The 288,358-nt window shown below is 40.5% G+C and overlaps 1 protein-coding gene and 1 non-coding gene across 4 annotated transcripts; both read right to left on the bottom strand.

Moving 5' to 3' along the window:
• Nucleotides 1-108,834: 108,834 nt before the first annotated feature.
• TRNAT-CGU (transfer RNA threonine (anticodon CGU)) lies at nt 108,835-108,906 on the bottom strand. Its single transcript has one exon. It is a non-coding gene; the product is annotated as a tRNA-Thr (tRNA).
• Nucleotides 108,907-129,354: 20,448 nt separating this feature from the next.
• RAB11FIP4 (RAB11 family interacting protein 4) lies at nt 129,355-287,833 on the bottom strand. 3 transcript variants are annotated; one of them, XM_051992370.1, is made up of 15 exons: nt 287,675-287,833; nt 250,973-251,060; nt 246,594-246,682; nt 144,150-144,373; nt 143,221-143,412; nt 141,911-142,045; nt 141,142-141,177; nt 139,459-139,558; nt 139,035-139,138; nt 138,751-138,891; nt 135,180-135,261; nt 134,769-134,906; nt 134,110-134,268; nt 131,476-131,619; nt 129,355-129,855 (listed from the first exon to the last, which is right to left on the bottom strand). In XM_051992370.1, the coding sequence occupies exons 1-15, from the start codon at nt 287,831-287,833 to the stop codon at nt 129,739-129,741; spliced, it is 1,908 nt and encodes a 635-aa protein (XP_051848330.1). In that variant the 3' UTR covers nt 129,355-129,738. The 3 variants fall into 3 exon arrangements, with proteins under 3 accessions (XP_051848330.1, XP_051848332.1, XP_051848333.1); XM_051992372.1 differs by lacking the exons at nt 246,594-246,682; nt 250,973-251,060; nt 287,675-287,833 and adding an exon at nt 181,480-181,623; XM_051992373.1 differs by lacking the exons at nt 246,594-246,682; nt 250,973-251,060; nt 287,675-287,833 and adding an exon at nt 178,109-178,361.
• Nucleotides 287,834-288,358: the final 525 nt, after the last annotated feature.

Here is a 288,358-nt window from a genome sequence, read left to right as displayed (position 1 = left end):
TCCTGTGACTCCAAATCTAGAGCACCATGTCTCTGTTCGGATGATTGTCCTTTTGCTCACTATTTATCTCAGTGTCTACAAGTATCTCCCTTTTCTTGTCCAAAAAAGCAGGACCCTGGAAGTTGTGAGTAAAATCACCACGATCACACTCACCCACGCTAGGATCCCCTTCTGACCCTCTCAAAGCTACAGGATCTCACTGGCATTAGGAAGTTACTTGGTCTAATCCCCTCTTTGTACAGCAGTGGAAACCGAGACCCAATGATTCATCGATTATCACAGGGGGCTCAACTGGCAAAGCCAGGCTTGGAATTGGCTTTCATGCCTCCCCCCAGAGGCACTGTGGACATTTTTCCCGGGTGTCCCCAAGCCTGACAAAGCAGAAAGTTTTCCTCGTGGCAACTATTGTCCCTGTGAAAAGTCTGTTTAATTAGAAAGTGCCAGGAACTGAGGTTGCTCTCCCAGTCTGGGCTCTGGAATATGGGGAAGCATCATGGGCTGTCAAAGGAAGAAGGCATCGTTTTGACATCCTAGAAACCTGAAGGCTTCAATCATCTTCTTAAGTAGACAGCTCCGGAGTTCCTCATTGAGGGCTACTCATATTTATCTGACTCCCCATCCTAGAGAACAAATGCATAGTCCCCACCCCAGCCCTCTGTGCTCTGCTCCTTGGCTATAGTCACTGCCTCCTGAGGCCAGCCAGCTTCTCTTACAAACAGTACTATTCTTCCCAAGGGGGATTGATTGGGAGAGTGTGATCGGTGTAAAGCAAATGTATCCCCACTTGTGAAAATCCAGTGGGACTCAACTTGCCTCCCTCTGATCTCTTCTAAGAGAAGTAGAACGTAAAAAGGACAGGGAATTTTTTTTTTCTTTCTCTCTCTTTTTACCACAACAAAGAGGCCTCAGGTTCACTGTAAGGGAAAGCTTTGATAGTGAGACTTGTTAAATACTGAACTAGGTGATCAAAAGAGATCATGGACCTTCCTGCTTTGAAGAGCTTTCCACTAGACCAGTGGCTCTCTGAACCCAAGCTCTCCCTCTGTGACTTCGCTGATTTTTCCAAAGCTGTAGTGAACTGGTCAGATTCAAGATTCCTTCTAATTACATGGAGAGTCACCTGATAGTGGGGGTGGGGGGGTTGAGGGGGCACGGATGAGGGATCGGACCTCTTCATTATTAACAAGAGACAGGGACAACTAGACTAATGGTATCGGGATTTGACACTCAATTGGACATAATGAAGACACTTGGATGGAAAATGGCCGGTCCATTAGGCCCCCTGGGGAAATGATCTCAGAGGATGAAACATCCCAATTTTTTTTTTGGGGGAGGAGAGGTATTTTGTCAACGTCAAACTCAGAACACTTGCTTTGTCAGCCTGGCCACACAGCTCTGCCTTCTGACAACTGAGGCTCCCACATCCTCAGGAAGAGGAAACAACATGGGAGGAGAAAGTCAACAGTGAAAGTTGAAACCAAGGGAAGAATGAATACAGCCTTCCTGCCTTTTTCCCCTTAAATTTCAGAACTATTTGAAAAGGCTATTTCAAAAATTGTACCTCTCTTCTCCAGGGAAATCATTTCACTGAATTAGAATAAATCAATGGGCAGCTCAAGACAGCCTGAGAGTCTTTAAAAGTCAAAGGTGGGATGAGGAGAGTGACTTTGGAGGAGCTCTGCGAGGTGTGGGGCTCTCCATTTGGAGCCCATGCAGCATGGATGAGCAGCTCACCTCCTACTCATCTCCAGGATAGCTTTGCAAGGTGTGGGGCTGTCCATTTGGAAACAGGACCACCTCTCATTCCTGGTTTCCGCCCATGCAGCATGGGCTATTGAAGCCTCAAGTCATCCCCCAAAATCTGATGTCATTTAACTTCTCAATATTCTAGATCAGTGGTTCTTGAGCTTTTGTTCTCAATGTCCCTTTAAACTACTACAAACTATTGAGGATCTGTCCAAAAGGTTTTTGTTTTTGTGGGTTATGTTTATTGATGTTCACCATATTTGAAATAATAAGCTAAATCTGAATTTGTAGCTCTTCTGAAAGGGTTTCCGAGACTCCCTGAACCACACTTCGAGAACACTGCTCCAGATAATGTTCTAAGACTGTCCTTGCAGAAGTTACTGACATGCTTTTGTATAGGGAATTTCATTAACTGGAGTTCTTCCATCAAGAACATAGCTGATCTGGCCCCCAAACAAATTAATTATAGCACTGGATTAGGCACTGGGGAGGTGGGAGGAAGGTAGAATTAATCATAATTATATTGACATAACACTTCCTCACAGCAACCGTACAAGGTAAGTTATTTTCCTCATTTACTAGGAGAAGAAACTGAGTTCTTCAAGAATTAAAAGGGATTTATTTAGGCAAGTCACCTAGAAAGTTGTCCTAGAAAGTCCAGATCTCTGGAGTCCCAGTCCCGGGGCTTTATACTATTGCATGATGCTCATAAAGGCTCATAAAGTGCACTTGAGGTCCACTCATAAAAGCAAGCATTGGACTAAGTTGTCCAGAGGCTTCAGTTCTAGACCCAATTTTGAAGTGGGACTTGAACAAGAACCAACTATGAAAGTATTCATGTTTTGATAAATGTGAAAATATGTTTAGAAAAATTACACCTTTAGCCTATATTGGATTACTTGCTGCCCAAGGGAGGGAGAAAAATTTAAAACACAGGGTTTTGCAAGGGTGAATGTGGAAAACTATCTTTGCATATATTTTGAAAATAAAAAGCTATTATTATAAAAATTTTTTTTTCAAAGAAAGTATTCATGGGGCAACTAGATGGTGAAATGGATAGAGCACCAACATTGAAGTCAGGAGGACCTGAGTTCAAATCTGACCTCAGGCACTTAACACTTCCTGACTGTGTGACCCTGGGCAAGCCACTTAACCCCAATTGCCTCAGAAAAAGAAAAAAAGAAAAAAAAAGAAAAAGAAAGAAAGAAAGTATTTGTGCTTTAGGTGTTAGAAGGACTTAGACAACCTCTACATATTCCTCTACATAGCTGAGAATTTATGATTCTATAAGCCCTTTCACCTTCATACCTCAAGCTCCCTCATCTATAAAATGGAACTAATGCTATCTACCTCATAGGCATTTGAGATTTATTTATGAAAAGTACACTTTGTGCTGTGTAATTATAATGATACTTTAAAGGCTAACCATCATGTCACAGTGGAGCCAACTGAGACCCACGGAGGAAGTGCCTAATATTACACAGGGAATAAACATTTGAGGTGGTTTTTGAAAGTTTTCTGAACTAACCCTGAGGTCCAAAAGAGTTGAGGAAATGTACCTCCCTCTTTCTTTGCAGAAGTGGAGGATTATGGGTGGAGAATGTTGTTTAAATGTGCAGTTTTGGTTGTTGTGTGGTTTCCATGAATTGAGTTTTTTCCTTCTCCTTTTTTGATCTGTTATTGTTACTGCTACAAGGAGAGGACCACAAGATGAGAGAGGGAGACTATATTCTAAAATTAGGATGATGTAAAGACAAAAGTTTTTGGAGGGGACAAAGATGCCAATAAGTGTCTTCTTCTCTACCTTTGTCTCAGAGAGGTGCCTGGGATGTAGAAATTAAATGAGTTGCTCAGAGTCACTTAAAGCTCTCTAATGTTTGCCTCTCCCACAAATGGCTTATGGAAAAGATAAGGACTAAGTTACTCTGAGTATTATAAATACTAAATTAACTACGAAGGACTTGGGAAGGAAGACACTATCTACCTCCAGAGAGTACTGCTAAAGTTGGCAATTTAAAATGGAACAAAAATAAATTAGATTTAATAATATTTTATAATAATATTCATATAATATGAAATAGAATAATAAAATTTAATAAATTGAAATTTAAAAAAGCTGAAAAGTGTGTTGTTAATCCAGAAGTTATTATAGAAAAGTCAGCTAATATTTTCATGGATATTCAAGGGTTTACTAAAAAGGCCTGTACAGAACTGTACTAGAGGCAGCCTGGAAATGTGTCAGAGTTGAGGATGCTGGGATTTACAGGAAGAGTCTAGATATCAGTTCCCTGATCTGCAGAGTGGAGGAGTTGACCTAGATAATCCCTGCTCTTCCTTCCAGCTTTTGAGTTATAGCTTGTGAACCATTTTCATTCTGAGAAACCCCCTCTGGTACCAGGAGACCTGGAGGCCACCTCCAGCTACCTGGCCTGCCTGCTTCCAGAGTGTCAAAAAGCAGCAGAGGAGCCCGGAACAGGTGGAGAGCAGGAGTTGGACCCTCCTGCCCTCTGCCCCAGTCTGTTGCCCTAAGGGAGGGAGAAGTGGGAGGTGGAGGGAAAAGTAATCTTCCTTTCAAAAAAATCTCCCAGAGCTTGGCACCGACCCTGGCATGTTGGCAGCTGCGAATACCTAAATTTGGATGGTCTGAAAAACAGCCCAAAATGAGGGGAGAGACTAGAACTAGAAGCCTCAGCAGTTTTTGATGACTAGTTCTGGCCAGAGTGTAAGGGGCTCCGCAAAGCTGATCAAGCAACTAACCCAAAGGTTGCCCTCTTCACCTACCCAACAAGCCAGAAGCATGATGGGATGATCGGGTCCAGGCTCTAACTTCCCACTTACTAGCTGTGTAAATCTAGACTTTTTTTTTTTTTTTGACCTCTCTGGGTTTCAGTTGCTTCATTTTTAAAATGAGGATAAAAAAATGGCACCACTTCCCTTCCAGGATTGACTTAAGAGCTTCATAAATCTTTTTTTTTAATTAAAGCTTTTTATTTTTCAAAACATAGGAAATTCTCCAACATTAGCCCTTGCAAAAATCCTGTGTTCCAATCCCTCCCTTCCCTCACGCCCTCTCCTAGATGGCAAGTAGTCCAATATATGGTAAACACGGTAGAAATATATGTTAAATCCAATATATGTATACATATTTATACAATTATCATGCTGTGCAAGAAAAAAAGAGAAGCAAAATAAAAGAGCTTCATAAACCTTGTAGAAATTGGAGTAACTGGTATTGAAATTGAATGAAGAGATGGGAGAGTACCAAGCCAGCCATTTCACTCTCCCCTGACATGGATTCTCCATAAGCAGGAGGAAAGTAGCTTAATAGAGAGGTATATGTCATTTCTATGGACATTAGGCTTAGAAGTGGTCAGATACCCATTTGGTGCTTGCAGGCTTCCAGGGAGCTGCTCGCTAAGGGGCTACAGAGATGAGATGTCTGGGAAGGAGACCTTGGAAGGAGCTTCCTTTTACCCTGGGCACTAGAGGGTACTGCCCTGAGAGACATGTGCCAACTATAGAAACACTGACACTTCATATTCCAGGGTTGGGGAGGCTAACACAGATGTCCTCCTTGGGGCAGGAGTCACAAGAGAGTCTTCTTCCCATCCTTCCCATCCTTCCCATGCAGCCAATTCCCATTTTTCCAACTGTTGCTGATGATGGGGTTCCTTTAAACAATTTTAAAAAATAAACAGAAGCCCATTTTCTCTCTCTCTTCTACCCTCCACTTCATAGGAAAAGAAAGAAAAAAAGAAATTCCTTGTAATAAATACAGTGAAGCAAAACAAATTTCTTATTGGCAGTGCTAAAACTGTCTCCATCTTTGAGTCTATCACAGCTTTGTCAGGATATGAACAGCACATATCCCTAATGGTCCTCTGGAAATATTGTCATGGTGTTGATCAATTCTTACAGCTTTCAAAGCTGCTTTTACAGCTCTGCCATTCCCTGACTAGTGTGAATTTGTGCAATTCTGAGCCTTCATTTCTCCATCTGTAAAATGGGAATAATACTTACACTACTATCTACCTCATAGGAAAGAGTTTTGAAACCCTTAAAGGTCTGTATGAGATATTTTGTTATATGCAGTGGGAGCAGAGGCTCAATCTGCTCGTCCCTCTTCCTCCTCAGAGAATGCAAAGAATATTAGCTACAATCAGGTTCTTCTCCCTTTCTGTCCAAATAAACATCATCACTTATGGTTAATTTTTTTTTTCTTGAGACAATTGGGGTTAAGTGACATAGCTAGGAAGTATTAAGTATCTGAGGTCAAATTTGAACTCAGGTTCTCCTGACTTTAGGATTGGTGCTCTATACTATGCCATCTAGCTGCCCCTCATTGAATAATTCTTTAGAACAAACAAACAACATGCATAGGGGCAGTTGGATGGCACAGTACCTGGAATCAGGAAGTCTCTTCCTAAGTGTAAATCTGGCCTCAGACATTAATTGTGTGACCCTGGTCAGGTCACTTCACCCTATTTGCCTCAGTTCCTTCATCTGTCAAATGAGTTAGAGAAGGAAATGGCCAAGCACTACAGTATCTTTGCCAAGAAAACCCCAAATAATATCATGGAGAGTCAGATTGAATTGAAACAACTGAAAGAGAAAAACATGCTTTCACATTTCTTTTTCCTGGGGCTCAATTTCCTCCCTGTAAAATGAACATGCCATCATCTCTATGATGTATGCATCGATTCCTCTCCTGATGATTAGGATCTCTTCCAGCTCTAAGTTCCATGATTCCCATGAGTTTAAATAATCCTCATAAAAATCCCAGTTACTTTTCTTTCTATTTTACAGATAAGGAAACTGAGGGTATTATAGGATGTCCAAGTCAGTCAGTTGATAAACATTTATTAAACACCTACTAGTCAGCCAATATAAAGATTTATTTATGTTTTACATATATATATGTGTATGTGTATATACACACATATATATATTTAAATATATTATTTATATGTAAAAGCACCTACACACTATCAATCTACCTTTCCATTTTTATTTCACATGTACCACTTTACACACTCAACTTTCCATCCACATTAGACTATCAGCTGCTGCTCTTCCTATCCTTCCTTCTCCTTCCTCTGAGCATTCTTACTTCTTCCACTCCTTCTTACTTCTTCCTCTTGAAATCCTCTTCCATTAAGATTCAGTTCAGGAGCTCCAGACTCTGTAAATCCTTCCCCAATTCCTTCTCCAAAAGCTCCTGCACATCCCACAGCCTTTCTTCTCTTAGCCCTGTTAGATTGTATTATAGCATCAGATTGCAGACTCTGTTTAAGTAAGACTTGTTTCCTTTTTCATCTTTGTTGCTTTTTGAAGCATCTGTACACAGTAGATGTTTAATAAATGTTGGTTGGATTGAATTGAAATGTAGATCTCTATAAAGTTCTTAGAACAGTGTCAGGTGAATTTAGATTCCATGCAAAGAACTTATTATGTTCCTATTATGGACATAAGGAATCTTTTCCACATGGTAATAATAACAATAAAACCCCCTTTTTGATGGGGATGGTGATGTAATGGTAATGATTTACAGGACTGTGGTGGTGACTATGCTACTCATAACACAACCCTTCCCCTGACCCTTTCAGCAAAGGACCTTGCCTTATACTTCACCAAAAACATTCAGGCCATTCGCCAAGAGCTGCGTCTTTTCCTCATCACACATCCCTTTGTCATCATTTCCCATTATCTCCTTCACTGCAATCTCCGATGAAGAGATAATCTTTTCCCATAACCTTTTTCCATCCTTAAAAACTTTCTCTCTAGATCTTCAAATACCTGCTAGTTAACTTCCTCTCCTCAATTAATTTCTTGAAAAACTCACCTGTACTGGTACCTCCATTTTCTCATCTCTTCCTGCCTTTAAAATCTTTTGCAACCCAGCTTTCAACTATATCACCGAACTGAAAACTACCTTCTCCAAAGATACAAGAGATCTCTTAATTCCCAAATCTCTTTTCAAGAATCATGGTCTCTGTGGCAGCCGACATTGCTGACCATTTTTACTTCTTTTCTCCATTTTCATGACTTGTTCTTTCTTGGACTTCCTCCTTTCTGTCCATCCTCTACTGTTCAACCCTCCTTTGATAGGTCTTCACCCACATCACACCCACAAGCTGTGGTTTTTTCCCATCTCTCCATCTTGATCCCTTTACTCTTTTTTTCTTCATATTATCATACTCGGTGATCTCATCAGCTCCAAACAATTTAGTTGTTATCTCTATATAGATGATTTCCAGTCTATATATCCATCCCTAATTTCTCGTCAAGCTTCTGGTCTTCATCACCAGCCATCTATAGGGATGTTCTATAGACATTTCAAATAACAGAGTTCATTTTCTTTCCTCCCAAACCCTATCCTCTTGTTAATTTTCCTGAGTTACTGAGTTCATTCTCCTCATCCTATTCACCCTGGCTTCCTTAAGCCTTAGTTTAAACATTACCTCAATGCTTATTGATTAGTTGATTGATGATGGTGATGGTAATGGGATTAATGCTGATGATAATGATGGTAATATTAATGGTGATGATGGTGATAAGGATGATAGTTTTCAATCAATCCACTGTCAAGTTTTTTTTTTTTAATTAAGCAACCACTATATTCCAAATACTGTGTTCGATACTGGGGAAACAAAGATAGAAATAAAATACTTCCTGTCCTAAGGTAGTTTACATCCTATGGAAACCTGGGAGTAGGGGAGGGGGTGAGCCAACAAACATATGAAATAAACACAAAGTTTTTGTATGCACCGTGTTGTGCAGTGGCTAGAACCCTGATCCTGGAATCAGGAGGTTCAGATACTTACTAGCTGTGTGACTGTGGCCAAGTCATCTAATCTCCAACTGCCTCAGTTTCTTCAACTGTAAAATGGAGATCATAATAGCACCCACATTTCAGAGGTATTGTGAGGATCAAATAAGGTAATATTTGTAAAACAAGGTACTGCCTGGTACAGAGTAAGCATTTGTTTTTTCTTCTTTCCTTCCAAAATTTGTGGGGAAAAGGGGTTGGCAGTTAGGAGAAGGGGAAACAGAAAAAGCTTCATGTGGAAAGTATCACCTAAGCAGAGTTCTGAAGAAAACAAAGAATTCTAAGGGGTAGAGCTAAGGTGGGAGAGATGGTGGCCATGGGGCAGAGATAATCAGGATGTTGATGGTGTTATGGGAGGAATGGTCCATGGAAATGATGAATGCAGGAGTGGGGGAAGGGCGGTAGTTCTGGAGCATCAGTATTGCCCTGTTTCCTTCAGAGAGGACTCTATTAAAGGCAAATCTTTCCTGGCCCCTATCCAAAGAGATTAATTGCTAAATGCCAAGATGACTTCATTGTAAGGCAGCCCCACCTCTTAAAGTTCCATCCTAACTCTTCTCCCCTCCCTCCACCCCAAGAGGCCAGTATCATAACGAATTTCTTCCATTACATACAGACTAGAAGAGTGCACTTGGGGGGAACAATGGATGGGGAAAGGGAAAGGAGAGGACAAATTGTGAATTCATTTAGTAATTCAACTCATCATTTATTAATCACTGACAAAGCCAAGGCACTCTGATAGATTCTGGGGCTGGGGTAAGGGATCTAAAAGTGCCCCTGTCTTCAGTTTCCAGTCTTCAGGGACCTTATCTATAGCCTAAAGTGAAAAGGATGCTGGGGGTGATGACAGTGGATCTGTACCTACATTTTGGTGTCATTTTAAGTCTCTTCATTCCTGAGTCCTTGCCTGTTAAATAAAACATGTGGGTTTATCCAAAAAATTACCTCTATCATACAGCTAAAAATTTCAATCCAGCACCCATTTATTAAGCACCTATTGTATGCAAGATCTTCTCCTAGGTAACAGTCATACCAAGATTAAAAAAAGCTATATATTTGACTGGGAATCCTGTGATCCTAGTAGAAAGGAAGATTTGATGGAGTGAATAAATATGGCACTTTTCAGGAGAGGTAAAAGCAATAAGCTTTTCTGAAGCAGAAATATCATCCCTATCCTCATCTTGCCAGACCCTTCAAGGTGATTTGGGAAAACAAGTCGAAGAGGTACAGAAGATAATATGATTTTTAAAATGTTTCTTGTGTTTTTCCGATATAACTTTTGTTTTTACTTCATGTAAATTTCCCACTATATTCCTCCTCACTCCTTATCTAGCAAATCATCCATCGGAACAAAGAATTTTTTTTTAAAAAAAGGGGAAAAACAGTATAAGCAGCCAAATTATCCAGCGAGTCCGCTAATGTGTATAATATTCCAAATCGATAGAACTTTCCCATTCCTTGACCTTCCGTAAACACACATGCACTTCTGCAAAGAAAGGGGCGAAGTATATTAAGGAAGACAATTTGAACCAAAAAGGTTTTGGAACATCAGGGTGACTTACTCCAAAGGAGAATGAATAGGATGTTGTCTAGTTTTACCTGAGCCAGGGGGATTTTTCCCAAGCCTGACACACAGCCATTCTAAAGAGAGGAGAGCCATACATGAATAACTTTCTGGAGGCAAATCCCCATCCCTAAAATCCAAAGGGAGGCTTCAATCCAGACAAAGAATTCCGGACCAAATTTAGTTGCTAAATCAACAGGGCCTCCTCTGCCTTTGACATTCTCAGGATGGGGGAGGTAAATGATCCCCTTATCACATGGACATTTCAGCCCCTTCCCAGAAAGCACAGGCAGTGCCAAGTGACTGCTGAAGGAAGCAGATTCCTCTGAGCTAGGCTTGGGTAACTCAAAACCCTTCCCCTTTACTCAACATGCCATGGGCAGTCCTAGTCTCTTGAATCCTACCAATCTCTTGATCAGCCTGTATCTGGAACAGAAGCTGCTCCTGGCTAAACTGACAGAAGAGTGGGATCTCTGCGAGAGCCTGAAATAGGATGTTGCCAAGCAGGAAGGAACTGCTGGACTTCAGCTCCAAACCTACAGAGATCAGATGGCCATCTCTATATTGTGGGGAGATTCTTGACTTCTTTGGACTTTTAAACAATATCGATGGAGCTTGCAGACTGGCTATTAATAATTTTTCCCTCTGCCATTGTTAGTCTATCTTCTTTCTCGCTCATAATGATTTTGATGTCATCCTTTCTACTTTTTCTCCATTCAGATTTCTCATTTGGGGCAGCTAGGTGGTGCAGTGGATAGAGCACTAGCCCTGAAGTCAGGAGGACCTGAGTTCAAATGTGGCCTCAGACACTTCACACTAGCTGTGAAACCTGGACAGATCATTTAACCTCAATTGCTTCAGCCAAAAAAAAAAAAAAATTCCAGATTTCTCATTTGTAATGAAGGTGAAATCCTTCCAAAGAACATGAATGTAAAAGACCATAGAGGGAAAAAAATCCCCTGGTAAAAAAAATAGCAACACTATTTGTGGCAAAGATCTAGAAAGGACCCACCACTTGGGAAATGGCTGAACTTAAGGTATTTGAATATGTATCCTTATACCATCAGAAATGATAGAGGAGATGGCTTCTGAGGAGCCTGGGAAGATGTGTATGGAATGATGTGGAGTGAAGTGAGAAGTACTAGGTGAGCAGCTTATAAGAGAACAACAGTAATGTAAAGAAAGCCAGCTTTTAAAGACTTAAGAAAACTGATCCTACAATGATTAATAGTGAAGCATGCTACCTACCTCACATTAGAGTCATTAAAAGAATTATGGAATTTCCCAGAGGCAATCAATCACTCCAGCCTGCTTTCCCCATTCTAGTCAATTCTGGGTCAAATTCATCATCTTTTTACAATTCCTGATGTGTGTGTGTGTGTAAATATATGTATAGATAACACATGTAGATATCTAAATAAATATCTGTATATATGGCATACAGATGTAGATAAGGTAGGAACTGAATCTGTGGTTTTATTAATACAGAAAGTTTCTTCTGAGAACTGGAGACTTCCTCTATCAATGCATGAAGGCACCTTCTCTGAAACTAATTACTTTAAAGAGTTACCTAGAGCACTGACAAATTAATTGACTTATCATAACCTTTTTTTGCCTCAGTTTTTTCAAAACAGGAATAATTATGGTACCTAATTCACAGTGTCTTTGAGAGGATCAAATAAGGTAACATATGTGATGTGCTTTGCAAACCTTAAAACTACATATAAATGCTAGCTTATTGTTGCCATTATTTTACTATATTATTATTTTTTAATTGTTATCGTGATCTGGATTTGAATCTAATCATGGCAGTATAGTCCATTTATAAAAATGTTTTATCAAAAAAAAAAAGAAGTTAAGTGACTTGTCCAGAGTTACATAGTCAATATTTGTTAGAAACAGGAGTTGGATCTAAGCTTCCGTGGCTCTCAAGCCAGCTTTCTATCCATTACACCATGTTGCCTTGCTAGATTTATAGATGTACGGACAGAGAGACAGAGAAAAAGACACAGATAGAGCTAGAGGTATATACTTATATGTACATATGTGTGGTCATATAGACACACCAAGGGATGAATACTATTGGTTGTTCAACAGATTGTGTTTTTATAGTCAAGAAAATAGTCACTTTTCATTTTTGTTTTTTTTCTGTTTGGTTGGTTAGATCAAACACTTTAAAGAGATTACAAATCTCTTCTAGACTCTGAAAAATTCATAGGTTTGTCACAATGAATACAAAATCATCTACAAATAGGAGCATTTGAAAGACTTCATCATCTATGGGGAAAACCTTTATAACATGGATTTTGGGCTGGACTAGCTTATGACAGCGGTGAACACTCTTGGTAAGCATACAGCACCATATTGTGTGCCTTGATTGATATTAAGGATCAGAGGTCCATTCAAAAAAAATTATCCCTGCAGTTATTTCTTTCAAAGAATTTTGTATGAATTTGGTTTGTGCAAATATTAGAGAGCTGATCAGGGGAATCCTGGTCAATTAGATGAGTTCCCCAATCAGCCTGAATGAGATTACAGATTTGGATAAATTGGCCTCTCACATATCTTTCAAATCAAAATCTGTGATGCTATCATTTGAAGGGTATGGAGGGAGGCATATTCACAATGTCCTCCTGATTGCTTCTCAGAGATTGGGACTGTCTCCAAAAGGATTAAAATCTAAGAAGATGGACTTTTATCAGCCTATGATCTTTCCATGACTTTTCAAAGTAAGTTGAATAAATCATATTTGCTCTCCTCTCTCTCTCTGTGTGTGTCTCTGTGTCTCTGTCCTTCTCTCTGTCTCTCTCTCTCTCTCTCTGTCTATCTCTGTCTCTGTCTCTTTCTCTCCCTCCCTCCTTCTCCTTAATTCTCTCTCCTCTTCTTCCCCCCCACCTCTTTCACACTTTGAGAATTGAGATTTTATACTAAATTTCCTGAATTATGAATAGTAGGCATGGGAAGTATCCATGAAGAGTTGCTTCCTTCAGGAACAGCTGATGCTGATTTGCAGCAGAAACACACGGCAGAGGTCTACAATAGCCTGAGAAGGTGGTTTATGGGTAATGTTCACAAGTTCCAACTCTTGTATGGTAGAGGAGAAATTCTGAATTACTTACCCATTAATCAACATTCAATAGGTATCCACTATGTGCTATACACTATTGGGTATACATCTTATAATGGATAAAATAATCTTTACTCTTCAAGAGCTGACATTCTAATATGAAAAATAAATACATAAATATGTATCAAATTGTTTAAAAAAGAATAAATAGAAAGCAATTGGATACAAGGTAGTTTGAAAAGAGCAAAGGACATGGCCTAGAGGTGAAGGGTAAAAATGCCTTCTCAGAGTTAAAAATCACAGGATCTTACAATCATACTTCTCAGGGCTAGAGGAGACTTCTTAGACTATCTAGTTTGACTTCTATCTGAAAAGGAATTCCCCTTAAAGTATCCAGTATTTTAGGTCCCCTATGGTAAACAGACACTCTCTATCAGATGAATTAACTCCTTCCATTGTTGGACAGCTCCAATTGCTAGGAAGTTCTTTATTAAACTAAACCCAAACCTGTAAGTCTTTTAGGGACTCTGAATTGTAGGGAAGCCCGCTTCTGCTGTTCTAGAAAAGTTGCCTGGCATTAATAAAGAGTTTGGAAGGTCCAAGCCTGCTAAGAAACTGGGGCTAATTGACTTTATGGGTAAGGGATCAAGGATGTGTTCTGTACTGTTGCTGTTGGCTGAATAATCATATCCCCCAAGCCCCTAAATAATTAATTCTACATAATAGGAAGTGAACAGGGCTGTGATTCATTAACAAATTCATTCATCCACCCACCCATTCATTCATTCAACAAATATCTTATTAATTAACTATTGGGGCAACTAAGTAGTACAGTAGATAGAATATTGAATTTAAAATAAAAAAGAGTAGAGTTCAAACCTTCCCTCAGACACATACTAGTTGTACGATTCTTGGAAAATCACAGAAATAATAAAATGACAATGAATCATTGTGAGGCTCAAATAAACTTACATAGGTAAAGTAACAATAAAAGTAAAGATAAAGATAAAGTAAAAATAGCTCTGCAGACTTTAAAGTGCTATAAAAGTGCCAGTTATTATTATTATTATTTGCACTAAGATCCAAAATTTAGACAAGATATAATTCTCATCTTCCTGTAGCTCATGATATATCATCAACTCAAATATTCATGATATAAAAAAGGGAAAAATGCAAAAATGTTTGTGGCAGCCCTCTCTGTAGTGGCCAGAAACTGGAAACTAAGTGGATGCCCATCAATTGGAGAATGGCTGAATATATTATGGTATATAAATGTTATGGAATACTATTGTTCTATAAGAAACAACCAGCAGGATGAATACAGAGAGGATTGGAGAGACTTACATGAACTGATGCTGAGTGAAGTGAGCAGAACCAGGAGATCATTGTACATGACAACAACAAGGTTATGTGCTGATTGACTCTGATGGACTTGGCACTTTTCAACAGTGAAGAGATTCAGGCCAATTCCAATAGAATTGGTTTTTTCCCCTTTATTAAAGTTTTTTTATTTTTCAAAACATATGCGTGGACAATTATTCAACATTAGCTTTTGCAAAACCTTTCCCTCCTTCCCCCATCCCTTCCCCTAGATGGCAAGTAATACAATAAACATGGTACAAATATGTTAAGTCCAATATATGCATGCATGTTTATACAATTATCTTGCCACACGAGAAAAATCAAATCAAAACAGAAAAAAAAGAGAAGCAAAATAAAATTCAAGCAAACAACAACAAAAAGAGTAAGAATTCTATGTGGTGAACCAAACTCAATTCCCACAATCCCCTCTCTGGGTGTAGATGACTCTCTTCATCACTAAACAATCCAATAGACTTGTGATGGAGAGAGCCATCTGCATCCAGAGAGAGAACCATCGTGTTGTTATTGTTGTTTGCTTGCTTGGTTTTTTCTTTTTCTTTTCCTTTTTGATTTGATTTTTCTTGTGCAGCATGATAAATGTGGAAATATATTTAGAAGAATTGCACTGTTTAACCTATATTGGACTACTTGCTGTGTAGGGAATGGGGGGAAAGGGCAAGGAGGGAGAAAAATATGGAACACGAGTTTTTACAAAGGTGAATGTTGGAAACCATCTTTGCATGTATTTTTTAAAAAAAGCTATTATAACTCCCCCCCCCCCCAGTATTTATGATACAGGGAAAGTGCATCAGAGAGGTACAAAACAAAAGGAAGTCCAAGGAGAAAGGTCAATATTTCAATCAAGGAAGGCTTCCTGGAGAAGGTAACTTCTGATTTGGAGTTCAACAATAATGAATACCATTTCTATAGCCCTTAGAGTTTGCACAGTGCTTCACATGTTTCACAACAATCCCATGAAATAAATGTTCTAGGTATCACTCCGCCTCCACCATGCTATAACCAAGGAAACTGAAACTAAGAAAGACATTCACAAAGTCACACAGTTGATGAATGTCTGAGGCAGAGTGGAACAAGTGCTAAATGTGACTTCAGAGAACCTGTATTCAAATCCTGACTGCAATATAATAGCTCTGGAATAAATTACTTAATTTCTCTGGGTCTCAGTCAGTCCATCTGTAAAATGATGGCGTTGGACTAGATGACCTTTAAATTCATTTCCACTCCTAAATCTATCATCCTTTTAAGTCCAATATTCAGTCCATCCAATACAAAGTTCAATAGACTTGAGAATATGAATATATATGTGAGAATATGAATATATAAAAAGGAAAGAAGAAGATCTAGGGAATGACATGAGCAAAGGCATAGAATGGAAAAGCATAGAATATATTGATAGGAGGGGCAAATGCAGAACATAGACTAGTTTGACTAGAATATGGACTATGTAAAGGTAAGGAAGTCCCAGTTTCCAGCAGGCTTTGAATGACATGTTTTAAAAAAAAAAAGACTGAACTTTACTTGGTAAGCAAATGAAAGTCCCTGAATGTTTTTGAACAGAAGTGACAAGAACAAACCTTTGAATAAGGAAGAGGCAGGGTATGATGGAAAGTACGCTGATTGTGCAGTTCAAGGAATTGAGTTCAAATCCTCCCTGTGACTTTATCTAGTCTTGAACAATCAGTCTCACTAAACTTTGGTTCCAATAACTGTTTGGACATGTATACATATATTGTATTTAACATATACTTTAACATATTTAACATGTATTGGTCAACCTGCCATCTGGGGGAAGGAGAGGAAAAGTTGGAACAAAAGGATTTGCAATTCTCAATGCTGAAAAATTACCCATGCATATATCTTGTAAATAAAAAGCTATTAAAAAACAAAACAAACAAAAAAACCTTTGGTTCCCATTTCTGTAAATCAAGATGTGTATGGGAGCATCTGAGATCTTTCTCTTTCCAGATCTCTTATCCTTTGGTTATTTTAAAGAATGAATTGTAATATCTTTTTCTCCCCAGAATTAAGTGACTTCTTCACCCCATCCCCAGGTCCCTTCTAAAAGATACTGTCAGTTGCTTCCACATCCAGATCCCCAAGGAAAAGTAAGGAAAAACATGTAATTCTTCCACAGACCTTACTGTCGATTCTGGGAAATCTGCTGCCTTTGCAAAATATGATTCCTACTTTATATCCCAAAAGCCAGATGCAGGGTGGCTGTTAGCAGAGAAATCTCAGCTAAGAGAGACTGGGTTCCTGAATCCAGGGCAAAAAATGGGCAGGGATCCATTTGAGGCAAGCTGCTGTTCCCGAGGTAAATGAGGAGGGCGGTGAATTATTTCCTGAGGTCCTTTCCACTGAAGACTCTGCCCTGTGCCACCCTCTCTTTTGATCCTCCCACCCCACAAGCTCCAGAAGTCCCTGGTCTGGATCCAACCTCCTCCCTCCCTGGGCTCCCTCTGACTTGGCAGCCAGGGCAGGGTTGGCTTTGGCTCAAGCCAAAGGTCACCAGCTAGTGACCCTTCTGCTTTTGCTGCTGCTGTTTTTTGTCTCAAAAACTCTAGACCACTGAGACAATGCATCCTGTCCCTAGGTCTTGAGCAACCAAGGACAGTCCTTCTTCTGTCTTGTGCTTCTTCTGGGGATCATTGCTCAACCAGCTCTCATCTTGTCTCCATTTCTTGGTCTGGATTTTCCCCTCACTTTGGGCCACGGGCTGTTTGCAAGGGTAGAAGGACAACTGCACAAGAAAACCCTAGCCGGTCAAGCTGAGTTTAAATCTTGCTCTGCAGCTCTGATCTCAAAGATCATAGGATTCATCACTGAAAGGCACATTAGCCATCGAGGTCAGGGCTCTTCACCATTTTTGTGTGTCCTGGGCATTTGAACTAGCCTGAAATCTATGGGCCCCTTTCTCTGAGCAATGTTTTTTTTTTTTTAAATGTATAAAATAAGAGATATCAAATTACAAAAAAAAGACCAATTAGAGTGAAATTCAATTATCAAAATATTTTTAAAAACTAGCTCATAGAGACTTAAATGAACTGATACTAAGTGAAGCGAGTACCACCAAGAGAACGTTGTAACAGCAACAAGATTATGCAATGATCAGCTCTGATGGAAGTGGCTCTTTTCAACAGTGAAGTGATTCAGAGGAGTTCCAAAGGAGTTGTGATGGAGAAAGCCATCTGTACCCAGAGAGAGAACTATGGGGACCGAGTGTGGATCACCATATTATATTTTCACCTTTTTTGTTGTTGTTTGCTTGGTTTTTTTCTCTCTCATTTTTTTCCTTTTCGATCTGATTTTTCTTGTACAGCATGATAATTGTGGAAATATGTATAGAAGGAATGCACCTCTTTAACATATATTGGATTACCTGTTGGCTACGGGAGAGGGTTGGGAGAAGGGAGGGACAAAACTTTGAAACACAAGGATTTGCAAGAATGAATGTTGAAAACTATCTTTGCATATATTTTGAAAATAAAAAGCTATTACGTTTTTAAAAACTAGCTCACAGACTCCATGTTGAAAATCCCTGAATTCTAGTCCAATCCCTCACTTTACAGGAAAGAAAATTAGGTCAAGGGTAGGGAGCTGACTTGGCCAAATAATGAAATTTAGACAATTAGTAAGTTGCAGAGACTGGAACCTAAGACTCTTGACTTCAATACTCATCATACTGCCCTCTCTTATTACATTAATGTGGGAAAATCAAATCTCCTTCCTAAGCCTTACTTTTCTAATCTGGAAAATGTAATGTTGATACAATCACTACTTACATCAGAATTGTGTTGAGAAAAGTACTTTGCAAACTGTAAAGTTGTATACAAATGTGAGGGATTTTTATTATTTCTGTGACAATTGTGAACCGTGAATAAAACATTACATAATGAGACATTTGGGAAGTTCAGCAGTGAAAGTGCAAGTATGGTTGACATCCTTTAATTCTACAGAAAGGTAGTATGTCACTGTATGAATTATCCAAAGAGGGAGTGCAGTACCTAAGATTTCCACTAAGTGGTGAGCTCCTTAAATCACCAGTCTAGGAGCCATCTCAATCATCTCTGGCAGAGAGACATGATATGGCCTCCCACAGACTCATGGTCAACCCACAAACACTTAGAATCCCTACCCCCTTATTCCTCACCAGCACTACTACATATGATGGCATTGATTGGAATCAAAATTCAAGCTAGAGAGCAATATTGCTAAACTAAGCTAAAAATAAGAAATATGGCTACAACCCTCGTTCACAAATTGGTTAAGTTCTCTGCCTCCCCTCAAAATCCACAGGGCATAGGCATTCCACATACTATGACATGTCATTTATTGAACATTTCAAGATTGAAAGGAAAAATGTGAGACTCTTCTTCCATGTGGAGCTTTCATCTGCAAGTATCTCCCCAACTCTTCCTGCTTACCTTCATCGACCTTAGAAGGTCACAGATTAAAGCAAAGTGAAATAGGGAGGAAAGAACTGGTTTTAACAGCAACGGGCCCCTGCTGCTCCTCTGGGCACTGATCATTGTCTCTCAGGTCTCTAGATGTGGTGAATCCTACTCATGGTCTCAGTTCTTCCTTCTCTAATCCCATCTATCAACAGACAGTCTTGGGTCTCAGCAGCTAGCAGCCACCATGTCCCAACAGTCTCGATCTCAACCCTATTTCCCCTTGCCTTGCATATGAGACAGAAAATCTTGTATCTCAGCTAAAATGGCCAAGAAAGGAACTCCAGATCCATATAATCACATAGAGTCTCATCATTTCCCAGCTCTCTTGCAGAGTTCTGAGTCTATTTAAGAATATGCTTGAAGCATTCCTACTTCTATCCTGGAGGAGATCGAGGGTAGTTTTACTGTGAGATGGTATCTCACAAAATCTATTACCTCCTGTGGGAAAATCCAAAGTCCTCTGATTCCCACAGAGAGAAAACAGTTTCAGAAATACCTGCTCTGTTTTTTAAGCAGGCTGCATGGATTTCCAGGATTCTAGGCCACTGGGACAAAGTCCCCCAGACTCCAGGATACTAATGTTTCCTCCTTGAAAAAAATATGAATGATGTTAGTCTCCATTTTTCTCTGTCCTTCTCTCCCTAATCAAGCACAGCCTCCACTTATCCCTGGGAGAATTCCATCCTGGATGTTCCTGGACTAACATGGCCATTGTCACCAAAGGAAACCCAGTTCTAAAAGGTCCCTAAGGATAGCCCTAGCTGTCATCCTTTCCTCCCTGGAAAACCTACATCCCAGTGGAATTCAGGAAAGTCATTATTAATAGTACCATTATCATATATATTAAAGGTAGTAGAGTCAGTGGTAAAATTAATTTAATCCCCACCCTGTATTTATTGGACATGTTTGCTAATAATCTCCCCTATTTTCTCATTGCTTTGGCTGATATATTGCTTTAACTTTTGACTCCATTAATGAAACATAACTTATTGAATTCAGAAATGGTTTATGTGAGTTTTCGGCTATTTGCCCTCTGGGGGAAGCCTTTATTTCATTCTCCCTAAAGAACCACCACACTCTCAGTCTCCCTGTCATCATTAGCCCTAATTTCCCTTGTCTTTCTTGTATGCCAGAAAAGAAGTATTGAACCCGGGTCAAAATGGATTATTCCACACAGCCTTCCATTTCATTTTATCCCATTTCATTCTCCCCGTTTTAAAGATAAAGTTACAGAGTTCCTAGCCCCTGCCCGTGTCCCTGTGCAAATATAGAATATTTAAAAATGATTCACAAGCACCAGCTATTGCAAAATCCTTGCGAATGAATAAAAGAATGGAATAAAGAAACAATTAAATGAAAGAATGAATGAAAAAGCATTGAGGGCCAACGTAGTGTAGGAGAAGAGCATTCAGTGGCTGGAGGCTAATCTGGGAAGGCCTGGAGGAGACGGGCGGGCCTTCCAGCTCCACGCTGGCTGGGGAAGAAGGCACATCTGTGGAGCTTTGTTTCTCACCCAGGCTGGTTTACAGGGCGCCCTTCCTTCCTGACTGCACGTCCCAGAGGAAACTCCCAACCCCTGGACCCAACTTAGCTGCAAAATCGTTTCCAGACCTGATCGGCCACCAACATTTTTGATTCAAATATGCATTTCTGTGCCTAGCCCACATTTCCTGTCCTGGGGTTCACCTCCTCCCCATTTAGTTCTCCCCACCTCTTCCCTCCTCCCCATCTCACAGCCGGCACTCACAATTTTCACCCACCTCCTCTCCCCCAGCCCCAGTAATAATGCTGGGGGCATCTGTGGGGTTTTTGCAGCCTTCTGCCTCAATCTCAAAACACAGGATCAGAGAATCATGTTGTTGTTCAGTTATTTCCCATTCTTTGTGACCACATTTAGGGTTTTCTGGGCAAAAACACTGGAGTGCTTTGCCAGTTCCTTCTCTAGCTCATTTGACAGATGAGGAAACTGAGAGAAACAGTGTTACAATCAAGAGTTAGTAAGTATCCCCCGTGAGATTTGAACTGGCATTTCCTAACTCCAGGACCAGTGCTCTGTGCACTATGGTAGCACCACACAAAGTGATTTAAGGTTTTTCATGATTTAAGGATTCTTATTTATTTGGAGTTGAAGGGGAGGATATCTAGTTCAACCCCCTCATTTTACAAATGAGGAGACTGAAACCTAGGTGACACAACTAAGAATAATGAAGGGCTGAATTCGAATCCAGACCTTCAGGATCCAGGAACAATAATACCCTAGTCACCGCTTCTTATCTGTCTTGCCCAGAGAAGCTACTGAGAGCTGATTGTTAAATTTTCAATATGATCATTCACACACATATTGTGATATAAATCACAATAAATCAGGACTTGGTTTATGGTTCTGTTGATTATCTAGACTTAATAAAGTGATGAAGAAAATGTTAGTGGATTCAACTTTAAAGTATGCCTTGGGGACATCCTCCTCTTCCCCCCCCAAAAAAAAAAAAAGATTCAGTTGTTAAACATTTTACTAGCACACCTCTGTCTCTATCCCCTATAGAAATCTTTTCTGAGAAGGCATTATACATCATACAATGAAAAGAGCAGTGTCCCATAGAGTATCAAGAGACCCTGGGTTCAAATCTTCATTCTGCCATTTACCTGACTTTGGCAAGGTCATGTGACCTCCTTGAATCTCCCTTTACTTGTCTATAAAATAGAGGGGATGGATTAGATGTTCCCTAAAGACCCTTTCATGATCCCACATTAAAGTTAGGGTCTCATTTTCTTTAAATTCTGCAAACCTGGGTCCCATATGCCCTAATTCCATCAGTTTAGAGCCAGAAATGATCCTGGAGAGCATTGAGAGCAGTTTTTGTTTTTCATTATTTTTCAGAGGAGGAAACTGAGGCACAGTGAAACTATTTGCCCCACCTAATGGTAATAAGTGACAGAGCCATGATATTAGGCCAAGTTCTCCAACAAGTAAAAATGATGACTTTTTCCACAGCATTTTAAAACTTACTGCTCAGCCGTTATGGGGCAGCTAGGTGGTGCCATAGCGCACAGAACATTGGACATGGAGTCAAGACCTGATCTTCCTGAGTTCAAATCTGGCTTCAGACACTTTCTAGCTATGTGACCCTGGGCAAGCCACTTGTCCTGTTTTCCTCAGTTCCTCATATTTTAAATGAGCTGGAGAAAGAAATGGCAAACCATTAGAGTATATTTGCAAAGAAACCCAAATGAGGTCACAAAGAGTCAGAAAACAACTATAAAATGACTAAACAATAACATTCAACAATTGAAATTATAGTGCAAGGGGGGAGGGGGAGAGATGGGTCTCTGATGTCATCTGTGTGCAACTATCTGGTATGGGACCTCCATCTACTAATATGGATCCTTTTCCTGCAGTAATAAAGTCTTAGAGAGCTGCCTGGGGATAATGCGGTTAACTTAGTTGTCTGGAGTTGGACTCATAGCCAGATCTTCTTGGGCCCAAGGCCAGCCCTTTATCCACTCCTCAACATTGCCTCTCTATAATTCATATATGAGACACTGCTCCTCTCCTGCCTTATGTATAACAGCAATAGTGTCCCAATGGGGGTGATGGGAATATCTACCTAAATTTGTCAAGATTTTTAATTTTATCAGAGAACTGCTGGCTTCTCCCCCCACCCCCAAATTCATAAGTTCATAAATATGAGCTGGAAAGAGCAGGCTCAGAGATCATCTCATCTGTCACCCTCAGGTTATTCAGCCTGTCTGTCATTAACATTTATTAAGTGCCTACTCTGTACAGGAACTGAAATAAGTGCTTTGAGAAATGATAAATCAAGACACTATGCCTTGATTCTATATTAATTTCCTTCCATTTATTATCAATCTAATATTTATATTTTCTAAATCCAGTTTTTCTTTTGTGACTTTATATGTCCTTGCTATGTTTTAAAAATAAAAATAGAACAGCATTAAAGGCAAATTTTTATAGTCCAGCCTCGAAATATGAATTGAAATGTTAAAAATAGCTTGCCAAGGGATGACTCACTGAGTGGGAGAAGCAGAATGTTATAGTTAAAAGAACTGGCTTTCACAGGACCAGGGTTCAAATTCCACCCTGGACAATGATATTAGATACTTATTCTTTATGGGTCTCAGTTTCTTTATCTGTGGAATGAGGGAGTTGGACGAGAAAGTCTGTAAAGTCCTTTTCAAGTCTAGATCCAAGGTCTTGTGGCCTGATTTCTCCCCCTTTTGAAAAGCTGCACACCTTGTCCCCCACCACAAATTTCCCCTATTTCCTTGAAGAACCTCCTCCATATATACAAATACACACAAAATGATGGACATCAGGAATCACAGAATTTCAAAGTAGGGGGGAAAACAATCTTGGATGTCGTCTCTAGCTCAATCCCCTCATGTGATAAAAGGGGAAACTGAGGCCTCAGGAGCTACAAAATATATAGTAAGTAGCTCAGTGCAGTGGGAGCTCTCCTAAATAATGTGTGTGAAGCTCTTTGAATTTTCACACAGGCTAAATCAGAGGTTCTTGTGGGGAGAGCTGTTCCCTGGATTTGTATTTTTTAATTTCATAACTGTTTGTTTTGTAATAAAATGCATCTTGCAATATTATTATTAGAAGGGGTCCATAGGTTTCAACCCCCTGACAAAGGGCCTATGACACAATAAAAGGTTAAGAACCCTTGGCTTAATGGATAGGAAATATCATTTCTGGCAATGTCTGGTTTCTTTCTTCTCAGGACAAGGGGCCAAAAATGCCGATGCTGAAGACTGACTAGTGGGGGTGGGGAGAGGGTATCGGGTATGAAGGTCTGTGTCAATGATGATGTGTGTGAACACAGAATTTGTGTAAATGTAGGAATGTAAGTAGGAGAGCATGAATGTGTGTGTGTGTGCAAGAGTAGAGTTATATGCAGATTATGTGATATGTGTTGAAAAGTTTGTGTAAGTATAGAGAGTTACATGCAGATTGTGTAAGTGTGATATGTGTGTGAAAAGTTTGTGTAAGTATAGAGAGTTACATGCAGATTGTGTCAGTGTGATGTGTGTGAAAAGTTTGTGTAAGAGTAGAGAGTTACATACAGATTGTGTCAGTGTGATATGTGTGTGAAAAGTTTGTGTAAGTGTAGAGAGTTACATGCAGATTGTGTCAGTGTGATGTGTGAAAAGTTTGTGTAAGTATAGAGTTACATGCAGATTGTGTCAGTGTGATGTGTGTGTGAAAAGTTTGTGTAAGTGTAGAGAGTTACATGCAGATTGTGTCAGTGTGATGTGTGTGTGAAAAGTTTGTGTAAGTGTAGAGAGTTACGTGCAGATTGTGTCAGTGTGATGTGTGTGTGAAAAGTTTGTGTAAGTATAGAGTTACATACAGATTGTGTCAGTGTGATGTGTGTGTGAAAAGTTTGTGTAAGAGTAGAGAGTTACATGCAGATTATGTAAGTGTGATATGTGTGTGAAAAGTTTGTGTAAGAGTAGAGAGTTACATGCAGATTGTGTAAGTGTGATATGTGTGTGAAAAGTTTGTGTAAGTATAGAGAGTTACATGCAGATTGTGTCAGTGTGATGTGTGTGAAAAGTTTGTGTAAGTGTAGAGAGTTACATGCAGATTGTGTCAGTGTGATGTGTGAAAAGTTTGTGTAAGTATAGAGTTACATGCAGATTGTGTCAGTGTGATGTGTGTGTGAAAAGTTTGTGTAAGTGTAGAGAGTTACGTGCAGATTGTGTCAGTGTGATGTGTGTGTGAAAAGTTTGTGTAAGTATAGAGTTACATACAGATTGTGTCAGTGTGATGTGTGTGTGAAAAGTTTGTGTAAGAGTAGAGAGTTACATGCAGATTATGTAAGTGTGATATGTGTGTGAAAAGTTTGTGTAAGAGTAGAGAGTTACATGCAGATTGTGTAAGTGTGATATGTGTGTGAAAAGTTTGTGTAAGTATAGAGAGTTACATGCAGATTGTGTCAGTGTGATGTGTGTGAAAAGTTTGTGTAAGAGTAGAGAGTTACATACAGATTGTGTCAGTGTGATATGTGTGTGAAAGTTTGTGTAAGTGTAGAGAGTTACATGCAGATTGTGTCAGTGTGATGTGTGAAAAGTTTGTGTAAGTATAGAGTTACATGCAGATTGTGTCAGTGTGATGTGTGTGTGAAAAGTTTGTGTAAGTGTAGAGAGTTACATGCAGATTGTGTCAGTGTGATGTGTGTGTGAAAAGTTTGTGTAAGTGTAGAGAGTTACATGCAGATTGTGTCAGTGTGATGTGTGAAAAGTTTGTGTAAGTATAGAGTTACATGCAGATTGTGTCAGTGTGATGTGTGTGTGAAAAGTTTGTGTAAGTGTAGAGAGTTACATGCAGATTGTGTCAGTGTGATGTGTGAAAAGTTTGTGTAAGTATAGAGTTACATGCAGATTGTGTCAGTGTGATGTGTGTGTGAAAAGTTTGTGTAAGTGTAGAGAGTTACATGCAGATTATGTCAGTGTGATGTGTGTGTGAAAAGTTTGTGTAAGTGTAGAGAGTTACATGCAGATTGTATCAGTGTGATGTGTGTGTGTGAAAAGTCTGTGTAAGAGTAGAGTTACATGCAGATTGTGTCAGTGTGATATGTGTGTGAAAAGTCTGTGTAAGTGTAGAGAGTTACATGCAGATTGTGTCAATGTGATATGTGTGTGAAAAGTCTGTGTAAGTGTAGAGAGTTACATGCAGACTGTGTCAGTGTGATATGTGTGTGTAAAAAGTTTGTGTAAGTGTAGTGTTACATGCAGATTGTGTAAGGGTGTGTGTCCCATAGTTCTTGACAGGGTTCAGTGCAACGGACCGTGCTTGCCTCCGGGGGTGGAGGGCAGAAGCAATGACTTGAAACTCCTGCTTCCTGCCCAGCCCCTTAGCTCTGGATGTAAAATTCCATTTGGGTAAGGAAAGGAAGTTGGACTCTCCAGGACAAGCCCCCAGGGAGCCGTGAAAAATGACCTGCAAAAACCTCCCAGACGGGTCGGAATTGGCGGCAAGGCGGCCTGGGAGCAGCCACCTCTGGGCCTGGGGTCACAGGAGAGGGGAAACTCCTGAGCCAGAGTTTGGAGAGCTGTGAGTTCTGGGCCCGGCTCTTTCCGAAGTGCCTCATGAGTCCTTTATTGAGGGGCAAGATCATTCCTCCTCTGGGGCCAAAGGGGTCTGCTCAGTTCTTTAGTCCTATCTATAGGCGTTCCCCTGACCATCCCCCGTTACAAGAAGATCTGGAGAAATGAGAAGAAAATGATCTCTGGAATATTTTGGGGAGAAATCTTGAAGGATCTGGTTTTCGGATAGGAATTATGGTCTGGTGGGAAAGACCACCAGAAGTGGCTTTTCATGTGGGTCTGATGCTATGGAAAGAATACTCATTTCAGCGTCAGATGAGCGGGGTTACTGTCCGTGTGACCTCAGAAAGCCCACGGATCCCTTTGGGCTTCAATTTCCTCATCCACAAACAGGAGATCGGATGTAGCCATACCTTTTTTCTGGCTTGTCTCCTTTGAAAAATGGAAGGGGTGGATTAAGTCCTCTGTCTACCTCAATTTCCTCAACTGCAAGATGGGGATAGACCCCCAACTCCCAGGGCAGTTGATATGAGATAATATTTGTGAAGAACTTAGCATGATGTCCAGCACATAGCAATAAATTGATAATTAATAAGTTAGTAGTGCTTCCCCAAGGGAGAGAGCCATGTATACTGGAGGACTTTGAACAAAGGAGGACTGGTATGTTCTATTGACTCCCACAAACCTCGGTTTCTCCATCTATAAAATGGGGAGAGAAGTCTTTGCTCTAACCTCATAGAATGCTTGTTTCCTCCCCCTTCCCTCTCCTACAATCAAAGAGGAGACTTTTGTGTGTCTATTTTTGTGGTTCTGGATGAGTGACCCAGTTCAGTCCAATGGAATGATGGAGAGTTTTCCTAATGAATTAGTAGAGGGAAAACAAGACTCCATCCTTGTCCGCTGGAGCTAGACCAGGTGCTATATAAGGAAAGTCCTCTTAGGATGCTTCATGGTGATTATTTTTCAGTTTTTTGAATCATGGTCAGGCTCTCTGGAACCCTGTAATTTACTCAGAGCTCATCTATAATTCAGAAGCCTGACTGAAGTCTGAGACAATGATATACCCCCATCTCCAGTGCTTCCCAAAGGGAGAGAGCCATGTATTCTGGAGGACTTTGAACAAAGGAGGACTGGTATATTCTATTGACTCCCACAAGCCTCGGTTTCTCCATCTATAAAATGGGGAGAGAAGTCTTTGGTCTAACCTTATAGAATTAAAGTGAAGGGGCCCCCATTTGGAGATTTTGGGAGATCAGGCAGTGTTTCATCTGAATCTTTTTTGTTCCTCCTAGACCTCAGGACAGAGTTGTCATTCAGTCCCTCAGTTTTGGTCAATGCTTCATGACTCTGTTTGGGGTTTTCTTGGCAAAGGTCTTGGAGAGGTTGGCCATTTCCTTCTTCAGTGAATTAAAGTAAAAAAAGGACTTGCCCCAGATCACAGAGCTAGTGACTGTCTGAGGCCAGATTTGAACTCAAGTCTTTATCACTCTACCCTTCTCTGCATACAGTAGGCACTTAATAAATGTTTGTCATTGTTTTGATGAAAAAGTGGTGGTAGAAATATTAAGTAATTTTAAATTTGTGTTATTGGGCATTGAAGACTCCTAGCCATCCAACTTTTATGATTATGTTTGGAGTCAGAAGATTAGTATCCAAATCCTTCTTCTGCCACTTACAGCCTGGTATTTTTGTCCCTGTTTAATACAAACTCATAGGTGTCCATGCTATCTCCTCTAGTAGAATGGAAGTTCCCTGAGGGGAAGGACCAGCTCACAGGGGGACTTTGCATTTGTATCCCCGGTACATGGCTCAGTGCCTTCATCACAGGGATCCCAGAGGGTATTTCATCCAGTGCCTTCATATTACAGATGAGGAAACCGAATCTCAGGTGATTATAATCAGGGTTAAATAGTCCATAATCATCAGAAACAGAAGTTGAACCCAGGGCCAAGCCTTACAGGCAGAAGCAACCCCTTAGAAGCCAAATATCTCCTGGGCAGCTCAGTTTAGTTGTAATGTTCATTAGACATTATGGATCTCTATAACCAGGAGGTCACATTTGTAATTTGCATTCCCCTGCCTCCTTCTCCCACTCCAAATAAATCAGACAAATATACCTATGAATCTGAGCCACAGGATGCATCTCAGGAAGGGGATCAGGCCATTGTTCCACCTGCCCCTGGAAAAGAATGCGAGTTAGGTCCTGACAAATAGTTGGTGCATAATAATTGCTTGTTAGCTATTTGTATGATCTTAGGTAAGTTTCCTGCTCTGTAAAATGAAAGTTTGGAGCTCTGATGCTCTCTAATACCCTTTCCACTTCTAACTTATGATCCTATAATAATTATTTTCATTATTCTATTCTATTATTGTTATTCTAATATGATAATTATATTCATTACATTATTATTGCATTTCTTATTGCTTATTTCAATTTATTCAAAACATATTATAAGTCTATTGGCTCTATTAGTCAATTATTTATTTTGCTGGAGATGAGACAATGGTAGCAGGGTGGGAGCAGGAATTGGGTGGACAGAAAACTGATCAGAAGTTCTGGGTTTGAATCCTCTCACAGATTAGCTGTTTACTTCTAAGCAAGTTACTTTACCTTTGTGCCCCAGTTAATTTAGTACTTACTGCTTGCCATCTGGGGGAGGGGGTGGAGGGAGGGAGGGGAAAAATTGGAACAGAAGTGAGTGCAAGGGATAATGTTGTAAAAAATTACCCAGGCATGGGCTCTGTCAATAAAAAGTTATAATTATTAAAAAAAAAAGTAATTTAATACTTACTCTGAAATCTCAGTTTCCCCATATGTAAGATGGGGGTGTCAGACATCATGATTTCCAGTGTCTCTTCTAACTCTGAATCTATGATTCTATGATTAAGAAACAGGGAACCCGATTCTTGCAAATTTACTTCCCTTTTCTGAGCCTCAATGTCCTCCTTCTCCTGAAAGTAAAAGGATTAGAGTCTTTAATCCAAAATTCAATTCTTTTCCAGCTCCAACATTTCATTTTATAGATGGGGAAACTGAGACCCAGGAAGTAAAATGATTCCCTCTTTGATCTAGGACGATTCTTCCCTAAGGGGAACCATATAACTGAACGTTTAGGGAACTAGGGGTAAATTCTTTTCAAGAAGAGGAAAGAGAGAAAACAGTTCCTTGAGAACTTTTGAATATTTTTCTCTTTTGTGCCTGGCATTTGGAGGTTGACCCTAGTCAGTCTCAGTATATTACACTCCAGTATGAGAAAGATGCTATTCACTGCCAATGGGGACCCCATATTGGGCAGATTTATGTATGTGACGCTCTCGCATTCTGGGTGACCCTCTGCTGAGAAAGAACAGCTTTCCGCTCCTAGTCCCTATGAATTATTACTCTGCAGCCACAACACAGAGATCCAGACATTTCTTTCTCCTGCTAATTAGAGCATCTTTTTTTCAGAGTTGAAGTGTGATAGATGCATGAAAATGAAGAACAAATGTGTCTGATTATTAACTGCTCCTTTGGAGACAGAGTAATTTGAGGAACATTAAAAATTGTATTTTTATAATGAAATGATAGTGCCACTTAGAATGTTTCAAGAAAGGCTTGCTCATTTCTTCCGTGGACAGCCCAAGAGAAAATGGCTTTCAGTCACAGTATGAAAGCATATGGGTAGATGTGAGGAAGACTTTTCAAGGCTCCAGATAGCCAGACCTTCTACAGACATCATTAAGAGTCATTTCCTTAGGGCAATTAAATGCTCTCCATTTGGGAGGTTCTTTAAATCTGTGAGAATGACTTTTGCCTCTCTTTTTACCTTTACAAACCATTATGAGAATTCAGGGCTCTAGCTACATTGTGAGATTTCCCAGAGTAAACTCTGGATGGAGGCAAAAAGAGAGAACGGTCATTTAGATAGCCCCGACATTGATAATGGCCCATGGTTGGATGAGGGAAGAAATTGGGGTTTTTCTGAATTAGAAGAATTTTGGGGGAGAATCCTTTCCTCCCCTCTACCTTTAAAGAAGATGCTATTTATGATGTTTATAATTCATAGAACCCTTTCAAAATCAACGGAACAAACATTTTTAAACATCTGCCATGTTCAAATGAAACTCATTATATTTTAATTGACAGGAAACAACTCATTACTGATGAAGGAAATCATTCCCGAATCTACTTTCTGCACACAGACAACCCACAGACTTGTTAGAGCAAAGATTCAAATTAGTACAAAACTAGAAAAATTAAAATGAGAAAAGGCTATGACATGCAGTGAAAACCAACCCCATCCTGACCTATTTAAATCAATCCATCCAAGTGTCAGCCACTGTACAATGTTCTGGGAACACAAAGATTAAAGTAAAAAGGTTCATGCCCTCAGGTAGCTTGTGTTTTCTCTGAGCAAACAACATACATACTTATAAATATGTGCAACGCAATTAATTGAAAGGTGTAGAGAATACAAAATGCCTTGGAAATAATCCCTTCTTGGTTATTTTTAAGTGATTTGTAAAGTGATCAAGTGATTTGGTAAAGCCAAAATATCACCTTCAGATCTTCTTCTAGTGTGTTTTCCCATCAACAAATCAAAATCAGTTAATATTCCTTAAAAGATATAACAGAGACAATTTTGTCCTAGGACCCCTTGTTTATAAATTCCAGTCAAGATGTAAATGGATAGAGGAAGGCTTGCTATCTGTGACCATCACCATCACGGAGGAGATCCAAGACAGAATCCAAATTGAATAGGACGGATAGTGAAGTTTTCTAGTTGCATTTATTTGTAGGTAACATCAAGCCTTGGAATATTGCAGAGCCTCCTGGAAGAGTTTGGCCAAACCATTCAAGCAGGAAAAACCAAATGGATGAAGAATGTCTATGGGTAACCAACAGAACCCAGATGGCCATGTGTGTGTATATGAATGAAACTCTTATTGTGTGTCCAAGATATAGCTATATAACTGCATGTACATATATAGTTATATTGGACAATAAATAGATATCTTTTGAGCATTCTATGTATCTATGCAGCTAGACAATCTATATATCTATGTACATATATGGAAATATTTTAGCCATCTATACATCAATGTATAATCTATTTACATAGAAAATAGTTTAGGTAACCTGTATATCTACGAAAACATATCTTGGACAATCTATGGATACTTAGATGCTGTCCCCTGTCAATGGGTATAGACAGATGTCCCTTAGGGCACCCCACATATCTCTAAAGACATAGATATATCTTGGCCAGAGAATGTATATGTCTATATAAGTATATAGATATCTATTAAATAAGCTATGTCTATATGGAAACATAGATATAAATCAATCTATATTTGTAGATATATCTTGGACATCTATACATAGTCTACACAACTATATACTTGCATAAATCTATCTCAGACAATCTATATAATTACGTATATATAGAAATGTTTTACCCATCTATACATCAATATATAATTTATGCATATATATAGTTTAAATAATCTATATATCTACAAAGACATATCATGGACAATCTATGGATACCTAGATGCTATCCCCTGTCGACGGGTATAGATAGATGTCCCTTAGGGAACTCCACATATCTCTAAAGATATAGATATATCTTGGACAGACAATGTGTATATCTATATAAGCATATAGATATCTATTGAATAAGCTGTGTCTATATGGAAATATAGGTATATCTCAATCGATATTTGTAGAAATATCTTGAACATTTACACATAATCTACACATTTATATGCTTATATAAATCCATCTCAGACAATCTGTCTTTAAAGACATATCTTAGATTTGTGTGCTGACAGATCTTACACAGACAGCACAAATTGGTCTCTGACTTAAACAAGAGGACGGTCATAGACTGACTTGCTTTTGGGAAATGATCTCAGACTTCTCCCAGAAGCGACAGCCCACACCAATATTCTATTATTCTATGGATGTTATATGACTGTGAGTCATAAAAATCTATTGTCTTTGAGGCAGTAACAATGAGTATCATGGGATAAGGAGGCCTAGGAGGGCTTTAACATATAATAAAGGAGAAACTTCAAAAAGGCATCCAAAATAAAGGTAACATCAGGAAAATGTATGATCAAAAAAGGAGATGGGTTGGAATCAATGATGTGAGAATCAATCAATGTGAGAATAAGCATTTATTAAGTGCTTACTGTTCACCAGGCATTGAGCTAATGCTGGGGATACAAAATAAAACCAAAAACGGTTCCTCCCCTTGAGGGGTTCCCATTATAGTGGGAGAGACAGCATATATAAATCAGAAAAATAAGAGATAAACACAGAACCCTAAAGATGTTGCACTAGCAATTAGGAAAGGGGATAGTGAGAGTCTCTATAGAAGGATCACTAGGGTCAGCTTTAAAGAAAGTCAAGAGATCCCAAGTATTCCAAGGTTGGGAAAGGCAGCATTCCAGATCCAGAAGATATAAAGATGTGGAAGTCTGTGTGTGTGAGGAACAGTTTGGGATAGAGAATGTAAGAAAAGGGAAAGATGAGAAGGAGCCAGATTGTAAAGAGGAATCAATATTTAGTTTTCAAGGCAAAAGGAAGTCAAAAAAAGGGAGGAACTTGAGGCAGGAGCACTTTGTGACATCTGGAAAAATTGAGAACAGCCTTCAGGATATTGAGAGGGCCATCTTTGGTGAATCAATGGAAAGTATGGACTAAAGTTCCCCAGAAAAGGTGAGCACGACTGGAACAATTCCTGCTTTGGGAGGGAGAGCCCCAGGGCTGAGGTCACAGATCCACCAGAGGATCTGAGTAGGTACAGGCACAAAAGCTGTAAAAACAAAATGGGACCCAGTCCCCCCTGTTACTTACGTTACAGATCCTTGCATTCTACTGGGGAGATACGAGATGCAAACGTCTAAGTATATCCAAGACAATCTGAGGAGGGGTTGGAAGGGAACAGTTACTCTTAGGGAGATGAGGAAACGGTTTGCATTCAACATGGTATCTACAAAGCAAGGAGAATATTTCAGCAAAAGAATTACAAAATGATTTGTCCGAAATCACCCAGCAAGTGAGTGGCTGAGGTAGGATTTAAACCCAGGTCTTCTTGGCTCTTACACAGTGCCACATGAAGACATTCTATACAAAGGTGCAGAAAATATCGTCTGAATTTAAGCCAAAGCTGGTAGTCCAGACTGACAAGAACATAGAATGCACAAAAGGGATCAAAGTAAAATCAGCCTGAGATGGTCAGTCCAAGTCCAGTTCTAAAAATCTTTGCCCATGATTATTCCCATTTTACAGATAAGGATGTTCTTGTTGAATTGTTTCAGTCCTGACTCTACACAAGCCCATTTGGGATTTTCTTAGTGAGGATGCTGGAGTTTACCATTTTCTTCTCCCCTTCATTTTACAGATGAGGAAACTAATCAAACAGAATTAAGTTACTTGTCCAGGGTCACACAGCTAGTAAGTATATGACCCCAGGTTTGAACTCAAGAAGATGAGTCTTCTTGACTCCAGCCAGAATGCTCTATCCACTGCACCACCATTTGCCCAAATGAGAGCAGTGAGGTCCAAAAGAGATTACATGGTCACAGATCCTATAACTGGTAAATGAAGGAGTTGACCATTGATCCCCAGGTGTCCCACTCAAAAACCAGCCTTCTTTTTTCTGCACATCTAAAGACATAGACATATCTTGGACAAAGAATGTATATATCTATATAAGTATATAGATATCTACTAAATAAGCTGTGCCTATATGGAAATATAGATATATCTCAATCTATATTTGTAGATATATCTTGGACATCTATACATAGTCTACACAACTATATATTTGTATAAATCTATCTCAGACAATCTGTATAATTATGTATATATATAGAAATGTTTTACCCACCAGGGAGGAGAGGGCTAGTCAGTTTGGGATGGAACAAGATATTCTAGAACAATTTCTCTTTAAACGGTTGCAAAAACTTTGTCCCATTTCATAAGCAGAGGTCCCTTTTTAATCTCAAGTTGCTAGGGTCTGGGTTATTAAACTATGAATCTTGAGAATTTACAAGCATAATATCTCCTTAATGCCTGGCTCATGTCCAAGAGGGAAAGGGAAGGAAAATGGAAAAGCTTCACCCAGTTGGAAGAATTGAGTGAAAATTATTCCTATATTTTAGACACCTAATTTTCTCTAATGTTCTCTTGTTGAGTTATTATTTTGATGTCTGGGTCGCCTTTTTAAGGCACAAAAGGATGAGAGAAATTCACATGATGATAGATCTGGAGCTGGGAAGTACTTTCGAGACCATCTGCAACTCAGGTGAGGAAACTGAGGCAGAGGCAGGTTGTTGCTTGGGGGAAAGTCACAAAGCAGTGGAGTGAGAAGTCAAACTTCCGATCCCAAATTTAGTACTCTTTTCCCTATCCTAGAGGAGGGATGTAGGCAGTGCTAGTCTTAGAAGGATTGCCCCACTTCCAACCGCTCAGGTTCGTAACCTTATCCTCAAACTCACCTCTCACTCTCCCTCACTTCAAACTCCATTATTCTGCCTATTTTTAAATCTCTGCCTACAGCATCTCTCCAAAATCACAGCCTCCACCTGGGGCAGACCCTTCTCACCTTTTGTCTGGTTATTACAACACCTTCCTTGTCTGTCTGCTAGTTTCTTCCCTCTCCAGACCATGTTGTGCAGAGCAAGTGAACTGACTTTTCTAAAGACTGGGTCTGACCGTGTTATTTTCCTGCCCAATAAACTCTGGCGTCTCCCCATTACTGCTAGCATCGAATTCAGACTTCTCTGTTTGGCATTTAAAGCCTTTTACAACCTGCCTCTGACCTGCCTTCCTAGGATTATTTACATTATTCTGTGACACATCTAATATCGTCCCGGCCAACTGATCTCATGCACAATATTTCTCCTTCAGTCTGGGCTTTTTCCAGACTGTCTCCTTTGCCTACAATGCACCCCCACCTTCCTCTGTCTTAGAACCCCTAGGTTCTGGCAAGGAAAGTAGCTCAAGTATTATCTATCAAGGGATCTCACTGGCTGCTAGTGCTCCCCTTCCCTCCAGATTCCCTATATTTATTTTGTATCCATGTGCATGTTATTTCCCACCATAAAGTCTAAGCTTCTTGAGGGCAGGGACTAGTTAATTTTTGTCCTTGTGTCCCCAGCACCTTGTGAATGAATGGGAAAGCGTTTATTAACTATGATCCAGGAACTGGTATAAGTGCTGAGGACCCACATTAAGTGTCCAGTGTTCTGCTCAAGAAGGCTTTCATTCCAAAGGTAGTGTACTGCAAACATGGATCCACACAGATGGAAGAGATCTCAGCATGCATCAAATTCAACCCTATTTGAATAGAAAGAGGGAGGAAAGAGAGGAGCAGTTAGATGGCCCAGTGGTTAGAGCACCAGCCCTGAAGTGAGGAAGACCTGAGTTCAAATCCAGCCTCAGACACTTAATATTTCCTAACCCTGCACAAGTCATTTAACCCCAATTACCTCAGCAAAAAAAAAAAAGAAGAAAGAAGGAAGAACAGAGGTAGGAAGGAAAGAAAGAAGGAAAGAAGGAAGGAAGGAAGAAGAAAAAGAAAGAAGGAAGAATCACTAATTGAGCCATTGGACTGGCTTCTTGCTTGACTCTTTCTTAGCTGCTAGGTCAATCCACTGCTGGACCGATCAAGCAGGGAAGTCTCTTTATTAGACTCAGCTACTGCTCTTACTGGCTCCAGGGGTCTCTGCTGCTGGCTCCCGTTGCTGAGAGGACCTCCGATAATTCCTCTGAACTTTTGACGCTCACACAGTTGTAATCTGGTTGATTCCATCCCCAGAAAACTCACATTTACCTTCAATAGGGAAAGAACATATGCAAAAGAAATAAAACAGACCATAGAGTCATGTGTTCACAGACACATGGAAGCCAAGTGGGAGATATGGGTCCTGTTACCCCTCTCTCACCTGGTGAGTCACAGCAGTCCTGCTCACTCAAAAGCTGCCAGGGAAGAGACAGAGAAATGAATGACTTCTTGAAACTTTTTCATATGAAAATTTAGCAGTAAATTCAAAGGTTTTTTTTTTTAGTCACTCTGCAGAAGACTGACAGAAAATAATCAGAGCAGAATTGTATATGCTCTGAAGTTGGGGGGCAGGCAGGAGCCTTGCCTTCTCCATTAAATAAGCCAAGAAGCACTCAGCAAGCTTCCATGTGCAGGAGTGGCGTAAACAGAGAGTATTGTAAATGCCCTGAATAACTAGCTTACCAGGAAGGGTGAGTATTCCAAGGACTGGGCCTTCAGCCATTAAAGAACTTTTGAAATTTAGGAAGGACCTTTAAGGTCATCTAGCCCAACTCATTTATTCTACAAAGCGGATGGTAACCTCCTTAGAGGTAGGAACTTTGATGTACTTTGGATAAAGGAAAATGTAAGATTATCACCTTGGAGGCCTGCAGTATTGTAGCTTCTGTCTGGGCACACTGATTGATGCCAGATCAGCCCTAGCAGCCTTACTAACAAAATCATGGCCCCCTTTTTTAAAAATTAAAGTTATTATTTTCAAAATATATACATGGTTAATTTTCATCATTCACCCTTACAAAATCTTGTGATCTAAATTTTTTCTCTCTCTTTCCCCCACCTCCTCACCTAGATGACAAGTGATCCAATCTATGTTAAACAACAACAAAAAGGTGAAGATACTTTGCTTTGATCCACATTCAGGCTCCATAATTCTTTCCCTGGATGAGGATGGCATTTTCCATTCCAAGTCTATTGAAATTGCCTTGAACACGTGATCTCTCTAGAAACAATTTTCTCACCAATGAAACGGGAATATTAATTATCCTCTTAAACTTATACTTGCCTCAAAAAATTATCGTGAGAAAGTACTTTGAAAACCTTGATAATCTCCGAGAAAAGTGAGGTACTACGATTAATATTTCTCAAAAGAATAAATAGTTATGGGGCAGCTAGGTGGCACAGTGGATAAAGCACCAGCCCTGAAGTCAGGAGGACTTGAGTTCAAATTTGATCTCAGACACTTAACACTTCCTGGCTGTGTGACCCTGGGCATGTCACTTGAGCCCAATTGCCTCAGGAAGAAAAAATAGTTATGTAAGGGAAGAAGCACATATGACAGGCCATTTTTAACTTGCAGATTGATGCTAAAATATATTTTGGAATGAAGTTCTCCTGAATATATATATTTTTAATTCTAATAGATTGGAAGCTGGGCAGCTGAGGGCACAGTGGATAGAGTCAGCCCTGGAAGTTAAAAAAACTTGTCTTTCTGAGTGGCCCTGGGCAAGTCCCTTTACCCTCTTTGCCTCCGTTTCCCCTTTTGTAAAATAAGATGGAGAAGAAAATGACAAACCATTCCAATATCTGTGCCAAGACAATCCCAAATGGGGACCTGAAGAGTTGAAAACATCTGAAATGACTGGAAAAGATTGTAAATTCCTAGAAGGCAGAGGCTGTTCCACTTTTGTCTTTGATCCCCAGCACCTGGTGAGTAGAAAATATTTAATAAATGCTCACTGCATGCATTTGTGAGTAAATAAATGAATTCTATCCTTGGCTCAGATTGCGGGGCTGCCATTTTTACAGTCTATAGAGCTATTGCATCTATAGTAGAGAGGGCATTCCGCTCAGAGGCATGGGCAGATCACAAACTCCAGACCCATCAAAGAAGAAAGAGTGTTTTTTTTCCTCCTTCCTGTTTTTGATCTTTCTTTTCTTCCCAACACCATCCATTGGCTTTCCCTGGAGTCTGTGCTGGTATTGAAAGCCAAACCCTCAGCTCCCCAAATAGCTCCCTTTTTATCCTTCTCAGAATGTTCCATGCCAAAGTCAGCCAGAATCAAAGGGAGACTGATGGATGACACATTAGTGGGGACTGGGCAGATGACTGAGCTGCAGCTTGGAGACAGGGGAAAACTTCTCTCCAAAGAAGCAAGGATCCACAAGGTGCCCTCGGGATACCTGAGGCACAGAAGGGCTCAGATCTCCTCAAATGGTCTACACATAACGCCTGCCATTCCCCTCCCCACCAGTTACGGACACCATGATTTCTGTCATCAACTCCTTCCATTACGACACTGTACTACATTACACACACACACACACACACACACACACACACACACACACGACTAGCAATTTGAACTGTAAAGGCTGACAATTTACCTTGACTCTGGATGAGAGATTCTCCCCACCTCAATACAGGAAGGGAAAACAACCTTGAGAGATATCTGAGAGAGATCATTTGGCTCCAACTAAATGCAATTCAATAAACATTTATTAAAAACTTACTGGATCCCAGGTTGGTGCTGGGAATACAAAGACAAAATTAAAATAGTTCCTGTCCTCAAGGAGTTTACATTCTACAAGTAACACATGTATAAACATTTATTAAGTGCTTTACTGTTTGTGTGCTGAGGACTTTTTTTTTTTTAACCAGAATCTGTGATTTCTTCAATGTAGAGACTCCATGCATTGGAAATCCAGGAATAGTGATCAATAATTCCTCTGTAACTTATAACCTCAGAAAGTTATCTAGGGCATCAAGAAGGCAGGGGATCAGAGATTTAGAGCTTGAAGTCCATCTATTTTAATCCTTCAAGGTTACAGTGAACAGCCTGAAGTTCAGATAAGTGACTTGTCCACAATCACACAACTAAGTTACATATCAAAGGCAGGATTTGAAGTCAGGTCTTTCTGACTCCAAGTCTGGCCCCTCTACCTACTATACTATTGTACCTCGGATGGAAACTAAATTAAATAAGACAAAGTTCTTACCTTGAAGGAGCTTACCATTCACTTAATGGATTCAGCCTTATGGATATAACCAGCAGACTTTCTTTAAAATGGCTAACCAGGATAGAGTTGTAATGGCTGGCATTTTTCATCACTTCATAGTTTACATATTATTCCTTCAAGCATATTATTCCATTTGATTCTCACAAATATCTTGTTTATATCCATTTTGCATATGGAGAAACTGAGGCTCATTCATTTGAAAAATACTGGCTGTATAACCTACCCTGTGAGAAATGCCATGAATGTCATCCAAGGTTACAGCCTAGTGAGTGACAGAACAAGGTTCAAATGAAGAGCTTCTGATTCCTAGCTCCCCATGTCATGCTTCCCAATGGTTGTTTTTGTTTGTTTATTTTTTTGTTTTTTATCACTCCTAATTTCCAAATCCCTCCACCATCGAGTTTATCTCATGAAATGAAGGTGTCCCTGATTTCTTGAAGGCTCTGCCAATGGTCAATGCTGAAGAGATAAAGGGGCCTTTGATTAAGGGTTGAGAGAGATGGAGCGGATGTCCACCTGGTATACTTGCTGTTCCCCATATGCGACCTTCCCATATTTGTATCTTGGCATAGACTGTGTCCAGTAGAAGAATGTCCTTCCTCATGATTTCTACTTTTTGGAGACTCTCGCTTCTTTCGGGGCTTGGCTCCCACATGAGGTCTTTCCTGATGTCCCGTAATTATTGGTGTTCTTCCTTCAAATTACATTGGGTTAAATTTGTGTATAGCAGAGGTTCCAAGTTTAAGACTTTCCTAAATTCTCTGGGTCCCCCTTTATCTTGTAGTTATTTATCTCTGGACCAGTTGAGTCTCCCAAATAGAATGGAAGTTCTTTGAAGAAAGGGAATTCCTTTTTTGTATGTGAATTCCCAGCATCTAGTACAAACCCTTGCACAAAAATCAAGGCTTTTTTAACTGAATGGTCAGAAGGTAAGATAGCAGTAATTTCTCAAACTGTGGATCATACATAACTCCATATGGGGTCATGTAATTGAGTGTGACGATCACAAAATTATGATTTATTATCAGTAAATGTTTGATTTGTATACTTACTTTATATAGCTATATCCCTGGGATTGTGTAAAAATTTCTCTGAGGAAAAGAGGTCATGAAAGGAAAAAGTTTAAGAAACTCTGGTATAGAAGAAGAAGGGTGATAAAGTGTTTGCAAAACACTTGACATGTGCACATGACACAGTCCTGTTGTTGATAACAAGATAAGTGTTATTATTACTCTTATTTTACATTTGAGGAAACTGAGGCAGACACAAGTGAATTGACTTGTTCAAGGTCAAATAGGAAGTAAATGACTGAGATAGATCTTCTTGACTCCCAGTCCAGTGCTCTATCTACTGTAACTATGGGCAAATCCCCTAAGTTCTCAGCATGTGAGTTTTTTCCTCTGGGAAGTGAAGAGGTTAGACCAATGACCAATGAAGTCTCATCTATCTCCAAATCCAGGATCTATGGTCACTTATTAGATTTTACATGGGCTGCAATCTGTCTTGGGGAAGGAATCATTCATACCAACAAAATCACAATTGCTTAAAGTATTAAAACAAATTGTTATTTCCACTGTGTGATGGGTCCAAGTGATTTGCTTTGCACAGAAAAACCTCCAAATTGCAAAGCATCTAAGAACATGGAGCACCTTTCATTTCTCCCTGATTTTGAGTTGCTGGAGGTGGGCAAGACCCAAGGCTCAGTCCTGAGTCTACCTTAGCTTGCTGTGTCATCTTGAGAGAAAATGTTTCCCAACTCTGGGCTTCTTCTTCTGTACAACTCAACAAACACTGGAGCTGTTCCAAAGTGGAGTGGGCTGTTCAGAGAACTAATAGATTGCCCCGTTTCAGGGTCCTCAAGTACAGGCTGGCTGACTACTCATCAGGTGTGTTGTTGTGGGATTTCTTTGTGGATATGAGTTGGGATATATGAAATGCTTTCCAACTTTTAATTCTGTGATTTTCTTTCTTATTAAGCATTTATTTATGGAAAAGACAAACTGGCCTAGTGTAAAGGTGTCAAACATGCAGCCACAGGGATTGAATAATGTGGATAAGATTAAAATGAAATTGAAAATATTACAATATAGATTAGAAAGGAAGGAAAGAAAGAAGGAAAGGAGAAATAGAAAAAGAAAGAGAAAGGGAAAGAAAGAAGGAAATAAAAAGAAACAAAAAAAGATGAAAGAAAGAAAGGAAAAGAAAAGAGAGGAGAGAAGAGGAGAGGAAAGGAAAGGAAAGGAAAGAAGAGAGAGGGATGGATGGATGGAGGGAGGAAGAAAGGAAGGAGAGAGGGAGAAATGGAGAAGGGAAGGGAGGAAAGGAGGAAGAAATAAAGGAAAGAAGAAATGAAAGAAAGAAAGAGAGGGAAGAAGGGAGGGAGAAAGGGAAAAGAAGGAAAGAAGGTAGGGAAATGAAAGGAAGGAAGGAAAAGAAAGAAAGAAAAGAAAGAATCCGTTTGTCCAGAATGGCAGGTCCAAAAAAAAAATCATTCCCTGACCAAGTCATGGTTCTATAACCTCTCTTTTCTTACCCCGGTGCCATCTTTTATTTCCCTCCATTTTCCTCATCTCCCCTTCCCAAGCCCATTCTGGTCACCTCAGATGTCATGTTGGAGATCTGTAGCCAGACTGCAGGAAAATTGGAAAGGTATCCTTGCCAACTTCTTCCAGCTGTGAGTCCAGATGTGAAATCTCACCTTTTCTGGCCTTGTGCCAGCTTCCTTTTTGTGTAGTCTAGAAAATTCAGGTAAGTTAACCCTAAAAGTGGGATTAACTTGGAGGATCATCTGCTTTTAGGAAGTAATTTCCCAGAAGGACAAAGACATATGACCTAGAATGGTGATCTCCAAACTTTTTTGATCACTCATTTTTTTCCAGTATAAAACTGTTTGAACACACATTCCCAATATGTTTATATTTATTTATAAACCATAGAATATACTGTTGTATTAATTAATATACATTATAAAACATACAAACATAGAAATAAAGTGTCAATGAAGAGAAAATAAAACAATATTTTAAATACTTTTTATTTTACATATTAATGTTACAAAAAACCTTTTTGTACTCACCAAAACAAATACAATATTTTTAGTAGAAGCAATGTGATCCGATGTTCTTCGTTATCATTATTTTTTTTAAATCTTGGCTTAATATTTTGCTCACGAGAAGATGTTTGGTGCTAAATTCTCCAGTGGTTAGCATGGTACCTGATCCATAGCAGGGACTAAAATTCTTGTTGACTTAACCTGACTTGACTAAGGTCAGTTTATTTTGATGTTTGGTCTTACTGGCTTTTATAGCTGAAAAAGACACCACACAAAGACAAATGGAGAGAATACACCATTTGGTTGTGTTTGATGAGAAATGTGAGAGGGCTATTTCAGTACCAGCCACCAGTTATACAAAGGGTTTTGTTATTCTGATGGTGATTGCAATTCGGCTATAAGGAATCTCCTTCATCCCTCCGACTTGGGTCCCAGGTCTCACTGTTTTAGGTGGAGAGATGGAAGTTGCAGCCGATTGGTTGGCAAGATACCCAGATTGAACCTGGTATCCTGGAGATGGATGTTTTTCAATCTGATTGATGAGTTTGGTAGGAAGGAGTCTTGGAAACAGCAGCAGAGACCTAGAGAATTCTGAGTCTAGCCTCGATTCCTAAATCCATTGACAGCAGTAGCTGTCACCTTTTCCTCTCATCAATAATTGTTGCTGCAGCTCCTACCATCCGGTTGAAGGATCTCTTGTTTTCTTAGGACTGGGGGGAGAGAAGACTCCAGAGGTCACTTTCTGGTCAGGGATAGAGCTAGGGCCAGAGGACAGATGCTGTGACTATGGGAGGGGAGTGCCAGGCAGTAATGATTGCCTACACAAGAAGGAGAGACTGAAGGGGAAATCGCCTGTTCCCATATCCACCAATTCTGCTTCCTTATCTAGTGGATTCAGAGCTTAGTGGGAAAGGAGAGGGAAAGTAGTACTGTTCTTCCTGGAGTTCTTGGCCTTATTTTGGGTATAGAGCCATTGTATCATCATCAGATGCAGTTGCTATATAAAATGGTTTGCCTTAATAATTTTTCCTTTCCTTTCTTTCTTTGTTTCTTCCTTCCTTTCTCCTTCCCTCCTTCCCTTCCCTTTCCCTTTCCCTTTCCCTATCCGTTTCCCTTTCCCTTTCCCTATCCGTTTCCCTTTCCCTATCCCTTTCCCTATCCCTTTCCCTTTCCCTTTCCCTTTCCTTTCCTTTCCTTTCCTTTCCTTTCCTTTCCTTTCCTTTCCTTTCCTTTCCTTTCCTTTCCTTTCCTTTCCTTTCCTTTCCTTTCCTTTCCTTTCCTTTCCTTTCCTTTCCTTTCCTTTCCTTTCCTTTCCTTTCCTTTCCTTTCCTTTCCTTTCCTTTCCTTTCCTTTCCTTTCCTTTCCTTTCCTTTCCTTTCCTTTCCTTTCCTTTCCTTTCCTTTCCTTTCCTTTCTCCTCTCCTTTCCTTATTTCTTTCTTTCTTTCCTTCATTTCTTCCTTTTTCCCTTCCCTCTTTCCTTCCTCCCTCCCTCCCTCCCTGCCTCTTTTCCTCTCTTCCTTCCTTCCTCCCTCCCTCCCTTCTTCCTTTCCTCCCTCCTTCCTTCCCTTCCTTCTTTCTTTCCTTTCCTCCCCCCTCTTTTTTTTTTTTTTTAACACACTCTATATGTGTGAATGTCTTATTTTGAGAAGGAGAAAACTGGAAAATAATTGTGGTCTAAAAACAAGACATTAATAAAATATTTACAAAAATTGCTTCCACATAAATAGTCTTTTACAGTGCCCCATTGATTGATGCATCCCGGACCCATATTGCCTATCCATAGTACCAATTTTTCTCTCATTGCCTAACACACATATATACTTCACCATCTACTCCACCAGGAATGTGCCCTATTGCCTTCTGGGAAACTCTATTGTTCTCTTTGTCATGGCCGGTCCATGGGAGGTTCTCCGCCCTTTAGCTACTAATTTGGAAATTCCCGAGTTCCTCATGGGAATGCTTACGAAGCATAGTGGAGGCGTTGGTGAATCCTGCCTTCCTTCTCATTCTTACTGACCCATCCTTCTTTGCTCAGTCCTGGCAAACGCTGGCCTTGCCTATTGTGACTGATCCCCAGTTGCCTTATTTATAAATAGATAAATGAGATTCCGCATGGCTAGTGAGTAATCCCAACATCCTCTTTGAGCCTTGATGAGAGCTGAGTCATTGGCCCATGCTCCCCCGTTGCAGTACTATTTTCTTACATGGTCTCAAAGGAAACTTCAACCCAGCCAATGAATCACTGGTGATTGAATAAGATATCTGTGAGTCCACTGGTAATTTCCCTTCTGTTATAGCCAGGCTACCAGCACCTCCAGCTCTAACTGTCTACACTCAGAAGTGCACTGACAGCACAGGGAAGCACAGGGACATTATCGGGTTTAATAAAACAGCAAACATTATATTGCTGAGCAAGTTGAGTGGGGGTGGGGCTTGGTTGTTTTTTCTATCTCGGCTGGCTTTCTCGTTTTGTGCTTGTTGAATTAAAAACAATAACAACAAAAACTCTCCAGAATGGTCTGGATGTTCTGCCTCTCGATGTGGAGCACTCAGGAGGACTCCAGGATACTCTTTGGTTGGTCTTGGAAGTCGATAACCACTTCCCAGCAGACAGACTTGGTAGACAGATTTACAAACATATGCTTTTGCTTCTCCAACCAGGCCTATGTGACAAGCTTCGATAGGGCTTGACAGGTGTCCTCTGTCCCCAACTTAAAAAAAAAATCTGCCCCATGCAGGCGCCGGTCAGAACATGAATTCCACTCTTAGACATTCATTGCTTTGCATTGCCAAATAGAATCTCGGTGTCATCTGACCCAATCCCTACCTGAGGCCTGAATTCTATCTTGGCCCTACCTCCTCCCAACGTTCCTTCCAAATGCTTGTCTAACTGAACGCTTCCAGGGAGAGGGATCTTAGTAACAGGCGATGCAGCCTGTTCTATTAAAGGATGGTTCAAATAGTTAGGAAGTTCTGATTTTGAAATCAATATAAATTGAGCCAAAATCTACTTTCTAGTGACTTCCATGTATCTATCTTTACTTTGCCTGTTGGTTTCACATAGACTAAATCTTCTACCCTTCAGGCTTTGTTTGCTTTTCTTTTTGACATTGGGAATGGAGGGGAAAATCAGGGGCTATAGAAAAAAAAGGAGGGAAGGCAGGAAGGAAGAAAGGCAGGCAGGCAGGCAGGGAGGAAGGGAAGGAAGGAAGGAAGGGCAGGAAGGGAAAAGGAAAGGAAGGGAGAGAAAGGAAAAGAAGAAGAAAGGAACAAAGAAAGAAAGAAAGACGTGTCATTAAGGCATCTTTGTAATAAATAAGAAAAGAGAAAGCCAGAGAGAAATATAGAAAAGAAGTATAGAAAAGTATTTGAAAGTTACAGTTGAACTTATCACATATAAGCTGAACCAACCACATGATAGCCATTCAGATAATAAATCTTCATGCTAGCAGGAAGGATGATCAATAGCTTCCATTTATTCAGTCCTTTATCTTTTTCAAAGCACTCATAAATGCAAATGATCTCACCTGATTCTCACAATACCAGTATTCTCCCCATTCAGCAGCTCTTTTATCTTCATCATTCGCCCACATGTCTTCTAATCTCATCACCAATTTCTTCCTCCTCCTCTTCCAGGTTGGTAATGTCTGTCTCAAAAAGTGCTGCTTAGAAAGATACCCACTACCTCAGATTTTGTCTAAACAACAGAGGGGCCAGGCATGCCTTGCTTGGATGATTAGTCAGTTCTTAAGGTGGCCCAACCTCCCATTTTTGGATGTCCCCTTCGTATTGTTGTTTGGGTAGTTGGTTTTATTCAGCTGCTTTGTTCTGAGTGAAGACTTGCTTGCTGTTTCAGTAGGAGGAGAATAAAGTTGGACACAATAATATAAAAATGAAAGTCATCAATAAAACTGAAAAATTTAATGGCAGAAAATAGCTTATTCCACAATCCTATAATTCTGTCCCTTCCAACTTTGTGTTATCTCCCAGATCTAGTGGTTAGAGTATAGAGGCAGAGAAGGGGAAGAGGAGCTAAGCATCAACCATTTATTGAGCACTTAGTATGTGTCAGACACTTGTTAAGCCCTTTACAGATATCATATCATTTGATTAGTTAAATACTTAATATGTATCAGTTTAGTAAGATTGTTATTATTTTTAAATTTTATTTAATAATAACTTTATATTGACAGAATCCATGCCAGGGTAATTTTTTTTACAACATTATCCCTTGCACTCTTTTCTGTTCCAATTTTCCCCTCCCTCCCTTCACCCCCTCCCCTAGATGGCAAGCAGTCCTATATATGTTAGATATGTTGCAGTATATTCTAGATACAGTATATGTTTGCAGAACCGAACAGTTCTCTTGTTGCATAGGGAGAATTGGATTCAGAAGGTAAAAATAACCCGGGAAGAAAAACAAAAATGCAAATAGTTCACATTCGTTTCCCAGTGTTCTTTCTTTGGGTGTAGCTGCTTCTGTCCATCATTTATCAATTGAAACTCAGGTCTCTTTGTCAAAGAAATCCACTTCCATCAAAATATGTCCTCATACAATATCGTTGTCGAAGTGTATAATGATCTCCTGGTTCTGCTCATTTTACTTAGCATCAGTTCATGTAAGTCTCTTCAAGCCTCTCTGTATTCTTCCTGCTGGTCATTTCTTACAGAACAATAATATTTCATAACATTCATATACCACAATTTACCCAGCCATTCTCCAATTGATGGGCATCCATTCAATTTCCAGTTTCTGGCCACTACAAACAGGGCTGCCACAAACATTTTGGCACATACAGGTCCCTTTCCCTTCTTTAGTATCTCTTTGGGGTATGAGCCCAGTAGTAGCACTGCTGGATCAAAGGGTATGCACAGTTTGATAACTTTTTGGGCATAATTCCAGATTGCTCTCCAGAATGGTTGGATTCGTTCACAACTCCACCAACAATGCATCAGCGTCCCTGTTTTCCCGCATCCCCTCCAACATTCATCATTATTTTTTCCTGTCATCTTAGCCAATCTGACAGGTGTGTAGTGGTATCTCAGAGTTGTCTTAATTTGCATTTCTCTGATCAATAATGATTTGGAACACTCTTTCATATGAGTGGTAATAGTTTCAATTTCATCCTCTGAAAATTGTCTGTTCATATCCTTTGACCATTTATCAATTGGAGAATGGCTTGATTTCTTATAAATTAGAGTCAGTTCTCTATATATTTTGGAAATGAGGCCTTTATCAGAACCTTTAACTGTAAAGATGTTTTCCCAGTTTGTTGCTTCCCTTCTAATCTTGTTTGCATTAGTTTTGTTTGTACAAAGGCTTTTTAATTTGATATAATCAAAATTTTCTATTTTGTGATCATTAATGGTCTCTAGTTCATCTTTGGTCACAAATTTCTTTCTCCTCCACAGGTCTGAGAGATAAACTATCCTATGTTCCTCTAATTTATTTATAATCTCGTTCTTTATGCCTAGGTCATGGACCCATTTTGATCTTATCTTGGTAAATGGTGTTAAGTGTGGGTCCATGCCTAATTTCTGCCATACTAATTTCCAGTTATCCCAGCAGTTTTTACCAAATAATGAATTCTTATCCCAAAAGTTAGGATCTTTGGGTTTGTCAAACACTAGATTGCTATAGTTGACTATTCTGTCTTGTGAACCTAACCAATTCCACTGATCAACTAATCTATTTCTTAGCCAATACCAGATGGTTTTGGTGACTACTGCTTTATAATATAATTTTAGATCAGGTACAGCTAGGCCACCTTCATTTTATTTTTTTTTTTCATTAATTCCCTTGAGATTCTCGACTTTTTATTGTTTCATATGAATTTTGTTGTTATTTTTTCTAGATCATTAAAATATTTTCTTGGAAATCTGATTGGTATAGCACTAAATAAATAGATAGTAAGATTATTTTTAAAAAAGAAAAGCAAGAACTGCTAGATGGTACAGTGGCTAGAGCACTGGCCCTAGAGTCAGGAGAAACTGAATTCAAATGTGCCTCAATGCTTAACACTAGCTATATGACCTTGGATAAATCATGTAACCCAGATTGCCTCCTGAAAAAGAAAAGGAAAAGCAATAACTAGCTCCAATTATGATTGACACACTAAGACAGAAGACACAATAGCTGGCAGTTATAAAGTTTGCAAAGAATTTTATAAATATTATCTCTTTTGACCCTCATAATAACCCTAAGAGGTTGGTCCTATTATCTCCATTTGACAGATGAGGAAACTGAAGCCAAGATAAGTTGAAGTGATTTGTCCACAATTAAGTCTCTGAGGCAGGATTTGAATTCAGGTCTTCCTCATTCTGGGTCTAGCACTCTATGACTTGTTCTTAGGGAATCCATGATGGTTCCTAATTATCATTTTTTTAAGTTTCATAAAAATCTCATTTAATCATCTTTTTAAGAATTATGCTGGGCATCATTGTCAAGTCCAGTGGCCTATGGGAAAATGTCCAGCTTTTAGATTCTTCTCTTATTTGCCCTGATTCCCCAAGGATTATCAATAATGATTTAGCAGTTTTACTTCTTTCTGTATTGTCAGAATTTAATTTTTGACAGTTCTATCTCTTTTTAAATCATCTTTATCTTTTTAGCATCTTAGGTCATAGGTTTGTACCTCCAAAAACACTTTTCAAATCTGGATTCTTTAAAATCTAGAGTATATGAATGGCACATTGAGTATTGCAAACTCTAAAATGGCAATGATACTTTCTCCCAAAGTTCCTGCTGCTCTTCCCTTCCTAGAGCCTCCTTTTGGGTTTCCATCAGATTCAGAGTAATAGTTTTATCTTGTCATTTCTGTTTTCTGAGAGATGAAATTATTTTCAAGTTTATTGAAAATTTTATTTAGTGCTCTGCTTTTATTAGGAGATTTATAGATATGTATATCTCTCTAGATAAGTAGTTTAAGTTATCCCATCATATCATTATTCTATCTTTGTGATAGTTTCGTGATTTGTATCAAGAAAGGCATCATCCGTAACCTTCGGCTGACTGATAAAGTTGTAGTACAATAGAATACTACAACAATATTCTTACTGTTTTTCTCTTATTATCTTTCTCCAAATGTTCTCCACTGTGACTTCAATCTCAAAAATATGTATTTTTCCCTGGATATACCCAATTCAAAATTATTTTGCTTGACTTTGTATGTCTGTAACAGAGATTTTGGTTTTCTTTTTTTTTTCTCTCTAAGAGGTGAAAAGAAAGAAGAGAATTATTGCTACTTGAAAAGTGTTTTATTTTAAAAGAATGTCATCTTTTCATAGAGTGACATATCAAATCCCTTTATATCAGATTTTTTTTCTTTTGAGTGAGAATATATCCATATAACACTACACTAAGTAGTATTATAGGTCCTTTACCACTAAGTCTTGGTGATATCTATGACGTTACATCATTATGGTAAAAATTTTCATTTGTTTGAAAAGATTCAGAATTTTTAGTGGATTAAAAGCTCAATACAAGTCAAAGTGTTGCATGCCAACTAAAAAAAAACCCAAAAACTGATACTCTCCTACAATGCATTAGTCCAGAACAAAGAAAATCTAAAAAACAAAGATTTGTTTTGCTATATTCTGCCCTACTCGGACAACATCTGAATATTTGGATTCATATGGACACCACATTTTGTTGTTGTTACTGTTCTTGAGTTGTTGTTCAGTCATGATGCCATTCTCCATGACCCCATTTGGAGCTTTCTTAGCAAAGATTATTGGAGTGGTTTGCCATTTCTTTTTCCAGCTCATTTGACAGATGAGGAAACTGAGGCAAATAGGGTTAAGGGATTTGCCCAGGGTCACACAGCTAGTAAGTATTTGAAAAATATCCTATTCTAGAAAGGGAATCGATAGCTAGAGAGTGCCTGGAAAAAGGCAATCAGGATGGCCAAGAGATTTGAGATAGATTCGTTGATAGAAATAGAAATAATTAGCCTGGAGAAGAGAAGGCTTTGGAGAAGGGAGATGTCCAATGAGCCTTTGTTATATGGAATTGTTTGTTGAACAGGGTGCTGTCGGCTTAGAACTGCTCTCCAAAGTCAGAGGCCTGTTCTTGTTGCATTAGATCTACTGAGTCTGCCTGGTACCCATCCTATATCCAGCCTGCTGCTCCCAGGAGGGCACCTCACATTTATGGTGAGGGAGAATGAATTCTTCTTAGATCACAATGTCTAGGTCATTTAGTTCATTGAGACACAAATAAAATAGCCTCTCTAATCCAAGTCCCCTTGAGCTGCTGGCTACCATTCAACTTGTCAGCACCAAGGAGCCCCAGCCACAAGGAGACAAGGACATCACCGGGAGGACCCCCAAACTCAGCTGGCGAGTTTGCCAGCTAGCATGCCCTAGTTGTTCTGTGCCCCCATGATCCCTCAAACCAACAATCCTATTGGCATGAGCCAGGAGAAGTGAACTAATCTCATAATAGATGACTTTTCCACATTTATCCAAATGTTTCCTTTTCACAGCTCAGTTAATTTTTTAAAAATTTCAACTGTTTTTATTAATAAAGTTTTTTTAGAAATTTTTATTATTTTTTTATTTATTTTATTATTTAGAAATTTCTTAGGATGTACTCTTAATACAGCATGTTCAGTGTCTTTACTGCACATTAAATTAACACCTTTTTTTCATCCTGCTGGCAATAGAAATTTTGACTCAGAGTCAGAGTGACTTAAGGACAGGCTCACATCTTCATAGCATTCTTAAATTTATTAATAATATCTTTTAAAATCAACATTTCCAAGTATAACCTCCCCCTTTATTTCCAAAAGAGTCATCCTTTATAAAAAAGGATAAAAAAGATCAAGAAATCTATTTCAGCCATACTATGTCATACAACCAAAAAAATGTTTTTAGTGTTCCTCATTCATAATTCAATCAATCAGCAAATATTTATTAAGCATGTAATTTGCCAAGAAAATCTCAGATGGGGTCATGGAAAGTCAGACATAACTAAAAAAATGACTGAAAACAATAATGTGTACCATGAACTATGCCTGCTGCTGGAAACAAAACAATTTCTACTCTCAAGGAGCTTACGTTCAGTGTGGGGGGAGGGAAGACAACAAATACATAGAAATAGATATGTGTGTATGTTATGTATAATTAAAATAGAGTGAAGAGGTACAAACATACAAAAATGAATAAGTTAAATGCAATGGAATTTAGGAGGGTGAATACTAGCAGATTGGGAGGATAGTATCTGAGCATCTTGGATGAAGTTATTAATTATGTCTATAATTTGCTGTTTCACCCAATCATTCTTTAGTATGAGATTATTTAGTTTCCAATTATTTTTTGGCCTACTTTCCTGTGGCTTTTTATTGAATGTAATTTTCAATGCATCATGGTCTGAAAAGGATGCATTCACTATTTCTGCCTTACTGCATTTGAGTTTGAGGTTTTTATGTCCTAATATATGGTCAATTTTTGTATAAGTTCCATGAACTGCTGAAAAGAAGGTGTACTCCTTTCTGTCCCCATTACATTTTCTCCAGAGATCTATCATATCTAATTTTTCTATTATTCTATTTATCTCTTTGACTTCTTTCTTATTTATTTTGTGGTTTGATTTATCTAATTCTGAGAGTGCAAGGTTGAGATCTCCCACTATTATAGTTTTACTGTCTATTTCTTCTTGCAGCTCTCTTAATTTCTCTTTTAAGAATTTAGATGCTACACTACTTGGTGCATATATGTTTAATATAGATATTTCTTCATTATTCATTCTACCCTTTAGCAAGATATAGTGCCCTTCCTTATCTCTTTTGATTAGATCAATTTTTGTTTTAGCTTGATCTGAGATCAGGATGGCTACCCCTGCTTTTTTGGCTTCACCTGAAGCATAGTAGGTTTTGCTCCAACCTTTTACCTTTAACCTGTATGTATCACCCCGCTTCAGGTGTGTTTCCTGTATACAACATATTGTAGGATTCTGGCTTTTAATCCATTCTGCTAACCGCTTCCTCTTTATAGAGGAGTTTACCCCGTTCACATTTATGGTTAAAATGACCAATTCTATATTACTTGCCATCTTGTTAACCCCGGTTTGTGCTTTTCTTCCTTCTTACTCCCTTACCCCCCTTCCCAGTATTAAGCTTGTGAGCACCCCTTGCTTCTCACAGCCCTCCCTTTTTTAGTATCCCTCCCCCTCCTTAGAGTTCCCCCCCAACTTGCCCCTTTCCCTCCCAGTTACCGTATTCCCTTCCACTTAGCTTATTCCTTCCTTTTTCACTTTTCCCTTCTCACTTTTCAATGAGGTGGGAGAAGTTTCACCATAGATTGAATATGTCTAAAATTCTTCTCTTAATGCCAATTCTGAAAGCAGTAAAATACTCACTATATTCATCCCTCTCCATTCTTTCTCTCAGATATACTAGGTTTTCTTTGCCTCTTCATGAAATGTAGTACCCCCACTTTCCCTTTTTTCTGGTACAATGTCCTTTCCACATCTAGTTTCTAGAACAAGGTATACATGTATTCTTTATACATCTTTATAGCCGAAATATAGTTCCCAAGATTAATCTTTACCTTTTTAGATTTCTCTTGAGTTCTGTGCTTGTAGATCAAATTTTTTGTTAAGTTCTGGCTTTTTCATCAGAAATAGATGAAATTCGCTTATTTCGTTGAATGTCCATCTTCTTCCCTGGAAAAAGATGCTCAATCTCGCTGGGTAAGTTATTTTTGGTTGCATACCAAGTTCCTTAGCCTTTCGGAATATCATATTCCAGGCCCTTCGATCCTTTAATGTGGATGCTGCCAGATCCTGGGTGATCCTTATTGTGGCTCCTTGATACTTGAATTGGGTTTTTCTAGCCGCTTGCAGTATTTTTTCCTTTGCCTGAGGGTTCTGGCATTTGGCCACTATATTCCTTGGTGTTTTGATTTTAGGATCCCTTTCAGTAGGGGATCGATGAATTCTTTCAATGTCTATTTTACCTTCTGTTTCTATGACTTCTGGGCAGTTCTCTTTGATAATTTCCTGGAAAATAGTGTCCAGGCTCTTTTTTTCATCATACTTTTCTGGAAGTCCGATGATTCTCAGGTTGTCTCTCCTGGATCTGTTTTCAGGTCTGTTGTCTTCCCCAGAAGGTATTTCACATTCTTTTCCATTGTTTGATTTTTTTGGATTTGCTTGACTGATTCTTCTTGTCTCCTCGAGTCATTCAATTCCAATTGTTCGACCCTGATTTTCAGTGAGGTATTTTCTTCACTCACTTTTTAAAGATCTTTTTCTAATTGTCCAATTGAGTTCTTTTGTTCTGTGGAATTTTTTTCCATTTCGCCAATTTTGTTTTCCAGTTCACCAATCCTATTTTTCAAGGATTTGGTTTCTTTATCCACTCTCTCTTTAACTGACTTCTCCAGGCTCTTTTGCCAAGCCTCCCTCTCCTTTTGCAGAGCCTCCCTCTCCTTTTGCCAAGCCTCCCTCTCCTTTTCCCATTTTTCTTCTAGCTCCCTTGTGAGAGCCTTTTTAATTTCCTCCATGAGATTCATCTGTGCTGAGGAACATATGATCTCCTCCTTTGGGGATTCACCTGGGGACTGTTTGTTTTTAGTCTCCTCAGGATTTGGAGTCTGCTCTTTATCTGTATAAAAGCTGTCCAGGGTTAAATTCTTTTTCAGTTTCTTGCTCATTCTGTCTAATTATCAAAGACAAACTATCAAAGAAACAGAAGGAAAAAAACCCCTTGAATGGAGGCTGCTTTCTTTGGGGGAGGGGCAGGGTATTCGTGAGGCATGGGTCCTACTGTGCTATGGCGCCTGCGCGCTGAGATCCGAGCGCTCTGAGATCCAAGCGGGCTGAGACACTGTGGGGGAGGGGTGGCCAGGTCCCGAGAGACTCCAGCTGTTTGGGGCTGTATTCTTCACCCCCGGTGTTTTTAGCTTCTCTGCTGGGCTGCTGACTTGCTGCCGGAGCAAAGTATCTAATCCTGTAGCAAAGCTCTCCCCACAGAGACAGCTGCGATCACGCCCCACCCCCTCTCCGCTCTACTCGGTTCTGAGCTGCTATCTGTGCTCTCGCTGCAGCTGCTGCCCGCAGACTGCTTCCGATTCAAATACCGTCCCCGCCCTCGCGCAAAAACAGACCTTTCTTGACGAGTCTCAAGGATGGTTTCTCTTGGTAAGTAATTGTATGTTTTTTTTTCAGTCGAGCATTAATTCAGAGGCATGAAATGAAATGAGTAGTGAGAGAAAAACACGGAGGTTACACAGCAGTGTATTTCCTCTCCGCCATCTTGGCCGGAAGTCGTATCTGAGCATCTTAAAGAGCTATGAGAGGGGCATAAAGAGGGAGTGGATTCCAGGCTTGGAAGACCCACATTCCCTCACTTCTGCAAAGAAGGTAGGAAGATTCCTTTTCATATTTCTTGAGACCAAATTCAGTCATGATAAAAAAATTTCTTTAGAATGTCTGTGTTTCTTATAGTTATGAGACCCATAGCTATAGAAGAAAGTGTGTTCCCCAGAAAGTCCCAGGAGTGAGATCTCCATTGCAGCCAGTATACTCTTGGAACGTTGACCAATCTGTCTGGGATGGGAGCAAATACATTTCTATTCTCAGGGCATTGGCTTTGAAATAAGTCTTGTCTCTCTCTAGAGTCAACTGTAGCTATCTTGTTCACACATCTATCACTACCCCCTCTCATTAATCTGAGTCATTGAGCAAAGCTGGATGATTAGTCATAACTTACGAAATGTCAGAGCCAGTAAGGATCTTGGGAAAATTAACTGATCCAATGCTTTCATTTAAGATGGGAGGGAACTGAGTCCCAGGAGGTCAAATAATATATCTAAGATCACCTAATGATGCAGAGATTGATTTGGCTTAGCTCACTTTGCATTGATGTAATTCCAAAGGAAGTTATTCAGAGGAATATTGGAATTTGAAGAAAGATTTAATTTGAGCTCAATCTAATAAAGATCTCTCCCCCCTGGTCTTCTGCTGCTGTGAATTCCCCATCATTTGAAGTCTTGAGGCAAAAGAAGAAGAACCCTTCTTCAGGAATGGTGCAGAATGGATGCTTGCTCACACGGATAGGACTAGACATCTCCCAGGTCCTTCTAAGATCTTATTGTTGTTATTGTTGAATTATGTCCAAGTCATCATGACCCCTTTGGGGTTTTCTTGGCCAAGATACTGCAGTAGTTTGCAATTTCCTTCTGCAGCTCATTTTCCAGATGAGGAAGCTGAGGGAAACAGAATTAAGTAACTTGCCCAGAATCCCACAGTTAGGAAGTGTCTGAGGCCAGATTTGAACTCAGGGAGATTAGTCTTCCCGATTCCAGCCTCAGTCCTCTATCCTCTATGGCGGCACCTAGTTGCCCTCAAAGATTTCAGATTATAAATTAAGGACATTCCAGGCTGGGGATGCAACAATAAATGCCACCGAGGCTGGGAGGAGCTACACAAAAAAGGGATTTTGAGATCACCTTGTCTGACTTTAGGGACTCTTCCCTTCCCTCCTCCTCACTTCCTTTATCGTTTCTGTCTAAAAAGAGAACCTTGATTGGAACGAAAGCAACTTCCAAGGATGACTTGAAGCTAAGAAGAGGGATAGAAATTTGCTGACATGCAATAATTCAGCATCATTACTATCGTTGCACCTCCAAATATGTACTCTTCTGCACAAGTGATCCTTTTCTGGATATAAGTATAATTTCTTTTTTCTATATGCTTCCAGATCTGCATCCCATTCCTTAGATGTCCAGAAGTAGACCCTCCAGCAAGATGGGAAGTCCTCTCCAAAGGTGGCCAAGCATACTCCACCTGGTCACAGGAGCACTGTTAGGGCACTACATTTTAAAAGCTCATGGACAGGTTGGATCAGCACCACAGCTGAGGGGGGTGGGATCAAGCTAAGATTATGCTACATACAGGGATCTGTTAAAATAAGCATTAAGATAAGTATTTGAAGGAAGCATAACGATGAGCATTAAGCGAAAGATGAAAAATGTGAAGAGAAGAAAGAGATGGTTATCTGCCTTTACCTATTTGAAGGGCTGCTGTATGAAAAAGAGAGTAGACTTGTCCTTCTAGGCCCTAGAAACAATGGAAATGTGTTTTAGAGAGGCAGGCGTGGGGCTTGATAAGAAAAATTAACAGGAATAGGACCTGTAATTTCATTGACATCACAGACAGAGCGAATTCCCAGATAAGGTGACTTGGCCAGGTGAAGAAATAACATAGATATCCCAAATGTGCCCATTAAGCTAAGGGTAGTAGATATGGCTAAATTTCCCAGTCCTGGAGATGCTCCTGAGCCTCTTCCTTCCTAGGCAATCATCAATGTTTTTTCATGGGTTCCTGGGTTCAGAAAATGAGGCGACCTCAGAGATCAGCCAGTCCAACCTCTCATTTTACAGATGGATAAACTGAGTCAGGACAAATAGATGGCACCATAGTACATAGAGTGTAGGGCTTGAAGTCAGAAATCTCATCTCTGTGAGTTCAAATTTGGCCTCAAACATTTACTAGCTGGGTGATTCTGGGCAAGTCACTAAATCCTATTTGCCTCAGTTCCCTCATCCATAAAATGAGCTAGAGAAGGAAATGGCAAACCACTCCAGTAATCTTTGCCAAGAAAACCCCAGATGGGATCACAAAGAATTGGACACCACTGAACAATGACAGAAAGTGGAGGCCAAGGAAAGTTGATCAACCTGCTCATGATCACAAAAATAGTAAATATCATAAATGGATTTGAACTCAGATCCCATGCCAAAGCCAGTGCTCTCTTTTCACTGTTATTTGCTTTAAATGCTTCACTGAAGCTCTTTTTAACGTCATCATTGCCCAATGATTCCTGCCCTCTCAATAGTACCCAAATTGACCTTGTGTAACAATGGATGCCTCATTGTCATAATTTAAGTCCCTCACCTCTTTGCAGATATATGGGACACCCATTTCCTCATCGGTACTTCAAAGTCATCATTGGTCAAATTAACCAGAGTCCTGAAATTTTTGAACTAGTCACAAATATCTTTAATATTATATAATCCACCTTTTGGTTTTCCTTTCCCCCAAAGACTGTAGTGCTTGGAGACTTTGAAGAGAACCAGGATTATTCTTACTTTTCCATTTATGTTTTATTGATGCCTTGTTTTCATTTCCAAATATACACTTCTCTTTTCACATCCCCAGCAAGCCTTCTCTTGAAACAAAATTTAAAGGAAAGAAGACGGTAGGGAGTAGTTGCAAGGAAAACTTTATTGATTGCAAAAAATAAAATCTAATTTAAAAAAAAAAACATCAAAAAAGATAAAACAGATCAGCAACAGACAACATATAAACTATATTTGATATTTGTAATATTCCAAACTCATAGAGTCTCCCTCACCCCTAAACCCCATTGACTTTTTCAATATGTTCCCAGTTCTTCTTCGAGTCCAAATTTGTCAATGCTAGAAAGAATGAAACATTTATTGGACACTTACATGAAAAGCACTGTGTTAATCATTGAAGATACACATAAAAAAGGAAGACAGAGCCAGCTCTCAAAGAGTTCACATTCTTTTTTTTTTTTTTCTCTTAAAGTTTTTTATTTTCAACACATGTGTGTGGAGAATTTTCAACATTCATCTTTGTAAAATCTTGTGTTCCACTTTTTTTTCCTCCCTCCCTTCCCCCATCCCCTCCCCTAGAAAGCAAGTAATCTAATACATGTTAAATATATGCAATTCTTCTATACCTATTTCCATATTTATTATGCTGCACAAGAAAAATCAGATCAAAAAGGGAAGAAATGAAAAAGAAAATAAAATGCAAGCAAACAACAACAAAAAAGGTGAAAATATTATTTTGTGATCCACAGTCAGTTCCCACAGTCTTCTCTCTGAGTGAAGATGGCTCTATTCATCACAAAACCATTGGAACTGGCCTGAATCAGCTCGCTTTTGGAAAATAAGCCATATGCCATTAGAATTAATCATCATATAATCCTGTTGCTGTGTACAGTGATCTCCTGATCCTGCTCATTTCACTCAGCATCAGAATGCTCTCTCCAGGCCTTTCTGAAATCATCTTGCTGGTCATTTCTTACAGAACAATAATATTCCATAACATTCATATACCACAATTTATTCAGCCATTCTCCAACTGCCATGCATATACTTTGTAAACAAAAAGATTTAATGAAAAAAAAAAAAGATCTCTTTGGTATACAGACCCAGTAGAGACACTGCCAAATCAAAGGGTATGCACTGTTTGATAGCTCTTTGGGCACAGTTCCATATTGCTCCTTACAATGGTTGGATTGTTTCACAACTCCACCAACAATGCATCAGTGTCCCAGTTTTCCCACATCCCCTCCAACATTCATCATTATCTTTTCCTGTCATCTTAGCCAATGTGAGGTGTGGTGATACTTCAGAGTTGTCTTAATTTGCATTTCAAAGAATTCACATTCTAAATGGGAAGGACAACATATCTTGAAGGCTTCTACTGTCATTCAGAAGGAACGTCCCATGATCCTTATGGGGTACATTGACAAAGCCTCTTCCTTCAATGTTATTTTTATCCATAAAATCATTACCAGAATCTTTATATTCTTTTCCCACTTCACCTCACAGGTTGCCCTTCCCTGCTCCAGAAAGTACAATGTTTCTGATCTGTCTTCACATCCACATTAATTGATAGAACCAGAGAAATCATCTGGATGAACTTCCTAGTCCCAAGAGACTTCCTCTGAGGAATGGCTCAGTGGAGACTGAGGCTAAAGCAGGGCTTTCCTGAAGAGATGACAAATATGTAAATGTGAACGAGGTATTTGTAACCCAAAGGAGAACAAAGGAGCAGAGGCAGTAAGAGGTCAGTGTCGGACAGGGGATGGCTATTAGATGGTGAAATGACCCATTCAGGCTCCAGAAGGAAGGAGGGGGGCATCTAGATGGCACAGGAGAGACCAGTCCTGGAGTCAGGAGGATCTGAGTTCAAATGTGACCCTAAATAGTAGCTATGTGACCCTGGATAAGTCACTTTACCCCAATTGCCTCTGAATGGAAAAAAAAAGCAATATTGGAGAAAATAAAGGAGGAAAATCCTCTCCAGGGAGTGCCTTCAGCTCTGACATCCAGACCTTCAAAGGATGCAGTGAAAATAAGACTGGAATTGACAAAGATTTGGGGTTCTAATCCTAGCTTTCCTGCTTACAATGTGTGTGACACTCGGGCATAATAATGTATGTATTACTTGCCTCACAGGGTTGTAGACAAAACGCCTGAATTGCCATGGAATTATATATATTTTTTCTTTTTATAAGCTCTTTAGCCTTTGTTTTTAATTGAATGTTTATTGACGGTATGGGACAGTGGAAATATTGGTGACTCCAGTCAGATGAACCAAGTTCAAATTCGGCCTCTGATACTTGGTACTTGTGAAACACATTTGTCCTTCCTGAGCCTCAATGGCTTCATATGTAAAATGAGGAGGTTGGACTAGTTGGTTTAAGTTTCTTGTGGACCTAGATTGATGATCTTTTGATCTTGAGCAAATTCTATTTGAGTCTCTTTTCTTTTCATCTACATAACAAGGTCATTGAGTCCTAGAACCTTCTAGATGTACTGTAATCCCTAGTCCAGATCTAGTTTGGGATTGAGTGATTCTCCTAGGGTCCCACAGCTAATAAGTGTCTAATAACATTTGAATTCTGATCCCTCTGACTGTAAGTCTGGTGCTCTATCCATTGTACCATCTACCTGCCCCAACTCAAGCAACTTCTGACTAGACTGAGCTGAGCTTCAGGGTTTCCCCACCCAGCTCCCCAGCAAAGGAGCGGAGACAAATAAGGCCATAGTTGGAATGGGATCCAAGTTGGGGGGAGTCTTATTTCAGATGCTATCCCTTGGGGGGAAGCTGCTTTAATTGGTCTCATTTCAAGCCTGCTTTTGTAAATCGTTTCAAAAGAATGGGTGAGGCAGGGAGGTTTTTTTTTTTTTTTTTTTTAGCAAGTAGAGGGCATTGAGGGAAAAGGAGAAGGTCTGAAAAATCAATCTGCAAATGAGCAACCACATCTCCAGAAGACCTGCGATAAAGAATATTATTCCGCTCCTAAAAAAGAGGTGATGGATACAAGGTGCAGAAAGAGGTATATATTTGTGGATCTCATGTTTTTTGTTTGACTATGCTTATTTGTTACAAGGGTCTCTTTTCCCCCATTTCTTTCAATATTTAATAGGTGCAGAGGAAACTGGATGGAGGGTATCAGAATATTTGATATTTTTCCTCAGTTACATGTAAAACAATTTTTTAATATTTGTTTTAAAACTTTAGATTTTCTCCCTCCCTCTCTCCTTCCTATTAAGGATGAATATGGGAGTTACCCAAAACATTTCCATAAAAGTCATTTGTGAAAGAAAACAGATTCCCCCCCAAAAAAAACCCTCAAGAAAAATAAAGCTTAATATTAACATATTTATTTAATATTTTGTTTTTCATCAGTTACATGTAAAACAATTTTTATATTTGTTTTTAAAACTTTGAGTTCCAGATTCTCTTCCACCCTCTCTCCTTCCCATTAAGTCATGTTGTGAAAGAAAACAGCCCCCCCCCAAAAAAAAAAACCCTCAAGAAAATTTTAAAAGTAAAGCAATAGTAATGAAAAAAATAAGAGAACTATTGTAACCTTTTAAAAAATGCACAGAAAAGGAAGACAAAGTGGGCCAGTTTTGATAATAAAGTATATTTATCAGATTTTTAAAGAAGTGGTATGAAATGGAGATTCATAACTCAAGCTTTTAACAAAAAAGTCTGCCGTGTATATGGAAGTCCTTTACAAATTTGTCTTGTGTATGTAATTTTTAAAATTCAAGCTAAAAAGAAATCCACAAGGATTTGGCCCTTGGTGTTCAGGGGTGGAGCAGACAGGCCAGGGTGAGGTGCGAAGGCAGGACGCCAAGCTAGAGAGCTATTGGGGCCCTTCCCTGCACAAGCCGGTGGGCCTGGAGAGCAGCCACTAAGTCCTAAGGGGAGCTGTGATCTTCCATCCCTAAGGCTGGTTTATCTTCCTGATCAGCAGAGTAGCCAGGGCAGGAACCTAGCAGGGAAATGCAGGGCTCCCCCCTCCCTCCCCCAGCACCGCCCCCTTTACCCCGCACCTGCACCCTGCTTGGGCTGTGACACTTCCTGGAGGGGACAATGTACTGGTTAGCTCACTGTGCTGGCATGGAGCCCGGTTGGCAGCTCCCAGCTGGGCCAGGGTAGATGGCTGACAGCCTTCCTAATCAGAGAAGAGGAAGGAGGGAATGTCTCCTGGAGGGTGAGGGAGGAGGCTGCCTTCCAAAGACAGGACTGTCCCTTGACGGATTCCGAAAGCTTGCGCGGAGCTCTCGAACCCCGTCCATCACATCCGGAAAGGCTGATCTGCCATCAATAGAGTCGCCTCCACATGGCCAAGACATGTGTCACCTGCCTTTTCTACCCTGGATCATAGAGGAGAGTTATCGGCTCAGTGCTCTCAGGAACACAGTAGAGCTTTGGACAAGCTTCATTCATCCAGCGGTCCAAATTCAGGCTAAGCCGTGCCCTGGCCCCATGTGACATCAAATAACTGATTCATGAACCCTAGCGTTCTGGAGCTAGAGGTAGACGGCTCTGGAGCCCGCTCTAAGCCGCTTCCGAGAGCCAGATGTTAAATCTTCAGTGTGAACGTGAAAATCCACAAATGCTACCGATCGGGGATTAATTTATTGTTTTGTTGATTGTCTGTACTTAAGAAAATGATTTTAAAATGTCAAACATGCAGATTAAGTATATTCTGCATATATTCTATCCTCTCTGCCCCCCCACCCCCAGTCAGTTGTTAAACGTTTATTTTTCCCTGCACACCACTGGCTTAAAGGGATACTGTCATGATACATCCAATCCCTTTGTTTTACAGGTGGTCCAAGGAAATTTCAATGTCTTACCCAAAGTCAAGAAATCGACTTCAGCTGCAAAGAGCCTAGTCCAAATCCTTCGTTTTTACAGATTTTATAGTTAAGGTGTTCATACAACCTTGCCTAAGGTTATACAGATTTGTAAAATGTGAACTCTTGAATCTCTATTTCGAAGACCCAGTGTCTTTATATTATATCCCATAAACATTCATTTATCTATTTTTATATTTATACTTATTATAGTATCACATATCAATATTTGTTTATATATATATATTTAAACTGTTTGCTGTGCCATCTGTAGATGGGCACAGGAGGAGAGAGGCTGAGAAAAGGGGATTTGAGGTAGAAAGGAGAATGGGTGAAGAAGTTGAGAGTTGAGAGACATTGGATGGATATGGGTGACGAATTGAAACAAGAAATGTAAAGTTAGAAGAAAACGAATAAATGAACATGAGACAGGCAGAGATAAAGGGACAAATGGAAATAAAGGCAAGAAACAGAATATGAGATTGGAAGGCAGAAAGAGACAAGGAGATGCAAGCTGGCAAAGGGCAGAGAAAAGGAGGAGGGGGAAGGGGAAGGAGAGGACCAAGAACGGGAGAGGAGGAGATGGGAGAGGAGTAAAGGGAAGAGTGGAAAAAGCTGAAGAAGGCAAAGAGAGTGAGGGAAAAAAAGAGGGGTAGCACAGTAGAGGGCAGGATAAAGGAAGGGAAAGAGGAAAAGGGGGATTATCAGGGGAGGGGGGAAGAGAAGGAAGCTAAGAAAGAAGGTGAAGGGGGAGGATGGTAGATAGAGGTCACTAAGAGTGAGCAAGAGTCTTCTGATTGCAGGAGATTTCTGGGAGGATGACAACCCTTGAAGTTGATGCTTCCTGCAATCTCTGATGAGTGATTGGCAAGCTCCTAGCCTCCGGAACCTACAAAGCACATGGCCATTTTTTCCAGATGATGAAGGAATGAGAACTGGCGCCTCGGAACATTAAACAAGATGAAACAGTATCCCTGAAATACCTGGTGGATGAATTTCCCTGTTGCCATTTGAGGCTGACAGAAGTCGGGTGGACAGGACAGGCAGAATCCTGCTTCTCTGTCTCTGGGAAATGTTCTGCCCTTCTGGGCAAGGTAGCAAAGCTTTTTTTTTTTTTTTTTTTTTTTCTCATTCCCACATCTTGGGAATGGTGATTTTGGCTTAAGGTTTTGGGGAGTGTATGTGTGTATTTTATTTTTGGAGGGATGAAAGAATGATTTGATTATTGAATTTATTGTTTTTAATTTTTTAATTTATGAAATAAAACAAGTATTTCCATAACAAAATAATAAAAAAGCAGAAATGATTTACAAATTATCAAAATTTCTTTTTTTTCCCTTTTATTGAATTTTAAAAGAAGCACAGAGAAACACCAAGCTTATAGACAGGAACACCTGGATTCAAATCTCTTCCTTGACACATTTGCTATAAGACCATAAAAAATTCAGTTTCTCAGAGATCTAAGGAAGAATGCTAAATTTGTAATCAGCATGACCAGATTTGGAATTCTGATTGTGATTCATCACCATTGTTGGGTCCTATCTCTGAGCTTTAGTTTCTTCATCTGTAAAATGGGGTAGTAAGACTAGGTGATCTCTAATTTCTCTTATAGCTCCGAGTCTATGATTTGTGAAGTTACAGATGAGTTGCTGATTCCTATTCATGAAAGGCATTCCTGCACTGGAATGTCTGGATTAAAAAAAAAAAAAGCTTTTTGACCATCCTCCTGGGACTCCCAATTCATCTGAGTTATATGCCCCGATATAGAGAATGATGGCCATTTATAAAGTAGCTAAGAACTGAGAACTCTGTAAGAAAGATAGAATTAATATCCTCTCAGCTGAAAAGAAAAAAAACAAAGTCATAGAAACTTTTATTAATAACATAGAAACTTGATTTATCCCAATAACAGACCAGCAATGATGGACAGCTCCCAAGAGGCAAGCCCGGGAAATTCACCTAATCTTGGAATTTTTGAGATAGTGGGATTTAGAGTTAGGAAGAATTTAAAGATATTATTCAATCCAGTGTGGTCTCATTGGGGATCCCCTTGATCAAAGATGTCAAACACACAGCCAGAGTCAAAGTAGAATCAGATTAAAATGTCATTAGCAAGATTTCAGAAAGGCATGGAGAGACTTACAGGAACTGAGTGAAGTGAGAGAACTAAGAGAACATTGTACATAGTAACAGCAAGATTATGTGATGATCAACTGTGATGAACTTGATTCTTCTCAGCAATGTGGTGATTCAAAACAATTCCAATTGACTTGGGATAGAAAATGCCATCATCACCCCGAGAGAAATCTATGGAGACTAAATGTGCAACAAAGCATAATATTTTCACCTTTTTTGTTTGATTGTTTGCTTTTTCTTTCTTGTAGTTTTTTCCCTTTTGGTGTTATCTTTCTTGCACAATATGACAGATATAGAAATATATTTTAAAATATTGTACATGTTTAAGCTATATCAAATTACTTGCTGTCTTGGGCAGGGGGGAAGTAAGGGAAAGAAGAAGAAAAATTTGGAACACAAAATCTTGCAAAAATGAATACTGAAAACAATATGTGTATTTTGAAAAAATAAAATGATTGAGAAAAATACAATTAGCAAATATTTAACAAAATAGGAAAGAATACAACATAATAATGCTGCTGTGTGGTTTTCTAAGTTAATATGTGGTCCACAGGAATCTTTTTCTATTTGAGTTGGATTCCACTTTCCTAAACTGGTTTGGGGAAGTCTAATATATATCTAGGAGGACAAAAATATTTTCATAATAATATTAACACATTTAAATTCTTAATATCATAAAAAATATCGATATAGACATGACCCACATAAATAAAAGCTCTTCGGTGATTTGTCAATAATTTTAAATTTTAAGATAAAAAATATTGAGTGCCATCAATCTTATTTAATCCTTCATATTGCTGATGAACAAATGGCGAAACAGAGGAGTGAAGTGATTCTCCAAAAGCCCATGAGTTAGAAAGTATCAGAGCTGAGACTGGGACTTGAGGGTCTGATCCAAAGTCTCCCTCTGATTCCACTGTAGTGTAGCCCCAACATTTTACAGATAAAGTAACCATTTCCATAGTCCCTCTGGAAAAATCCACTTTTCATAAGGACATATGATTGGAGATCTAAAGGGTTCTCGTGGGCCACTCAGAACACCTTTGAGAAAACAGGCCCAGGATGAAAAGTGACATTTTCAAGATCAAAGTAGTAAACATTCAGGATTTAAATCCATGCCCTTCGAGTACATAATCAAGCCTGTTTCCATTGTACCCATCACATCCCATTCCACTGAAAATGTCCACAATGGTTTATGGAAAATTCCTTATAGCACAAATTTGTTCCCTTTAATAGCCAAAACCCAAACCTACCAACTGGATACACTCCCTCTATAACCAGCCTTGTGTTTTTGTATGGTTTTTACATTATCTTTCAGTATAAACACTTACTCTGAAACTTCTTCTACAGGTTCCAGCCTAATCCGATTCTCTCGGAGAAGGCTGTTCCACTCTTGAGGATATTCCATAAAGAAGTCACAGATTACCTGTTTTAGAAATGGATGTGTTTTCATGTTTTCACTCTCTTCAGCTCTGATTTTGGGCCAGAGTGATACAAGTCCCAAAGAGCCCTCTTTTCATTTCCAGGAAATCCCAGGAGTCCCTCCTCTGCCGCCTTCACTCCATGGAGATGCCAGATGAACATTGCAAGAACAATAAGGATTTTTAGGGGCATTATGACTGAGTTAATAAAACACAGCTGCCCCTGAAAGTCCCTCATTTTTCTTGCTGCCTTTGAGGGCTCTCCAGACAGGTTGCAGGGGGAGAGAAGTAGCAGGTTGATGTGAGAAAGCAGGGGATGCTGGGACCTGGGAAGACTCAACAATCCAAGATGATGGAATGGCTTTCCTAATGCGCAGGAATCCTTGGAGATCTGGCAACATAGGCTGAGCTTTCCTAAAGGGGGCATGTGGACTTGGAAAGAACATTTCCAACCACACTTTCCCCTCCAATTGCCAGACTCCTAAGGGTTGCTAGGCTCCCATGACAAGAACAGGTCGCCAGTGAAAACACCCCCTTCCCCAATCATCTCTCTCATTATTAAGCTATCCAGATAAAACTAGTAAGATTGTTTTCTGCTTCACAGAGATTTATTATTTATTTATTTTACCAGATCCATACTTTTATTGCTGTAAAAGTGAACCTCCAGTAAGGAAGTTCTCCCTTGTTGGCATCTACTATCCATTTTACAATCTTCAGGAGTTGCCATCGGGCACTGAGTGGTTAAGTGCTTGCCCAAAATCAAACCATTAAATATGACAGACATAAAGATTGAATACAAGTCTTTTTAGCTGTGAGACCAATTATTTGTTCACTACTACATGCTAAAGAAGGAAGGAGGGAAGGAAACAAGGAAGGAAGGAGGGAAGGAAAGAAAGAAGGAAGGAAAAGAGGAAGGGAGGAAGGGAAGATGGGAGGAAAGAGAGAAAGAGAAGGAGGAATAGAAGGAAAGAGGGAAGGAGGAAGGAAGGAAGGAAGGTGACTTATTAAATTTTTACAATGTTCGAGGCATTGTGCTAGTCGAAGGGGATCCAAATACAAGCAAACAAGATAGTCTCTGCCTGTGAGTAGCTTATATTCTAAATGAGGGAAGACATGATAGTAAGAGGAGGTGGCTGGGGGCAGGGGGGAGGGGGAAGGCTACATTTGAGGTACCATGATATAGAGTAGGCCAGAAATGAGCCTGATGAGGAACAGAAAAGAGAATAATGTATACAAGGCATTTTACAAACTTTAAAGCACAATGCAAATGCTGAATTGGCTGGGGTGGGGGTGGGGGTAGTGGAGAGGCAGAGGGTATCCTAGATCCCTTTGGCACAGTTTTGTAAACCTATGGACAACTTCTCAAAATCATGTTTTAAAAGCATCAAATAAAAATTATTTTTGCAGGTATTTGGAAAAATTTTAAAAAACTATTTTAATAAATAAAATAAATATTTTTTTAAAAGCTTCAAATAAAATATGTTGGATCACAACGGATCCAGTGACTAAAACATTTAAAACATAGAGCATCTAAAATCCATCCCAGGTTAAGAACTTCTGGCCCAAGACTACAAGCAGCTTGAAAGCAGGGCTATGGTTTATCACTGCTCCTAGCATATTAGTCTGCCTTCAGCATTTACAACATATCGGTCAAATTCAATCGAATCCCCTAACCCCCTGAACCAATCCCAATCTAATTAGCATTTTAAATTATAGCTATGTTAAAATGATCATTCTATTATAAGTGATTAAAATTACAATTACATTTTAAAATTGTTGTCTTTGGTTTCTATATCACCTGTGTTTCCAAATATATCTCTCTCTGTCTCCTATCCATTGAGCCATCCTTTGTAAACTAAGGAGAGAAGAGGGGGAAACTGTTCAGCACAACAACCAGCATTTATTAAGCACTGGGTTAGGATGCTAGAGCTACAAAGACAAAGCAAGAACTAGTCCTTGTTTCAAGGAACAAATGCTACATCCATCTATTCTAGTTTCTACATGTCCCTCTGGGAAGGTAGGGGAAGACAGGGTGGAAAAGCTCAGTCAAGGACAGGCAGCCCAATGATCTGCCCCTTCTGGTGTGGAGAACTCATATACCAATCCCCTAAGCAAGACAGCAAGAGATTTTAAATGAAGAAACCTGGGTTTTCACTTCCAGCTCCTCCTTAACTTTGCACAGAACATTTACTCTATGAACCTCAGTTTTTCCATCTGTGAAATGGAGAAAAGAACTAGTCCTTTCCCTGCCTTCGTCCTATTTCAAAGGCATGAATGGGAGGAAGAACAAGAAATTATCTATAGCTTCACAGAAACTAAAGATGTTATGGATGAAAAGATTTCAGCCTTACTTTATTGTTTCTTTAAGGAAGAAGAAAGAATGAATATAAGCTCCTTGTGGACAAATACTAGCTCTTTTTTTTTTTTTTTAAATCTTTCCACTCTCAGTACCTAGAACAACATTTAGCCTACAATAAGTACTTAATACGTACTGGTCATTTTCTTGAAAATGATGGAAATACTAAATATAGCCAACCCTCCCCACTTGAATTATTCACTTTGTGGGAAATAAAGGTAGTATGAGCTCTAATAATCTTCTCCCTACTGGGCAAACTCATTTCAAGAGAATTCACTCTACCATCATTATGGACCCATATGGTAAATTGGGGGGTAGGGGAAGGGAGGGCAGAGGAGGAGTCTAGATCGAAGATTCATTGTTTTAGATTACTTCCATTGAGGATACTTTTTCCATAGATGCAAGTAAGTCTCCTTATTTATAGTCCCAGAAAGTTACCTAGCTCTGTCTGCTTTTTTGTTTCCTTCTTTTTCTTCCTTCCTTCCATAGGAAATTAATTTAGAAATTAAAACTTAAAATTAATGTTAACATTGTTTTATGTGTAACTGAGTATCAAAATAAAAAATTTCTAAACAATAATCTAGAAAAGTTTAAATGAGTTGCCCAAATCTATGTTTCTGGGCATTCCTCAGTCTTGACTCAAAATAGAGGAGTTCTTTACTTATGGTCTGTGAACTTTGAAAATATTATATGTTAACAATATCAATATAATTGATTTTCTTTGTAATCTAATGTATTTTATTTTTATGCATTTACCAGCATGATTTTGAGAAAGAGTCTATGGGCTTCACCAAAATGCCAAAGAGGTCCAGGAGAAGGGGAGAGAGAGAAAGAGAGAGAAAGAGAAAGAGAGAGAGAGAGAGAGAAAGAGAGACAGAGACAGAGAGACAAAGAGAGAGAAAGAGAGAGAGACAGAGAGAGAGAGACAGAGAGAGAGAAAGAGAGAAAGAGAGAGAGAGAGACAGAGACAGACAGAGATAGAGATAGAAAGAGAGACAGAGACAGAGAGCGAGAGCGAGAGAGAGAGACAGAGAGAGAGACAGAGAGAGAGAGACAGAGAGACAGAGAAAGAGAGACAGAGAGACTGAGAGACAGAGAGATACCCTGAGCTTGGGAGAATAGTGTGTGCAGTTCTACCTCTATAACCCATGTTCTAGAAACAAAGCTCTGAGTGTCTATAAACTGCATTTAACCTTAAGGACTTTTCATACAAATTCCTCTTCCTTCCCCCCAGTGACTACAACAAAAATTCTAGCACAGATCCCTCCGCCAATGTATGTCACGTTGAATTGTTTTGTGATTGCAGGAGAGAGATCCTTTAGCCCTGAGCTGAGTGCTCCTTGGCTCAAAGGAAGTCATTTGATAACATGGTTCGGAACCAAGGAGGAAGAATAAGGAAATTGCTGCTCAGAGGAAAGCAATAAGGGAATCCTGTTCTTCACCTCTCATGTCCCTTCTCTATGGCATTTCTCTTCAGTCAGAGCCACACTGATCGGTCCTGTACTGTATTTTATTGTCTAAAGAATAACAGTTGTACGACTCAAAGGCTTGCCTCAAATTTGCTCTTGAAGTCAAGAGACATTAACAGAGGATTAAGGGTTTTAAGAGTAGGGAAGAAGCCTAGGAGAGTTCGGGGAGGAAATGGATTAAGACACCAAAATCCATTGAGGGCATAGGCTAGGAAAGTCACTACCTGGCCGGGCTTGTGGGAGGGCACTTCAGTAAGAGATGGTAGAGGATGGCTCTGAGGGCTCCAAAAAGATTTTTAAAAATTCAGCCCAGATCTGGATTATTTGGGGGTTTTCTCCAGTCCATAAAGATTATAATCCATCTGTGGCTTCCTCCTCTGGCTCCCCAGCTCTCCGCGCTGCCCCTAACCTATCCCCTAACGACATCAGGAGGAATGTTATCAATCCTCGGAATGTCCCCAATCAGCAGAAACGCTCCCCCCTCACCCCAGCTCCACCTCCTCTCCCAGCCCAGCCCAGCCACTCGGCCAGTGGCCTGACACCATTGGAATTTACCCAGCTTACTTCCCAGAGGGTCAGAGACTGCTGCTATAATCACAGGGCACAGAAGCATTGCTCTTCACGCCAGCCAAAAGACCCATTGTCAAGGAAGAAAATAAAGGCACAGTCTCATCCAGGGAATCAGCTCCCCCTTCCAGTCCCTCCCCCTTTTTTTTTCTCATGAGTTTCTAGGTTGAGTCAGGTTTGGGCCACCTCCCCATAGCACCCGCTCTCCAGGCAGAGTAGCCAGGAACTCTGGCTGATGGGAATCCCTTGGGACCTTTATATGAATCACTGTGGGGGAGGGAGAGAGGTGTCTCACGATGCTCTCACTCAAGATGATCCTCGAAGCCCGCCCTAACTTCGCTCTGTCCCACCTCATAAACTATATAACCAGGGACCAAAACCAAAACTTTGGGTTTCTACAAACTGAGTCCAATCTTGAGACTCCTCACATAAATCTCTCTTTGGTTTGCACCCTCACTTAGGGTTTTCCCTGGGAATATCAAAATTTGGTTGGCAGCTAGACAGACACTAGAAAAAGCAATGGATCCTCAGAATACGTGTAAGCACATAGGCTAACATATATTTGAGAAGAGGACAAGTTTTTGTTGGCATTATATCAAATTCAAAAACTCATGCCCAAGGCCAAAAAAAACCAAAAAAAAAACCCTTATTGCCTCATTTAGAGAAACAAAAAGGGTTCAGAACACCAAACTCCGAGTCAGGATGACCTGAACTTGAATGCCTATAAGTTGTATCACTCAAGGCAAATCACTCAAGCTTTCTGACCTTTCTGCGTCGGTAAAATGGGGATAATAGTAGCACCTATCTTATAGGAGGACAGCTAGGTGGCACACTGGTTAGGGCACCAGACCTGGAGTCAGATAGATTTATCTTCAGTTCAAATCTGGCCTAAGATTTGAACACTCCCTAGCTGTGTGACCCTAGTCTAGTCACTTAACCCTGTTTGCTTCAGTTTCTTCACCTGTAAAATGAACTGGAGAAGGAAATGGCACACCATTCTAGTTTCTTTGCAAATAAAACCCCAAAGGGAATCACAAAGAGTTGGGGGTATGACTGAAAAGCAACAATTTTATAAGGAGCTGTTATTATTATTCCATATTTCCATAATTATAACTTCTAACTGTATATTCAAATATATATGATCACTTCCTGAGATCCACTACTTGCACTAATCTCCATGCAACACTGAACGGTGACAACGATTCAGTTTGGCCTTCTGCAAAGTGAAGGGGGTTGGACAAGACAATCTTTGAGATCTTTTCCAGGTCTAAATCTGCCATTCATGTACTTGGGATCTGGATAAGGCAGGAGGAGGTATGGGTTATAGCTATGGCAACAATTGGAAGGGATAGAGCAGACCGGATTGGCCCATAAGCAGCATTCCTTGCACTGCCAGCTTCATCCAGGCTATCTTTAACTCATCAATCGATAAACATTAAGTACCTACTAAGGGCCAGGTCTGACATTTCCTTCCCCAGTTTATTTTGAGGCAACTGAGGCAATCAGGGTGAAATGACTTGCACATAGTCAGACAATAAGTGTTTGGGGCTGGATTTGAACTCAGGAAAATGGCACCAGGACCAGCCCTCTATCCACTGCAGTGCCACCTAGCTGCCCCCAAACAGTGAAAATGAACCGCAAATGCCCTAAGAGAACAGCCACAGATCTAATAGCCCGTCGCTTGGGGTTCCTGGAAGCGGGGAGAGATTTCATCCCTTAGAAACCCCATCTGCTTATGATGATGAGAACCCAGATAGACTATTCCTTAAAAGTTAAAAAAGGAAACACACAAAACCAATTGTAAAAGAAAAAAAAAACACACCAGATGTTTAGTGCTCATTTGGAATTTGCTTTGAGAAAGTATGCACCAACCACACCCCCGAAAGGGAAGCGGGCCATCCAGGCGGAGGGAGATTTTCCCAAATTACTGGAGAAAAGGGGGGGAAATCTCCCAGCCTGAGATCTAAAAAGTAATTAGGAAAGGCTGGAAAATGGACCGTCCAGAACCTCTTTCTTTAAAGTGATTTAAAGGAAGAGAGAGTGTGAGCTGGGGGAAGAACACTGGATTTGTTGTAGAGATCCTTAACTGTTCTAGAGACTTAACTGAGCTGCCTCAGGCAAGTCCTTCACCCATAAAACAAGAGGGGATTCTACAATTCCTTCCAGCTCTGAATTTATGAACCTTCAAACACTTAGGAGGCACTGGGTTCAAATTCCACTCAGGTTGCTTACTAGCTGGGTGATTTGGAGCAAGTCACCCTCTTCAGGCCTCAGTTTACTCATACATAAAATGGGGATGGGAATTAAATTAGAAATCATCATTGTCTTACCCCGAACCTAAGATTCTATACATGTTCAGCACAGGCAGAGGGGACAGAGAATCCCAAGAATATGTGAATCAAAGATTCTAAACTTTCCTGGAGAACTGGCAAGTACTGGTGATGTGCGCCTGAACCCCTACTTTGACACTGGAGTCCATGTCTAGTTGAGGGTGGATAGGGGAATGGTATCAGCCATAGTGCATGACAGGGGCATAGGTTGGGGGTGGGGAGGGTGTATCTATCCTAAATGTACCCTAGATATACTCGGCACTTGGGGCAACTCCACCCAAGGCCATTCTCCTTCCCACAGTCGTGCCCCTGCCAACCCAAACCCAGTAGGATAATAAAAGGGTTCAGCTGCACTCCACGAGGTCTTGGCTCAATGCTGTGGCTAGGACTGACCTCTGACTCACTGCTCAAACCATGCATGCCTGTTGAACTTTCTGGGAATTGTGAAGAATGCCAGGAGACCTGAATCCCATCCACCAGGGCTCCAAGACATTGCAATAATCTAAACAACTCTGCCAGAAATTATCTTGCTGATAAAAAAAAATGTCTCAAACATCCCACATTCCCCCTTCCCCTCCCCAAGGAAATGTTTCTCCAGATGTGGCTCCCTTCCCAGGGGCCAACTTGCCCGATTTCAACAACTGTCAGGTTCCTGGGACCCCAGCTCAAAAGCCACTGACAATGAAGGTTCTCTCCCTCGGAGAGTGAATGCTAGGTGGAGCCTCCATCTCTCTGTAGTAAAGCTGCCTTGATAGATCTGATGCCTTGGAGAATTTTACTCACAGATTCCAGCTAAAGAAACTGACACCAAAAAAAAAAGACTTCTCTGTGCCAGTGCTATTGATTCTAAATTAAAATATGGTGGAACCCAGAGGAAGGATCGCTGGATCTGAAGTGGAAGGCCTGGGTTCAAATGTCAGTTTTGTCAGTTATTATGTGTGACCATGGGCAAATTTCTGAAGCTCTTGGAACTTCAGTTTCCTTATCCATAAAACAAGGGGGTTGGACTAATGGCTTCTGAATGCACCTCTAAATCTTTGGAGGAGAAGGAAGAGGAAAAGAAAGGGAAGGAGGAGGAGGAGGAGAAGATGGAAGAAAAGAAGGGGAAGAGGAATGAGGAGGAGAATAGGGGAAGAGAAAGGAAAAGGGAAAAGAGAAGGAGGAAGAAAGGGAAGAGGAGAAGGAAAAGAAGGAGAAAGAGAAGAAAAGGAGGAGAAGAAAGAAAAGAGAAAGGAGGAAGAGGAGAAAAAGGGAAAAGGGGAAAAGGATGAGAAAAGGGAAAGAAGAAAGAGAAGGGAAGGGGAAAGAAAGGAAGAGAAGGAAAAGAGAAAAAAAGAAATGCAAAGTAAATAAAGAGAAAGGAAGCTTTTTTCTTTTTTCTTTTCTTTTCTTTTTTTTTTTTTTTTTCTTTTTTGGTAATAAGCACTTCTGAGTCATGGTCTGGGAGTGGCAGGTAGGGAGGCCAGAGAACTCTTGAGTATAGGAAAGAACAAGACTCCATGTGCTCAGTGAAGATGGCCCAACACAGCTAAGACAAATTCCTCATTAGCTCAGATTTTCCCTTTCACACAGTGCGGGGAAGACGCACTTGTGAAAGCATAAAGCCTTCTCACAGTGGCAGCTGGGCATTTCCTCAAATGCCCACTCACACTCCCATGCAGCATCCAAGTTCAGCAGCAATTCCACCTGGAGTTTAGGGAGCTGATGAGGCCGGCCTTTTCTCACTTTCCTGTTTCTGTTCTCTCCAGGTTCACCTACTGCTGTTCCCTGACATACTGTCCCTGGGCATGAAGAACACTGAATGGTGTCTTCTGTGTGGCTCAGAACAGAAGCTGCCAACAGCAAAACAGCTGTCTCCCTTTGCCCATGTCTACTGGGCACACAACTGAAGTTTTTCTTTTTTCTTTCAGGGTAAGGAAAACCTGGTTTTAGATTCTAGAATGTAGTCTTTGACCAAAGAAAGGCTCAGAAACAGTGCAGAGAAATTATAGCTTCTACAGTAATAATAATAATTATTTTCATTATTATATAATCAAAAGCATTAATGAAAACAAGGGACTCTACCCCAAGGCTGCTAGATAAAGATTACCTCCTTCTTCACCAAAGAAGATGAAAAAACTGATAGATGTTTTTAGAGTACATAAGAAACATAGCAAAAACCTACAGAAATACCTTTGGAACAAGCAGATATCCTGTCACTGAGTAAATGTAAAAGCTCAGAGCAGATATTTCTCCTTCCATTCCTTCCTCCTTGTCAGCGACGTTCACTGACTCCAGAGAAAGCCTATGAACTAGCCAAGAGCAAGAGGAAATCTAAAGGCACTCCAAGACAAAGACATTTGTACAAGTTGGCCAATGATATGCAGAGACAAAAGCATCAATTAAATGGCTAAGTCATGAGAATTTGTTTATGGAAGCAAAAGGATTTATGAAGGTGATTCAGTCGCTAGACATTATATAAGTATTCCTTAAACAACCTAGGCTTAGGGATCTATACAGATTATGCAAAGAAAAGGTAAAGAAACTGAGCAACATATCACAACAGGTGGCAAACAACAACAACAACAAAAAACAATTAGTAGATCCAATGCCTCGCAAGACCCAGCCTGATGGTCATAATTATACATTAGAATTTGCTGCTTTTTATAAACTGATATTAAATACCCTCAAACCCCAAAATATCCTTGAGAATGAAACAATAAAACTATATTGAAACCTGAGCATTATTGTAGATAAATTTCTCACAATCAATGTAATACTGATATATAAAAAGAACATTTCATTAGTAATTGCATATCAAATACTTGAAATCTCTAAGACACAAAGAATGAAAACATTTAAAATATAGAGACTAAGATCAAAACCAAATGTGGGAAACAGTGTATCCCAGACCCATCATCTTTTCTATTTTATAGTGAAGTTGGCCTGAACATGATTATATTAAGCCAGAAGTTGAGTGTATATTGTTTTACTTTTATTCAATTATAAAAAAAAGTCACTCTATCCACTTGGGTAATAATTGGCAGACCATTTACTATCTTTCTTAAATCAGGTTAGCTACCTACCATGTCTGCCTGAACTGAGACTAGATAAGGTGGCAGAGTAGAGCGCCAGAATTGCAGGCAGGAAAACCTGAGCTCAAATCCAGTCTCAAAAACTAGCTGTGGGACCTCTGTGAGTCACTTCACCTTGTTTGCCTCAGTTTCCTCATCTGTAAAATAAGCTGGAGAAGGAAATGACAAACCTGTCCAGTATCTTTGCCAAGCAAACCTCAAATGGGGTCATAGAGAGTTGGAAATGACTAAACAATGACAAAACTGGGATGATAATAATATCTATCTCCCAGAATTGTGAGGATCAACTGAGGTAATATTTTAAAGTGTTTTGCAAACTTTAAAGTACCATATAACACTATTATTATTATTAAATAATATATAATAATATTTATGCTTTAAGATTGGCAGTCGCTACATTTATTATTTCACTTGCATGAGTTACAGCTCTTGCTTTCAATGACAAATTTATGTCTTGGCTGAGTTGGGTTTCAAAGACCTGGAGGTTTGTAAAAGTGCAGTCTTTAAAAATCCAGACTTGTGATTTCATCCGTGCCAGGAAAACTCCCAGTGTGGAAACCTCTTCCACCCACATGGATCAGCAACCCATAGAAAACTGATAGTCTGGGAGAGTTGCCGGGGACACTGCAAGTTTAATCGGCTTGCTAATGGCCAAGGAATCCAAGTCTTCCCAACTGTCAGGTAGAGCTTCTCTATCCACTGCGCCACTACTAAGATTACTAATAAAAACAAGTCAGTGATGTTGCTAATAAAACAAATGACTGACAAATTAAATTGCTGTTGCTTCCATGTTATTTTAAAGATACTATTCAAGTAAGTTCAATGTGAAAATGATTAAGTGGAACTATCACTGACTTTCTAATCTTCAATCCCCTTGAGTCTTTTTATTTTCCTGGAAGTATATGAATTACACCAGCCAAGAGTGTTCACTTTTCTTTATATATTCATCTCCCTCGGGAAAGTAACCTGGTTCCTGGTCACTGTGTCTTCCTAAATGAACCCTGGGCTATCACACTAAGTGAATGGTTTAGACTAGATGAACTTTAAGACCCTTCCCAGCTCTCTGTGTGAGACAGGGAATCGGAGATCTTGGGAAGGAGTGGGGGTGGAGAGTGGAATTTGTGAAATTCAATAGTAGTAATAGCACTTGTAAATCATTTTAAGATTTGCAAAGTCTTATTACATTTTGCTCCCTACTCCTGGGCTTTCTTTGGGACAAAGGCAAGGACGACTGAAAACGAGTTGACAATTTCCCTTTCATCCAGAATTCCTAACAACAGATTAGAAAAATGTTAGAATTGGCCTCTGAGTTCTAATTATAGTATGGCTCGTGACTTATAGAAACGCATCAAAGCTATATCTCTTACTAGAGTTTCTTCCAAAAAGAATTAAGTATTCACAAAGAACAAAATGTAAGGCAAAATACAACCCAACATATTTATAATATTTTACAAAGGCCACTTATAACAATTATGTGTACTAAATGGGGTCCCAAAGAGTTGAACACAACTAAAAAAATGGCTAAACAATAATCTATAGATTCTTTTCCCCTTTGACATCCGTTCACTTTGCATTAACTTGTATATGGCATAAAATCTGAAGAGATTTCTTTTCCCCAAGAATAACCATAAGATGTCCTGGGATTCTTCCTCTTTTTAATAAATGCAACAATCTGAAATTTCAAACTTTCTTAATACAGAACTTTATTTTGGACGTGAGCAGCTACTAAAAATGATTCTTTTGTTGTCAGGGATTTTAAAATTCAGAATTAGGAAAGAGTTTTTTCAAATTGCTCTGGAGACTTCTGATTAGGACAGAACTGGACAGGTTTCTGAAGAGAAATTTGTCCCCCCCCCCTTTTCCTTTCCTTTTCTTCCCCTCCCCCCTTTCTTTCTTTGGATGACCAACACTTAGAACAGTGCCTGGCATACACTCAGCATTTAATAAATGCAAATTGACTAGCCAAAAGGGTCAAAAGAACATTAGATTTCTTGAAGGGTTTTTCATTCTAGTGGAATCATCTTTTAAAAAAGCATTCTAGCTCTAGAGTTGAAAATGATTTCAGGGGTTATCAAATACAAAGATTCTTAACCTGGAGCCCATGAACTTTTTAAAAAATATTTTTATAATTACTTCCATGTAAGTAGTTTCCCTTATAATCCTACATCCTTTATTTAATGCATTTAAAAATATTTTTCTGAAAGAGAATTCATTGGCTGCCAAATGGACTGCCAAACTGGTCGATGAATCCCTGAGCTTATCAAACTACCTCATTTTACAGATTAGAAACTCAGGTCCAGACAGGTGAAGTGATTTGTACAGTCTCACAGGAAATAAATGTCCAAACTGGAATTTGTAACCAGGAAAATCTCCTCCTTCATCCTCTTTTTTAAAGGAGGAAATATGGGATTTTTTAAGCAGATGATATTATGAGCCTCTGATCATCTAAAGCATGGGTTTGAGAATTCTGTTTTTAAGGAGCCAGTAATTCATTCTCCAAAGACATCTGAAACTAACCCAGCTAACCAAACCCTTGCAAGGAAGTGAGAGCTGCCTATGTATTCCTGAGCTAAATTTAGTCCTGGTTCGGGTGCTCTGTAATTCTAATCTCAATTTACCACTGAGGGTTGCAGCAGGAACGCACTCAAAGAGAGCCAGCTCTCAGTCTTGGTGACACAAACTTACAGAGATTATTCTCTGTGTTCTTTATTAAAGAAAGGTAGGAAATCTATTTAGAATTCTCCCAGGATCACCCACAGAGCCTTCACTGTATTTAAAAATTATATGACATCCCCCTTTTTTTTTTCTCCTTTAAAAACAAAAGCCAAATGGAAATTGGCAAAAATGTCCAAATAACCTATTCACATTGTTATCTTTGCCTGCTTCTGGAGGCAGTCAGGTCAGTATTCTAGATTAGTTTCACTTTCTGCTTTCCTTTGAGTTTCTCTGTGCTGAGAGAGAAAAAAATCAGTATTTTTAAAATAGCAAGTCAGAAAATCTTGCTAAAAAGTATTTGTTTTCTTTTGGTCTTGAAAAGTGCTACGTTATACAGAGAAGCATGGGAAGATTTACATCAACTGATGCAAAGTGAAGTAAAAAGCTGAGCCAAAAAAAAAAAAATCACCTACTCAAACATTACAAGAATGGAAACAAAGAATAGCAACATGGAGACTAATGTTGCACAATTATAATGATCAGACTTGGTCCTGAGAGGAGACAAGAGGAGATAAAATTCTCCTTTCATTGTAGAGGTGATGAACAACTATGGGTATAGAATACTGTATATGCTATCAGGCTTCATCTGTGTATTTATTACCTAATTTTACTGAACTACTTTTGTTTTTATTCTGGGTTATAAGGGATGGCTCTGTGAGTGGGCAAGAAAGGGATATAGTGAAGGTGATGTCAAAACAGAGTCTACACATTTAAAAACATTTTTAAAGAAAGAAAATAACTAAAAAAAAAAAAAGAAAATTACTGCCCTTCACTTGACACAATCTGGTAAAAACTTCAACTGGCGACCCCCAGGCTGCAGAACTAATAATGGGATTATGTGTATAATTTTAATAAATTGAATAAAATGTTATTTTCCGTCTGGGGGATAAAATTGTCATAAGATGATTTCTATCGAGCCTAAGGCTTCTGAGCTTCGTTTTTTGCCCAATCTCGGCTCCTCAAGGGACCAGTTTGGTCTTTCCAGGCAAGACAGTGTATACCCTCACAACCCCTGGCCCAAGGAACTCTCCAAGCAGCATTTGTCCAAACTTGTTTGACTGGAACAAATTCTATCCAGCTGCCAAAAAGGGAGGCTTCCCACTGTGACTATGTCCCATGGCCACCCCTAGACTCAATTGCTGGGCCTTTAATTCAAAAGTAGCATTTACTTGGAGACGGTTTGCATTAAAAGCTAACAATCAGGAGAAGTCTTACAAAGTAGATAGTGAGCTTGCTTTGCAGTCAGAAGACCTGAATTCAAATTCTGAAAATCACTTAGCCTCTCAGTACAACCAGGCAACTTTCTAAGACTGTAATTGTGTGTGTGTGTGTGTGACAGAGATTCAGATAGAGACAAAGAGACAGAGACAAGCAGACAGAGACAGAAACAAATAAACAGAGAGACAGAGAGACAAAGCAACAACGAGACAGAGACAGCAGAGGAGACTCACACTGAAACAGAGAGACAAAGTCACACACACATACCCCAATCAAGTTCTTACTGAGTACCAGTCAATGGAACTTTAAATTGCAGAACAGTCCCATGGTTATGGTTATTTCCTTACCCAGGGCTTCCTACCTCAATTAAATCACAGATCCAATCTAAGACAAACTATTTTTCACCACTACAGCTTTGCCAGCCTCTTGACCCCCCTTTGACTCCCAATATTCATACTAGTCAGCAGGGTGGTACAGTGCAAGGTTCTTAACTGAGGATCCATAAACTTGGGGATTTTTTTAAAAATTAAAAAAAAACATATTTTGATGACTACAGACCAATATAATTGCTTTCCTTTATAACAATTAAGCATTTAATTACATTCTTCTGACTCACTTTTGTGCAAGAAGCATACAATATAAAAGGGTTAAGAACCTCTAGCCTACTGGAAGGAGCATTGAAGTGAGTGAAAAAAGACCTGTGTTCTAATTCTGTCCCTACTATTTAATAACAGTGACCTTAACTAAGCAAATTGCCCCCTCTCTCTGGCTGGCTTCCCTCTTCTTTTAAATGAAGGAAGGGTTGGACCAGATGAACTCTAAGATTTCTTTTTAAGAACCCTGACCTGTTCTGTGATTCTCAACCTCAGTGCTTTCAGTTGTGGCAAAGCAACCAGGGTCTGTCTGGAAAAGATGCTATTTCGGCTTGTCTATTCATACTCAGCAATGCCTCAATGGCTAAGCTGAATCCCAATGCAGAATAAGTACTGGTATAGAGCTTGGGCACCCTCCAGACAAAACTATCTAGGGAATAGCAATAGAGAATCTTTCCCTCAGATTCTCAACACACACACACACACACACACACACACACACACACACACCCCTTCTAACACTTTCATGACTATGTAAATTTGAAAGAGGAACATTATGAATGTACAACATCTCCAGCCCCAAATATATGTTTAATTTTCCTATTAAAACTATAACAAAAGTATATATTTCTTTTGTTAAAAGGCATAAATATATAATATTTTAGACTCAGTGTAATGTGCTGACTCTTAGTGATGCCATTTGGGGTTTTCTTGGCAAAGATTCTGCAGTAGTTTGCTATATTCTTCTCCAGTTCTTTTGACAGATGAGGAAGTTGAGGCAGACAGGGTTAAATGGCTTACTCACCATCACACAGCTAGGAAGTATCAGATTTGAACTTAGGAAAATGAGTCTTCCTGGCTTCAGGCCCAGCTCTATCCACTGCACCACCCAGCTATTCATAATATTACAAGAACTGTCAAAGAATTGGACTTAGGGAAGTTTCTTTTGTTCTGACTATACCTGACTTAAATAAAATTCTCTGGATCTGAGTTTCCTCCTTTTTAAAATGGAGGCTGGAGAGAGAGATGGACAATACAGTCTCAAGGTCCTTTCCACCTGCTTTCCACATTTTCCACATCACAGGCTTCTGTAATTCTTGACAGGTTTCAAAATTAGAAATCTTTCACCAAATTGTTTTCATGGGAGTATTTTCTGATTCAATAAAGTCTAGTATAAAAGTAAAAAATACCCAACTTTCCAGAGCCTTTCAAGCATTATTTTATGGAGCATCTTTCCTGGTACCAATGAGAGTCGGGGATTTTTCTTTTCTTTTTTTTTTTTTCTAAACTTCTCATTCACTGACTTCTGGCCAATTCTAGAACAAGCTATCATATTACCTGAATATGCTATTTTTTCCTCTCCCCTGCATTGGGTTTTTTGGGGGAGGCCAGGTGTGAACAACAAATCTTAGACCAAAGTGACAATGCTAGCCTGAATTCAGTTTTTACAAGAGGAGTTTGGCCACTATATATAGAAGGTTTTAAAGATCAGGGTTCAGTTTGGGATCCTAGCATTTATTTGCTGTGTAATTTCAGGAGATCATGTGAGGAAACTGAGTCTGAGAGAGGGGAAATGTCCAAGTCATACAGTTACTGTCCAAGGATGGTTATGAACCCATAACTTCTACAGTGGTCCAAGTCCAGGATTCTAGCCATTATATATGACAATAATAAGTATTGTAACTCATGCTTATGGAACCCTTTAAATCTAGAAGTTTGCAAAGCATCCTTATCAAAAGATCAGGGTTCATTTTTGCATTCTAACAGTAGTTGAGATCTCAAGGAAAAATTAAGGAAAAGAGAAATCAAATGATTTATCCAATGATTCACATAGCAAATAAGTGTTTAAAGTAGGATTCAAACTCAAATCTCCTGGACTCCAAATCTAGCCCTGTGGCACTCAACTGCATGTTACACCTTCCATGTTTCACCTCACAGGGCTGCCAAGAGGATTACATCTGATTGTGCCTTTAAAATGACTGGCTTCTAATTAGAGAGCTATGAGTTGTTATGCTATGCCTGGGGATCTCAGACTTTAAACCTAGGTCCCTGGAGAACACTATTCTAACATGGATAAATGTATATGTAACATATATGTGTATATACATATACACATATATGTGTTATATATATATATATATATAAAATCTGTTTCTCCCAGATCTCAAAGCCAGATCCAAGAACTCCCAGTGAAGAAAAATACCATCTATTGGCTTTGACCACAAGATTGAATCTGGCTCCTCAGCCCACGCCCATCATACACCGAACTAGGGGTGGGGTCGAGGCAGGGCTTTTTATGAGAATAAACCACAAACCCAGGATTCAATGCATCCTTCCAACATAATAGCAGAGCCCTTACTAGGACTGAATTCATTTGGGGGATGTGCTGGGGTTACTCAGACACATTTCAACTGGAAGGGAGCAATGTTGCCAGGAGAAGCAGCTTTCTGTCCTTGAATGCTTCAAACCTCTGGGAGGAGTAGGAAAGGAGAGGAATGGTCTAGAAAAGTGGTGACATGATGAGAGAACCTTAAGGGCAGCACCCCAGGCCCTAGGAAGTTACACCAGACAGCATGGATCAACAGACATCTATAAGATTTCAGATGTGATACCCTAGTGCAAAGCCCCAAATTCTCAGTACCCCCTCATCCCACCCTTAGAGATGTAGACTCCTCTTGCTCCCAGAGCCCAATCCCAGGACACTTCCCCAATTATAGTCTTGCATCTTCCCCAGTCAAAAGCATGCTGCCTAAAATCTGTGCTCAATAAACCCCCTTTCAGGACCACTCATTCACATGCTTTGGCAGAAAAGCACTAATGCCAAGTGACAAATCAACATCCACTTAGAAAAGAGGGGAAAAGAGACATAGAGACATCTACTAGTGTGATAAACCTAGAAGTTTAATATCAAGGAGACTACCCGCCTGTCTTAATTTCCTTTTCTACTACTACAGCTGATGGATTGAGTTAACAGTCACATCTGTAGCCCTGATGGGAATGTCCAGCAGAGACTGAAGACACAGTAGCCAGATGTCCCGAGGCAAGATAAAACACTCAGAGGAGACCATGGCCAGTTCTTCCTAGCTAACAGTGAGGTCATGGATATATTCTCTCCCAAAAAGGATGTATTCACATATACATATATATAAGCTAGATGCTATATAAGACCCACAGCACAAAGTAGTTCAGTGGACATCGTTCTGGACTTGAAGGTAGGCAAACCCGAGTTCAAATAATAGAGGTGTGATCCCAGGGCAAACTGCTGCCTGCCTGCTTCTGTTTCCTCATCTGTAGAATGGGGATAATATCTTCCTCCCAGTGTTGGTGAGAAGACCAAATGAGAGACTCTAGATAAATCACTTTGTAAACCTTTTAAAGCACTATAAAAGTCAGTATTATGTTCATTCATATAAATGCTAGTTTATATTACATATTATATATATATATAGTACATTAAAAGTTTACAAAGTACTTTATAGGTTCCCCCCAAAAAAACATGCTTGTTCCCTACCTACTTACTAATGAAAAAAAAAAGCTTTCAAAGGGAGAAAATTGCCAGACATTTGGGAATTTATTTGAACAACTATAGGAGTCAAAGAAGAATCAATGTTATTTTACAGCTCATGAAGGTTAACTAGGCAATAATACTCATTGAGTAGGATATAGCTTCAAGCCTACAATGCTTACTGTACTGTTCTGTCACAGAACTTCGACCAACTGACTATAGAATGGAAGTTCCTTGAGGGTCCAAGCTGTTTTCTGCTTTCTTTTTTTGTGTCCCCCCCACCTCAATTTGCCTTCCATAACTCCTGGTCTATTGATGTACTTGGATTTGAATGAAGCCTGCTCCATCAAAAGAAATTGCTGACTCTGTGGGGAAAAGGGGAGTCTGCCATGTGCTTTTTCAAGATATTCTGTTGCAAGTTCAAAGACAAGAGAATGTGTCTGAGCTTGTTGAAACCAGCCAGCCTCCTCCCTTCATGTACTATTTTGACCTCAGTTTTGAAATATACAATGCACCTGTCTCTATGCGTAACCCCTTAGGAGCTTCCCAGAACGCATCAATTTTGTGACATGCTGTCCCTGAGAAAGGGAAAGAATATACAGAACTGCACGTACTAGATAGTCTATCTATCAATCACCATGTATTTATTAAGTACCTATTGTATACGAGAAGCAGTACTAGACCCTAGAGATATAAAGACAAAAAGGAACAAATTCTGCCCTCAATAAGTGCCGTGGATGTGTCTAGGAGCACCACAGGGAAATGGAAAGAGACACAAATTGGGGATTTTGTCTAGATTCTTCCATTCAAGTGGGACCTTAGGCAATTGCTTTTATTTTCTGAACTGACATTTTCCTTCATCCCCACAAAATGGGGGCATTACCAGTACTGCCATCTGACATTGGGTTTGCTTTAAGGATAAAATGAGATAATATGGTGTGGTACAGATAACTCCCAGGACCTATTCAAATGCTGCCTCTACTATTTCTGACCTGTGTGACCTTGGGCAACATTTTAGACCTCAGTTTTCTATTTTGTAGAATGAAAGGGTAGCACCATGTGCCTCAGGAGATAGCTCTTCTAGCTCTCAATCTGTGTTTCTATACAAGTGCTTTGTAAACATATTATCAGTCTTGTGTTACACTGTATATCTATATATATAAAAGAAAACATTTGTATAAATCCAAAGCCCAGAAAATATGCTTTTCTCTTTTAACCCAATGGAAAAGAAGAAAAAGCAATTCAGGAAAATGGACTGATACCAGAATAAAGAAATGTACTACTCTTCCTTTTTTTCTTTTTCTTTTTGGCTGAGGTAAAAGATTATGGGTATGAAACACCATATATGAGTACACTGTGGTTTTGGTTTGGTGCTTTCTACCTGTGTGAACTTGGATAATTATTTATCTTCCCTTGAACCCCAATTTCCTCATATGTTTAAAAAAAGAGGATTGAAAAAGATCAAGTCTTCTAGACCTTAACTTTTTTTTAAAGAGTTTAATAACTATTTCAATATGATCGCTTTTGCAAGCTTATGTATTTTATCTTATAAATAGGCTTACATAAAAAACCAGAGCAGACCACAACACAAAACTGGCTAAGAACTTCTGGACTAAATGATCTCTGAGGTCCCTTCTACCTCCTGTTCAAATCTGCAATCTCATCACCCTCCTGTCTAATTCAGCCAATGTATCAAATCGCTCCTGTTTCCCCTCTTATTTTTGAAATCTTTGTTACAAGGTATAGTTCCTTGAGTAGATAAGAGGAGAAAAGATATATTTTGAAAGGAAAGTGATGCAAAAATGATATCCATATTAAAAAAAACACTTTTAAGGATATGAATTGATTCCTCCTAAATGAGAGAGTTCTCTTTAGGAACTACCACACCAAAGAATGGCATTTCAACTGTGTCCAAGGACTGAGGGTGGCCAAATATTTACCAACTCTTTCAGAAAGCCCTGAACTCCTGCCCAAAAACTATAATAAACTTCTGGCAAAAATCATGATCAATGGGAGAAAGGGTCAACCTGTCGCAATACAAAGCAGACTCTTCTGCTGGGCCTATGGTCAAAGCTCTCTACCCCCCACCAGAGAGAGTCTGGCTCTGCACTGCAGCCCCAGGAGGAGGGCCAAAGGTTCCGAAATAAAAGCCAAACACAGAAGCAGGTTATGCAAAGTAGAAAGTGGCAGTTAAACATCAGGGCTTGAAACAAGCTCAAAAGGACAATTGCTACCAGTTGAAACAAATGCTTCCCTTCCAGCCTTTTCTAACCGTTATCTCCCAGTTGCCTGGTGTGGTGGAGTGGGTATGGAAAGAGCTGGAAAAAAAGTTTCCTAGGGATTTTATCTGCCATTCAAACTTTGTTGGTCCAAACCCGATCTCTAAACATATTTTTCTTTCATTTCTTTGAAAAAAGGCAGAAGGATGAGGTTAACTATTCACCAGGATAGAATTTACTTAGGAGCTGATGGAATCTTTCTTACAGAGTTGGCAGATTACAGAGTCCAACTTGAATTTGGAGAGTCTCCCTTCAGCCTCTTGGGGTATATGCAATTAAAATATTTTTGCAGAAACTTGTGGGTACAAGCAAGTAAAATATTCTCTAAGGCGTTTTCTAACACAAATTGATTGGGGATTGGGGAAGGGGGAATCAGTTTGTTCCCTTCTTTTTTAGGCAGGCCAGGTCTCATTCTATTCCATTCTATAGACAAGAGCATCCAGTGCCATCCATGGACTGTGGGATAGTCAGTCCTGCAGCTGGATTGTGCTAAGGAAAACACAATAAGGAAACCCAATCCCTCACTTCCTCCAAGAAAACAACAGTAAGTCATTTCCTAAAAATCTCCAAGCTGTTGGCCGGCCCCAGACACCCGATGTGGGAGAAGGGGGCAGGGGCAGAAAGAGTTTGCGAGAGCACGCTTCTATAAAGTCCAGACCCCACATCCCAATTTCCCCCAGACTCCAGAGCTGCCTGGACTAAGACTGGGCACTGAACAGAGCCCAGTTTGGGAATGATTTATGCCCAGGCACTCAGACACCCATTGCCTCCTGCCTCTCCCTTCCCTGTAGAATATGTAAAACATTTCTTTATGTCTCTTTTTCAGCATTTTACCCAGGAAGGTTTCTGGGGATTCTGTATGTGACATTTAATTTAAGAAAATAACTGTAGAGGGAAAAAAGCACAGAAAAAAAGTGAGAGGGGCAGTTGAGTTCATAGGATCTCAGAAGTTATCTAGCTATTCCTTGAATGGGGGAAAACTGAGGTTCAACTCAGAGAGAACTTGTTCTTCCTGATAAAAGTCAACATTTTTAAGTAGATGTAAATTCTCTACCTGAATCTTCCCATCATCGGATTTTTAAAAAACTTCTCTAGTTATTTTCCAAGTTGAGATGATTAAAAAAAAAATCAAATGCCCAGCGTAATATCTTTACCATCTGTTACTTGCCTTCAGTAATTCTCTTTCTCTAAGCCTCCATTTCTTCATCTGTGAAATGGACTCAAAATACTACTTACATTACCTACCTCACATAATTCTTGGGAAAAATAAGTTATATTGCAAATGAAGTTAGACTCAGTTCACACATTAGTTTTGTTGAAATGCCTTCCCCACCCCACCCCCCACCTCACCCACTTTCTTTGCTACGCGGAATAAGGGAGGGTAGGGAGAAAGATATTTGGAAACAAAACTGACGGAAAAACATGATAGCAATCCATTAAGAAAAAAAAAAGAAATTTGAGTTATTGCGATTAGACTATAAACTCCTCGAGGGCAAGCACTATTTGATTTTTGTCTTCATTTCTCCAGTGCCTAGCCCCATAGTTGGAACTTATGAAGGTTGGTTAATTGATTAGCTACACACTATCAGGATAACAAAATTACAACTCTATCTTATTTCTACAACTTAATTTAGCTCTTTTGTTGATTATGATATAAAGGCTGCTGAAATTTCCTTCCTAAATAAAAACTAAAATCTTAGTTTTGGTGAAATGGGGATAGGATTCCAACTCCCACTATGGTAAACTCCTCCACCATTATAGCTAACATAGTCTTAGGGAACTTCTGGGACAGTAAGGGGTTAAGCAACTTGCCTAGGATGATAGGATCAAAAGAGGTATGTTAGAGTCAGGATTAGTCGGAGCTCAATTTCCCTGCCTCCAAGTTTGGTCCCTATCCACTGGGCTTCATTGCCTCTCTGTAACTAGCTCGGCAGAGGAGAACGTCTATGGGGGAGGCTTTCTCCAAGCTGACCTTTGACTGATGGCTACTGTTCACCAGAAAAATCACCTAAACCTGAGATAAGCTTTACTATGGGGGACTTGGGAACTTCTTAATGGAAAAGTTCTCAGTCCCAAGATTCCATACATCATCATTTGTGTTCTGCCTCAGAAATGTGGCTCTTTGAAGTAGAAGCCCCTTCGAGATTTTTCTTAGGAGAAAAATAACTCCAAAAAACTTCAAAAGAAGCCTGCCCAAACTCAGAAAGTAATGATTCCATGTCCTTCTTTCCCTTTCCCTTGAATAACTCCTGATAATCTAGCAAGTGAAGTATAAATCAAAGGATCCTAGAGTGAAATCTTGAAGGCCCTTTGAGGTCCTTCAACCCAACTCCTCTTTCTTTCATGGACTAAGGTCAAGAGAGAGGGAAGTGATTTACTTCATTTTACCCATTTATTTAGTGAAAGAACTGAGGTTTGAATCTAGGACCTCTGATTCCAAGTTCGGTGGGGGTTTTAGGATTGTACTTTGCTCCCTCTTTAATCAATTCTGTGAATAACTAAAAGTTACCTCCCCAAGTAAAATTTAAGCTCTCTTATGTCTTCAAGATAAAGGATTTTTATTAATTTTCCCAAAGTGCTAGCAGCCAACAGCTCAACTTTCAACTCACATAAAGACCCTCTCGGTCTTGTCTTTCACACTCCAGTAGTGACTCATTCCATGCTTTGAGATCCTTTGACAAAATCTGTGAAATCTGTGAACCTCCTAACACACATCCTTGCCTACATTTGCAATACCTTTGCCCAACAACAATTCACAGGGTTAGAGGAGGGAGGAGCAGAGAATGGCTGGATTGCTTATTTAAAAAAAAAAGAGCAAAGGACAAGGACAGATTTTAATGAAGAGAGCAGCCACAGCTGAAAACACACACCACACACAAACACACACGCACACACACAGCAAGACACCAGTAATGTTCACCATAGTGCCTGGCACATAGTAGGCACTATTGTCTATAAATAAACTAAAGTTTATTGACTGACAATTGACAAAACATTAAACTTTCAGTCCCGGATTGGATTAGTACCCCAGCTCCTAGCTGTTAGTGTTCAGCAAGTTGATCTGTCATTCTCTGTACCTGGATTTCCTTATCAATATATTGAGACAATAGTAACATCCCTCACGGGGTTCTTGATAAAATAAGAAAAAAGCAAAATAGAATTTTCAATCGGTATAATTATTAAAAGGGGGTTAGTAATACTTCACAAAGACTGTATGAAGAATGTTTTAGAGTACGATATAAAAGTGAGCTACTAATGTTCCCCACTACTAGGATAATAACCCATTGGAATTCCTTCTGATATAAAAGTTCTTCAAATCCTTTGAATCTTTGGAAAACTCAGCTTCAAAGGAAGCCAGGTGGCTGCCTCCTCTCTGGAAAATACCTCCTAAATGCCCCCAAACTCTCTAACTTTTTTATCTCCTTTCCTTAAAGGTTGTCTGATCTTAATCTGTCAAATCCCCCCCACCCCCCTCCTTTTCTGAGCAGCCCTTAAGTGTAGCTTGTCCAGAATGAAACATTCTCCAGTGGGATAAACAGAGACAGGCCCACAAAAGGAGAGAGGGTTTGGGGGTTGGCTGGGAATCCCACAAAATCAGAGTGGAGTCGCGGCCCCACGACACACCCAAAGTTGTAATGGACAGGCCTACTTTAATGGATTTTCGATTTCATCCCAAACACCGCTAAGATCTATTTTATTTCTGGAGATACATTTGCATGGAGGTTTCACTAAGTTGCTAATTACCCTATTGCTCAAAGAGCCTCAAATTCTCCAAGGGTGACGGTTATCCTCTCAATTATTTAACCCAGCCTAAGCTGCAAAAAGCTGCAGCTCTGACATTCCCTTAGTCTTCTCTGTCCCACTCAGCCCTGAAGTGACAAGCAGCCACTTCGGATCCCCTATTTACCCAGAGTTGGAGGCTTGGAGTGGGAGAAAAAGTGGGGAGGGGAAGGAAAGGAGGAGAGGGGCGCAGGTCTTTGGGAACCGAGAACTGGGACTTTGTAGGCCAGTTGAATTGACACCCTCATCTCGCCCGCAAAGACCCAGTCCTCAACTCCCGTCCTCCCACGGAATCCAGGGGTGCGAGGGGTGGGGATCGGAGTGCAATAGGGATCCTGAGGAGTGGCAGGCCGACTCCAGGCGAGGATCCGGGGTCTCCCTGGCCACGCTGACCTTTAAGCACCTTCTCGCTCCGTAGATTTCCAGTCCTGCCCCGCCCCACCCCCACCCCCACTCCCACCTAAGACAATACGCCCAAGAAACTGGAAGAGCCCCGGGTCCGGCCATGCGGGACGCTCTCCAGGGACCCACAAAGCCCGGTCGTCAAAGGGTTAAATTAGGATGACTACCGGTTTCCTCCGAGGCCGGGACACTCGGGACTTTCAAGTCGGGGGTCGCTCCCTCCCGGCTTGATCTTCCCCTCCCTGCGTGTCAGGGACAACGAGGGTCAAGAAAACAAGGACTTAGACCTCCACCCCGGGTGCAATTCTCCCCCACTCCGCTTTTGCCCCAGAGCCTGCCCTCAGGAGTTAGCCAGGTGAGCAACCCTCCGGGTTTCCAGAAACACCACGTGAAAGGAGATGGGGGGGAGGGGAGGTGGACGGAAAACTTTGCAAGAAGGCGAGGGGGGGAAGGGGAGAAAGATAAGGAAACTGCAGTTCTTGGCCGTGGATTCCACTGGCCGAGGTCCGTACGGCCCTGTTACCTGCCCTTGGTTCCGGCGCTGAACGCTTCGGTCAAGGTAGCCCCAGGTCCCGTCCCGTTCTGTCCGGTCGGACCCGGGCCCCTCTCCGGCGGGCCAGCCACCTCGTATGCTGACTGACAGTCAAGCTGGGCTAGGAAGCGCACACGCAGGAGGGGGAGAGGAGAGGAGAGCCCTGCTCTTCGCCAGTGTCCAGTCCCGCGGCTGGGACTCTAGGCGCCAGCCTGAGTCCCCGCTGCTTTCGGATCCCCGAGGGGCGCCGCCGCCCTGCTTCGGGGAGGGCGCGTTAAGCGCCTCCTCCCCTGGGGTGGCCCGACCGAGTCCAGGATGGTGAAGAGGAAGGGAGAAGATGAAAATCTGGTGGGGGCGGGGGGGAGCAGAAAAGGTCCCTCGAAAGTTTGGGGCTGGGCTGGGGGCCGGGCCGTTTGATCTCGGCTTGGCCCCGGCGCGCTCTCCGCCCGTCGGGTCTCCTCTCCTCGTCCGATGAGACGGACTCCACGTGCTAGTGACTCACCGGGCTCCCGGAGCTCCTGCTCTCGCTCCGGACCCCGCTGACAAGGCTGGACTGCCCTCCCGCGCCTCCTCCCTGGCGGCTCTCGCCTGAGCTTCGCGAGCTCCGCCCTTCTCCTCCTCTTCTTCTTCTTCCTCCTCCTCCTCCTCTTCGTCGTCCTCCTCCTACCCCCTCTCTCCGGGTCACTCCGCCCCAGTCTACACCCTCTGCTTCTCTTCTCTTCCCTCCTCCTGCGCCCCCTGCCACAGCCCACCCACACCTCTGTCGCCAGCTCCCCTCCACTCCTCTGTCGCCAGCTCCCCTCCACACCTCTGGTCCCGCTCCGCATCTCCAGTCCTGGGGGTTTGGGGCTGGGGGGCTGCGAAAGAGTCCCCTTCCCCCGCCAGCCCGTGACTCTCTCCCCCCCCACCCCCCACTACTGCTAGAGTTAGCAGTGCAGGATTCCGCCGGGACAGGAAGCGGGGGGACTTTTAAAGCTTCTCCAGTCCTGTTTTGCAGTAATTTTCCCTTATTTCTCTCTCCGAACCGTCCGTCGTAGTTGCTTCGCTTTCGCGATCTATCTCCTTCGCCTCGGGCTCAGACGAAGGGACGGGCTCTGGGGGCCCCCTGCTGGACAACAGCCGCTCCTCCCGCTCTCTTCTCCCCTAATCCTGGCTCCGGGGCTCCTTCGCACCTGCCGCCCCCTCTCTTCTTTTTCAACAGCCCCGAAGCGTCCCGCCGGACTCTGGGAATGGGGGGGATAGGGTTCCATGCTTCAGCTCTTCCCAGTCTCAATCTTCCCTTTCTCCTATTCACTCCCCCCCTGCCCCCCCTTTCCCCTGCATTGGGCTCTCCGCACCCTTAAACGTCAGACTTCCTGGGAGACAGTTATAGGCAATCCGTTCTTCCTAACAACGTTGGAGTCCGGGGCTGGGGCTTAGAACCGCTCCCAGTGAGCACAGCGACTGGCCGAAGGCCGAACTCTTGGAAGGTGTGTGCAAGGGACCCGAGGTAGCCATGGCCTGGAAAAGCTGCACATATTCTAGTTTAATTTTCATGTTTCTAAACCCTAAGATGAGAAAAGCAGACAGAGGGAGACACAGACAGAGATGGGGTGGGGTTGGAGGGACAGATGGGACACTGGACTTGTCACCTGGAAACGCCAGTTTCAAATCCTTCCTCAGACCCTTACTTAGCTTTTTGAGTCTGGGCAAATCACTTAACCTTTTCTAAGTTTTCTACTATCTGTAAAATGATAGTGTTGAACTGGATAACTCTTTAGGCTCCTTTAGGCCTGAATTTATGATGGGTGGGAGGGAAGAAGGAGGAAGAAAAAGAGGGAAGGAAGGAAACGAGAGAAGGAAAGAAGGAGAGAGGGCGGGAGGGGGAGAAGAAGAAAAAGAGTGAAAGAAGAAGGAAACAAAAGAAGGAAGGAAAAAGGAAAAGAAGGAAGAAAGCGAAAGGGAAGGAGGGAAAGAAAAGAGAAAGGAGGGAGGAAAAAAGGAAGAGAAAAATAAAACGAGAAAAGAAAAAGAAAAAAAGGAAAGAAATCTAGTACCAGAGAACAAGAAAGAAAAGAAATGAAAAGATTCACTAAGATTATTTGTGATACTGCATCTCTATAGAGATCCCCTGGAGTTCAGAGAATCCTCCCCTTTTGTTTCTCTCTTCAAATCTGACAGACTTGGTAGCTCTGAGACCCGACTGTACTAGGGATCCGATATCCTGGGGGGATAAAAGGGCAAAGATGTAATGGATTTAGCCCAGCTCTGATCCAGAAAGAATCATGAAGAAGATTAAGATTTGGTCCCCTGGAGTAAGAAATCTCCCTGCTATCGTCCAGCCACATCAAAGGAACCCCATTGTTGCGGGGAGGGAGAGGGAAGGATGCCTAATCCCTTCAATGTAATCACAGCTACGAAAAAGAAAATTTGAGCAGCTTTGAAAAGTAGCGGGGGATGCAGCGATTCACAGGAGATAAACGAGCACGTCACCCACCTCAATTGGGGATCTAATTAGTAACACACCAGGAGGTCAGGACTCGTGGTAAGGAAGCAGGAGCACCTGGTCTGGGTTTCCCAAAGGAGAAAGAGGGAGACAAAGTTGCACAGGGTCATGGGATGTCAGCTGGAAGTACCTTAAGAAGCATTTCATCCAAGAGCCTCCCTTTTCAGAGAACCCTGAAGCTCAAGGGCTGAAAGTGATTGGTCCCCTTCTGTCCTTGTGGTGTCAGGGGATACATCTTCTTCGAGAGGGAGCTCCCCGGCTTCCGGAAACAGCAACTGAATCGTAAATCCTGAGGGATTCTCCTTGATGCTCCCCAGCCTCTGTTAGATGTGGGCAGAACTGCCTTCTTAATTCCCTAACACTCTAGAGAAAAACTTCCCATTCTCTATTATTCCCGAATTATCTTCTTGGTTTCCAACTACCCTACACGAATCTGACAGATGCATCTTTTGTAATAATCAGAAATCACAGAAAAAATGACCCATCTCGATTCTTCATAGAGGTAGAGGTCGATGTGTGTGGAATAACGAATACGTCATCAGACTTAGTTGATGTACTGTTGGTGTCCATAGACAAACACAGAAGAGACTTTTGAGGTGATCAAAGCAGATCCTTCTGGTTTTACAATTGGGATGAAATGACTTACCCATCACCCAAATAAGTGTCAGACTTGAGAGTTGAACTCAGGTCCCTTGACTCCAAATAAAGAACTAATCCTAGCTTTGTATTTTTGGCTATCCTGGGGGTTTTCCCTCCTCTTTAAAAAAAAAATCTTTGTTATAAGGGATGGCTCCTTGGGTAAGAGAAGAGGAATAGATATATTTGGAAGGATCTAAAAGGCCACCTCCTCCATTTAGGTCACACAAATAAATAATGTCCAAGGTGGGATTCCAGCTCCAAAGTCAGAGCTTCTTCCATACTGTCAATAAACATTAAATTGAAAAGAAATAAAATATCTATGGGATAAGGCAAATGTGAGGATTTGTTTTTCTCGACTATGAATATTTGTTATAAGCATATTTTGTTTTCAGTTGGAGAAAGATGAGAGGAAGAAAAAATAGATTTTTGATCACTGAAAAAAATCAAAGTTTTTATAAGTAGATGAACTTATAAAGTATATAGAGCAAATGATAATAACAGCAACTATTCCTATTTCTCGAGCAATTTCCTTACAGGCAGGTAATCCAAATATTGTTACTCTGATTTTTCTACCACTTATGTCTTTTCATGTAACTGCTAAGAGTTCATTCCAGTTCCTCATCTTAGGAAGTGTTATTTGCTCCACTACCCATTTTCTCCTTAACTCAGACATAGCCCCTTTCATGCTCCTAGTTTTCTGTTTTAATCATATTTCCTTACCCATTCTGGTGGATTGGTTGTTAGTCCTGCCTCTCTCAGATTGTTGACTCAATTGGTGACATCTAGGTCCAGTCTCACTTAAGGTACAGATATACCTTTATTCCTGTGTTCTACAAGCTCTCTGTCAATATCTCTTTGTCTCTGTCTTTGAATCTCTGTCTCTCTTATTTCCATCAAGTCTTTTTTCTCATTTGCCTGCTGGGAACCTCAATTTTGATAAACTTACTCCTAGAAATCAGATAATTGACATTCTCCCCCTTTAAGCCAACCATCTATGCAGTACAGTGACTGATGCATCAACAAAGGGATGATCTACATTTGGCCAATAACTCACTTTCAAAGATTTTTAGATCCTCCAGTCAATCCTGAATGAGACATCAGAACTGTGTCAAGAAGAATTGTTTCAGCACAAAAGGACCTATTGAGATTCAGTTAAAATTGTTCCTTAAAGAAATAAACAGCTTAGAGGAATTTACAGCGCTCATGGCTAGGCTGTGTCAGTAAGGGGGAAAAAATCACAATACTCCCAATACTATACCAATCAAATAACTATGGAGATGCTTTTATGGAACTTGATGAAAAAAATAATATCTATAAAAAACAAAACCAAAAACAAAACCAAACTATAATCTCAAGGAACTGATGAAAAGAAATAGTGATGAAGGGAGAATAGCACTTCCAGACTTTATAAAGTATTAGTAATCAAAACCATATGGTATTGGTTGAAAAACAGATAAATGGAATAGATGGAGAATTAGAAATTCTCAATTCAATTCAACAATTCAATGTTTGATAAAGTGGAAAACCTAAATTAGGAAAAAAATTAGTAACTTCTGGAAAAACTAGGAAGCACTCTAACTTAGACCAATATCTTATACCAATTAATACATTCTAAATGAATACTCAACCTGATTATTAAATGAGAAAACTGTTGAAAAATTAGAAGAAAAGCAGGTCATATATCTTTCATAGTTATAGACAGTAGATATATTCTTAACTGAATAAGGAATAGAGGTAATTACAAAAGATACAGTGGATATATAAAATTATATGATTATATAAAATTCAAAGGCTGCTACAGGGTATCATTAATGTGACTAGGATAAGAAGGGAAGTGATCAAATAGGGAAAAAATTATAATATTGATAATATAGTATTGATTTGGTATTCAAAATATAAAAATAATGCATGTGTATGGAGATAAATATAGTCCCCCATTTTACATCTCAATTATTCATTCATCCAACATGCATTTAAGGACCTACTATGTGCCAGGAGGAGATAAAAAGATGAAAGAAAAGTACTTTTAAAAAACCCAACAGTATTTGCTCTCAAGTAGTTTACATTCTTCTGAAGAGAAATAAGGTGTACACAGAAAAATCAATATTATTGGGATTTTTGTTTGAACCTGTGATTTCATCAGTGCAAAGGACTCCCTCCACCAATCAACAACTCTATTGCAGCTTAAGGTCAGAGAGTAATAACCCCTGAGTCATCATGGCTAGAAACATTTCTCTCCCTTCCCTTCCCCACAGATCTACACATGGTCACTTGGATTAAAACCAAGCAGAAAGGACCATGGGATGCTGTGACTTGCCTGGAATCCCTCATCCTATGTGTCTCAGAGGTGGGGCTTAAACCAAGGTCTTTATGGCAACCATTAGAAGTTTAAAAAATTACAGATGCTAAATACAAAACAACGGGGTGGAGGGGAGAAATCAGGAAAGACTTCTTGAAAGATGTAGCTCTTGAACTAAAGTTTGAAGGAAGTTGGGGGTTTTAAGAGGTGGAGATGAGGGGGCATTCAAGATATAGGAAGGAGACAGCCTGTGCAAATGCATAGAGATGGGAGACAGAATATTGTGTATTGTATATTGTAGACACCAAGGTAGCCAAATTCACCAGAATTTAAAGTACAGGAAAGGAAGTAATGTACAGTAAGACTGAAGGGGCAGTTCTAGAGCAGCCTCCCTAGAGCTATTCCTCTCCTCCCCCACTACCACCTGCACTTATATAGTCACTTTTTAATTTAATTTTATTCATATATTTTAAATTTGAATATGTTTTAAATATATAATATAAATATATTTATAATAAATATAAAAATAATATATTTATGACATATTTTCACATATCTATCTATCTATCTAGATACTTTGGCCTTAGAGAAGATATTGCTATTGTTCTCAAGATTCTAGAGGTAAGCCATAGGAATTACACTCCTAGTTCAGTTGCTGTTTAAACAACAATCTTTCATAAATACACACAGAACTGTGGGTATAGTGAACACTAGCAAAGCATAATGGCAGTGAGGCAGTCGTGGAGAGAACATGTGTAGCAAATGGCTGCCTCCCAACTTTAGTCCTTTATTTCCTTGTGGCATTTTCATGAAATTCACTTTGAGGCACGGAGTCAATGATTTGTAGAGCTATTCTAATGCCGAACTGGGCTGGTTCCTAGCAGACTTGGAACCTCTGTTGGCTAATCCAGTGCTACTGGGTCAGATTGCTCCATTGCTATTGGTCCTCTCCCCAACTCCTGCCCAGGTGAAGACCTGACAAATACTCCAAGTTCACTGCCTGGGAGCATCTCAAGATTGCTGCTCAGTCACTCATCAGGGAAACCAATAAAAAAGGAAGAGAATCAGCCATTCACTCATATTCACAATAACCAGGTGAGAGACAGGGAAGCCTTTTGCCCTAGTAGACTCTAGGGAGGTGCCTCAAAGTATTTTTGCCTCCTCAAAGCTGCATAGGAGAGGAGAATGAAGAAAGGGTGTGTTGCTCTTTTTGTATACCCACTGGGTTCCAGCTCAGAGACCCGAGCTACCAGTTCTTCCAGCTCTGCAGCCAACTTATGTCATCATAGAGTAACAAAACCCCTAAGTCATCATGGCTGGGAACCAACTTCCCCCAAGTTTCCATGTTGCTTGAATTAAAACCTGATAGAAAATCCCCGATTATATTCCAAGGACTGGCCATTCTACCCTCATTTTGGGAGGCCCAAAGCCAGGTCATGAAGACCTTTAAGTATCAAATAAGAGTTTGTATTTAGTCCTAAAGGCAAAAAGAAGCTATGACTGTTTCTGGAGCAGAGAAGTAATATAATATCACTCTGATAAACCATGGGGAGGATGTGTTGGAGAGAAAAGAAGTGGAGACAAAAGATTTTCATGAGAATCCAGTGAAATAATGTATTAAAAGTGATTTGTTAAACCTTGTAGTGCTACACAAAAGTCCATTAAAAAATTCTTGCGTAGAAAAGCCCCAAGGCCAGCAAAGTTATTTACCCAATCATTGCCCTTTGGCATTTTAAATCCTTCACAATCTGGCTCCCATCTATCTTTCCAGTCCCATTTCAGGCTCTGCATTCCAACCAGAATGGCCCACTGGCCATTTCCAATCTGTGATATTCCAGATCCCACTTCTCCCTTACTTAACACAGGCTTGGGGTATCTTCTCTCCTTCTAATCCTTAGCTCCTTTTAAGGCTTAACTCAAGCATCACCCCTTAGCAATATGAGACTTTTCTCAATTCCCCCCTCCCCATTTCTTAGTATTTCCCATTGCTGAATATTTATTTTTACACATACTGTATCTTCTGGGTAGAATGCAAGGTCCTTGAGGTAAGAGTTATTTTTAGCTTTGTCTTTATATATTGAGTGCTAAGCACAGTGTCCGATGCATAGTAAATATTTTATAAATACTTCTTGGATTGAATTCAGATGGCACCGTATTTGATTCCAACTATGGGATCCATATTTACAGATATATCTCTCTCTATACACATACATATATTCATATACACACATATATGATAATATGTAAATATACAATATATACACAGCAGGATACACACACACACACACATATATATGAATAGGAGGAAAGAGAAAGGAACATTTCCTGCTCAGAAAGAACTCTACTCAAGGGAAAGAACATGTACACAGATCAGCAAATGTGAAGTAAATACAAAATAACTAGCAGCTGGGGAGGTCAGGATTATCTAACTGTAGGAAGGAGCTTTTGACTTGAGTTTGTGTGTGTGTGTGTGTGTGTGTGTGTGTGTGTGTGTGTGTTTTGTTTTGTTTTTAGTTTAGGTTTTTTTTTTTTTTTCTTTTGATGAGTTTTGAAGGAAGCTGAGGATTCTACAGGTGGAGGTAAAGAGAGAGTGAATTTCAGAGGCAACCCAAAATCCCATGTAAGTAATAAGCAATCTAGGGGCAGCTGGGTGGTGTAGTGGCTAGAGCACCAGCCCTGGAGTCAGGAGGACCTGAGTTCAAATCAGACCTCTGTGCTAAAATCTAGTTTGATTGAACCACAGTGTATAAAAGCTGGGGGAGAAGGCTTAAGCAAGATTGTGGTGGCCTTGAAATGTCAAATACAGAAGCTTTTATTTTTTCCCAGAGTCAAAAGGTGCCCTGACAATTTTTGGAGGAGGCGATTGATATGGTCAGATTGGTGTTTCAGGAGTATCAATTCAGTACCTATTGGAAAGGAAAGAGAGTAGAAGCATTATCCACACTCAGCATATTGGTGAAGATGATGGGATTAGTTAATGTTGGAGGGGCTGTGGGAAGATAGGCCGGGAGTGATAAATCAATAAAGCCATTCTGGAAAGCAATTTGGAATCACACAAAATTGTGGTTAAAATGTCCACATTCTTTGCCCCAAAGATTTCTCTACAAGGCTTATATCCCAAGGTCATCGATAAGAATAAAGTTTCCACAAATACCCAAATATTTATAACAGTACTCTTTGTAGTAGCAAAGAATTAGAGATATAGTAGATGTCCATTTATTAGGGAATGGCTTAACAAATTATGGTATATGAATGTAGAGGAATATTAATGTGCTGTAAGAAATGATGTACATGATAATATAAAAATCTGGCAGCATGGAAAGATTTACAAAATCTAATATTGAGTGAAATAAGCTGAGCCAAGAAAACAATATCCATAATGATGACAACAATGTAAATGGAAAGTATGAGCACAAATAATCGAAAGTGATTGTATATTTCAAAGAACAAGCATAGTCCCAGAAGAAAAATGTGAACTCAACTCCTCAACTCCTGCCCCACCCATCTGGTCAGCTATATGTGGGAGATCCACAGGCATGATGCACTGCATATATTTTCAGGGATTTTTTGGGGGGGAATATCTGAATTTTTGATGTTTTTTTTTTCTTTTCTTTTTTTTACTGAGGCAATTGGAGTAAGGTTATTTGCCCAGGGTCATACAGCTAGGAAGCCAGATTTGAACTCAGGTTCTCCTGACTTCAGGGCTGGTGCCGTGTCCACTGTGCCATCTAGCTGCCCCAATTCTTTTTCTTTAAAAATATTATTTGTCATGGGAAATGGCAATGAAAAAATACCTGGAAAAAGTCTAGGGATATTAAAAAAAAAAAAAAAACAGAAGGAAGGCTACCATTCAGGCAAGAGATGATAAGGACATGAACTGGTTAGTGGTCATTTAAGTGAACAGAAGAAGAGAGATGTGAGAGATGTCATGGAGGCAAAAATGCCAAGATTTGAGAACTGATTGGTGGTGAGAGATGAGGAAGAGTTAAGAGTAAAGAATGACTCCAAGACTGTGGGTTGGGTCACCAGATGAATTGTTCTTACTAGAGCCAAGGAAAGATGGTGTTTGTGAAATGTTAAGTTTTAGATGCCCAAGGGACAAAGGCATGGAGAAGATGTCCAATAGACAGTTGATGATGTGGAATGGAAGCTCAGAAAGACATTTGATCTGGATATGTAGCTCTGGGAGTCATATGCAGAGTGATAATAGTTAAACCAATGGGAGCTGAGAAAGTCACCCTGAGAAAGGAGAAGCACACCCAGGGTAGTAGAGCCTCAAGGGACAGTCAGGCATAATGGTTAGATAATGATCTAAAATGAAACCGAGAAGGAGCTTCCAGAGAGGCAGGCAGAGAATCAGGAAAGACCAGTTCCACAAAATCTGGGGAAGGAAGAAAGCATATTTATTTCAGTGTTGTCTTCCCCATTAAAATGTAAGCTTTTCAAGGGCAGGGACTGATTTTGCTTTCTTTATATCCTCAGCAGAGTGCCTGGCACTTAGTAAGCACTTAATACATACAAGCTGATTGATTGTTTGATCAATAATACCCACTTCTCTTAAACTCATAGTTTCTATTTATCTTATCTCTTAGTTCCACCCCATGTTCCTGATCACCTAGCTCTTCTCATTCCTGGCATCTAACACATCATTCAATGACTCTGAAATTCTGGTGATTAAATATGACTGACACTGTAAATTAGTCTGCTTTTTTGTGCTTTTAAAAAAAATCTTTTTTAAAGGATGATTCTTGGATAGGGGGAAGGAAAGGGATAAATTCCAAAGTGAAATCAATGTGAAAGCAAAAGATACTAATAAAGTAAGATTTAAAAATTAAAATATAAAATTTAAAATCAAATGTACTTAATGGAATAAATTTCTTTTTTGTTGTTGTTTTCAATTTTATTGTTATTTTAATGTTAATTTCATTTTTTTTTTTGATTAAAGCTTTTTATTTTCAAAGCATATGCATGGATAATTTTTCAACATGGACCCTTGCAAAACCTTGTGTTCTAAATTGCCCCCTTTTCCCCCCATCCCTTTCCCTAGATGTTAAGTAATCTAGTATATGTTAAACATGTGCAATTCTTCTATACATATTTCTACAATTATCTTGCTGCACAAGAAAAACCAGATCAAAAAGGGAAAAAATGAAGGAAAACAAAATGCAAATAACAACAAAAAAAGTGAAAATACTATGTTGCGATCCATTCTTAATTTCCAGTCCTCTCTCTGGGTGCAGATGGCTCTCTTCATTACAAAATCATTGGAATTGGCCTCAGTCATCTCATTCTTGAAGATGGCCACGTCCATCAGAATTGATCTTCGTATAATCTTGTTGCCAGGTAGGATGATCTGCTCATTTCACTTAGCATCAGTTTGTAGAAGTCTCTTCGGGTCTCTCTCAAATCATTCTGCTGATAAACTGAGAAAACACTTTTACAGTCAAAGGTTCTGATAAAGGCCTCATTTCCAAAATATATAGAGAATTGACTCTAATTTATAAGAAATCAAGCCATTCTTCAATTGATAAATGGTCAAAGGATATGAACAGACAATTTTCAGATGAAGAAATTGAAACTATTTCCACTCATATGAAAGAGTGTTCCAAATCACTATTGATCAGAGAAATGTAAATTAAGACAACTCTGAGATGCCATTACACACCTGTCAGATTGGCTAAGGTGACAAGGAAAAGATAGTGATGAATGTTGGAGGGATGTGGAAAACTGGGACACATACATTGTTAGTGGAACTGTGAAAGGATCCAACCATTCTGGAGAGCAATTTGGAGCTAAGCCCAATGGGCTATCAAACTGTGCATTCCCTTTGATCCAGCAGTGTTACTACTGGGCTTATATCCCAAAGAGATAATAAAGAAAGGAAAGGGACCCACATGTGCCAAAATGTTTGTGGCAGCCCTTTTTGTGGTGGCTAGAAATTGGAAATTGAATGGATGCCCATCAATTGGAGAATGGCTGGGTAAACTGTGGTATATGAATGTTATGGAATATTATTGTTCTGTAAAAATGACCAGCAAGATGATTTCAGAGAGATCTGGAAAAGCCTGATGCTGGCCTGAACTAATGCTGAGTGAAATGAGCAGAACCAAGAGATCATTATATACTTCAACAACAATACTATATGAGGATGTATTCTGATGGAATGGCTATCTTCGACAAGGAGAAAGATCCAATTCAGTTCCAACTGATCAATAATGGACAGAAGCAGCTAAACCAGAGAAGGAACACTGGGAATTGAATGTGGACTATTTGCATTTTTATTTTTCTTCCCAGGTTATTTTTACCTTCTGAATGCGATTTTTCTTGTGCAACAAGAGAACTGTATGGATCTGTACACATATATTGTATTTAAGTTATACTTTAACATATTTAACACATATAAGACTGCCTGCCATCCAGGGGTGGGGGTGGAGGCAGGGAAGGGAAAAGTTGGAACAGAAGTGTGTGCAAGGGACAATGTTGAATAATTACCCATGCATATGTTCTGTCAATAAAAAACTATAATAAAAAAGTTTAAAAAATCATTCTGCTGATTGTTTCTTATAGAACAATAATAATAGAATAATAATATAATGTTGTTCTTATAGAATAATAACATTCATATACCATAACTTATTCAGCCATTCTCCAAATGAGGAATATCTACTCAGTTGGAATAAATTTCTGATAAATACTAAAGCCCTTATTTTTCTCTTGCATTGAGCTTATAGTCATGATTATACCTGAATATGGCCCTGGATGAAGAGAGTAATCTTGGTCATAAAACATATACACACACACACACACAAAATACAACACACACAATATACTCTCCCTCCTTGTCTGTCTGACTCGGTCTCTCCATGTCTTTTTTCTTCCCCTTTCCCCTCTTTTTTCCTTTCCTCTCAACCCCCTTCCTCCTTTCCTCCAAAGCTTGAACAACATGGTAATATCCAGCTTTTCCAGCTCTTTTATTTACTATTTGTTTTTATTGAGTAAGGTGTGTGTGCATTTTTAACACAAGAATGGACAGAATAGGCAATAGACAAAAAGATAAAGAGTACTTTAACTCAATAATTTAGCTGTTAAAATTGGTTGACATTTTATCTGATCAAAGGATTTATTCCCAGTTTTAAAGACCCTTTGAATAGGTATCTTTCCTTGGTTTTCTCCACTATAAAATGAGGAAGTTATATACAAATATAATAGAATATCCCGGCACTATAGGAAACAACAAACATAAAGAAATCAAAGAATCTTTGCATTAAACACTTGCATGACATGGTGACTAGAAGTAAGCAGAGCCTAGAGTATAGATTGTTATATTCACATCGATCACTATAATATAAAGAAAAATAATACTAAATGCTATCAAGGCAATGACCAATCTTGATTCCAATGGACTCGTGACAAGATATATCCCTCTTTCTCTCAGTAGAGAGATGGTAGTGAATTAAATGAGACATATATTGGCAAACATTAATAATGTATTTTTTTTAACAGACTTGTTGGATTTCCCTAACCCTTCAAAGTTCAGAAGAGGATTCTATTGCAGGGTGATGTATCAGTGATTTTTTTCCCCTTTGACATCAATAAAATATTTTTAAAAAGCTAAACAAAATAATAATGGTGAACTAGATAATCTCTGAGAACCTGCCCAGATCTATTATTCTATGTCCATGGAGGACATGTCAAATTAGCTATACCTCCCCCAGGTTGGGATTTTCTGAGTAGCCTGCGGTAAAAATATATGCATCATTTCCCTCTGCCTTGATATGTTCTTCCTTAAGTCAAGTTCTGCAAAATAACAAAGCCTGAAATGTGCATTATCTTTCACTCAAGTAGGCAGGCCCAGAGAAAGCCAACAAGGCTTTCTGCCTGGCCAAGTAAATTCAGCTTTTGCTTTTGCAGACTTCAGCCTTCCAACACCAGTTCGATGGAGCCAAGAAGTCACCCATCGAGTCTTCAAACAACAGACAACAAGAGGGGCTTATGCTTCAGAGGGGGGCAAATGTTACTGGAGCTGTTTGGACAACACTCCTTTTATTTCTATAAGACTTGGGAGACTGGAACCTGACACCCCTCCTGCACTTTCAGCAGAGATAATCCCTGACCCCTGACCTGGTCAGGGTCAATACCCAGGTGTATATATAACCCTAGGTTAGGACACCTAGGAAATAGGGGAGAAGGCAGGCCCTTTTCAAATCCTCATGTGTGTATATGGACATGTATTTGCATATGTGTGTGCACGTATATATAAATTGTATGTATTGTGTATGTTGTGTGTATTTATATGTATTATATGATATGTATTTGTATGTGTAGTTATATGTATTATAGGTTATTCACCCTATGGACAACATAAACATCCAATAAAATTCCACTTTCTCTTAGACAAGTTCTACTTTTCTCCTCATCCCTCCCCAGACCAACAGGCATTTATCTTTAGAGTACTACCCTGAAGGTTTGGACTTCCACAGAAGGGAAATGCATGTGGAGAGAATAGACAATTAACCCCCCCCTAACATTCTAATAAATCCTATTGTCATCCCAGGGACCAAAACATACTTTCTATCTTATAGCATTACCCTGAGGAGTTATCTCCATTTCAGGAGGGAAACATACTGATTATTTGCTAAATTGGCAACTCCCTTCCCATTGGACGTATGCTGAAGGATTGAAATAGTGAAGGGGAAAAAAAAAGTCCAGATCTTTGGGTCTATATGATTATAGTTCTTAAATTTGCCTGTCAGCTCCTACAATTACATATGTAGTCCTCTTCTCTCTCCAAGAGGTTGGTACTGTCCAATAACAATAACTTCCCTTCTCTCTCTCTAACCACACCATAATTATTCTAGTTCAGCATCTCATCACCTCTTACCTAGATTAGTCCTAATTAATTTCCCACTCGACAATCTCCCTCTGTTCAGAACACCACAAAGCTGCCAAATTGATATTCTTCAAGCTCATGTCTAAACCTGTATGGCACTCCCACTCAAGAAGCTTCCATGACTTTCTATTGTTTCTAGGATAAAATACAAACTCCTGTGTTTAGTATTTGAAGTCATATACTGTTTCTATCTCCACTCTATTTTTCCAGAGATTCACATTATTTTTTCTCACACAATCCGCCCTCAACTAACTTGTCCTATTTGCTGTTTTTTATACATCATATTTCCTGTCTTTTTGACTTTGCACAAGCTCTCCCCATTTTCCTGTAATTCTTCTTCTTCATTTCTACTTCCTAGGACCCTTGGGATCCATCAAGGCTGAGCTCAAATGATAGATCCTTCAAGAAGCCTTCCCTGATACCCCCAGTTATTGTTGCCTCCCAATACTTTGTGTTTAGTTGTTGTTGTTGTTGCTTGTCCTTCAAAAAGACCATGACATCAGGGAGGTGATGACGTGACATGCAAGTGAATTGGATTTAACTGAGGGAAGGCTGGTCAAGGTCACCAGCCTCATTTTCTCTTCCAGAGCCATCTGAATCCAGTGGCAAGATATAGATCAGGACGACTGGAGATGATTCTGGATGCAGTGGGAGTATGTTTATTTGTATATATTCCATATCTATGTATCAACGAGGTTTTATTTTTTCAGTGTAATGTAAGCTACTTGAACTTAAACAGGGATTACATCACTGGATGTCCCAGAACTCAGCCTTCTTGGCATTCTTGTCAAATATCTGATATTGTTGATCTGACTGAGAGACATCACTGAGCTCTCAAATTTGAGGTTACGAGGGAGATAATTATGAGACTGATGCTGTCCAGGATATCACCCTTTGAATGCTAGAAGCTGGATTCTGGGCTCTTATTTCCAGGAATTCCTCTTCCTCCATCCAGGAAGCCGGAGTTAAAGAACTCTGAGCATTTCTCCAGAAAGCTGGGGTTCAGTTGCTCCCACCAGTAGGATCACATGATTCTCTTCTCATTTTGAAACGTATACCTGCTGAGGCTGCTCTGGGACTGGGTGTAAGCATCCAAAATCCAGGAATTCAAGGTCCAGATATATTTGGGCCACTCCATTGGGTGGTTATTAGAAGCTCTGGGGGAGCTTTTCCTAACCCTCCCCTCTCCCCCCCCCCAAGAGCCAGACATAGCTCTTAGCCAGCACACTTAGGTCTGTTGATCTTGGATCTTTCTGACTCTCTCTGTCTCTTTCTCTATCTCTGAGTCTGTGTCTGTCTTTCTCTATCTCTCTATCTCTGTCTCTGCCTCTCTTTCTGTCCCTCGGTCTCTGTCTCTCTCTTTTTTCATCTTTTTCTCTGTCTCTCTCTATCTATCTTTCTCTCTCTGACTGTCTCTGTCTTTATCTCTGTCCCTCCTTTCTGTCTGTCACTTTCTATCTCTTACTTTGTATCTCTTTTTCTCTCTAGTTTTTCTCAATCTCTTCCCATTCCCAGGAATTCTCTATCACCTCTAGAATCAAATATAAAATTCTGTTGCCATTCAAAGCCCCTGATAACACAACCTTCCTATCTTTCCAGTCTCCTTATAACTCATTTCCCACCACACAGGCTTTCCTGCTGTTCCTTTTGTCTCCTGACTTTTTCCCTGGATGGTCCCCAAGTCTGGAATTCTTACCCTTCTCCTTTCTGCCTCTTGGCTTCTCTGGCTTCCTTCAAGTCCCTGGTTGAACACCACCTTCTTCATAAGGCCTTTCCTGGTCTCCCCATAAAACTAATGATTCCTCAAATTTATCTCTGTGGATCTTCTTTGTATAGGATTGTTCGCATGTTGTCTTCCCCATTAGATTGGGAGCTTCTTGAGGACAGGACTTGTCTTATCTTTTGCCTTTCTTTCTATGCTCAGAGCCTAACACAGAGTCTAGCCCATAGTAGTTGTTTAATAAACTCTTTTTGACTTTTCTGACTCCAGATTTTCTGTCAATTTTCCTTAGTTTAGTTTTGTTTTACTTGGAGAAGAAATTCCCACTCTCTAATCCCCTCCAAGGTGTTTTTCTTTTGGAAGGAAGAGGGAGAGGGTTAGTGTGAAAAGGGGTCAAAGAGTGCTTGCAAAGCTTGGGGAAATCCATATTACACTCTTGAAATAAGCAAACATACCTCCTATGGACTGAATAAACATTGTTCTTGTATTATAACTTGTCAAATCTAGGTGGTAGTTATTGTAGATAATAAAAAACACATTTGCTTACAGACTTGCTGAATTCCCTAAAGCTTTCATCACAATTTTTTTCTCATTCAGCAGATATTATAATAACAATGAAATTTGTCCCAAGATCACTTCTAACTAAACTTCTAGAAAATGATGAGAGCAAGATGATGATGATTGATAATAATATTTATTATATGTATAATATATCATAATAATATACTATATCAATATACTAAAATATAATGATACATATGCTTATAATTATATTCTATAATACCACAATATATTTATGTTACATATTATGTTTACATATAATATATACTATTTTGTTATATTTACAAATATTATTTTATATCTTATATTCACAATTATTTATATTATACGTTATTTTATATCTTATATTTACATATATCATTTTATATCTTATATTCACATATATTACTTTCTATCTCATATTTACATACAAGATATATCATTCTATAGTCACTTATATAATATCATATTGTATTTATCATTATAATCTAGCTCTTTAAGGCTTGCAAAACACTTTCCTAATAACAATCCTGTAAATCAGGTAGTACAGTTAAAACTGTCCCCATTTAATAGATAAGAAAACTAAGGCTTAGAGGAGAGTACAATACAACTACAAATGTATTTGCGTGAAAGATGTGAGAATTTGCTTAACTTTGAAAAGAAACCTCAAAAAAGAAAAGGTTGGGAATTTCAACTTTAGTCTTCCCACCAGGGCTAATGCCCCTTATAATAAAAGTCTCTCTGGGTTATTTTCCAAATCTGGTAAAAAGGAGAACCCACTTCCTTAATCCCCTGGGGGGGAGGAGGTGGGGAGGAGGGGGAGAGAAATCATTAAGGGTCTGGTTTTCCTCTTGAAAAAAAATTGCCTGAGCACTGGGAGTGGACTTTTTTCCAAGGATACTTCTGGAGGGATCCCTTTGGGGAAGATAAGCCTGCACCAAACAAATTGAGACTCAAGATCTCATGCACCTTAAACAGAGGCAACCCTAGAACAACTGCATTTGGGGTCAGGAAAATCTCTTTTCTCCACCTTTCTCGAAAGTGATGAATTATGGGTGTGGGACACTTCGTATAATTCAGCCTTTGTTGATCTGTTGCTTAGGAAATGGAACTTGCGATCAAATAGAGCAAAGCGAAAGCTTCCACATGCTAGCGGCCAAGCCTGGGCCCAAAGAAGCTTCCCCCTTTCTTTGCAGATGTGGGGAGTGGGGGGAGTCCTGGACTTGGGAAACTGTATCTTCAGACTTTGTCACTGTTGCATAGTTTCCTTGCACTTTTTTCATTGGCTCTCGGGGAGGCGTTGGGGAGGAGAGATAGACTGAGACCTATAAGCAACGTATAAACAAAAAGTAATTAGTTAAAAAAAAAAAAACAACTAAGAGAAGTAGAAGAGGAAAAAATAAAAAGAAACGGAACGCCCCAGGGAAATCGCAGCCGCGCGCCCCGAAGCAGAATCTCACCTGAAGGAGGGGAGTTCGTTCCCTAGCCCCGAATGCCCGCGCCCTCTCGTGGGGGCTCTCACCGGGTTCTGGGGGCCGCACCGCAGCTGGGCACAGCTGGACAGCTGCTAGAGGCGCCCCAAGGGAGGAGGGATCCCTTGAAGCTCCGCTGGGACCTCGCGGGAGCTGGTCCCTGAGCTATCTCCGTGGGATTCTGTCCCGGCAGGGTCAGGTGCAGATGCTCATTGCCTAGAGCAGGGAAGGGAGGACACTATCCATGTCCCCCGCTCCCAGCTTTTAGCCTAGCTAAAGGGTGCGTCCCTCCTAAAATCTGCCTGAGATTCAACCCTTCTAAACTGCTCCTCGCACCGCAGGCCCGGCCCGATCAGGCCTTGGCTTGGATCGCTGCAAGATCTGCCTGCGATGCGAGCCTACCGGACATTGGGGAGGGGGGTGGGGAACCCCCGAAGAACAAATGTCTAAAATAACCAAAAATGCGCCCTGGCTAGGAGGGCCGGGAGCCGGAGAGGGCCGGGCCACGGCCCCCCACGCCGCAGGCACGGACGGGGTTCGAACCCGCGATCTTCGGTTTACGAGACCGACGCCTTACCACTTGGCCACCGCGCCTGACAGGCTTGCAGCAGGGGAAAGCAGTCAGTGGAAGGCAGGCAGGGCAGCCGCGGCTGGCCCGGGCCTCTCGGGCTGCTGGCCCAGCTTCTGCCCCGGCCCCGTGCCCAGTCCGAGCTCCCCCTGGGCTCACGCTCGGCAGCAGCCCCCGAAGCTTGGCCAAAGCCCGGCCGCGCGCCGAGGCTGCCCGCCATGACCTCCGGGAGCGCTGTCCCGGAGTTCCGGAGGGGCCACGGGCCCACTCCGGCTCTGAGAAGAAGTCCCCGAGTGCGCTCCCCCCAGCCCGATCCCTGGGATGCCTCCCTCCTCCTCCCCCACGCAGGAGCCTCAGCTCCCCCACATCCCCCTCAATATCCCGGGGCCATCAGCCATTCCATTCTTTCCCCCGACAACCCCCGCAATTTCAAAACAAGGACGCCCACCTCCATCTCGGGTGGGCTTGTGAGGGTGCCCTTCTCCCCACGAGCGAGAAGAGCCACCAGGAGGCAGTAGATGCATGCGTGCATGCATGGGTGCATACGTGCATATGTACATATGTGTAGGTGTTCACGCGTGCACAGTGTCAGCCCCCCTCGGTCCCGGTCCCGGCCCCTCACAGCAGAGCAGCACGCGGGGCTTCTCAGTGTCCCAGGACACAGCCGGGACAAAGGCCAGGAGCGAGCTCGAGGCCGAGGGTCTCCGCTGCTCTCCTCCAGATGGGGCAGTCCAAATAGGAGAGGACGGTAGAGACGCGTGGGTGAGAGAAGCAAGTAGGAACCCCCCGAAATCCAAGTGCAGCTTAGAACCCGGGGCCCTTGTGTCGCGCCCGCCCCAGCCCCTCCGAGACCTGAGGTGAGGAAAAGCCGCGGCTCGGAAAGTGCAGAACGCGACGTCCAAGTTCAAGGGCCTGTCCTGCTGGCCACGCGCCCCGGGCGTCTGAATAAAGTTCTAGGTGCACTTGCGATTCCGCTTCCTTCTCTGGAAAGGGAGGGTTTCGCCTGCAAGCGAGCCCGGATGTATTGCAGAGCGTAACAAGCGAGTTCTCGTCGGTAGGTACAGCAATTCGAAGACGCGGCCATTTCACAATTCATGCGAATGAGTTACAAACGCATGGGTAAGCCTGTCGTTCTGACCCCATTTGGGCTTTTTGGGGGGCAAAAGAAACAGACGTGGAAACCACATTTCCTCCTCCAGCTCATTTTACTGAGGCATGATTTGCTCACATAAGTGTCTAAGGCTGGATTTGAACTCAGATCAATCTTGCCGATAGCGCTTTGTATCCACGGCACCATTCAGCTACGGGCTTATGGTCCGCCTACCCCAAATCAAGTCCAGATCTATATTAGAGCCAGGAAGATGAAGCCCAGAATCGAACATCCAGGTAATGTAGTGGTTAAAGCACCAGATCGGTTTTCTTTAAGATCAGAGCTATTTGCCTCCAAACAATAGTTTCATAACCTTAAGCAATCCATTTCATTTCTCTGGGTCTCAGTTTCTGCCTCTGTAAAATAGGGATAATAATAATAGTTGTACCTCCCAGGGATCTTGTGAAGAGCAAAAGAATTAACATTTGTTTCCCAGCAGGAACTGTATAAATGCTAGCTATTATTATTAGGTGGTTCGAATCTCAGCTCAGATATTGACTTGCTGTGTGACTCTGGACAAGTTAATTAAAATCTGCCTCAATTTTCTCGTTTATGAAATAAGGGAAGAGACTAAAAAGCTCTTTTATTAGATTTGGAAGAGAGTTTATCCACATCCTTCCTCTTCCTCCCTATTTTACAGATTAGGAAAATATGATCTAGAAAAATTAAATGATTTGCCTAAGAGGGTTACACGGGCTTCTTGGAGAGCTTCTAGTTGGGTATTGAAGAATACAACAGGATCTCCGAAGTGATCTCATCCAAGAAAGGATTTTTCTTAACTGTCCAACGAAATATTTGGGTGGAGGAGAAGGGGTCTGCAGGAAAATTGGAATCTGAAGCGCATTTCCATTGTATCCATTTCCCCATCCCCACACCAGGATCATTAAAGGAACCTGGGGATACACTCAAACCTTTTTAATAGAAGAGAAAATAGAGGCTGAGGGACAGAAAATGGCTGAATGGACCTCCTGGCTACACAAATCAGACCTCCACCTTTTTTGCCCTACAACCCATTAGTGTCAACAGTGAGAGTGATTCAGAGGAGAGCAAACAAACAGCAATGATCTTCAAACCTTGCATTTTGTAAAATTCCCTCCTGGTTGCAAAAGGGCTCAAACCCATACCCTACTGAGGAGATTTCCCAGAGGGCAAAAGGACATTTGGAAAGCAAACAGAACTATCTGCACTTTTCAAAAACAGGGGCCTGTTCTTAACCTGGGATCCTATGAATTAGGGCTGACAGGGAATCCACAATTCATCTCCATCATGGGCCCTTAACCTGAGGTCTGCAAATGTGTATTTGTAATATTTTGTTTTGAACACATTCATTTTAAGATTTTTTATTTTTAATATTTTATTGCCTGTATTTCAGTATAACTGGTGAGTTTGATTTTGTGCATTTAAAATCATGATTCTGAAAAAGAGCTTCGCCAGCCTGCTGCCAGCACACAAAAAGGGTTAAGATCCCTAAGCTAGTGCAATCCTTTTGGGGGTGGAGTTATTGATTGGGGGGGGGGGGATGGTAAAATGCAGAGCTAGATGACTTACTCAGGGTCACATAGCTAGTATCTGAAGTCAAATTCTAAGTCAGCTCCAGGGATAGTGCTCTATCTACTCCACTATTTAGCCAATTTTTTTTTTTTTTTTGCATTTGTTGTTTTGCCATCCCTTTTTCCTTTTCTAAAAATACTTTTTTTTTTTCCCATTATGAACCTGACAATTGTCAACAAGCAAACACCCTGGTAAAATTTTAACAATAACAACCAGCTCTCTCCAGGACACACTTTTAAGCTTATTGTACGTATTCACATTTTCTCCATCTCTTTCTTAAGTCTAGCTAACCACCAAAAAACAAAACAAAACAAAACAAAAACCTATTATCCTACTGTCAAATCTTGTCATTTCTACTTTACAATATTTCCCCCCAAAGTCTCCTCTTTTCTAATCATGAAGCCATAATCTAGTTCAAGCCTTCACCTCCTCTATCTGTAGTCACTACAACTTTCTAATTGGTTCTCTCTTCTCCATCACCTTCAGGTTCTCTCTTCTCCATCTCTATTCAGCCACCAGTGTAACTTTTCTAAAGTATTGCTCTTACCATGTCACCTCATTTTGTTGTTGTTCAGTTGTTTTCTGGTCACATCTCCATTTCCCCATTTGAGGTTTTCTTGGCAAAGATAGTGGAGTGGTTTCCTTTTCCTTCTCCAGCTCATTTTACAGATGAGGAAACTGAGGGTGAAGTGACATGGAGTTGTAGCCGAGGTCAGATTTGAACTCAAGAAAACTCCAGGCTTCTACTGCATCATCTAGCTAGCTGCCCAAGTGTTTATTGAACACCTATTATGGGCCAGGTACTGTGGCAAGTAAGGCAATTTTTAAAAAATGTATTAAATTCAAATCAACGCACATTTGTTAAGGGTCTACAATGGGTCAGACCCCTTGTGCCTATCATTCTGCCACCTTCTCATCTCCCTTCCATGTACATTGGAAAGAGGTACATTTAGACCCTCAGAAATTTTGCCACTTGCTCTTTGGAAATGGGAAAATGTCATTGCCCTTCGTAAACAGTGTTACTTTGGCAACAACTTTGGAGGTTGCAGGACCTGGCAGCCTGAGTAGAGCTGAAATAGGTCACAAAAGCGGCTCTTTTTTAAAGTGCTGCAAATTTAACTTGAAGGTATAGACAGCTAAATGAAACTTTTGAACAGATCTCAAAAGCAGCAGTTACCTGCCAATGGTGCTACTTGTTGAGAATTTATAAAGCTTCAAAATAGACTCTCCCTCACACTTAGGGTGAATTTTATTTAGTTATTTATTTTTACTTTTTTTTTTTAATCATCATCATGGACATTTTAAACAGAGGAGATGTTTCCTTTACATTTACTTTTCATGTTGCTCCCGTAGGCAAGGCATTGAAAAGATGTGACATGGTTTTACTTTTAAATGGGGATATAGATTCTGAAGTGCATCCTGGGAAAATGAATGAAAGCCCCGCCCCTGATTTAGTCAGCAGCATCTGAGTCTGATTTCTCGCTCTGCCTTTTATTGTGTGGCTGTGGGATTTTTTGGTAATTCACTTTCTCTCTCTGTCTTTGTCTCCAATGTCTAAAATTGTTTTGTCTCTCTTATCTGTCTCCTGTCTCTTTCCACCTCCTTGTGTCTCTTTGACTCTCTCTAACTTGTCTCTGTCTCTTCTTTCTCTGTTTTTCTCTGCCTCTCTGTGTCTCTTTGGCTCTCTCTAACTTCTCTCTGTCTCTTCTTTCTCTGTTTTTCTCTGCCTCTCTGTGTCTCTTTGACTCTCTCTAACTTGTCTCTGTCTCTTCTTTCTCTGTTTTTCTCTGCCTCTCTGTATCTCTTTGGCTCTCTCTAACTGTCTCTCTGTAGTAACTCTGTCTCTGTCTCTTGTCTTTCTTTCTCTACCTCTCTGTCTCTTTGACTCTCTGTAACTCTGTCTCTATCCATCTCTCTGTGTCTCTGAGTGTCTGTTTCTTTGCTCTCTCTCTCTCTTTCTCCCTCTCTTCTCTCCCCCAACAATCCCTCTCAGCTGTAGAGATATGATCCTATGTCTAAAAGTCCTTTACCTTCAGTACAAATGGGTTGTCAGCTGGTTAGAGCACCGAGACTAGACTCAGGAGACACCTAGCTTGAAATTCAGTCTTAGATACTACCTGGCTTTGTGTGACCCTTGGGCAAGTCACTTAGCCCCTCTCTGAATCAGTTTCCCCATCTGTAGAATGGGACCAATAATAGCATCCATCTCCCAGGATTGTTGTAAAGATCAATGAGATAATATTTGCAAAATTACTTTGTAAACCTTAAAGTCTTCTACACACGCTGTTATCATTATCGTGTTCTCCAGATTTTCAACCTTCAAAAAGTTTATGAATCTATAGCTCTAAATCTCCCCAGTCCAGGGACTGACTGTTTTACCAGGCTGGAGAATTTGACAGAGTTCATCTGGGATTTTCAGTGAATTGGGAAGTCTCCAAAACGACACAAGAGGAGGCTAACAGACCTTCTTGGCTTCTTTCTCCCTCTTCCCCATTCTCCTTTTCCCTGTTCAAAAGACAGACAAGTCCACAGCAGATCAAATCTGACTCCAGGGTCAGGGGTAATGGTATGACTTCCCTGGGCAGGAATACATGGCTGCTGCATGTGTTTTTCCACACGGGTCAGCGGCTAGAGTTTCTGAAAGTAAACCCATCCAGTCTGAGAAACAGCAGCAATTAGGGCTGCCAGTGATGGAATTACTGCCGAAGAATATGGCAGGAGCAGCCAAGTGCTTGTCCAAGTGACCCAAGAGGATAGCTCATAGTGTTCATGAACCCCAACATCCTATGTATAAGGTGAGGAGGAGGACATGCATATATTGACATGATCCCTCAATCTCATCTTCTAGCAAGAGAAAGAGAATTTCCTGGGTAATATGATCTTTGAGAGATGCCTTATGGGAAACTATAAGTTAAAGTCAAAAATTTGGGTACTAGTCCTCTACGGAAAGAAGAATATTGTCCACCTAGTGCAAAAGTGGGTAACAAGAGACCTGGACTTTGATACCCCTCAAGATTATAGTGATTATTATTACTTTTGATGAGACAATCTGGGTTAAGTAACTTGCCTGAATCACAGTAAGTGTCAAGTGTCTGAGACTGGATTTGAATTCAGATCCACCTGAGTCAAAGGCTGGTATTCTAGCCATTGCACCACCTAACTGCCTCTAAAGCCAATTATTTTGACAGTGTAGGCCCTAGGAAGGGGATAATTTTCTCAGAAGCTTCTAAGATATCTAAATTACAGATGATACTATAAGTCTGAGGGTTGTGCTTTGGGCAGAGAAAGAAGGACTCACAGAAATGATAAAGGCATACCTTTCTGAGAAGATCTTATTGGATTTTGTGTTTCTATCTTGAGTTTTGTCTGCATTTGGGGACGGGAGGTGGGGGTGTATAACCATGCTATTATTACTTGAGTGATTATATGAGAGATGGAGTCTATTACTTTCATTTGAGGAAATATAAGACATTTTCAATATTGAAGTTTTATTTTGAAGATTTCTCCAGATGAAATTTCATGCTCAGAGTAAAATGGGCCAAAAAATAATATTTTGATGCAGGATTAGATTTCAAATAGCAGTTTTCAAACTTTTAATTCTCAGGATCCCTTTATAATATTAAAAATTATCTAGGATCCTTATAAGTTTTATGTATGTGGATTATAAATTTTGAAATTTACCTTATTAGAAATCAGGATACTGTAGCATTACTATAAAGAGTTTTAAACTCATTGACCACCCCCACCCGTCAAAGGAAATTAGGTTGGTGGAAGGATTAGCCTAGGTTTGAGGGGTTCTGGGAGAGCATCTCAGTTGCAGCCCAGAAGATGGCAGGAGAGAGTGAAGGAAAGAGAACAGGGACAGAAACAGGGAGGGAGGGAAGAAAGGAAGAGAGGAAGCATCATTGACATTAAGCTTGAACTAGGATCCTACCCTTAACAAGTTCTGGGAATGGAATCATTAAGACCTTAGTTTAAATTGTGCTTCATACATTTGCTAGCCATGTGACTCTGGGCAATTCATTTAAATTTTTTTAACTGTATAATGGAGATAATAACAACTATCCATCAAATGAGATAAGATGGAAACCAACTTTAACATGCTACAGAGACCTGTTTTTTCTTAATAGTTTATCAAAATAGAAAGATTCTTGCTACGTATTGCCAGCACAATAAATATTTCAGTATACTTTATATATATATATTTGCTTTTTATATTTTCTATATAAACACACTTTACTATTTGTATGATTTTTCAGAAAAACTGGATTGGAATAGGGCTATCGTTTCAGACTGCCCCACCTTTCCATTCCCTTCCATCTTTTCCCACTTAAAACAAAAAACATTTCAGATTGAGAGATTGAGGGATGGCAGGGAGGACAGAAAGCATGTGCAATCAAAGAGCTGGAAAACGACTGTCATGTACTGGAACTAGCCAATGGGTCAGTTTGTTTGGCATGCAGAAGGTGGAATAGTGTGCAATAACTCTAGAAAGATGAACTGCAGTCAAGTAAGCCCATCAGGAGGTAATGATGGAGAACTCATATTTTGAATTCATGGAGACCCCAAAAAAGCCCTCAAACTGGGAGGGATTTTCTTGAAGTCACATGAGAGGGAGGTGGGGACCACAGATATTTATTATTCCATGTATAATCCTTGTATCAAGGACTCTCCCAACAAGAAGGGATCTGGTTCACTTGCAGTTTATCATGTCTCTTAACTCAGAATGCAGACCCAGACTATGCATTTTTGCTCTAGGCTCTAGGACACCCCTATTTTCACCCTTTATTAATAGGACACAACTACAGGGATAGGCTCTTTCACCCACAATGAGACCTTCCACCAGCACTTGTTACTTTCAAAACTCCATTTCTCCAGTAACTAGCAGATTGTTTTTTTTTCCCCTAAGGCAACTGAGGTTAAGTGACTTGCCCAGGACTAGCAGAATTGAAGTTAGGGAATTCAGAATTCAAATCCTGCCTCATACATGCAGTAACTGTCACTCTGGGCAATCTGTCAACTTCAGTTTCTTTTGCTGTAAAATAGTAATAACCCTATCATTTCACAGGGTCATTTCAAGGACCAAATGAGAAAGTGGTAAATATGGTAATAATATAGTAGGTATGGTAAAGTATTTTGCTTTGTAAAGTCTTTATCAATTCCAGAGATGATGATTATTATTCAGTACTAGTTTTCCACATGTGGTGCTCATCTAGTGGCTAGTACCTCACTCCCTATTTTTGGAATAAGGGCTCCCTCCAGAGGGCAGATGGGGGCAGGACACTGGAAGAATCCCTTTACAACACCCATTTTACTGGTTAATTGTTATACTATTGGTGGGAGTAAGAAGTTGCCCTTCTTGGATTATAGAAAATCCTGGGATTTTTCCTTGATTCTGTTTGGGTTCTCTCTATCCCTAAGAACTTAGAAAGTGAAAAAGTGTGTGAACTTAAGGAAATTAAAATCACTCTGGAGCATCAGTTCCCTCACATGAAAAATGAGGGGGTTGTTATAGATTACTTCAAAAAGTTCTTCCCATTTCAAAATCGAGACTCTTATGAATATGACAACCACACAAAGACATCATGTTCAGCAGGCAATTCCACAGGCTGGTGACTCATCTCTAAACTGAGATTCAACAAAGCAAGCCACCCACCACCCACTGCTTCCCCACCTCCTAAACCCCAAGCTCCAAGAAGCTGTTTGGAAGTATTAGCGGGGGCCAGATCGCTGTCAACTCCCAACCCACGACCTCAAGTTTGGGGCTCCTACTTTGCTAGCTTCCAGCCAGGTGTCAGCTGTTTTCCTGGAAGGGCTCCAAATTGATTTTGTCACTGTGTTTTTTGATCATCCCCATGCCTCAACTAGTAAATACGCACCAGTCCTTTGTCCCCAACTGCAGGGGAGTGGAATGAGTGTACACAGCTAAAAAGCTGAGCCTGAGAAATTGTACAGCATTGGGAAGAGCTCTCCATGGTTCTGGAGTCGGTCTACTTTGGATGTTTATTCACCCTGTGACTTTGGCCAAGTCACCTCAAAAGTCTAATTCAAGTTTCATGATTTATGAATGTGAAAGTATTCTTCATCTTCACCTGACTGGGCAAGGTCCCAAATAGGGGAAGAAAATGTATCTCTTACTCTGGGTTAGAAAGGCAGCCATACTGTAGTAGGACAACTGGGCTTGAATCAGGCAAGAGACCATTGTTGGAAACCTTCCCCAACAGTCACTTAAACCACTTTCAGCCTCATTTTCCCCACCTGTAAAATGAAAAGAACATCTATAAACTTATAAACTTGTATAAAATGTAAACTTGAAAATGCAAAAGTGCAAAGAGAAAAGGAGCCCGTGCATCCAAAAGTATTTATACTGGCATTTTTTTTTTGTAGTGGCACAGAACTGAAAATAAGGGGATACTTGTCAGCTACAGATGAGCAAAAACATTATTGGTTTATGAATGCATTGGAATACAATTGTGCCTTAAAGAACAACAAAAGGAATTATTTCAGAGAAATCTGGGAAGATTTGTACAAGCTGATACAGAGTGTAGAATAATTTCTACAATAACAACAATTAGAAAATCACCTTTGAAAGATTTTAAAGCTCTGATCAAGGTAGTGACGAACCATGACTGTAAAGGGGCATAAAAGGATGCTCCCCACCTTTTCTCAGAAAGGTGATGAACTCAAGATTCAGCAGACATTTTTGGAAACAGTTAATTTGGGAATCTGTTTTGCTTGACTATTCATATTTACTACAAGGATTTTGTCTTTTTTTTTCCCATGAAAGGGTGAGGTGAGAGGAAGAAGAAATAGATTTTTAATTTAAAAATTAAATGGAAAAGATTAAAACAAAGGTAAACATATTTTGTTGTAAAGTTTATTTTTAGATTAAAAATATAGAGTGCTACACAAATGTCAATTATTATGATAATTAACATTTAACAATTTTGGCTGAATCCTTCAGTGAGCGTATCTGGTTAGGTTTAAGGAAAAGGATTTTCTTGGAGAAAAAAGGAAAGAATCTCATTGTTCAGTAATTTCATTGAGAAACATTCATGAACTTATGATTGAGACAGTGACGCTTAGTGGATTCAGAGCTGTGTTCAAGTCCTGTCTCTGAGACATGCTGGGAAAATCACTTTTTCTGATTCCACAGATTTCCAAGGAAAAAGTTGGACCAGATGGCCTCTAACTTACCTTCCAGACCTAAATTTTAGTATCTTACTATGGATTTTGTTTTTTGTTTTCTTTGTATCTCCATTGGTGCTTAGCATAAAGTGTTTAATAAATGCTTATTGCTTGATAATGTGCCAGACCCTGTGATAGGTGCTAAAAAATACACAGAAAAACACCAAACAGTCCCCATCCTCAAAGAGTTTATATTCTAATTGGAGAAATACAGCCTCGACATAGGTCTGTAAATTCAAGGTTCACATGATGAGAGGAAAAAAATCTAAAATTGAGATGATAAGGGAGGTTTTGGGGAAGGGGAAAAGCTCTCCAGGTTAATTGGGATTTAAAAACTAAGTGGAGTAATACAAAATGTCCAAAAAGGTAAATTAAGAGATTATGGAAGGCCTTAAAAACCAGTCTGAGTTTATATTTTATTTTACAGCAAGAGGGAGCACCTGGTAGTTCTTGAATAGAGGAATGATCAAATCTCATCTATGTCTTTTGAGGATTATTTTTGCATATTGATTTGGGTTGTGTAGATGACAATAGTAAGGTAACATCACCAGTCAAAATTTTGGATTGATGGGAGAATATAACAAAGCTTCTTAAAGTGTGGATCACAACTCCTTGTGAAGTCTCATAACTGAATATGGGGATGATGAATTTATGATTTATTATCAGTATGTTTGATTTGTATACCTATTTTATATACCTACATATCTGGGGTCACATGAAAATTTCTAAGGCAGAAAGGGGTCATTATTGTTTTACTAATTTGATAAGGCAGGACTTCAAATGTTTTCATTTACATCTCTGATTATTAATGAGGTTGAGCATTTTTTCAACTTCTTTTTGGAGGGGGGAAATTTATGGGTTATTGATCCTTAGTTTCCCTCTTCTCTTGCTGAAGACTCCACCCCCTTCCCCATATTAAAGACACAGTCAGAGTCAGGCAAGAAAAGCAAATCATTTATTTACACCTTTGTCTATACATTACAGTTTCCTGGAAGGGGCTCACCCAATTTTAGCAAGAGCCCTTTCCTTTCAGAGTAAAATCCAGCCAGAGGTTATAGAGATAATGGGACACAGAGAGAAGGTAGCACCATTCCTGCCCGCCTCCTCTCCTAGGTTACATGATCATGTCAGAAGAACCCAGGAACAGGAGGAGAGTGTATACCTGGCTCTCTGTCCCAGGGGTTTCCTACTGTGAAGTCCCAGCATCATTCCCACCCCCAATGATTTGGGACAAAATTTCCAGATTAAGGTCACTGCAGGGAACTCTACTTTGCTCAAGGCAGAAATTTAACTCTAATCTTTTTCTTTTTCTTTTTTTTTAAGATGACTACATATGCAAACTTTGCATTACAATAAGAGGCCAGATTTCTTCTCTTTTCCTGGGCTCTAGGAGGAGGGAACAAGAGAAAACTGGATGCAAAGGAAAGGTGGTTATTAGCTGCCCACATCTTAAAACAAGAGAGATCATTTGTTTGTCAGAGAGGGTCTCTTCATCAAACCACCTAAAAAATCACATACTTTGAACAATTACCTGATTGAAATTAACTGAAAGTTTAAAATTCACTCACCAACAAATCCCTTCTGCATGAAGTAGGATCTGTTAAATTCTGTTCGACTTAGTGGCCCCAAACACCACATTAACAGGAACTGGGGTCCTGCTTGGTGATACTTGGGCAGCTATTTTTGCTTTTTCCCTGGTTTTAAGGGAAACATCCAGAATGGAAGTTGTTCCTCTTCCCATAGTCTTGTGCAGCTGTTTGAAGCTAACCCAACAAAGCCAATCAGGAATCTGTAATGTGACAGCAGTATCTGCAAACCCCGTTCCTTCCTCAAGTGTGTTACTGGGATTCCATGGGCAGTAGTTTTATAAGAGTAACTGTTTTCTCAGATACAATACTTCTAAAACAGAGTGTGCAGGACAATCAAAGAAGGGCTAAATAGGTGTGTTCTCCTAATCTTTTCAAAATAATAATAATCTGTACAAAATGATCAAGTGTTCATTGTCAAGTGGAAAGTAATTTAAGGGCCTGAATCTTTTGGAGAAGTATAAGTGTAGTGTAGACCTGTCCATGAATATTTATTTTCTTTACATCTCCTCATGGTCCACAAAATTCAAATACAGTCCATTGTATTTATACATTTACAGGTCATGGGAGAGGGAAGTCAGGGCCAGGTTACATAGGACAAATGAGGTTTTTTTTTTTTTAAAAGAAGTACCCCAAATTACAAGTAAATGTGAAAAATTCTGTACAGTCAAGACAATGAAGGAAAGGCACACGTCCAGCAGACCCCAAATACATGCAAACAAGAGATCCATATGGCCTGGGCAACACAGCAAAAGGCAAAAAAAAAGTCCCACAATGCAGTTTCTAGGATAATTCATTCAAGTGCAAACAGTATTTCAAGCGTACCGTGAATACAACACGGATAGCTTCGGAATGTAACCTCCCGCTCTCTGGAAAATCAGAGCCAGAGAGAGATTCAAAGGCTTACTTAAGCCATTTAAGTTTAGAAGGGAAAAAAATCCAAATCCCATACAAGTTTAACCTAGATGTGTGGCCTTGGCGTAGGAAACCGAGTTGTGTGCGTACAGTGTGGCCACATTGCATTAAAGGTCGAAGCTTGGCAGAAACAAGTTTCTCTCAAGTCATTTTAGATATTCTTTAGCTCCCTAGTTTCCTCATTTAAGCAGCAGCTAGTCACTCATGGGTCTGAAAATTGGGGAAGGAACAGTACAATGAATACCATGATCCCTTCTCCACTAGGTCTTCCTCTGCTCTAAAACTTGACTTTTGTCACTTAACTGATCTGTGTGAAACATGCAATCACACAAATATCAGAGCAAGAAAGTCCCTGTAATCCAGTCTGGTCATTTTTCAGAAAAGGCAAATCAAAAAAGATTTGCCTGAAGTTATACAGTGAATTTTAGTGCTGGATCTCAGGAAGTGTATATCCCAAAGCCAATTAGTGTTGGAAGATTGGAAAATGGCTATCCAACCATCACCAGCCCTTCTTCCTATTTTCATTACCCCAGAGGTTGCTGTGGTTCAGCCACAAATCCATCAGGACAAACTATTGCTGGGCACTGGTGTACCTACCCACCAATGGAACATCATGAATATCGACTGTCTTCACCAGAACCCTTTGTCTAATTGCTTTCAGGAGGGAGGTCTATCCCAAATTATTTCCAGTTTTCTCAAGCGTAGAAAAGGCAGGAACCATTTTGAAGTAAAGCTGTCCTTATCATTATCATTTTCACTACTCTGAATTCCCCGTTGGGTCTCAGAATCAAAACCCATGCTTTCCAAAGTGAACTATCAACAGGAGTTACCCAGAAAGTTTCCTGACTCCCAAAGAAGTCAAGGAGAAAAGGCAAAGAAAGGAAGAGATACATAGCACCAATACCAGCTGATGGATGTTCCTCGAACCCTTAGTCACACAATCCCTACTGCTCCAAACCAGAGTATTATTGCGGAACTGAGATGTAACCAATCTCTCATCTTTGATACAATTATACAAGGTAACCCTGATACAGAGTGTCCTCTCAATCTTTCCTAGTTCTTTACTCCTGATCCAGGAGACCTGTAGTAATTTGCTGAGTTTGCTATATTTAAAAATATCCTCCCAAACCTAATCCCATAATGCCAAAATTTCCTCCAAAGCTAATCATTCACATCTGTACTCTTAACTTGTGGCTTTAATGGGGCCATGTGGAAAGGGGGTAAATCAGGAAAACTTACTTCAATCCTGCCTGTTACTATTCCCACCCATGTTTTCAACTAATTGGTCTAACCATGCTTTAGTGATGGCAATGGAAATTCGATGATTTGGGGAAAGATAGTAGCATAGTTTTGGGGGAAGGGAGTATGGTGGGAGGTTTAATGGGAACAGAAAAGGAATCGACTTTAAGGCAGCTCTCATTAAAATTTCCCTTGGTCTACTCTCCCCCAGGAAACCTCAATAACAAAGATCACTTTTCACTCAGCAAGACACAAGAAAGTGCAATTCCCAAGTATGTTTTAAGGAAACAGACTTCTTGCTCTTGGATCCAAACTGGTTTGGGGAACAGGGACTGATGTAAGGAAGCAAAGAACTGAATTCAATTTAAAATCAGAGAATTTAGAATGGGAAAGGGCTTTGAAGGTCAGCAAGTCCAAAGCCCTTCATCTCACAAAGGAGAAAACTGACAAGAGAAAAGTGACTAGTCTGAAGTTTATAAAGTTAATTAAGTGAAAAGGGTGTTGGGACAGGGCCAGAGAACCTGAGTTCAAATCCTATCTTTGGAGTTTAGTATCTCTGTGATCTTTATGTATGAATGAAGGATTTAAGGTCCTTTCTAGCTCTAAACTGTTGCTGTTCAGGCATTTTTCTGTCACTTCAGATTCTTCATGACCCCATTTGGTAAATGGGGTTTTCTTAGTAAAGAGATTCCAGCTGATTTTACAGATGAGGAAATTGAGGCAAACTGTCTGAGATTAGATTTAAACTCATGAAGATAGTACTCCATGCATTATGGTGCCACCCCACTGCCCGTTCATAAACATAGATTCCCTCCCTTCCAGTCTGCCCTTTGCCTGTTCCCTCAGTTTTTAACTTTTATTCCTTGATGAGTTGTGTAAAAGATCCATTCTGAGCACTGGCTATTAGGTCCCAACAGCTGGGAGGAAATCCTAACATTTCCCCAAGGAGATTCCTGAATCATTTGGGCAAATGTGAAGGGAAAAACCTTGTGGGTGTGAGGCAGTGTAGGATTCTTGACTAATTTTTGGTTAACAGCCCATTAAACTCGTGTCTTCCTTAAAAAGAGCAACGATCAGTCTCCCAGGAATCCTTGAGGTTTAGTTTACCCCAGCATGGTGACTGCCAAAGTTAAAATGCTGTCCATTAGCATATACAATCTGCTACAACCTGAAACGTTCTAGAATTTCATTAATTTCTTAAAGAGCTATGACAGCTTTTCTGTTATTAAAAAAAAGGTCATGCATAAATTCATGAAATTCATGAAAAAACAGATTTGTCTCTTATTCATATTATTTCCATGGTAACTGATTATGTCAAAGTGACTTAAGTCTAATTTTGACTGGGAGTAAAAAAGAAAAAGGAAATTATAAAATCACAGAGTTGTTAGAACTGGTTCAGATAAGGAAAGGGGCTGGACCTCTGATTTCAACTGTACTGATATAAAGAACTTCCAGGTAAGGAATTCCCTCCCCCCAGTGCAGGTTCAGCATCTTCTCAGAACTCAATCTAGGAGAGTTTCCTGGAGCAGAGGTGACAATTATGAAGTCTATGGCCCACAATGCTCCCAGGTATGGCTCAAACCCGATTAAAATGTAATTGGGAAATATTTCACAAAATAAAATATCATATAATACTACATTTTCAAAGTGTTGCCAGCAGGGATCCTTATACGTGGATTAATGGCTCCTATTTGTATCTGGGTCTGACATCACTCTAGCACTAATGAGGCTATGAAGTCTTGCCCTATATCATAGTGCCTCTGTTTGAACTAGACAGGATCATAAATCAACTGGGCTTGATATTGGAAGGGGAGGAAGTTCATGCAGAGGACCCCGCCACTCATGTCTACAAGAATTGGACTAGGTGTATATATATTCTTCAGTGAAAGTACAAGCAACTATGAAATTCTTCCAGGCTGCCTGCTGATCCAAGGATCTATGTCTTTAGAAAAAAATAGAGGTGGGTGCTTTTACCTCATCCTATCAGGCTCAATTTCATCACTGGCAAAAATCAAGGCCATCAGCCCATGTCTGGGCTCAAAGATGGGGCTGTGGAATCTGAAGACTAACTGCGGTGCCCATGAACATCTCTCTCCATAACCACCAGGGGGAGGTCCTGGGCAGCCAGGAGGACTTCACAGCTCTCCTGACCCCCAGCGGTGCCTTCTGATTAAAGCAGGAGGAAAGGAAACTCTCAGTAAGAAAGTGACAAGTAAATCTCCCTCATTAGCCAAAAGAGTAGAAACTGTTTCACTTTTGTCTTTGTATCCAAAGCAGGCATCTCACAAGGTGTCTGGCACAAAAGCTTGTGGATTTGTTGATCTAGTTCAATCTGCTCTCTTTTTTTTCCATAAGGAAGAAAGTTAGATTTGAGTCAATCAGCAAGTTGAATGGCTGAGCCTCTTGGGGTCAGTGCTGAACTGGGAATTAGGAAAACCTGGGTTCAAGTCTCACCCCAGATACTTAATTTTGTGACCTCTATAAAACTTCTCTGAGTCTATTTCCTCAATTGTAAAATGGAGTTGTTAATACTATCTATCCCGTGGACAGAAACAGCTACACCCAAAGAAAGAACACTGGGAAATGAATATAAACTGCTTGCATTTTTGTTTTTCTTCCCGGGTTATTTCTACCTTCTGAATTCAATTCTCCCTGTGCAACAAGAGAACTGTTCAGTTCTGCACATATACATTGTATCTAGAATATACTGTAACCTATTCAACATGTAAAGGACTGCTTGCCATCTGGGAGAGGGGGTGGAGGGAGGCAGGGAAAAAATCAGAAACTAAGTGAGGGCAAGGGATAATGCTGTAAAAACTTACTCTGGCATGGGTTCTGTCAATAAAAAGTTATTTAAAAAAATACTATCTATCCCACAGGGTACTTTTGTGAGAGTCAAATTTGATGAACATACATAAAGCCCTTTGCAAACCTTAACTAGGTAAGCTCATATTATCATTCGGTGCAGGATATACTTTCTGCCTTCTCACATCCAACCTGGTTCCCAGCCAGGCGTCCAGCAGGGAATGGAGTACAGTCACAGAATGCTGGACCAGGAACTGGAAGTGGCTACCGGACTCTTCCCACCTAAACTTCTTCCCTCAGGGAATTATAGTCTCATTTATTTCCCCCAAACCATTCTAATACTCATGGAAAAAATAAGACCTGGATAAAAATAACAGAAGTTGATTTCTTTCCATGCCTTTACTATCCTAATTTAATGTTTACTTTCTGCCAGATTCTATTTAAAAAAAAAAAGTCAAACTGTAAGGATGATACCAGGGAAATTTTTCATAGCCTGCCTTTAACACTTACTAGTTATGTAACCCTAGGCAAGTCACTTCTTTAATGCCTCAGTTTCCTCATCTGTAAAATAAAGGGGCTAGACTGAATGATCTTTCAATGGTTCCCTCCCAGTTCTAAGACTATGATTCTATGCATTTCCATCTGGGAAAGTGGCCTTTAATCTCGTCCCCAAAATTTCATCTCAAAGAAAAAGACCTGGAGGATACAGGAGTGGGCAGAAAGGTCTTAAAGGTAGATATGAAAGTAACAAGTTTATACTGAATAAAAAAACCTATATTTACTGACTCAAAGGGAGAAAAAAAGATGCAATATCATCACAGATAAAATGGCAGTTTCTTTCTTTCATTTCCTTCTTCCCTCCACTCTGAATCTCCCCCCTTCACACCCACACCCACACATATGCACAAGTACGTGTGCACCTTCCAAAGTTGCCTCAAGGTTAACTATTTAAACAATGAAACTTATTGGTCCACTGGGCGGAATGAAGCAGGTCAGCTTAATCACCACTGATTATGACAACCTTTAAAAGCATTTTTAAAAATATCCCAACAGTTTATTTTGAAAATTAAAAAAATTATTAAAACACCTATACTGAACTTAACTTTAAATAAATGTTACAAGAGACTTGATCCTTTAAACAAGGTGTTTACAAAGAGAGGGGAAGAGATAACCACACCAGTGTCTGGCCTCTCTGATCTGGAGAACATCTCTTCCCCTGAACAGTTGTGCAAACAGCCACCGACCCAGGAAAAGCGGCACCTGATACTATCTGGGAAGAGTAAAGAAACAGTTAAGAACACTAGACTTGCCCAGCTGCCTCCTGGAAGTGGGATGGGGGCCAAAAAAATTCCCAGAGCTCATATTTGCTTCTCTTTGTTTACAAGGATGGATCCTCTCTGCACCAGATACAAATTCCTCCATAAATTTATGGCAGCTTGGGCACCTGAGAGTTTTTCTAGGTGTCCCCACTGAGGCAGACTTAGATGGGTGTAGGAAGTGTACAACATACACTGCATTTGATACAATCAAAACAAGCACACTCTCTCTCTCTCTCTATATATATATGTCAACTGACATTTTTTGAAATCACCTATTCTCAACTTCTTTCTATGTACGATCATTAGGAAGGCCAATGCTAGGGTTCTTGGTCTCTTTTTTTCATTTGATTAAAACACGCTCTTTTGCTGCTTAATATGATTGCCAACCCTGGAGTTTTGGTGGCTTTTTTTTTTTTAATTTCTATTCCCTACCCCCTCACTTCCCTTCTGATTTTTTTCCTCTTGCCTCTTCCAATCCATTCATTCCATTTTCCTTTTCCCATTTCCTCTCCCCTTAACATCCAACCTTCTCTTCATACTCATTCCCTTACTGATTTCCTATGGAGTACCTCATACCCATGTGGAATCATGGAACTGACTTTAATGAGAACTCAGAAGATTGATCAGCCAGGAGCTGTTAATACATCAATATGATTTGAGTGGCTAATTCTTTTTGGAATGGATCTGTGATGTCACTGTTATAGAGAACTTTCAGGTGAGGAAACTCCCTCTACTCATGCAGAAAGCTGCCTACTCAGTGACTTCAGTTTTTTGAGAGTCTCCTGGAGATTTGCCAAAGGTCACATGGCCTGTATGTGTTGGAGGCTGACTAATTCATTCTTTCCTACATAAAACAAAAGTTGCTTTTTGTCAGTCTCCCCTGTTAGGGAATAACTCAGCTTACGAGGTTGTCCAGATTCCTTGTGAAGGGAAAGTCCAGCTCCTGTAGCTGCTCTCACAGACCAGATTTTTAGATTAGGGAGAAACAAAATCAACAACAGTCCCACTGCATTTTTGTTCTTTTTGCTTCCATGATGGCTACCCCTCAGCCTCACTATGCTCCTCCACATCCCCTTCTCCAACATGCCCAGACATTCCTTTTCACATGACAAGGCTGAAGAAAACAAGAAACTGAAGAAAAAAAATAAAAGATCATCAACTTGGGATTAAGGGACATGGGGAAATGCATCCCAAAGAGATATAAAGATTCAAGATGAATGTAGAAATTTCAGAAGTGAGGAAGTGGGGGAAAGTAAGCAGTTGCCTACTGTCAAAGAGCTCAGTTTCTACAAGAGTGTAGATAAAAGATTCTTAGTGTGAATCTCCCACCAAGTGTCAGGAGAATGATGAAAGTCAATTCAAGTTCTCCTGGGTTAATCCAGTCAAGTCCCATGGACATCCTCACTTTTTCTCTTCGGTGCAGGTAACAAAGGGCTGTTTGAATATTCAGAACAAAAGGAGTTTCATGTCCTAGCAGAATGTGGATTCTGACTTTGTAGCTAACTCCTTTGATGGCAAAACTCCATACCCCAATAGGAGTCAGCCTAGCAGGACTGTGCTGGGTTCCTCCAGTAGGGCTTTTAAAAAGTGTTTTTTTTTTTTTTCTATCTAGTTTGGAAAAACAGGAATTACTCATAGACCCAATCCCACTGCTCAGTTTCTCATTTAAGCCAGTTTGCCCTTCTCCTTAGGAAGGCTGCTGGCCCGCCTTCCTAGAGGCTCACCATATTTATCCAAATATGATGCAATCAACTGATTTAGCACACTGCAGCTCAGAACTCCCCAGCTCAAGAGATCTGCCAGACTCTGCCACCTAGGTAGCTGGGATTACAGACAAACAGACACTACCATGCCAGGCCACATTGGATGGGACTTAAAAATCCAAACCTCTGAAGACGTCCGCTTCAGCCCCTACACAGACATGGCCCATGGGCTTCCAAATCTAGATGCCAACCATTCAGAGGTCCAGGGATGGAAAGTGATGGTGTGGGATGAAAGTTGCTATAAATAAGCCTCTTCTACCACCAAAATGAGGCTTCAGTTCAACTACGAGTGATTTACAGCCCATCCCACCCCCATTCTTTCCAGACATCTATTCCCTAACCAAACATCTTCATTTTCTTAAATAAACAACGAACACACACACACACACACACACACACACACACACACACACACAAACAAAGGGGGGAGGTAGTAGGAATGTAGGAGTGCAAGGGAAATCTTAAAAAAATAAAGACCAAGACTCCACCCAGAAAGAAATTAAACAGCTTGAATTCTAAGTCCCCTGAAAACTGGGGTTAAGTTGTAGAAATAGCTACTTGTGAGACCCAAAGCCATTCATACATGAACCCAGAACCAGCTACTAGTCATTATGAATGGTGTGTGAAATGGAGGAGATAGATCTTAAGTGACAAACCACTTTTTTTTGCCAGCAAGTCATTATGGTAGTCTAAACTTTTATCCCTAAACACACCAAAAATGTGAGGCAATGGCTTTATCCTCCATGATTTTCTACTAAAAGACTAATTTTTCTTTCCTGACCCAAATATCTGTGCCCTAGCAGGGTGTGCCACCGATGGAGGCAAAGGGAGAATGATATCAAACTAATTCTAATCACAAGGCTGCTAGGTATTCAAGTTACTGGAAAAGTCATTGTTTTCTTTATCCTATAGGAGGCAAGGGGTTACCTCCAATAATAGAGATAGATCTTTTAAAAAATCCTTACAACCAGAGGTAGTCATTTTATCCAATATCTAAAATACAAGTTTCCAGTTATATTGTTATTACAATAATAATATCCTATCCCTTCTGCCAGCCTTCTTTCCTGCAAAGGTACAACAAAGTGCATGAAAAGCTAACCAAAGCAGACCTTTGGGACCAAAGGCTCAACAACGTACCATCTTCAATATCAACATTCACACACATTCATTTTCTCTCATACCCAATTGTACACACACATACACACACGGCTGTATGTATAGACATTTACAGTATTAGTGACTCTTAAATCCAGTGACATGTGCAGAAGGTGTCAGGTGGCCGCTGCTCTCCCAGGCTCTTCATTGGTCCCACTCCCACCTCGACCCCTACATCCATCTCCTTTCAGTTTTTGATTTCCAGGATTGACGGGTTGTGGTCCAGGATGGCTAGAATGATCTTGTCCATATACTGTCTCAGACGGTAGTTGATCTCCTCTTGTTCTTTGAGGGCTTCCATAAGCTGAGAAGGACAGATAAGAGACACCTCATGAAAACCCAGCCTTCTGTAAGCAAAGCCAACTTCCTTCCCCTGTTCTGACTGGCATTAGCCTCCAGACCTCAGCAGAAAAAAACAAGGTATCTAAAAAAGCTAGGCTGGGCGTGAGTCACAATGGACTGATCAGGTGGGCTAGGAAAGAATTCAAAAATTCTCCTATATTCAAAAACTGAATGATTTTGGTTAAGAATTTGATTTCAGGAACCTAAAAAGGCTCCTAGCCCTGAAATGGATCGTGTGCCATCAACTAGGGCTGGGAATATGCTACAGGCCCCCAGTTTGAAACCTTGAGGAAAGAAATTTAGATCCAGAAAACATCTAAGGTCATTTGGCCCAATCTCTTCATTTTACAAACTAAGGATCAATGAGACCAAGTGAGTTAGTTACTCAAGACCACAAGACTAGCTTGGTCCAATAAAGAGATACCTGCCTCTTGTTTTCCAGTTTTAGGGCAGGGAAAGAAAAAGATATTTTAGTAAAATGATTCCTGGAAAGGGATGTCGGTAATGCGAAAACAAAAGATATCTTTAAATAAAACTTTGTTCTTGTTTTTTGTTTGTGGCAAGGAACTGGAAATTGAGTGGATACCCATCAATTGGGGAATGGCGGAATAAGTTGTATGCAAAAGAATGTAATGAATATTTTTGTTCTGTAAGGACAATGAGCAGGCTGATTTCAGAAAAGCCTGAAAAGATTTACATGAACTGATGCTGAATGAAGTGAGCAGAACCAAGAGAACATTGTACACAATAATAACAAGATTATGCGATGACCAGCTGTGACTTGGCTCTTTTCAACAATGAGGTGATTCAATGCAATTCCAATAAACTTGTGATAGAAAGTGCCATCTGCATCCAGAGAAGGAACTATGGCGAATGAATATGGATTAAAGCATAATATTTTTACTTTCTTTCTTTCTTTCTTTTTTTGGCCTGGTTTCCCCCTCCCCTCCCCCGACCTTTTGATCTGATTTTTCTTATGCAGCATGAGGAATATGGAAAAATGTTTAGAAGAACCAGACATGTTTAACCTATTGGATTACTTGTTGTCTAGCAGAGGAGAGAAGAGGAGAAGGGAGGGAGAAAAATTTGAAACATGTTTTTACAAAGGTGAATGTTGAAAACTATCCTTTTATTTGGAAAAATAAAATGCTACTATAAAAAATAAAACTGAAAAATGTTGCTATTATTTATTATTATTTTATGTATTACTACATTGTTAATAACAAAATGTTATATTGTTATTTAGATCTAAACATCTATGAGGATGGTAGTTTTAGTCTTTCCCCAGGCAAATGATAAAAAAGAAAATCAATTCTGAATCAACACTACAAAGAAAAATGCATTTATAAAAACCCTGGGGGACAAGAGGGAGATTAAAGAGGAAAAGAACATTTTAACTTGAGTTTTCTTGGCAAAATGTGATGGCTGCCAGTCTTGACCCCTTGTCCCTTGCGAGTATGGAGAGTTTCTTAGATCAGAGGTGAGCAATAACATATCTAGGGACTGACAGGTCACCCAGAAATGCTTTTTTCCTTTTCTTAAGGATCCACTGAGGGTCCTCGGGGTCCGAGCCCATCCTTACCTCATCCCGGGAGGCCGAGTCAATCTCTGCTGCCAAAGACTGGGCTTTGGTCTGAGTAGCAAAGAGATTCTTTGCTTCATAAAGACTGAGACTTAAAATCTGCCCATTCAGGTCATCATTCTGATCTCGGAGCTTCTGGTTTTCCTGACAAAAGCATGACAAAAGAGAGGAGTTAGAAATCGTTAATCAATCAATCAACCAGTAGTGATTCAATTCAAACAGAACTGAATTAGCCCAAAGAAGATGTGAAATGTGTAAAATTAGAGAATCCACCCCAAATGTTCACAGGGACTATTTGTGCCTGACTGGTGGCAGAGCATTCCGAGCTCCTGTCAGTCTGATCAGCCACAGTCAGATACAGTGTAACTCAATTCTAACATAATGATGTCATTTTGGTTGTCTTAGTAAACGAAGATAACAGTGAGCACCTACTATGTACCAGGCACTAAGCTGTAGCTTGGACTTCAACAATTAAAATGAAAATCCCTTCCTTTATACCTTATTGTGAGGGAAATGACTTTCAATCAAAGCATCAAATGGTATTTCACAAAGCACCTACAATGTGCCAGACGTTGTGCTAAGCACTGATAATACAGAAGCAATAGGGAAATAGTCACTGCTTTCAAGAAGTTTATCTTCTATTCAGAGGGGGAAACCCTCAACCAATCAATATTTCATAAAGCACTTACTACGTGCCATGCTAGACTTCTCCAAGGAGACCCCCATATCTCATCTCATCTGATCCTCACAATCTCGAGGTAAGGAAAGTATTCCATTTTACAGACAGGGAAACTGAGGTTCAGGAAAGGAAGGAACTATGATTATGTGTCAGAGGTGGATATCTTAAGCAGATGAACCCCAACTAATCCAACCTCTTCGTTTTACAAATGAGGAACTCAGAGAGTAGCTTGTACTGGGTCGCAGAGTGGGGACACACATCTCCGGCAGGATGTGAACCCAGAGGCCAGTTTTCTATCTACTGTATCACCATGTCACTTCTTTTATCGTTTATTTCTTCTAAATTTAATTTGATTTATTTTTATTTAAAAGTTTACAAAGCATTTTACATGCACTACTGAACTTGGTCTTGACAATATCCTACTTTGTGAGGTTTAGCTACTGTTATTATTCCCACTTTATAGATGAAGAAATTGAGGCAATCACACAGCTATAAAGTGACTAAGACAAGATTAAAACTCTGTATAATCTTATTATCCTATATAGGGATGCAGTTATAAAGGGAACTTGTGACATTTGAACAAGGATGTCCCAGGTGAGAAAACTCCGTCTACTAGTTCTGATTGGCACTTTTTTGTATAACTAAAGAAGTTACTGGGGAGGCTGGAATGAAACCGTGAAAAATATACTGAACTTGGGCTTCCTGAGACCTGAATTCTAATTTTGATTTTTCTACTTAGCTACCTGCTGATAGTAACTGGGCAAATTGCTTCATTTCTCCAGGATTTATCTCTAAGATGAAAGGAAAAGACTAAGTAATCTCTGATTTCCACTCCAGGTCTTAGAATTTCATGTACCATTCAGCATCAGAGAAAAAGCAGAGAGCACAGAACATGAGACGGAGCTGGGGAAAAGACGTAGAATTCTGCCACTAACCTGCTATTTGAGTTTAGGCAAATCATCTCCCCCATCTTACTCCCATTCTGAAGCCTCAGATACAACAAAGAAGGGATTGGGCTGGGATCTTAAACATTCTATAATTCTAGGGTGACTTTTGGGCAAGTGAACTTTGTAAAGTCAAGAGACGGGCTCGAATCCCCAGCTCAGCTACTTACTAGCAACAGGGCAAATGGAAATCTCCCTCATCTGAAAAATGGGCATAAAAATCCTCGCACTCCCTACCTCATAGGTAGGATCTCATGCAAGGAGTCTGAGAAGTCATACCAACGCCACAGGAGAAAACTGGGGGAAATAGGAGGAAACTCAAGGGAGGAAATCACTTGCCTTAGATAACTTGGTTATTAAGTGAAAGAGCCAGCATTGATGCAAGTCCTTGAATTCTAAATCTTCTATTTTTCCTACTGCCTTTCTTTAGAGCACTTTGTAAATCTAAAAATTATGTAGAAATAATGTGAGTCGTTGCCAGACTAGTTTTATCTAGTTCCATGGCACTCAGTTTGCCTTTTTCTTAACTTCTTTTACTATTAAAAACAGCTTTTTCAATGCCTTTAAATCTTTTTAAATTTTTAATATAACTCCTAGGGCCTAGCAGGGGCTGTCTTTCTTTTTTTTTCCCTTTTACATATTCTTTTGTTGATAATAACTCCCAGTTTTCTCCCTCTTTACCAGCAGCCTTGCCTACTTTGAGGAAGACTCTGCCCTCAAGCCTCCTGACTGGATAAATGTCATCTATCTATCTATATCTTCATCATCTATTTCTCCATCTCTCCATCCAACTGCCTACCTCTCAATCTATCCACCTATCTTCCAGTCCCTTTCTCTGATGTGAGATGCTGGTGGGGGCTTGAGACATGCTACTGAAAATAACCTGGCTCCTGTTATGTGGGACTGATGCTTCCTTTCCCTGCTCCACCTTGGAAGCAAAGGTTAGGCAATGGAAGCCCTCAAGGGACCCCATCTCTCCCCAGCCCCTGGAGTCCACCCACCCAGACTCACCTGCTTGAGCCGCTTGATTTCGTGTTCCAGTTCAATTTCCCGGGCTCTGGCATTGAATTCACTCATGCTAGAAGAGGAGCTTCGTCCCCGGCCAGGCCGCTCACAGTCCAGTTTATAAAGCTGGAGGTGTTCCAGCTCCTTCCTCAGGTCCTCAATGAGCTGTAGGAATGAAAGCCCAAATAGGAAAACTTCATTTCAATGCAACAAGCACTTATTATGGTATAATAATTCTACCAAGCACCAGGTATAAGATTTAAAAAAAGTCTCTGCCTACTTAGAATTTTGTTCCACAAAACATGGGTAACTCAGCCTTAAGAGGCACATAGATTTAAAGAAGGATGGAGCTTGAATTTCTTCTCAGTCTCAATCTCCTCATCTGAAAAATGGGAATCGGAATACTTAAGACTAATACTTCCTCCTAGAGCTGAATTACACAGATAAAGAACTGAAAAGACCTATAGGTTCAACCACTCATTTTTACAGATGAGGAAACAGGCAAAAAGTGACTTATAGCCACCACTTATAGCTACTAAGAGTCTCTGGTAATATTCTAACTCAGGTTTTCCTGATTTCGGGTCCCCTACACCCCAGGGTCTCACTCAGTGGGTTTCTTGGGGAGCCGATGATTCGGGTGGCTGAGCAGTGACCCAGTGACCCACCTCCTGGGTAGCCTCTCGCTCCTTGTGGTATTCTATCCGGTTCTGTCGCAGCTTGTCCATCATCCGCTTGTACAAATCCATCTCGTCCTTCAGCCGGAGACTGGTATCTTCTAAACGGTCAGACATCCGCTGCCGCTCCTGAAACGGGGGAGATGCCAGCCACCATTCAGAGACAGGGCACTGGTGCCGATGGAAACGGGGAAGGGGGCAGGGAGAGAGTCCACCAACATCCAAGCCCTTGGGTTGGGTGACCTCTCAACCCATCCCCCCCATTTCCATACCAGATCCTGCCTTGTCTGCACCCAGAAACAACCGGCGATTTCCCAAAACACCGAAGTCAGGAGGGAAATATTTGGGAATTGAGGTAATGTAAAAATGCACGCAAAAATTATTAATTAAAAAATTCCTTACCTCATCTAATTTCTCCGTTTGGGACTTGAGACGGGTCACTGTGGTCCTTAATTCTGTGTTTTCTTCTTCTAATTGTTGTACCCTGTGGGAAATGGGGGGCAAGAGGGAAAATCAAGGTCAGTTTCACTCATGGACTCGAAGTCCAGAATTTAGATCCCAAACTTGACTTCCTTCCAGAAAAAGGCCAAATACCTAAAACAACAAACATCTAGCTTTGGGTTTAATGGGTCAGGCTCTCAGAAATCAAACTATGATTTTTTCAAAGCTGTATCTGCTTTCATTTTTCTCCAAAAAGTCCCCTCTTTCAAGAAGTTGTTTCTGATTCCAGTCCTTTCCTGCCTCAGTCTTTGCCCTGGACTTGGAGCACTCTTCACAAGTTATATTACATCTTCCCACATCCCCCCGAATATGTCTTTTCCTTGGGGGTCTCCCTGATGTTTCACTGGTGCAGCTCAAAAGCAATGCTCACTCTGGCAAGTATCTATCAAGCTGGGAAGACTTCCTGGACGGACCAGGTCAGAGAATCATTCTCTCTAAATTCAACCAGGTTTATTACTGACATGGCCAAGGGAAATTTATTTTTTAAGACCCAGAAACTCAGAGTAACCATTTATTAAAGTAGGATTTTGTCAAAAATTGGTATAATCTGCCCCAGTGAAGTGTGTGCACTGATTCATTGATCCTGGAGGTACTAAAGGAATTATACAGATCCTTAAACTCCAGCAAAAGGAGAAACTGTGTCTGACAACCATCTTTGTATCAACACCCCAGCAGTCTGCAGATGTAAGAAAGGGAAGGTTGTTTGCCCTCAGCCACACAGCAAGTTAGTGGCTACTCTGGTACCAGAACTGTGGATTCCCTGATCTCAGTTCAGAGATTTCCTTCCATCACTGACTCTTACCAAGAGGTCAAGAGGGAGCAGCACACTGCTGGGATTAAGAGCACAACAGAAACTCTTGGAAACCGGCCTTCAGGGTGGAAATTAAAAATAGGATCCGGGTTGTGAAAGTAAATAAACAAATCCATCAGTTCTCAGGGGCATAATTTGTTCTAGGTACCTAGGGGATATGGAGGGGATGCTGCTCTCCAACTTGAAATCCTGGTCCACCATAACTGTTTCTCCAGAGGTGTTATGGAAAGACTCAGGAGACTGTATGTTAGACTTAGGGGAACCTGAGTTCAAATCCCGCTTCTGACACTTCTTCCTAGATGGGAGATGTAAGGGAATTACTTAACCAGTGACTCTTCAGAGTTGGGATTTAAATCCAGATCCCCTGATTCTAAAGAGAATGTTTGTTCCCCTATATCATGGTTTTCCCATCAAAAAATATTAACTTTTTCTCTTTAACTTTTAAACTTTCTTTATTATTCTTGGGTTTTTTTGGCCTGCAACATAGAGATGCTTTGCATGAATGCACATGTCTAATTATATCAAATTGTTTGCCTCTTCAAGGTGGGAAGGAGAGAATCTGGAACTCAATTTTTTTTTTAAATGTTAAAAATTTTTGTTTAAATGTACTTGAACATTTTTTAAAAATATTAACTTTACTCAATTGTAGTGCTTCCTATTTGCAAAAACAAATAAAAACTTGACCTCAAAACTCAAACATTTAACTTTGCACATGATGTGACCACATCATTTTAAAAGGATATTTCTTAGTAGAAACAATTTTGTTTTTAACTCTTGATATGGTCAGAATTGAATATGACCACAACTACATCAAAGTTCTTTTGAGTCAAAACAATTTTAAAAGCCTGAATTTCTCCAGCCAATGAAATGAACTCACCACGCCTCCAACAAACTCCTTATAAAAGCACACTTCCCACCTCTCAATAGAAAGAGCAAGAAATTTGTTTTGCTTGACTATGTATATTTATTTGTTAGCAAGTTAGTTTTTCTTTTTTCAAAATGGGCTGAGAAAATAATTTTGCTCACTGAAAAAAAAAAAAGTTAAATTTTTAAAGGTTTTTTTTTTGAGGCATTTTGGGGGCTGTGGCCACTTTTAACTGAAATCCACACGGCCGTGCTGTTCAAAACCCAGAATAATTTCTAAAAAGGAAGGGACATTTAGGAATTTCTGCAGCAGAATCTTCATTCAGGGGCATGATCTGAACTCAGGCCTTAGTATTCTAAGCACAGAGCTCTTAGCCCTGTAGCAAATTGTCTCTGATGGGTGAGATGAGTAAGGAGGAAGCAGGTACACCCTTACCCTGGCTTCTCTATCTGGCATCAGGAAAGCTGCTCCTGACTATCTTTGCTAACATCAATCAGTCCACCCAGGGACGGGACAAGCTTTGGAGGCTCCAGCATGGGACGACAGAGGAGAGACTTCAGACTGTGCTTTGTGCAAAAGACTAAAGGCTGCTCTTTTCAGCATCAAAGGCAACCCACAGAGAGAGCACCCGAGGCAGCTTCTAGCCCTCTTCAGAAGGTCTGCCCTCCTAATATCCCACCTGGGGAACCAGAGAACTTTAGAACTGAGGGAACATTTAGCGCCAGCCCCCTCATTTGAAATGTGAAGAAATAAAAATGCAGAAAATGAAAGCACTCACTCAAGGTCCCATATCACGAGTGCCTTCAGATTTACAATCTAATGGGGGAGACAGCATGAAAGCTGGTATATATAAAAATCAAGCTCTACACAGGATAACTGGGAGATAATTAACAGGGAAGGTTCCAGAATGGGGAAACATTTAGCCCCAGCCCCTCATTTGAAACATGGAGAAATAAAAATGCAGAAAACGGAAAGCATTTACTCAAGGTCCCATGCCATGAGTGCTTTTAAGATTTACAATCTAATGGGGGAGACAACATGAAAGCTGGTATATATAAAAATCAAGTTCTATACAGGATAAGTAGGAGATAATTAACAGAGAGAAGGTACTGGAATTAGAGGGGTTGGGGAAGGCTTCCTATAGGAGGTCGGATGTTAGTTAGGACTTAAAGGAAGCCACGGTGGTCAGTGATCAGTGTGGAGGGGGACAGACAGAGAAGCTGGCCAGGGCCAAGAGATGTCGGGTCTCGGTGGGACAGCCAGGGTCGTTGCATCCAAGAGAATGCGTCAGGAGTAAGGTGAGGTTGAAAGAAACACTATCAGCCCCACAGACGGATTTTCTTGATTTAAATCGGCCCAGGATGCCACCTTGTAAGTGAGCTCCACAGCAGAGAAAGCCCTGTCCTGGGCGTGAGGAGAGCTCTGCCCCCAGTGTACCCAGGTGCCCTTGAAAAAGTCATTTCCCAGGCTCTAAAATGGGGGTATTATTGGTTTCTTCTTAACTTACATGGACAGGGCGAGGATTCACTGGATCATAAATGTAAGGGATTTTAAGTTCCAAGAATTCTTATCACTACTAGAATGTAAACTCTGATGCCTCAGTTTTCTCATCTGTAAAATAGAGCTAATGCATACGGTCCCTATCTCACTGAGTCACTGTGAAGTATTTTTGCTAATCTTTAATCATTGTATCAACGGCATTATTGACTTCACCCAGCATTCAAAACATCATCTGTGGGACTGACACGCCAGATTCACCGAAAGCCAGAGAGGGGGTGAGATGCGAATGTGCGCACCTTGTGTTGAGCAGCTCGATCTCGGTGCTTTTCTCCTTTTCAAGCTTGCTGAACAATTCCCGATGCCGTCTGATCTCCTCCTCCAGGGTCTGCTCTGCTGTCGTCTCCTGGTCTTTCATGATCTCTTCCAGCTCATGTACCCTGCAGAGGGGCAGCCACCGGGGTCAAAGGGGGCTTCTGACGGAGACATGCTCTCCGCCGCCCTCTTGCCATCACCCCCCAGGACAGCCTGGCAGCCTCCCCACTCCCATCTTCCCAGGAAGGGGGGGCAGCTATGAAAATACCTGTGGACGAGCTGTGTGTTTTCTTGCTTTAATTTGCTCTTCAGATCTCCATTAGTCAGACTGTCATTTTCCAGTTCGGTCACCTTTTTCTCCAAAAAGCTCACCTACAAAAGGGAAAAAATGGAGCGGATTTAGGGGACGGAGCGTCGCAGGCTTGGCTGTGGCAGGTCCCCCTTGTGGGATTGTACAATCACGTGTCTACCCTCTCCCAACCCACATCCCAGTCAAACACCCAGTTGGTGCTTATTAAGTTTTCTTGCTGAACTGACGGACTTCCCTAGGAACTTAGTGCCCCGGGGGTTTCTTGTGGTTTGGGTACCACGGTTAACATCTAAGCCCCTTCCACGTCTCACCCCATCCTGCAAGGGGAACAGTTCAGATCCTCTTCAGAAGCCCCCAGAGCCCTACAAAGGGGCGCCCTTACCTTTTCCGTGAGGTCGTTATCGCAGGAGTCAATGCTGTCCCGGAACAGGTCCTCGGTGCTGCCGTTACTGCTGCTGAAGTTGCTGTTGTGCATGAGTTGTCTGTGAATGTCAAAGTGGAAGCTTCTTAAGGGCAGGAAAGAGTTTTTCTGTTTCTTAGCATAATTAAGGCTAGAGATGGAGACTGTGACTTCCTCAGTAAGGGAACTGCTTGGAGAGGAAAAATACTCCCCAGTCTTAGAGTTGTCAGAGGCACCAAGACACTGAGACGACTCGTCCTGTCCAAGTCCCCTCCAGGTGGGGAACTCCTGTTCTCCTGGCCCTGAAGCCAGTCCTCCAATTACTGTTCCATTATGTGTGGGTACCCACTTAAGAATATATGCTTAAAGTTCATGCATGAGATTGGTGATGGCAGGAGGGGCAGCTTTTACGCGCCAGGAAAGCTTCCCAATCAGCTGTGGGATGGCATCAGGGGTATATCCAATCTTTGCATGGATATAGCCATGAAGGTCTAAAGCCAGCAAGCCAATGGTCCCATGCCTGGAAGTTATTTTTCCTTTCATTATATTTTTATGAACTGGGAACGTGTAGGTGGTGCAGTGGATAGAGCACCATCCCTGAAGCCAGACGACCTGAGTTCAAATCCAGCCTCAGACACTTAACACTTCCTAGCTGTGTGACCCTGGGCAAGTCACTTGACCCCTCAGGGTTTGCCTCAGGGGAAAAAAGATTGTTCTCTATTTTTATGAACCCAGTAAAACTAAGGAACTTCAAAAGACCCTATGTGTTTGATGCCACAAATATTCCTGAACCAATCATCAAAGATTTAGAGGTGGCAGGAACCTTTAGCGGTCACCTTGCCCAAGGTACTCATTTTTATATATGATGAGATAGAGGACCGAAAGGTCCTGGGACCGACACATATTCACACAGGTAGTCAGTATTTCAAATATAAGTACTTTTTCTCCATATCACAATCTTGAAAAACCTTACAATATCTTAAATAAACCTTTAAAAGCTAAAATAACCTTAAAAAAAAAGACTTTTAGAAAGGAAAAAAAAAACTTGATAACCATAAAAAGGTAAAATAACCTTTAAAAAAAGACTCTCAAAAAGGCCAAATGGAGGGGATGAAAGAACCAGCCTGTGTATACAGTGGAATAGAATGTGATCATCTATTATTTAAAAATACTCTTTTCTTTTCCCCTTTTTAAAATTCTTTGATGGTAATGAAAAACTTCTCTGGGAAAGAATATTTTTAAAATAACATCAATAAAAATTTACTTAAGCAAATAAACTAAAGCAAACTTCATATTTTCACAGAGGATCATAAACCCCTTGAGGGCAGGGGCTGTGGATCCACCCCACAGGGCCACACTCAAGAGTTTGTGATGTTCCTGGCTAAGTGTCAGTGTTCCCATGGCAGTTTTCTCACTTGGGGCTCTTCTAATCTAGGGAAACTGAATCAAGGCTGGTTTTTTGTGTGGCTGTCAGGAGAAAAAGGAACAAGCTTCTGTTGGACAATTATCCTTGGAACGTCCATCCCGTCAACTGTTAAGTTTCTGTGCATGAAGCTCGAGGGCGGGACAGAGGAATTAGGGGAAAGAAAAGGGGCTGCCAGGAGCCACACAGATAAGTAGAAACAAAGACCCAGAGAAACCCAGAAAAGGTGGACAGGATCTTACCGGCCGAATGCTGTGCTAGAGATCTTCCGGTTAGGGCTAGAGGAGAGGAAAGAATACATCATTGAGACCAGCTTTGGTCTTAAATAGAACATGGCAAAACATTACTCTCATTCAAGATAAAGGGTTTTTATTGGGGGAAGGAGGAGGAGGTACATCACAGATTGTATGTTGAGTTTTGAAACAACCCAGGGAGGAAAAGTAGGGGGAAACCTACTTATTCTGTTTATCCTGAATAAATTGGGATTGTATTTGCTGTTCCACGAACCCTCCTCTGTGCTTTCCCATCTCCTAGCTCTTGGCTGAGCACTCCCTTCTCATCTCAGCACAGGAAAAGCTCATTTCCCACTTTCTCCCTGTCAACCACAGCTGGCCAGGCCCGCAGCTACTTACAGGTCCCAAGAATCTTAGCTTAAATCTTATATCCTACGTTGGGGAGTGTAGATTTTGTGCCAGAAATGGGCTTAGTGGCCATCTAGTTCAATATTATATTATAGAAGGAGGAGGAAAACCGAGGTCCAGAAGGGACCTCCCGGGTCACTTTGTCCAAACCTTCATTATATGGAAGAAATGAATCCCAGGAAAGTCAAGTGGCCATACAGAAATGCTGGGATTCAAATCAAAATCATTGGACCTTCCACACTCCGGATGTCCCACCGGAGGGACCAAGCACCCCACTGGTTGTGTAGACACAATCCCTTATTTGGCACAGGACGGGAGAGGGTGGGAACGAGGGTCTCATTCATGTTCCTTCGGGTCAATGCTTGCTCACCTGTTAGCCTTAAGATTTTTTAGCCTGGTTTCCAAATCATTCAGCAGACTGATCTTCTTACAGCACTGGGAGCAGTAGACATCCAGCAGTTCGCTATTGTAGACGTGCCTCGTTTTTCTAGGGGTCTGTCCTGCACTGTTTGTGGGTGGGAAGAATATAAGTTTACTTATCATCTGCCTGGGCTAATTGGTCAATATATCCTCCTGAGCTGAGGCCCCAAGGAAGCCCACAACCATGAGAAAAACAAACAGCAGCAGGAAGTGTAATACTTTTCCAGTTTGCAAAAACAGACTTAACAAATGCAAATACACATTGTGATCTGCCTCCCACATCCTTGCGGGGTATATTTTACATGTATAGTTATTATCACAAGCTCCGTATTATAGGTAAGGAAATTTAATATCATCATGCTGAGGTTCACAAAACGGGCAAATGTCTGGGATTGGATTGGAACCAATTCTGCTGACTCTAAATTGAGTGAGTGCACTTCAGGAATGTCTGAGAACTGCTGAAAGCAATTCAATGACAGAAATCACTTCAGCTCTAGAATCATCGTAAAAATAGGGAGGGGAAGGGAGATCAGTAGGCTGATACCCATTTAAAGGCTAGGAAGATCAAGATCTGCAGCCTAGGATAAGACTCCGTCTCTAATATTTAACTCTTGCCTCTCAGCAATTTCCCCAGATAAATCTGAATTGGTCTCTTACCCAAGCACGAGATTGGGGGAAAGTAGAGACAGAAAAATAGACATTGGTATTTCACAAAAACTGTCACACAGAGTCAGGTCTTCCTCTTGCTCCCAGTCCCCAGGGAGGAATGTCCACCGCAGAAAGAATTAGGGCAGGAAGATGACCAAGCCTAAGGCCCCTGACTTAGAGCCAGTAAATATTTAACAACTGGCTCTGAAGAGTAGGAGGGAGGTTTGCAGGACACAATGCTCCACTAAACAATGCAAAACATAACCTAATAAATCAAGCCCTGATTTGTAGGGTTACTGATTTATGAGATGTAAGTTCTCCCACTGACAACTGAAAGTCGCTGAGAGCTGGCTCAAGCGGCTCCCAGCAGGGACCTTCTTAGAGCCCAGGCTGCTAGCTGAAGTTCTCAAATGAGGTGGGACGGTCAGCCGGTAGGTCTGTCAGTAAGCATTTATTAAGCGCCATGTTCGGGCCAGCCATCAGGCTACCTCTCCAAGAGCAGTTCTGCCCTATTTTCCTTGGTACAAAAACACCAAGTTGCTCCCCCATCTCACCTATGAACCCCAAATCCTAGGCAAGTCCCATTTCCCACCCCAGACCCACAGCAGCCACCTGGAAGACACAGAAGACCCCAGGTCAGAGTACACATTAGTTCGAGTTTCATCATCAGGACACGGGCTGCTGGGGTTAAACTCCACATCTTCCCCTTCCCCGTAGTCTTCAAATTGTTCTTCATTACTGATGAGAGAGGCTGTTGAGTGTGTGGAGAGATCCGATGTTGCAGATGGATTGGGGATAAATGACCTAGAAGACCAAAAAAAGCACTTTTAAAAACTTTTGACATTTAAAGGCCTTCCCAAGGTGGCTCGGAGCCACCTCTCCAAACTCAGTGCACGGCCCTCCCTGGGAGGAATTGGTCTGGAAGCCAGGAAGACCAGGATTGAGTTCGGACTCCAACATGGCTGGAGATTCCCCGACTTGCCTGGGGTCATACAAGCCAAAAACAAGACTGAGAGCCGCCAGCAGGTGATAAGCAGGAGAGCCGGATTTCACAAAACCAGAGCTTACACTCCAGTGGGGGCAGCTCCATTTTTCAGCTCACCAGGCCTTCCAAATCATCTAAAACTGGATGCAAAATAGGGTCAGGAGGGCCCAGCCGTATGACCCTAGGCAAGTCACCTAAGGTATCTGCCTCAGTTTCCCTAACTGTAAAATGGATATATTAATAGCCTTATGTCATAGAGTGGCTGAAAAGGAACAAAATGGATATAATAACAGAACTTATCTCACAGAATGGCTGAAAAGGAACAAATGAGATATGAAGTACTTGGCCAGGGTATTTATCCAGAGATAAAGGCTTATTCCCTTCCCCTCCTTCCTTCAAAGGGCATTTACTGCCCCGCCCAATTTCCCAGCACCAGCTGTTTACCCATCACCTCACAGCATGAAAAAGAAGGAGGGAACATCACCACCTGGAACCTGACTAGGAGAGGCTGTCACGGGTCTTGGAGAGATTCTTCTGGCCCTGATGTGGGACTTACTTGTCACCTGGAAGAAAGAGGCCTCCAAGAACCCCATCCTTCTCCTCTCCCGGACTCATGTCTGATACTTCCAGACTGGGGGCACTGTCAATGGCGCTGTCCATGTCCGATTCATGAAGGACTTCAGGCTGGGCCAGTGTCATGGCCTCGTCCTCAGGAAAGAGGTAGGATACTCCGAGGGCGTTTTCGCTATCCACGTAGGCAGGGTCCTGGATTTCACTGCCCTGAGACAGGGAGAGAAACACAGCCTGGGTGAGATCTGAAAGGCTGGCCTCAGTGATCCCATGCATAAAATGGGACAGCAGCACCAGACCTGCTTTTTACAGGAAGATCAGGAGGGACAGCAAGAAAAAAAAATGGGCTTCTAGTCAGTCATCACAATATAATACAAAGAGTGCTGGATTTGGAATTAGCAGCAGGAAAAATTGGGCGCCTCAGTCACTCTCTAACACCCGGCTAGCTGCTTAAAACAGTCTGAATTTCTTCAGCTGTTTAACTGAACTTTTAATTACAGCAGAATAATCCATCAAAAAGCATTTATTAAGCACTTGTTATGTGACCTACATTGTGCAAAGCATTTGATATACAAAGAAAAATAAAACTTTGTTCCTGCCCTCAAGGAACATACAGTTGAAGAGGGGGAGCCAACAGGCTAGCAACTATGTATATATAGTGTGTAAATGGGAAGCAATCTCAGAAGGAAGCAGATGGGATTTGAGCTGTATGGAACCACGCAAACCAGGAGGTGGGAGTGGAGAAGGAGAGCACGTATAGGGTAAGAGTCTGTGCAAACGACCAGGTTGTGAAACCATTCCTATGTGAGGAAAAGCCACAACAGCTGAACAAAGGGTTTTATGTTTGACCTTTCACGGAGGAAGAAATCACTGGAGTTTGCTGAACAAAGGTGATGTTATCAGGGAGAAGGGATCTACTGGAGTACTCTGAGTGAGGGTGATGGTACCAGGGAGGAGGGATCCACTGGTTTATTGATTAAGGCTGATAGGGATCCACTGGAGTATCCTGAGTAAGGGTGATAGTACTAGGGAGGAGGGATCCACTAGAACACCCTGATAGTAAGGGTGATAGTACCAGGGAGGAGGGATCCACTGGAGTACTCTGATAGTAAGGGTGTACCAGGGAGGAGGGATCCACTGGAGTACCCTGATAGTAAGGGTGATAGTACCAGGGAGGAGGGATCCACTGGAGTACCCTGAATAAAGGTGACAATATCAGGTACTGGTGTACCCTGAGAGTAAGAGTAGTGGTACCAGGGAGAAGGAATCCACTGGTTTACTGAGTAAGGGTAATAGTACCAGGGAGAAGGGATCAACTGGAGTACACTGAATAAGGGTGGTGATACCAGGGAAGAAGGATCCACTGGAGTACATTGAGTAAGGGTGACGGTAACAGGGAGGAGGGATCCACTAGAGATTACTGAGGAAGAGTGGTAGTTTCAGGGTCAGATAAGGAAGATCTCTTTGGTACTGAGTGAAGCATGGACCAAGTGGGGAAAGACTTGAAGCAGAGAACCCAATCTAAATCTTATCAAAGTAGTCCAAGAGGGAGATGATGAGGGCCTGCAAACAGCAGGGATGGGTGCCAAACAAAAGAGTGGAGAGAAAGATTTTCTACTATGGGAATAATATTAGGAAATGAGAATACCATTTAAAATACAAATAGCAATAAAGCCTTTTGTGGTTTTTTAAGAAAAAAGGAATCTTTTTTTTTTTTTCTGCTTCCCTATGTAAGCATAAAAACCCTTATGGTTAGGGATTTGAAACCTAATACAAATTTGAAACACTAACATCTAGCCATCCTTGCTAGGGACAAGTCATCAAGGATGGATCAATTCCATCTAAAGATACTGAGAGAAAAGTGCAGCTGTCCACCATGATGTCTGTTAAAAAAAAAAAAAAAAACTCTGGAGAACATGGAGGCGGCCCAGGCTTTGAGCCAAGCCTTCGGCTCTCCCCATTCTCAACAGGAAAGGAAACTAGTTTTTAAATAATAGGTTCAGGAGTTTGACTTTACTTTGTGGCAAAATTCTAGAATGTATGATTAAAAGGGATAGCTTGCAAGCACTCTAAGAAACAGCAGCTATTATAAGTCAACATGCGCACATCAAAAACAAGTCCTACCAGACTAACCTCTTTTTCTCCTTTGACAAGAGTTTACCACTACATTACTACAACAAAGGAATGCAGTAGAGCTACATGGATTTCAGTAAGGTATCTGCTTAAGTTTCTTACAATTTCCTGGTAGATAAGACATAAAGGTTAAAAGATAGATAACACAGTAAGTGGGATTCAGAACTTAAATATCCAAACTCAAAGAGTAGTAATTTAATGGACTGATATCAAATTGGTGGAAGATCTCTAGTGAAATGCCTCCAAAACTCTTCCATGACCTAGCTCTATTCCATACTTTTAAGACTTCTATCATTAGATTGCAAGTTAATTCTATTCTTTCATTAGAGCTTTATAGGATATGGTTTTAAGGGCCCTAACTATGCTGGTCCCTTTTCTTTGGCCACATTCTAAATTGTCAACGTCCTTCAAAATGTAGTATCCAGAACTTAACAAATTGCTCTATAGTACCCATAGCATAAAGTCTAAGCAGGCCTTTGTAGCTTACCCTGGCTAAAAAAAAAAAAAAAAAAAAAAAAAAAAAAAAAGAAAAAAGCATAGGATGTGGAGCCACAGGACCTGGTTTCAAATCCGGTTTCTGCCACTTACTACTCTGCCTGTAAAGGTTTAAAGATATTCCAGCTCCCTGAAGTTAGGGTCTTTCACTTTTGCCTTTCTGTCTCTAACACTTAACAGAGAGCCTGGCATGAAATATAAATGAAAAAGGATCTATTTAGCATTTACTGTGTAGCAAGCATTGCAATAAGTGCTAAGGACACAAACAGAAAGGCAAGACAGTCCTGGCTCTCTAGAAACCCATTTGCTAATATGGGAAGACAATATACATAAGCAAGTTTCATCTACTACTAAATGCCTTGCATGAAGGAGGGATGGGATAATTATTGAATTAACAGATAGCCTAGAGCTGGGAAGTTTAGCTAACATACTGAGTGATGGAATCGGGATCCAAAAAGATCTAACAGGTTCAAATGATAGGCCAAATGCAATAAGGTTCTATTTATCCCAATTAAATTTCAAGCCCTGAATTTGGACTGGAGGGAAAAAGAATCCTTACACAAATACAGAAAGAAATAGACATGGGCAAATCACATGAGAAGGACCTGGGGAGGGTGGATTAGTGGACAAGGGACAGGGCAGTATCATGGCAGGCTTATGCAATCTTAGGCCAAATTAACATAAGATCTCTAGTTTCCAAGATGGAGACAAACATACATTAACAAACAGCATTTACATAAAGCTTTTGGATGTGCAAAGTATTTTATAAATACTGTTTCATTTGATCCTCACAATAATAGGTGCTATCATTATTATTTCCATTTTACAGATGGAAAAACTGAGGTAAGCAGAAGTCTCAAATAACTTGTCCAGTGTTATCCAGCTAGCAAGTGTCTGAGGCACAAGAAGATTCTTGATTCCAGGCCCAGCACTCTATCCACTTCACTACTAATTGCCTCAATGACACTTTATAGTCTCAACACAGAGCTATAAAGGACCTCAGAGATGATCCATTATTTATTTATTTAATTTTTGTTTAAACATGTATTTAAATTTATTTATTTGTTTGTTTAAATAGGTAAATGGAGGTCCAGAGAGGTGAAGTGAATTGAACCTATAGATGGTAAGTGGCAAAGCAAGAACTTGAAACTAGGTCCAAATCTCATGTCTTGCACATCAAGGCGGGCTGCAGAGACCCACTGTACTGGACCTTTAGTCAATACTCAAATGGAATATTACGTTAAAATTTGGATGCTTCCTTTTAGCAAGGACATTGACAAGAGTAATGGGTGTCAAAAGGTAGGTGACCAGAAGGGAGTAGGGGATAGGTGAGAATCTTAAAACCATGTCCCATGAGGATTTACTGAAGGAATTGGCTGTTTTACTTGGAGAAGATTAAAAGGTCTGGAGTAGAAAGAAAGGATGGTGGATAACTACATGTCTGATAGACTGCCAGAAACTGGGTTCAGGCCCCACTTCTGACATACTAGCTACACAACACTATCTTACCACCAAAAACAGAAGTGCTATTTACAAACAAAATCATACCGTGCAAAGCCAGGCCCTCTCAACCATAAGACAATGTAAATTAAATTACTGATGTGCAAATCAGATGTGATTTGTATATTATTATGAATACGTAAATTATATATGTGATATTGTGTATAACATTACTTTATAAGATTCACTATGTAGAGTAACAATGGGTTACAGCATAAAATTTATTATAAAATTATATATATATCTCCCTATGATGACTGCTACGAAAAAACAATGGGGAAGATTATTAGGAAGAACTAAGAAACAAAGTGATGAAGCAAATCAAAGAGCTGAGTTCAAGTCCTAACTCTCTCTCTTTTTTTTTTTTACAACCTTTGTGATATGGGGTCAAATCACTTGCTCTCTCTGGGCCTCTTATTTTTTCATCTATAAAATGATACCGTGACCACTAAAGTTTCTAAATCTGTGGTTTTAGATTTTTTTTTTTTTGAGAGCAGGGATTGGTTTTTTGTTTGTTTGTTTTCTAGGAGATACAGATGATAGAGCACTGGGTTTGGAGTCAAGAGACCTGAATTCAAATTCAGCCTTCAACACTTAGTGGCTATGTGATACTAGGCAAGTCACTTAACCTGTTTGCCTCAGTTTCCTCAACTGTAAGAGAGAGATAATAGTACCTAAGTATCACAGGACACTTTTGAGGATCAAATGAGGCTGCAGAGCACTGAATACAGTATCTGGAACATAGATGCTCAACAAATGCTTACTGATGGATCTAAAGGATTTTAATCCTGCCTCAGACTTCCTACTTATATGACTCCAGGCAAGTCATTCACTCTCTGGACCTCAGTTCACTCATCTCTCAGACAAGAGGTTTAAACTGGATACTTTCATTCTAAATCAATTATTTGGAAGCCCTTTCACCCTTGACTTTGAGGACAGCAGGATTTGCCAACAGCCTCAAGAAGAAAAAGACATTCAGATGGCTTCAGATCTGGAATAGGGTGCGCAGAGAAAATGTTTATAATGGCTGAGTTGGCTGGGAAAGTCCCTGGGGGTGTTTTTTCAATGGCACCCCCCCTCCCAGTAATGGACTCATCATCCCCTCTCCCCTTCCCTACCACTTTGCTATAGGGATTGGTGATAACATCATCACCATTATTTAGAAGGTATTTTAGGTTCCAGGAGACAGAATGTGATGTATATTTTGGGACATGGCCCAGGCAGGAATTTATTTAGTTCTCCTGGGTATTTCTGTTCCAATGATTTTTATTTAAAAATGGTAGAGAAGAGAATGCTGTTAACTGAAAGAAATAAAATTAAACTAAAATAAAAAGCAATTTCAAGTCCCGAGGAGAGAAGGCTTCCCCATCCCCATTCCACATCTGGAAGTTAGATTCAGCGTTTGGGGGAATCCAGCAGCTTTCGAAAGAATGTGAGACATCCCCCCATACGGGGAGTGGAATGCAGAAATATGGCGGGGATGCTGCCTGCCATGGCTAATGTGAGACACGCTGACTGGCTCAGGCCAGGCAGTTCCTATTTCAGAGCTTGGTGGCTGGCTCCCTTCCGAGTGGAAGAAATACACCTGGAGTTCCCGCAACCAGCGGGAGCAAGCACAAACCCCCACGTCCCTCAAAAGGCAAAGATTTCCCTAGCTTCTGGATCTTCCTTCTCCCAAGTGTCTTTTGGGAGGATTATGTTTTCAATACTCATTTTATGAGATGACAAATAGCATCCTTCTTAGTTTAGCTCTAATCTACCTAGACATTTCTAAAATCTGGATGGGGGTGGGGAGGAACGAAAAAGATGGGGAAGAATAGGGAGGGGGAAGGAGGGAGAGAGAGAGAAGAGAAAGAAAAAAGAAAAGAGAGAAAGAGAAAGAGAGAAGAGAAAGAGACAGAGGAAAGGAAGAAGAGGAGGAGAAGGGGAGAATGGAAAGGGGGATGAGAGAAGAAAAGAGAAGGAAGAAGAGGAGGAGGGAGAGAAGGATGAGGAAGAGGAGGAGGGAGAGGATGAAGGAGGAGGAGGAGGAAGAACAAGAGGGAGGGTTGGGAGGGAGGGAGAAAAGAAAAGAGAAAAAGGAGAAGAGAGAGAAGAGAGAAAGAGAGGGAAAGAGTGAGAGAGAGAGACATAGAGAAGAAGAAGAAGACTAGGAGATGGGGGAAGAGGTAAAGGAAGAGGAGGAAGAGGAAGAAGAGGGGAGGAGAAAAGAAAGACGAAAAAGGAGAGAGAGAAAAGAGAGAGAAAGAGAGAGAAGGAGGAGGTGGGGGAAGAGAAGAGGGAAGGAGGAGGAGGAGGAAGAAGGATGAGAAGAGGAGGAAGGATAACAATGGAGAAAGAGGAATACAGAAAGGAGAGAGGGAGAAAGAGAGGGAAGAAAAGGGGGGAAGAGAGAACAGAAACAGAGCACTTAAGGGTTTGAGTGAATATCATCATCATCATCAAAACTTTTATAGTTTTTTAAGCTTTGCAAATCCCTTCAAATATTTGATGCTCACAAGGACCTGATGCTACAGATAAGTTTACTAAGGTCCAGAGGTTAAGTGATTTGCTTAGGACACACAATTAATAGGTGCCTGAGGCCTCCAAGACTGGCTCTCTATCCACCGAGTCACCCAGATGCCATGATTAATTATCAGGCACTTAATAAATGTTTCTCAACCACGACATGGAATCCAAAGCATCTCAGGGGTGGAAGTGCTCTCTGAAGCTCTCTAGGCCAACTGATCCCTGAAACAGAAATCCCCCTCGGACCATTCAATGAAGAGAACTTATTCCAGAAGCTTTCTGCGCGCTATCAAGGAGGGGAAAAACCTAGTCCTGGCCTCGTAGTCAGTCCATCATTCCTCCAGACAGCTAATTGTGAAGAAATTTCCCCCATACCAAGCCTAAATCCTCCTCCCGGGTGAGTGCATTATTTCCTCCTCAGAAACAGTTTCGAGTTCCCAAACAACCACCATACAAATAAACCGTTGGAATGCAGCCCATCGGAAGCAAGGGACACCTGTATGCGAAGAGGTTGGGGTTACGGCAGATGCCTCCTTCCCAAGGGGAAGAATTAATCCCCCACAAAATGTCCAGCCTGATTTCCACAGAGCCCCTTCAGCCTTCCTTCTCCAGAGGCAGGAACAAAGCCTCGTTAAGCTTTACTAATACAGCTAGCCTCATACAGAGCTTTATATTAGCAGTTCCCTTTGGTCTTCAGCATAACTTTGGGGAGAGATGCTATTATCATCCCCATTTTACAGACAGAGGTTAAGTGATTGATACAGGATCACACAGCTAGGAGATGTCTCAAGCAGAGTCTGAATTTAAGACTTCTGGATTCCAAATCTAATACACTACTAGGCAACCCTTCCAAGATATTTCCTGGGCTATCAGACCAGTTAATTCTATAGAATAACAAGTCTCTAGAGCTGCTGGGATGCTTTACTGGGTAGACCTTATGATACTAAGGGAAAGGATGCTGGATCCATATCTGCAGGAAAAGGCAAGTTAGCACAAGATCTTCAGCCCTAAGTGGGGGAACTTCCATACCTACTCCATTTCTGGAGTCAGTCTGGCTGATCTTGAGATAACAGAACTGGAATGAGAGTCAGGGGGATGTTACGTGAGGGGGGGGGTCAAGTCGGAACCAGCCACAGGCCGGCTCCTCTTAAATCTCAAGGGGACAACAGTGACCCAGCACCAATTCTGGCTGAATTCAGACAGCTGGAAGGACCACCACACTAACACAAGCGGAAGACACAGCTCTCCAAGGCTCTGGGTACTTGACCTGTCCTCTTTCCTCAGACAGAGGAGGAATGAGAGGACAAAAACCGAGTATAATGCTTTAACTGGGTTCTTGAGACTGCAGCCACCCACCCACACACCTCTACCGAGCAAAACTTCCTCAAAATGACCAATAAATGTTTCCACTTCCAAAGGGCCCTGCCTATGACAGCACCCCCTGAGATTCGCCAAGGAACAAGGGCATAGTCCTGGGCACTGGGGATACAACGACAAGGTGAAATAATTGAGCCCTCAGGGAGCTTACACCCCTATCAAGGGAAGCAACCCATATTCCATCGGGAAGATGGGACAAGAACCTAAATTTGAGATTTCAGTGATATTAGGATACTCCTGATGCAAGAGGAATTCCCCCTCTCAGGAGAATTGTCCCCATGCAGAATGACACAGAAGAGAAGGGGTAGAAAAGCAGATTCCCCTCCTTCCAGATGCCAACATTTGCCCATCCCACACCCAGCTCTGTGTGGCAGGCAATGCCGGGCACTGGTTTTTTGTCCCAGAACAGAGTTCTTTTTTCCCCCATTCTCACCCTCCTCTCTGGATGCTATTTGATGACCCATTCTTTAGAAGGTATACAACCTCCCTGAGGGAAAACATCTCCCATCTCCATTCCCAACCCCCTCGGTGATGCTCCATTCTCTCCAAAAGAACACAGAAGAAAAAATGGATCGAACCTGCCTCAACAATGTTGGGTAAAAATAGCGTCGGCCGGCGCACCCTTCCCAATTAATTCCCCGACATGCGGCGGGATGAGTGCCTGGGATTCACACACATACCCTCAGGAGGCTGAAGGTAGGGGGAGAGGGGAAAGACGAGCACTCATCTGGCCCAGAGAACGTGTTTCTTTTAGCTCCAGCCCAATGTTTAGACAAGTGATGAAAACCGTTATCAAAATACCACATCAGGGCGTTCAGCTATGGGAAAGAAAATGGAGATGTCAAAACCTGTTCCTTTTTTGAGGGAGTCAAAGTTTCATTTAAGCAGATAATGTGCATAAAACAGATAAGATGTGTAGGTCATGGGGGAGTGGGGGAAATGAGAATTATAGTTAAAACAGGAGACACGGTTCCCCAAGTCTTTGGTGAGTTAAGTAGAGTTCAGTGGGGGATACAGATCTGTCTCTTTCATACTCTGGACACTCCTTTGGGATTGGGTCATCTCTCCACCAAGACCGGGGCAGCCCCACCAACGGCAGGCAGCTTCCTATGTGGGAGCATGAACCCCAAAGGCATCCATTCACCTAATAGCCAACTTCCAAAGAGAGAGATGTCACTTTCTTTCTATACAAAGCTAGACTATCAGTGATGGAATCCCTCAGCTACACTGGAGGGAGGAAGGAATACAAATTGAATTAAAAAGGAAGGAATACAAATTCCAATAGGCTGCTTACTATTCCTTTGGGAAAGCAAGGTAGCCTTGAGGCTGGTGTTCCACCTGGAAGAAGGCTGTTGATTCATTTTAATTATGTCCAACTCTTCATGACCCCATTTGGAGTTTTCTGAAAAGTACTTCAGGAATATGTACAGAAGAATTACACATGTTTAACATATATTGGATTATTTGCCACCTAGAGGAGGAAGTGGGGAGAAGGGGAAAAATTTTGGAAAACAAGGTTTTTCAAGGGTGAATGTTGAAAATTATTTAAGCATATGTTTTTGATAACAAAAAGCTTTAATAAAAATAATTACTGTTCTTAGCTCAAAATAAATAAATGAAGATACTCTAGGGCTTTGCCATGTCCTTCTCCAGCTCACTTTACAGATGAGGAAACTTAGGCAAATAGGGTTAAATAGGAATCACACAGCTAGGAAGTATCTGAGAGTGGATCTGAACTATCTCCTCAATCCTAGGTGCTCAGATAATTTCAGAAAGGTCTGGAGAGACTTTTACAAACTGATGCTAAGTGAAATGAGCAGAACTAGGAGATCATACACAGCAGTAACAAGATTAAACGATGATCAATTCTGATAGACATGGGTCTCTTCTAACAATGAGATGATTCAGGCCAGTTCCAATGATCTTTTGATGAAGAGAGCCATCTGCACTCAGAGAGAGAACTGTGGGAATTGAGTGTGGCTCACAACATATATTTTCATTCTTTTTGTTCTTGTATGCTTGCATTTTGTTTTTTTTTCCTTTTTGATTTGATTTTTCTTGTGGAGATGATAATTGTGGAAATACATATAGAAGAATTACACATGTTAATTATTGGATTACTTGCCATCTAGGGGAGGGGAAAAGGGGGGGATTTGGAATACAAGGTTTTTCAAGGATGAATATTAAAAATTATTCATGCATATGTTTTAAAAATAAAAAACTTCAATTTAAAAAAAATCCTAATTGCCTTGCAATGAAGCTGACCTGTTCAAATCCTACTTCGTATTAGTGCTATCCCTGGGTAATTCACTTTTCTGGCTTTGGTTTCCTGTAAAATAGGGCTGGGAGAATCAAGTGAGCTAATGTAGAAAGTACTCTGCAAGCTGTTATTATTATTATTATTATTACTCTCTGTGGGCAAGTCACTAAGCTGGTTGGGTCTGGATCTCCCCTTCTGTAAGATGTGGGAGCAGGACTATCAGGCCTCTGAGTGTCTCCCCGCCTCATATCTAAGATTCCAAGACAATGGGCTCTTGGGCCAGCTTCCAGAGCCCCGTATTAACATGCGTGCAACAAGCCCAGGTTAGTGAGAAAAGCCAGAGTAATGAATGAGGGCCCCATCAGGCAGATGTCTATCAGGGAAGGGGAAGCTTAATAACACAGGCTGGAATTTCTACAAAGGATGCTGGAATGCAGCTCTTTCCATTTGAATACAGGTGTTGCCCACACACCTAGGGCCAGGAAGCCCTGGTTCCAAGTGAAGCTTTGGCTGTGAATTTAAGAAGACTCTTCCCTTCATCTGGGAGCTCATCCTCTCTGGGGCAAACCTAGCATTTTTGTTTATGTCCGTTTTGCAAACATTTTAATAAGTATAAAATCAGAAACCACATAGCTATTCCCTAATCTGAATGGCTTCAATGACTGAAATTAGCTGCCAATTAAAGGGAGATTGATAACAAAACCAAAAAAGAAAAAGGAAAAAAAAAAAGACCCCTTTCTCTGAGATCACAGAATCAGTTCAAGTTGGAAGGAGTCTTGGAGCACCATGTCCATTCTGTACCTGAACAGAAATCCTCTCTCCCTAAAGAGAAGCTTCAGTGGGAAAGAGGGAAAAAGCTAAATTGAGGATTTTCTTCAGCTCCTGAATGGATACACACAGAGAGAAATAGAGACAGAGGGATAATGAAAGGGGAAGACAATGTATCAATAAACACTTCAAAATACACAGACAGCAGAATGAGTGGCTTTTGACTACAGAATACTACTTAGCCTTGGAGTCGGGATTCTGGATTGGGATTCTGAATTCTGTGAGCCTCTGAGCACCTCCCAGTCCTCCTGCCTCAGAGGTCCCTTCCAGTTTCAAAGCCATATTATGACCCTGAGGGTAACTTAATTTCCAGAGCTCCCCAATCTGGTTCCAGTCACCAGGTGTGCTAAAAGCAGCTGGTTGTTAGGAAGCTTGGTTCAGTACTGACCAAATGTCATATTCCTCTCAATCCCAAAGGAGAAAAATTCTGAATTTCACACCTATAAAAAAGGAGTTTGGGGCAAGGGGAGCTGCCTTTGAGAGAAGTGGAGGAGAAAAGGAGAGGAAAACAAGCCATTATTAAATAAGCACCTACTGTGTACCTAACTTTGTGAGAAGTACTTTTATTTTATTATCTTCTTTGATCCTCACACCACCCTGGCAGGTAGATGTTATTAGGATTTCTACTTTACAGATCAAGAAACTGAGGCAAACAGTAGAAAAGGTCAGGAAGAAACCAATATGGACTAATGAGAAGAAAGAGGTAAAAATCACTGGCTGGGACCATCAAGAATATACCAAGGAAGCCAAATAAAAGTAAAAAGGATCATTGAGTAATGATGAGGACAGAGTGAGTTAATGGACAACCCAATTATAATGGCTTTGTGTTTTTTCTCTGTGATGCTTGATTGAGACTCGGGTACAGAAAAGGACAGAAGCTGAGGGTCTCTTGGGACTCAGGATTGGTCCAATTTGGGGAAGCTCAAAGTGGGGAGGCATTCTGAGATCACAGGGAAGAGGAGGTCTCAAAGAGCTGGAGGGAAGTGCTAAAGAAAGGGGCTCATTAAGGATGGCTAAACAAGTTATGATCTATGGCTGCAATGGAAAATCATTGCTACATCCCAGGAAATAGTGATGGTGAAAACCAATCAAGTGTAGGAAAAGATCTGTGAACAGGAAAATAACACACACAATTCCTTCAACAATGTAAAGGACAAAAATGAATGAATGGGATGGGACAGGCTGTCTTACAGTGACCAAACCTAGCTAGTTCTCAGTGAAGAGATGGAAAATAGACTATGTACCTCCTTGCTTTCTTTGCAAAGGTAGGGGACCACGGATGGAGTTAATTGGCTTCAAGTAACAATGGAGGCTGGGGCCATTTGGAAATGATTTAAGGTGATATAAAAACCGGAAGCTATTAGAGCAAATTTTAAAAAGTGACTAAGCTTGGAGTTTAAGCTGACTGGGTAGGGGAGCAAGTGATGCCATTGGGATGAAGAAAATATACAATTAACAAGAAACTGGGTGGGACCAAGAGCAGGAGAGGTGGAAATTCAGGATATTCAATGAAAGGGGTCGCTCACGTTTGGAAATTTCAGAGGTGGAGCAGTTCCCAGCCATTGGAGGTTTAAGGCAGATTTATGCCCCAAGAAAACATGCAAGTCAATCAAGTCAACAAGCATCTATTAAACACGACAGTTAATCAGTCAACAACTATTAAGCACCTACTGTGTGCCAAACCCAGTATTAGGCATTGAGGACATTTAGACCCTCAAGAAACTTATATCCTTAATGGGGCAGAAAGAAGGGAAAAGACATTACTTATTAAGTACAAAGTAAGTAGAAAGGGATCCACAAAAGGAAGGTACTAGCAGCTTAGGGGCTAAAAGAGGGCTTTTGAAATAAAACAGGACTGGAGGAATGAGGAAGTTGAGAAACTGAGGTCAAGACTTACCAGTGGTCTGAACAACAAAAGATCTGAAATCCCTCAGTGTGCTTGTGTACACATGTAATACTTATAAACATATACACCTATGTGTATTATATATATATATATAATACACATAGGTATATAATACAGACTATGTGACACTCAACAAATCATTTTCTCTCTTTCAGTCTCAGTTACCTTATCTGCAAAATGGGAAAAATAGCACCTACCTTCCTAGGGGTGCACTCCCATACACACACACACACACACACACACACACACACACACACACCCTTCTCCTTACTTTGTATCTAGCATATATAAATACAAAATATTTTGTATTTATGAATATGTAACCACAAACTAACAACTGTGGCAGCTAGGTGGCAGGTGTAGTTCTAAATTAGAAGTACAAAAGATCAAAATCCAAACTCTGCCACAAATACTTACTAGCTGTATGACCCTGAAATAGTCACTTCATTTCTGTGTTTCTCAATTTCCTCATCTGTAAAAAGTAGATAATATTAACTCCTCCTTCGCAAGGAATTAAAAAAGAATCTCTATAAAGAAAGTATTTTATAAACCTTAAAGTGTTATACAAATATGATGAGGAGGATTATGATTATTATTCCAAGACCAAAAAGAAAGATGTTAGAAGAAAGATCCAGCCAGATGGGAAAAGAGAACATCTCCATCAATTTGCAAAAAAAAAAAAAAAAAAAAACATGCTTAGGATCAATAGGTAAGAAGGGGCAGAACCAGAATTTGAACTCTGAGCTCCTACTTCTAATCTAAAGCTGTTGTGTTTGTCATACTGACCCAGACAGCATGATTTAGGGGGAGAAGAAATATATTTGGAATCATTTACCCCGAGTTCCAATCCTGACTCTTACAGCTTACTGGTTATGGCACTCAGACAAATCACTACTCCAGACTTAACAGCAGTATCTTTCTTTTCTTGAGATTTATTCCCTGTATTTATAGACATCCTCATAGACTTCCCCCTTCTTCCCCCCACCTCCTGAGGCGTTCCTTAGGAATAGGGATAGTTTTATTTTTCCCATTTACATCCCTGGATTCTACACACTGTACCTGGCACAGAGAAGTGCTTATTAATAAATGCTTCCCGAAGGGACAATTAGGTGACCAAAAGGATACAACACTGACCCTCAAGTCAAAAAGTCAGGAGTTCAAATACAACCTTAGATACTCACTAGCTGTGTGATTCTGGGCAAGTCACTTAAGCCAGACTGACTCAAAAAAAGAAAAAAATGCTTTCTAATTCTTTAATGTCTCTGAGATTTCCTCTTCTGCAAAACAGGATGAACCATTCCTGCGCCACCTCCCTCCCAAGACTTCGGAAAAGGAGCTAAAGGGTTCTTGTGCATCTTCTAGGACCATGACCCAGGCCAGCCTGAAGAGGGGCTACTCCTATCAAGCTACTCTCTGGTCCGACAGAACACACAGTCCCAAGCTCCTGGTCTTGACCAATGCCCCTCCTCCTTTCAGGGAGAATTCTCTATCTTTTGCTGCACGCCTGGCAGTGCCCAGCAGCTAGCTGGAGGCAGAACACCCACAGGCTTCATCCCATGAGCACCGAGTCTCAGTCAGGGAAAGGGGGGGCTGGGAGAAGGGGGGACTGGCTCATGACTTAAGTCTAAATAAGACTTGGAGAAAAAAAGGGAATCAGCCATTAATAGGTTCTTGAAAAGGGCTCTGTACTTTGGCACCCATGCTATTTATTAAATAGAGTCAAACACCTTTGGACTATAACTGCAGCCGGGGGTCCCATTCATCTTCTCAGCTTCAAATCCAACTTATCCAGGAGTTAAAGCTGAAGGGCACAGGGGTTCTTAACCCCCCACAGGGGCTTCCTCCCCACTCCCCCCCACATTTTTTTGATTTTTGAACACAGATGGGAAAATAACTTGTTCATTTGGGACTGAGTCTTTGTGATCTTACTTTGGGTTTTCTTAGCAAAGATACTAAAGTGATTGACCATTTCCTTCTCTAATTTATTTTACAGAGGAGGAAACTGAAGTAAACAAGCTGAAGTAACTTGCTCAGGGTCACACAGCCAGGAAGTGTTAAGTGTCTGAGGTCATATTTGAACCCAGGTCCTTCTGACTTCAGGGCTGGAGCTCTATTCACTATTCTAACTAGCTGCCCTTTTGCACATCCTTTGAAAAATAAAAAGTTATTAGTATAAAAAAAGCTATTATTAAAAAACAACAACAAAGGTTGAGAAGACCTTGACGTAGCCCAGCTGGAGAGAAGACCAGAGAGGTGAATCACTCACCACCCCAAGTCAGAGCAAGGGGGCCAGGTCTACTCTCCAAGTCTTTAAAGTCCCAGAGATTAGTTTGCCACCCACGTTTCTTTATAAAAGGGATCCAATCAGGCCAGGGAACAGGTGTGGAAAATGGGAATTCCCCCCAGCAAGGACAGATCCTCCTGCTTCTCAGTTACCCAGGGACTTCTAGCTCCAAACAGGGCCACCCCCAGTGAGTGGATCTGGGAAGAAGACATTGTTAATTAGCAGGTCTCCAGTTCTGCTCTGCCATAGTGGCTATTTTGGGCAGCTTGAAATCCAAGGCAGATGGATTTCTTCTGTTGTGGTAAGGCTGGGGAATAGGGAGACAGGGGTGCCCATTGGGCACCAGTTCTAATGCATGTAATTTGGCCCTAGTACCAAAATCAAGGGCAGACCCTGGCTATTTGGACCGGGAAGGCTAAACTGGAGTGGGGGCGGGGGGAGAACTATCCCAGTCCTTGGTTCTTTAAAAGCCTATTTCATAGAGTTCCATACACAAATCCAACCATTAAATTCAGCTGACCAGTGGTTATTCTGTGTGCTGCAGACTCAAAGTCTGTCACTCTGTATTCTCTCTGTGACCAGCATCGACACTATATCTATCTCTGTGTCTCTCTTCCGCTGTATCTGGGGGAGGTGCCTGGGGTCTCTGTATGGGAGGGGGCTATCTCTCTGAGGGGCTTTCTGCAGAGGGAATCTCTCAGTGTGAGTCCAAATCTAGGAATCTCTGGTTGTCTCTTCATGTGGTTTGCTGTATCTCTGGGTCTCAACATCCAGCACTTACTAGAGTGTCTTGGAATAGTCAACCAATCAATAGAAGAATTTACTAAGCACCTACTATGTTCTATGCCCTATACTAAATTCTAGGGGTACAGAGATAAAAGGTACCTGGCTCATTTCCCATATACCCACAGTCCCAGGACGTCTCAGAGGACATTTCCTAAATGGGCATCTGAGATTGGCTAGCATAGGGGAAGCTTAGGAAGCAGCCCCTCCCCTCCTCCTTACGGCAAGCCTAAAACTGGAAGAACACAGCCTTGATCTGGGTCTTGAAGACAGGAGACAGTATTGCCAAAGCAGACTACATGTACCACCTCATCATGATACAGAATAAAATATTTTGAGTTGGGAGGGGCTTCAAGAGTGGCCATGGGGCCCAATCCCTTCAATTTATCAATGAGGAAAACAAGACCTGGGGAGGTGAGATAACTGGTCCGACATCACCCAGATAATAATTTGCAAAGTCAGGATTTTAATTCAGGTTCTGAGACTCCAAGTCTAATTTACTTCCCACTATATGATCCAGTCTTTCCTAAGAGGAAGACCTTCTATAGACTGGGGGATTGGTATTAGGAAAGGTACAAAAAGAATAAATATTGGGTCTTGGGAAAAATAATAAGAAGTTCAATCCACCTTGAGAAGACATAATTCCATCATAATCTTAATTAAAAGTTCTAATCATGTGTGGGGAAGGAGAAACTTGGTTTCCCCTACAGGTCACAAACAAAGCCTCCAAATAGCTGCAAGGGGCTGGGACAACTTAATCTAGAAAGACTCCAAGGTGGAGTTAAAACAGGCCGGATCAAGGGCTCCTCTGGCTCTAAACCGGCGGCTATTTTCAGCTACAAAAATTACAGCTTTTTTTAAAATGTGGTTGTTTGAAGTGAGGGCTTAATTACTTACACAGCTAGATTGGAGGGTGGCTTGCCTTTGGGGTTTCCGATTTCATCTTCACCGGGATGGGAGGTGAAAATGAGAAAGTCGGAGACAGGAGCCCATTTGCATCCAGCCAGTCTTCCTTCCCCCAGGAGGGCCAGTCCAAAATGCAAGGCATTCAGCAACACGTGGCCATCTGGCACTGGCCAGCTCACTGCCCACTGGGGCCAATTCAAGGGGCACAAGAGCTCTTAAAAAGGGAAGAACACACATCAGGATGGGCATCCCAACATATGGTTCATGTGAAATCACCTAGGTGAATTCCCTGTAAGGACAGGCAAGTGGAGCATCCCAAAGGCAGACTGGGGAGGGGTCTTTTAAAGGGCCTCTGATACAAAGACTTGGGAATGAGATCTGGTTCCCTGACGAGGGAATGATAGCAGTTTTCTTTGCTGATCCAATTTCAACTAAGCACAGTGCCCGGCATATGGGGGGGAGACACAGGGATGTCTGATCCCAGATTCCATCGGGCCATGGAGCACTCCGGTCTAGGAAATGCCCTCTAAGATGCAGCAAAAGAGCTGTAACTTGCAGAAGTTAAGTGCCCAGGGTGATAAGCTTAAGGAAGCTAGATGTGACTCAGGTTCCATACACAGTAAGCACTCAATAAATGCTTGATGACTTAAAGAAATTAATGGACTTGACTTTGGTCAAGCCAGAGCTTTCTTGGAGTCTACCTATCCATACTGAAATAACAGCTGGTCCAAGGGTCACTTTAGCTAAAAAATAATAATAATGTATATTCCCGTCCCGGTGAAGATGAACAGTCTGATCAGGATTAATTTACTGAAGCTCCCTAAATGCTCTGGTCTTGAAAGGGAACTTGGTGAAATTCAGCTAGGCAGAAAGAACACCATCCAAGTCCCTCATTTATTATCCCAGCTCAGGGATGCCAACCTCTTAAAGTTACAGCAGCCTTTCCCACTCACTGCATCCACAACCCCCCAGTTAAAGTACCCAAATCCCCCGGATTTGGAAAGGAAACAAATGAGACAGTCAGGCTGTTTACCCACAAATGAATCCAACCTGCTTCCTTAAACCCCAGGGACAGCAGTTCAAGGAGAGTATCTGGAAAGTCAGGGCTGGGATGGATACCCGAGCAACAACTCACTCCCCTCTCTCTCCCAACAGCCCCGACCTGAATCTCCACCCCTGGCTTTGCCCCAGGTCCCTCAACTGGCCAAAGCCCTTCCCACCCGCTGGCATGACCTGGCTTTCCTGGTGAGTAGGCTGAGCTCATTCAAGGGCCTGGCAGGAACTCTGCTTGGAGGTGCCCTACTTCTCTCCTGGGCCTGGCCAGACAGCCCAAATGCCCGATGCCACAGAAGCTTCTTTGTTCTAGGGGGAGCCCCTGAAGCCTCCGGGTCATCAGCATGAGGATAGATCCTTAACAGCCACAGAGACAGAAGAAAAAGTCTGGGGCGAGGTACCCAATCCTGGCCCTGCTTCTACTGCTCTGAACCTCAGCTGAGCCTCTTCTGGAAGGCTGAGACCCTGCTGCAACCTCTGGCCCCTAAGTCCTGTTATAATCAGAAAACACAAGCCCTTCAAGGCTCCTAGTAGTCTGCCAGGGGATAACAGATAAGGGCTCCAACCTCCTTCATTTAAAAGATGAGGAGATGGAGAGAGCCCCCTGCACTAAGAGAGAGGACTCTGGGAACTGAATGTGGATCATAACATAGCATTTTCGCGCTTTTTGTTGTTGTTTGCTAGCTTTTGTTTTCTTTCTCATTTTTTTCCTTTTTGATATGATTTTTCTTGTGCAAGATAATTGTGAAAGTGTGTATAGAAGAACTGCACATATTTAACATATATTGGATTACTTACCATCTAGGGGAGAGGGTGGGGGAAGAAGAGGAAAATTTGGAACACAAGGTTTTGCAGGGGTGAATGTTGAAAATTAGGCATCTATTTTGAAAGTAAAAAATGAAAAAAAAAAAAAAAAAAACGAGGAGCCTCAGATCCAGAGGACTAAACCACCACCCAACACAAAGGCAGTAAATGTTAGTGGCGGTATTAGAGTCTTCCGACTTTCCAATCTGTGCACTCTCTGATCCATGATAGATACAATATCAGAGAATAGACTCAATTTCTTTTAATGTTACAATTCTTTCTTGCTATAGTCCCATTTCTTTTGAGCTTGATTTCCTACAAATTCTGCACCAGGGATGTTGAGCACCAAAGCACAAGGAAGGACTTTTATCTCTGGGCCTGGTCCAAGAGCCTGTGATAAAAGATTTTCTAAAGAACTGAACACTGACTCAAAGAAGAGGGGAGCCAGAGAGAGATATCTTCCCAACCAATTTAACACAGTTGCTTGCACTAGAAAGTGGAAAATGAAAAAAAAATTATCTTCTTAATTCAAAAAGGAGAAATCTGGGCTCAACTAAGCAGCTTCTCTGGAATTGTCCCTATCTCTCTTGTTAAATTATACTCATTCCCTGCAAGTCCCTAAACTAACCTGAGGTCACTCATGTTAACGGCTGAAGGTCACAGAGCAGACGACACAAGATGGACAAAGGGCCAATAGTTTTGGTTAGGCTACAGATGTTTTGTTCATACTAGCTTTAAATCTTCTATTAGGGCAGTGCCTGTGATACAAAACACCCAGGCTGGGAGGAAGAAGCAAGAGGGGTAAGAGGTTCACATTTCACTTGACCTAAGGCACCTAGGAAAAATCCCTCAAAGGCTTAGCATCAGTTCCTCATGGATGGATAGACAGCACAGTGTCGGGCCTGAAATCAGGAAGCCTCATCTTACCCATTTACTAGATTTGTGACTGGTCAATTCACATATCTCCTATTTATCTCAGTTTCCTCATCTGTAAAATAAGCTGAAGATGAAAATAACAAACGACTTTTTTCCAAGAAAACCCCAAATGAGATCACGAAGAGTTACACAATTGAAAAATGACTGAACCACAACCTCCCCATGTACAAGCCATAATGCTACAAAGAAAAAAAAAATCCAAGTATAATAATCACCAGGATGTATTTTATTTTACACATTTAAAACCTTATTCTGAGAGGGGGATTACGGACTTCCGCAGACTGCTGACAAAGGAGTCCAGGACATCAAAGAGTTTAGAACCCCTGGTTTAGACTTGGATAATCCACTAAGTTTATGGATAACAGAGAGGCTTTCTTATTCAACCATCTCTGGTTCCCAACAGGATAACAGGATGTATTTGTCTCAAACTGCTAATGACTCTGCTTCAGACACATTAGCAGGTTCAGACCCAACCCAACTGCAGTAGTTTGAGGCTGGCTGGAATTTCTAGCCACCTAGGAGCAGAATTAAGATTTGATGGGGGTCTCTAAGACCATCAAATCTTATTTAATGCTAAGGAAAATGAGGCTCAGAGAAATGAATTAACTTGACCATGAGCACAGACCCACTAAGTACCTGACTAGGCCCAGGATCACACAGCTAGTATCTAAACTGGAATCTGAATTCAGGTCTTCCTGATCCAAGTCTTATCCATTCAACCACTTCTTGATACTCTTGAGAGAGGAGGAAGGGGAAGATAAAGAGAAAGTTGTTTTGTCTTTTTTTCTGCTCCCCTCTTAATGAACACATGTTTGAAAATGAAAATCAGAGGGATCTGGAAGAATGAATGTATAAAAGAAGGTATAAAAGAATTCAAGAAACTGAATGATCTTTAATCGCTTCCTTTTACCAGAACCCCAATAGGGATGAGCAAAGGAACATGACTCAGTAAGACAGGATGGGAGGATGCCCACAGGACTGATCCTAAAGCAAAGGATGAAGGAATTAGAGCTAGGAAGATTCTCAGAGGCCATCGAGTCACAATAGCCCTTGTGTTAGAGAAGAGTAAACTGAGGCACAGGCAGATTAAGAGACCTACCAGCCCAGGTAGGATTTGGATCCAGGTATTCCTGTGACTCCAGTGCCCAATCCACTATATCACAATAACTCCTATAATGAAGATCCATCCTTTGCAAAGAATGAATGAACCCCATAGGCAGCTGCACTGGGAGGAAGTCCGCTCCCATCCTTAGAGGTCTTTAGGTAGAGACTAGATGATCACTGGAGAGGAGATATTATAGAGAAGACTTCCATTCAGGTCCAAGTGACCTGGGAGGTTTCAGCTCTTAGAGTTATGACTCCCCTTCAAGTATCCTATACAGGTCCGGCCAATCTGGCCTGACTGTTGCTCGAACTCAACATTCCCATCTCCCACCTCCACACCTTTGCATTGCTACAAATCCTCTCTGCTCAAATACCATCTTCTCTAACAGCCCTCTTTCTGATCTTCCTGGTTGCTGGTGGCCTTTATTTCTTTATATACCTGTGTATACTAGAATGTAAGCTCCTTGAAGGCAAGGGCAATTTGATCTTTGTCTGTGTATCTATTATATAAAACTGGTACTTAAGAAATGCTTGGTGATTTCCTTGATACCCCACAGTTTTCCTCTCCCCTAAGAATCCAGACCCTCACCACAAGATCTGAAAGCATTACTGTTATTGAGCCCTGAACCAAATAGCCTGGCAGTCCTAAAAGGAGCTCAAAGTCCCCATGAGTAACTCCCTAGGCATCTCTTGGGAAGATGAAGAGAAGATGATGAAAGAAGAGAAGGAGAACAGAAAGTAAGGGGAGAGGGAGGACAGAAAGGGGAGAGGGGAAGAAAGAGGGGGAAGGGCAAGAAGACAGGAAGGGAGGGCAGAGGGCAGAAGAAAGATGGAAGCTCCAGATTGCTCCCAGGTGTGTGCAACCAGCAAGCCAAGCTTGAGAATTTTAATAGGGGAAATAAAGCCTGTGTTCCTGGCAGCCTTGCTCTCTCTGAAGTTGTCTTTCCCAGCTGGTGATGCTGGCTGAGGGTGAAGGGTGTGTGTGTGTTTGGGGGGGGGGGTTTGCACCTCCCAACCCAAAGCGTTTTTTTTCCTGGGGAAACAAAGCCTCCCTTTACACCTCTGGCAGTGCCCCCCTCCCAATCTGCCCTGCCCCTAAGCAGCTTTAAATTTAGCCCTGATGCTATGACACCTCCTGGGCCCCCTCCTGGGGAACTGACTTTGCAACTAATTCCCAGGCTCCTAGACAGCTCGAAAAATATACCAGCCACTTCCTTGTGACACTAATGTTTGCATCCAGTGAGACTGAGCCAATCTTCTCTCTTTTTCTGTCTCTGTCTCTCTCTCTCTCTCCCTCTCTATCTCTCTCTCTCTTATACACACTCACATACTAACACACACTCCCATTTTTTTTAAAAGTCTAAAAGAAGGGAATTTTTCCCTACCTTCCCCTCCCCTACCATTCCTACCTTTTCTTCTCCTTGTTGCCTCACCTCATTCACTCCCACAGATTGAGCACTTTCCTCCTATGCATATGAGGGGCATCATGATCTCTTACCAATGTAAAGAGCTGAACCCTGCCACTGACAATCCCTGGGATTTTAACCCGGTCATTTAATGATTTAAATCTAATCAGGTTAATTGTCAATTTAATCTGCGCCTCAATGCTCTCATCTATAAAATGATGGTGCTTGCCCTAGTCGTGCCTCAGTTTCTCCATCTGTAAAGTGAGATAAAGTGGCCTCTGAGGACCCTTCCAGTTGAAGTTTTTAGGAGTTAGAGGAGAAGCTGGGAATGCTTGTTTACAAAGAATATCTTATTGCTGCTGGCAGACAGGCTATGACCTCAGCCTCTGGCCTCTGCCCCCAGATGTAGCCTATGGAATTCCACTTGTAACATTAAAGATTTATGTTTCTCTTGGAGGGATCAAAGGTGGGGACGATTCCAAAGCCCTTCTATTCCAGTTCCCTCATTTAATCATTGAAGAAGGGGGAGAGAACTCCAAGGAGGCTGAAATGGCATCATATGTCAAAGGAACCAAAGTTTTGGTTCTATAAACCAGTGCCCATACAGAAAAGGGGGAAATAGGTTTTTTTAAATAAAAATAAATATTTTTTAAATGCGGCAAGAGAGAAGATAGCCTACCCCAAAGAAAACCACCTCCTAATCTCTTTTATCATCTACTTCTTCTCACTTTCTTCTCCCTCTGGCTTCCCTTCTCTCTCCAGAGGGAACACATCTGTGATAATCTTTATGTAACTTTAATTCACAAGAGAAAATATTCTTCTGTTGCTTGGGAAAAAACCCAATGGGTTATAAAGGAAAAAAGCAGGTTGAGTCAGTAACAAGCTTGTCGGTTGCACAACATCATGGTTATTTTTTAAGAAAGTCAGACCCAAGGGTTATCATCTCAAGGTTCAGAGTCTTGGCCAACCAGGCTGGCCAGACTGGGGGAAGGGAGAGAGAGGGGTGGGGAGGACTGCTGAGGATCCCCCTCCCCTGCCACCACATGCTCCAAGGGCCAGCAGCACCCACAGTTCAGTTCTCTATCCCTTATCTGGTCAGCAGACGCAGACAGAAGCTTACGCTGGGGAGCTGTGCTATCTAAAAGCATCAGGTGAGTCTGCAGCCAGACTGGCAGCTCCATCCTGCCAGATCAGCCCGGAGACCACGCCTTTTGGTCACGGCACTGGCTGAATGCCCCCAGACCAAATATACCCCCTCCTCACCTAATCAAATGAGCTGGAGGAGAGCTGGCTTGAGGAGATGCTTCACACATGCTCCACAGCCACAAGGCCTGGGTAGAAATTAGTTCAATCTAGCCAACATTTATTAAATAATAAAAAAGGAGGGGCAGCAGCTAAGTGGTGCAGGGATAAAGCCCTGGAGTCAGGAGGACTTGAACTCAAGTCCAGCCTCATATACTCGACTTTTACTAGCTGTATGAGCCTCAGCAAATCACTTAACCCGAACTGCCCCACCCAAAAAACCCCACTACTATCAGAGTTTGTAGCACCTATTAAGTACAAGGTGTCACAGGACCCCATCTAGAAGTCAGTCCTAGAGAGATCACACAGCTGGAAGGATCACACAATCCAGAGACCAGCCCAAAGCCTAGGGGCCTCCCTACTCTTAGAGATGCCCACTAAATGGTCCATCAGCCTATGCTCCGAAACTTGTGGAAGCCTGAATTACTAGGAAGTTTCTCCTACCCTCAAGTCTACCTGCCACCCTGGCATCCTCACATGTGATAGTTCTTCAAGTGAGTGAATATGGCTATCAAGGCCCTTCCCTACACTATATTCTGCATGATTTCACACAATAATTGATATCATCTTGCTTGCTTTCTCAGGGGCTAGAGGAGGTTTGGAAGAGAAAGAGAGAATTTGAAATAATATTTACAATAAAATGTTAAAAATAAATAATAAATATGGAAATCTCCCCTTCCCCAAATCTATTCTTTCCCAAGCTTTCTTTAAATGATTCTCATATGATTAATAATAATAGTTGTTCAGTCAGGTTCGACTTTTTGTGACACCATGTGGGTTTGTTTGTTTGTTTGTTTTTGGACAAAGATACTGAAGGGATTTGCCATTTTCTTCTCTAAGTCATTTGACAGATAAGGAAACTGAGGCAAAGTCAGTGAAATGATTTGCCCCAGGGTCACATAGCTAATAAGTTTTTATGGCAGATCTCAAGCCCTGTCAGAAAACTGTGAGAAAAGGGGAAGATAGAATTCTCATGAGGCAAAAACTGACATTTGAGGAAGTAGTATCTAATTATGCATAGAAACTGGGGACTTAGCTTTAAACCTGAGTCAAAACAAATTCTCTGACCTCCCTGATCCTTCACCTGAAAAAACTATTATAATAATATTTCTATTACTTGGAAAGGAAAAGAGAAAAGGTTGGGTTGTATGGGAACTCCCAGAATGGAAATGCCCTCCAATAACGCAGATCTGGAATAGTGGAATAAGGCATTTCAGCCCCTTAGAAATCCCATCTTCCTTCAAAGCCCAAAACGAACATCACCTTCGTCAGGGAAGTCTCAGTTCAAATATCACCTTTGGCAGGAGGCCTTTTCTTAAGGTACTACCTCCCCCCCCCCCAGACAACTTGCCAGTCCCATGCCCTCTGAAGTTACTTTCCATCTCTTCTAGGTATTTTTCTCTAAGTTATCTTTCCCCAAGGTAAATTCCTCCCAGGCTAAAACTGTTTGTGGCCTTTCTTTATGCCCTGCAGACTTACAAACAGTAAACCTTTAATAGATTGATTAAAGGTCATCTAGTCTAAGCCCTCTTGTGCAGATAAAGGATCAGGTGGCCTACTTAAAGTCACTTTAGTTCTTAAGCTGGAGTTCGCTTGCTCCAGCCTCTCCAAGGTATCCCACTCTAGTATGAGACAATATGCTGGACATAATGGACAAATTAAGAGATGTAACAGAACTTGATAAAGGGAAGTCAGTAGCATGGAAGGAAGCCTAGATTGCAAAAAGTGGGACTTTAGCTGGGACTTGAAAGCCAGAGGAGAGAATTTAAGGAATGGGGAAGTCATTGAAAATAACCAAAGTTGAGAGAGAATTAATTGTCTTGTGGGAAAAAGAGCAAGGAATCTCATGTCATTGGGTTGTGGAGAAAGGGGAATCCCCAAACAAAATTTTTGTTTTGAATTTTTTTTTTGAGTCCCAAATTCTCTCTACTATCCTTTCCACACTCACTGAATGAAATCATGACTAACATTTCCATGTTAGCCATGTTGCACCCCTCCTCACCACCTCAAAAAAGAGAAAAAAAAAGTATGCTTCAATCTGCCTTCAGAGTTCAAATGTTCTCTCTCTGGAGGTCCCTAATATTTTTCACCATAAATCCTTTGGAACTGTCTTGGTTCATTGGATTACTGAGTTGATTATCGTTACAATGTTTCTGCTACTGCACACAATAGTCTCCTGGTTCTGTTTACTTCACTTTGTATCAGTTTACATAAGTCTTCTGAAGTTTTTCGGAAATTATCCTGCTTGTCATTTCTTATAGCACGATCACAAGCCACAACTTGTTCAGCCATTCCTCAACCCCATGGGCAAACCATCAGTTTCCAAGGTTGAAGTAAATATAAAAGGACCTGGGAGTATTCAGAAGCGGAGGTGCAGAGAGACTGTATTTCCAACATGAGTGATGTACTGGACAAAATGACTAGAGATGAAATGTTGCATATAGGGGTATGGCAAATGGGCCAGCCTGGTGGGTCTGTAATAAGTCTGGAAAGGGAGATTGGAACCAGACTGTGAGCCAAAGGGGTTTGTATTTGATCCTAAGAATAAGAGGAAGCCGCTGAAATTTACTGAGCAAGGGAGTGTAGCCAGGTCAGCCCTATGCATTTAAGAATACTACTAGAGCAGTTGAGGGTGGTCTGTAGAGGAGAGAATTTGGCCAAGGAGACCAATTAGGAGGTTACAGCTCTAATAGCTCAGCCTCTCACTGGGTTTTTATGAGAATCAAATGAAATTCACAACAGATGAAGGCAGAAGTCAAAGGAAATTGTTAGCCATTACACACCAACAAAACTCAAAACTTGAATGAGTATTTATGAAAACACTTTTCAGATTAATAGAACAACAGGGAACTTAAAACAACCCGATTTCAGAAACAGAAAATGAACAAGTCAAAAACCTCCATTCTCGCACCTAAGTAGATTTATAAGTACAATCTGGCAAGTTCTAGCAATAAGGCCAGAAGAAATTAATTGAGGGAATAAATATAGGAAAATGGGAGGCAAAAATCACTTCTATCTGGAGAAAATATGATAGATTAGAGAATCCTGGAGATTCAACAAAAACATAAATTGAAACAATTAATCATTTTGGTAAAGCACCAGAATAAGAAATAAAGTCCTTGCAATGAGTCTGCATGTTACTAGCAAACCCAGAAAAGATATTTTGTTTTGTTTTGTTTTACTTCCATTCAAAGCAGCTACAAAATACCAAAGATCTTTAGGAATCAATCTTTTAAAATACAAAACTTTCTTTACTGAAAAAAAAAGAGGGACTGAATGAACACAGAATTTGACTGCCCCAGGAAACTCCCAGGTCAGGAAATTTCACTTACAGAACAAGTTGGCATCTCCTGTGTAACTTAAAATTCTTAAAAAGAGCTTCCCAGAGTACTAACAAATCAAATGACTTACCCAGCACAGCTAGTATGTGTATGAAGTTAGCTTTTCTAGTTTTGAGACTGGCTTTCTATCTATTGCAAAGTGCTTTATAAATCTTACAGGTCTCTATAAATGCTATTGTCGTTGTTGTTATTTATTATTATTATTATTATTCCAAACTGCCTCTTATTTTATGGACTTGGATAAAATAATAAAATCTGAAAGAACAAAAGGTTCCTCTCAGGAGAAATTCTTTTTATAAAGTAAGAATTAAGGAGGCTGGGCATTGCCACAGTAATCATCAGAATTAATTAGTGTCAGTTAAGAAAGCAACTGGTAAGCAACTGAATACAGCAGCTTAGTGTCTAATAAATCCTGAGACCAAGTAGTAGGTCTCCTCATCTCAGAAAGACCATCCAGAAAACTGGAAAAGCAGCTTGGTAGAAATTCAATTCAGACTAATATATAATATACATGAAATATAAGCGGCTCCAAATGGACACTTGACCTGAAAAGTCACAATGGTGCTACAACTTATAGAAGAATAAAAGGAAGACTTTTTCACAATGGATGAGAGACCAGGGGTTCTTTATCCAGAGATCTATGATTTTTTTTTAATTGTTTCTTTGTAATCCTAGTATTTTGTGTTGATGCATTTAATTTTTTTATTGTAGCTTTTTATTTACAAGATATATGCATGGGTAATTTTTCAGCATTGACAATTGCAAAACCTTTTGTTCCAATTTTTCCCCTCCTTCCCCCCACTTCTTTCTCCAGATGGCAGGTAGACTAATGCATATTAAATATGTTAAAGTATATATTAAATACAATATATGCATACATATTCATACAATTACTTTATTGCACAAGAAGAATCGGACTTTGAAATAATGTACAATTAACCTGTGAAGGAAATAAAAAATGTGCATTCAATTTTTAAAATCTTTTTATGGATTTCCAATACAATTGGCTCCCTTTATAATTCTACATATTTTTAAAGTTTTATATTTAACATTATTCTGAAAAAGAATTTGTAGGCTTCACTAGATTGCTAAAAGAGACTCAGGACATATGAAGGTGAAGAATCCCCATGATTAGGGAATTTATTCTTAACTAACCAAGGAGAAAGCAATCACAAAAGAAAAAAAGGGCCCCTTTGAACATATAAAATTAAAAAGACTTTGCATAAACAAAAGCAATGCAGCTAGAATTATTACAGTAGAAGAAGTTCACAGGCAAAAAAAAATTTTTTTCCAACAATTTTTTTGATTAAAGCTCTAAGAGCTGAAATATATATATATATGTGTATATATATATACATATATACATATATATGTTGTGGATATATTTGTAGATACACTTTATCTATATCAAGTATATATATTTATGGCTATATCTACATCTAAATATTTATAAATATATATATATATATAAATGGACATATAAAAACACATTTACTTATTGTGCAAACACACTGAGAAATATCTATATCTCTGTGTATGTGTATGTACATGCAATACAAACAAAAGCTGTTTCTCACAGGCAATTTTCCAAAAAAAAAAAAAAAAAAGCAAACTGTTAACAACCATATTTTTAAAAATGCTCCAAATCATTATTAAGAGAAAGGTGAAATAACTGAGGTTTTACTTCACACAAATGATGAAAAAAGACAATGTTAAACATTGGGAAGGTAATATGGGAGGAAAATAAGCATACTAATTCACAGTGGAGCTGTGAACTGGTCTACCAAATATTGGAAACAAAATTAGAACTATACCTCACCTCAAAGTCATCAAATTGTACATACCCTCTGATCCAGTAATAATACTCTCAGGTAACAGTCCAAGAAGATAAAAAACAGAAAGATCTCAAAAATGTAAAAATACATATTACAGAAGAACCTTTCATAAGATGGATGACACAGTGGGTACCCCTCAATTGGATCATAGTGATTTAGTGGTGGTGTGAGAAAGTAATGGAATGTTTATCTCCCCAGGTTATTATGAAGATGAGGAACTAAGAGGGGGAGAAAAAAGGAAGAACAATTTACATGGGAACAATGTAAAAGAAAACAGTATTGGAAGGATTTTGGAATCCTGATCCACACCAGAACTCAAGATGGAGGAACCTCTCCTGATTTGTTTTGCTTGATGACACTTAGTTTTTTACAGGAAAGAGGTTTATTAGTGAAAAATAATAGTAGCTGGGGCGGGGGAGGGAGGGGGAAAGAAAGCAGTATCAATAAAAAATTAAACACAAAATTATAAGTGTAAAAACACAGGAAAAAAACCTAAATGAGAGGACAGAAAAGTTCTTTGTTACCAAAATGGGCTATGTAAGTTATTATTTCTAAGACAGAAATGGGACTAGGCAGGCAGCTGCTAAGAATATATGTTTTGGGAGGAGGAGAAATCCAAGTTCACTTTATAATCTTTTTTTTTTTTTAAACAATCAATTGAGATAACTCATACTCACTTTGTAACATTCTGCTTTTAATAAGCAAACATTTTTGTGCTAGGAAATTCTGCTTTCAGAAACACCAGTCTTTGTGGTAACTCAAAAAATTGGGCAAAACAGTGTCTATGCAGAAGATATGGGTCTCAAGCTTTCATGGGGCAGCAGACACTCTGACCTGAGCTAGGCAAGGTCTGAGGGATAGAAAATACATCATTTTTCTTCTAAGAACAAGATTCCAAAGGATGGAATCTACTGGGAGAATATTTTATATTTAGGAAAAAGGAGAAAGGAGTAAGAAGTAGAATTTATGAGATCAGGTACTTCACAAAACTCTTCCCACTCATCTAGGTTCGTCCCTCTTGCCTACATCAAGATCTTCCATCATCCCATCTCATGCATAACCCTCATGTATAAAATGGGTAAAGAAGTCACCTCTCAGGCATCTGAAAGCACTTTACAGATCTTAAAATGCTTGTTATATAACTGTCAGAGATTATTACTTAAAGTTTGGAGCTATGTCAAAGGCCCAAAGATGAAATGGATCTCAGAGGCCATCTAGCTCAGGGATTCTTGATTGTGAAATCCTCAGAATCATGTTTTTAAAAGAATAAAATACAGAGGATTATAAAGCAGCCCACTCTACTGAAATTAACTAATTAAAATCAAATTTTTAAAAATTCCTAGACTCCCCAAAGTTAAGAACCCCTGTTCTAGTACTGCTTGCCTCTTTTATTTTTATTTTTAATTTTTCACCAGTGAGAACGTGTTAGCTCTGAAAAGGTGGTGGTGGTGAGGGTAAAGTAATATACCCAAGATCCTACTGGTAGTATTAAGTCAATAGTGGCACCTGAACCCAGTTCCTCCTACTGTAAAGCCCTGATTCCTTTCCCTTTGGTACCCTGCCCATCAAACTCCCCCAATCCCTTTGCCCCAAGCCTTCACTAGTTAATTTTAAATCCTGTCCAATCTACTTCCATGATCTCACAAACTATCACCTTAGCTCAGGCCCTAATTTGTCCTTGATTTTATCCTTGAGCCTCTCCTTGCATAATATGGTGCTTTGGAACAGTAGGCATTTATTAAATGTTTGCAGGATGGATTCCTTGCAGTTCAGGCTTCCTGAAGTCTGCCCTGAGTACTCACTCCATCCTTCCCACTGGACTGGGTTAATCCATCTTCATCCCAGAATTCTCCTCTTTCTTCAAAGTTCAGCTTGAGCATCATCCTCTCTGTAAAGGTTGCCCAGATTCTCCTAGTTGTTCCCCCAAGCAGAAGAATATAAGCATTTTTGGGGGGGAAGGGAGTGGGACTTTCCAAGCTAAGAAAAAAGTTTCTTTTTTTGACTTCTGTAGCCCAAACACCTTTGCCCACAATTTATTAAATCTTATTTAATCTCTGTAGGGCCTTGCACACAGTTAGCCTTCAATCTCTAGGGCCTCACAGCACAATAAACCCTTAATCTATATTTGTTGCATTTAAATTTACTCCCTACTACCCAGTGTGATATGGGCCAGAGCTAGGAGACAAAGGCTTCTTATCTGATTGCAGAAAAAATGGCAAAGCTCTCCTATGATATTCTATCATCTCCTTCCATTGCTGGGTCCTTCCTCCTACAATTTCTGGGGGGTGGGAGAAAGAGAAAGGAAAGAAAAAGCCTCCTCTTGTGCTACAGGTGTCAACTGACAAGGGAAGGGCTCTAATTAAACATGTCTGCTCAATTAGGCTGAATTAGTCATGAGGTCTTAACAAAAGGAGGAATACAGAGGATGGAGTATCACGACAGGGAGAGAAGGCTTGGAATAGTTTGTCACAGCTCTGCCAGCATCTGGAAGTCACCAGGGAGATGAGTTCAAATCCTGCCATCTTGGATACTTCCTAGCTGTGCCCCTAGAGTTACTGTAACTATTTTGTACATACCTGGCTAAATTACTGTAACTATTTTGTACATGCCTGGCTATTTACAGTGTTCTTCCCCATTAGAATGGGAGCTCCTTGGAGGCAGGGACTCTGTTTCTGCCCTACTTTGTATCCCCAGCACTTAGCACAAATAGTAACAGTAGGCATTTAATCAATGCATGTTGACTGACCTCTTTGAGCCCTGGTTTCCTTAATTGTAAAATGGGATGTTACAGTCCTAGCAGGATTATCGTGATGAAGCCTGAATGTGCAAAGTACTTTGCAAACCCCATTATACTATGGAAATATTCATGATTATAATAAATCACTTGGCTTCTCTGGGCACACCACCTATACAGCATCATCTATACAACAGTGTATGCAAGGCCCCATGTTATGAGGATCTAGTAGTAGGCATTTATTAAGTGCCTACTATATACAAAGCATTGTGCTAAGAGATGGATGAAAAGGGAAAAAAACTCTAAATGGAAATTATTAATATCATCATAAACAAAGGTCATTAACCTGGGGTTCCAGAATATTAATAAGCATCATATATTTCAGTAGAGTTGGTTTCCTTTGTACCTCTTATGCAATTATTTTATGAATATAAGCACACTACTCTGAGAAGGGGGCCCAAAGATTTCAGCAGATCTCCAGAAGGGATTCAGGACACAAACAATGATAAGAACTCCTATAAAACATCTAATGGTTGGAGGGAAAAATATTTAGTCAACTCTGCTGATTTTAAATCGATTAAAATCAGCCAAAAGGGTGAACCTAGATCAACTGATCCACAAGCATTTATCTTTCACAGTTAGAGATATTTCCTCAGAACAGATAACCTATACAGATATAAGTATATTAATACAAGGCAATTTGGGATGGGGAGGACCAGCTGTCAGGAGCAAGAATAGCCTCATGTAGGTGACAGTGAGAGAGATGGGCTTCTAAGGAAACTAAGAATTCAAATGAAGAGGGAATATATTATAGAGAAAGAGAGAATGTATAACCAGGAATCCTGAGAACTTGTCATCTATAACAGAATTATCACAGGAAGCCAATATCCAGCTCTGAAAAATATTCCAATAGGATGTATGTGTGTCCTCTCCTCCATACAAACTAGATGGAGGTCTTTCTGAATCAGGCTCTCTATCCACTTTGCCCACTGCATCTGGGGGTAGGGGGCAATACCTAATAGCTTCAGATATTTTCATTTATTTATTATTTATTGGTTCATCCATTCACTCATTCATTTTAGTAGACTAAACCATGAACAAAACTCACTTAGATTTTCCACTTTTGCTATACAGAAGAATGGAACACATTCTTCTCTGTTGTCCAGTTTCTCATATAGCCCAATATTCTTGCTAGATTCCAAATCAACTCAATCATCAATCAGTCAACAAATACTTTATCAGCAAGTTCCTGCTATGTTCCAAGCACACTGTGCCATACTAGGGATATAAGCCCAAACAATGAAACAATCCTATCTCACAAATTTATTAAGCACCACTGTGTGCCAGGGGCTGGGAATACAAAGAAGGAAAAAAATGAGAATGTCCCTCTTCCCTTCAAGAGATCATGTTCTAATAGGGAGAAATGACACACTCAGAAAAATAGGGAAGATAGGCTGTTCCAAAGTCAGTGCAGTTTTAATTTATTGAGGCTTTTGGAGATACATACAGAAATATACCAATAGACAAATATAGACATCTATACAGATATAAAAATGTACTAACAGAAATAGATATCTTATACAAATATATCAATAGACATACTGATATCTATGAAGATATCAGAAATATGTCAACAGATATCTATCTATCTATCTATCTATCTATATATATATATCAATAGACAGATATCTATATAGATTTAGAAATATGTCAATAGACAGATATAGATATCTATGTAGATATAGAAATATATCACTAGATATAGATATCTACATATAGAAATATATTAACCAATAGATATTATATAGATGAAGAACTATATCAAGACAGATATAGATATCTACAAAGAGAAATATCAATAAATAGATAGAAATACATATCTATGTAGATATAGACATAGATACCTATATATAGAAATATATCCACAGATATAGACATATCTAGAGATGTAGAATTATATCAATAGACATAGATATCTATATAGATGCAGAGATAGATTAATATAGAGATATAGATATCTATATAGAGAAATTTATCAAAAGACAGATACAGATATTTATATAGACATAGAAATATATCAATATTCAGCTATATATCTATATAAACATATCAATACAGATATATAGACATAGAAATATATCAATATTCATATATAGATGCATATATAGAAATATATCAAAAGACCTATATTTACATATCTATATACATATTAAATAGAAATAAAATATTGATATATTAATTTTATTTATTTAATTTTACATAATTACAATACATATTTATATCACCCTCCCCCCAAAAAAACCCACACTAAAACCTATAGTGATAGATGTAGGAAGCACTAAGCAAAACTCTAAGTTCTCTCACATAATTATTTCACCTGTACATGTTACAGAAGCTCAGAAAGATAAAAGGAAAGTTGAAAATCATCTCCTGTGGCCCCCTCGACTTACAGATGAGGAATGAGGTCAAGAGCTGTTACGTGACTTGGTTATACTCAGGAGTGGTATCCAAGTAGGTCTCTCAACAATCCTGATCTAAGCTGCCGTGACTTGTAATACGGTACGTACAGCATGCTCCTGGGAGGCAGGCTCTCACAGCCACTGTTTTGCCCCACTGGCTTTCCTAGACTGTCTAGGAGCTGAGGTGAGAGTCCCAGCTTTGAGGAAGGGAGCAACTTGTCTGCTATTTCATTTCCCTGATGAAACTGTCAGCTCTCCCACTCCACCTTCACCTATTCCTTTAAATGCTATGCACGTTCCACCTGGGAACGAACCAAAAATTCTATTTTTGAGAGTTTTCTAGAATGTTGCCATTATCCTTTGTGATAATCAGAGATACCCTCCAATAGGGATTCATAACCTTCTGGGTGGCACTGATGGTCTGGTCAATCTTACAGCCCTTGCTCAGCATTATGTTTTTCAATATATAACAAACAATGCACAGGATTACAAAGGAAACCAGTTATATTAAAATGCAGTTGTCAAAATATATGTGTTTTTTGAGTTGAAGGGTTAGGGTTAGGGTTAGACCCTAACCCTAATCCTTGTTCTAATTAGGAGACAGCCTGACAGGGAAAGAACCAAGACGAGCAGTCGGTCACCTGCTTCTCTCCAGGGGAGAGGACAAATCTCTAGATAACCACAAAAAAACTGGAGCCTGTGATCTGACCTGAGGCCCTGGCCCCCAGGTCAACTTTGGTCTCTGTAAAGATTAAGGACTGTGGGAAAATAAGAGAGCCAGAGGCCACAGGTCTTTGAGGATCTAAGTAAACACATGATGGGGACAAAGACATGCAGAAAAAATAAGAGCAGGGAAGTGCAAGGGATGGGGAGATTTTCTTTCAAAAAAATTCCAATGTTTTATACCACACACAGATTAGCCAATGGCATACAGGGAAGAGCCCAAACAAACACATACCCCTCTGGGTCTCAGTTTCTTCTCTGTATTAGCTGGCCTCTAAGATCTTTTTAGTGTTAAATCTTGTGATCAGGCCATATGTCTAATTTCCCCGTTCAAGGCGTATGATAGGTGCTTATTTATTGAACACATAGTAGGTACTTGTTTACTGAGCACATGGTAGGTGCTTAATAAATATCAGGATTTAATTGGGACCAGATTGGAAATTTGTTCCTAATGCCTGTCACCCAAGTTATCTCATCACTGAATTGAAGCCAAGCTGATGCTCTCTTTTCGATGGAAAATTAAGATATTAATGTTAAACAACTTGGAGAAGATAACTTTGATCAGCAGGGGTAGGCAACCCAGATCAGAAGCACAGGAATAGGGTCTGTCTACTGGTGAGCTGCTCAGACCCTCACAACCACTTCACTAAGTGTTGCGTTAACAACTCACACTGCTTTAATATTTCAAAGCACTCTCCAGACAACAACTCATTTCTCTAAAAAGGGAGTTCTTCTGTCAACAATATATGGAGGTGGATAGTAAAAGCATTTTTAGGCCCATTTTACAGATGGGGAAACATAGGGGGAATGGGGTTAATTGTCACTTGCCCAGGATCACACATAGCTGCTATCTAAAGAATGAGACAGGCTGCCTCCTTTTGTGAGTAGTAATAGCATTTTGTGTTTATCGATCTCTCTGAATTATAATATGTTTTTGCATTTTTATCTACAATATCTTACTTTGAGCCTTACAACAAAACATTTCCCAGAGGCTGGGCAGAGACAGCTCAAGGTCAGACTCCAAGAAACTGGCTAGGACTGTCTGTTGATATTCAATCTGCACCCAAGACAATCTGACCAGAAACATCAAGTGACTGGAACAAAAATGTATCACTGGACCTTGGAAGCCTATTACGGGCAATCCATTCTCTCCTTTCTTTTCTGGTCACTACAAGATCACTTCTGTGGAAACTATGAGAAGCTGGAAGTTGCCACAGGAAAACCGTCAGTTTCAAGGTTCCCAGAAAACATATTTAATCGACCGGAGAAAATATAGATGGCCTTTCCCCGGGGCTCATTTATATCTTCGAGGAGATTTTACTCCTCTAAGTGTTGGGGAGTCTCTCCTTCCCAAACTCCATACGGTTTGTTTCTATATAGATGTCATTACCTTCGTTCCCTCTCCCCTTCCCTCCCTGCCCCCTTCCCAGGGGTGTAAACTCCTAGGGTGAAAGGGCTGTTTGGCTTGTCCGGCACGAGAGGAATGGACTAAATGGAGCCAGTTACGGGAGTCAAGAAGCCTAGGGTTCCAGTCTCTCACCTCTTGACAAATACAAGATTATATGACTGACCGTGTTATTTAATTTCCCATGACAGAAGAGCAACCAATCACCTTCATTCTCTATACCAATGAAATCGCGGGTTCTGCCCCAAAAACAAACAAAATAATTCGTCTCCAATATACTGCACAATGCCTCAAACACAGTAGGCATTTAATACTAGAAAGAGGCAGAAATTAAAATGAATTACTGTTGGACACATAAAGCTGCGATTTGGGGCAGAACTAACAGTCCTGATGAATTCATAATCATACATCTATCAAACAACCAGCATTTCATTAAGCGGTTGCTCTTTAACATGATCCAGGGCAAGAAACCAAGCAGGTGAAGGGGGGAGGGGGGAGCAGAAGGGGCTTAGACGTTAGGAGGGCGAGGGGCCGCCTTCCCCAGGATTAAGAGAAGGTTTTCTCCTCCCAGACAGTAGGGTCTGTGTAAGAGGTGAAAGAAGGCGGGTCACTGCAAACTAACTCTCCACGTATTCACAGGAAAAACGTGCCTTTTTTCAAGGACACGGACACTTAGGAGCGAGTTGGGGGTATTCTAAGAGTACTCCCTCTAGCTGTTTCTTCTCCTCAATATAGATTCCCCTTCTCTTTCCCAGTCACACACATCCCGAGCCCTCAGGCTCTAATCGCCACCGAGCCACGGCCTGGCCCTGAGGTCTACAGGGGTACCTCTTCCCTAGTGCCGCCCCGCACGAGAGTGGGGCAGCACCTCTCGAAAGGGCTTCAGCAGGGGTACGGTGGGAATAGACCAGTTTGGCCCAGCCCGGGCGGGCTCTGGGCAAATCCTGCGCCCAGCACCTAGAAATACTCAGGTAACCTGACCCCAGGCCGGCTCCGACCGGACCGTGCCCCCGGCTTCCCCAGAGCAGCTACCACAGGCCGGGGCCAGAGAGAGAAGGAAACTTCTCTCCGGCAAAGGGCGGGCTCCCGGCGATGCCAGACTGCGGGAGAAGTTGCGAGCCCACCAGGAACTTCTCGCCCCCGGCGGGCGCTCGGGGGCCCCGGGCCGGGCCAGGTGTAGCCAGCCGCGCTGCCCCCGGGGTCCCGCGGCCGGCGCTGTCCCAGGCCGCCTTACCTGGCTCGGAGGAGCTGGAGGCGAGCGCATTCCGCAGCCCCGGAGGCAGGAGTCAGCCTCGGCAGTGCCAGGAGGAGGAGAAGGATGCCGCGCGTCCAGCCTGGAACAATCCCCCCCTGCTTCTCCCGCTCCTCCTCCCCCTTCTACTCTTACCAGTCCTTTCCGCAACAGTTGAAGGCGGCGACGGCCCCGGCCCCGCCCCCACCCTCCCCGGTTGCTGGGGCGACCCGCGTGGGCCGAAGGTTTCTTTGTATCAAAGCTTCTGTGACATCACAGGGCGCTGGGGTGTTGGGATTCGAAAGGGGCGTGGCCTCCGAACGCTCCCGGGAGGGAGGCCCCAGAGCGAGCCGAGAGGAACCGAGCGCCGGGAGTCGGGAGCCGGACGGGGCGGGGCTCAGGTGGGCGGGCTTGCCCCAGGTGAGGCGAGCAGGCCACCCGGGGGGCTGAGGGAGGCCAGCAGGTGGCTGCGGAGCCGGGGCACACAGCCTACGGAACAGAGGCGGGGCTTGGTGACCGGGAGATCGCCCCGAGGGTGGAGCTCGGCGCCGGTACTCCCGCAGAGTGGCCCGAGCCGGAGAACAGCCCTGGAAAGTTAATTGTCGGCCCCTCCTCCACCCCACCCCCATCTGTACCTATTTGTCAGGCGAACCCTCTGCAAAAGCCCTTTTCTCGTGCGCCCGCAGTTCCCAGTAAATGCGCCTTCGCTCTGCGGAGAAAACCCCGCCTTGGGCTGTTCGCCGCTACCTGCATCTGCAGAATTCCTACAGAGACCCGAAGAGAGGCAGCGGAAGGAAAACGCGCGGGCAAGAGACTGGGACTTTCCCCCCCAACCCTGCTCTGGCCCTGGCTGCCTTAGGCAAGGCACTTCGCTCTCTCCGAGCCTCAGTTTCTTGCTCTGTAATAAAATGCGAGGGATCGCTAAGATCCTCCTAGTTTGACCAGTGTATATAATCTTCGGATTTTAGCTTTTTTTTTTTTTTTTTTTTTTTGAAGGCGGAGGAAGAGAAGAGTCCAGTTCTGATTACATTTGTGTAAGCAATTCCCGGTGAGGAAATTCATTCTTCCAGTGTAGACCAGCCCCTGCTCCATTAGGTACAGTCTTTATAAAGCGACTTGTTTGGAGCCACCGAGTCGTTAAGGGACTTAGCCACGGTGTCAGTACGATTGCCTGTCATTGTCAGGCAGGACTTTGATCCAAAGTCTCCCTGACTCAGAAGTTATAAAGGAGGAAAAAAAAAATATGACGAAACACACCCAACTCTCTATTATTCAAACCCATCGATGCGCATAATACCAAAATAATAATAATAATGCTTTAATTAGCTCCTTTGCGGACCATCTTAAAAAAAAGAAACGAAAAAGGTGGGCAATTTACCCTCCTAATGGTGTTTGCCTTAGGTTAATATTAAGAAGTCAGGACATTTCCCGTTGGCTCTATTAAAAAAAGATTCCTCGTTTGCCTTTTAAGGCCTCTGCTCTGATACCAGACTACTTCCCATTCTGATTGTACCATTAGTCCCGCTCTCAGAATCTGTTCTGTAGCCAAACAGGAGAATTGTTGGTCCCCATACAAAACATGTCATCTTCTACCTCCCTCCATGCCCCTGCAAAACTCATTCCCTTACCCGGAGTACTTTTCCTCCCCCTCCCTTGAATCCTAGAACGCCTTGCCTTCATCAAAGCTCAACTGCCACCTCTTTAAAAAAAGCCTTCTCTAACTGCCCTAGTCAGGAGACCATCCCTCTCACCAAATCACTGGGAATTACTGAGGGGAGAGGGGATTGAGGGGGGAGAGGAGATTTAGGGGGTGGGACATTCTATACCCCTGTTAACATGATGCTTGCCCCTATCAGAATGTAAAGTCCTCCCACTTTTTCTCTAGCCGTGGGACCCATCATCGTGTCAAGTATGCAGTAAACATTTAATAAATGTTTGTTGATTGCTTGAACTCAAATTTCCATTCTGAGTGCAATTTTGGGAAGCCCCTTCCTCAGCACACTCTGAAGTAGGAAATGCTAATGTTATTATTCTCATTTTACAGAAGAAAGATTCAGAAAATAAAGGCTTTGTCCTAGTGAGCATTTATTCTTTGCCTCTGTTTTACCCTTTGCTTCTTTACAGAAGAAAGGAAAGGAGATGGACAGAACCAGGTGGATGGCAGCTAGGTAATGAAGTGGATAGAGTCCTGGGCCTGGAGGCAGGAAGGTCCAAGTTCAAATTCAATCTCAGACATGGGCAAGCTGTGTGAACTTTCACTTCACCCTATTTTCCTTAGTTTCCTCATCTGTAAAATGAACTAGAGAAGGAAATGGCAAATCACTCCACTATCTCTGCCAAGAATATCCCAAATCGAGTATGAACAGTAATACTGGACTAAAAGATAATTAAATAAACAGGTGGGTGGCAGAAGGTGGTCAGATAAAGCTAGAAATTCAGTTTTTACAGAAATAATCATGTAGATAACAGGAGTGAAATATTCGTCCCAAGAGTATTTGGGTTCAAGTCCTGCCTCTGACCCATACTGGCTGGGTGCTCCCAGGCAAATTGCCCAGCCTCTCCAAATATCATCCCGTTATTTTTATAGATTAAGGAATTGAGGTTCATAGAGGATTACTGATGCCCAGGAGAGGCAGACTTGATGGAGGAGAAAGGAAGAGGAGGCAAGGAGACCAATTAGGAGGCAGTTGTCATAGTCCCCAGCAAGGGATGATGGACCGAAATAGGTTGGTCTTGAGAATGGAAAGGAGGAGATGGATTCCAAAAATATGGGGATGAAGAATAGACCTGGCAATTCATTGAACATGGAGGGGCAGGAGAGAGAGAGTGAAAAGTCAAGGATGACTGAGATTTTGAACCTGGGTGACTTTAGAAAAGAGGAGAGTTTGAGAGAGATTCTGAGTTCTGTTTTAGAGATACTGACCAGCTAATTGGAGAGATCCAATATGGCGGCATGGCACCAGAATTCAGGAGAACGATTTGGCTTAGATATGTAGATCTAGAAGTGGTCCTCATAAAGATGATACCTGAACCCATCCATGAGAGCCCCAAGAGATTTTAGGGAAAGGGGCCCAGAACAGAGAGCCATGTTGGACACATGTTATAGATAATGATCTGAGAAAGAAGCAGAACTGTCCATATGGTAGGTGGAAGGAAAATTAGGGGGAGAAAGAGGATCACTGAAGGACCAAATGGTGGCCTGCATAAATCAACAGCTGGAAGAGACCTCAGGGCTATGTAATTCAAAATTTCATTTTGCAGAGAAGAAAACTGAGGCTAATGACAATAAGAAGTCTGGAGAGAGGGTTTCAGTTGTAGAGTTGAGGAGGTGATGGATGGCCTCCATTTTTCCAGAGATGTAGAAGGTAAGGGCTTTTGCTGAGAAGCCAGAAAGTTGAGGTGCTGTAGGTGGCTTGAGAAATGAAGAGAAGGTACAGAACACACCCTGAAGGGAGTGGCAGGAAAGAGTATAAGGATTGCCTTGAAGCAGAGAGGGCCCATGTGAGGTAAGAGAGCATATATTTGGATGATGGCTCTCTCCCTGTGTCTCACTATCAGTTTTTCCAGAGTCTCCCCACCCTGTGGGCTGGGCAGAAACCTGGCCAGTAAGCAAGTGAGACTTAGAGCATAAAAGACAGTATGATGTGCTGGATTCTTAGAGTCTGAAGTCCGGGGTTCAAATCTTGCTTCTGATCTACTCATTTACCTTGGTGACCATGAACAAGGAATACTATCATCAGCCTCAGCTTTCTCTTCTATAAAATGAAGCCTTGAATTTGATGGCCAGCTGTAGATTTATGAGCTTAGGACATACTGGACATTTGGCAGAACAGTGACAGTCTGAGGAAGAGAAAAGGAGGGATGGGAGATTTTGGTCTGACTCCTAAACAGAATGTGTTTGAAAGCTAATGATAATCTGGGTATCAGAGATACTATAGACCAGCAACTGCTCTGGACAAAACACCAGCTAGGTTGTGGCCACAGAGGGCAGCAGTCTCAGAGCTCCCTGTGGACCTTTTGAAACAGTTATAGCGCACGGAAATGCATTTATTCCTCCCTGCTTCGGCCATCAACTCTGAGCTCGTCTGTTCTTACGTGAGAAACGTCAGTACTGTGGAGTGGCCCTGATGGAATCAGCCTTGATGTGAACTCAGCTTCTCTTAGGCTCAAAATTATGATTATGAAAGGAGAGGGATGAGAGAAGAAGCAGGATAAAGGAGAGGGTAGAGAAGAAACAGACAGAGATACACTGACAGAAAGAGACAGAGATAGAGATAGGGATAGAGACAGAGAAAAGAGACACACAGAAAAGAGAGAGAAAGGGGGAAAGAAAAAAGGAGACAGAGGCACATGTAGAAATAGAGAAAGAGAGATAGAGGCAGAGACAGAAAAAAGAAACCCATGGAAAAAGAGAAAGAGGGGGAAGAGAGAAAGAGGAGGAAGAGAAAAGAGAGAAGAGAGAGACAGAGGCAGACAGAGAAAAAACCCATTGGAACAGGGGAAAGAGAGAGGAAAAAGAAAAGAGAGGTGAGAGAGACACATATGCATAGGAGACACACACACACACACACACACACACACACACACAAAGAAGAGACATTCATAAAGAAAAGAGATAAAGACAGAGAAAAGAGACTCACAGAGAAGAGAGAAATAGAAAAGGGGGGGGAGAAAAGAGAGAGGAAGGAGAGAGAGAATAAAAGGAAGGAGGGAATGAACAGAAAGGAAGAAACAGGAAGAGAAGGGAAGAGAGGAGAGGAGAAAGATACTGTTAGGCAGTTGGGTGAGGGAAGGTTCAGTGCCTTTACGGTGGTACTGTTCAGTCCTGGCATGAGGATGTAGTGAAGAAAGCTGCTGTAGTTTGGGAGGTTAGAAGCAGTAGGGGAATGTTGGATGTGGCTTGGGAGGGGTGGGGCATGGTGGTGCAGCGGATGTGGTGAATATTGCCGTTAGCCCAGACTAGCTGCTCTTGGTCTCAGAGTCTCTGGTTCTAGAGTACCCGGATTCAGCCCAGCTTGAGGACAGAAAGGATATGAAGGGGATCCAGAAGCCCTCTCATTGGTCTGGCTCTTTGGGAAATCTTAAACTCAATCCAACAAGTAACTGCCTCAGGGTCTCCTATGTGCCGGACACAATAGGATACAAAATCAGAAATAAAAGTCCCTGCCTTCAAAGAAATGCCATTCTATAAGGAGAATTCAACATAAACCCAGATTCAGAGCTACAACGTAGTTTAGGGAACTCTGAAGAAAGTTAATATTAGCCAGTTAACTACTGAGACCACCTTTATCCATCTGACTGCTGACATTTCCAATTAATTCACTCACTTTCACAACATTTTGGGGGGTCCAGACCTGAAATTTCAATGGCATTAGGAACTCAGGAAAACTCCCTCTGCCAATTCTATTTGGCCCCTTGCTTTGCAGAGATCTGGAAATTGCCCAGGCTCACAGAGCCATATGTATCAGAGGCCAGGGGCCAGAGTCACACAGCTAGTTTGAGCTCCAGACAGGACTTGAACCTGCCTCTTTTTCACCACCTCTGTCTATTAGCCCATATCCTAGAATGCTAGAATGTTAATAGAAGGTACAATCCCTGATTTAATCAAACACTCTCATTTTATGGAATAAAAAATTGTGTCCCAAGGAAACAAACTGATCAGTTAGAGGGATCAGATAATAACAAGATACAGTAGTTTGGCTGCTAGGTGGTGCGGTGGATGGAGTGCTGAACTCGGAGTCTGCAAAGATGCATGGTGAGTTCAAATCCAGCCTCAGACACTTACAAATGTTATGTATGATCCTGGGCAAGTCACTTAATCTGTTTGCCTCAGTTTTCTCATCTATGAAATGAGTTGGAGAAGGAAATGACCAAAACAGCAATAACAACAAAACAACCATATAGGGTCATGAATGAAAAATGACTAAATGACAATAAACAATAGTTTGAGGAAGGAGGGTACTAAAGAGGAGGATTAAGGGAAATAACATTAGCCAGCCAACTAAGATCAGGTTTAGCTCTCTATAAACACATGACCGCTGACCTTTCCAGGAAATTAATGTGGCAGATGTCAACATTAGCCACATTTACCATTTTTAGGAGTTCAGGAGGCAACTTATAACTTACACAAGAACAGAATCCAAATTCTTATGACATGAGTGTGACAACAAGTCTTGGGAAGGGGAAAAGAAAAACCGCTCTAATCCCTTTGCCAAGAAAAACCCAAATGGGCTCACCAAGAGTGGGACATAACTGAAAACAACTCATCAAGGGGAGAACAAATATTTATTAAACACAGACAATGTTACAGGAAGGTGCTAAAGGTTTTTTTTCTTAAATATTTTTGATATTATAATATATAAATTTAATATTTACTAAATATTTATATTATTGTAATGACATAAATATTTATGTTTATTCAATATTACTTCATTTAATCCTCACAGTCCTTAGAGGTAACTGCTATTATTAACCCTATGCTAGAGTTGAGGAAATTAAGGCAGATAAGTTCAGTGACTTGCCCAGAGTCAAACAATTAGTAAATATTGGAGGTTAAATTTGAACTGAGGTCTCTCTAACTTCAGGTTCAGCCTTGTGTGCAATACAGCGCCACCTACCTGCTACTAAGGAGTTTTTATTTCAATAATGACTAGAAAGAAATCCTAAGAGATGATTAATTCTACCAGTGTAGGCCCTGATATTTTAGTCCCAAATTTGAGCTGCAACACACAAATTAAAATTTTTGCTGATTTAAGGGTATCTTCTAACACAAACACCAAAGACTGGAAGTAGGGACTCTATAGACAGCCTGGCTTCTGTCACTGAGGGTAGTCCAGGGGTCCTCAAACTTTTTAAATAGGGGGCCAGTTCACTGTCCCTCAGACTGTTGGAGGCCGGACTCTAGTAAAAACAAAAACTTTGTTTTGTGGGCCTTTAAATAAAGAAACTTCATAGCCCTGGGTGAAGGGGATACATATCCTCAGCTGCTGCATCTGCTCGTGGGCCGTAGTTTGAGGACCCCTGGAGTCTTTTCAAATCTTGAGGACTCTGTTTCTCTACTTAGAAAAATGAGGGAGACTAATTATCCCCTCTCTCCTTCCCTCTCTATGGCATGCTGTTCTAGCGAGAAGAAAGGTACTCACACCAGGGGATATCACCAAGTTACATTTCCAAGGGACAAGGAAGCATCAGGATCCACCTCCTCTGGTATTAAATTGATTCAACAAGAATTTATTAAACTTCTACACTTTGTTAAGTTTTGTGTATTCCAAGAGACAAAGACAAGAATGAAATAGTCCCTGCCCTCAGTTCTGGATCCAATATTTGGGGAAGGGGAGAATTGTACACATATCTAGACTCTAAGGAGATTGGTCCAAAGGGAATGCTAAAATATTGCTAGCTAAAATATTTTTTATGCTAAAATATTGGTAGCAACACTTTTCGTGGCAGAAAAACTCCAAGAAACAAAGTGAGGAGTGGCTGAATAGACTAGAATATGAATGAAATTATATTTATGCATATTCTATAGAATATATTTATTTATATATTATTGTGCTACAGAAATGGCAAATATGAGGAGTTCAGAGAAGTTTAAAAAGAACTGCATGGAATGAGGTGGAATGAAGAACCGGGAACAATGTATCCAGCAACCACAGTAATATAAAGAAAAATAATACCAAAATAGAGTGGAGTTCAGCTCAATGGAATGGTCTATCCTGATTCCAGATGACTTCCCTTTTCTCCATGTAGAGACTATGCAGGATGTTGTATGTACTGGCAGACTTTTGTTTTGTTTAAATGTTTCTCTTATAAAAGGAAGATTCATGGTAGGGGAGAGATGTGGTTACTAGGGAATAACAAAGATTTGAAAAAAAAACAGCTGGGTAACACAGTGGATAGAACACTGGATTTGGAGGGAGGATAAGAGACAGGATTTGAACTTGTCTTTCTGACTCCATGCCAGATCCAGCTGCCAGGCACCTTTATACATAAGACTTTGGAAAGAAGTGTTCTTAAGAGCGTGGCTATGAAAGTTTGGTTTGTAAGATCTAGATCAGGGTTCTTGAGGATAAGCTGTGATAGAAGTCTTATGGATTTTTCAGGTCACCATTGTGCCACTAGTGATAGTGGGAGCTATTTTGGTAAATGATGGTTTTACTCATCATCCAAACCCAGAAAGTGTTAATTATGTATTAAATAATCTATAAAGCAGAGGAAGAGGAAGAAGAGAAGGGTTGTTTTCATTTTAGTTGAGGGAAGAAGAGGAATAAAATCTTTCTTTTCTTTTGCCATGCAGGTCATAAGTTTGAAAACTTACTTAAGAGCTCTCTCCTGCACAGATGCCCATTATTATAGATTGCCTTGCTCCCTTTCCTCCTCTTCCAAGTACATGTGGCTTAATCTCCCTGTGAAATTGCTATGGAGCTTTTCATCATGTGAAAATGGATGATGTGAAGTCAAGTCTGGGCTGTGAACTACAAAGTTTATATTGTAAAATGTCAGACCTTTAAGGAACTTTATAGAGATGGGGATAGTGAAATTCAGCCTAAGGCCAAACGACAAGTTGTTATGAGAACCAAAACCAGAATTCAAGGGAAAAAAAAGATTCATACATGATGTTATATATTATATGTGAGGCCAAAAAAAAAAAAAAAGGTTTTATTCTTGTTTTTCATTTTGGTTTTAGGACAAAATGGCTGCTTCTGTATCGAGAAATATGTTTGGGAACCAAGATATTTGGCTCCTGATTTCCATTTGAAATCTTATTAAATTTTCAGTGCAGTACACACAGTAGATGTTTAATAATTGTTGTATCACTGTATGGTACTGATTTGCTAGATACCTAACTAACCTTCCTCTATTAGTGTGCCCTATTCAACAAGCATTCTATTAGACCAACACTCTATAGCATACATTTTACATGGATTTAATTTTTTAAATTATTAATTTAATTAAACTTAATTAAATTAAATTATTGCATTAATATTAAGCACCATACTATTAAAAATATTAGAAGAGAAGTAGGTGATGTATTCTTAACCATCCCATGTAATTATACAAGATAAAGTGAATAACTTGAAATGCTTCTGAAAACAATTAGAGAAGCTGTTGAATGGAGGAAAAATCTTTTTAGCATATTCTTCAGAGATTTTGATATTCACAAAACATAAATACATACACATAGCACATATATATCTATATTTGTATATGAGTTATTAATGTTGGCATGTTTGTGGAAAGATTGGCACATTGTTGGTGGAGTTGTGAATCAGTACAATCATTCTGGAAAACAATCTGAAATTATGCTAAGTAAGGGACTAAAATGGTCATGCTCTTTGACCTAGAGATTCCACTAATAGGCTTATGTCCTAAGAAGGCCATTAATAAGACAAAAAATCCATATACACCAAAATATTAAGAGCAGCACTTTTTGTGTTAGTGAAGTATTGGAAACAAAATCAATGCCCATTGATTGGGGGATGGCTAAACAAGTTATATGCAAAGGAACATAACTGTGCTATTAAAAAAAACCAAATATGATGAATATAGAGAAGATGAAAAATCTATATAACTGATGCAAGGCAAAGGAATTGGAGGCAAGGAAATAATATACATGACTACAACAATGGAAATGGAAATAACCACACATACACCCCCCAAAAAAATCTAAATTTCATGCTGCAAAATATAAAGAACAAACATGGCTCAAAAGAAGAGATATAAGAAGCTATTCTCCCATTCCCATCCTTTATTGAATAAAAAAAATCATTAGACTATAAGCTCTTCAAGGACAAAAGTTGTCTTTTGCCTTTTTTGTGTCCTAAGCAATTTGTATAGTGTTTGGCAAATAGCAGGTGCTTAATAAATGTTGACTGATAAGTTCGCTGTTGTAGTATACTGCATATATTTTCAAACATCTTGATATATTGATCAGTCATGTTGATTTTTCTTCAGTTTTTGGGACAGGGATGGAGGAGATACTGGGACAAATTTTGGTGATATAAAAAACCAAAAGATCAATAAAAATTTCTTTTAAAAAAGCATGGGTTGCTTGGCTGAGGATCTTTGCAGTACTCAGAAGTTATAGTACTGTCCCTTATTCACCTCATCACGTTCATGATTTCACTAAGGCAATGTCCTTTGAATAGACATTTCAACTCTACTTCTTACAGACGGTTTTAGAGTTAGGGAGGGACCTGAGAGGCCACCTAGGGTTGTAGATGAGGAACTGAGGCCCAGAAAGAGGAAATAGTTTCCCTGGGCCTCACCGGCAGGAAGGAGAGCCCAGGTCCTCTGACTCCAAATACAGCACCCTTTCCCCACTGTCTCACACTGCCTCAAGTCAAAATAACTGGCTCTATTTTTTTACCCTAATTCACCAGAGAGCATCTCCTGGCCCTAATACTCTCAAAGTTCCTTGAGAACAAGGATTTTTTTTTTCATTTTGTCAATAATAATAACTAGCATTCATACAGTGCTTTGCAAAGCATTTTATCTCATCCTTACAACATCCCTATGAGGTGACATTATCCCCATTTTACAGAAGAAAAAAATGAGACAAAATTCAAAATCAGGACTTTCTGACTCTAAGACCAATATTCTATCCACTGTACAACCCAGTTAGTTGCCTCAGGCCCCAACTTTTTCACCCTGTGCTAGTGATATTTGCCCAAGTTCTCCTAGATCTTGCCTAGATTGCTTATTACCTGTGTGACTCCAACGTAGTTCTTCTAATCCCAAATCCAAGGCTTCTTTTCACCACCACTCCCTGCAGTCCCTGGTTCAAGGATTTGCTTTTCTCCTTCCCTTGTCCCCAAATGCACATCAGGTCTGAGCTCCCAGAATCCCCCTTGATTAAAAGTCAAGCACTGATATTGATGTGAGATCACTTCTCTGAAGTATCCCTGGTTTTATAGTGTTGCTTTGCTAATGACAGGAAACTGAAGCTGTGGCTGTGGGGAAGAGAAACTAATTAACAAGGAAGATAATGAGGACAACAGAAACCTGTCTTAATTATCTATCTGATGAAAACCCGCCTTAGGCTTTTCATGCTTCCAGGGCCTTTAATCAATCACAGCTCCCAGCAGGGACTCTATGATTATTCAATATGGATATTTCTATTGTTACACATTAGTTGTTTTTCTTCAGATGACACAATTACAGGGTCTTTAGCCAAGCCCCTAATCGTGGTGCTCCAAGGTACTGAGATGGCTTGTCCTACCCGGTGGTGAGGGGATAGGATTTGGTGCTGTCACCTCTGGTCCAATTCTGCCTCCCAACCCTAAGTTCCATAAAAATGGCTACTATCTTTAGCTTGTGACATAGTAAGTACTTAATAAACGTTTAATGATTTGACTAAAATGATATCATTTTCCTCAACATCTAATGAAACTGATGGAGACAAATAGAATAGCACTAGAAATTTAAAAGAGCTATTGAACTGGAAGCTATTGAATTTGTTGAGATAAGCCTTGCACTTAGTAGGCACTAAATAAATGTTTCTTAAATGAATACATAGAGAATGACTGTTTCTGGTTGTTTTGGCAGCTCTGTTTAGAGATAGGTGTGTTCAGCAAAGGCAATGGCTAGGTAGTGTGACAGTGACAGTCTTGGACCTGGATTCAAATCCTGATTCTACTACTTGGTACCTTCACAAACTTTTATGGGATTTAGTTTCCTCATCTATAAAAGAAAGAGGTCAAATTAGATGAATTCTAAGATCTTTATAAATTCTGAATTTTAAATCTAAGATGGTCTAAAAATGTTGCCTTTGAGATTTAACTGGCTGTGTGACCCCTGCAAGCAGCTCAACCTCTCTCCCTCTCTGAGTTCTTATCTGCAAAATAATGGCAGTAAAATCTGTAGTCCCTTTTCCCCAGAACTATTCAAAGGTCAAAAGATCTAGAGCTGGAAGGGAACTCAAAAATCTTGTAGTACAACCCCTTTATTTTTACAAGTGGAGAAACTGAGGACCAGAAAGGTTAAAGTGATTTGCCTAATACTTTACAGAGAATAACTAGCAAAGTAATGCCTTGAACCATTTCTCCTTGTATGATTCAAATGAAATAATAAATGTAAAGTCTCTACAAATCTTAACTTTATAAATATTAGCTCTTATTATTATCCTCACCCCTAGAGACAGTATTTTCTGACCACAGTACCTAAATTGGATTCTATACTTGGTGGTCCCTGAATATACTGAACGAAACTCTCTTTCTTAATGTGCTCTCAGCTGTACCTATAAAATCCTCCACCATCCCAACCCATAGCTATGGTATGAACAAGTTGCGACCCAAGATAATCTCTGACTCAGGAGCCTATTTATCCCTTCCCTCACCCTCAGCAGCTAAGTCTCCCACAGAGGAGTTTGGGTTCTGTCAATAAAGCTTTTGATTCCTCTTTCCTCTCTTCCCCATCATGGCCATTTCTGATTTTCACTATCATCCAAAAGCTTCTGAAAAGTATAAAGTGAAAAAGTTGGAAGAGACAGAAGGAGCCCTGTGTAGTAGAATGACTGGGTTTCTAGTATCTCAAACTATATGCCAAGATAAAGTCAAAATGTTTACATGATTTAGACAAAGAATGAAACCATAAGGGGCAGATAAGTGGCCAGTGGATAGAGCACCAGCCCTGAAGTCAGGAGGACTTGAGTTCAAATCTAATCTCAGACACTTAATAGTTCCTGGCTGTGTGACCTTGGGCAAGTCACTTAACCCCAATTGCCTCAGCAAAAAAAAAAAAAAAAGAATGACAACATAAATAAATTCAAGGATCAATGTGTAGTTTTCCTGTCATATCTTTGGATAGGGGAAAACCATAGAAGCAAATAAGACTTAGAGAACATTTTGAAATGTAAAGTGGATAATTTTTTTTATTATATTCAATTTAAAAAATTGCACAAACAAAACTAATGCAACCAAAATTAGAAGGAAAACTGAAAGCTGTAGGGGTAAGTGGGATGTTGCACCAAGTAGTTCTGATAAAGGTTTCATTTCTCAAATATATAGAAAATGGAATAAAATTTATAAGAATACAATTCATTCTCTGATAGTAAAAGAATATAAATAACAATTTCCAGACAAAAAAAATCAAAACTATCTATAGTCATATGAAAAGATACATTAAATCATTATTGATTAAAGAATGGAAATTAAAACAACTTTGAACTACCACTTCAGACTGGCTAATATGACAGAAAAGGAAAATGATAAATGTAGGAGGGGATACAGGAAAAGTGGGATCCTATGTTGTGGAATTGTGAATGAATCCAACCATTCTGGAGAACAATTTGGAATTATGTTGTAAAAGCCCATAAAACTGTGCATACCCTCTCATCAAGCAATACCATTATGAAGAAGGTATCACAAAGATTTTTTTAAAAAAAGGATGGGGAGAAGAACCTATTTGTACAAAAAAATATTTATAATAACTCTTTTTGTTGCCTAAGAATTAGAAATTGAAAGAATGCCCATGGCTGAACAAGTTGTAGTATATAATTATAATGGAATATAATTGTGCTACAAGAAATGACAAGCAGGATAATTTCAGAAAAACCTGAAAAAACTTGCATGAAAGAAATGAGCAGAATCAGAACACTATACACAATAACAGCAATATTGTATGGTGAACAACTGAGAAACTTAGCTATTCTCAGCAATATAGCAATCCAAGAAAATCCCAAAAGACTCATGATAAAAAATGCTATCTACTGCTAGAAAGAAGATGGAATTTGAAGGCAGATCAAAGCATACTATTTCTTTTTTCTTTCCTTCTTTTTTTTTAAATAAGATTTTTTATTCATATGACTTATTGAAGTTATTGGAAAAAATAGACATAGTTTCTTCATTATAAGAAAAGGCAATTGACAGTTACCATTTATGTCTAGGATGAACAATGAACATCCAAACCTCAATGTGTATTCTAGGGACTTCTTGAGCAACATAGGACTGTGGGTCCTCTACTAGGAAAAACAGTTCAGAAGTAACCATTTGAGTAAAATTTATAGTTTGTTACTAAAAGGATATTTTCTTTTTCTCCCCAAGGGCTATAAAACTACATTGCCTCTATTGGGTCTGTATCCCAAGAGATCATAAAAGAGGGAAAAGGACCCACTTGTGCAAAAATGTTTATAGCAGTTCTTTTCGTGGTGACAAAGAACTGGAAAATGAGTAGATGTTTATCAGTTGGGCAATGGCTGAATAAGTTATGGTATATGAAAGTAATGGAACATTATTGTTCTATAAAAAATGTACAGGCTGATTTTAGAAAAGCCTGAAAATATTTACATGAACTGATGCTAAGTGAAGCAAGCAAAACTAATAAAACATCATACACAGCAACAGCAAGATTGTGTGACGATCCACTATGATAGATTTGGTTTTCAGAAATTCAGTAATTCGAGTCTTGATAAACTTTGGATGCAAAATGCGGTCTCCATCCAAAGATGTCTAGAGACTAATCGTAGATCAAAGCATACTATTTTCACTTTTTTTCTCATTGTTTTTCCCTTTTGTTCTGTTTTTTCTCTCCCAACATGATTCATATCGAAATATTAAATTAAAATTTTAAAATACTGTATTAGGCACCCATCTGCCAGAAACAATTTTCTTAAATTTATTAATTTGTCACAATTTAACAATTGGTTAACAATTTAATTGTTTTTTAAATGGTGTTTTATTTTTCTAATTATGAGTAAAGATGGTTTCAACATTCATTTTTTGTAAGATTTTGAGTTCCAAATTTTTGCTCCCTCTTCCCCTTTCCTCCCTCCTTCCCAAGACAGCAATCAATCTGATATAGGTTATATATATAACATTTTAATTGTTAAGTTGCTGATTATGTTAACCTACAACCAAGCTAAGATATTCAAAGTGATGCATGTCCTATGCCTTCTAATGTTTGTCTTTTCCATTACAATTTTAGGTAATATTTATTGGAATCCTGAGAAAGAAAATCGAGATAATAACAATGCACTTCTGAGTTGATTATTCAAATTAATTGTCAAAAACATAATTGTAAAAAAGAAACAAAAACTCCACCACAAACCCAAGTTTTATCTTCTTCCTTAATGACAGAGGCCCTAGGAGCATGAATTTAGAATAGAGGCCATTGGGTTAAACAAAGGATTTTTCTCCAACAATATCTTAATCCTTTCACAAAGAAGAAGGATCTATCCTAGGGTCTATCACCACAGGTCAGGAAGAGATAATGATATGATTAAGATGTTGTGATCCCATTGGTTTTCTTGGCAGAGATACTGGAATGGTTTTCATTTTCTTCCCCAGATCATTTTCCAGATGAGGAAGTTGAGGCAAACAGGGTGAAGTGACTTGCCCAGGATCACACAGCTAGTAAGTGTCTGAACTCACATTTGAACTCAGAAAGATGAGGCTACCAGATATAGGCCCAGTGCCCTATCCATTTCAGCACCACCTAGCTGCGGAGGTGACAAAGAGAAGAGTTAAATTTGGTTATCATCCTTAATTCATTTCCCTAAAAAAGCTCTTTATGTTCTCCACCTTTTCCAAAGATTTTGGACAAGGCTTTTCAGAGCAATGTTGTTTCTTGATATTTCTAAAGAAACTAAAAATTGTACATGTATAACCTATATCAGATTGCTTGCTTTCTTGGGGTGGGGGAGGGAAGAAGAAAAATTTTGGAACTTGAAATTTTACCAAAATAACTGTTGAAAACTATCTTTATATGTAATTGGAAAAAACCAAAATACTATTAAGTGTGGGGGAAAGAAATTTTAAAAGAGGTTTAAAATATATATATTTATTTTACCACAAAGAGGCCAAAAAAGGGAAAGGGAAAAGAGGGAGAGGGAGCATAATTTTTCTTGCCTTGGATTTTTCCCTATTCTGAGGATACATGACTATAGCAGAATGAATTTTTGCTGTTCTTTGCATTTACACTCTTTTCTCTCCTCTTCCTTCCCCTCCCCCAGTCTTGAACCCCTTTGGTAATAGGTACCTTAGGACAGTCAGGTGGAAGTTACAAGGACTGGTTCTCAGCTTTGTCACTCACTCTGCCTCCGTCCAGAAATTGGGGCCATGGAGTCCAACTTCTTCACTTTAGAAAAGAGTAAACTGAGGTCCAAAGAAGTCCAACTAGATAGCAGAAAACTCCTCCAGATTTCCTAGAGTAAATACCTAAGCTGAGGTATAACAAGCCTCAGAAATAATGACTACCTCTTGAGTGAGGTAATTCATATAAGCCCAGAGTAGCATAGGTATAAAGGGAAGAAACAAGTACTGAGTGCCTACTATGTGCCAAACACTGTGCTAAGCATGATGGATAGACTATTGGAAAGCAGACCCGAGTTCAAATTCAACTTCACATATTTACAAGTTGTGTGACCCTGGGCAAGACCTGGGCAAGGCACTCAATCTATTTGCCTCAGTTTCCTTAATTGTAAAATGAGGATAATAATACAACCTACCTCAGAGGGTAGTTGTTAAAGACCATATGAGATAATATTTGTAAAAGGTGTTTTAGCATAGTTTCTGCGGGCACAGTGGGCACTATAGAAAAGCTTCTATCCTTCCCTTTCCTACCCTCTTTACAAATATTTATTTGTAATTGGAGACAGAAGGTAAAAATACAAGGAGTTATTTATAGCCTACTCAAACCAGAGAGAAGATGGGGATTCAGTTTTGAAGGCAAAGCTCTCCCGTGGGATTACTCTCTCCTCAGCATACTCAATAATTCTTAAAAACCCAGCCACAGGAATCTCCACCTCAAGATAGTGAGCCAACTAAGATCCCTGTGTTGAGAGAGGGGTAACCCCCTTTTCTGCTCAGGGGGACACACTGCCTCCATTCTCTCATTCCTGCCCGTACAATTTGCTGCCCAAAGCTGAGACTTGTGTGAAGGGTACTTAAGACGGAAGAGACTGATGGGGAGAGACTGGAGTCTGGAGTCTCCACAGGACAGTGTCTCCTTTGTGGTCCCTCTTTCAGGGTGGTGCTCAGGGAGTGAAACTCCTCCAGGGAAAGGGGGAGGGGAAGTGTTGATGGAAAAGTTGAACCCAGCCTTTGGGACACTCGGCCAGTGTTTCCGCCCGTTTGGAAGAAAAACAAGAAAGTGAAGAGGGCGCTTCAGCCAGGGAGCGGGGATGGAATGAAGGAGGCCTGTTGTGTTCAGGTAGTAACAGGATAGGTGGGGAGGGAGGGAGCAGACAAGGAGTGAGTCACAGCCACGGTGTGACAGCAGAGGAAGCCGGTGCAGCTGCCAACACCATGCCAACAGATGGGCCAGGAGATCCAGGGACGTGGTGGCAGGGGCTCTTATGAGAATGCCATCTGTCCCACAGAGTGCTGGATGAAAAACCAGAAAACCTGAAATTTTGCCACTTGCCACATAGGACAGGTCATTTCATTTCTCTGGGCCTCAGTTTCCCAATCTGCAAAGTGAACCCAGAGGGCAGAAGTGAAGTTCCCCTCTCAGCTGATTAACATGGAAGTTCCTTGACAGAAAGGACTGTGGTGATTATGAGCAAGTATGTTTTGGTTTCAGAGCTGTCACTTGCAACCTTGGTAAAATATTTATTCCTATGAGATTCATTTTCTTCCTGTATAAAAAGAAGGGGTTGGATTAGATGAAGAACCTTTCTAGTTCCAGACCTCTCATCCTATGTGACCAAGATCTCTGTCCCTAATCTTGTTAAACCATACTGGGTTCTTAGGTCTTCCTCAACTTCCAGCAATCTAGACAGACATTCGGCACTGGGTAAAGAACCTCAGAGCTCATCTGTTCTAATGCCTTGAACTAGATGGTACCTGAAGTGTCCTCTGGGAAATAAAAAATTTAAAATGAATACAGAAGGACTTTTAAGATTCTAGGACAGTAAACAAAGTGGGCAAGTGTTTAATCGGTATTAATAGTGAGAGCAATTAAGTTCTGCATCAAATTTGTGATACAGTTGAACTTTACAGAATATGATGTAAGATACTCTGGATACCCTACCTGGCTCTCATATATGTGTGCTTACATATATATATGCACACATACATATAATACATTTCTGTTTATTTGATGAGACAATTGAGGGCTTATGATCCTTATAGTTTATGATGTCTTATCGTAACAATGATTATGTTGCTTCCTTCAGTGGGGGCTCTTGTAACGAACAGATGAGGTAATGTTTATAGAGGGCTTACCAAACTATAAAACACTGTCTACAAGTTCGGCTGTTTTTACAGACATGTAAGCTATTATTATTCTTAATAATAATTATAATATCTGTAAAGGTCCATTTTATAGATGAGAAACTGAGGCAGCAAGAAATGAAGTGCTTGCCCAGGGATACAGAGATAGGATTCAAAAACAAGTCTTGTGGACTTAGCATCTATTCACTTTGCCACTTTGCTAATGTCTTTCTTTTGTTATATGACTCCCTCGCTGTTCCTTCTAGTCTGTCAAATCAAAGCAAGTCCCCAAGCATATAATAAGGTATTACCATGTGCCAGGGACCGTCCTACATACTGAGCATACAAAAAAAAGGCAAAGACAGACCTTGCCTCCAAGGGCATCACACTGGACTCGGTGTAATCTGTAAATTCAGCAGTGGGAGAAGGGGCTTTAAGGGTGGAGGGAGAAGGCAGCCTGTATTTGATGGGACTCCCCTTCTGACTTGGCTCCCTCCTTCTGGCCTGCCCTGTCCCACTGCCACTGACAACAGGCCAAGCCAAATCCTATGATGTCAGGCTACTGGGCACAGGTTCCAGGCACTCAGGGCTGTGGCTCCCTCCTCACCCTGGAAAAGTCTGAACAGAAGGTTCTCTGGATCCACAGACTTCTAGATAAATGCTCAGTGCTGCTCTTAGCGCCAGCTCCACTCTGACAGAAAGAGGTTCCTGTATGGTCGAGGCTGTTTCTGATCACGGAAAAATACAAATCACCTTTTGGTCTATTCCAGAGTTAGTCATTGTAGCAGCCAGGGAGCCTCTCTATGAGCCACCAGGCTGGAAAGACTGAAAATGAACAGTGCGTCTTACTCCCTGTTAATAGGAACACAGAGCCCAGAGTCAGGAGATGGCAGCCTCTGGGGGCTGTGCCCTGGTGCTCTGGTGCCCTGGTCAGAGTTCAGCCACTGTCAGTGCACATTCAGGTTTGCAAAGCCCCTGCCCCTTATTCCCACCTCAAGGAATATGGCAGAACTTCACAAAAGTCTTCCTCCCATCCATCCATTCCTTCAACAAGTATTTATCAAGTTCTTATTACTGGAAGCTTGAAGCTTATGTTTTTTTCCTGCCATTAAAACAATTTTTTAAAAAATCTTATTATTATTATATAGGGGAATGTTTAAGCTTGTGATTTTATTTGTATAAGATGCTCCAAGTAAGCAATCTCCCTCTACCAAGGCCATTCCCAAATATTCTATTATTTGTAGTCTCAAAGACTAAGTATTAGAGCATTACTGCCATAGGGCACTGAGAGATTAAGTCGCTAGCCCAGAGCATGGGCTAGTTTGGTCTATGGAACCATACAAAACCTGGGTCTGTCTGATTCAATCCACTATACTAACTTTCTCTGGGCCCTGAGGAATATAAAGATAGAATGGAAAACAGTTGCTCTCAAGGAGCTTCCATTCTACTGAGCTAGGGAGGGAAGAAGAAAGAAAGGAAAGAAAGAAAAGGAAGGAAGGAATTAGAAAGAGATGGAAGGAGGGAGGGACAGGAAGAGAGAAAGGAAGGAAGGAAAGAAGCAAGAAAGGAGAGATGGAGAGAGGAAGGGAGAGAGGAAGGGAGAGAGGGAGAAAGGGAGAGAGGAAAGAAGAGAGGAAGGAAGAGAAGGAGAGAGGAAGGAGGAAGGAAGGAAGGAAGGAAGGAAGGAAGGAAGGAAGGAAGGAAGGAAGGAAGGAAGGAAGGAAGGAAGGAAGGAAGGAAGGAAGAAAGGAAGGAAGGAAAGGAAAGGAGGGAGGGAGGGAAGGAATGTTTATAAAGTACTTGACAATGCCTGACCCACAGTAAATGCTATACAATGTTATTCTATTATTATTATTTATCATTTCCCCCAATCATAAAATCAGGATAATAACAGCACCTGTCTCCCCAGGTTGGTGTGAAGATTAAATGAGATAATAATTGTAAAGCATTTAGCACAGTGTAAGCACTATAAATGTTAATTGTTATTAATTATTGTTATTATATCTCAGCTCTGATGCTTATTACTTGTGTGAACTCAGGCACATCATATAACCTCCCGGACCCCCATTTCCTGCAGCTAGTTTCCTAGCTCTGTTTCCATGATCTCAGTCCATCTGTCTGTGATCAGAAGGCTATAAAAGCACAGATTAAGAACTGGAAGGGACCTTAGGGATCACTTTAGACGCATTTCCCCACAAAGAAGTCAGGTTTGCCTTGCCCATTGTTACATAGAGAGGTCAATGTAGAGCTCGGGTCCTCTGATGTTCTCATCTGTAAAATGGAGGGGTTGGATTAAATGACCTTCTAGGTTCTTTCATGCTTTGAGTCACTCCTGCCTCTGAGAGGTGAGCCAGGCTTCTCTCTCACTTCCTAGACATCAGTTCCACTCATGGCACTATGTTTGTAGCAGCCCCTATTGTTCCGGCTTGTCTTTTTCTAACTATAATGTAAGGTCCTTAAGGGCAGAGATTGTATGTTTACTTGTTTTTAAATGATTTAGCACAGTGTCTGGAACTTACTAAATAATTTTAATAAATGACATTTTATCTGTCTCTTATCAATATCATCTATCATCTATCATCCATCCATCCATTGCCCCATCATTCATTTATCAATCATCTCTGTCTCTGTCTGTGTGTCTCTCTATCTCTGCTTGCTTTTGTTTCTCTCCCCCAAATGAGCTTCATGTTTTGTTTTGTTTTGTTTACAGAGAGACAGACGGTATGCTACTTGGTATACATGCAAAGTCAGGCGTGATTCCTGATGGTCTTTGAGTATGATGCTGTCTACAAACCAGTCTACACACTCCGGAGAAAGACTTAGAGAGAGACAGATGGAGGGAATCGAGGCTTAAACTTCTGAATAGTTAACAGGAGAGCCTGGGGAGGGAGCCGGCTCCCATCACTTCCCCCCCCCCCCCCCCGACATCCAGAGAGCACAACTCCTGAAACAGCTGAGAGGATTCCTTAAGATAGCTCCCCCTTTCCTCAACTGGGCTGAGTTTTCTCTGGCTCCTCTCTCTTCTCTCTCCTGTACAGCCTCCCGACTTTTGTTTACTATTTTGCTTGAATAAGGATTTACTCACTATTCCCTATGATGGTCTTTCCTGTAACCAGGATTCGGTGGGAAGGAACTAAGACGGTGATATCATGCTAACTCTAACTTTCCTCTTGCAAGCAATCAGGAAAAGGGGTGGGTATCCTAGATCTCCTTCCCCAAAGTACTGTGGTCCCCAGACTGACAGATGTTTGAAATGATATATTCCTCCTAGAAATAGTTGAGGCGAGGAACAGTTGCCCAGTCACAGCCCTCATCCTGCTCCCCTTCAAGGCAGAAATTGTAGCCACCCTTGGAGAGGAACAGCTCTGGCATCTGGTCAGATGTACCCAGCAATGCCACGTGTGAATTAGCCATCTTAATCTGTCAAGACAACACACATATGTCTGACATATTTATCTATCTAGCCTCTGCACTGATGCCAGCTGAGTCCTATGGAGGTGCCTAAAGCTTAAAGAGATTAAGTAATTAGCCTTCTGCTCCACAGGTGGTTTGAGAGAGAGGTGGCATTTGAAGGCACTTCACGCCTAGCATCCTCCGCCACTCTTGTCATAGTCCCCATGATTCTTTAACAAGATAAAATGTTCCTTCTCCCTGTTTCTCTCTCTCCTCTCTCTCCTCTCTCTGTCTCTCTCTCTCTCCTCTCTCTCTCTCTCTCTCTCTCTCTCTCTCTCTCTCTCTCTCTCTCTCTCTCTCTCCCTCCTCCCTCCCTCCCTCCTCTTACCCTCCTCCCTCACTCTCTGTCTCCATTTCTAGCTCTGTTTTTGTCTGTTTCTCTCTCTCCCCTCTCTCTGTCTCTGTCTCTGTCTCTATCTCTCTCTCTCTCTCCCCCTACCCTCCTCCCTCACTCTCTCTCTGTCTCCATTTCTAGCTCTGTTTTTGTCTGTCTGTTTCTCGCTCTCTCTTCTCTCTTAGTCTTTCTCTCTTTTTCCCTTTCTCTGTCTCTGTATGTGTCTCCCTATCTTCCCTTTCTCCTTCTTTCTTCTTCTCTCTCTCTTTCTCTCTGTTTGTCTCTTTGTGTCTCTCTCTTTTTCTCTGTCTCTGTGTGTGTCTCTGTATCTCTGCTCTCTCTGTATCTCTATCTCTGACTGTCTCTGTGTGTCTTTATGTGTGTCTCTGTCTCTGTATCTTCTTTTTCTCTCTCTTGAAAAAGAGGATGGGGTCTTTCCCCTGTGGTTTCCTAGTCAGTATCTAGAATAATGAGTTACACCGAAGTCACCCCAAATCAAAGCTAACTCCTCAAGTAGGTCTTACAACTCACGTACATCCTCCTTTCAACGTTCCCCAAAGCCCTCCCTGGCAAGGATAGGTCTAGAGTCTGGTTGGCCACATCCTGCATCAAACACAAGAGCTGGGTTTATGGGAGGCTCATTTCCTTCAGAGCTTAGGTCTCATTTCACATTATTGACAGACTCTTACAACTGCTACTGGTGGCCTGTATAAGGTCTGAAAGGCAGAAATCGAGCCCAGAACCCATTTTTTGTCGGTCCAGAGGCAGGGTTGGACTGGGGCATGGATGGCCCCAAAGGCAGTCTGCTGCTCTGCATGCCTCCCTGGTGTTGGGGGCAGGAGATGAGGGCCCCTTTTCTCACCTAGCCTGGCCCTCAAAGACTTGGCAGGGTATCTTCCTGGGCAATACGGGCATTTGACATTCCACTTGAATAACCTGTGCCCAGCTTAAAGCTTTGCACACAAACTGAAAGCAGACCTGAGCTGAAGGCACAACTGCTGTGGGATTAACCTAAAGTCAGCTGTGGGTCACTGGAGTGAAGATGGCTTTTAGAGGATAGGGAGATTGATTTTATTTTTTAAAGTGTTTATTGAAATTTTTTTATTTTTCTGTAATATTTATGGGGCAATTAGGTGACGCAGTGAATAGAGTAGATAAGTTCCCATTCAGACATTTATTAGCTGTGTAACTTGGTCATTTAATGCTGTTTGCCTCAGTTTCCTCATCTGTAAAATGAGATGGAGAATGAATTGGCAAACTGCTCCATTATTTTTGCCACAAACACCTCAAAATGGAGTCATGCACAATTGAAAGAAATGAACAGCATTACTTTTATTTCTAAGTTTATTCTTTCTTCACTTCCTGTCTCTACTTTCCCATGCTTCTTAGGGCTCACTGATCCGGCAGTGACATTCCATTACATTCATGTACTAAAGGCCAGCCAGTCCAACTTCCTCATCTTATGGGGATTTTAGGGCTACATCCAAATACTGGTGCCATTTTGGCTCTAATGCCCGCCGTGGGCACAAAGCAGGAGGCTGGAAGGCAGACCCCAGAGCCCAGGGAAAGTTACCTGAGTAACACTACCTGGAAGCGGGCTGTTGTGAGGGTGTAGGTTAGCCCATGTAGGTACAAGCACATGTGCCAGAGTACATACATGATATATAGCAGCTGGGAAAGGGTTCTAGCCTCCAAATTAAAAACAAAAACCCTTTCAGAGGCTTAGGTGGATAGGAAGTGTCTGAGACAGGATTCACACCCAGGACTTGCTGATGCCCTCTCTAGCCCTCCACTCCATTCCACACCATCTTGCTAACATTCTGCTGCTAATGCTAAAAATATTGGAACTCTTACTGTGTTCCTTGTGTTTCTGCAAATGAAATATTAATTTCATTCTGCCTCATTTTTAGTTTCATATTTAGTATATTAACTTATATTTAGAATTTAAGTAGTTTATCTCTCCTTAGTTCTCTTTCATAGTGTTCTCTGTCTGTGTCTCCATCTCATTCGCCCTCCCTGCTTCCCGATCTCTCTCGCTATCCCCTTCAATCCCTTAAAATGAAGCTAAGTTATCATTTTCTCCATGAAGCCTTTCATGTCCCCCTTTTGTCCCTCCCAAATTACCCCATTCTTACCTCCTTTGTATAAGTACAGAATATAACTTATGCTGGCAGACTTGCTTTCTCTGTTAGTTTTGCTAACAGAGGTGGGGATTATTTAATGGACAAAGGGAAGCAACTGCTGATCAGAGAGAGATTGAAAACTAAATTACAATGATAAATGTGGAAATAGAAGAATTGCACGTGTTTATCCTGTATTGGATTACTTGAGGAGGGCAGGAGGGAGGGAGAAAAATTTGAAACATAGGTTTTACAAGGGTGAATGTTGAAAATTATCTTTGCATGTATTTTGAAGATAAAAAGCTGCTATTAAAAAATTAAATTAAATTATATCATCCCACAGGAATGTAAGACCCAGATTCAAATCTCACTCTGACCTCTTATTAGCTATTGGACTTTTGGAAGGTCACTCAATCTCCATAAGCCTCAGTTCCCTCATCTGTAAAGTGATGTCAGATGGACTCTTAACTTTTGTGTTATGGTCCTCTGATGTTACTGAACAACTGTCTCTCAGGTATAGTTTTATGATTGATACCCCAAAGCTTTCTAGCTTATGAAGAAGAATCGTGACCTGGCAATGCATCCAGTCTTTCTGGGTATTTCAGAGCCATTGCCAATGACTCTCTACCCTCCCCAATGCATCTGTTACCTGCAGCAGTGATTCAAGGGAAAAAAGACTCATTCGAGCTCTGAACAAAAGAGACAAATTTTCCAATTATGTGATTAAAGGAGGTCAGAAGAGATGGACTCAAAAATACCTACAGATGGGCATTGTGTTAATAACAAATGGACAGTAGCCTGGTGCCTTATCCTGGACAAGGATGCAGATTGTTATTAATGGGCCTTAAGGTACAAATGAGGATCTTTCCCCCTCAAGGTGACTGAAACAATAATAAAACAATATATTAAGATATTAATTATTAATCATCAATATGTTAATTATGAATAATTCATCATTAATACATTGAGTAATATTAAACAATATTAAAAGTTTATTTTTACATCACTTTCATCTCCCAATTCAGAGAGAACATTTCTCTCCCTCCCCAACTCAGAGATCCTTTGTAATAACAAATAAAAAAGAATCCTCCCAAATAGCAGTTCAACAAAACTAACAGAGAAAGCAAGTCTGTCAACATACGCTATATTCTATAGGTACACAAAGGAGGTAAGAATGAGGTAATATGGAAGGACGACACTAGCAGTTGGGGGGGAGATGAAAGACTGCATGGAAAAGATGTTATCAGAGCTTCATTTTAAGGGATAAGGGGGACAGGGAGAGAGATCAGGGGACAGGGAGGGAGAATGAGATGGAGACACAGAGAGAGAAAACTATGAAATAGAAGTAAGGAGGGAAGACATTCTAGGCATGTGGGAACCAAAGATCCCAATCTCTGCAAAGAAGGGAGCTCTTCTTGGGCTCAATCTTGGTTGTTACAATTCACTGAATTTAGTTCTGATTCTTTTTTGTTTTTTTCCTTTCACACTGTTGTAGTCATTATATATATCATATCAATACCACCTTTCCCTTTGCATCCATTCATATTAATCTTTCCATACTTCTCTGAATTCTCTCTATACATTGTTTCTCATGCCCCAGAAATACTGCATTCATTCAGGTTCCACAATCTGTTTAACCATTCCACAGTTGATGAGCAACCTGTCTTTTTTTTTTTTTTTTTTTTTTTTTTACACTATAAAAAGAGCTACTGACTTTTCCTTTGAAAACATACACATCTTTTATACAAGGAAGAAAAAGCATTCTGGTTTTTGATGTTGACAAAGTGTACTGATGCCCTTGGAAGAGGTTGGTTATTCAATTGCAAAGCCACCAGTGGGAAAATAATATTTTTCAAGGGTCATAGATTCATACCGGGATTAAGAAGAGATCTAATTTCCAGGCATCCATCATTCTGTTCCCCGAAACCTTATTCTCAGTAATATTGTGCCCCTTTTTCTCCATTCTCAGCTGTGTCTTCTTTAGTTGGCTTTCACAAAAGCACTGAAGGCTGGCCCGTGGTGACATTTACCACTATTGTCACTTGTCACGAGCCAGGTGATTCAGTGGAGAGTTTCAAGGCTTTTTCATGATCTTAACTTCGAATTTGAGATGGATGAGACTTCCCTTCTCTGCCCTTTCCTTCCCATCCTCCCTCTTTAGTCTCCGTTCCAGGCCACTGAATAGACATGCCCTGAAACGGCCTTTTGATTTCTCCTCTCACACGGTATGAGTTTCCTTAGAAAAGAGCATCAGGAAACTGTAGCAGAGATAGGAGGCCTTGGAATTCTCAAAAGTCATCCAAAGAGAGGAAGAACAGAGTCTAGCCCAGCTTCTGACTGGGTTCCAGAGTTCAAATGAGGGAAGTGTTCAGACTTGCTGGGAAAACTGGTCTCTTCCCTGCCCACTGAGAAAACAGAGAGGCCAGAAAATTCTGAGTCTAGGATTATCCCTCCCTGAAACAATTGAGGGAGCCAGCTGGTTGCACTCACTACCTCTGTCCCTTTTCCTTTCTTTCTCTCCTAAACCCTCCGCAGCCTGACTTCCAACCTCATCCATCATTCAGCTGAAATGTCCTTTCCCCCTCACACATGACCAGAAATTTATAATTTCCAAGCCCAATGGCCTTCTCTCAGTCTTTGTCCATTTGGGCCTGATTGCAGATTCAGACCCCTACTGGATATCTCCCCTCTCTATGCATCCACCTCAGACCTGACTGCTTCTTCTCAGTCTTCCTTGCTAGTCACAAGCCATGGATATCTCCCTCAAGGCCCTCTCCTCTTTTCTACCTTTACCCTCTCATTTGGTTAGTTCATCAGCTTCCTTGGGTTTAAATATCATCTCAATGTAGATAGTTCCCAGATCTAGATCCAGCCCTAATGTCTGTCCTGAGCTTCAGTCCTACCACAAGAAATGCTTATTTTCGTTATTCAGTTGTGTCTGACTCTGTGAATCCACTGGGGATTTTCTTGGCAGAGATACTGGAAACGTTTCCCATTTTCTTCTCCCTCTCATTTCACAGATGAGGAAACTGAGGCAAAGGGGTTAAGTGACAGAATGTACTGATGCCCTTGGAAGAGGTTGGTTATTCAATTGCTTAGTAACCAATGGGGAAAATAATATTTTCCAAGAACAATAAATCCATGCTGGCAGTAAGAAGAGACCTAGAGATCCCATTTGAACTCAGGTCTTCCTGATTCTGCACTTAGCGTTCTATCCATTGTGCCATCTAGCTGCCTTGGACATTTAACACATATCCAAAACAAAATGTAAAGTCTTACAGCTTGGCATTTAACCTAGGTACTTCCTACCTTTCCAGTCTTAAACATTATTCTCTTCCATAGAGTCTATGCTAAGTCAAGCTGGATAGCTTGCTGTTTCTGATAACAGTGCTCTGTTTTTCATCTCTATGCCTTCACCTTGGCTATTCCTCATATCTTGAAAGCTCTTCTTCCTCACTTCTGCCTCTTAAAAGTTTTTGGCTTCCTTCAAGACTCAGTTCAAAAGCAACTTTGGGGAGGAGAACTTTCTCAGTCCTTTCCTCCACCCCCACCTCCCAGTCTCCAGATAGCCAGAATATTTTCTGTAAAATGGGTATAATATTAACACCTACCATAGAGAATTGTTGTGATATTAAATGTAGATAGTGTATTCAAACCTTAGGAAAGCATATCTCTGCTTCCAGTCTCTGTGCCTGCTTAGATATTTCCTCTGTTTGGAATATTGTCTTTGCCTGCTAGATTCATGCCTGTTCCTTAGTTTACTTTTTCAAAGAAGTCCTCCTAGATCTTCTAAAACTGGAAATGACTTTGCCCCTCAGATAAATAATAGTCAGTCAACAAACATCTATTGAGCTCTTAGTTGTGCCAGCTACAAGTTGTGCCAGGATGCAAAAAGAGGCAAATTGTATTGCTTTTTATCTTCTTGATTTAATTATTTCTTTAAAAAAAATTGGAATCAATAATTCATGTTGTTTTTTTCTCTTCTATTTGCTACCTTAAAATACTATTTTTTATATAAAGCATGTTTTTTTGGCAAGGTTAATGGGAAGGAAAACTTATGATTGTGTTTAGAAAAGGGCAATAACATTTATCTTTTAAAATAAAATAATGAAGAAACTGAGGTTCAAGGACATGGCCAAGGTGATACAGTTAATAATTTGTGGAACCAGGACTTTCCTTTGCAACTTAATGCCTTCCCCTCCTGGTTTATCATTTCTGTCCAAATAGACCAGTTAGGACCTTAGGACTCTACAGAACAAACCCACTTCCCAACATCTCCCTAAGAAAAATACTTCACCCCAAATTCCAGTCCTGAAATCATCCTATTTAAACTCTGAATAAAAAGCCCTCTTTTACATAATTTAGGATACCTGAGCTAGGGGCTCAGCTTCCCTACCATGACCTCAAAGTCTCACCAGAAAGCAGAGACTTCCTCCATTGATAGCATTCGAAATCCGGAAGGAAAGAGGTAAGAATTGTCAGATATTTATCTGTCCCCAATCCAAAGGGCAGCTGGAGGATGGAAGCTGGAGTGGTCTGGGTGGGTCAATGGGAGTTGGTCACTTGTGACCAGGACTTCATTATTAATCAATGCTTGTTAGTTAATTGATTCATTATTAGGCTAAGTCCTGTTAGAGACCTTACCATTTAAGGATGATATGAATAAAGTGGAGAGAGTTGAGAAGGGAATTTAAAGAGTTGGGGAAATCAATCTAAGAAGTAAGATCTGAGATTGCTCAATTTAAGTAAGGAAAAGTGATTGAAAGGAGAATCCAAGACAGAGACTTGGTGGTAAATGTTTAACAATCAACTCCCTGAAAGGCATGACACACTTTTAAGTTTAATTTGCATTATTAACATATTTCTGTTACTTTCTTAAATCTAGGAAGCCAACAAAAAATAAATTAAATCTTCATTTTTATTGTTTATCTTTTCCCAAGATCTAAATTCTTGGAAGCCAGTCTGAGCTAACCCTAGCATACCCTTGCATAGATCCCAATATATCAGAAGTGGAAGAAACCTTAGGACATTATCTGATTAAACTGCATCATTTTACTAACATATCAGTGGCTGGGACTGTTTGGGGGTGTTTTTTTGATATGCAATAAAAACTAATTCCTTTCTTGAATGCCTCCCACTTTGTGTCTAGTCTTTTACAGATTTTCCTTGAAGGTATTCCTACACGTGTGAATTTTAGTTGGCCATCACCTTCAGCCCTCCTTCATGAAAGAAAATAACCTAATGAGGGAGAAAAAAATAGAAAGAATTGCCAAAAAGAGATCAAGTTTCTTCTTACCAAGTCTCTTTTCCCTAATTCCTTTGCTTAGTTCTTTTTTTTTTTTTTTGCCAGGGGAATCCATAACAATATGGATTCATGTACTTTAATCTTCCCCCTTGTTTATAATAATGCTTATCAGCAAAATTTCTTTCCTGTGCTATAACCCCCCAGCTGGAGACTCCCCTCTTCTTCAGTTTAGAAAAGAAGCTTCCCTCACATCTTCTGTGATCATTTTTCTCACACAGCTTTTGAACAAATGAAATATATAGAGACAAATCATGCCTTTGGATTTTATTAGTACCAGTTCACAGAAAGTCTAAGAGAATGACCATCTAAAAAAGAAACTTAAGAAACAGAGATAAGCTCTGGAAAGGGATATCTACAGTTGCTAAGTACAGGGAAATGGAGAATGGGAATAGGGGAAGTGTCAGAAAATCAGGATACCTGTAGTCTCTTTGCATCACCCTACTGGGAGTTTCATAGTTCAGCACCAGATTTCTCAGCACCTTTCTTACTTCTTTTTTCATCCAATGTAAAGGAATTTTGTTTCTGCCTCAAAGATTGCTGTTCATTTCTCACTGTCTTGAAATTTTAGGCAAGACCTAAGGTTCCTGAGTATCAGGTATAGGACATGTTGGGCTCCTCCATCTACCAGAGAACATTATCTGTGATGACCTTTTATGCTCATTTTTATTAAGGCGGCAATTGAAATTTAAAGAGGGTAAATCATTTGCCACATAAAGTCATCTTATTAACAAACTCGTGGAATAAGGAAGAAAATCATGTTTTATAGTTATAGATAAGGGAAAGTTTATAATCAAATAAGAGAGAAGATAAAAAGGAACAATTTTGACTACATAAAATTATGGTTAATTATATAAAATTTAAAATATTTAATAAAATTATTATACAATTATATAAAATTATAATGTATATAAACAAAACCAATGCAGCTAAAATTAGGAGGGAAGCAGATAATTAGAAAAAGAATCTTTATAGCAAGTTTCTCTGATAAAAGTTCCCAGTTGATAAATGGTCAAAGGATTTAAGCAGGCAGTTTTCTAAGGAAAAAATCCAAGGTATCAATAACCATGTGAAAAAATGTTCCAGTTTACTAATAATTAGAAGTGTGAAATTTAAAGCAGCTCATATCTATCAGAATGACAAAGATGACAAAAGAGGAAAATGACAAATGTTGAAGCAGCTGTAGGAAAACAGGCACACTAATATAGTGTTGGTGGTACTACAAAATAACCTAGTCATTCTGAACAGCAATATGTAACTATGCCCCAAAATATACTAAACTGTGCACACCCTTTGGCCCAATCTACTAGATATGTACTCCAAAGAGGTCAAAAAATAATAAGACCCATTTATAATATGAGTATTTGTCTTAGCACTTTTCATAGTAATAAAAACAACAAAAACCAACCCTACGATAATTGGAAAACAAGGGAGCATCCACCTATGAAAGAATTGCCAAATATATTATGAAAAATGAATATAATGGAATATTATTGTTCCATAGGAAATGATGAATTGAACAATTTCAGAGGAAATGGAGAAGACCATCAGGAACAAATGCAGAGTGATGTGGGCAGAACAAGAAAACAATTTATACAATGGCAACATTACAAAGGCATTTGAATGATTTTAGAACTGATTAAGGCAATGACACACCAGAGGACTGTCAGAGAGCTGGTAGACTCCTGAGTCCTTAGGAAAGAGACATATATTTTTGGAAATGATCAATGAGGGAATTTTCATTGTTGGACATATTTTTCATAAGGATTTTGTTTTTTATTTTAAGTTGTTTAAGTGAGGTGGATGGGAGAAAGAGACTAAGTGCTAACTCAAGTAGAAACTGTTGCTAGGGATTGTGCCTAGTGAGCCTGCATTCAAATCAGTTCTCAATTATTCAGGGGTTAACAATCCCTTTTTAAAAAAATAAAGTCATTGGAAGATAAAATGTCAAAGCTGGAGGGTTCTATAGCTATCACTTGTGTCTACAGAAGGTAATCAAGTTCTCCAGTGTCACCCACCCAGTGAGCTAGGGATGGGGTCAGAACTGGAGCCTTTGTCTCCAGGTCTCCAATTCACTTCTGTTTTTTCCTGAAGACTATGGTGAAATCATTCTGCTCTTAAAATCTGTTAACTTTTCTTTATAAATTTTTTTAAATGTTGCAATCCAGCATAAGCTTGAATCTGTAACTGAAATAACCTTGTAATCACAGGCTGAGTTTAAAAGCACTTTGTTTAAAAAAAAACACAATCTCTCACCTTATTTGACACTTTCTTCCTTCAACCAACTGTAGAGAAAAGCAGAGCTTAAGATAGCAGCCTAGCAGTAATAAGAACAATAACATTTATATAGTGCCTACTGTGTACCAGATAATATGCTAAACAATGTATATATGTATATACAGGATAGGTATAGGTATAAATATCAATTTATGTTCATATATACCATAATATATAAAATATGTATAAATGTATATCACAATGATAAATATATGTTTCATTTGATCCTCATGATAACTTTGGGAGATAGGTGCTATTATTATCTCTATTTTAACGGATGAGAAAACTGAAGCAAATTGGGATCCCACAACTAATAAGTATCTGAGACTAGATTTGAACTCTGGGCCCACCACTTTAGCCACTAGGCCACCTAGAAAGTATGAAGAACAACTAAGGGGTAACCTAGTTTTATCACAGAATAAAAGGAGATAAGGAATCAACATTTTCTTTAGAAACATTTCAAAAGGAGAGCAGGAATTAAAAAATTCACAGCAAGGATCAATGAGAAAGGCACCTAATTGTACAATTATTTTATTATTTCATTGAGAAAGCCACCCTGACACTTTCTATGCACCCACTCTCTCCCTCCCTCACACATGTGTTTTAAAAATATAATGCAGTATAAAAAATACAGCATAAAGAACTGTATTTGGGGATTCAGAAATCCTGGAATTGGGACTCAGCTACTAACTCTCTGTCCAATCCTGAACAAGTCACTTAATTTTTCTGAGGGACCATGTTGTCCTCTGTAAAATGAGGTAGTTGAGCTTTAAACCTATGACTAAGCATAGGATCTTTTATGCTGCAGCTTGTCTGTGGTTTAATGAAAAACTAATTTTAAAAAAAGGCAGGGGAGAAGAGGGTAGAAAGGTTTGATAAATTCTTGGTATTATGAGCTTAAGTGCTACTGTTCAGACCATGAGACACATGACTGAAGTACTTACATGGCTAGGTAAAAGACTGTCTTAAATGTGACAAAAATATGGGGAAGAGGGGAATAAAACGGTCCTTTTTAGGGTTTGACTTGTAAAACTAAAGTTGTCAAGCAATAAGAATAATAATGTTGTGAAAATCCAAGTCCAAGTTCAAATACAAGCATTCTCATCTGTACATACTGAATTTAAAAATAAACCCATGGCATTTCTCAGAGAAAAATGGTGTGTCATTAGGAAATGTTTTTAATGTATATATTAAAAATTAGACATAACCGAAATAGCTTCTCCTTTTTTTTAAATGGATGACAAATTTAAATTTAGATAATATCCTGACAAGGAAGTAAGAATAACAGAGTGCTCTATTGTTGTCTGGAATTTGAGCATTAGAAATTCATTCCCTTGAGAATATGAAGAATTTAGAAAAGTACTTATATCAATTGATGCAGAACAAAATAAACAGAATCAGGAAAATGATATTGTCTATTACTAAAACAATATAAATGGCAAGAATTGCAGCAACAAAAAAGAAACTAAAGATTGTATAAATATGATCAAGATAGAAAAAAGAGATAAAAAGATATACCTCCTTCCTGTCTTTAGGGAGGAGCCATAGTATACAAAACTTAGAACCTGGAATCAGGACAAATTCAGCCTCAGACACTTATTAGTTGTATGATCCTGAAATCTATCTGCCTCAGTTTCCTAGTGTATAAAATAGGGATCAAAACATCACCTACCTCACAGGACTATTGTGAAGACGAAATAGGATATTGTCAAGTGCTTGGTACAGTGCCTGGCATATAGCAGACACTATATAAATGTTTATCCCCATTCCCCTTTTTCAGAAATGGAAAATTATGAATGTGGAACAATCTATAGACTTGGTTGATGTGTTGTTTAATTATACTAAACTACTTCCCTCCCCCATTTTCTATTTTATTTTAATTTGTTACAAGGGATGTCTCCCTGAGTAGGAGAAGAGGAAGAGATATATTTGGAAATAAAGATTACATAAAAACAAGAAATCTAAAAAAATTCAAAATAAAAGAGCCTTTAGGAATTTTTTCCCTTAAAAAGTTGACATTCTCGGAAGGGAAATTGAATTAATTCAATTTGATTGCTCTAGACAGTATTGATCTTTTTAAAAGTTGTCTTCTAAGATCTGCTTTCCTTCTGAGAAAAAGGTCCAGAAGTAGTGAAGAGGATCTGAAATCTCATCTACTTCAGAGCTTCAGTTAGTAGTTTGGCAATAAACCTATCTGTGCTTAAAGAATCCTAAATTTTCTTGTATGCTTCCTCTCTCCCCCCCCTTCCCCCCCCCTATCCCTATTTCCCTTCCACCCCTTTCTTTATCTCTTCCCTTCTCCCATGTCTCCTCCCCCTCTTCCATCTTCTTTCACACAGAGACACAATAGCATCACTGTCCATTTGGCAAAGGAGAAAACACACACACATTAATCTTGGGGGATCTTAAAAATAGAGCCAGTGTCAAATGATGCTTCTCTGCTAAAATATGGGTATTAATGGTACCCAAATAGCAATTGAAGCTTGCTTCAGGTATGTTGGGGAAAGATTTTTTTTAAATGTTTGCTTTGAAGGTTCTAAATCATCTTACTGAAATCACTACTCCCCAATTCCCATTGACTTTTGAAGATGCCTTTTGTTTTCCCATCAGCCATCCTGGACTAATGGTTACTGCCCCACACCATAGAACTCACACTTGTAACAGAAAAATGTCCAAAATCAACACTGGGATTCTGTCTGACAATGTAAACAACATCCTGTAGCCATAAATTCCTACTTCCCTAAAGAAATGATTGGGAGGGGGGGGGGGCAGCTAGATGACACAGTGATAGAGCGCCAGCCCTGAAGTCAGAAGGACCTGAATTCAAATCTGACCTCAGACACTTAACATTTACACTTCCTAGCTGTGTGACCCTGGGCAAGTCACTCAACACCAATTGCCTCAGCAAAAAAAAAAGAAATAATGGGGGGTGGCACAACTCATCATCAACTGTTCTCTGGGATGAAGATTGTTTCATTACAATCATTCAGAATTCTGTTTCCTCTTGATGTTCTTTTTATTTACAGTATTATCATGGTGCATATGATTCGTAATGCACTCTGAATCAGTTCATATCCTATGATCCTCTAACACTAATTCTTTCTATGTTTCTCTGAAATTTCTCTTATGTATAATTTTCTGTGGTGCACTATAATAATATTTTATTACATTCATATGCCACAGTTTCTTCAGTCATCTTCCAAATGATGAGATGTGACTTGTTCTGTATGGACTTAGCTTAAAGTGATGATTGCTTCCCTTTCTTAGTGTTCATTAATCATCCTTTCAATCTTGCTTTCTAGAATTTTGACAAGAATCTGAGTCAAACTCATCCGTCCGTATTTGGAAGAATCCATCTTTTTCCCTTTTAATTTCTTCAAAAATTGAGATGGTAGCCTATTTCCTGACCAATACTCAGCCTTTTTGAGCTTACTAAGATGTAGTAGATTTTGAATTCTGCTGTATCCTTAAAGAATCCAAGGTCATCTCCATTCCCCATGCCAAGAATTAATGTTGAAGGAGCGCTCTCTCTCTCTCTCTCTTCTCTCTCTCTCCCTCCCTCACTCCCTCCCTCTTTTCTTCCCTTCCCCCTCCCATCGGTGTGTTTGTGTATATGTGTCTCTGTTTCCTCTGTTTCTCCTTTCTTTCTCCCTCTCCTCTCCCTTTTTCTTTTCTCCCACTTCAACAACCTCTGATTTTACTGATATGAAAATTCCTTCCATTGATGTAGTTCAAAACTCTTTTTTGATTCAGTAATCTATTCTAATTCAATCAAATCCAACTCAATTGCAGCTCAAGTAAATCTAAACCAAATCACTTCAATCCAATTCAGTCCAATCCATTGAAAAGATAAAAAAATGCATTTATTAAATATTTACTATATAACAGGCACTATGCTAAGTACTGAAGCTTCCTTAGATAAAAGTAAAATATATAAAATATATTCCTTATATTAAAAATGTATATAAAATATAAAAACTAAAATAGCATCTGCCCTCAAGGAGCTTACATTCTAATTGAGTCAGGTAATGCATATAGAAGAAATGGTAAATAGGGAAGATAGTTGCAGGAATGTTGAATAGATACAGAGGGAAGTTAACATATACAATCCTTTCAGGAAAAATGGTAGCATGGTTATTTGGATTTGAGTACTGGGTCCAAAGCAAGAGATAGAAAGAAGGGATGGGGAAGATGGCATATGGAGGGCATGACAGAGGCAAAGGTGGTTGGGATGTGTGAAAGACAGTCTAGGCTATCTAGGTCTAGCTTGTTAAGACAATTTACATTCATTCAATCACAAATCAAGATGACATAGACCCAGGTTGGGTATTCCAAAGCTGAGTAGATTAACTTTCCCAGGGTTTGGGGGGAAAGAATTCTGAAGGTCCAGTGTGCAGGGTGCCGATCCAAGGAGAAGTGGAAGCAGCGTGGATGGCAAGATGGCCGGGGTGGATGGCTGGATGGACTATGAAGCAATCCAATCCAATCCAACCCAATCCAATCCTATCCAATCCACAAAGCACTTATTAAACGACGTTTTCTACGTGCAAGGCATTAATCGCTGGGCACTGTGGATACAAAGATAAAATGAAGAATAGCCTTTGTCTTCTGAGGAGATAGGTATTCCACTGTATACAAAGGGGGAACAAACAAGTCTACACATGACCATTTGAAGAGGCTCTAAGAAAGGAAAATAAGAGAAGGTACAAGAACTGAGCCATGACGGAAATGAAGGGTTTCCAAAGGGTAGAGATGAGAAAAGAATACTTTGAGAGCAGCTGTAGCCACTAGGTGGTCAACCTGGTGGGCATTTGTGAGTTCACCTAGGATCTCACGTCAGATAGGACATTCCTTGAAACAATTTGAATTGCCACCAAAAAAGGCAAGGTGTGGCAGTGGGGAGGAAAGAAATATAACTTGGTTAAAGGTATAGGTTGAGCAACAATGAGGATTTCAATAAGTAAATAATTTCACATTCTCAAAGCACTTTCCTCTCAACACCTCAGGGAGAAAGTTAGGAAAATGATACAATAATCTCCATTATACAGAAGAAAACTTTGTGAAAATTAGCATGATACATTATAGAAAGAGCACTGACTGGAATCTAGACCAGGGCTTCTTAAACTATTTTGCCGTGTGACCCCTTTTCACCTGAGAAATTTCTATGCAACCCTGGGTATATAGGTATATAAAATAAGCATACAAATAAAACATTTGATGATAAAAATCATAAAGAAATTTAATTTAAAACAATTTTGTACACATGTAATTTTATCCTTTACCAAAAGTAAATCTGTATATTAATGAGATGGATGTACTTGTTTACTTTTACATAAAGAATTAAATCTTGGTGGAATATATGATACTTTTTACTATTGCCAAATTTTTCACAAGCCCTATATTCAATTACATAATCTCATATGGGATCATGTCCCCCAGTTTAAGAAGCTTTGGCCCAGATGCTAATCCCACCTCTAATGACCTCTGTGACCATAGGCTAGTCATTAACCAATCTGGCTTTCAGTTTCTTCTGTAAACTTAGGGGAGCTGGATCAAATGGACTCTCTGGCTTTCTAGCTTTCAATTTCTATGTCTAGGATTTACATCTATGAGGCTCAAAGAAATAATCAATTTGCCCCAAATCCATCAATTACTCAATGAGAATCATTCAGGTCTCCTGACTCCCAAGTCAGTTTTCTGTGAAAAGGTGGGCTGCCATTTTTCCTACCATCAATGGCAACACAAATTCAAGTTTTAAAATTAAGCTGGTTTTAAAATTATGCACTATAATAATAGTGATTTTTAATAATAATAATAATAATGGTTGTTGTTGAGACAATTTTAGTTATGTCTAACTCTTCATGATCTATTTAAGATTTTCTTGGCATGGATAGTAGAATGGTTTGCCATTTCCTTTTCCAGCTCATTTTACAGATGAGGAAACTGAGGCAAACAAGGTTAATGACTTGTGCAGGGTCATAGAGAGGAGGTTGGATTTGAAGTCAGAAAGATGAATCTTCCTGACTCTAGGCACTATGGTGCCATCTAACTTCAATAATAATAATAATACAATAACAATAATTATAATAATGGTTAATATATAGTGCTTTAAGATCTACAAAATACTTTACACATATCATTTCATTTGATTTATGCCCTATTGATACCATATCATTACTCTCCTGGAAATTATGGTGACATAAAACCCAATAATAATGACCCAATTTATGAGCAACAATACACATCTTCACAACTGTCATATCAAGCCAATGAATTTCAACAGCAGAGAACATTTCCAGTTAACCCAGTTCATCAAGAGAGTCATAGACATCATTAAAACTGGAAAGAACCTCCCAAATCATGAAGTCCAACAATTTTATTTTAAGAATAGGGAAACTGAGGCACAGATATTGTAAACAATTTGGCCACAGACTCACAATTAGTGGTAAAGCTGGCATTCAGATTTGGAGTATCAGACTCCTATTTGGTGTGGAGTTCTTCTCACTATGTCAGACATCCCTGATCATTGCCATGACTTCCCAGCTGGGCTCTAAGGCTCCAATCTTGTCCCCAGGATTCAATACATCCTAGTGGACAAATGATTATGATATCTCAATTTCATTGGACATCTTGTAAGATTATAACAAACAGAAGTTTGCATTTCCATAGGGCTTCACATCTTTTATCTCTTTTGATCCCTAAAACAACTCCAGCGAGTCACAGAGTACCAATATTATTATGCCCATTTTATAGATTTAAAGCCAAACTTTTCTGTAATTTCTCCATATAAGTCATCACAGAATTAAAATTAGAAAGGATAGCAGAGCTCATCTAGTCCAACCAGAAACTGACCAAGAATCCCTCCCACCACATTGCTATAAGTGATTCACTAACCTCTGCTTGCAGCCTCCCAGGATAAAAAAGTTCTCTTATTATCGCTCAATGTAACTGTGTCACTTGTGGACATTGTGCATTGTTAATTTTTTTCTGACTTTAAACTTAAATCTCCTTTCTGATTTCCATTCTAGTTCTGCACTCTAGGACCAAAAAGAACAAATCTAATACCCTTTTCACTTAGCCTTTCTAATACCTGAAGATAGCTATCATGACTCAAGTCTTTTCTTTCCTAGGTTAATCATTTCATTCAATTCAAACTCATATGGCGTGATCTCCAGTGACCTCACCAGCTTGATTTTAACTTTTTATTTTTCAACAAGTGAAGAAAATACAATCAGAAACCACTTCCTTGAAGTACACTGGTGGTTAGGAAGCATCCAGAGGTATTTTTGTGTCTCCTTCCCTATCCCCTACATTTAGACAATTAACCTAAACTATTCTGGGCTTCAACTAACCTATGGAAGAAACTTGCTTACATTTGTTTATTATCTATGATAATAATCTTGTAAAGAATTCAAGTTCATCAAACCTGGGAAGTAAAAACATAGAAAAGGAAAATTAAGGCAAAAAGAAAGGTGATGTGACTACTCTGAAGGACTTATGATGAAAAATCTTATCTATATCCAGAGAAGGAACTGATAGTCTCAAGACAGATTGAAGCATTGTCTCTCTACGTGTGTCTCTCTCTGTGTGTGTCTGTCTCTGTCTCTGTCTCTTATTCTGTCTCTGTCTTTTAATTGGACCCAATGATTTCCTTGGTATAAAATACTCCCAGGGAGGAGACTTCTTTTACCAATGAATGTCTACATTTTGCTACAATGTCTAGTCTTGGAATACAATTTGTGTCTCTGAGATAGGTTTTCTCTTTACAATAAACAATCTGGCTCTCAGATGATCCTTAAAGGGAGAAATCCTGTTCCGTCCATAACTAATCAATTAATGAATAAGTGCTTTGTATAAAAAGGCAGAAAAATAAAATAAAACAATCATGGAAATTACATTCTACGTAAAAGATAATATGTACATATAAATAAATACAAATATGTAAATACATATATAAATACAAAAACCCATTTTTGGCAAAAAGAAAACAGTGAGGTGGCACAGTGAATAGAGGTCTAGGTGTGGAGTCAGAAAGATTCATCTTTCTCATTTCAAAAATTCTACCTCAGCCATTATTATCTGTGTGACCCTTATATGGGATGGACTTGAGACCTTCTCAGAGAACTGACCCCGGTCATAGTTTGGGGTTACAGTTCCAGGAAAACCCTTCTTGCTTGTACCCTTGCTTAATTTTGCACAAAGTGCTTTGTAAATCTTCTGTTCTTGTGCCCAGAGAGTAGAGCAGATTCCCATATAAAATGTGAATCCTGATAAATCAGGGACAATTGGGACTCAAGATGGGGTAAAAAAAATTGTTCTAGGGTATTAAAATGTATTTTGCTGCTTGTTCTTTGCCTCACTTCACTAGAATATTCTGGTGAAGGCAATGCCCTATTTTTGCAGAAATTGAATAAACTGCTTTCTACTCTGGTTCTATTTGAATAGATGTTTGAAAACATTTATTTGAATTATTTTGGGTTAGTGGTCGCAGTCCCACTCACCCTGGACAAATCATTTAATCTTGTTTGCCTTAATTTACTCATTTGTAAAATGAGCTGGGGAAGAAAATGGCAAACCACTTCAGTATCTCTGTCAAGAAAGTCCTAAATGGGTCACAAAGAGTCACATATGACATGCTAGAAATACCTTGAAATGAAGAGAGATAAGTATTAAATTTTCAGTGTGAACATTGACACCTTGGAAATTAGCAAATCCTACAAATCAGGGTTTGACTGATTCTTTTGTTAATTGGGTTTTTTTGGACTAAAAGGAGTAATAAAGAAAATGTTAAGCAGATTAAATGTAAAAATGTGTTGTGAGTACATTTTTTTTAAAGGAATGAATTGCTGAACATTTACCAGCACACTACTTGAAGAAAAGCTTTAAGATCTAGGGAGATGATCAAGAATTGCTTCATGTAGGAGGTGACACGTGCTGAGAGGGAACCATTTGTTTATTAACAGGATAGGTAGGGCATTTCTATCCTTGGCAGCAGTAGGAGGACGAGGAGAGAGAAATCCAGGCAATGACTACTATCTTCTGCCTAGGAACATCATGTGAAACAGCAGATAGGACTTTTTTGAGGAAATATACAGTTTACTGTAGGAGAAAGAAAGGAGAGTTAAGAACTATTCTGCCTAGCTCCCTGGCCTCCCTAGTTCATCAGTTCAACTGATCATCAGTCCTTTCCTGCTGTGCCAGATCTCTAGTATCCTACCTTGGTACAGCAAGCATAGGCTTGCCTAGCATCAGGAAAATAGAACTCATGTTTCCCTTTATGGTCCCTTATTAATCTAACTAAGCTGAAATGCAAAATTTAGCCTAGGAAATCTGGTCCTCGGTCATCTTCCACTACGAACTTCTGATGCAGATATGACATGCCCCAAAGTAATTGTACTGAGGCTCTTCTGCCCTGTCCTCTCCCCACAAAGAGCTTTTGAATATCTGTATGGATAAGAGATGAAGCATTTTGGGGGAGGGGAAAGACACCAAGCACAGTGATGCAGTTAAAGGCAAAGGTGGCTAAGACCTAATATTTGCAAGGGAGGACGATGGGAAATGCCCAGAGACAGTGACAGAGTGGGAGTCTTGAAATTCCACTTCTGCTTCTTGTAACATTCCCCAACCACATGATTGTGGCCAAGATAACAAATCCGTTTTCTCATAAATGAGGTTAGAGGCAATGGCTTCTAAGGTACCTTTCAGTTCTAAATTTTATCATTCTATGGTATTTGAGCCTGTGCTTTCTGGTCTTCATTTTTGTCATAAGGGAAGCACAACGAGTGTCCATATTATAAGGATTCTGCCTACACTCAGGCCTTGTATACTGTCAAGGTGACAAGGTAGGAGACCATTGACCAGAACAAGATACATGTGGTTCCCAAGAGGATATTGCTCCTGAAGGTCAGGTTCTGTTTCAGTCTGGCTTCCCTCATATACATGAAGCCATTTTGAGATAATGGGGAGAATGACTCTCTACTCCAGAAATGATTGGCTTCATGCTAGGAGTTCTCTGACTTGAGCTGGGAAAATGAGTGGTTGAACTTCCAAAGTGGGCAGGCAGGAAAAGAAGACGGGGCATGTGTACCAAGAGGCAGACACCTCCCCACCCCCAAATCCATGCTTTTTTCAGTGGAAAACCCATTTTTGGCAAGAAGAAAAGCTTTAATACTAACTTCTAATATCCTGGTAGTTTCCTATCTTTCCCCCCAAAAGTTATGACTATATCTGTTTATCCATCTACCTATCTGTCTGTCTACTTACCTACCTATCTGTTTGTCTGTCTACCTATCCATCCATCTATCTATCTGTCTGTCTGTCTAGCTATCTGTCTATCTAGCAATCTACCTGTTCAGCTTTTTATCTCTGTAAGCACACACACACACACACACACACACACACACACCACAGACATATAAGTCTTGGACAAATGATCTTCTCTCTTTGGGTCTTAATTTCCTCACTCATAAAATGAAAGGGATTGGAGTAGCTGGATTTTAAATTCCCATCCAGCTCTAGATATATGAGCCTATTATCACATGAGTTTCATTCCCAATTTTATACAGAGTTGATCTTGATTTTTCAGCCTCCAAATCTCAGTCACTAGATTTCTCTAGAATCTCAATGAAGATGTTTTTTTTTTCAAATAAAAGGTTTCTTTTTCTTCTAGGCTATTGGACACAAAAGTAAAAAAAAAATTCTACCAGCAGCAGAAATTCCAAAAAAAGGCTAAGAAGCAGTTGTGAGAAGAGACCCACCAATTCTGGCTAGCAGGGTTGTCTGATTCACTTGACAAAACAAGCATTGGAGGATACTTCCACATCTTCTTGCTTGAGCAGAAGTATTCTAAATCTTTTGAGCAGAAGATGGTTTTGGCAAAGGAGGATAAAACAAATGTCCAGAGTGTCAAGAAAGCAAAGTAAAAGGTGCTTATTATCTAGAAATCTAGATAAATAGACTAAATTGAGATGAGTTCCTTGTACCAGGTGTCTACTGAGAAACATTTGAAGGGCCCTCTGAGGCCAGCTGGCCTGTATGTGTCTTGTATGAACCTATCTATTTACTAATTGTGAGGCAGTTGGGGACACAGTGTATACAGTGCTATGTTTGAAGTCAGGAATTCAAATCTAGCCTTAGACACTTGTGTGTGTGTATGTGTGTGTGTGTGTGTGTGTGAGAGAGAGAGAGAGAGAGAGAGAGAGAGAGAGAGAGAGAGAGAGAAAGAGAGAGAGAGACAGAGAAAATGAGAGAGAGAGAGAGAGAGAGAGACAGAGAAAATGAGAGAGAGAGAGAGAGAGAGACAGACAGACAGACAGACAAACACAGATACCCTGGTTGAATTATTTAACCTTTCTCTGCTTCAGTTTTCTTATTTGTAAAATGAAGATAATAGGACCATCTCTCAAGGTTGTGAAAATCAAATGAAATAATATTTATATAGTGTTTAGGGCAAGGCACTAAGTAAACATAGGTATTTAATAAACACTTTTCACCTTACCCCTCCCAATAGAATGGAATCTTCTCAAGGAGATCTGTTTTTCCCTTTCTTCTAATCCCCACTTAAAAGAGTACCTGGCACAAAGTAGACTCTTGATAAATTTTTTTTGACTGATTGATAAATCAACTCTATCATTCTACTTAGGAGAAAAGAGGGGGAAGGGGTTTTTAATTCCAATATGACAAATATTTGTGAAATGCTTGCCGGATACAAAGCACTGGACTAGATGGTAGAAATATAGAGAAAAAACAATTCCCTCTCTCTGAAGAGTTTGCATTTCATTAAGGAAAGAAAAATGTCTCCTGAAATGAGCCTAGGATGTGAAGGTTGAGGAGCTCAGTCAATTTTTACCCTATGTCCCTAAACAAGTGACCTTTGTGTGCCTCAGTTTCCTTAGCTACCAAATGAGGGGGTTGGACTGCCTGATCTCTCAGATCCCCTCCAGTTCCAAATCAATAGCCCTAAGTACAAGCAAGATAATTTGAAGGGGGAGAGAGCACTAATTACTCAGAGGAGCCTTATCCTCTAAGGAAGTAACACTGGAGTGGAGTCTAGAAGGGAGGTGAGAGTTGGAAGAGGTGGAAGTGAGGCTCTGCAGTTCAGATGCTAGGAATAGGCTGTGCAAAGTTATGGAAGCTGGAATTCAAAGTTTGGTTGAAATACAGTGTGTGAAAGGGCATGACAGAAAATGTCTGGAAAGATAAGAAGCCAACCTCCAAAGGGTTTCAAAAGTTTGACTGCAGGTTGGTTTTTTAGCCTAGAAATCATAAGGACCTATTGAAGATACTTGAATGGAAAAGTAGAATGGGCAGATCTTCATTTTATAAAGATTATTTTAGCAGCTTCATGTGAGCCTTGTTTTACAATCCTCCTAATTCCAAGTTCAATGTACTTTCAATTTCATTACCAGGATGTTCCTTAGTGGAACTGAATTCTGAGCTACTTCTTGGGCTGGGGAATAAACTGACCCTGATCCATTCTTATTTTCCAGGCATTTACAAAGTCATGTCTCACAGAGTTTCAGAGAAATCAATTCTAGGAACTTGATTTCAGCAGCTGACTAGTCAGGGCAGCAGGTGCCCTGACTAACTTAGTTAATCAGCCCCAGATGCATAGGGATCCCAAGGATTTTTAGCGTGTTTTTCTTCCTAGGGTTTGATCCATTTGCCCACTGGCTGTCTCCATTGTCCTTGCCTCTAGGACTCAGCAATTGGTGGCAGTGGGGGTGGAGGTCGGGAGTTAAGAGGGAATTTCTGGGAAGGAGACAGCCATTGAATTACTTTCTCAGTACTGGATGAGTCCATTCGCTACTGTCTGGCTAATTACATGTAAACAGCCCAATGCTGGGCACTATGGGGAGATAGAGAGAAGGAGAAAATGAAAACCCAGTCTTTGATGGGTGTGTGGTCCAACCCAGGAGTCAGAGGGCACATGGGAAAAAGAGATGTCCCTCCCCCCATACAATAGACTCAGATCTCCCAGGGTTGCTGGAGGATAATGGAGAGAATCAATAGGAATGCTGTTGGAGATACAAGGAAAGGCAGGGCTGTGGCTAGATGTGTGTCAGGACTGGTATTTGAACAGGGCCAAACCAAGAACCTCCAAACCAAAAGAAACAGCATTAATTTACTGAAATTTGAATTAGACCCAAAGGTTATTATTACTGAACCAAATGTTCCTATTCATCCCTCCAAAGCAAATATAATTCTGTCATGGTAAAACAATTTTAATTGGAGAACCTGTTCAGAAGAAGCTGAGAACTGTCAGTAGATGACCTGGATTTGAATCTAAGTTCTGCTACTTATTACCTTGGACAAATCTAGGCTTATGGATTTACAATTAGTAAGGTCCTTAGAGATTACTGTGTACAGCCACCTCATTTTACAGATTAGGAAACTGAGGCCCCAGGATTTGCTCAGGCTCATATAGCTGGTTGAAAAGTTTGAGTCAGGATTCAAATTCAGGTCTTCCTGCCTCACTGACTAGCTGTGTCACTTCCCCCTGTTTGCTTCAGTTTCCTCATCTGTCAAATGAGCTGGAAAAAAAAAAAACACGACAAACCACTCCAGTATCTTTGTTAAGAAAACCTCAAATGAAGTCATAGAAAGACAGCCAGCAATGAACAACAATAAAATGCTATATGGTGGTGGTGCTTCCCAGGGAGGTCCTTAATCTAAGAGTGGTGAAGTTGTACTTTTACTACATTGATCACTACATTTGGATAGAATTGGTTTCCTTTGGATTTGTATTTTGCATTTTATGCATTTACAAACATTATGCTGAGAAGGATCCCTAAGCTTCATCAGCCAACAGTCAAGAGTCCAGGACATTTAAGAAGGTGAAGAATTCCTGGGTTTGAGGAATTCTGAAGTCCTTTTAAATTTCCATTGAGGGTCTTGAGATTCTTTCTAAAAATGACTGCCTGAAATGGGTTTTCCAAACGAAACAAAATTTCCATTTTCATCCAAATTAAAGCTTCCAGGACTACAGATTGCAGATCTAACCTAGTTTTTTTTTTCCTCTTTGGACTTTCTTTTAAATTTTATTGAGTATTTTATTTTCCCCTAGTTACATGTAAAAAAATCTGTAATATTGGTTTTTTAATTTTTAAGTTCCAAACTCTTTCCCTTTCTCCCTCCCCATCCCCCCTTATTGAGGAGGCAAGCAATTTGATAAAGGTTATACATATAAAGTCATGCAAAATATTTCCATAATAGACATGTTGTGAAAGAAAACACAGATAAAAAAAACTCCCAAGAAAAATAAAGAAGGTTTTAAAAGCATGTTTCAATCTATATTCAGACATCATCAGTTCCTTCTCTGGGGATGGATAGTATTTTTCATCATAAATCCTTGAGAGCTGTTTTGGATCACTGTATTTCTGAGAATATCCAAGTCGTTCACAGTTGCATCATCTTACTGTGTTGCTGTTACTTTGTAAGTAGTACCTGCCACTTTGCAAAAGCTCATATAAATCTTTCCATCACATAGGATTTTGAAAGGAAAAAAGAATTTTTTTGGTTGTCATTGATATCCAGAATAAGGAAACTCTTTCTTTGATGACTATCAGCCACTCTTCCACAATTTCTAAAGTCTTAGAATTCCCCCCACCCCACCCCTGGCTGTTTGTTGTCCTTTGTACACCAAGAGGAGCCAAATGACATCACCGTGTTGGGTTCAAGTTACACTGTGTTCAACTGTGGCTGATCAGACCAACATGAGCTATGAAGGCTTTACCACAAGCCAGGCATAAATAGTCCATGTGAACATTTGGGGAGAATTCTCTAAATTTGAGCAGAACCCCGAATATCTGAGCAGCCTTTTAAAGATTATACTGTTCCAAATTACCCTGGGTACCAAGAGATGAAGGAGTGTATCCAGGGTCATATAGTCAGTTTGTATCAGACATGAAACTTGAATCCAAGTGTTCCCGGTTCCTCTCAATCTACTATACAGACAGAAATACCTAAATAGAAGATTCATTCCAGGCTCCACTCAGGTTTTAAGAAGGGCCAAATTTGGCAGGGAATAGGTGGGTGGAGTGCTGGCCATATTCAGGCCAAAACACTGTGTTCCCTTTGGTCGGAGGCCTTGGTACAACAAATAGTGCCTTATTATGGGTTATGATATACAATCACCTTGCCCACTTTCCCTTGTGCCTCAGGCTGGAATAGTCCATGACCCAATTTCCCTCTTGGGCTCCGGACTTCCCTGGCAGATGGAGACCTTGGGAGAGCTAGAGAGCTGTGACCCTTTTTAGAGACACAATTTTGTATAGCTGACAGTCTCACAGACCTCTTGCTTATCTCCCATTTCTTTCTCATGTAGAGTTTACTTATGAGAAACACCCGTGTGTAGCCTTCAGCCTCTTGGATCCCAGAGTACAAGTTGTCTGAGCAAAACACTACTGTTTTATCACAGTCCAGCCTTCTGTTTCCTCCTGGCAAGAAAGTGGTCGCTCCCTAACATCCTCCCCACCAAATACTGCTCTTTGTCTCTGTCACTGAAGAAACAAAGCATGGACCCGTGATCCTAGGATCATAGAACCCTTTTCAGAATAAAACAAAATATACAGGATGACAAAAAAGACCAATTATGTTGAAATATAGTTATTGAACTTAAAAAAAAATCCAAAAGTTAATAAGCCCTGTCTTGGGGTTCATATCCCATCTCTAGGGGTGGCACAGTGGATAGAGCACGAGTTCCAAAGTTAGGAGGATCTGAGTTCAAATCCTGCCTCATACACTTAACTATTTGTTTGACCCTGGGCAAGTCACAACCGCATTGCTCCAAGAATACTTACTAGCACTATAATCATATGGTAAATGATTTCACCTGTCTATGTCTCAGTTTCCTTGGCACAATCCCAGCAACAAAAACCAGGGATGATATGCATTTCATCCTACTCCTATGTAATTTCCAACTTTTTATTTGAGCTCTATATTCTAAAAGATTTTCATCACATGTCACTTAGAGATTTTGACTATTTGGTATGGAAACACCTGTTTTTATCTTTGTATACCTACTTTATTTCTGGGTGACAATGGACAACAATTTTGTCTGTGATTATGGTCTGCTTCCAGGACTGTTTATTGGATGAATTTTCAAGGATATTTTGAGATCTCAAGGATATTTGGGGGATGATGGTGATTTGTCCTTTGTCAGTAAAAAAAAGTTCTGATATATAATTTTAATCACTAAGCCTTGTTAGTTATATGGTAGATGCTAAGATTTTTACAACCTTCCATGGTTTGTTACCTGGTTGCCATCATCTCCTTGCATAATCTACATTGATCACTAAGTCTAATCTCTTTAAGAATAATTCTGCTGTCACTTTTTGTGGTAAATCATCATGGCTTAGCCACAAGATCAGAGATTTAGAATTAATGACAGGAAAGCTTTTTCTTAATCATTTGATGCAATGGGTTTTCCTTGTGTTGGGATTTATTACAACTATACAGATCCCAGAATTTTTTTCCATATCATCTTTCTTTAAGGACGCTTTCACACTTCTGAGTTCTTTAAGTGTCAAGCTTCTCAAGTAAAGTATTTGATTGATGTTGAGAGAAAGAGATTTCAGTGAAATCTAGAACTGGGCTATTGAGATCACCCATATGGGTCAGAGTTGCCTTTCCTGGCTGATGGACTACTGGGGAATTTTGGGACCTGCTTGTGGCCATGAGATGCATCTAGATGGCACAATATTGGGCTTGGAGTGAAGAGGACTCATATTTGTGAGTTCAGATCCTTACTTACTAGCTGTGTGACCTGGACAAGCACTTAACTCAGTTTGCCTCTGTTTTCTCATCTGTCAAATAAGTTACAGAAGCAAATGGCAAACCACTCAAGTATCTTTACCAAGAAAATCCCAAATGGGATCACAAAAAGACAGGCAGGACTAAAAAACAACTGAATGAACAAATCTGGCCATGTGTTGACCCAGCACTCAAAGAACTTGATATTTTTGTATGATGTGATAGATTCTGATTTGGTCCTTTGGTCCCCCCAAATCCTATGACAGCTACAGAGGGTAGCCTTGACTCTCTCTTCCTTCAGTGTTCTAGGTGGCAACATGTATTCCAATGAGGAGTCGGGAATGGCTGATCTATTCCCAAATTCACCATCTCTTCACCCACATGGCAACTGCTACAGTGGGGGCCAAAGGGGCCCCTCTGTGCTCCTTGCAGCAGTACTTAAAGAAGGAATGGGAGATGAGGAAGAAAGGAGTGAAAAACTAGATTGGTATTGGGGGTGATGGTGGTTATTGAGAGGAGTGGGAGGGGGAGAGAAAAGAGAAAGAATAAGAGAAGGTACAAGTGAGGAAAAGATGGAATTGAAAAGAGCAAGAAAGAAAGAGGGGAGGAGTGAGAATAAAGAAAAAGAAAGGGAAAAGAAGAAGGAGAAAGATTGAGAGAAGGGAGGAGTGAAGAGAAGAGGGGAAGGGGAAGAAATAGAAAAAAGAGAGAAAAGAGAAAGAATGAGAGAGGGGGAAAGTGAGAAGATGGGGGAAAGGAAGGAATAGAAAAAAAGAAAGAAAAAGAAAAAAATAAGAGATGGAAGGAGTGAGAAGACGGGAAGAGAAGGAGATAGAAAAAGGAAGGAAAAGAGAAAGGAGACAGAATGAAAGAGGGAAGAAGTGAGAAGAAGAGGGGAAGGGGAAGAAACATTTAAAAAAGAGAAAAGAGAAAGAATGAGAGAGAAGAGGAGGGGAAGAGGAAGAAATAAAAAAAGAGAAAGGAGAAAGGGGGAAAGAGGGGAAGAAAAGGAAGAAGGGGGAGGGAGAATGGGCTTGGGAGCTGGGGGCTTGGGGACCCCCCCATATACATTTCTCTCTGAGTCAGCAAATTAATTGCCATATAAATCTATTCTCTCCCCAGCAGCAGCAGGAACTGGCTCTGAGAGCTTCCTCTCCCCTCTCTATTTTTACTCCCTCCCCTCCATGCCAATTAAACAGTAAAGCCCTGATAATCAGTCTGATTGCCGTGGAACCTGTTGCCCGAACATCGGTCCCTCAATGAGGAGAAGCAAAAGTCCATGAATGGCTTCAGCTCTCCCCTCCTCCTCCCCTCCCTTCCCTCTCCTCCTGCTCATCTCCCAACACTCCCCTCCCCCTCAGGCCTCGAGGCTGTGAAAAGGTTCCTGACAGAAGGGGCTGAAAATGCCTGGAGAGGCAGCAGCTTGAAGCTGGCTGCCCGAGGGCCGGGGCCCACGCCAGCACAGTGGGGCCTGTGTGTGCCTCGCATCCCAAAGGACCTGATTTCCAATCAGAATTTTAAAATGCTGCCCAGTGACTGGGGCACAATGGCCTAGGGGAAGGAGGAGTGGGGGAGGGGCCGGGGGCCTCTGCTCCTTATAGACAGAAAAATAACTGTCTTTAGGCCTTGTACCCTAAAGAGAATATGGGTTCTCAAGGGACCTTGTCCAGCCCAACTCCTTTCATTTACAGGTGAGGAAACTGAGACTTAGAAGCAGGAAAGTCATTTGCCAAAAATCATAGGGGCTACAAACAGCTCAGGCAGGACCTGAATCCAGATCTTTCTTTTTTTTTACTATCCAGCTTTCCCCCACCCCCAACATTGTGCTTCTCCATGATCTTAGGGGCACATGGACATCCCCATCTTCATGGCATCAGGTATGGTGGTGGTGGTAGATGGGAGAGAGGGACAAGTCTGCAGGTGGCAAGATTCTACTCATAGACTTTTCTATCTCATTATGGTACAAAAGAAAGAACTGTGCCTTGAGAATCACAGGACCTGAGTTCAAATCTTCCCTCTGACACAGTACCATTATAGGTAGTCACTTAACATTCCTAGATCCCAGCTTCCTACAGAATGAGGAAATTGAATTATATGCCCTCTGAAATTCCTCTAGATTTATTTGCTTCCATTTTTTTAGGGCCCTTCCACTCAAGGTTGCCTCCCTGTAACACTCACTGCCCAGTCACCAGCCTGGACCACTCTAGATTAGAGAGGTAAGAAAATGAATTTAAAATCCTCTGAAATTTCTCTAGATTTATATGTTCCCATTTTTTTTAGGACCTTTCCACTCAAGGTTGCCTCCCTGTAACATTCACTGCCCAGTCACCAGCCTGGACCACTCTAGATTAGAGAGGTAAGAAAATGAATTATAAATCCTCTGAAATTCCTCTAGATTTATATGTTCCAATTTTTTTAGGACCTTTCCACTCAAGGTTGCCTCCCTGTAACACTCACTGCCCATTCGCCAGCCTGGATTGCTCTAGATTACAAAGGTAAGAAAATGAAGCCATTCTTCAGACCTTGAGATAGCCCAAGCATGTGAATACGTTTAAATTTCAAACTGGAATCATAAAATATTTGACTAGGATGTAGTTGTCTAGTCTAACCTTCTCATTTTATAAATAAGGAAATTGAGTCCCATATCAAAGTATAGGAAGAGTTCCCAAAAGAACATCAAACTCTTAATAATTATATAAAACCTTGCTTCAAAGTTGCTCCTAATGATAGGAAAAATATAAATCAGAACAGCTCTGAGATCTCATTTCATAGCCAAGAAACTTGTAAGCATACCAAGAGATGGAAATTATCAGTGTTAAAAGATATTCACCCCAGTGAATTGTCAGGGGAGTTGTGAATTGGTCCAACAATTCAGGAGATTATAAATTACTTAAAGAAAATAACTAAAATGTCACATTGATCCAGAAAATACCATTATTGGATATATACCCCAAAGAGGTAAAAAACAAAATAGACTAAAATAGTTATAAAAGCACTTTTTGTAAAAGTAAAGAATTATAAATTAATTATAATAATTAGCATTGGGGCAGCTAGGTGACACAGTGCATAGAGCACCAGTCCTGAAGTGAGGAGCACCTTTGGAGTTCAAATCTGAACTCAGACATGTGACTCTGGGTAAGTCACTTAACTCCAATTGCCTCAGAAAAAAAATAATATTAATAACTAGTATTTCTATTACACTTTAAGGTTTGCAAACTTCAAAGTTTACAAATTTACAAAATCATGAGCTTATGAGATCTGATCCAGGAGGCTTGCTCTGGTGCCAGAGGAGAGCAGGTCCTGAGACATGGAACCCAAGATAAAAATAGGTGGGATTCCACTTCATTCTCCCCTCTTCCACTTCCATGTCTGCCACACACTATTTCATCACAGCCCTATGAGGAAGGTAGTATAATTTTTCTTTTGGTCCTTTTACAGATATGGAAACTGAAGGATTAAAAACCCTGTTCATGGGCACACAGTTAGTGAAAATGCCTAAGGAGACGCAGTTTGGACACGTGATGGTATGGTCCTAGACAAATTAATTAAGCTCTCAGTGCTATAGACAACTCTAGAAGAGGGTAAGTGGCCACATGAACAACCATCAAAACTGAGAGAGGGAGTTTTCTCAATAGGATTCCCTAGACCAATGAAAACATGTCTGATTGAAAAAGGAAGGGACTTTTAAAGTAAGATTTGAAGGCAGATCTCCTACACTCCAAGTCCAGATTTCTATCTGCTATAACAGCAGCCATTTAATCTCAATAGCAACAACAAAAAATTAAATTAAATTAATTTTTTAAAAAAATTATCTTTTTATCTCACTTTTACCTTGCCCCTTCCAAAATCATCAAATCCATTTGAACTCAGATCAAGTCCCACTGGCCTCAGAAAAGTCCCTACACTTTCTTTTCCATTAATGACTTTCTCCCAGAAGAATCTGCTCTGAATTAGGCCTCTTGGGGTGAAATCAGAATTGGTCTTCAGGACCCACTCCTGGCTTTCTGGTTTTTCTGTCCTGGTGTTAAACAAAAATATATAATTTTATCATTTCCTCCCACACAGTGGATATTTTTAACCTATTTCCAATCACAGTATTTTTCCCTCTTTCTCTGACCTAGTTTTTTTCTCTGTCTTAAAAAGCTAAGAGGGAACACAGAGAAGGAAACTTCATCTTCCTGCTCCTATTCAGGTTTGGAGGGGACTGGATGAACTCTGAGGTGACTTACAACTCTGATAATCTTTGATCCTTGTATCCATCTGCACCTAAGTAGGGTTTACCTAAAGCCACAATGAGAAATTTTGAGGGAAAACCCCCCACAGATAGTTTGCATGCACAACTGATGCAGAATAAAACAACCAGAACCTGTCAATGACCACGTGGTAAGTTAAAACCACTCTGAAGTCTTTCAAAACAGTAACCAATTGAGACTTCAAAAGATTGAAGATGAAGCAGTTTTCAGATCAGGCCAATAAATTGACCTGTCGAGCTTGGCCACATTTATTTGTTAAAAGGGAGAGCTTCTATTGAGAAGATGGGGTTGGAAAGAGTGAGTGAAAAATGGTAGAGGTGGGGGGGAATGGAAAACAGAGCATCAATAAAATATTTTAAGTATACAATATAAAAGTTTCAGAAGAGTGCACTAATAAATGATAATTTTGTTACTTCCTTATAAAATTAAACATTGCCAATCTCTTTACTTTCCTTTCTCTCTTAGTTTGTACTTTACCCCCCCAAAAATCAAGAATTTAATAGTTTTTTTTATAATACACAAGCAAATCTATGACATAAATAAAAAGTGTGACATTTAATTGATAAAATCATTTTCAATTCTTATGTTTAACTTTAAAATTATTACCATGATAATGTTATAATAGAAAGACTAAAATTAAGAATCCCTTAATGAACCAAGACATATATATATATGTATATTTGTTATATGATAAAATTGGTCCATGAATGGGTGGGTTTGGGTGTATTGTTAATATTTCTACTCATAATTCTCTTTCAAACACTAATTGAAATGGATATTTTGTCTTTCTAACAGCCACATAAGAAAATCCTATTTCACACAAATGAGGTGCAACAGTAGCACTGAAATTTTTAGTTGCTTTGCTTTGTGAACCAGAGAATGTTTTATTCTCCCATACCAAAACCATAAGATTTTTGCATTTACATACTTGTCTTAGTGCACTATCTCAAGACAGGCATACTAACAGTTCTTGTTCAGGTGGGTGAGCCAATGTACCAACTGGGTTTCTTAGCCATTCAGATCTAGGTCTTTAAAATACAAAGATTACTTCTATAGACTTTCAAATAATTAACAAGCAGGACTTTACTATTTTCTCTGTCATTATAGGATAGGCTCTTTTAAAACTGGGAAACAAATAAAACATTATTTGTAAACTTATTATATATATATATTTCTAATTTTTTCTTAAGTGTGATCACTTAACTTCTGGATGAATTGAATTTGAAGACCTTTCACTGATTCAGTTAGAGCACTGAGTATTTCAAAAATATCCATCAGATAGTTAAGATTCAGGGAAAAAAAATCAGCTAAATGGTATAGTGGATAGAATAATGACTCATTTGACTTAAGTTCAAATCTAGCCTGAGACATTTATTAGCTATATGCCTTTAACAAGTCACTTCACCTCTGTTTACCTCAATTTCTTTATCTGTAAAGTGAAGATAATAATAGCAACTATCTCCCAGAGTTGCTGTGAAGATCAAGTTAGATAATTATTGTAAATTTCTTAGCATGGTGCCTGGCACAGAATAAGTGCTATAGAAATGTCAGCTATTATTAGAAAACAAATTTTCTTTATTTTTACTATCATCGCTAAGAAAAATGGTGATATCTTCTTTTAGTATAAACACTCTTTGAAATGAGACATAAGAAAGTAAGCTTGTTTCATAATAACAAAAATAAATCTTATGCTTAGTGCTCATTATCACAGAATTTTGCAAAAAGCCTTCTTTTCAATGACCTAGTTTTTTTATAAAATTGATAACTTTTGTAACAATTTAAAATATGCATGTGGCTCCTTATTTTTTCTTCTTTTTAAATTATTATTTTTCTTAATTATATGTAAACAAAATTTTTAACATTCACTATTAAAAATGTTGACTTTCCTCTTCGTTCCCTCCCTCCTTCCCCTCTCTTAAAAAGTTAAGAAATTTGATATAGATTATAGTCATATAAAACATGTCCCTATTAGCCATGTTGTCAAAAACAAAAATGAAAACAAAACACTAGAACAACAAAAACAATAAGATAAGCTTTAAAAAAGTATGCTTTAGTCTACATTCAGACTTCACTATTCTTTCTCTGGAGATAAGTAGCATTTTTCATCATAAGTCTTTCAAATTGCCTTGGATCACTGTACTGAACAGAATAGCTAAGTCATTCACATCTGATTATCATACATATTGTTATTACTGTATACAATGTTATCCTAGTTCTGCTCATTTCATTTTGTACCAGTTCATGTAAATCTTTCCAGTTTATCTGAGTATAACTTACTTATCATTTCTTACAGTACAATAGCATTCCATTAAAACCATAGACCACAACTTGTGCAGCCATTTCCCAATTGATGGGCATCCCCTATATTTCCAATTCTTTGCCACTACAAAAAAAAAGCTGCTATAATTTTTTTTGGTTTATATAGATACTTTTCCAATTTTTTGATCTTTTTGGAATACAAACCTTGTAGGGGTATTGATGAGTCAAAGGGTATGTGTAGTCTTATAGGCATTTAAACCTGTAAATGAGCCCAAATTGTTCTCTAGAATGGGTGAATCAATTCACAGCTCCATCAACAAGGCTATTTTTTATACATCCCTTCCAACACTCACCATTTTCCTTTTCTGTCATATTAGCCAATCTGATGGATGATCAAAATTGTTTTAATTTGTATTTCTCTAATCAATAATGATTCAGAGTATTTTTCATATGAATATAGTTTTGATTTCATCTTCTGCTATCCTTTGACCACTTATCAACTGAGGAATAACTCATATTTTTATAAATTTGACTTAATTCTCCATACATTTGAGAAATGGGACCTTTATCAGAATGGCTTAATGTAAACTTTCCTCCTAGTTTCCTTCTTTCCTTGTAATCTTGGCTACATTGATTTTGCAAACTTTTAATTTAATATGATTATCTATTTTATATCCCATAATGTTCTCTATCTCTCATTTGGTCATAAATTCTTCCCTTCTCCATATATCTGACAGTAAAATATTCCATGTATCTCTAATTTGTTTATGATATCACTTTCATGTCTAAATCATGTACCCATTTTGAACCTACCTTTGTATATAGTGTGAGATATTTGTCTCTATCTAGTTTCTGCCAAACTGTTTTTCGATTTTCTCATCAATTTTTGCCAATTAGTGGTTTGTTTTCCCAAAATCTTGAATCTGTGAGTTTTTTAAGCACTAATTTTCAAGCACAAAATTACTAAGTATTATGTGCCTAAATTATTACATTAATCTGTCGCTCTATTTCTTAGCCACTACCAGGTTGTTTACATGGTTATAATTTTATAATATAGTTTGAGACACTTATATGTGTATGTGTGTATATATATACAGAAATAGAGAGAGAGAGAGAAAAAGAAAAAGAGAGGGAGAGGGAGAAGGAGAGAGAGAGAGGAGAGAGAGAGAGAGAGAGAAGAGAGAGAGAGAGAGAGAGAGAGAGAGAGAGAGAGAGAAGTTAAAAGAACCAAAAAAGTCCAGAAACAAAATTTAACACTGTACAATCAATGACCAGCTCTGGCCTCAAAAGCAGTTGAGAATTTTTAACCTTGTTCCTTTCTTTGCAAAAATAGGAGACTATAGGTGTGGAATATTAATCTTTTGGTTAATTTTGAGAAATTCCTTTTGTTCTTTCTTTTTTTAGAGGCAACTAAGGGGAGCCATAGTACATGGGTACTAGGTCAAGACTTAGGAAGCCATGTATTTAAATACTGCCTCAGACCCTACTAACTATGTGACCTTGGACAATCACTTAACCTGGGTCTGCCTCAGAATTTTCAACTATACAATAGGGATAACAACATCTTGCAGGCCTGTTGGAAGGCTCAAATGAGATAATATTTATAATGCTTACTGTGTATCTGGTATACAGTAGGCACTATACAAATGCTTTTTTCTTTCTTTTTCTCTTATTAATTTTTTATTATAGTAAATTACTTTCTAGATAGAGGAGGGGGAGGAGTATATTCAGAAAATGAAGGTGATGCAAAAACAAAAAAAATAAAAAGAATTTTTTTAAAGAAATGAGATAACTGGTATTGTGTCCAACTATTTATTAGTGATATATCTTTGGACAAATCACCTCCCATCTTCTAAACCATAATAAACAGTGATTATGCAGACAAAGGGAAAGTCATAATTCCATAGTATACCTCATATGTCAGCCCATATGTTGACATCTCAGCCTAGGTCATACAAATTGACCAGTTTCCCATAGCAGTCTAATTCCATAGATGAATTCAGCCTGGAGCTTAAGAAAGGAGGAAGAGGATAGACTCAGTGATCCATAAACCCAGAGCTTTTGAGTCATAGCTCCCACACAATTTTCAGCCCAAATGACCCTCTTCATATAATGTCCTACAGGATTTAAAATTCATGAGGAGTGGGGCTGCAACTTGGATTTCTTACAACCCTGCCCTTCCTTCCATCTCCCCCAAACCCTCAGACTCTCAGCATGTGCCAGGACCCACGAGCACTCTCTGCATTGGCATTTGTTGCCCAGCCAGCTGCTTTGTCATTGTCCTCCCATTACCACTCCCACCCCCTTCCCTTGTTACCAAGAACGGGTTCCTTCTCTAATTGCTCTTGGAACAAATTCCAAAGCAGCAAACCAGCTGGGATTCCAAAGCTATCCCCAGACATGACCCAATTCATTTGGTTCAGTGAGGTTCTGATAATCACACCCTCTCCCCTTCTTCTTTCCCTCAACCCATTCTCCAGTCACCACCAGGCCCCATCATTTTGAGTTGGTTGGCACAGGGATTGAGAACCAGGAGGCGTCTCCAGACTGTCATTGCTCTGCTGAGATCTCTGGAAGTTGAGGAGCTGCTGTGTTTGCCTGGCAATGATGGCACAGATCACATCTCCCTTACTTCCCCAGAATTCCATATGTGAACACTCAGACAAACTCATTCGAAGATATACTGAGGTCATCTCTTTCCTCTGATACTCATCTTGATTCCCTACTCCTCAGATGTCTCTATTGCTTCCATTTGACAGAAGGAAAAGTCAAAGCTCTTGAGTGAAACAAGTGATATAGTGCCTAGGACAGAGTAGGTGCTTAACAAATGCTCAAAATTTCCTTGTTTTAATTCACTTTGGACATATTTAAACTTGTTGATTCCCGAGATAAGATGTGAACTCCATGAGAGTAAGACCTGCTTAAGTTTTGTCTAGAAGAGTGTCTGGCTCATAGCAGCACTTACTAAATGTTTGCTGACTTTTGTATCTCATAAAGAGGATCTTGATTCAAATCCTGACTCCATTACTACCAGTTTGATTTTGAACAAGTCACTTCATTTCCTAATGCCTCGGTTTCTCCCTCTGTCAAATGAGGGAAATGATCTAGACCTAAGGTTCCTCCCAAGTCTAAATTCAAGCTCCTATTATTTCCACTAATGAAATAACAGAACAGGACGCTGATCAAGACTTACAGAATTAGCCTCAAAAAGGAGATCAGAGGCCCCAAGTGAAGTTAAACAATGAGGTGCTCTCAATTAAATTTAGGAAGTTACAAATACAAAAATATGTTCTCCTCCCTAACCCCATCTTCTTCCTTGACTTCTAAGGTGCTGACTGGGTTTGTCCTTTCTTGAAGAGGACCATGACATCAGGGGGGTGATATCATGACATGCAAGTAAATTGGATTTAAGTGGGGGAGGGCTGTGCAAGGTCACATGCCTCACTTTTCCCTCCAGAGCCATCTGAGTCCAGTGACAAGATATAGATTGGGAAGACTGGAGATGAGCTCGAATTAGTCAATTAACAAACTTTTATTTTATTAAGGACTCATGTGCCTAATTGGGACTGCTAGGTGGCACTGTAATGGAGCGCTGGAGTCTGAAAGACTCACAATCTGATCTCAAGTTCTTACTAGTTATGTGACTTTGATAAATTATTTAAATCCTGCTTGCCTCAGTTTCCACATCCATAAAATCAGTTGGTGAAGAAAATGGCAAAACACTCCAATATCTAGGCCAAGAAAACCCCAAATGTGGTCATGAAGAGTCAGATACGACTGAATAACAACCACAAAAAATGTGCCCAAGCCATATTAGGACTCATAAATGTTTGTTGAATGACTGATAAATCAATTCAAGAACCAGTATGATTTTTCTTCCACATTTTCATTTCTCTCTGTCAGAATCTCAGCAAAAACATTTAAAGAGGAAAAAGTTGAGAGAGAGAGGGAAAGGGAAGAGAAAAGGGAGAAAGAGAGAAAGGGGAGAGAGAGAGAAAAGGGAGGGGGAGAGATAGAGGGAAGAGAGAGAGAGAGAGAGAGAGAGAGAGAGAGAGAGAGGAGAGAGAGAGAGAGAGAGAAAAGAGAGAGAGACAGAGAGAGAGAAAAGAGAGAGAGGAGAGAGAGAGAAAAGGGAGAGAGAGAGAGGAAGGGAGGGAGAGAGAAAAGGAAAGAAGGAAAGCGAGGGAAAGAGAGGGTGAGAGGGAAATGAAGAAAGGGAGAGCTAAAAAGGGAAGACAGAGAGAGGAAGAGAAGGAGAGAGGGGAAGAGGAAAAGAGAGACAGAGCCAGAGATTGTGTGTGTGTGTGTGTGTGTGTGTGTGTGTGTGTGTGTGTGTGTGAAGAGCAGCGACATTGAGTCTGACACTTATGCTCTTATTAGCAGGTCTTTTTCCCAGGAAGAGCCCAAAATAACCTCCCTGTTTGCTTTACCTCAGGAGACAGGCCTCCAGACTTTCAGCCCCAGTTCCTGCAGAAGCAGCTCCGAGATATGCCCAGGTTCAGCCTTTGCTCCTTCTGCCTCATACTGACCCCTAGTGGATACTCGGGAATCCACAACCAGCACTCACCATCCAGCCCTACCCGGGTCTCCATCACAAATCTGCGTCCTTCACAATAAACGGCGACCCAACTGACCCAGGATAATCCCAGAATGTCAGAAACCCAAGGAAGGGCAGTTAGGTGAGCCTGTAGCTACAATGCTGGCCCTGGAGTCTGGAGGATCCAAATTCAAATCCAGTCTCAGATACTTAATAGCTATGTCACTTAAGCCAGAGAGAGGGAGAGAACCACAGAGACAGAGAGAGACAGAGATGGAGAAAAGGACACATACAGAGACAAAGAAAGAGCCAGAGAGATCCCAGGGGCCATCTTGTCATTTGATTGCATCATAGATTTAGAGCTGCCTTTAATGGGCATTAAACCTAAGCCCTTTGTTTTTCAAATGAAGGAATTGTAGCCCAGAGACCACCTTGCCTAACATCACAGTGATGGAGGCAGAATTTGAACTCCTCTGACTCCAAAGCCAGGGCTTGTCCCAACTGCCTTGACCTTATAGAGGAGGGAAATGGAGGCCAGAGCTGGGAAAGGAATTACCCCACCTAGATCCAGGTGGAAGCTAAAGGACATAGCAATAAAAATACTTATTGAGCATGTACTTGGTTAAACACTGGGAGATATTGAGGAGATGACAGGATCTCTGTACAGGAGTCAGAAGGAATCATTAAACCACAAGAAAGTTGGTTGGCTTTTCCGCCCCATGCTTTTCTGGTCTATTGATTTTGGTAGGTAGTGATCCTTGTCAACTCAGGTATCCTGTGCCTAATGGTCTCTTCCCTCTCTTGGAGCCCTTGTTATTACTGAAAGATAAATATATAAGATAAGTAACAACAGCTCCAAGCTCTGCTCAGTTAAGATGTAAATTTGTAAACTAACAAATAAAAATAAAAAATAAAAATCTTAAAATGAAGAAAGAAAAACCTAATAAGTGAATTTTAGAGAACAAGAAAATCACTGAAACTGAACAGATTACCAAGTTTGACTCTGAGAAAAATTATCCTTCCTTCTCTCCTGCCAGAGATGGGTGAATATGAAGATGGACTACTGCTTTCAGATTCAATAGATATGCTGGTTAATTTCCCTGAAATAGTCCCACTCTACCCCCTCCATTTGTGTGTGTGTGTGTGTGTGTGTGTGTGTGTGTGTGTGTGCGCTGAGGCAATTGGGGTTAAGTAACTTGCCCAAGTCTCATAGCTAGGAAGTATTAAGTGTCTGAGGTCACATTCAAACTCGGGTCCTTCTGACTTCAGGGCTGGTGCTCTATTTACTTTGCTGCCTAGCTGCCCCACCCTTCTTTCTTTTTTAAAAATTGCAACCATCTCCTAACTGGCCTCCACACCTCCAGTGCACTCTGTTACACAGCAGGCTGTCTTTCCTAGCATGGAGGAAGGCACTAGATAGACAATGTCTCAGACACTTTCTCATTGTGTGACTTAAGTCAAGTCACAATCCCTCTGTGCCTCAGTTTCCTTATCTATGAAAGGAGAGGATCACGCTCAGTAGTTGCAAAAGTCTCTTCCAGCTCTAAAAATCAATGATTCTGTCACCCCCTTCAGCGTTTCCTCATGACTTCAAATAAAGCCCAAACTTCCTTGTCAGTTATTCAAAGCAGCAGTACCCCACCTTTCCAGTCTTAGCTTCCAATTCTCCCCATTATACAGACAAAGCCTTAGTAGGTGAAAGCATAGTGAAGCTCTTTCACTGTATGAGGAGCCTCCATCTCATCACTTTGTTCAATTAAAAAAAAATAAAAACAACCACCTGCATGTAATTCATCCAATACTCAATAAAGAATAATTGTAGTATAGAAGCTTATCTCTCAGGACAAGGTCAGCAAACAAAATGAGAAGATTGCAAAGACAGTAGCTACAACAATAATAAACAGCTGGCATTTATATAGGACATTAAGGTCAACCAAGGACTTTACAGATAATATCTCAAACCTTCCTCACTGCTTACTTAGCCAGAGCTGCTAAACTTTTCCCAGTCATGACCTTTTTAGAGCTGAGAAATTTTTACATGGACCTGAGTGTATAGGTATATAAAATTTATAAATATAAGATTATATAATTACATGATGTAATATTATATTATGTTTTAAAATAGCTTCTTATTTTCAAAATACATACAAAGATAGTTTTTTAACATTTACTCTTGCAAAACCTCGAGTTCCAAATTTTTCTCTCTCCCTTCTCCTCACCCCTCCCTAAGATACTAAGTAATCCAATATGTTAAACATGTGCTATTCTTCTATACATATTTCCACATTTATCATGCTGCACAAGAAAAATCAGATCAAAAAAAATCAGAAAGAAAAAAAAAGCAAACAATGACAAAAAAAGGTGAAAATACTATGTTGTGATCCACATTCAGTCTCCATAGTTCTCACTCTGGGTGCAGATGACTCTCTCCATCTCTATTGGAACCGGCCTGAATCACCTTATTGTTGAAGAGAGCCACATCCATCAGAACTGATCATTGTATAACCTTGTTGCTACTGTATATAATGTTCTCTTGGTTCTACTCACTTCAGTCAGAATCAGTTCATGTGAGTCTCACCAGGACTCTCTAAAATCACCTTCCTGATCATTTCTTACAGAACAACAATATTCTATAACATTCATATACCATCACTTATTCAGCCATGCTCCAACTGATGGGCATCCACTCAGTTTCCAGTTTCTTGCCACTGCAAAAAGGGCTGCTGCAAACAATTTTGCACATGTGGGACCTTTTCCCTTTTTTGTGCTCTCTTTGGGATACAAACCCAGTAGAGACATCATTGAATCAAAGGGTATGGCACAGTTAAATAGGCCTTTGGGCAGGGTTCCAAATTACTCTTCAGAATGGTTTGATCAGTTCATAACTCTACTAACAATGTATAATATATAATATTATATGATATATATGAATATAAATAGGTATATGACAATTACTAATATAAACAGTTAATATAACAAGATAATTAAATTAAATATATAATATAAACATTTAATAAACATATAAACATTTACTGATAACAAATCATAACTTCATGATCTCCACATTCAATTATGAGACCTCATATAGGGTCGTAAGCCATAGTTTAAGAAGCTAGAGCCTAAAGATGACAAGAAAAAATAATGATGAATGTTGGAGGGGATGCGGGAAAACTGGGACACTGATGCATTGTTGGTGGAGTTGTGAACGAACCCAACCATTCTGGAGAGCAATTTGGAACTATGCCCAAAAAGTTATCAAACTGTGCATACCCTTTGATCCAGCAGTGTTTCTATTGGGCTTATATCCCAAAGAATACTAAAGAAGGGAAAGGGACCTGTATGTGCTAAAATGTTTGTGGCAGCCCTGCTTGTAGTGGCTAGAAACTGGAAATTGAATGGATGCCCATCAATTGGAGAATGGCTGGGTAAATTGTGGTATATGAATGTTATGGAATATTATTGTTCTGTAAGAAACGACCAGCAGGATGAATACAGAGAGGACTGGCGAGACTTACATGAACTGATGCTGAGTGAAATGAGCAGAACCAGGAGATCATTATATACCTCAACAATGATACTGTTTGAGGATGTATTCTGATGGAAGTGGACCTCTTCGATAAAGAGAGCCTTAATTGATCAAAGATGGACAGAAGCAGCTACACCCAGAGAAAGAACACTGGAAATGAATATAAACTGCTTGCATTTATGTTTTTCCTCCCGGGTTATTTATACCTTCTGAATCCAATTCTCCCTGTGCAACAAGAAAACTGTTTGGTTCTGCACACATATATTGTATCTAGGATATACTGCAACCCATTCAACATGTAGAGGACTCTTGCCATCTCGGGGAAGGGGTGGAGGGAGGGAGGGGTAAAATTGGAACAGAAATGAATGCAAGGGATAATGCTGTAAAAATTACCCTGGCATGCGTTCTATCAATAAAAAATTATTTTAAAAAAATAAATAAATTCAAATCCTCTTAAAAAAAAAAAAGAAAGAAATGACCAGCAGGATGAATACAGAGAGGCTTGGAGAGACTTACATGAACTGGTGCTAAGTGAAATGAGCAGAACCAGGAGATCACTTTACACTTTGACAACGATATTGTATGAGGATGTATTCTGATGGAAGTGGATTTCTTTGACAAAGACTCAGTTTCAATTGATAAATGATGGACAGAAGTAGTTACACCCAAAGAAAGAACACTGGGAAATGAATGTGAACTATTTGCATTTTTATTTTTCTTTCTGAGTTGTTTTTACCTTCTGAATCCAATTCTCCCTGTGCAACAAGAGAACTGTTCGGTTCTGCAAACATATATTGTATCTAGGATATACTGCAACATATCTAATATATATAGCACTGCTTGCCATCTAGGGGAGGGGATGGAGGGAGGGAGGGGAAAAATTGGAACAGAAGCGAGTGCAAGGGATAATGTTGTAAAAAAAATTATCCTGGCATGGATTCTGTCAATATAAAGTTATTATAAAATAAAATAAAATATTTAAAAAAAAGAAGCTAGAGCCTAGACCATTGCAATAGCCTTCTATAGGCAGCTGGATGGTACAATGAATAAAGATTTGAAAAGGACTAGAATTCAATTCTGACCTCAGCACCGACTGTGAGATCCCAGGCAAATCTCCTAACTTCTGATTGCCTTAATTTCCTCATCAATAAAATGGGGATAATAATGGCATCTACCTCCCAGAATTGTAATGAGATCTAATAAAATAATTATAAAGCACTTAGCACAGTGCTTGGCACATAGTAGATGCTTTATAAAGGCTTGTTCTTGTCTCCCTAACTGGTCTCCTTGCCTCCTCTCCTTTCACCAATACATCCACCACTCAACTGCAAAAAGAGATTCTCCTAAAGCATATGGCTGATGATGTTGCTCTGTTCAGTAAAAGTCAATGGCTCTCCACTACCTTTAGAATCATACACAAATTCCTCCATTTAGCATTTGAAGGCTTTCAGATCTTTGGCTCAAGCCTAACTTTTTTTCTCCAGCCATTTTCCCCATGTTTTTCTATTTATTTAATATTTTCCCCCAATTACATTGAAAACTTTTTTTTACATTTGTTTTTTTAAATTTTGAGTTCCAGATTTTCTCCCTTATCCCCACACCCAGTTGCCATTAATAAATCACATGTGAAGTTATACAAAATATTTCCATAAAAGCTTCTAGTCTAACTTTTTATCCATATGAAATATGGAAAAAAGTCTTTGATTCAGTCTTACTGCTTGTAGGTGGAACAATGGATATAAAGACAGGAAGACCTGAATTCCAATACCACATTAGGTATCTATTGCCTTTAGTTATCTATCGGTTATACGACCTGGGCACTTCATTAAACTCTTGCAACCTGTTTCCTGGGAGACATGGGGTCGGCTCTGTCTGAGACCACAAGGGTGGGACCCTGATTATTTGAGGTGCTAGAGACCTCAGGCCAGCAGGACCTATTCACTGAGAAGTCGACCTAGCTGTGCCCTCACCGAAGGGATGCTGGGTGCCAAGGGAGCAAGCGAAGCCCAGTGAAACAAGAGGAAAGAGAATGCTTCTCCAAACTACGAAAGCTGAAAAACACCAGGAAAGAAAAGGAGCCATAAGCCTCAGAGATGCTCCCCCAAGAAGAGGCTGATCCTATAGCTCCGGTGAGATCACACCCAGCTCTTACCTGATCTTCATAGTCCCCGATCTCAGGTTCATACTGCAGAGCAGCTGTGCTTTCCATGGCCAGCACATCCTTCAGCACCTCTTCACACCCTGAGGATACACAAACAAGTCATGAGAAAGAGCAACAGTTTAACCTGGAGTTTAAATTTGGAGGCATGGGGAAGAATTGTGGGGGGAAATAGAAGAGGAAAGAAGCAGAAGTGAAAGCTGTGCTATGGAACAGTTCCTCAATTCCCAAAGGGTGGAATGAGGAGATCAAAATCATCTCCAATCCCCTTCTTTTTTTTAAAATTTAAATTTTATTTTATTTAATAATAACTTTGTATTGACAGAATCCATGCCAGGATAATTTTTACACGACATTATCCCTTGCAATCACTTATGTTTCGTTTTTTCCCCTCCCTCCCTCCTCCCCCCCCCCCCAAGATGGCAAGCAGTCCTATATATGTTAAATATGTTGCAGTATATCCTAGATACAATACATATTTGCAGAACCGAACAGTTCTCCTGTTGCACAGGGAGATTCAATCCCCTTCTAACTCATTTCTGTATCCAGCTTTTCCTGAACAGGAGTCAAGAATCATTTAACAAGTGTCTATTAAGCAGACTACAGCAATATGTCAAGAAATTCAAGAAAACAAAGTTGTATTTATACTAGGAAAGCATGTATTGTTCAACATTCGGAAAACAAATAAACTAACCCTTCTAACAACAAAGATGATAGAAACCAAGGGATCATTTTAATAGGTGCAGAACTATCCAGTTCATTTTATGTCTCTTTCCAGAGTGGAGGGTACATTGTCCCAAGCTTCAGGGATTTTGTGCAGTTGTTTTCCAAGATACTTCTAGGGATCTTTCAGTTCTTCTCAAATGGGATGATCTAAGAATAGGTGTGTTTACTACTCTCCTGGCCTGTGCTCTGGTCTGTGAGTGACCATAAGCATTCTTTTCTTTTTTAAATTTTTTTTATTGAAGTTATAAATATATACATATATATATATATATATTAGTTCAGTCTCTCCATGAGCACTTGATATTCTTCTGGTTGTTTAGATCTAACTTTATTTGTGTAAAAGTGTTTTGTTTAAAAAAATAATAATAAAATAAATTTTTTTTATTATAGCTTTTTATTTACAAGACATATGCATGTATAATTTTTCAGCACTGATCCTTGCAAAATCTTCTGTTCCAATTTTTTCCTTCCTTCCCCTCACCCCCTCCCCTAGATGGCAGGTAGACCAATACAATGCATTCTTTTCTGCTCTGGAACTGTGACAAGGGTCCTTCCTCCACTATAGCTATAAATTCTAGTGTTCTATTGCTCCTCCTCTGACCTAGAACTGTATTCCGAATCTGAGTATGGACAAAGCAACAGAGTCCTGCCAAAGAGACCTTGCAATCTCCTTCTGACTAACTGTCCAACAACCCCCTTACCATCTGTGGGTTGAAAGATCTGGAAACTGCCACTGCCACCCCTTGATTCAGTTGCGCCCTAAGCCTGTTCCTGGTTTTGCTAGGGCACAGCTTGCACTGGACTGTACCCATTCGCTGAGAAGCTGACTTAGCTGTGCCCTCACTGAAAGGACGCTTACTGCCAAGGGAGCAAGCAGACCAATGAACCACAGAGGCGAGAATGCTCTTCCAAACTATGAAAGCTGGAAAATGCCAGAAAAGAAAAGGAGTTTATCATAAGCCCTAATAGCTCCACTCTTAGTCCAGTATAACAGACATTTCTGCCAAGCTTCTAAATTGTCCTGGGCTAGAAAATTGTCTCACCTCATCTTTTTTGTGGGTTGTGCCCTTTCAGAATTTGTTTGAGGCATTATTTAAATTTGTTTGGATGGGTTTGGGGGAGAGTTCAGGTGATCCCTGTTTTTTCCTCCCTTCAAATGTTATTATAATTTGTAATACTGTAGAAAAAAACATTTTAGAATGAAAGGACTTAAATTCAACCTTCTTTCTAATCCCACACCTATTTACCTATTTGATCTTGGAAAAAGACATTGGATCACAACTGCACTCAAACAATCCTACAGATTGTCTTCACCTGTAAAATGAGAGGGTGAGTCTCTCTTAGGTCTAAACCTATGAATCCATGATTTCAAGATTGCTAACAAGATTAAACATCTTTTTCAAGTGACTATTGACAGAACTTTCCCTCTGTAAATAGTATGTTTCCATTCTTTAGCCATTCCCTCCCTGGGATATTCAGTTTAGGCCTTTGGTAATTTTAGTAGTTCAGCCATAGTGCCATAGTGTCCAGGGTGCTGGACTGAGAATAAGGAGGAGTTGAGTTCAAACCTAACTTCAGACACTTACTAGTTTATATAATTCTGGGCCAATCATATAACCATATTTAACTCAGTTTCCTCATCTGTAAAATAAGCTAGAGAAGAAAATGGCAAATCACTCCAGTATCTTTGTTAAGAAAACCCCCAAAAGGGATCATGATTGAAAAAACAACTAAATAGCAACAAAGTTTATTAGTTCCTTATAAATTTTAGATATTATGTTTTTATCTGTTATATCTGTTACAAATATTTTCTCTTCTTCAGAGATAGTGGTATTCCAATATTTGCTCACATGCAGCCAAACTAGGATTTTAATACCACTATTTGTATGAAAATGACAGGCTTTCATATTAGAGAGCAGCTTGGGATTATTCGGGGCACTGCACAATTTCCCCCAAGCAGTCCAGACTTCTTCCTAATCATTTCTGTGCTCAGTTCACTGAACATCTAAAGCATCTATCTTACATGCCCAATACATACTCAGTTATTCTAATAAAAACAACAATGATATTGTACTTGCAGGTTTGAAGTTTGCTTTTAAGAATATCATCTCAAGGAGGGGAAAAGTTGGAACAGAAGATTTTGCAAGGATCAATGCTAAAAAATTCCCCATGCATATATCTTGTAAATAAAAAGCTATAATAAAAAGAATTTTATCTCATTTATCCTCACAATAACCCTAGGATGCAGGTGCTATTACCATTCCCATTTTACAGTAGAGGAAACTGAGGCAAACAGAGGTTAAGTTGCCCAGGATCACATGACTAGTAAGTATCCCAATGCCAGATTTAAACTTAGGTTTTCCCTTACCAAGCCTAGCCATCTAGTTAACCACCCAAATGTATCATAACAGATAATAGACATTTATCATATTGGTCTGATAGCTTTGCAGTAACTTCAGATCTCACTAAGAATACCCTGCAGCAATAAGGAAGTTAATGCAGTCACCCCACAAACAGGAAGCAATGGCCATCTAAAGCCCTTTTATGTGTCATGGATCTTTTGGTGAAAATCTAGTAATGTCTTTGAGCCCCTTCTCAGACTAATATTTTTAAATGCATAAAATAAAATGTATAGAATTACAAAAGAAATAAATAACACCGAAATACAATCAGGTTTGGTGTTGGTCACTCTTGCACTTGTGTCCAATTCTAGGTGATTCCATTTGGGATTTTCTCGGCAGACTGCAGAGGTTTGTCATTTCCTTCTTCAGTTCATTTTACAGATGAAAAAACTGAGGCAAGAAGGGTTAAATGACTTTCCTAGACACCAATAAGTGTCTGAGGCTGGATTTGAACTCTGGAAATTCAGTTTTCATATATATATATATATATATATATATATATAGGCTATAGGCTCAGCACTCTACACACTATGGCGCCACCTAGCGACACCGACAATTTTACACATGTTCATGGATCTCAGATTCAGAATCCCTTTTCTCTAGGGAATCTGTTTTATTTGGGTCTTGCATAAATGAGTGGAAAATATCTTTGGCAAGCATTTGTCTCTCTATTTCATGCCTAACTTGACACTGATAATCAGATCTGATGATTGGACAGTTCTCTCTATGATTCTATTTAACAAGGAAATCTTGTATGATCTTAAGATATTCAGGAGCGACTTTGCTGAAGAGAACCTCAATGACTCTAGTTTGTTCTTCTAAACCAAATGCCTTTTTTTTGTGTGCTAATCAAATGATGAGTGATGTCCTTTCTGCACCTTTTCTGTGTTATAATCTTGACATGATTTTTATGCAACTACCTTTGTGAGGATTCAGTAAGGTCTTCAAGACGCCTGGGGCTCCCAGGCTCTACATTTGCTTTAAAAAAAATCCAATAATTTATGATCCCCCATTGATTGCCTCATTTTTTTCTAGTTTGCCAGAGCAGATAGTTAGTTCAAAACACAAGGCATTCAAGGAACTACTGTAGTAAGAAAAGTTGCACCAGGCTAGAGTATTTCCCCCATAAATCTAGGCCCATTTTCCCACAAATACAATGTCAAATTCTTCAGTCAGCTGTTTCCTCTGTACATGAATGGGGCCTCCTGCTGACAGCCACCTGCCAATCTTTCCGCCAAGCCTCACCTTTCATGGCGAACACCCCATGGCAGAAATCCTTGAAGTTGATTCTCCCCATGTCATTTGGGTCCAAGTATTTCACAAGCTTCTCTACCTAAGAGGAAGAAAAGAAAATCAGACTTGAAATAATGATATTGCAAAGCCACAAAGAACTGGGGACTTTGGGATAGGGTGGGAGAAAAGGAAAGGGAACTCTGGTGAGGAGAAGCATAATGAGAACAGAGGGGCATGGGAAACTTCAGCAGTCAAAGGGCATTGATTCCCTTCCTGCCCAGATGTCCAGAGCACCTAATGGCAGGAATTTTCCTTCCCTGCTCTTTATCAATAGGTCCTTTATCTTGGCACAACCAAAAAGCACCGGAGTTTCATTCTCTTCCTGATGACCAGTGACACTGTTTAAATCCCACAATGCAAAAAAAAAATCAGCTCTGAAGGTCAGATTTAATTGATTTAATTGAATTTTAGTGTGGGGCAGTTAGTTGCTGATCCACAAACACAGTAAAAGTTGGAAGAGAGAAGGCAATTGACCTTGGCTCCTGGGCTTGGCATTTATCTTTTTCCCATCGAATTTTCAGGGGAGACCAAAACCATCTTGGGGTTCAGAAACTGGAGGGGCATGAACTCCAAAGACCCCTTGTACTTTGCTGAAATAGTCATCTTAATACTCTCTAGCTTGTCATTGTTGTTTGTCCTTCATTCTCTAAGAGGACCAACACATCAGAGAAGTGTTACCATGACATCCAAATGAATTGGATTTAAGTGAAGGAGGATGTGCAAGGTCACCCATCTCACTTTCCCCTCCAGAGCCATCTGGGTCCAGTAGCCAGATAGAGATGGGCCTGGATGAAATGGGAGACTTTTTTAAACTAAGGTCTTCAATAGATCTGAGTTTGACTGAGGTCACAACCATTCAGTGATTAAGGCTAGGTAGACTGAGGCAAACAAACAAACAAAACCTTCTCTTTCACCTGGTCCAAAAACAAACAAACAAATACTAAATAAATAAATGAATCTGGGAGGAGAAGACCCTTAGGTCTTTTTACCTTCTGAGTCCATCAGGATCCAAACAATGACCAAATAGGGGTTGGCTTGGGACCTTCTAGTGGCCAATGAGAATCAGATTGGCTTGGGGTCTTTAAGAAAGAAATCTAGCCAGGAAATGCCAAGATGTATGGTTTAGCATTGGGAAGTTAAGCAGGATTTCAGACTTTCTCCTAGTTCAAAGTGAAGGCTCAGACACTGACCAAGGTCACATACTTAGGACAGGAAAGGACTTAGGGGACCATCTGCCCCAGGGGCAGGATCAACTACTCCAACACTGGGATTCCTTCTCACAGACAGTGTGTGCCAATCATCCAGAGATAATCAGTAATTACTGAAGTGGAGGAAATTATGTTGAGGGCAGTGGGGCGGCAGCAGCCACCCACATGGCCATCTGATCTCAAATGTGGGCAGCAAGGCCCACAGTGAGCCTCCACCTCTTCAGGAATTAGGGGAAGGCAGGCCACAACAGGGACATGAGGGCACAACCTATTTGTGCTATTTGTGGCCAATGGTGAGGCACAGGGACTATGGCTGATGCAGGGAGGAAGCCTCATATAGGGTACAGTTCCAGTCACCCCATCCTCATTATTTCTCTGTAGATCATTCATCCGGTTTCAAGGGATATATGCTCCACTTTGTTCTGGGGGGAGTTCCCAGCTGGCTTGAAGACCAAGATCAGAGGGGTTCGAAATCATAAGCTATTAACCACCTGCCTACTTGACCCAGAATATGAGAAACAACGTGATATAATGGACAGAGAGTGTAAAGAAGACCTAGATTTTAATCCTGACTCTGAAACTTACTAGCTGTGTAACTCCAGGCAGGGCACTGAAGCTTTCTGAATCTCAATATCCTTATGTATTCAATGAAGGGGTTCAGGAGCAGCTAGGTGGTGCAGTGGATAGAGCAACAACCCTGAAGTCAGGAGGTCCTGAGTTCAAATATGGTCTCAGACACTTAACATTTCCCAGCTGTGTCACCTTGGGCAAATCACTTAACCCCAATTGCCTCAGTTAAATATATATATATATATATACAATGAAGGGGTTTAGCAGCTCTAGAACTGTGACTTTGGAAAGTTCTGGGTAGATCATTCTATTTTCCTTCTTCCTCCTCTTCTGCTCCCCATATTGCTTAGCAGCAAAAACCTTGAGGGACACAAGTTCTCTCCAGAAGGACACCAATATGGTCATGGTGAATGTGAGCCACAGGACCAGCCAAATTGGATTTACTCAACTCTCTGGTGACCTGGCCACAGGAGCTAATGAAGTATGTAAAGAATGAAGCAAAAGGAAAGCAACTAGTTATATTCAATTTGGTTGCAAAAAATTAAATGTAATTTTGACCTGCATGAGAAACAGCATAATATCCAGAGATGAATAAATTAATAAACATTTATTAAAGACTTGCTGTATACTAGGTACTAAGTTAGGTACTGGGGATAGAAAGACCAAAATAACAATGTCAGCATTTATATGGGGCTACTTGGTGGTGCAGTGGATAGAGCACTGGGCTAGGGATCAAAAAGATTCTTCTTCCTGAGTTTGCATCAGATCTTAGACGCTTATTAGCTATGTCACTTAACCCTGTCTGCCTTGGTTTCCTCATCTGTAAAATAAGCTGGAGAAGGAAATAACAAACCATTGCTGTATCTTTGTTAAGAAAATTCCCAATGGGTCACAAAGAGCTGGACATGACTGAAAGATGATTCAACATCAACAGCCTTTGTATAATTCTTTAAGATTTACAAAATTCTTTACAGTAGTACTGACCATTTATAGACTGCTTTAATCCTTACAATATCATGAGAGGTAGAAGCTATTATTTCTCCCATCTTACAGATGAGGAAACTGAGGCAAGATGAAGTCACACTAGAGCCAGATTTGAACTCATGGAGCATTTTCCTGACTTCAGACTGGCACTCTGTGCACTATGGTGCCACCTAGCTGTCCAGACTCTACCACTTAGAACTTCAGAGGGAGAAAGTGCTTCAAGAGATTGAAGGATGCTCCTCAATAGAGTTGTTTGTCCTTCATTCTCAGAGAAGACCATGATGATGGGGAAGTGACTCCATAGCATGCAAGTGAACTGGACTGAAGTGAGGGAGAGCTGCGCAAAGTCACCTGTCCCACTTTCTCCCTCAGAACCAAATGGGTCCAGTGGCTAGAGATAGATCAGGACAATGGATATGGCCCTGGATGCAGTGGAGACCTTGGACTTTTTAAAGCTGAGATCTTTAACAGGTCTGTTTCAGGCACAAACTGGATGACCAAAGAAAGGATTCCCCTGAATCAACAAGCATTTAGCAAGCACCTGATAGGGCAAAGTATTAGAGAAACAAAGACTAAAGTAAAATAATCTCTGCCTTCATAGAGCTCACATTTTATGGGGACTGAGCATATGCACAAATAAATATATACAGAGTAATAAAAAGTCATTTCAGAGAAAAGGAGAACACTACTAAATGGGAGAATAAGGAAGGTTTTCTTTAGGAGATCCATTTCATAAGAAACGAGATATTCTAGGAGTCAGAGGTAAGGGAAAGCAACCCAGGCAAGGGAGACAGCCTTTGCAAAGGCACCATGGTAGGAAATGAATTGTCATTGATGTAGGAGTAACCTCTGCCCCTGTAGGCTGGGCTATTGTTTGTCCTTTGTTCTATGGAAGACCATGACATTGGGAGGGGATGCTATAACATGCAATTGAGTTGGATTTAAGTCAGGGAGGGCTCTGCAAAGTCACCAATTTCATGTTCCCCTCCAGAGTCATCTGGGATCAGTGGCAAAATATAGATCAGAATAACTAGAGATGGATAGCTAGGTGGTGCAGTGGATAGAGCACCAGCCCTGAAGTCAGGAGGACCTGAATTCAAATCTGATCTCAGACACTTAACACTTCCTAGCTGTGTGATCCTGGGCAAGCCACTTAACCCCGATTGCTTCAGGGGAAATTACTAGAGATGGGCTATTTTTTTTCCTTAAAAGTTAAAGATAATTGGTACAGAGAAAGTAATATGGAGCCACTGAGGTTGATTAAATAGGGGAGTGACCTGGTCAGACCTGTGCTTAAGAAAAATAATTGTGCCAGCTGTGTTTGGGTGGATTAGCATGTAGGGAGTTAAGAAGGACGGGGGATGCTTAGCCCAAAAGAGAGAACAAGAGGGATTTCCTGATGCTTTGAGTACAAAGGCGGACAAGGAAGAGATCAGTGACTTCCCATGCTTTGAGCAGCTTCCAGGTGGAGCCAGAAAGTGCGAATCAGAAGTCTGCAGCTGGAAGGAGCACATGGAGTAGTGGTATGACGGTTGAACCTGAGGGACTTGGGGCTTGAGTTCAAATCCTGGTTGTCATTTATTATTGCATGCCTTTAAGCAAGCCATTTCATCTCATTTGGTTTTATGTTTATAAAACAGAAGAAAAAGGTGAATTCTAAGTTTCCTTCTAGCCTGGATCTATTTTGCTAAGGCTGCTTGTATGTAATGTTGAGAGGGACATGGGTCACATCTGATAACCTGAACATTCTGTGACTCTCTGCTCCCAAGCTAGCTAGGGTTTTTTTTTTTTAATTTAATTTTTCAATCAAGAAGCATTAAAATAAACTCCACATTCTCCAAGTCACCCCCATTCCTGGCACTTTCCCTTCGAGGTTACCCACCATTTACACTGTTTGCTTCAATTACTTAAAGTACAAAATGGGTATAATACTATATAATAGTGTTATAAGAATCAAGAGAAATAATAATTGTAAAGGGCTTGAGACAATATCTGACACATAGTTGTTCAGTTGTGTTCGATTCTTTGGGCCTTTCTTGGCAAAGTTATTAGAGGGATTTGCCATTTTCTTCTCCAGCTCATTTGATAGATGAAAAAACTAAAACTGAGTTAAGTGACTTGTCCAGGGCCACATAGCCAGTAAATGTCTGAGGCAAGATCTAAATGTAATCAGTTTTCTTGACTCCATGCTTGGCACTCTATCCACTGTGCCATCTCACTGCCCCACCTGGCACTTAGTAAATGCTACATAAATGTTAGTTACTGTTATTATTTATCTTAGATGTGCCCGTTTGCCTCTCCCATTAGACTGGAAGCTTCTTGAGGGCGGGGACTGTTTTTGCCTTCCTTTGCATCCCTATCAATTAGCACAGTGCCTGGCATGGAATAAGAGCCTAATAAATGCTTATTCACGGACTCTGACCCAACATTATAAAGAAAGAAAAACAAAACCCTGCTAACAAATGTGCGGAGTCAAGCAGAACAAATCTGTACGTTGGAGGCCAGATGTTGTGAGAGGGCTGTAGCAGCTTGGAGTCACAGACGGCTGGGAGAGCAGATGGAGCCTCTGTGTGTCATGGGTGTTGAGGGGGCTGTTTGGAGCCTTTGGCTCGGGCCAGCTTTGATATAAGAGGCACAGGCAGCTGCTGGCTTTGCAAACCCATGCCATTGCTGAGAATCCATTCAGTCTTCACATGTGGGGAAGAGTGGAGGAAGGAGGAGGGATGTCTGGTCTTCTGAAGGATGTTTATCTCGATCAGCATCACTGCTGCATCTCCCAGATGAGTTTATCCACAGCTCTAGGTCCAGGCTTGCCTACTGACTTCCAGAGGGTCAGAAATGCCCCTTCTCCAATCCCCAGAGGCTAATGGGTCCCAAACCAGGAGCTCTGAAGCTCTGAGTACTTTGCTAAGTGGGAAGTGCTGACCTGGGAAGCCGTGTCCAGTAGTGGCCTGGCAGGCTGGGGAGTCAGAATGGCTGGCTAGGAGAGAGAAGAGGCCATCCCACACCCTTTCCAATCTCCTAGCTTTCATTCAGAACCGCAGTATTACGTAAACATTCTGGCCTGGCCCAGCTCACGGAGCTACGTCATGTTCGCATGGCATATTCCTGAAGCTCTGAATCACCCAGCAGGCTCCGCTGGCAGCAGTGACTGAGAGCTTCTAAAAATATACCAGGCTGAGGGTGGGGGTGGCAGCCACACTGCCCTTCAAAGGGAGTTGGAGGCTGCTCAGTGTCACCAAACATCAGCTAATACCTGCAGGAGGGGCGGGGAGGGAAGGCACGGTCCACAGCCCACCCCAGAATATCATGCTCCTTAGCACCAGCCCATCAGGCTGCCCTGCCAGGACACAAAGCAAGTGACCCTGCACAGGTGTGTCCCTGACTGCTGGGCACGTGCAACCTAAAACCCACCAGAAATGTAATCACCAGGACAATTCAGTCACCAAAAGTCAGCCACTTATCATGATTGTCAGAATGGCTAGCATTTATATGGCGCCTACTGTGTGCCAGGCATGGGACTAAGTGCATCACCATTACTATTTCATTTGGTTCTCACAGAAACTAAGTGCTGTTATTATCTCTATTTTACAGGTGAGGAAATTGAGGCAAACAAAGGTTGAATGCCGTCTCCAGGGCTGTACAGCTAGTATGTGGAGTTGTATTTGAACTCAAGTCTTTCTGATGCCCCCAGGTGACTTGGTGACACAGTGCACAGAGCACCAGGCCTGATTCCAGGAAGACTCCTCTTCCTGATTTCAAATGTGGCCTCAGACACTAGTTGTGTGACACTGGGCAAGTCACTTAACCTTGCCTCAGTTTCCTCATCTATAAAATGAGCTGGAGAAGAAAATGGCCAACCACTGCAGTATTTTTGCCAAAGAAAACCCCAAATGGGGTCACAAAGAGTCAGATAAAACTGAAAACCTGAAAATGTCTGAATAAAAATACCCTAATGTTATCACCTGCATAACCTTAAGTGAGTCCCATGACCCAATTAAAAGTACAATAGCTTGGGGAATCCTGCCAGTCACTCACTACCCAGTGTGTCCTTGGTAAATCTCAATCTATCCAGGCCTCAGTTTCCTTACTTATAAAAAGAGGAATTTAGACTGGGTGCCTCTAAGGACCTTGTAGGTAGAAATGGAAAATCCTGTGATCAAGAATTTGGAATCTTATTTGCACAATGGGAAATTTAGACCAGTTGGCCTTTAAGATATAAAATGCAGGAGCTCCTTGATAAATCTGCACCTCCTCCCATCTCTGCCAGCTCACTGGAGTCACCTCTGTCTCTTTCTTCTCTCCCAAATCCCCTCCTCCATTGCTGGGAAACTGCCTTGTTTTCTAGAGCAAATAGACACCACTCCCTGCCATGGGAAATACTCTATAAGGTTTTTTTTTTTAATAATTATCTTCTGCCTTTTACAAATGATGACCACACAATGTTTCTCAGTTGTCCTGCAGTCCTAAGAATGGATACAGTAGCTTCCTCCTTCTTCAATTTGTGTAAATAGATATTTACTCAACTCTTACTATTTCTCCATGTATTCAGCTCTGTGTTGCAAAGTGGATGAGTGATGGATACAATAGCTTCCTTCTTCTCCTTCAACTTGTGTAAACAGATATTTACTCAGCTTCTACTATTTCTCCATGTATCTAACTCTATGTTGCAAAGTAGATGGACGATGGATACAGTAGCTTTCTTCTGCTTCAACTTATGTAAACAGATATTTACTCAACTCTTACTATTTCTCCATGTATCCAACTCTGTGTTGCAAAGTGGATGGAGTGATGAATACAGTAGCTTCCTTCTTCTCCTTCAATTTATGTAAACAGATATTTACTCAGCTCCTACTATTTCTCCATGTATCCATTTCTGTGTTGCAAAGTGGATGAAGTGTTAGATCTTAAGAGGCAAGAGGACCTGGGTTCAAATGTTGTTTTTGATGTTGTTAGCTGTCAATTTCCCCATCTATAAAATGAGGAGAGATGGTAGTGTTTGTATTGTGTACCTCTTAGATACTATAATATATTTTAAAAGCTACATAAAATGTTATTTAAATATAAGTTGTTATTATTGTTATTACTGCTGCTGTTGTAACCAAGACCACCAACATCAATGAGTATTCATTATTGGGCTTATTAAGTTCCAGGCACTGAACTAAACTGTGGGTATATAAAGAAAGGCACCAATAGCACTCTCAGTTAAAGGCATCAAATATCAGAGATGGAGGGTGTAGGGGAAAGAAGGTATCCAGTGCCAGCTTAGTCTCCCCCTTCCCACTCTAATCTTCTAGTTTTTGAGATCAGGAAACAGACTTAGAGGGTTAAAGTGGTCTTGTTCTTCAGAAGGGGAAGTAATTGCAAAAAGCTTCTTGCCTAGACCTAATTCTGACAAATATCTGATGCCTATAAAGTATTTTAATATTTCCCCAAATGCTTTGCATTTATTTTTCCACACCATCCTCATCATAACTGTTATAGGTATCATTATCCTGATTTTACAAATGAGGGTCACACTTCCACAAGGTCACCCAGACAGCAAGTATCAACAGCAGGATTTGATCTCACAATCATGTCAGATAGCCTCTCTGATTAAGGACATCATGGTATTGATCATCACATAATCTTGTTATTACTGTGTATAATGTCCTCTCGGTTCTGCTCACTTCACTCAGCATTGGTTCATGTAAGTCTCTCCAGGCATCTCTGAAATCATCCTGCTGATAGTTTCTTATAGAACAATAATATTCCATAACATTCATATATCACAACTTATTCAGACATTTCCCAACCGATGGGCATCCACTCCAGTTTCCAGTTCCTTGCCACTATGAAAAGGGCTGCTACAAACATTTTTGCACATGTGGGTCCTTTTCCCTTTTTTTATGATCTCTTTAGGATACAGGCCCACCAGAGACATTGCTAGATCAAAGACTATGCATAATTTGATAGACTTTTGAGCATAGTGGAACTCAAAAATTTTTAAATGAGTATTATTCTTTAAAAAATGCAATTGGGAAAGTTAAGCCATCACATTCCTCCTATTCGACCTAGAAATTGCCCTCCTCTTACCACTACCCTGAGCTATCCAGCTATCAACTACTAACACAATACGTGCCCTGGCCTACTTTCTTATCATCCTACTCACAGCGGGTCTAGCATACGAGTGATTTCAAAAAGGCCTCCTATATACATATATGCATACATAAGTTGTGTCTGACTTTTTTGAGATCTCATTTAGGGTTTTCTTGACAAAAATACTGAAATAGTTTGTCATTTCCTTCATTAAATCATTTTATAGATGAGGAAATTGAGGCAAGCAGGGTTAAGTGACTTTCCCAGGAACACATAACTAGTAAGTATCTGAGAGTGGGTAACATGGAATGGAGGCCATGAAGGGAAAGAGGTAGATTCTTCAAATTTTAGGTCAATGAGTTTGGCTTCAATTCCTGGCAAAACTCTAGAATATATTATGGTTCCTGAACATTTTGGGAAAGGGGAAAAAAAACTATGATCACTAAGAACCAACATGGGTTCAGAAAGAACAAGTCATACCAGGATGACCTTATTCCCTGTTTTTGGCAGTTACACTAGCTGAATAGTCTTAGCAATGCCTGGACAAATAATAATTGGAGCTCAATGTATTTGTAATAGCCACATGCGTGTGTTTTGTTCATAAGAACTGAAATCATCTTTTATCACCTAGCAGCTACATATAATCAGAAATCTAGATGCATGTGTACTACATGATTTTGTTATATTGATCATGATAAGGAAGCCAACCCAGCCTGCTTATGCCTTTTTTGTATAATATAAATGTATAATAAAAATGTACTTGAAGTATATTTTTTAAAGCAATAACTCAAATGTAGTCCAAAAACAGTGTACTCAAAATTGTTTATAAAAAAGTAAAGTCTAGGGTTAATCATTAGCCAATTGTGATCAAGATTATGAGAATCCTGGCATCTAGAAGACTGAACTAATCTCCAGAACACCAAGATACATTCACACAGGGCCCAGCTGAAACATGACTCTAGGCCCTGAGAATAGTCCAGGAACAGTTTTAGCAAAATTTACTGAGTTCAGATCTGAACTCAGATACTTAACACTTTTAGCTGTGTAATCCTGGGCAAATAACTTAACCCAATTGCCTCAGCAAAAAAAGAAAAAAGAAAATAAAAGCCTACTAATTGGGCAATGGTTAAACAAATTGTGGTATGTGAATGTAACGGAATTTTATTGAACCATAAAAAAATGATGGATATGAAGTTAAGCATGGGAAGATTAATACGAATTGATGCAAAATGAAGCAAGAAGAATGTAGTCACTATCACTACAACCAATGAAAATGAAAGAACCAAAATGAAAAACAAATCAAAATAAAAACTTAAAAGAGATTATTCTTTCCAGGGCCAAAGGACCCCAAACAATACCTAGAATTTGGCCAAGTATATATTTCAGATGAGGAAGTCCTGCTTGTCCACTGTTTCATGTGGACTAAGTAGTAAGGAAAAAAAATTTTTTAGGAGAAAGCAGTAAAACTATCAGGTGTATATCCCTTGGGCTACATGCTGGATTCCTAGGGATTTTAGGAACTAAATACAAGCTCATAGGGTCTCAGAGTTGGAAGAGAACAGAAAGACCATTGGATCAAGTCTGAATCCTGGACAAAAGTCTCTGCTACAACAATCCTGACATATATTTGCCCTTATCTAAAGACTTCCAATGAAGAAGAGCTCAGAATTCTGAAGAAAAAAGAAGGAAGGAAGGAAGGAAGGAAGGAAGGAAGGAAGGAAGGAAGGAAGGAAGGAAGGAAGGAAGGAAGGAAGGAAGGAAGGAAGGAAGGAAGGCGGGAAGGAAGGAAGGCAGGAAGGAAGGCGGGAAGGAAGGAAGGTAGGAAGGAAGGCAGGAAGGGAGGGAGGGAGGAGGGAGGGAGGGAGGGAGGGAGGAGGGAGGGAGGGAGGAAGGGAGGAAGGAAGGAGGAAGGAAGGAAGGAAGGGAGGAAGGAAGGAAGGAAGGGAGGAAGGAAGGAAGGAAGGAAGGAAGGAAGGAAGGAGGAAAAGCACTTATTAGGGAGTATGCTAAGTACTTTTTAAAGAGTGTCTCATTTAATCTTTACAATAACCCAGGGAGGTGAATTCTAATATGATCCTTATTTTGCAAAAACCTGAGGTAGATTAAGTGATTTACCCAGAATCAAACAACTAATAAGTGTCTACTGCTAGATATGAACTTGGATCATCTTGACTTTTTGTCCAGCACTATCCACTGCACCACCTTGATGAAGGTGCCCATTCTGCTTCTTGGCAGGTCGAATTGTTAAGAAGGTGGAGCAAGTCTTCTAAGGTTACACTTACATGGACTGAAATCTGTTTCTTTGTACCTTCCATCCCTTGTCTCCGGTTCTGCCCTCTGGGGCCAAGCAAAACAAGGCTAATCTAATTTCTCTCCCGTTTGACAGATTTTCATATCCCAGTAATCATTATTCCTCTTCTACAAGGTAAATAATTACTTCAATCAACTTTTCTGTGGAATGGTGTTGAGACTCTCCCCCATGCTGGTCACCATCCTCTATGGGGCTCCACTTTTTCATCATCCTTTGTCTAATGTGACGTCCTAAACGAGGCCTGTCATTCAAGGCTCTTCACCATCTGGATTAACATCTTCAGGCTTATTTCACCTCTTTGTGTTTCCTAAAACCAGCTCAAACCCTGGCTGTTCTCCTACCCAATCCCTTCCTCTCCTGCCTGATGGATTTTTACAAGCCACCCTCCCCATTCCATAGCCTCCATGTTTGCAATGTTGTGCTCTCTCCCTTCTCATTTCTGCCTGTGGAAATCCTTCTCTTGCTTCAAAACTAACCTTAGCCACTTTCTTCCTTCTTGAACTCTTTGATTCTGCTGATGGAAAGTGAACCAAACTTGCTGTAGCTCATCTTGGCTTTAATCACATTGTACCTTAGATTAGGCATTTCACAGAATCATAGAATCTTTGCTTTGAAATGTACTCAGCAGCCATCTCATCCCTACCACACCAGAAAAGGAAAACACACAGCAATGTACCCAAAATTTGTTTCTTTGTCATTCTTCTCTCCTCTTTTGGTTTCTGACCATTCAGTCTCTGCTTGAAGCTATCTAATGAGCACCAGCCCACAGCCACTGAGGAAGTTCTTTCCAGTTTGGGATGATTCTAGTTGCAAGGATGTCTTGGCAGTTTCTATCCAACCCAAGCAGAAAAAAGCTAATCCCTTCTCTCCAAGACAGCTTTTCCAATACTTGACCACCAACAGTTATTATTTTCCTTCATCCCCACTTAGTCTTTCCTATTCCATGCTAAACATTCTCAATTCTTTCAACCAATCCTGACGTGGATTCAAAACCCCACTCTGGTTCCTCTTCTCTGATGATCTCTAGTTTGTTGATTCATGGTAGGTCATATGCACTCATTATTATTAATAATGTAATCTCCTTGGGGCAATTAGTTGGTACAGTGGATAGAGTACCAGCCCTGAAGTCAGGAGGACCCGAGTTGCAAATTTGGCCTCAAACATTTAACACTTCTTACCTGTGTGACCCAAGGCAAGTCACTTAACCTCAATTGCCTCAGCAAAAACTTTTTTTAAAATGTAATCTCCCTGCGGAGAAGGAATAGAAGGAATAAAGCCTTCTTGTAAACCAAAATACTTACTGAAGCATTTTTGTAGAAGCAAACAAACTTTCCTATCTGTTGGGGAATAGCTAAACTTTGTACATAAATATCTTGGAATATCACTATGCTGTAAGTGATGACAAACAAGCCCACCTCCTGTCAGAGAGGTGATGGACTCGGTGGGCATAAGATGAAAAAGGGGCAGATTTTCGCATCTCTTAATCACATTGAACTGTTGTTACTCATGAACAGTAGGATATAGCGACAGACAACAAAACTCAGGTTTTGGAGACAGAAAAACCTGAATTCAAGATCTGCCCTGACTCATAAAGTCAGTATGACCTTAACCTCTTAGTATCCTGGGCAACCTTCTGAGGCTACAAATTATAAAACATGTGCAAATCTGCATTGGTAAAGGGAGTTTCCTCACCTGGAAGGAATGATATCTTTAGGGAAAAAATGCAATGGGCTGCTCCGGGACAGGATGAGTTCCTCCTCACTAGGGATTCTCACCAGAGGCTGAAGGACCATTTGTCTGGATTCTATAAAAGGATTCTGTGTCCAAGAAGTTGGGGTTAGACTAGATGCCCCTTGAGGTTCCTCTTATCCGAGGGCTCTAAGATGCTGTGCATTAAGGTTCATATAACTTATAATAATATACATCAATAATTATGTAAATGTATAACTAATAATATAAATAATAAATATATAATTATATAAACCAATAATTATTGGTTCATCCAGGATAGGAATCTGATGTCCACAAGTAGACATCCATTGAGAGTCCTGGAATAAAGGAAGGAACCTCGTCGTATATTCAAATCGGTGTGTTTTAGAAACTAAAATTTTCTAGCAGTGGGAGGGACTCATAAATTGGGGTTCCCATGCCTCATTCCTCCAAGAGGACAGTGAAAAATCTGCTGCCTGCTGGGTACGAAGGTGGGCTGGACCTGCTGCCACCAGGAGCTTTTTCTACCGATCTCCCTATAACGTCAGAATCTGGAACGCTGGGCTGGGCTGCTCGCCAGGGGACAGGAATAGTGCCAATTGTCCCTGGAGCTGAGACAGCCAGTCCCTCTTTGTTTACAGCAAGAGAAATTGATTGATTTCATCAGCAGTTCAATATTGATCGTTTCTTTTTCTTGGGACCACTCAATTCCCGGTGGAGCCTTTCCCTTCCTCCTGCTTCTGATACTCTGGCTGGCTTTCTTTAAGGGAAGACTGATTTTGGAGGCAGAAGAGTTGGATTTGAATCTCCATCCCTCCAGCCCCTTAGCCCTTCACTCCTCTCTCCTCCCGGAGTACTTTGGGTTAAGTCATTGATCATTCCTGGGCTTCTATTTACTCATCTGTAAAGTGGGCAGCTAAGACTCCTTCTAGCCCTAAGCCTTCAGATTCATCCTTTGGCTATCAGGTATCTCTGTTAAATTCCTTTTATTATCCAGGTCTACACTTAGCAAAGCTCTCTCACTTCAAGGGAGCTGCTCAGAAAATCATAGGATTAGTGGTGAAAGCTGATATTTTGGGTGAGAGCTCTGGGATCTGGGTTCAGATTCTGCCCCTGTCATTTATCTCCTGTGTGGTCTTAAGAACTTTTTTCAATCTCTCTGAACCTCAACTTCTTTCTCAGTCCCATCTTCTCATTTTGCAGATGAGAAAAATAAGAGCAGCAAAGAGAAAGTGCCCGAGTGAGGAAGGCCACGCAGACAGTAAGGAGCAAAGTCAGAATTGGAACCTATAGCATGAATCCCACCCCCAACTTCCTTATATTTTGGTGATACTTTTACCATCCATCAATCTGATTCCTAGTCTCTGTCAAATTAGGGAAGGTGGTCATTTTCCCCCCTTTTTTGTGGGTGATAATTTTTATCCCCCTTTTATAGATGAGCCCAAGTGATTTGCCCAGTGTCATGAGATCATGGATCTCAAATTAAGATGCACTTCAGATGTCGAATACAAATTTCACCTTTTTTTTAGTCCTGCTTCTAGGTTGGCCTTCAAAACCATCAAGAAAGGGAGAATTCCCAGCTTCCTTAACACCACCACGGTCATTGACCAGCTGTTTCCCTGTGATAGGGATAAGCTTTTTTTTGACATATTTTTAAAAAAGAAAACAATGGATTAATGTGCAGGTGTGTCTATATATGTATGCATATGTGTAGATATGGGTTAGGGGCCCAGGTGTGAAGGGAGACAATCAAACTGCTCTGGTCTCTCCCCTATGGTCCTATCCTCAAACTTCATCCTTGGCTGCTATTTTTAAAAAATCATTTATCATCAAAAAAGGTCTTCTGCAATTCTCAGATGAAGAAATTAAAACTATTTATAGCCATATGAAAATATGCTCCAAATCATTATTAATTAGAGAAATGCAAATTAAGACAACTCTGAGATACCACTACACACCTGTCAGATTGGCTAGAATGACAGGGAAAGATAATGTGGAATGTTGGAGGGGATGTGAGAAAACAGGGACACTGATACATTGTTGGTGGAATTGTGAACACATCCAGCCATTCTGGAGAGCAATTTGGAACTATGCTCAAAAAGTTATCAAACTGTGCATACCCTTTGATCCAGCAGTGTTTCTACTGGGCTTAAACCCCAAAGAGATACTAAAGAAGGGAAAGGGACCTGTATGTGCCAATGTTTGTGGCAGTCCTGTTTGTGGTGGCTAGAAGCTGGAAAATGAATGGAGGCCCATCAATTGGAGAATGGTTGAGTAAATTGTGGTATATGAACGTTATGGAATATTATTGTTCTGTAAGGAATGACCAGCAGGATGAATACAGAGAGACTTGGAGAGACTTACATGAACTGATGCTAAGTGAAATGAGCAGAACCAGGAGATCATTATATACCTCAATAACGATACTGTTTGAGGATGTATTCTGATGGAAGTGGATCTCTTCGATAAAGAGAGCTTTAATTGATCAAAGATGGGCAGAAGCAGCTACATGCAAAGAAAGAACACTGGGAAATGAATGTAAACTGCTTGCATTTTTGTTTTTCTTCCCGGGTTATTTATACCTTCTGAATACAATCTTCCCTGTGCAACAAGAGAACTGTTCGGTTCTGCACACATATATTGTATCTAGGATATACAGTGACATATTCAACATGTAAAGGACTGCTTGCTATCTGGGAGAGGGGGTGAAGGGAGGGAGGGGAAAAATTGGAACAGAAGTGAATGCAAGGGATAATGCTGTAAAAATTACCCTGGCATGGGTTCTGTCAATAAAAAGTTATTTAAAAAAAAAGAAACATAAAAAAGGGTCTTCTGGAAAATAAACCCAGGAATTGTATGAACACAATTACAAAACACTATTCATATCAATAAAATCACATCTAAATAATTAGAAAAAATATCAATTGCTCCCAGGTAAGCTGAGCTAATATAATAAAAATGGCAATTTTTATTAGTCTAATTATTCAATTATTCTATGCCATAACAATCAAACTGCCAAAAAGTATCTTCTGGTAATCTCTCCCTCCCCCCCATTTCCCTTATGAGATCCTTTATCTCCCATCAGTCTGTTTGGTGATTTAGGTCTCAACTGTTTGTCCCCTCTGTGCATCCTTATGGGGTGAAGTCAGCCTGGGCACAATGGGGCTCTTTTCAGGGCTTGGGAAGCTGCCTGCCCCCTGCAAAGCCAGGACAAAGAGAGACTAAAATACAGGCAGAGAAACAATGCCGCCCAACTCCTGGTCCTGCCTGATGAGGCTGGAGAGATGCCAGCCTGGGAGTTCAGAGAGACACTCTTCAGGGCAGGGAAATGGTGACACGGGATGCCAAGCGATGTCCATCCCAAAGAAGGCCATGCAAATCTCAATTATATCATAAGCCAGAGCAATGTCTAAGAGTGTGTAACTCTCTCTCTACTTTTTCTGCACTTTCCCCTGTCTTCTCTGTCTCTGTTTCTCTATCTCTCTCTGCCTCTCTAAGTTTCTGTCTGTCTCTGTCTTTTTCTTCCTGTCTCTCTGAGTGTCTCTAACTGTGTCCCTCTATATGTCTCTGTCACATACACACAGACACACTCCATTATCTAAAGCACTGTCATATGGAAGGGGTGTCAGATTTAGATTTTGTGAGATTTTAGAGGTTCAGAGGAAGGACCACAATTTGAAGGATAAAGAGAAGCAGAATTTGTCTCCCTATTGTCTATGTGACTCAGCAGACAGAGCTCTGGGCTTGGATTCAAGAAGATTAGAATTCAAATCCTCCCTGGGTGGTAGCTATGTGACCTTGAACAAACCATTTCACCTTTTCCTGCCTCAGTGTCCTCAAGAGGGCATTGGAATTGATGGTTTCTAAGGTTCCTAGGAGCAGAAGGCATCTAGTCCAATCCAAATATACAGCTGTCACTCTAAGACCCCCGGCAGGGCAGACACCTACTACCACCTATAGAACCAAACAACACTGGTTACTAACCCCTACTTCCCATGGTGCTTGCGATTTTTTCCCCTCCAATTCTAAACTCTGCCTCTTAAGGAAGCAACTCATACAAATGTGAGAAGGACAAATAGGGGATCTCAGGTCAACTTCTCCATGGAACTAGTCTCCAATAATCCACTAATTTCTCTGAGGTGTTGGGAGGGTACAGAGAAAGAGTGAGATTTGGATGCCTTGTGACTTTAGCCAGATCACTTCCTTTGTTTTCTCTTCTGTAAATGGTGAATAGAGCACAGGTCTTAGAGTCAGGAGGACGTAAGTTTAAATATGACCTCAGATACTTTACACTTACTAGCTGTGTGACTCTGAGCAAGTCACTTAACTCTGATTGCCTCACCAAACAAACAAACAAATAAATAAACAAATGACAACCACAAGAACTAAACATTCAGACTATTATAGGATCATAGACCTAGACATCTAGTTCAGGAGGATAAAATAGCAAAGCCAAATGACTTATCCAAAAATCACACAAGTAGTGAGAATTCCAGGCAAGTCCTCTGCCTCAAGTCAAAACTTCTTTCCATTGCCCTCACTGAACTCATTATTTCTCCATCACGACACTAAGAATACTTTCTCCCTCATCTTCCCTCAGCAGCTTCTGCTGCCTTTCATATTCTTGATGAATTTTCCTGGCCTCCTAATCCCCCTCTGCACACCTCAGGACACCTCTAATGCCCAATTTTTTGAGGGCTGATCTGCAGAAACAGCAGAATCTTCCTCTGAGCAGAATTAAAAGTCACTCAGAAGAAACCAAGTCTATTTCTCAGCCTGACAAGGTATATTATTTAAACTCTTTTCAGTTTTTTATGTAGTTAAATCCAGCAAGAATTTATTGAAGTCCCACTCTATGTTAGTGGCCATTCTTAAGGCAGCGGTGCCCAGAGGCAGCAAAGTTCATATCCAGCCCCAGACACTTAAAAGCAGTGGGACTTTGGACAAGTCACTTAATCTATTTGTCTCAGTGTCTTCAATAGCAAAATGGGGATAATAATAGCATCTACTGCCCAGGGGTGTTGTGAGGATCAAATTAGTGAGTTAGTGACAAATCACTTCTTGGACCTCAGTTTTCTCATCAGTAAAAGGGAGTTGGGCTGATAATCCCTTCCAGAACAATGTCTGTTATTCTATGAATCACTTAACTTCCCTGGGTGTCTATAAAGTGAAGAAGTTGGATTAGATGGGCTCCGAGGTCCCTTACGGTTGGAATTTTCAATCCTATGTCTCATCTTACATTTTGACCTAGACTGTAGAAGATTGATCAATATTTGACAGCCTACAATGTTGTCTCTCCTTTTTTTTTTTTTTTTTTTTTTTTTTGGTAAGAAATGGTTTTTCTCTGCTTTTTTTCTTACTGTGTTTCAACTCTGCCCCAGTAAAGAGTGTCAGATGTCAATGCAATCCAGCCTCACACCCAGAACAGGAGGGATTTAGGAGATCCAAAATTTACAGTTTAGGAAAGTAAGGGCTGGAAAAATGAAAGGGACTGGTCCAAAGTCACCCAGACAAGGAGTCAAAGAAGGGAGATTTAAGCCCTTTTATGTATGACTCCAAGTTAATGGTGCTCAATTGACTGCACTGATCTGAGTCTCCTCTGTGGCATCCTAGACAGCCGGTCATCCAGCCTCTCTCTACTTGAGCCTTGAGTGATGAGCTTGAGCTCATTATCTCATAAAGCAATTGCATGGCTGAGGGAATTTTTCACCTCTTCCTTTAAATTTGATGTGGCTGGGGCCTACACCAATTTTTCATTGTTCTCACTTCTTTGTCTTCACCCACCAGAAGCTGGATACCTACCTTCCAGTGATGGCTTTTTCTCAATACAGACAGATAATAGATGGACAAATAGATAGGTAGATACACAGATAGATAAATATAAAAATGGATAGATAGATAGATACACAAATAAATAGATGGATAGATAAATGCATACATAGATAGATAGTAATAAATAGAGAAATAGATGAATGGATAGATAAATATAGATTGATATAAGGATGGATAGATAAATAGATACACAAACAGACAGATGGATGGATAGATACATACATACATAAAGAGATGGGTACATAGATAAATAGATAGATGGATAAATAGATATAGATAGATGTGGATGGATACATAAATAGATACACACATAAATGGATTGATAGATAAATAGATACATACATGGGTAGATAAATAGATAGATAGATGTAGATATAGATCTTCTTCATTCCTGGGATGAATTGATGTCACAATAGCCCAGTGAGGAAGGATGTAAAGTTGGAAGGAACTTTAGTCCAATTTTACAGAAGAGGAAACTGAGGTCTCAAAATGTTAACTGATTTTCCAAAGGAAACACAAGTGGCAAAGAATTCAAATCCACTTCTTATGAGCAAGTCCTGTGATCCTGACTATGTCAGCCAGTCAACAAAAATTTCATAAAGCACTTATTTTGTGCCAGGCATCTGAGGATACAAGAAGGCTATTCTCTAAGCCATACTGCATTCCTACCTAAGATTAAACTGAAAAATAGGGTAAGCTTTTTAAAAAAAAAAAAAAAAAGATACTCCCTCAGAAAGAAATGATGAAACTATTACAGCATAAGGAAGCAACCTGCTTTCCTTTTCTAGCAGCAAAATGACACGGCCAAAGAACATGGATAGAGCCTCTCCTGCCTTCTTCCTGTTTCCCCAAACACAATTTCCATTGTGATCAGAGGCTTCCCAACTGGAAGGGACTTTTGAGATCACCTACACTAAGTCCTATAGGAGCTTTCCATAGATTGGGAAGGAAGATCATTTAAAGATGACCAGAGTAGATGATTTAATTATGAGTGGATGTAGGACCCAAATTCAGATTTTCTGTCTGCTAGTTAATAGCCCTTCCTGTCACACTCCCCTATGCCTTCAGTGAAATGCTGATACAGTGACTAGCTGTGAGACCCTAACAGGTCACCTGAACCTCTCTGCCTCAATTTCCTCATCTGAGGTAGGTTGAATGGTCTCTAAGGTCCCGAACAGCCCTAAAATCATGATTCCTGAATCTCCAAATCCACTGTTATTTCTCAGTCATCTTATCACGTTTGAAGCTCTTCAGCTTCTGACAGTTTTGAATAGCTTGCCATTACCCTTGTCTTCCTTCTTCTTCAGAGGTATTACATCTTCAGGTTGTCCTTCTACCCTTCTAAATATGATTCCTCTGTCTCCCTTGCTATCTCCTTCAACTATTTCTCAATCTTATATTTTGGATATTCCCCAAAGATCTGTCCTCAGCCCCCTTGTCTTCCCTTTCTTCTCTTTATTAAAGGAGATATTTGTAAAATGTTTAACACAGTGCATGGTACATAGTAGGTACTTAATAAGTGTTTTTTCTTCTTCCCTTTCTATATTTTCTCACCAAGGGAGCCCCACAGTTTCAATCATCACCCAGAGGCAGATCACTCTCCAGCCTCCTCTTTGGAGGTCCAGATCCATATCTCCAATTGACTTTAAGATATCTCTACCTGGATAAAAAGCATTCTGGCAAGAGAAAAGAACTGTGGGTTTGAAGTCAAAAACATCTAAAGAACATTTTCCTTAGATAAAAGACTAATGAAAATGAGGTTGAGTTGATGTCTCATTGCTAGGATAAAAGTAACCTTGGGATCTCAAAGACCAATACTTCCCTATTATTCCCAACTCTCAAGTCCTTCAACATTCATTCCCTCTCTGAATGAGGCATCAGGCCCACTATAGTTGGTTGCACAGGAACCACTATGAAAATTGATCCCCCTTCAGCATACCCAATCCCAGTTTTAGAACACCCCATGGCTACCCCAGATGCTCCTCAGAGGACCAGCTCTGTACTCTGGTGAATGAGAGCTCTATCTCCCTCCTTTTCATCTTGGATGAGACAGGTGAGTAAAACAGGATGAATCGGTATAGTTGAATTTTGATTTGCATCTTGGATCCTATTATACTACTGTCCCACCAAACCATGAGTAACTGTTTAACAACTGTCTGGAAGCAGAGAGAAAGAAGCAAGACATGCTTTTAAATTTAACCTGTATTATATATATTTTCTCAATCATTTTCTCAATCAACAAAAGAAGAAATAAAGTCTTGATTAAATAAATACTCAATGATCACCTCTCCAGATTCAGCTGAGCTGACTCCAGAACAGCCCTGGAAACTGCTACCAAATATGATTTCCCTACGGTATAGGTCTAAACATCTCTCCCTATCCAATAAATTCCAGTGATTATTTTCCTTTAGGATCAAAAATGATTTGATACTTATCTCATCCTTTTAAAATGTCTATTTTTAATCTGAATCCCATAATGGCCATAGTTCTTTTTAAAATAGAATAGTGATAGAGTACTGGACTTGAAATCAGAAAGACATCTTCCTGAAGTGAAATATGGCCTCAGACACTTACTAGCTGTTTGATTCTTGGCAAGTCACTTTATTCTATTTGCCTCAGTTTCCTCATCTATAAAATGAGCTGGAGAAGGAAATAGAAAATCACTGAAGTATCTCTGCCAAAAAAAACCTCCAAAATGGGGTCACAAAGAGTTGGATACAATTGAACAACAAAAGTGATACACAATTTAAAAATAATTGTGTGTATATTTTGTGTGAGTGGACAAGTGCATATATATGTGTGTGTGTGTGTGTGTGCAAGTGTGGGTGTACATATGTATGTATCAGTATATATGCATATGTATGTACTACATGTATTTCATTCTGAATGTAGATGTATGTGTGATACATGTGCACATATAAATGCACAAATGAGTAAATGTGCATACAGTATCCATATTTATGTAAATATTATGTATAAATATATGCATAGGCACATACCCAATGCATGTCATATATATGTGTAAATATATAGAGAGACACACTTATTATCTGAATGTGTCCAAGCTCAAACATTGTTTTACTAATCAGAATTCAAGAATAAAAAATTTGGAGAGCAAGATTCTAAAGTATGCTGCCTGTCAAGCCAGAATAGCATCTAGGGCTGATTATTAGCAGATAGAAGCAAGGCTTAATTACCTGGACCAGATGGGGGGGAAGCAGCAGCAAGATAATCCAAAGCAGTGGGAAATCAAATAATCATTTCTGATTAGCTTTGGATTAGCGTGATATGATTTTTTCCTTTCCCAGTAGATTTACATTCTCAATGACGGGATGTGGAGGGGGAGGAGGCTGATTAATACTACGAGGAGCTTACAAGCCCCGAAGCCAGACCCTGCTGGATGGCAGAGAGCCAGAATCCCAGTAATTGTCTATGGATGATCAGAGCTGACGTTAGGTACCCACACGTGATAGCAGCATATGTTCCCCAGATCTGGCGGGTATCTTTCAAAGGGACCTGCCTTTTCCTGACCCCATCCCCCTCTAAATGTAGGTGAAATCCCCTCTGGGTCAGACTGGAATATTCAGCAGCAAAGGCAAAACTGAATGTGGAGGAGGGGAAAGAGACGGGATGGGGGGGGGGGGAGAGCAGAGCTGAATAAAATCAAAAGAAATGGGAAATGCACAAATTTCGAACCATCTCCAAATGGATTATTTGTGCCCAATCTGTGCTAGAGCCAAACTCCTATTGGTCGATCAGCCACATAGGGGGACATCCTGTGTCTTTTCCCCGACATAGTGATGTCATTTTTGACCCCTTTTGAGAAGAAGGACAGAAGCTAACCCTTGTGGATCCTACTGGCAGTCTGGTAAAAGCCATGGACCCCTTCTTAGAATGAAGTTTGAAACTAGTTGGTCTCTGAGGACTCTTTCTCTCTAACCTCAATCAAAACCTTCTGGTGGGTGCTAGTGTATAAAAATCTCTTTGTAAGCCAAGCCATTTCTTCACTGGAAGAATAACTGCCAGCCCCTCCTTGTTTTTTGTTTTTGTTTTTGGTTGTTTTGTTTTGTTTTGTTTTGTTTTGTTTTTTTTTAATGAAAAAGCTGCCAATTTGAGAATAATGGTAGAGCAGTCACCAGCAATTTTTCATCTGGGGCAAAAATAATTGGGGTGGGGGATGGGATAGACACACAGAGATCTAGTCAGAAAGGGGATGGGGGAGGAAGAGGACACTCAAGTGACACAAGATTATGTAGGACCATGAGCTGAAGTACAGGAATTGGGGGGGGGGAGATTTAACCTGGACACGAAAGCTCTAAATCTCATAAGCAGGCACCCTGTGGCAAGACCCTGCTTTCTGCACACTAGTTCTGCTTTTAACAATTCACATTTACGTAAAACAATTGGGATGAGGAGTGAGAAAGAGGAAGGTGGTTCAGATCTGTGATTATCATCAGTATAAAAAGAATTCAAGAATGGTACTCACCTACTGCACAAGAGGTAATGGCTTCCAGAATGAGAGACATATTTTTGGTCATGGCCAATATGGGAATTTGTTTTGCTTGACTGTATATTTGCTATAGAGTTGAGTTTTTTTTTTTCTTTTTCAGGGTATGGGTAGGGGTAGCAAGAGAGACACAGAAGGAAGAAAAATAAATGTTTGTTAATTGAAGAAAATAAAATTTAATTTAAAAAATTTAAGTGTCATGAGGAAACCCCCTCTACCAATGTGACTAACACCTGCTTTGTAATTTTAAAGTCTTGCCCTAAAGCAGGCTGCTTAGATACTTCTTATTTATTTCCATAACTTTGCTTCCCATGTTCTGGCCATCCTTCTCATCTCCCCTCCTCTTCCCTTTCCTCATCTCCCTTTCACCCAAATCCCACTCTTCCCCCAGATTCTGGGCTCTGATAGAAGAGCTCACTCTGGCCTTCTTCAATATGTCCCTTGTTCACACTTAGCCTTGGAAACTTCCCTTTCTAGGTTGCTTTCCTCCATTAGATTGTAAGGTCTGTGTGGACAGGTACTGCCTCCATTGAAATAGATGCTGAAGCAAGGGGCATTAATTAGCAGGAATTGATCAAAGGATGATCTCAGAAACTGAGAGTAAGAAGGAACCATAATGTTTAAGTTCAAAACTTTAATTTACAGATGAGGACATGGAACCCCAGGGAGGGAAGTAATTTTTTTCAAGTTCACAAGAGTAATAAACAGTGGAGGTAGAATCTGACCCCAGAACCAATGCTATTTTCACAGCCTTCCAAACAAATTAAGTTCTTCCCAAATCCACAGACCTGTGAAGAGTTTGGTGATGAAATGCTATTCAGTTTTCTCTGCCTTCTGCACGAGGTGTGTAAGAGGTGTCAGAAAGGAGGACAGTCCCTGGAGCCTAATAATATGTATAAATATGGACATATAGAGAAAAGTTCTTTTTTTATTATATGTATTTATATTTGACCATTTGCCCATAGTTTATCTCTCCCCCTCCTTCCTACTTTTTATGGCCAAAGACTTACAGAGAAGGAAGAGACATTAGAAAATCATCTATTAATTAATCAACAAGTATTTATTAAGTACCTTCTCTGGGTCAGGTACTCCCCTAGACAGAAAGCACTTAGATAAAAAGAAAACCGTCTCTGTTCTCAATGAATTTATATTCTATCAGCAAAGCCAACGTGTGTGTGTGTGTGTGTATGTATATATCACTGTAATTTCTGGGAATGGTAGAACTCCAAGGTCTTTCAGTCTTCCCTTCTGGTTGGGAAAACACTATACTAGACTCCACTGTTAATAGAAGCTGCATAAGACTAGACAGAATAAATTACAAGGGAGTCAAGGAAGAAGGGCAGTTGAGGGCCATCAGGAAAGACATTAATAGATGGAACTTGAGCTGAGTCATCAAGGCAGCTCAACTATTTCATTTTATAGGGCACAGAGGCTGAGATGGTAGAAAGGACTGATCATAGAATCACTTTCAGCATTAGAAGGTACCTCAGCAGCCAACCCAATGATCATAATTACAGCTTTTGCCCCATGATTTCCAAAGAAGGGCTGCCCACTAGCTCCAGAGACATCCCATTCTTATCTCAGAAGCTTTTCTTGAAATCAAGGCTAAATTTGTTTCTTTATAACTTTAGCCCGTGGTTCCTAGGTTTGACATCTGCAGCCAAACAGAAACAAGTCCTAACTCTTTTTTATGAGACAAACATTCAGATACGCAAAGACAACTAGCAAGTTAGCAAGCCATGGAATCTTGGCTTATCTAACACCGAAAAAACACATTTCTTTCAATCAGTCTTCATATACATGGATTTGAGTCTCTTCACTCTTGTAGGTGAATCCACAGGTTACTCTTCAATTTTTCCAAGTTCTTTCCAAACTAGGATGTTTAGAGTGGAGCACAATAACTCCTGCTCTGTTTGTTCAATACTGTCATGAGATCAAAGATTTAGAACCAGAAAGGAAGGCACTTAATCTAACCTTCTCATTTTATAGGAAGAGAAACTGAGGTATAGAGAGGGGGAAATGACAGAGTTAGTGTCTGAATCCTCTGATTCTAGATTTAGCATATTTCTCATCTCACAAGGATGCTGTCTCTATAATCTCTTTGTTTTTAGAAGCCACATATGCCTTTTTTAATATAACCTGAGATCCTATTAGAATTTTTGCTGTCTCTACTACACTAGTGATTCATATTGAGCTTGCAATCCACTTAAGATCCTCGGATGTTTTGCAGACAAATTGGCATCTCATCGTGTCTCCCTTGTCTTGTACCCAAATTCAAAAAAATTGCTTTGTGATTATGAGGCGATATTTATTCCTAGTAAATTTCATCTGATTGGATTCAGCTCAATGTTCTCACCTGCGAAGATCCTTTTGGATTTTGACTCTTTCATCCAGAATATTAGCACCTCCCCCAGTTTTCTGTCATTTTTGAACTAGATGTATCTACTTCCTTGGCCTTTACCCAAAGTCCACCCTGTTGTCCCCCTGAGTTTATATCTTGTTGACGATGTAGTGAGCTCTGCTTTATTATGATGAATTAGGCAAACATCAACAGTGGTATTATGAGACATAGATTATAATGATATGATAAGGATTGAAAATATAAGGAATATTTCCTTTTATAAAAAAAAGGAAATGGAGTTTGTATGTGATGCTACAAATCTCTTTTGTACAGCTTGATTAACTTCTTTTTACAAGTTCTGATACTTTTTGCAATTATAAGAAAGAACAATTTTTAACATTCATTTTTAAAATTTTGAGTTCCAAATTCTCTCTGCCTCTAATTTTCCTTTCTGATCTTTGAGAAGACAAGTAACTTGATAAAGGTTATATGTGTACAATCATGCAAAATATGTTTGCATGTTATCTGATAAGTATATATTAAAACTCGACTGCTATCTTTAGTATGTCTTTTCAAATACTCCATTGATATTTTTTCTTTTTTTTTCTTTTATCAATGTGTATATACATATAGACGTGTTGGCAAAACAAATGCATATGTTGGCAGGCTTGAGAAGATGTGAGTAACAAAATAGAATAGCAAGTTTATATGTATTTTGCAAAGTGCTTTACAAAGTTTTGGAAATAGTTTTATAATAGTTATCTCATTTTATCCTCACAACAATCCTAGCAGATATGTGCTATTATTATCCCCATTCTACAGATGGGGAAACTGAAATAAAGTGAGTTGAATACAAGTATTTTTGACTCCAGTTCCAGTACTCTATGCATAGATCTTTCTGGCTGCATCACTATTCCATCATATCTCTGTTAAGAGATGGGAAGCATGATTTTTCATAGATTAATGACTTCATTAACTGATTGAAGTTATGGCTGGTCATTTTGAGGATGAGAGGTCTTAATTAAGTCTTTCATGGTTCGTTGCCTTTCCGGTGCTGTAGCTGCTTATAAAATTCTTTCTGGTTCTGCCCATTTCATTCTGCATGAGTTCATACAAGTCTCATCTCAATTCACTTCTCTCCAGACTTTGCCACTTGCCATCCCAGAGGTTTCTCCACCTGGAAGCCCCCATTTTCCAGATGGTGACTCCCTCCCTGGGACCAAATCCGGTCAAGTCAACAAGCATTTTTAAAGTGCTTATTTTGTGCCAGACACTGAACCAAGAAATAGGGATGCACAAAGAAAGGCAAAGGCATGGTTAATATGGAAATATGTTTTGCATGATTTCACATGTATAATTGATGTCATTGCTTGTTTTCTCAAGGGGTGGAGGAGGGTGGGAAGGAGAGAATTTATAATTCAAAAATTTTAAAAAGAATACTAAAAATACCTAATGTAATTTGATAAATAAAAAAACCAGTTTCCGTCCTCAAGGAGCTTCCAATCCAATGAGCACCTTTTCTGAACAGGGCCCAGCCATGCTCATCTCTTTCATAGCTCCACTCATTCTCTGGATTCCTTCTCCCCCTCTACAGTATGTATCACGTCCTACAAGAATTCCAGTCCTTTTAACTCCCATAACCTACCACATTCCCACACCTTACTCCTAAACTCATTTTTTACTTTCAACAAGATTTCCAATCTATATTCTCTCAGGCCATTGACTCTGCATTGACTTGACTTTTCTCCCTTTTCCAACAGTAACTCTATAGTATCCTTTGCTCTCAAATCTCTCACCCCCTCATCCTATCAACTTTTCTTCCCTTGTTAAACCAAAGCCCGGGGTTAATTTCCCTTCATCAGCCTCTTTGCTTCCTCTTCACATGCTGCTCAATAGGACTTGGAGGAATTCTCACAAGGGTATGGCTGGGCACATTACAAATTCTTGTTTCCCAACCTCAATGAGATCTTCATTTCAGCGAGGCCATCTTTTGATCCCTTTTTAATTGATTCTCTATCTCACACACCATAGAAGCTATTCCAAATCTCTTCCTTCCTCAAATCTTCCACACCTCCTTCTCCCCCTTTCTCAGCCTTTTGCTTTATTGAATAAATTGAGGACTTAAATGGACCCCCTTTTCTCCATCTCTTCATCTCAAAACCCCTTGATATTATCCCCCACTGTCTTCTCCTTTCTTTCAGTTTTTGAAAATGAGTTGTTCCTTCTCTCCCACAAAACTGGCTCCTCTACATCAGTCTGATCCCATCCATTTCTATTTTCTCCATCAAACTGCAATCATTACCTCTCTCTCAAATCTTCAATTTCTCCTTGTCTTCCTTCCTACTTTCATCAAATATACCCAAATCTCTCCTATCCTTAAAAAAAAAAATCTCAGCAGCCCCTATCATGTCCCATATCCCCTCAAGTTATCCTCCTAAGCCAAACTTCTTAGAAAAGTCATCAATATACTCCAACCCTATTTTCTCTCCATGATTCTTTGCAATATGGCTTATGACCTCATCACTCATTACTGAAAATGTTCTTTCTCAAGTTATTAATGACTCCCCTCCCCTGTCCCTTCCTACGCTCTTCTTCTCTTCCTCTCTGTCTCTGTCTGATCACCCAAGAAGACATGTGCTTCTGTTCTAGATCACCCAAAGGGCAAGTCTTTCTGTTCCAGATCACCCCAAATCACATGGCTTTGTGTTCTAGATCACCCAGAAGCCATATCTCTATGTTCTACATTGCCCCAGATAGTGTCTTTGTGTTCTAGATCATCCTCAAAAGACAGGCTTTCTGTTCTGGATCACCTCAGGTCATGTGGCTTTCTGTTCTAGGTCACCCAAAGGGCATGTCTTTCTGTTTGAGATCACCCCTGCTCATGAGTCATTGTGTTTTAGATTGCCCAAGAAGACATATGCTGTAGATCATCCAAAGAGCATATCCTAGATTGCCCAGGATCGCATGGTTTTGTGTTCTAGATCACCCAAAAGACATGCCTTTGTGTCCTAGGTATCCCAGAAAGACATGTCTTTCTGTTCTAGATCACCAAAAGGACACATCTTGTTGTACTAGATCACCCTGGTTTACATGTCTGTGTCTAGATCTGTATTGTAGCTCTAGAAAAGTATCTAGAAAAGATCAAGAATCCAGAAAATAATGTTTTCTGGATTGAGAATCTAGAAAAGATCAAGGATTCAGAAAAGAATCTAGAAAATAAATTTTTCTGGATTAAGACACAAGAAAAGAGTTTTTTCTAGTGAGAGTATCCACAAAAGAAACTATAAATGTATTTTTTTCTGGATTGAGGCTCTAGAAAAGAATCCAGAAAAGAGTTTTTCTAGAGAGATTTTCTAGATTCCAGAAAAGAATCTAGAAAAGATTGAGATTACAGAAATCCATCTAGAAAAGACAGGATCAAAAAAAGTAACTAGAAAAGAGTGTTTTCTTGAGATAGCATCCAGAAAAGAATCTAGAAAAGAGGAATAATCTAGAAAAGATTGAGTAGATCACAGGGATTATCTGTCCTGGATTGCCTATCCTGGATTATGTGTCTTTGTGTTCTTGATCACCCCAAACCATATGTCTTTGTCTTCTAGATCACCCAGATCAGCCATCCTGGATTATATTATATTTCTAATTAATTTTACATCTGGAATTAGAATCTAAGTATCCTGATCTAGCTGTTTTTTTCTCTGATCTCATACATCCCTACATTTTTCTAATCTCTCCTATGCTGCTAATGCCCTCCCACATATAGAGTATGTGTGTGTAAATATATGTATGTATGTGTACATATGTACATAAATATATGCATATATATACACACATATTTACATATTGAATTCCAGCACCCCCAGAGGCTTCTGATGCCAGAGAATTTTCTATATTCAATTTTAGGAGCATCATAACTTGTATTGGCTTCCAAAATGAAGAACAGAAAGAGAGAGTTTACTAAAGCGTGACTAACAGTGTGTGTGTGTGTGTGTGTGTGTGTGTGTGTGTGTGTATTTCATTAGCAGGTAATTCTTTTGAGGACAAATATGGATTCAGTTTTTGCCTTTGTATTCCTAGTAGGGAGCACATTGCCTTGTACATAATTTCTGGTCTTTATTTTCTTTCTTTTTTTATTAAAGCTTTTATTTTCAAAACATATTCATGGGTAATTTTTCAACATTAACCCTTGAAAAACCTTGTGTTCCAATTCTTCCCCTCCCTTCTCCACACTCCCTCCCCTAGATGACAAGTAACCCAATATATATTAAGCATGATAAACATATAAAATCTAATATATGCATATATATTTATACAATTATCATGCTGTACAAGAAAAATAAAATCAAAAAGAAAAAATGAGAAAGAAAATAAAATGCAATCAAACAACAATAAAAAGAGTGAAAATTCTATGTTGTGATCCACACTCAGTTCCCACAGTCCTCTCTCTGGGTGCAGATGGCTCTCTCCATCACAAGATCATTGGAACTGGCCTGAATCGTCTCATTGTTGAAGAGAGCCATGTCCATCCAAATTGATCTTCATATAGTCTTGTTGTTGCTGTATACAATAATCTCCTGGAACTGCTCATTCACTCAGCATCAGTCTCTCCAGGACTCTCTGAAATCATCCTGCTGGTCATTTCTTATAGAACAATAGTATTCCATAACATTCATATACCATGACTTATTCTGCCATTATCCAATTGATGGACATTCACTCAGTTTCCAGTGTCTTGCCACAAACATTTTTGCACATGAGGGTCCCTTTCCCTCCTTAAAGATCTCTTTGGGATATAATTGGCCTTCATTTTCAAAGAGAATCATAAGATGATGTCTTGACTGGCACATGAATTGGATTCAAGTGAGACAGAATCACTTGAGACTTGAAGAGGGCCAAGACTCAGGCAGATGGACTTTTTCTATGGCACATAAGAGCAAGCTGACCATCCATGTCCCTCTGTGCCCTCCTGATGCCATTTAAACAATAAAGTAACACCTATGTGAGAGTCTACCCTGAGTGTACCTTTGCCCAGCCCATCTCTTCCCTATTTCTTCACACCACAGAGAGCTCTGCTGTGAGATAAATGGAACCATTTAATAACAAGCCCCTCTGCCAGCATCCCCCAGAAGCCCCAGCTGCCGGGGAATTTTCCATATTTCAATTTATGGGCAGATCTGTCACTGTTGGTTGTATCAGCCCCCGGAATGAAGAACAGGAGGAGGAAGCTCACAGAAGAGTGACTAACAAGAGGAAAGACCGATTAGAATCTCAGGAAAGCATGACTGAAGACCAGGCTAACCAGCCCATTGACGCAATTCAATAATTTCTTTTTCCGGGGACCGGAGGCAGCTCCCTAATTGGACACCAAAAGTTTAATGGATACAGATTGCAAAGTGATTACAGCTAAGCCCAGAGACACAAAAGAAAAGGTTCACTTAAATTACATGACTTGCTGAAGGTCAGTGAACTGAAGTAGGCACTGTGATCCAAGGGAAAGAAAACTAAACTAAAAGATTGGAATTCGAATCGCAGCTCCAGCTATTTATCAGCTATGTGTCGCTGGGCAAGTCACAGAGATAGCTCTCAGTACAATGGAGTGAGGGGATTGAACTAGAGAGCCTCTGAGGTTCTGTCCAACTATAATGATCTATGGTACTTTAATCTCATCGCAGCAGAATTCCCACAGCCCAGCAGAGAGGTACAGCAAGGAAAGCCAGTTCTGAACCATACCATAGATGGCAAAGCCATGGGCTGGAACGGCTCCATTTTCTCCCCTGTAAAGTCTAAGGAGCTGCATCTGAGAGGGGAGCAGAGTTAAACACCTCCTTGGGGAACCTGGCAGCATCCTGTCCTCTCAGGGCATTACTTTCACCCTCTTTTGAAAGGAGGGGCTTGAACTGGATAATCTCTAAGGACAGTCCCTCTCAGTTCCGAACCCATAGATCCCTGAAGGCTTCCAGATAATCTGGATAATTTATAATGCCCTTTCCTCCCTCCCCCCAGATATCTCCCCAATTTATTTTTTCTTCCTTCCTTCCTTCTTCCTTCCTTCCTTCCTTCTTCCTTCCTTCCTTCCTTCCTTCCTTCCTTCCTTCCTTCCTTCCTTCCTTCCTTCCTTCTTTCCTTCCTTCTTTCCTTCCTTCTCTATAAGTTGTCTTTGGAAAAACTCTGATATTACTCCCACCACAGAAACTTAAATGTACTTCTTTGTATTTTCCACTGTTTGCTTATATTTTTGTGCTATGTGGCCAAACAGAGAAAATCTTATCTTCCTTCACATACTGGAAGACAGTTATCTTGCTCCCCCAGAGTCTTCTCTCTAGGCTATTTATTCCCAGTTTCTTCCGCTGATCCTTCTAAATCATGGATGGGAAGGTTCCTTACCATCCTAAATACCTACTTTTGGTCATTCTCCATTGTATCGATGCTTTTCTTAAACTTCAGTACTGGGAACTGACCAACCCTTCAAATATCTGACTCAGGCAGAGTGTGTGGTTGGTGGGTGAGTGGGGGAGGTTACCATCTCTCAATCACCCCTGAGATTCCATCAACATACACTACAGACCTCTAGTTCTCTTTCAGGCAAATTGACATCTAAACATGTCTCTCCCATCTTAGCCTTGAGAAACTGATTCTTTTTTAACCCAAGTAGGAGACTTTATATTTTCCCCTAATGACCATTATTTTATTCGATTCAGTCCAATGCCCACGCCTGTCAAGATCTTCGGGAATGCTGACTCTGTTACCTAAGATGGGCTAACATCCCTCTCTGCTTTTTTTTTTTCTTTATTAATGAGCAAAAGCTATCAACATCTCCAATCTAAGCTAGAATCACATCCCCAATCTCCCGCCCTGGAATGAACCTAAATGAAAGGAGTGAGCCACTTCCGCAGCTGTCCTTTTGGTTGTCAACCGCTAATAGTCTTATGAAAATAGCCAAAATACCATCATTTGCCCAAGACACCATGCAATTCTCTTGTCCAACCATGGAGACTAATGTGGTATTATCTAAGCTTTGATGACCTACCCCCCAAAGAGGCAGAGAGGTAGATCAGAGAATTTAGAGCTGAGAGGGACCTTAGAAATTATCCGGCCCAATCCCCTTATTTACTGAGGCCCAGAGACACAAAATGACCTGTCCATGGTTATAAAATATAGCCAGAAAGTGTCAGACCTGGGGTTAGAACCTTGGTCTTTTGACTCCAAATTTTTCCATGCTATTCATCATCATGAATGTCATCATGATTAAGGTCATCATGACTTAATTTAGTCATCAAATTAGGGGCTAATTGGATGTTAGGGAAAAGTAGGAGGGCAGCTATCTGGATGAAGGGGGGGTGCTCCATAGAATCTACACACAAGGGAAAGCTCAGAACCAAAAGGATGCAGCAAGTAATAAAGATATAAGGGAATGTAAGTTTACAGAAAGTGATAAGGAGGCAGCAAGAGGAGTTAGCAATGAAAACAAGAGTTCTTCCATGTGTCTGCTGTTCTACTGTTACAAAGTTCTGGCAATTAGAGCAAGCATCTGGAGAAGACTGTAAGGGTGGCTCCACATTTCCCATATATATCTCACCGGAACTTCACAATATGCTTAGAGCTGGGAATAAGTGAAAAGGATTTGACTGGCATACCTCCTGGATATAGGGGATTCCCGGTGAAAAGATTCCTTCTACCCACGTTGATTGGCCACTGCCCTCTCATTCACAATCTGAGTGTTGCCCACAATGGTGATAAGTATAGACAAATAGAAAGGGAAATTAACCAAACAGGGATCCCTGGAAGCTGCATAGTGACTTAGAAAACCAGTTGTAAACATTATCAATGTTCTATTGTATTTTTATTTTGCTAAATATCTTAATTACACTTAATCTAATTCAGGCTGCATTGCAGATGGCACCTCCAGGTCTAGAGCATAGTGAGGTTAGATAACTGATCCCACATCTATCCTAACTTTGAAGCCAGCTTTCGATCCTCTCCCCCACACCGCTTCTCAGACTAAGAGAGATACTACAGCTGTTCTTACAGATGAGGTAACTAAGAATAGGAGAGACCCTATTTTACTCATAGTCATAGTTCTAGTAAGAGGTAGAGGCAGAATATAAACTTCAGATCTGATCCTTTAGTCAATACACTACATTGATCATACCTCAGAAAGCCCTGTAAGGCTTAAAGGTTTGCAAAGTTCCAATTATCTCATTAAAATGAATCATCTCATTTGACCTTTGCAATTATCCTTGGGTAGGCAGGATACTATCCCCATTTTATAGATGAGGACACTGAAGTTCAGGGATTTGAGGTGAAAGGAACAATAATCAGGGCAGTCGTATTCCCAATTCTCTGCTTTTCTTACGATACCAAACTGTCTTTCAAAGTAATTATGATAAAGAAATCATTTCTAGAGGACATTTAATTGGGCAAATTGTTCTGTCCTGTCATCAATAACTTCTCTCAATTGGAACCAACTACATATAACCACATTCAGCTTTTGATTTCACCCAAACAGGTTCCCTAATGAGTGAGAAGTTCAGCCAGTTTACCTGTTCTGTGTTTATTTTGCCTTTTATTGTGGTTATATCAAAGGGAGTGGAGAGGGAAAAAATACCTGAGTGGCCAGGGTCTAACTCCAGCTCTACTGTGTGACCTTGGCAAGTCCCTTCACTTTTCTGTGCTTCAGTTTCTTTATTCTGTAGAATGAGAATGCTGGACTAAAGAGATTCTGATGTCCCTCCCAGACACTGCTTTAGAATCCTATGATTGGACAGTCTTTGGTCTCTCCCTGTTCTAACCTTTTGTGCTACTAAGTCACACGCCCCCTCCCCCCCATTCTAACCTATAATTCTAGGTCACTCTCCAATTCTAATTGATAAGGTTCAATTACAGATAAGGGTTTTCACATAAGAGATTGAGATTATAGGATCAGAGATCACTAGAGCTGAAAGGAACCCTATTTATTTTACATATGGAGAAACTGAGGGTCAATAATTTGCCCAAGGTTACACAGTTCATAATTTCAGATTCAAACCTAAGTCTTCTGATTTCAGAGCTCTCCCTATCAAATCACAGACATCAGGAAGAAATTTAGTCTGACGTCAGAATACAGGGCACAAGTCCCAGTTCACACTTACAAGCTTACAGATCATCACCTCCAACCTCCTCCTACACAAAGCAGAAATCTCTGTAGTTGCATACTCAACTCACAATACCTCTGGTGACAGGAAGCTCATTACCTCATCTAGAAATCCTTTCTATTGTTAAAAGAAATTTCTTTGTGGATAAATGTCCAGAGATAATGCCCTCTATGAGTATCCACCTTCTTTCCTGTAAAATGGATATAAAAATCCCAGTACATCCCAAAGAGCTGCAGTGCTGAAGAAATGGTTACCCTGGTTATAGAGATCAGAAATCTTGCACTGGCCAATTGATTGGCCAGCACGTAATAGACAACAAGGTCATCTCCCTTGGGCTGGCCAGCAGGCACTGGCCTCTCTGTTTGTGAGCCAGGAATCACTCTTTGGCTTCCAGCCAAACCATGGACAATAAAGGGCATCAGCTCTCTAAGATTTTTGAACCCAGTTCTCCTGCCTCAGCCCAGCTCTGCAACCCAGGAGCAATGGTGACCTCACTGATCTCTTAGACTATCAATCCCTGGCATCAGCCCCTGGTCCCAGGGCCAGAATTAGTGCTGCCCAGCAAGGCTGGACTACAAGGAATTCGTACTTGGTGTGGAGACTACATTGGGGTTCAGACCGGCCAGCCTCAAGAAGGGTGACAGGGAGGGAATATGGGCTGGACATCCCAGCCCTCTCCAGCTTCTCCCTGATGTAAACTCTCCAGCCCTACACTTCAGTATGGCCCATATTCTTGTACAAAGCACAGGACAGTGAGTGCAACAAAGCTATTCCCCCATACCTAACCACAAAACCCTATTTCCCAACTTGCATTCTGTTTGATTCAGGATTGGGGGAAGAGGGAAAAGTAGAGGGAAAGAGGGATAGAGAGAGAAAGAGAGACAGACAGACAAAGAGCAGCTGGTACTTCTAACACAACAGTTTGTAATCCGGGGTCTACAGACCCTTAGATAGGCTTGGATGAGAAAAAAAAGTCTTTATTTCAATGTAATTGATTTCCTTTGTGATGTTATACATTTTATTTTATGCCTTTGAAAACATGATTCTGAAAAGGGGTCCACAGCCTTCACCAGGCCTTGGGCTTGTGTGTGTGTGTGTCCATGACATCCACTCCTGCTCTTGTGGAATATGGCTACATGATGATGGCTGATTTTGAAGAAGTGCTCAGGAGAAACCCGGAGCATAATAGAAGATTCCCTCAAATTTGGAAGGCAGGGAGGGGCCTGCTTGGAAACCAAAGAAATTCCCTCTGGTGGGAAGGGTAGAGTATTCCAGCATCCCCTCCCATAAAGAGGCACTGTACTGGATCTGGGATGAGGGAGGACTGAGACTAGGGATCCTTGTATCAAAAGGGAGCTGGGTCATGAGATGTGAGTGAAAGAAACCTCTTAATCTGTGATTGTTAGAGGGAGGGGGGATACCGGGAGGAGGAATGCAGGCCCTGATATGGAGAAGAAGCAGGAAGGGAAATAGGGCCACTGGAGGGGCACAGCCTCGGGACAGAGTGAGCTAAACAAGGGGAGAAGGCCACTGAGGGTGGGGCTGGGGACTGAGGCAGGTAGGAGGCCTACGGAGGAGGGAAAAAAAAGGTGGCTGTTCTGAAGGAGGAAGGAAGCCCGAGACCAGAGGGAGGTTGAGTGGAGAAAAAGGCTGGCCAGGAGAGGACAAGAGAGGAGGGAAATGGGGTGCTGAACGGGCTGGGGATGAACAGAGAAGGGCAGGAGAACTGGGACGGACACAGGGGAGTGATTGAAACGGGGACGGGACCGAAGATAGGGGATAGGCAATGATGGGAATGGGATGAGAAGGAAGATGAGGATAGAATGGGGATGCAGGGGATGCGGACGCCGGGGATGGGGATGCCGGCGATAGGATGCTGGGGATGGAGATGCCGGGAGATGTCGGGAATGGAGATGCAGAGGATGGACACGCAGACCGGGAATGGGATCCTGGAGCTGTTCCGCACCCCACCCCACCCCACTCACCTCCTCTCCCTGGCCGAATTGCAGGCCCAGGGCGACGAAGCGCTCCACCCGCAGGAAGCCGTCCGCGTCTCGGCCGCACACCTCGAACACTTCCCGCAGCCGGCGCACGGAGCGCAGCAGCGCCGCGGGGCCGCCAGCCCAGCCGGCGCCGCCCGCCATCCGAGCGCGCTGGGGGCGCTCAGCCCGAGCCCCGGGCCCGGGCCCTGCCCGCCGCCATCCCGGGCAGCCGGAGCAGCGCCCGCGCCGGGCCGGGCCGGGCGGCGAGGCGAACGCCGCTGTCTCGGGGCCTCTCTGCCGGCCGCGGGCCGCTCGCGGTTCTCGGGGCGCTGCGCGCTGCGCGCTCTGCCTCAGTCCGCCCGCCCGTCCGCCCGCTCCGGCGGCGGCGGCAGCAGCAGCCGATCTGTGTCATTAGCGGCAGCTGCAGCCCGAGCCTCGGGAGGGGAGGGGCGGGGAAGAGGGGAGGAGGAGGAGGGGGGTAGAGAAAGAGGAGGAGGGGGGAGGAAGAAGAAGAGGAGGAGATGGAGGAGGAAAAGGAGGAAGGGGGAAGAGGGGGAAAAGAGAAGGGGGAAGGAGAGGAGGACATTGAGGAGAAAGGGGGGAGGAAGAGAAAGAGAGGAAGGTGGAGGAGGGAGGAAGAAGAAGGAAGGAGGGGGAGAGAAGAGGGAGAAGGAAGAAAGGAGGAGG

The sequence above is a fragment of the Antechinus flavipes genome, chromosome 4 (assembly GCF_016432865.1).
Source record: "Antechinus flavipes isolate AdamAnt ecotype Samford, QLD, Australia chromosome 4, AdamAnt_v2, whole genome shotgun sequence".
NCBI classification, from domain to species: domain Eukaryota; kingdom Metazoa; phylum Chordata; class Mammalia; order Dasyuromorphia; family Dasyuridae; genus Antechinus; species Antechinus flavipes.
The sequence above is the reverse complement of the archived record's forward strand: the minus strand, read 5'-3'. Positions and strand labels throughout refer to the sequence as shown.

Coding starts and splice junctions, on each gene's coding strand:
- RAB11FIP4 (XM_051992370.1), bottom strand. CDS start 287,833: ATGGCGGGCGGCGCCGGCTGGGCTGGCGGCCCCGCGGCGCTGCTGCGC. Junction 251,061..287,674: donor AATTCGGCCAGGGAGAGGAG/GTGAGTGGGGTG, acceptor TCTTCCTCTTAG/GTAGAGAAGCTTGTGAAATA. Junction 134,907..135,179: donor AAACGGAGAAATTAGATGAG/GTAAGGAATTTT, acceptor CCCCCGTTTCAG/GAGCGGCAGCGGATGTCTGA.